Genomic DNA, 285,130 nt, shown 5'->3' on the forward strand with positions numbered 1-285,130 from the left:
GCATGTCCCAACCTTCTGTGCCACATCCATTTCTTATCATTCACTGATAGTAGGCAAATCACCTTCTGATCAGCCAGTTCAGAAAAATTGATTTTATAGACATTGTCAACTCTCTTTCCCTTGAACACAATGGATTTGTCTTCCTTGTTGATTACTGTACAGTTGGGTTTTTCAAAAAGCACATCATAACCATTATCACAAAATTGACTAATGCTCAAAAGGTTATGTTCAAGACCATCTACCAACCATACATTATTAATTGAGGTAGAGGAATTACCAATAGTTCATGTACCTATAATCTTGCCTGACTGGTTGCCTCCAAATTTCACATTTCCTCCCTCTTTCATTGTTAGGCTGAGGAACATGGACTTGTCTCCTGTCATGTGTCTTGAGCAACCACTGTCTAGGTACCATGATCTTTGCTTTGGTACTGCTCTTAGACATACCTGCATCATTGACATTTTTAGATTTAGGTACCCATTGTTCTATGGGTCCTGGAAGGTTAGTACTTAAGGCTTTACTCTTCACTTCTTGTACCTTGTGTTGTGAGTTGGGTTGCTTCTGATTAACCATCACCTTAGGTTTTGGTACTTCAGAAGCAGTAACTGTCTTCTTCTGAAACTTAGACTTCAGAACCCCAGATTTTGGTTTCACCAGACTCTGAGGAATAGGTTCTGATCTTTTCAGGATCCTAACCTTTGAAGTTTTGGAATCAGATTTGATCATAGCCTTTGACTTAGAGTTCTTTGGCTTTGAAGTAATCTTAGCCTTAGAACTAGAAGCTTCAGGTTCTGATTGAACAACAGTTTCCAACTCAGCCCCTTCTGGTACAAAGAATGTTTTCAGACCTTCCTTGATGCATTCACAACAAGACTTTAGATTGGTTTTCTCCAGTTTCACCTCTGGAAAACCAATTCCTCTGCCATTGTTCTTGTAAATGCTATAAATCATAGAAGCTACTCTGCTTCTGTCAATGCCAGATATAATGAAATCTTCAAGAGCAATTTCATGATTACTTAAAGGTTTTTCATTACACTTTTCTTGTAGCTTCTGACATAAGAACCTGAGCTGATCTTCATATGTTTTACACATGAAGTCAAAGCCCCTAAGTCCTTGTTCAGAAGCTTTCAGATCCAATAGAGTTGATTTTTGCTGTTGTACCAAATCAACATATTTTTCTTTTAAATCCTTCAACTCATTGGTTCTTACTTCAAAATGTGTAAGAAGTTCTTTAAGTGACTCAACAAGTTCATCTCTGGGAATTTTGGAATATACCTCATTTTCATCTTCTGAGTCTGAATCTGATCCAGCTTCTGAAGTTGCTGTTGCTACCAACCCAACAGCTACCTTTGCATCTTCATCAGCTTCCTCTTTATCAGATCCAGATTCACTACCCAAATCATCCCAGGTTGCCATTAAACTCTGCTTAATCTGCTTCTTGAGTTTGCTTGGTTTGAATGTAGACCTCTTTGACTTGTCCTTTGACTTTTCTCTTTGAAGATCAGGGCATTCAGCAATGAAGTGTCCAGGCTTCTTACAGTTGAAGCATCCCTTCTGATCTTCTTTCTTTGAGCTTCTGGAGTTACCCCTTCTGGAGAGAAACTTTCTGTTCTTCTTGGCCAGATATTGAAGTCTGTTTGAGAGCATGGCCATTTCAGCAGCATCTGGTTCAGAATCTGAACTTGACTGTTCTTCCTCTTCAGATTCAACCACTTTGAGAGCTTTTGATGACTTGCCTTTGGATGGAAGAGCTATTGATTTACTCTTCTTAGTAGACTCATGTTCATTAAGACTTAACTCATGAACTTTGAGAGAACTAACAAGATCTTCGACACTTAAAGTGTTTAAATCTTTAGCTTCCTCAATGGCAGTCACCTTCGGTCTCCATCTGGCAGGTAAGCTTCTGAGAATCTTGCTTACATGATCAGAAGCAACATAGCTCTTCTTTAGAATCTGTAGCCCAGAAACTAAGGTTTGAAACCTTGAGTACATCTCCTCAATAGTTTCATCATCCTTCATCTTGAATAACTCATACTGATGTACAAGCAGAAGAGCCTTTGCTTCTTTGACCTTCTTGCTCCCTTCATAATTTGAACAGAGAGAAGCAAACATAGCTTTAGCAGTGGATTTGTCACTCATCTTGATGTACTCTGCTTTGGGTATGGCAGTGACAAGAGCTCCTCTGATAATATGATGCTTCTTGTAAAGTTTCCTCAGTTCTGGAGTATGTTTCTTTCTATCCACAGCAGCTCCTTCTTCATCAAGGACTAAATCACCAACACCATCTTCCAGAATATCCCATAATTCTTCATCAAGGCTCATGATGTAACTGTAAAAGTTGGTCTTCCACCAAGAGAACTCTTCAGCATCTCCATTGAACTTTGGAACTTTTCCAACACTGGTTTTCTTACTATCACTATAATCATGTGAGACATTTTTATAGCTAGTATCACTAGAACCAGAACCATTAGGAGGAGGAGTAGTCATGTTTTTCTCAGATCTTTGACTGTTGCACGGTTAAGTGTTACACAACAGACCAAGGCTCTAGATACCAATTGAAGGTGAGAAAAACACAAGAAGGGGGGTTGAATTGTGTTTTAGAAAAATTCTTCGTTTCTCCTAAAAACTGAACACACTGATCAGAAGCTAAGCGAGACAGCTTCTGAAGTGATAATCAGAATCTAAATGCAGCGGAATAAAACAGAGAGAGAGAAGAAGAACGACACAAAGCAATTATACTGGTTCCTTCCACAATCCGGAAGTAGTCCAGTCCCCCTTGCACTTCCAAGGAGATTTCACTATGAGTAATATCTGATTACAAATACTCAAGCACACAAGCAAGAGACTTCCAATGCTCAAGCACACAAGCAAGAGACTTCCTTTGCTCAAGAACACAATCAAGAGACTTCCTGCTCAAGCACAACTGCAAGAGACTTCCTAACTAAACAAAATTACACAGAAAATTGTTTAAGGTTGAACACTTGATATACAATCAGAGGTGCTCACAATACAAATCAGATACAGACTCAATGGACTTAAGAATTTCTAAGATATGACTTTGAGACACAGAAATTCTAAGTGAATGCAGAACAATTTCAGCAGAGGTTTGGTACTTGTGAAAATCTTGTGAGTCTTTCGTTCAGCGTTCTTGCATTACCAATTCTCTAGGTCTTCACTCCTTTATATAGAGGTGTGAAAGAGACGTTGTGAAATTGCCAGCACACCAAAGAGTCGTTGTTGAAGCTTGATCTTTCACCAATAATCTTTTGCCTGATTTGGTTGTTGTCCTATGAAGAACAAATTTGAAATCCATTCCTTATCCAAAGGAACATCTATGCAGGCGAAACCGTATTCTGGAGCTGTTTTCTTGTCCTGTAACGCGGACACAAAACAGAGTAGTGGAGAACGTGGTTGTACAATTCGTACAAAGTACAATGTCAACGCTTTCGTCCAAATTGCAAGCACACGCCTTCAAACACCTTTGAAATGACCGTTGCAAATTCCACTAATCCTTTGTTTGTGTTTTCGAATCCAATAGACAGCTTTTGCATTGATAATTCTTCAATTCTTGATTCTTTGCAAATCCAGTTGATATTCAGCTTCTGGTGAAATGGCTTCTGATGAGGCAGCTTCTGATGATGCAGCTTCTGATGATATGACTTCTGATGATGCAGCTTCTGATGAGATGACTTCTGCAGCTTCTGATGATGCAGCTTCTGATGATGTGGCTTCTGGACCTCTTGTCTTCAGAAGCACTATTCTTCAGGAGCAACTTACTTCAGGAGCGCTATTTCTTCAGGAGCAGCTTGACTTCAGGAGCGCTTTTTCTCTTCAGTAGCAAGTTGCCTTCAGGAGCGTCCAAGCTTCAAATTTTTGTTGTTTCCATAGCTCTTTATTTGCTCATTTAGAACCAATGATGATGTAACTTTATAATTATGGTCCTGTACACTTGAACAAATATTAGCTAGTCCAATTTACAATTTTTAATACCTTGTTATCATCAAAACTCTTTAAGGTTCATTGTTAAACACATTTTGTTCCAACACAATTATCCCCTGAAATTGCACAACGTTAATCAATTTACCCCCTGAACATAAGTGCAAAATTTCAAGGGGTATTTGCAAAACGTCATGTTGACTAACAAAAAAATTTGACGGAAGGGGTAAATTGATAACGTTGTGCAATTTCATGGAATAATTGAAGTTTTGTTAATTTTGGGGGATAATTAACGAAACTTATATGGAGGTAATTAACTATTTACTCAAATATCAAACCTGCAAGTGATTCATCATTTGTGATTTTGCTAAGGAAAGTATTAAATTAAAAATATAATAAATTGTTTGTGCATGGGAAGAAGAGGATATGCAGGAGGAGACTTTTAAGGGATCTCCTTTTTAGGATCCTTAAAAGGTGATGAGAGTTTGAATCTTCAAATGGTATCTAGACAAGTGGCATCTGGGGGAAGAGAGTTGATGTGAGGGTAGAGGAGATTGATAGTAGGTGCATAAGGTTGGAAGGAGAATTTTTTTTTTTCCGAACCTGTTTCCCAAATCAAAACCAAAACCAAGTCTGTACAAATTCAGATACATGTGTAACATATTTAGCAAAATATGGTTCATAACGACACTCATTTTGAAACGGATGGAGTATAAATCATAACAACTTTTGTATTAGGATCGTTTCATACACGTGTATATATACTCCCTCCAGTCACTATTATAAGCAAAACTCAACTTTTTAGATACATTGAATAATTAATGTATCTAGTCTTTATTATAGACTAGATACATTAATTATTGAATGTATTTAAAAAGTGATGTTTTGCTTATAATAGTGACCGGATGGATTATATATATATATATATATATATATATATATATATATATATATATATATATATTTTAAAAAGATCACAATAAAATATATTAGGGTGTATTAGTCAAACTAGAAAAGTCATTTCAATACCAGAAGTGTGGATATGTATATTGAATTATCAAAGAGTAAATAGTTAATTACTCTTCTGAAATTGTAAGTTTCGTCAATTACCCTCCTGAAATTAACAAAACTTCAATTACCCCCTGAAATTGCACAACGTTAATCAATTTACCCCTGAACATAAGTGCAAAACTTCAAGGGGTATTTGCAAAACGTCATGTTGACTAACAGAAAAATTTTGGGGGATAATTAACGAAACTTATAGGGAGGTAATTAACTATTTACTCAAATATCAAACCTGCAAGTGATTCATCATTTGTGATTTTGCTAAGGAAAGTATTAAATTAAAAATATAATAAATTGTTTGTGCATGGGAAGAAGAGGATATGCAGGAGGAGACTTTTAAGGGATCTCCTTTTTTAGGATCCTTAAAAGGTGATGAGAGTTTGAATCTTCAAATGGTATCTAGACAAGTGGCATCTGGGGGAAGAGAGTTGATGTGAGGGTAGAGGAGATTGATAGTAGGTGCATAAGGTTGGAAGGAGAGATAGGGGGCCCTTTTCAGCAGCGTGTCAGGATGCTGGAGAAAAGGGAGCAGTTGTGCAGGAGGCGTGTTCTTCACGCGCTGGTGTGGAGGGCCAGGGTGCTGTTAACGCGCCAGAGGTCCTGGGAAGTGGGGGAAAGGCGCGTGGATTTTGCTGGAGGTGGGGGATGAAGGTGAGAAAAACACAAGAAGGGGGGGTTGAATTGTGTTTTGGAAAATTCTTCGCTTCTCCTAAAAACTGAACACACTGGTCAGAAGCTAAGTGAAACAGCTTCTGAAGTGGTTATCAGAATCTAAATGCAGCGGAATAAAACAGAGAGAGAGAGAGAAGAAGAACGACACAAAGCAATTATACTGGTTCCTTCCACAAACCGGAAGTAGTCCAGTTCCCCTTGCACTTCCAAGGAGATTTCACTAAGAGTAATATCTGATTACAATTGCTCAAGCACACAAGCAAGAGACTTCCTTTGCTCAAGCACACAAGCAAGAGACTTCATTTGCTCAAGAACACAATCAAGAGACTTCCCTGCTCAAGCACAACTGCAAGAGACTTCTAGCTAAACAAAATTACACAGAAAATTGTTTAGGGTTGAACACTTGATATACAATCAGAGGTGCTCACAATACAAATCAGATACAGACTCAATTGACTTAAGAATTTCTAAGATATGACTTTGAGACACAGAAATTCTAAGTGAATGCAGAACAATTTCAGCAGAGGTTTGGCACTTGTAAAAATGTTGTGAGTCTTTCGTTCAGCATTACCAAAACTCTAAGTCTTCACTCCTTTATATAGAGGTGTGAAAGAGACGTTGTGAAATTGCCAGCACATCAAAGAGTCGTTGTTGAAGCTTGATCTTTCACCAATGATCTTTTGCCTGATTTGGTTGTTGTCCTATGAAGAACCAATTTGTAATCCGTTCCTTATCCAAAGGAACATCTATGCAGGCGAAGCCGTATTCTGGAGCTGTTTTCTTGTCTTGTAGTGTAGACACAAAACAGAGTAGTGGAGAAGGTGGTTGTACAGTTCGTACAATAGTACAATGTCAACGCTTTCGTCCAAAATTGCAAGCACATGCCTTCAAACACCTTTGAAATGACCGTTGCAAAAATCCACTAATCTTTTGTTGTGTTTTCGAATCCAATAGACAGCTTTTGCAGTGTTGATTCTTCAATCTTTGAATCTTTTGCAAATCCAGTTGATCTTCAGCTTCTGGTGAAATGACTTCTGATGAGGCAGCTTCTGATGATGCAGCTTCTGATGATACAGCTTCTGATAACGCAGCTTCTGATGATGTGGCTTCTGGACACTTTGTCTTCAGGAGTACTATTTCTTCAGAAGCGCTTTACTCTCTTCAGGAGCAGCTTGACTTCAGGAGCGCTTTCCGTCTTCAGGAGCGTATTGCCTTCAGAAGCGTCTAAGCTTCATTTTCTTTTGCTCTTTATTTGCTCATTCAGAACCAATTAATGATGTAACTTTTTAACTGTGGTCCTGTACACTTGAACAAATATTAGCTAGTCCAATTTACAATTTTTAATACCTTGTTATCATCAAAACTCTTTAAGGTTCATTGTTAAACACATTTTGTTCCAACAATCTCCCCCTTTTTGATGATGACAAACAATAGTATTTAAAATTGATCAATTGTTGTTAATCTAATTAACAAGTTGACTTTGGGGTTCTGAGGTTTGTAAGCTCAGAATCTGAGGTTTGTAAGCTCAAACTCCCCCTGAGTCTGATAGTCTTTAAAGTGGGGTTTGTAAGCTCCCCCCAAGTTCTATCCAAGTTAATTAAATTCATTTTTCGCGCAATAATAATCTCAGAGCTTAAAATGAAATAAGTTATAGATGAGAAGAGTGGTTCAATTAATTTTATTTGAAATTTGATACTCCCCCTTTTTGATACATACTCAAATACTTATAACACGTCAAAATGAAATGAAAAGAAAAGAAATAAAGATATTCAACAAAGATTCAAACATGTTCGTTTTATGCGACCATCATCATCATATCTTCCACCATCCATGGAGAAGCTACTCTGCATTGCCGTGACTCTCACTCTGTTTTCTTTCAAAACTAATATGAGATTCAACTATTACCCCTTCAAGAGTAATTGGTATCTTGTTAACCGTAATTGTAATGCAATTAAAGTGTCTATCTTATATATGAATATAAAAGAATAACACACAAAGAGCGTTGTAATGCAATTAACGTATTTTCAGATTCTTGTTTAATACTGTAGTGTAAAATCACAAAAGTTTATATGCATTGGAATTTCTTTTGACTTGTCAATGCATTGGAATTACTAATACAATTGTTTTCATTAAAAAAAAATAGGCTTAATTGCATGTTTGGTCCCTTATGTTTATTTTTGTTTTCAAGTTGGTCCCTTACGTTTTGAAAGTTTCAAGTTGGTCCCTTACGTTTTAAAAGTTTTCAAGTTGGTCCCTTACGTTTTGAAAGTTTCAAGTTGGTCTCTTATGTTTATTTTAGTTTTCAAGTTGGTCCCTTATGTTTATTTTAGTTTTCAAGTCGGTCCAAAACATAAGGGACCAACTTGAAAACTAAAATAAACATAAGGGACCAACTTGAAAACTAAAATAAACATAAGGGACCAACTTGAAAACTAAAATAAACATAAGGGACTAACTTGAAACTTTCAAAACGTAAGGGACCAACTTGAAAACTAAAATAAACATATGGGACCAACTTGAAACTTTCAAAACATAAGGGACCAACTTGAAAACTAAAATAAACATAAGGGACCAAACATGCAATTAAGCCAAAAAAATATTTTGAATGTAAATGTGGCATTTGTTAACAAGACAAACACGAATATTAGCAAATTGATTCAAAATGCCAATGGTATTTAGTTTTAAAATTAGACTGAATATCTTTGACCTCTTTAAATTCTCTGTTCATTGATCAAATTTTCTTCGATGCGTGTTTCCAACATACTAGTATTGGAAAATACTAATAGTTTGCATATGCACTGCATAAGTGGAGTAATTACAAAAACAAAACAAAAAAAAATCGTTATTATTGTTTTGAAAATAGTTAACCAATAAGCTGGATATAATAGACGGTGACTCTACAAGGTTTGGTCTCTATTAACCACTTTTTTTTTCATTCTCCAATGAGTATTGATCTGTCGGGTGAGGATGGATAAGAGGTAACGGTGGCGGAAAATGCTCCGGTACGATGGCGATGAGTCTTCGCGATGGAACGAAGGATGCCTGCACGCACGTTAGCCCTCCAACGCTCAAGTCAGTAATGAATTGAGAAAGAGTGTGTAAAAAGTGTGGTGAAAAGTAAATCATACCTTAGGGTGAAGCTAAGTCACTCTTATATAGGCGCGCATGAGAATAACCGTCTCTGGAATATGCCGCGTGTGATTAAGGTGCGGTTAGAAGACACGTGTATGGTGATCGTTAAACGGAGGCATGTTCGAATGTGATGTGGTGCACCGTTATTGACGTATTCTTTCAGGCGTAGTGCTTTAGTGTGGTGGACGTTTAGTCCACATGTCAGTACGGAATTGACCTTCTAACCAATCCAGAACAGGTACCTAATTACTTTGGTCTATACTAGCTAAACCAACCATTATTGGGGAGGCTTTTAAAAACATCTCCAATGTTAGTATCTTAACTAGTCCCTTCGACTTATTTAAGTAGTTTCCAATTGCCACATATTTTTGGTTACCAGCAGGTGATCAATTTCCCTCAATGTTTTAATGTTTTATACTACCTCCCGCCCTAACTTATTACTATTGTTTTGTAAAATGATCCTATAAAAGGAACTAAAAAGAGTAACTGAAGGAGTAATATCCAATGTGGACTGCACGTTTCTTCTCTTTAACTGATGAGATTTTTTTTTTTTTTGAGGGAAACTAATGAGATTCTAAGTTACATGTTTCTTTCTTTCTTTTTTATAAAAACTACGTGTTATCTTTAATCTTTGGAGCAAAATTACTTCAATATTTTTTTCCCATTAAAAAATCATATGAAATTTCATCATTATTAAAAGGAAACGGTTCTTTAATTATAAGAAATGCTTTGGAAGAAAAAATTATAATAAAAACAATATAATTCTCTTAATAAAAAAAAATGTTTTTAGTTAACTACTTTTTTAAAAGACATCATTTTCTAAACACAGCCACGGTCCACAAACATCCAATCATTCAACATATTCTAATGATTTTAGATAAGAGGAGTAGCTTCTTATTATAGAGAAGATAGCATGTCATTGAAAAGTAGATAACCCGTTTAGGTCTTGACTCTTGATCAACATATGTAAGAAACAATAGGAGCATGAAAACAATTCATCCAAAGGAACAACACACAAAGAACACAAAAGAAAACATGAATCTGAAATAGATTCTAGTAGTCATCCATATCTTCATCACCGCCCTCACCAGACTCGGCACCAACTTCTTCATAATCCTTTTCCAAAGCAGCAAGATCCTCACGGGCTTCAGAAAATTCTCCTTCTTCCATACCCTCACCCACATACCAGTGAACAAATGCACGCTTGGCATACATCAGATCAAACTTGTGATCAATGCGACCAAACACCTCAGCCACACTTGTTGAGTTTGAAATCATGCAAACTGCCCTCTGTACCTTAGCAAGGTCACCACCAGGAACAACAGTAGGTGGCTGATAGTTAATACCACACTTGAAACCAGTAGGGCACCAATCCACAAACTGAATGGTCCTCTTGGTTTTGATTGTAGCGACAGCAGCATTCACATCCTTGGGAACAACATCGCCTCGGTACATCAAACAGCAAGCCATGTACTTTCCATGGCGAGGGTCACACTTAGCCATCATAGATGATGGCTCAAAAGCACTGTTGGTAATTTCAGCAACTGAAAGCTGCTCGTGATAAGCTTTCTCAGCAGATATAACTGGAGCATATGAAGAAAGCATGAAATGGATTCTGGGATATGGGACCAAGTTGGTCTGGAATTCAGTCACATCAACATTGAGAGCACCATCAAACCTCAAAGAAGCAGTCAAGGATGAAATCACCTGAAAACAATCAAAAACAAAGTTTTAACTCAACATTCACTACATCAAAACAAGTAATTGTACACAATCACCGCAATTCACAATCAGAATTGTTTTGATTTGACGAAAACTATAGCTACCTGAGAAACAAGACGGTTAAGGTTGGTGTAAGTGGGACGCTCAATGTCGAGGGAGCGCCTGCAGATGTCATAGATAGCTTCATTGTCCAGAAGAACAGCAACATCAGTGTGCTCCAAGAGGGAGTGGGTGGAGAGGACACTGTTGTATGGCTCAACAACAGAGGTGGAAACCTGAGGGGAGGGATAGACAGTAAACCCAAGCTTGGATTTCTTTCCATAATCAACAGACAGACGCTCAAGGAGCAGAGAACCAAGACCAGAACCAGTTCCTCCTCCAACAGCATTGAAAACCAAAAACCCTTGGAGACCAGTGCAGTTATCAGCAAGCTTTCTGATGCGGTCCAAACACAGATCAACGATCTCTTTCCCAACTGAAAGTAACACAAATTACATACATAATATTAGATCATAATCATAACACTAATCACAAATGAGTAATAATGTGGAGTTGCGAGTTAGAGACATACTGGTATAATGACCACGGGCGAAGTTGTTGGCGGCATCTTCTTTGCCACTGATGAGCTGCTCAGGATGGAAGAGTTGGCGATAGGTTCCAGTCCTCACCTCATCGATAACAGTGGGCTCAAGATCTACAAAAACAGCACGGGGGACATGCTTTCCAGCACCAGTCTCGCTGAAGAAGGTGTTGAAAGCGTCATCACCACCTCCAACAGTCTTGTCGCTCGGCATTTGGCCATCAGGCTGTGCATATAAGAAACCATATATGAGCTCTTGAAATAATTATATACAGATTAAAGCACACATCATCAAGTTTTCATATACTTAAAACAGATTTAACCATAGTATCAAACTTCAATTGAATGGTAAAGCTTAGTTTATAACAGTTAGCGCAAGTTTCAAACAACAATCAACAATTGAAAAGTGGCATATTTATTGACATTTACATAGTGTTGTTTTATTGAAAATCATAGTGTTGTTTTATTGACATTTACATAACCTTATAACATACGGATCTAATAAATCCACGAACATAGATAACATATATATTAGCAATATATATGCTAAGCACAGTATCAAAATTTTCCAAGATAACATAACAAAACAACACTATGATTTGAAATTAAGCTTTCATTTATAATTAGCAAACAAAGAAACCATATATTAACTCATAAACAGATTTTAATATATAGATTTAAGCACGCATTATCAAATTTTCATATGCTTAGACAGATTTAAGCATAACATCAAATTTAATTGAATTATAAAGCTTAGTTTATAACAATTACCGCAAGATTCAAACAAAAATTCAGAGATAACACGTTAATTGACATTTACATAACCTAATAACAAACGGATCTACTAAATTTACGAACATATATAACATACACACCAGCGATTTCATAAATATTACAGATCTGTAAACGAATCAATTAATTAAATAATAAAATAAAGCAGATCCGATTAAGTCAACATGGAAAATCAAATTTAGAAACAATGCTGGAAAAATTCAGCGAAAACAGATAAAATTGAAAAAATAACGGTATAATTTCCTTAGATCTGAAAAATAGGAACAAAAATGAACAAAGAAAATGCTGAAAAAAAAAAAACCTAGAGAAACGCATATCACAAATCTGAACGAAAATGGAATGGATAAAAAAGCTAAGAACGAAGACTTACGCCGATGCCGTGTTCGAGACAGTAAAGCTCCCAGCAAGCATTTCCGACCTGAATACCGGCTTGACCGATGTGAACTGAAATGCACTCTCTCATTTTCGCTGATCAAAGGAAATTGAAACGAAGAGAATGAATTGAAATGGAACGAAGAGGAGAGAAAGAACGAAGACGTTTATGAAGACGCCTTCTTCTAGATCTAGATCTGATTATGAGAGGATTTTGAAATGGGTGAGTTTTATTTATAGAGGGAGATTATTGAGATTGTTGTGCTGTCATTGTGATAATTAACCATGGTTGGTTTACGAACGGTGGGTGGGTAATGGTTGAGTTGTACTGCGTCTGTACAAAGTAACTAAACTTAGAAAACCATGGTTAACGTCCTTTTTCATTTTTATTTTTTATTTATTTTTTTGCCGCTTCAGGCCCGTTACCTTGGTCTCTATTTTCAATTTCAAATGTGTTTCATACTGCTCAATTAATTCAACATGATAAAAGAAAGTTGAATTTCCCTTAAAAAAAAAAAAAAAGTTGAATTCATTCTATAATATAAATTATTTAATAAGTTTAGAAGTCCTAGCTCAACTGACAAATGCTGAAATTGTAAGGTCGGACGTCGTGACCCGGGTTCGAAGTCGGGACCTCACAGTTGTGTGTGAGTTTAATTTCGATGGATTACCGTTTCATCTAAGACAAAAAAAAAACTATTTAATAAATGTGATGAAGGCATTTGTTAACTTTTCCTTCAATAATTCATGGGTACTTTTAACTTGTGCTCTTAGGGTAAGAGCACATGTAGAAATCTAAAATGAAAAATATTTTATAAAATTGTGTGCATTCAATTCATTAAAAGGTAAGTATTAAATGCAATGCACACATTCTAATAAATTATTTTTATATTTGAATCATTAACTTAAGGGAAATGTTAATTTATGTCCTTAAGGCACAAGTTTAGTAGTCAAATGTAGAAACTAATTTTTGGAAATTGTGCATTTAATGTCTTGAAAAGTCAAAAACTTATTTTTTCAATACAAAATTTATGCTTTAATTCTTTTTTTAGATTCTTAACTTGTGCACTTATGGCACAAGTTAACATGACCCTTAACTTAAATGCACAAGTTAGCATTTTCCATAAATTATGTATATACTTTTAATATAGATTAGATACGTTATTTATTAAATAAAATTCTAGTTTTTGATGTAAAGTGATATTTCTTACACAGTTTTCTTTTGCAATTTTTAAAAATAAATTTAATTTTTATACACCTTAAGTGTCAAGGCTTTTTTTTATATGAATTAATGAATTAAAAAATATCATTTGATTAGTAAAATCTTATTTTTTGAAATTTGTTTAATAAACTTATTTGTTTTGTTTTGAGAAAACAACTATAAAGAGAGTTGTGTAAATAAAAAAGTAGATGTTGTACTATGATAGACGTTTGGCAAGTGTACCAAAAATTATCGAAGTAGTAAAAATATCGATCCCACGAGGACTGTTCTTAATCTCAATAATTTAATTACGTTGGAACTTAGGATGTATAAAAGTTATTTTTGGTTGCCACTAGGCAGTAGTTTTGGTTTGATTGCATAAAAGTAATGACAGAAAATAAAGTTGGTTTTAAAGAATGAGTGAGAGAGATGAGTTTAGGTCTTTCGAATCATCTATGTTCCTCTAATTGTTATGTTGCACCTATTCTTATGAATGATTTTCTAGTCCCACGATAGTTAACAAAATAGTCCTAATCAATCCCTTGAGTTAGAACCCTCTTCTCAAACTACAGCCCCTAATTCCTTAGGTGGTCTAATAATCCTTGAAGGTATAAGCACGTTAACCTAATATCACTAACAAAAGATTATCTATTCCTAGACTAACCAAGTTTATTAGAACAGTTCAATAGGTCTAAGTCGAAAGTTCTGGTCAGTAGTCATTCGTTCTCGCAAAATCATGTTTATATTTGATCACGATATAAAAAGCATTAAGAACAATTGAATTGAATAAAGACTAAATAATCATTCACAATAAATAAAGTTTCACAGCATCATGTATCAATTAGGGTTACAAAGAATCATCCAGACCTAACCTCTAATGGATTTAGCTGCTTATAATGGTGTTTACAAATAACATAATCATTAGAGGAATTAAAACATACACAAAGTGATGGAAGGATGAAGAAATCGTCCTCCTTGGCCGTCTTGTAGTCTCAAAATTGCACTTTGCTCTCTTCAATTTGTAACCCTTGTTTTTGGAATAAACTTCAGAATAAATAGGCTCAGAATTTCGCCCAATCGTGTTACGATTTAAGTGAATCGCGCCACGATTATGCCTTGTGTAACATGTAACACCCCGTTTTCCCAACGCAAAAATTTTTATAAATAAAATCAGAGTTTTTCATCACAAAACGGAATGTCACATTTCTTAAAAGTCATAAATTGAATAAATTAATATTTATCCTTCAAAATTCAATCAACAATTAATTAATGCTTTGCAGCGGAATTATTCATTATCTAAAATAGTCTTTGGCACGCAGGCCTCATCATAAAAGTCTCATAAATCTTAGTTCAAAAATAATTCTTAAACTTCAAAAGCAATACGTAAAGGAACAGAAAATAGTATTAAAATTCTCATCCCGTTACGTATCAGAGCACCTAAGGACACAGTGAGAGATAGTCACCCACGACCGCAGCTAATCTTGATTACCTGCAAGTTACCCATACGAAGAGCAACATTTTCAAGCAGAAGGGGTGAGATTTCTCAAACAATGATATTAAGCTTATAAATCATAAATTTACATTTAACATTACAAACTTCATATAATTCAGCAATTATATTCAAATACATAGTTAACATCAACTCATCTTAGCAATACATCATCATATAACAGTCACAATCATCATCACATAACATCATACAAATATTTCATCATTAGATTACTTCGTTAAAACATCACAACTTAACAACTTGACTCGACAATGCAACTCAACTCGACTATGCAACTCTTTCTCATCGTAAATCATCTTGGTATGCAAATGCATGTGGTACCATTCAACAACATATATGAGCGTAATTAGGTTCTTCAACAAGTGAGCATAAAGCTGTCGGGCTTAAAGCCCCCAACGTATTTGAACATAAAGCTGCCGGGCCTAAAGCCCCCAACATAGTTTGAGCACAAAGCTGCCTGGCCTAAAGCCCCCAACATAGTTTGAGCATAAAGCTGCCGGGCCTAAAGCCCCCATCTTTAATGAGTATGCAATGGACTCAATCTTCCTACAACTTAGACAACAACGTGAACATCTTATACAATTCCATAATCATGGACAACTTCTTAATTCTTGCAACTTAGACCGACTCAACATCTTACAACTCCTTGACTTCTTAACAACTCGACAACATAACATCTTGACATCTTGAACTTCTTAAACAACTTATATGATTCTAATAATTTGGACGATTTCATAACGACTTGACGACTTAACAACTTCATAACTTAACACATATAGTGCATAAATAACAAAATCACATCTTTATATAACCCATCTTTAAATCACACATCTTCAAATAACACATTTTTATATAACACATCGTCAAATATTTTATCTTCTAAAACATCATATTTTCAAACACGTTTAAATAATAATCTAAAAGAAATTCAATATTCCTATCATACCTATAAAAATCACTATGAAATTATGATATCATTATTTTAATTAATACAATTGCAATCTTTCACATGATAACCTGTATGTCTAAGTTAGTCCATTAGCATATGCACACTTAATATGAAGTCGCAACAATCTCTAAGAAAATTAAATATGAGGTAGCAACAAGTCAAAACCATATTAATTTATTTAGAAGCTTGACTATCAACGCTAATGAATATTATTTGCAACTAGCATGCTCATCCTATTAGTATATGTTGCTGTTCATAACTAGCATGTATATAGATAGATGGAATCTCAAAAAGAAAAGGTCAGCCACGGCAACTACAACTTCTCAATTTAAATTGAATAGAACGACATCAAGGGGGCATTAGATATGAACAATATCAGCGATATAAATATATGGACATCAGTAGTAGTTCTCAATTGTAATAGTTATGGCAGCAACATACAGTAAGGTAATTTAAATTGAAACGTCCTGAACAAATCATGCATAGTATGACAACGATAATTTAATCATGAATTCAACATATTAAAATCATTAATCTAAAAATAATCAAATACTCAAATTCACAACAACAATTTAGAGCACGAATTTAACACCAATTCATTCAAATATCATGAAAAACAATGAAAAACAAAACCCTTCCCTACGCATATATTCATACGACCTTTATGGTGAATAGAGACTCCCCCATACAAACTCATCCTAAAGCATGTTAGATGCAATCTAATGATCTACAGACTTAATATTAGTGAAGGATAGTCTCACCCTTACCTTATATTGTTTTTCGGAAATCAAAAGCAGCGTTCTTCGTTCCTAGGGTTCTCTCTCTCTCTTTCTGAGTTCTCCTCTTTCTCCTCTTTCTCCAAAAAGCGGTCTAACGTAAAAACTCTTTCTAACCTAATCTTCCTTATTTATAATATTAATCACTCTTCCTAAATTTATTTAGGCCCAATAACTTATTCTTCTTTCTATTCTAACCTCCAATTCTACTTACACTAATAATTCTCATATTCTAATAAAAATAATTAACTAAAAGGAGGGCGTTACAACTCTCCCCAACTTAAAAGAATTTCGTCCTCGAAATTCAAAGCACAAGAAAAAATAAATTTAGTTATTGCTTCTTCAAACAAAACACAAAACCACATCAAAGTTAGTCAGTTAAACATGATCACGTAAATAAACATAACTACTAACTAGAAAACATGACAACACGACACAACGACTCATCTACTTGGCCGGACGGACCGACCTGCTCTGATACCAATTGTAACACCCCGTTTTCCCAACGCAAAAATTTTCATAAATAAAATCAGAGTTTTTCATCACAAAACGGAATGTCACATTTCTTAAAAGTCATAAATGGAATAAATTAATATTTATCCTTCAGACTGCAGCTAAGGACACAGTGAGAGATAGTCACCCACGACCACAGCTAATCTTGATTACCTGCAAGTTACCCATACGAAGAGCAATATTTTCAAGCAGAAGGGGTGAGATTTCTCAAACAATGATATTAAGCTTATAAATCATAAATTTACATTTAACATTACAAACTTCATATCATTCAACAATTATATTCAAATACATAGTTAACATCAACTCATCTTAGCAATATATCATCATATAGCAGTCACAATCATCATCACATAACATCATACAAATATTTCATCATTAGATTACTTCGTTAAAACATCACAACTTAACAACTCAACTCGACTATGCAACTCTTACTCATCGTAAATCATCTTGATATGCAAATGCATGTGGTACCATTCAACAACATATATGAGCGTAATTAAGCTCTTCAACAAGTGAGCATAAAGCTGTCGGGCTTAAAGCTCCCAACGTATTTGAGAATAAAGCTGCCGGGCCTAAAGCCTCCAACATAGTTTGAGCATAAAGCTGCCGGGCTTAAAGCCCCCATCTTTAATGAGTGTGCAATGGACTCAATCTGCCTACAACTTAGACAACAACGTGAACATCTTATACAATTCCATAATCATGGACAACTTCTTAATTCTTGCAACTTAGATCGACTCAACATCTTATGTCTTAGAACTTCATGAACATCTTATAACTCCTTGACTTCTTAACAACTCGACAACATAACATCTTGACATCTTGAACTTCTTAAACAACTTATATGATTCCAATAATTTGGACGACTTCATAACGACTTGACGACTTAACAACTTCATAACTTAACACATATAGTGCATAAATAACAAGATCACATCTTTATATAACCCATCTTTAAATCACACATCTTCAAATAACACATTTTTATATAACACATCGTCAAATATTTTATCTTCTAAAACATCATATTTTCAAACACGTTTAAATAATAATCTAAAAGAAATTCAATATTCTTATCATACCTATAAAAATCACTATGAAATTATGATATCATTATTTTAATTAATACAATTGCAATCCTTCACATGATAACCTGTATGTCTAAGTTAGTCCATTAGCATATGCACACTTAATATGAAGTCGCAACAATCTCTAAGAAAATTAAATATGAGGTAGCAACAAGTCAAAACCATATTAATTTATCAACGCTAATGAATATTATTTGCAACTAGCATGCTCATCCTATTAGTATATGTTGCTGTTCATAACTAGCATGTATATAGATAGATGGAATCTCTAGAAGAAAAGGTCAGCCACGGCAACTACAACTTCTCAATTTAAATTGAATAGAACGACATCAAGGGGGCATTAGATATGAACAATATCGGCGATATAAATATATGGACATCAGTAGTAGTTCTCAATTGTAATAGTTATGGCAGCAACATACAGTAAGGTAATTCAAATTGAAACGTCCTGAACAAATCATGCATAGTATGACAACGATAATTTAATCATGAATTCAACATATTAAAATCATTAATCTAAAAATAATCAAATACTCAAATTCACAACAACAATTTAGAGCACGAATTTAACACCAATTCATTCAAATATCATGAAAAACAATGAAAAACAAAACCCTTCCCTACGCATATGTTCATACGACCTTTATGGTGAATAGAGACTCCCTCATACAAACTCATCCTAAATCATGTTAGATGCAATCTAATGATCTACAGACTTAATATTAGTGAAGGATAGTCTCACCCTTACCTTAGATTGTTTTTCTGAGATCAAAAGCAGCGTTCTTCGTTCCTAGGGTTCTCTCTCTCTCTTTCTGAGTTCTCCTCTTTCTCCTCTTTCTCCAAAAAGCGGTCTAACGTAAAAACTCTTTCTAACCTAAGCTTCCTTATTTATAATACTAATCACTCTTCCTAAATCTATTTAGGCCCAATAACTTATTCTTCTTTCTATTCTAACCTCCAATTCTACTTACACTAATAATTCTCATATTCTAATAAAAATAATTAACTAAAAGGAGGGCGTTACATAATAACCCACAGAAATTAGGGTTTCCTTAATCGTGCTACGTTTTGGTGATCGTGACACGAATTGCCCAATGTCGAATGCATGATTTTGGCCTTGTGTAATCGTGTCACGTTTTGTCTGAATCGTAGCATGTTTTGTCTCTTGACATTTTCTTCAGTTTTTCTGCTCTTTTTGCTGCATATGACTCCTTGTGAACTCCATTTTGTGATCAAAATACATATAAAATTACGTAATGACGAGATGTCACCACAACCCCAAACTTAAACCATTCCTTGTCCTCAAGGAATTTACTTGCAAAGCTGACAATCGACAGTAAAATAACAATTACCTGACCAAGCGATAGTACCCAAAAGTTCAACACTTTACTAGCTAAAGATGAGCTAGTTTGACTTGTACGCATCAACCAATTCACAACTCCACGCAACAATATGAAAAGGGTTCACACACAGTCGACATGCAATCTACATATTACCATACGCTTGAAAAGTTTCTAAACGTCAATCAAAATCAATGTCAATGCACACTTTGAGGTCTTTAAGGGTTATAACGGGGATTAGATGAAGGTGGGATAATATTTGGATAAGTAGGCTACACAAAATTTGAGTTAGGCATTCATACGGAAATTAAGCACAAAATTCAATCCATCATTCATTCACCTTATGGAACAACAATTGCAAAGGTACTAGAGAATATTTACAACAATTAGGACAATCGAGTTTGAAGTTACTCGAATTTTCAATGTTTTTGTCCCTTTTTCATTATATTTTCATCATTCATTTTTTTTTATACACCATTTTTGTGTGTATTTTTCATGATAAATTCTTTCTTTTGTTCTCTATGTTCTCTAGTACCCCCACCCCAAACTTAGTTAATTGCAAATTCCAAGAGCAACCCCAAACTTAATCTTTAGCAACATTCTACAATGCCTAACTCAGAAAACAATAAGGGACAAGTCCTAAAAGTTTCTAAGCTTGTAATGTAGTTTGTCACCGAACAAAAGGTTCTAATCCTACCGGCTCAAAGTGGTTAAGAAAAGGATAAAATATAACAATTAAAAATAGGGTAGGCTTCAAAAGGCTCACAGGACCAAGCACTTTTGCATCAGTGTGTTAATGACAAAGATCAATCAACAATAGAGAAACCATGCAAGTTCTACAAATGTAAACGCATGGAACAATCTATATAAGTAAATTGGAAAAATAAAATTTGGCCATGAATCCTTATAGTTATGATATCTGAGAGTTGTGACTACCTATCTTTAACGCCGTACACTTCGCCTTTGAAACACAAGTCACTCCTCCTTTTGAACTTTTGGAATACCACTTGAACAAACATTTGTTATCAAACTGTAAAAAGTCAACTGAACAAGCAAATTCATCAATAATAAACAAATGCAGGAATAATTACATAAACGGGGGGTACAACCGAGTTAAATTTCATCAAAGCAAATAAAATTGTTCGAACATAATAATTAAAGTACAAAACCGCTGAAACAAAAATAGAAAAATAAAAGTGAGTTGGACCATCAGTAGTCCACTCAATCCTGCATCTGGTCCTCCGGAATCCATGTGTTGGGGTTCTCCTCTGCATAAGTGTCCTCCCCAAAGTGATGTCTAGACTGGGCGCCACCAGCAGCAAAGTCAGCTCTGATCTCCTGTTCTCTAGCCTGAGCTCGACCACTGGTGACATCAAAGTAGTGGTCCATAGCCTCCTCGGACCCATCAAAGCGCTCAAAAGAGCCTGTCATCTTTCTCCTGCTGAGGCAGACCGCCTCAGTGAACTCCTGACCAAACCTAGGACGGTTCCAATACTCCTGATTTGACACCTCATTCATCCAGTTGGCGTGGCCGAACATGTAGTCCAGCATCATAGAATGGATAGGTGCATAGGCAACCTGTTGACTGCTCCCCTCTCCAGCAAATGTCTGACTCTGTGGTGGTGGCTGAGACTGATGTGGTGGCGGTGGCTGTGGCTGTCCTGCTGCTGCTCCCTCTGCAACCTGAATAGCATGCAAGCACTCATGGTAATCCTTGACAAAGCCATCCATGTAGGTGTCATTGATCGGCTTCATCATGGCTGCACTCAAATCATTGGCAAATAGATCGCACTCTTGCTCCTCACAAAGCCAATTGATGAGGCTCAAGTAAGGAAGCGCCTTCTTTGTACATGAAGCAAACATATATATATTGTTGGAAATCAACTCACCAACATTGATGGGTGCACCATCAAGAATAGCAGACAAAATAAGCAAGTGGGGCAACGGAATCTCTGAAGTACAAGAAGTGCCCTCTAAAGTCTGCACCACAAAAGATGCCCACGCCTTAGCATAGGGCTTGAAGTCAGCCCTCAACAACATGTGCGACCCTCCATGCCACTTCGCACCCTCTACACAAATCTGTAGCAATAATTCATCCCACCTCTCATCATCCCAGTTCTTACCCTCCTCCATCCTCCGTTTCACATCACAAGCCTCCGGTGGCACAATCTCCAGCAACTCATTGATCCTATCCGGGCTATAGTCAATCTCCTTCCCCCTCACGTAAGACACATACTTCCTCCCCATGTACCTAACATTTGAATAAAACTTTATCCCCGCCATCTTATTGGCCTGCTCAAAGATCATGCTCACAAGGGACTCCCACCCTCTCTCAGTGATGACTTGATGGAACTCGGTTTTGGATATGAGTTTAGTGAAATCGAACCCTCTCTCGAGGATCACCCTATAGCCACAGATGTCCTTGAAACGGTCTCGGGCAGCATTATTGTAAAACCTATGGTTCACAGATGGTGGTGGAGCGGTGTTAGGGTTCGGTTTAACAGGTTGTTTGCGTTTGGGGGCGGTTTTGGTCTTTTTGGATGGCTGGGATGGGGCTTGGGACTTGCCTTTGTTCCTTGTTTCAACCATTGTTAGGGTTGGGTGGTTGGGTTGATGAAAGTTAGGGTTTGTAGAGAAGGAAAAATATTAGGGTTAGGGTTAGGATGGAGATGATGAATATGGTTATGGGTGATGATGAAGGTTGATGGTGATGATTTGGTGATTAGGGGACGAAAAGATGAAGATTTTTGGTAGAAAAGGGTTGGAAGTTCGAAGGTTAAGGTTTTGGGAAAATTTTGGCAGAGTTTGGCTACTTTTGGAAGTGAATGGAATGAATATCGTGTTGGGTTTGTTTATAGGCTGGGAAAATCGTGTCACGTTTGGCCAAAAACGTGCCATGATTTGGTTTTGTAACAGTAAAATTTTGAAAACCACCAAAAATCGTGTCACGATTGGGCTAAATCGTGTCACGATCCATCAATTTGAAAAACTTTCTGCCCAGAAAACGTGTCACGTTTTAGCCAATGTGACACGATTTGAGAATGTCGAATGCCACCAGAATTAGACTTTGAAAAATTTTTGGGTGCTAAAATCGTGTCACGATTTTAGTATCGTGACATGTTTTTGAAAATGTCGAATGACACCCAATTTTAACTTAGAAATTTTTTGAAGAGCTTCAGAGGTGAGGCAAAATCGTGTCACGTTTTGCCCAAAACATGTCACGATTTTGCCCAGTATTGGACTTGAAATTTTTTATTCCGCGTCGCGCCCGCATACCGCGCTGCGTCAATTTTTGGGGTCGCCGCGCCGCGCCGCGTTTCCGCTTTGACAACTATGGTTTAGCGATTTAAGCAGAGCGGACAACTTATTAGTGTTGGATTGAAGATATCTGTACACCCCACTTAAAAATGGTTAAACATATTGACCCAACGGATCCAACCTATTTTGTCATTCATATTACTATTAGGGAATTGTTGTGCACCACTACCTTGAGCAAAACCAACTTATGGATAATAGTTATCTGGTCGTTCCTACTTACATTAAACAAACCATGTGATATGCACTGAGTCACTCCTACTTAAACGGGGGTTCACTTAAATCGAATAAGTGTTTCTACCAATCTCATATGTAATTACCCAAAAATAACTAGAGTATCACGTAACATAAGGCAACGTATCGCAAGAGAAATGATAGCAACAATCAAGGAATATCACACTAGAGACGTCAGTGTAAATAGGGGTCTCGCCCCTATATACAATCACCTAGCTCATTTATACCCCACTCAAATACTTTGTTAAATGACAACACTTGGGCGTTAGTGCCTCTTTTGCAGGCAGGCACCCTCCCGCTTAGAGAGTGAGCATAAGATCAGTCATGGTGATTATAATCACTGGAGACACCCTGTACTCAAGAGGAAAACTTTGTCTATACAGTAACACATTGTAAAATACTCATTAAATATAAAATACTCATTATCTGATATATAAAATACTCATAAAATAGACGTTGATTTTGGACACAATGAGAGGATAAATCATATAAAAATATGATGCTGATGTCAAATTATGTGTCTAATAACCATTTCACATATACTAAACTGCATTTACTTGAAAGTCGTAGATTCATGTTTATCATCAATATACCCAAATTCAGAATACTTGCCATTTTATATTATAAAGATATTTGCGCACTCAAACTTGAAATAAATATAATTGTCATGCATTTAATATACGAAAACTACTAAAGTATCTATGCTACATATAAAGGGAACATGTGATTTTGGTTTGACTTTTTCACTTCCAATTATACCCTTAAATAAATTTGTCTATATTGTTGGTGTCATTCAAAACCATAAAAAAAAATATATTATATTTCTTACATTGTTGGTGTTCATTGAAAAAAAATAAGTATAGTTTGTTACAATATGAAAGTGTAAAATATCTATACATATACTTTCAATCCAAATTAAAATTCCATAAAAACTATTGTTTGTAATTTATACTCATTAACGCGATAAAAAATAGGACAAATGGACACAGAGTGCGTGTCTTAAAGCTAGCAAACATAACCAATAAATATAGTAGTATATAAACATAGAATAGAGTTTTTCATTGGGCACGTACGCATAAACTTATCAATTGGCTCGATATATCCTCGCTTAATGCTCCCTCTGGTCACTATTATAAGCAAAAATGAACTTTTTAGGTTCATTTATTAAATGATGTATTTGGTCAATAATATAGACTAAATACATCATTTAATGAATGAACTTAAAAAGTTCATTTTTGCTTATAATAGTGACCGGAGGGAGTATACGTCACTTTGAGGATATTTGATAAAATTTGAACGATACAAAGATTATTAGTATTATATTTGCAAGGATTGCAAGCGCATACACACATGTATGTGTGTCATTTAATATTTTTGTAGATTTAAATAGTTTGACCCCTGCTTGATAATTTATTTTAGATCATTCTCTTAAGGATTTTTTTATATAATTATTTAGAATATATAAGGTAAAATCAAACTACAATGACACGAGATAGAACATATATTTATCTTATTCCTTATTTATTTATAAATAAAGATATCAAATCCTTTATTTCAAAAAACACGAGTACTTAAATGCAACTATTCCTTCCTTTTTTTCCCGCATAATTTAATTAAACATTGTCAACATCTATCAAGCACGCTTTGCACCTTGGGCAGTTTGGGTTGTTCTTTGAAACAATCACAAACATCATGCAAAGCTTGCACCCCTTCACACAAGCTGATGGTTGATCTTGTTCGGAGGTACCACCAAGTTCGAAATCTAAAATTGGAGTTGATAAATCTTTAGATTTCATAGCGTCATGTAAGTTGTTAGAGCTCGATCCAGATGATAACTTCTGTGTCGGATCAATGTTCTCATTCACCATTGAACCATTGACCCTTCTTTTCTGTGTTTCCACTGGTACTGGTTCAACCTTTGAATGTACAACCAAAGACATAAACTAAAATTACATAACTAGGACCAGATAATGTTATAGAGTTCTAGGTGATTTTAAAAAGAGAAAAAACTAAAAAAAGGACAGAAAAATATAAATTGATAGTCTATAGTCATATTGTTTGCGTTAATTGAAAATAACACAAATTACATCATTTAATACGGAGATATCAAAATTGTAGAATAAAATATATAAGAACGGAGTCAATCAAAAAAATAGATTACCTCATAGTTGTATTGATCTTGAGATTTAAATTCTACAGGTTGATTGAGATCAAGAGAGGCAAGAAATTGCTTTCGGAAAAGGTCAGGATTAATGTTGCTCGCATTTTGGCCTCTTTTCTTAATTATCGAACCACTCATCTTTCGCAATTTATCATTGGGTGACTCCATCGCCTTCGACTCAATTGAGAGATAATAGAAAATCATGTTTTACCCTTATAATAATAATTAGTGCAGTGGAGTGCAAATTAGTGCAGTGGAGTGCACTGACTTGAAAACCAAAGGTTCACGTTTATCATCATTATACATTTAATTAAAAAACAGTTTTCGGATCGGTCAAAAGAAAAGCAGTTAACATTTGATAGTTTGAATTTTAAATAGTATAAAAATATTCACACATTGAGACTTGAAATAAATAGAAGAAAAATATACTAACAACGTAATATTTAACGCACATTTTTTTACGCACTATTTTCTTAGTGAAAATTGACTTGGATCCCACCAAAATCATATTGATTTGGTGTGACTCATATGAACCTAACTAATAAAAGAGAGTGAGTTAAATTTGTCAAAAAAAAAAAAAAAAAGTGAGTTAAAAAATATGTGTGTTAAAGTGCCCGTTTGGTTCAGCTTTGAATATAATTGATTCTGAGAGAATTGATTCTGATAGAATTGATTCTGACAGAATTGATTCTGAGAGAATTGATTTATGTTTGGATACAATTATGTAGAATTGATTAAACAAAATGATTTATGTTTGGATGCAATTATGTAGAATTGCTTTTGAATGTATAATTACTAAAATAGACATAGCTAAAGGAGAATTGATAAAGAATGAGAATTGATAAAGGACAATAAAGTAAAATAACATGTTGTAATAATAAAATATACAAACCTATACACGTTGTTCAAGAAGAATTGATTCTAGAAAAGCTAGAAGCTAGGATTTGTAGCTTCATGGAGAATTGCTTTTGGAGGATAAAAGCAATTCTGAAAAGCTGAACCAAACACGTTGTTTTTGGCTAGAATTGCTTTTGGCACTGTAGAGAATTGATTTTGGGCTAGAATTGCTTCTCAGAAGCCAAACCAAACAGGCCCAAAGAGTATCTTGTTAGCATTATTCTAATTAGAATAATCATATACTAAATATACAAAAACTATCAAAAGACTCATGCATTCACATGCGTCCATTGATTTATAAAAATAACATGATAAAAATTTAAAACACATGAGTATTTTCAAAATTTTATGTGATTATCTCAGCAGGAAATACCACGAGCATTACACACAAATTATTATTTTTCATTTTACATCAATGTAATGAAAATACATCAATAGCATCTAAAGATACTTTAGTAATTTTTTTTTGAAGGACTTTAGTAAAATTATCATTTTCTTTCTTTTATTTATTATCTTTTCTTAGAGAATTTAATATGTTTACTTTTTGTTTTGTTTTTTTAGGGAATATGTTTACTTAATATGTTTGAAATTGAAAAATACAATAATTATTATAAGATGAATGGAGTAAAACGTAAATATCTTTTTTGGTGTTATAAGATGTATAGATTCTGCAGTAAAAAGAGTATATTAGATGCAAGACGGATAGATCACTAGAGACGGAGCAACACCTAGAAAGATCATCCTAAAAACCAGGTCCGACCCTTGGCATGTGCAAGGTGAGCGACGACATCAGGCCTCGCAATCTTAGGAGCTTAAAAAAAATTAATATAGCACTCAAAAGTGATACGTATATATAATAAAATATAAAAAATCAATTGACATCTTGGAATAGTTTAGTGGTAAAATAGAATACAATTGAGCCAAATATAAAAGTCTCAATTACATACACAACTACTAGGCCATTGCAATTTAAAATGCATTTCAGAGTTATCTATGAATGTAGAAAACTACTATATATCTTGAATTTTTTGTCATCTATTTCCATTAACAATGCAAATTAAATCCGTTAAATAATTAGTATTTTTTCTATTGTTTTAAGTTTAATCATGCATGCTAGTACTAATTTGCTATTATTTTTTTTAGTTTGTCACTATTTAGATAAGAAAGACACTTTATTTAAGCAACAACAACCAATATACTTAAGACCCATTTTGCACTAAACAAAGTGATGATTCTTTTTAAGTTTTTGGTGTTTCTTTTTATTATCAAATATGAACCCAAATTTTAATATTAAAACAATTAGTGGTTAGCTAAGTTCAACACAAGTTAGTTAATCCTTCCCATCCAAATTTACTTTTGCTTAATAAGAACGACTATTTTTTCATATTATTACAACTTAAATAGATGATTACTATTGCTTAAAAAATCTTGTTTTTCCACAGGGGGCCCATTTTTAATATTTGAACATGGCCTCCGATTTTACCGGAACGGCCCTGCTAAAAACTATAAAGAAAGATTTAGAGATGAATTAGTTGGACCATAGTATGGCATATGATATAGCATTATAATCTAATTTGATTCAAGTAGACAGCTAGTGGAAAAATACTTGTTTTTTTTTCTTTTTTTTCTTTTTCCAAGGATGGAAAAGGCTTAGCTGATGTTGTGTTATATTTTGAAGAGTGAGACAAGTTGTTTTTAAATTGTATTATTTAGGATGAAATATCAAAGGAAAATGGAGAGTACAATACAAGCTCTGCTAGGGATTCTTTATAACTAGAAGAGGACGAAGAAGTACACGACGAAGATGATCTCGTGAGATCGTGATTCGTGCAAAATTAGGTAGCGAGGACGTAGAAAACAAATAATCATGTGGAGGTTATTGATTTGTTGAAAGACCATTTACTTATGCGATTTCAAGAATTCAACGATTTTGCCAATGTTTTAAATTATGAGCCATACATGATCGATTGGAAGCATAGTTTTTAGAGTTGAAATGCGGATACATATTTTAAGTTTATTTTTTAAAGTAAATATTCGAAGTATCCGTATTGAGTTGTATAATACACAAATACTACTTTTCTTTGGTAATATTGTTTGTCAATGTCATACGATTAAGATATAAGACCGTTCTTTTTTGCACATAGATGTTGGTCTTGGTAAACATGGCTAATCAAGAGTTGAGTTTGGTATGCTTTATGTGAGAGTGGACTTGAGACATGATTTGGTTTTGAAGTTTAGGCCGTTGAAGATAGCATGTAATGTTGAGTATGAAGGGTTGCTTCTAGTATGATATGCTTGTGAAAGGTTTTGTCATAGGAAGTGGTTCATGACAGAAAGATTGGGAACTTCAAGGAAGCTTAGATTAAGTGGATGCTAGTTGAAAGAAGATGTGACAACACCACAAAATCAAATATTGCTCTTTAGGCAGAGAGAGTGGCTCTCACAAGTTCCTCAAACTTTTGAAAATACCTCCTACAATAGTTAACTACAGTTCACATGTAAACGATAGTTAGCTAATGTACGCATGTGAACGGTAGTTAGTTATGAACCGTTAGGGACCCAACCATATATAAAAATGGTAGTTAACTACCATTCAAACCCGTGATATCTGTTTTCAAATATTTCTACGGGACTTGTACAAGAAATTGTGAAAACGCTTTTGTTAAAAGTATATTGACGTGAAAGTTTAAGCTATCAAAGGGAGAATGTGTGCATCTGAGTAGCTTTAAACCTGTATCATGTCTTCTCACAGATAGTGTAACTGTGTGTTTCTATTAAAAAGGCACGGACATGGATTTGGTGCAGTTAAAAACAACACGGTTTTAATCTTAACCATTGGATAATTTGATAAAGTTAAAACATGTGCATCCAATGGCTACAATAGCAAACTGTGAAACTGTGGTGTTTATTTACAGCAACAAATTCTGGTCCGAGGACCAAGAGAATCAATCAAAATCTCAGTATAAAATACTAAATATATATGATATCATGTCATATTATGAGGCAATGGTGTTGTTAATCGAATCTTATCTTATAGTAATAACTTGAATTCCTAAGGCGACTGTAGTTTCCCTCATCTTAACCAAATTCAACTATACCAATCACGATATGAACCACAGCTTGGAGAATTCTTTCTGATCAGGTTTGTGGCAACACATAACTAGCCTAAGGCTGTCTTTAGCGGATTCTCGGAGTGGATCCAAGACAGAATCAATGGCCTCCATACTCACTTTCCCTCTCTCTTTGAAGTTTTGAAAGTGGTAGGAGCCTTTGATGGTTGTTAACAAGGGCAATAAAGGAATGAAAGGAATTATGTAAATGCAAACTGACAACAAATAGTGAATAGATTTGGGGCTGGACATGGAAGCTACGATTTCTGGCTTCTTGTAGAATTGATTCTAGAAGACAGAATTAATTGTTGAAGAGGTAACCAAACATGCCAGGAAAAGGGAAGAACCACGTTTAAGGGTCTAAACGTGAGTTTGGGGGTGCACAAACGCGTAACCAAACAGAGGCGTAGAAGAATAACTTTTGTAAAATCACGGCACCACACTCTAATTTACCCAAACTCAGCGATGCTGAACAAGAATTTAATCTACGACTACCGTAAAACATGAAAAGAACAAAGAGGGAATACAAAATAAAAACAAGGGAAAGGAAATTGTGTACCAACCTAAACTTGTGCTCGGTCGTGACGTGTTAGATGCATATTAGGGAAATGGGCTTGGGGGGGGGGGGGGGGGGGGGGGGGGGGATATGATTTTTTTTTCTTTTCGTTTTTGAATAAAAAAAAAAGCATAACAGCAAGCAGAAATTGTCACAAAACAACACTGGTTATGCCAAGTCTACAACACAATTTTGCATTATGCAGAGAGCAACACGAAAACCATATCCATCATTCACCAAGTATACACCACATTATAAAACAAAATGAAACAGAGTACACATTCTAAATCCCAGAAGCCGAAACCAAGACGCTAAGTGCTCATTTGGAACTGCAGCACAATTGCATTTTTCGAATCAACGTGATTCTGCTGTGAAAAATATGAAGCTACAAAATGTTGTTTTACCGCCAACGCAAGTTCAATGTTGTTCCAAGGTATTATAAACAAACAGGTTTTAAGTCTAGGGGAATATGATTTGATTCACATAGCCTCATGTTCAAGGCCGGCCTAACAGATTAAGAGGCCTAAAGCAAAAATTTTAATGTGACCTATAAAATTATTATTTTTTAACAAAATATTTATATAAAATTAATTTTGTGGAGACCAAAATTTGAATTTATGACCAAGATTAATTGAGGCCTTTTTGGTAGTGAGTTAAACTATGCAAATGTCTGCAATTTATCTGTCATAATATACTTGTAACCAAATTAATTTTTTAGAGGCCTTTTTTTTTCACCCATAATTTTGAGGCCTAAAGCCCTTGCTTGGGTTGCTTGGCCCTTAGGCCAGCCCTGCTCATATTGACCCTGCTTAAGGCTATTATTTTCCTTTGGTTATTTATGTTTGATATAACAGCTTGTAAACAGCACAAACAAATCCTAAATTTTTTTTTAGTGTGTGCCACATCAAAGGTGTGGCTAACTTCAGTAACAATGAAATATCTAAACAGCAAAAATATGTGGTTCCATTAGCATAATTGGTAAAAAATTATTCTGAAACATTATTATCTACATGCTTATGCTGAACAGATATTGGATTTACCTACACATTAACACACATACAGAGAGAGGAGGAGGAACAAAGACATTGGAAAACAACCATTTCCTACTAACACCATAAATACTTATATTCTATTCAAAATGTATAACCAAAAGGAACTAATAACATTTTATAAAACTCTTCACATCATTCACAGCCAGTTATTTATCATATATTCCCTCTAGAAAGGTCTTTTGAACACAAAGATTAATTAAAAACGATTTAGTACCAGCAACTCAATTCATAGGATTATTCATTGAAATTCTCCTAGATGACACGGGGGAATGAAAGTACGCCTTGGTGCGTATGCAGGGAGATTTACAACGAAATTTGGCTGCAGATCATACTCTCCACCCCAAATTGGAGGCATTCCAAAACGATTAGGAAATCTTCTCCTTTGAAAGAACCTCATAATACCAGACCGACGAGGATTTTGGAAAAGAATTGGTTGCTCTAATTTCTTCTTTGTTGCCCGATACTGAGCAAACAAGTTCTTAAAAAACTTCATATCATTCACCCTCCTTTGTCCAAACTCCTCCTCAAACTTCTTCTTCCACAAGTCATCATTTGAGGCAAGGTACTGCAATTCAGAACATGTGCAACAAACTTTGGCTAAATCATCACCGGGAAGATACTCAAATATCAGCAGCTTAAGCTCCATTGGAAGCCGCATAAAACACGGTGGAAGTTCTAATCCAGCTTTATCACAAAGATCAATTAATAGTGGCAATGCAAGCCCATCTTTCACTATCTTCCACAATTCAAAAACTTTATCTCCACCATCGTTAAAATTACCATTAAATTCAGAATTTTCCAGCATCAATTCTAAAGGCTTAGCAAATCTAGATTTATCTAGATAAACCCTATGCACCCTTGAACCAGCATCATCACATAATGAACTACAAACATTCACAAAATTCCCTAAAGTCTGAATTTTCAAATTCACAGCATGAGATGAACCATTAGTAAGAATCTCAGGAAGGGTGTACCTCAAAGATATCATTGATGAAGAAGAAGACATATCATCAAGAAGATTAGAGCAACTAATCGCCATACCCGAATCCTCGTCCACACGAACAAACCCAGATTCAAGAATAACAGCATGAACTGCAAACACCAACAGCTTCAAATCACTAACATCATCACCGAGCGCTTCCTTAATAACCCTCTTCACGAAATCAGGTTCTGGATTATTCTTTACAGTCATCGCCGTTGCCGCCTCATCAGACCCATCAACCATCTCTGTGTCATTCACTTCTGGGGTGTTCAAAGTCGGAGACTTTTCGTCAATTGGGGTGATTTCCGGCGAGTTTTGAATGATGGGTTTGTGAGGGAGGGTTTCGTTGTGGGAGAAAGCGTTAGGGTTGAAAGTGTAGAAGATGAGGTCGCCTGCGGCGATGCCGATTGAGTGGAGGGAATCGTTTGGGGAGGCGGCGTTGATTTCGTATTTTCTGTTGAGGGAGAGATGAATAGAAGAGGAAGAAGATGAAGGGATGGTTTGAGAGATTGTGAATTTGAGTTGTTGAAAGGAACATGAATCAGGAACTTCGATTTTAAGGGTTTCTTTCGATTCTAAAGATCTGAGTCTAAGCTTCATGGTGTTGTTGATTTCGAAATTTTCAAGTCATGTATGTATACACTATATATAATCTCTTCTCAGCAATGGAAACAAGGGTTATGAGCGGAGTATCGTGTTCACTAAGTTGGACTTAGGCTGTGTTTGGTTTGATCAAAAAGTTAGTTTATAACTTATGGGCAAAAACTTATAAGGTCCGTTTGGTTCGAGAATTAGGAGGGGAGGGGAGGGGATGAGGGATATTTTAATTAAAAATGTGTTTGCTTTGCAAGGGGAGGAGAGGGATTATAAAATTATTTTACTGTTTTACCTTTAAAGTTTTTTTTCGACGTTACCTTTAAACTTAATTAAATAAAGATAATAAAGTAACAAAACAATAACGATAAAATCGATAACAATACGTTGTAAACGATGGAATAATTGATTAGTAATAGGGTTGTTACAAGTAGTAATAAAAGTTGTTACAAGGAAAAATTGTTAATAATATGGAATAGAATTTATTATAAGGATAATATATCTTAATCTTAATAATAATAAAAATTGTTACAAGATAATATAATCTATAACCAAATAATAATAATAATAATAATAATAATAATAATAATAATAATAATAATAATAATAAAAGTTGTTTCAGGATAATATAACCTAATAATAATAATAATAATAATAATAATAATAATAATAATAATAATAATAATATTAATAAATTTGTTATAAGGATAATATTGATAAAATTTGCCCCCCTCCTTTCCTCTCCCCTCCCCTTTTAAAAATTGACTAAACACTTCAAATTAAAAATCTCCCCTCCCCTTCCCTCCCCTCCCCTCCCCTCCAAAACTCTCGAACTAAATAGACCCATAAGCTCATCCGAAAAAATAGTCTCGTTTGATAACTATCATTTTAGCACTAGCTTATAGCTTATTTTCTAGATGCTATTTTAAATATCATTTAAGCTTATAGGTCATATGTTTTTCTTCCATGTTTACCTTTATTAATTTTTTAGAAAATTATTCTTCGCTCCGTCCTAAATTATATGTTTCTTTTAAAAAAAAAATTGTTCCAAATTATATATGATACCAACTTTTTCAATCTTTTTTAAGGAAATGTTATATAGTACTACTTAATTATTTATTACTATCTCTTCTTTCAAATTTTTCTCATATCATTTATTAAGAACAATTTTGTAAAACAACTCATAATATATTTATCTCAATTTTGTAGAACATCATTAAACTAGACATTTTAATACACCCCAAGCAGATTATTAATAGACAAAACGGTGTGGATAGCAATTGTCACCAATTATTATTTCCCCTTGGGTCAAAACCTAAAAAACAAAAGAAGCCCAGACAAAAAAAAAAGTAGAAGAAAACGTACTTTTTTGATTAAGAACTAAAGCGACATAGGAGTACATACATATAGTTTACCAAGGTGTGAATCATCAAGTACTCCTGTCTTCCTTCGTTTTCTCTCTCAATCTCGCACGCTCGGTCGATCACTTTCAGTTTCAACAAAATAAAACCCCGCGTTAGGAATTGAACTCCATTCATAAACCTTCTTTCGTTTCCATTGGTATTTTCATTTTCTCCCACATTCATTCTTTTTATTATTATTATTATTATTATTTATCTATAGATATAGATAAGCCACCGTCAGATTGAATTTCATTACTTACTTCAATTCAATGTCACTATTTCATTATTTTCCCTGCCAATTCTTCATTCTTATTTCATTATTTTTGCTTTATAATTTGTATTGATAGATATATTTTTGTTCACTCTTATAGATTACAATACAATTACTAGTATTTCGAATTGGAGGCTTGTTTGCTTAGATGTCCAATAACAATCCACAATATCCAGGCTTACAGGTACAATAGATAACCTAGAACTACAAAATTTTGATGATTTTATTTTATATGCCATTATTTTAAATTATATTTTTAATTATATTTTTTCTATATGTTGTAATAGCCAATTCGGCCTCCAATTCCCGGTTCAATGGATCCTCAGCGCAATTTTGGTCAACTCATGCCTGTCCAAGTAATGCTTTTATTTTATTTTATTTTTACTTTTACTGACTGTTATGGTATGGAATCAGCTCCAGGTCAAATTATTGTATATATGAATAAATCCATTTGTTTCTGCAGTTTCGTCCCGTTGTTCCTGCGCCGCAGCAGCAACAACAATTTGTTCCAATGCCGGCTCAACATTACCACCAACAGTTTAACGTTGGAATGCCGCCTCAAAATCAACAGCCGCAATTTTCTCAACCAATTCAACAGTTTCAGCCGAGAGTTGGTCAGCAGTTACCACTTCCACCCCAGATGATTCCAATGCCGGTTCTGAGGCCGAATATGCAAACCTCGTCTGAATCCATGATGCCACAGCCTGATTCACAAGCTCCGAATGAATACACACCAGGTTTAGGTGGCCCAGGAATGTCAATTTCGTCATCGTTTATGGTAAAGTTTTGGCTTGTATTTAGTGGATAATTTACTTTAATACCTTATCACACAAGTGCTGATTCAAGGTTTGCGTTTATGCAGTTTGCATCCTCCTCTTACGGTCAAGCGCCACAAAATAATTTTAATTCTACTAGCCAATACCAACCCGTTCCCCAAATCGAACCTCCCGCTGGTTCATCATCCCAGAGTATTACTCCTGGTACAGCTCCTCAGAGCAACGGCGAGCAACCCACAGTTACAACTGTCATGCCTTCAGTATGAGTCGTACTTATTTTTGACTTCACACGGATTCTATGTTTTAACTCAGCGGGAATTTTATGCAGTCTCAATTTATTTATTTCAGGCTACAATCGTCCAGCCACACCTTGCCAAGGGTAGCTCCTCAGATTGGATCGAGCACACTTCTGCTACTGGAAGAAGGTAAACGATTCAAATGTTTAGTAGTGATCTTAGGTTACCGACCATGATTGAAAATAGATATGGGGTCGTGAGAGTGAGAATAGGTGAGGATTACAACCAGTGTTTTAATATGCTATCCCCTTAGCTATCATCGGGTTTGAAATTCTCTTTTATAGAATTTTGTGCCTGTCTTCATTACGCCCCTTGTCCTTTTTTTACCTATCACATGGGCTCCAAGCAAAGTTTAGGTGTAGGCAGTAGTTAGCTTACCCTGATGTTATCATTCTTGAATAAAATGGTATCGTAACTACAAATAAAGAGATTAGTTCCTGTTTAATGGATGGATTCTTATACTGTCATCACTCTTGCTACCGATTGCAATTTGTTTACATCTCTATCCATCTTAACTTTTGGTTTTCATAAAAAATTATTTCAACAAACCATCTATAGAAGGGGAATTACCATTATTATTTGGTATATAGACTTATCCCTTGGGCCTATGTTGCCGTCAATTTCTAAATATTCTTGATGTACTTGGGTCAATTTTATATTCTCTTTGAGTAATGCTCAAAACTTTTCTAGTACAATCTGTCTACAAGTCTCAGTTTATAAACTTTCTCTTTATTTTACAGATTTTACTACAATAAGAGGACTAAATTATCTAGCTGGGAGAAACCTTTTGAATTGATGACACCTATTGAGGTGAGTCATACGTTAATTTCATTTTCATGTTGTTGTTTGATTTGTTGGTCATGCCCTAGGATCTTATACTGTTTGGGTTTCTGGTGAAAGTTGAGAAATTTACATGTCTCTTTTGGTCACTTAGTACAATATTAGCTGTGTCAAAAATATTCAAGTTTAATTGTTATTTGCTTTCTATTTGTCCATGTGTGGTGAAAATAATCCGGTACATTAGCTCACTCTTCATTGAATGGGTTTTCTCTCAGGCAGGCAACCATCAATCTTGACTTTTACGTCTTATTGTAAGGTCAGTTTTGTGACAATTGTCGGTTGGACTGTCTGATATCAGCTTTGTTTTTCTTGGATGATGCTGTAGAATATTTTTCTTACATTCTTCTAAAATTTAAAATGAATTATGCTAGCAACAGACATTCTTCTCAACACACTCTCTAATTGGTTTGATTTTAAATAGGTTCCACTAAATTTATGTGGGGCCTACATGATTTCGTGGGATCCAATTGAATTGCAACCAATTTGAGATTGTGTTAGAAAGTGTGTTGTTAGCACTTCTCATTTAAAATATAGAATGAAAATTATTCCCTTCAAATCAGAAAGAATGACAGAGAACAGTTGATTTTGTCCTAAGATTATTTTTAGTATCCATTGTTTAATACAGAATAAAAATTCTTATTCCTTCATTGTGTGCTGAACAGTTACATATACATGTTTAAGTTTGCTTCTGAAAATAAAGTGCTCTTTCTCTGGTTCCATTTCATGTGTGTGCACATACTTTTATTTTTCTTTGATTGATTTCTACTGTAGATAATTACCGTCTTCTATTTGTTTCATAGGCATTGATGGACAATGCAAAAATTATGTTGATAATATACACTGTATGTTTAAATAAGAGAAGAACTGCAATGATAGATCTCTTATTCAATCAATTTTTAATGATCAAAGAACAAAGATAAGTGTCAATCAATTTCAAGGCGATTTCTGATGACATTATAGTTCTCTGCACAAAGCTAATTCAATGTATTCTAAGAGACAGATTCTAGTATGTCCATTTTGCCTAACATTTTGAGCATATGGTGGTTGTCTATTTGTATCACTCCAAGCACCTCAAAGTTGGTGGCTGTTTTTTATGCCTTTTCCACTTTTACTTTACATGTGACTCCCATAGCTTTAAGATGCTTACAGTTATAGGTACATGTGGTGCTACTCTATTGAGAGGTAGAATATGCATGGTGCCTTTGCTACTTACTGTATCTGCTTTTTTATTTTAATGTTTTTAAATTCTATCATTGCATCATTGTTTAAATTGTTAATAAAATGTGTGTGCATTGCGCATGCCCGATGCTTCTAAATGTTCAGACAATTTTTTGTATTTATTTCATACTAATGGTTTCAAATATTGTTATTTATGTATTGATCCAAAAGAATGTTACCAATCTTCCTGTTTGTAGAATAATGATTACTTAAAAATATCGGCATTGATTTTTGGGAAATGCTAACTTGTGCCCTAGCCCCTCAGGGTACAAGATAAAGATCTTAAAATAGAATTAAAAAATAAATATTGCATTGAAAAGACAAGTTTTTAAGCTTTTAAGGTTATGAATGCACAATTTCCAAGATTAAATTTCTACATTTAGTATCTTATCTTGTGCCCTTAGGGCACAAGTTAGCTAGACCCTTGATTTTCTTATGTATTGCCCATGCCTTGGAACTTGGGTTTCTGCTATGGAAGCAATAAGGCAATAAGCTGTACTGCTTTCTATTTGTTCTTTACGCGGTTTACTCTGCACTGCTTTCTATTTCTTCTATACGCGGTTTACTGCTGTCTAATTTTAGGATCTTAGAAAAGTGACTGTGAGTGATGGTTACAAAGAAAATTTGCAGGTGCATTCATTTATGGACTCTTGGTATGAATGTACAATGTATCTGTTACAGTTTGACTTGGAAGAGAAATAAAAATATAAAATGTGGAAGCTGAATATAATTGGCATTACTATAATATGCGGCCTCTAAATTTTTTGCATCTTCAGATGACCATTATGTGCAAATATTTGTTAAATTATTATTTACTCGTGGTCTGGATTCTGAATGATTGGGGACTAGAGTAATAGTAGGCAGTACAAATTCATATATGCCAATGAACTTAATATTTTTGCTTAGGAATGATTATAAATATATAATGAGAATTAGGTTGGTTTTCTAAGTTCTTAATGTCAGCTGGCGTGTTAGTAATTGTTCCTTTACCTTGCCCAATTATTTCCTGGATTTGCTGTTTCCTATCAAATTATTTCTTTAGAAGGAACTCTCCTTATAATAAGCTATCCACTTATTCCATTCTTTTCATTTTGTTAGAGGGTAGACGCATCAACAAACTGGAAGGAGTATACGAGTCCTGATGGAAGAAAGTGTGTCTTGGCTCTGTTAATTTGTCTTTTTCTTCTGTTTTTAATGCTTGTTACTGATTTTTCTTTTCGCTTTTCTGAAAATTCTGTAGGTATTACTACAACAAGATCACTAAGGAATCAAAGTGGTTAATTCCCGAGGAACTCAAGGTTTCCTCCATTGAAAACAAATTATTTTATTTTTTTAAAATATTCTGGGTTATTTTGTTCCACATGTTTTTGTACTCATGTTTCTTTCCTGTATTTGTGTTTTGCTTCAAGTTTGCCCGTGAGCAAGTTGGAAAGGCAATGGTCAACGGAACACTTCCTGAGCCATTGCTGACTCCCTGTACTCAACCCTCTGCAAATTCTGTGACTGAAACAATGCCTAGTGCAGATAATTCATCTTTACCTGCTCAAGGCGAACAATCAAGTCCTATTTCAGTTGCACCAGTTGTTACTACGTCCCCAAGTAATTTGCAATCTGAGATAACTTCTGGATCACGCGATTCTCCTACTGCCATCGCTATAACTGGAACAAAAGTGGATGAACCCGAGGTGGCCGTAAATATCATCACTCCATCAGATTCCAGCGTGGGAAGTGATAAAGCTTTTGTTTCTGATATTAATACTGCTGCAACACCAATGTATTCCCTATGCTGCTAGTTTCATGTTCATTCTATGATTTCATTTTTGTCTGCTGGTTCTTCATTTTATTTATTTCTTGTAAAATGTTGTAGGAATGACGTCAGTAACGTTTCAGCTCAAGATACTGTAGGTTCTGCTGATGGAGTTCTAGGAGAAGATAAAGAAGTATGCTTCTCTTATTGTAATCTTAATGTCTCTTAGATATTTTTTTTCTGGCGGTTAGCAAGCTGATTAAATCTTTATTTATGCAGGATGGAAAAATTGATTCAATAGGGGAGAACGTTAATGACGTGGCCTCAGAAACAAAGTCAGTTGAGCCAGAATCCTTAGTTTATGCGAATAAGATGGTATGAGAATGAAATATCTTTTATGTCAACTCTCTCTCTCGCCCCCCCCCCCCCCCCCCCCCCCCCCCCCCAGGCATTGAGCATATGCTATATTTCTTTTCAGGAAGCTAAAGATGCATTCAAAGCACTCTTGGAGTCTGTAAATGTTGGATATGACTGGAATTGGGAACGGGTATATTTTATCTAAATTCATTGATATATTTTACTTGACTTATTTATATAAGTTATTAGTTATTACTTTTTGAACGTTTCTCCTGTTTCTTTGGTTTGCTTGGCATTGACATTCAGGCTATGAGATTAATAATTAATGACAAAAGGTATGGTGCCTTAAAATCTCTCGGAGAAAGGAAGCAAGCTTTCAATGAGGTAATTCTTATGTAACCATGGAGAGGTCTCTTATTCCCCGTTACTCTTGGCACTTGTTTATTTTTTCCGCTTGCCTGCACTTCACTTCAGCTCAAATATATCATCTGTCATTATCTCGTTCAGTTTCGATCTTCTTTCATATTTATTGATCAAATATATAGATATTAAAGATGGAAGATTTTATGAAGATAAATTCACTTCATACGGAATATTTTTTTTTTTTTAATGTTTTTTGAATATTTGATTTGTTATGACCTTTTTTAAAAAACGATTAAAATCTCCTTCTGGTAGCATAAATTTGGCTAATTAAGTTCAGACCAGGGTTAAATTTCCCGTACTTGTCGGAATCTATTTTCATCTTTTCTTGGGACTTCTTATTCTTCCTTTGTTCTCAGCCTTTATTTAGGCTTGATTATATCGATCCTAAAATTGTTGTTCATTTGTTATACTTATATCCATAATCCCCACCATCTCTTTTGATAAATCTAGTTTTTCATTTGTCCAAACTTTTTCAAACAGGTAATTATGTTAAATTACTATCTTAATTAATTGCTATTATTATCAGAATGTAGTAATACATTAGGTTTAAGAGACTAAGGAAAGGATTGGTTGCTGGGATCTATATTCTTGGATATATACTTTGTTTTCCAATCCTACAAAATTGATACATCACTTTTAATTGTAAATTGGCAATCTTACAAAATTGCTATCTCTAATCTATTTTGGCCAATGTGCTGCATCATTAACTTATGTTTATGAGATGATAATGCTGCTGTTTTTATTTTCAGTACTTAAGTCAAAGGAAAAAACAGGAAGCAGAGGAAAAGCGTATGAAACACAAAAAAGCACGGGAGGATTTTAGAAAAATGTTGGAAGTAGGTTTATCTGCTTTGTCATATCTTTATAACATATTACATGTCACTTCTTTGATTGTGCATTTTATTGCTAATTCATACAATTATTTTCCAGGAGTCCACGGAGTTGACTTCATCCATTAGATACAGGTTTCTTTTTTACTTCATGATATTTGGATTTATTTTTTTCTACACTTAGAGTGGCCTAATCTTTCAATAAATATACATGGAATCTTGCTATAGATTTATTTTTATTTTTTTTTGGAAATCAACTCAGCAAAGCAATAGCTATTTTTGAAAATGATGAGCGTTTCAAGGCTGTCGAGCGAGAAAGAGATCGCAAGGATATGATTGAGAGCTTCTTGGAGGAACTTTTAAACAAGGTGCATTCTACTATCTAATTGTTCAATCATTTTTATAGCCTACATACATATTTCCGGTTATTTCACTTGTTTCTATCCTTTATACACGCACATATTTGTCATTACCTGCCATGTTTGCCTTGCTTCTGGGCAGAAACTTCAGTCTACATGTGTGTGTTAGCTCCATTGGTAGTATAATACTGGTCTCCTGCATTTGCATGCGTACAACTAAAATTTCCTCCATCTGTCACACTTGTCTTGGTTAGGATTTAAATACGATGTTTTCTGGATAAGCAAGATTTAGTTACGGTGGTTTCAAACCCATGCTAAATTTTATTCAAATATAAATTGCTGGATTTGGCATTACTTAATTCTAAGCTGTAGCTGAATTATGTTATGGACCTCTTTGTGAAGTGTGCTATTTTTATTTTTGAAGGGAGGTGAAGTATGTTATTATTAGTAGATAGAACAAGGGAATCTTTTTTTTTTTTTTTTTGTTAAGAGTAGAACAAGGGACAGTGAGGGAGTTTTTTTTAGGTTGTGTTCAATGCATTAAAATTGCAAATCTTTTAAAATGCTTTTAGTGAATATCAACCTGTGGAATTTTCATTAGGAACGGGCGAAAGTACTAGAGGAACGGAAGCGTAATACAGTTGAATACAGGAAATTTTTGGAATCTTGTGACTTTATAAAGGTAACTACTGTTTTTGTATTCATTATGTTTCTAAAGGCCTTGTGTGATGTTGACATTTCTATTGATGCATTCATCATCTTCTCCATAGGCTAATACGCAGTATCGAAAAGTTCAAGACCGCTTAGAGGCTGATGAAAGATGCTCTCAGCTTGAGAAAATTGATCGCTTGGAAATATTCCAAGTAACTTTCTTATTTTTTTTTTACTTCACAATTAAAGCAAACTATTATCATGATTCAACTTCTGTAATATTGAAATTTTCGTCTTATCTTGAGACGGGCAAATAAATTACGGAACCCTCAACACCGTCAAATTATATACACATGAACACAAACATATATACATTCAAGGTTTACAATATTTATTGGAAACATCACAAATAAGGAAACAATGGAAACTAATTATAACAACATCTTATGTTGTATTCTCCCTAAATTAGTGATATTTTCCAACAAATCTAATTTATATTTTACCTTCCAGGATTATTTGCGTGATTTAGAGAAGGAAGAGGAAGAGCAGAAGAAGATACAGAAGGTGCTGTTATGTTTATGCTATACAAGTGGTTGTAGGACTCTACTTCCTTCCTTTATTTCATTGCATAATCTCATCTCTGTTCTCAATCAAAACAGGAAGAATTGAGAAAGACGGAACGTAAAAACCGTGATGAATTCCGCAAATTGATGGATGAACATACCACTGCAGGCATTCTTACTGCAAAAACTCACTGGCGTGATTATCATTCACAGGTTAACTGTCAATCACTATGGTTATTCATCTTTCTGTTTACATTTTCTAGATTCTTTCTGTTTCTGCTTTCTTTCATTAAATCGTTACCTTGTTTTAATTGTGATTTGTTGTCTTGGGAGCTCGGATAGACTATTTTACAGTGATGATGATGTTTTTTTTGGTGGTCCTGTAGGTAAAAGACTTGCCCGCCTATCTAGCAGTGGCGTCAAACACCTCAGGTTCAACCCCAAAAGAATTGTTTGAAGACGTTGTTGAAGAGCTGGAGAAACAAGTGAGTATGCTCAATTGTCTTTATGGTTGGTTTTGAACCATCAGAGTACCTTTCATTCTTTCCTCACGATTATTTCTCAAAATATATTTTTTCCTTTTAAGATGCTCTTGGGAGTAACTTAAATTTGAATTTACTATAAAGGCAAGATAAATAATCATCATTTGAGATACTTTTAATTTTAATTTCTCTTCTGTTAAATCATGAGGCATCAAATGATTTTAGTTAGAAGCACACCCACAAGAATTTTTACCATCCTAAATGAATTGAAAATATTGCTCGGCAAAAAAAGTTAATTTGGGGGAAAATGATAATTTTCATTATACATTTCTTACTATGTTGAGATAGCATTGTTCCTCGACTCGTATGAGCTGAATGACTTCTACATTTATGTATCCTGTCCTCGACTCATTTGGAGTTGAAAAAAACTGTTCTTATAAAAACCTAATCTTCCTTCTTATTTAATGTTACAGTATCAAGAAGAAAAGAGTCAAATAAAAGATGCAGTGAAGTCGGCGAAGGTATGAAAGATTTATTCTGTGGTTTCTGCTTAAAAATCCTTTTCTGACATATACGATGATCATACTTCTCAGATCACGTTGTCATCAACCTGGACTTTTGAAGACTTCAAATCAGCTTTATCAGAACACATTAGCTCTCCACCCAAATCTGATTCCAACCTAAAGGTAGGTACACAAGTGACAAAGACACACATCCATGGGTATATGTTTTTTTACATTTCGGTACCAATTGCAAATTTGTGTTGTACAATGAATGGTGTCTCAAGCTTTTCATCACAGTTATGATTGAACTTGTGGTTTATCCTTTTACTTATATTTATATCCATGAATCCAAAAACAAGTTTTAAAGTATAAACCGTGAAATAATTTTTTTAAAATCATTATCACAAGCTCAATTTTATAAGCATGAATAATTATCGTAAGTCTCTTTGATAAGTAAGTAAGCTGGTCACCTAATCATTTATTTATTACTCTTGACAAGTTTTGGTTTTAATATTTATCATATCGATTCATTTTTGTTTGTTAAAAAAAAAAAATTATCATATCAATCATTTTATTTTGTCTGATCTGATTTATTTTTAGCCCCCTTGTGGTAATTCTCATACATCTAAGTAAACCAATTTTATTAACTCTTACAAAGACCGCCTTCCAAATCAGGATTATAACTATATTTATGAAAACTTTGGATAGAGGCCGAGATTGTTTCAAGGATTCAAAATATCTGAAATTTTGATCAAGTGGAGGAACAAATGTCACCTCTCTAGTGATTCTAGTTTCACCTTAAATTAGGTTCTACAAATCAATATATAATTTTCCACGTGAAGGCTGTCAGGGTGTTTCTGTGATAGCACTTGGTCTGATTTTTTAATCAAACTGAGATTACATCAGGCTATCCCAAAATTATGAAATTTTTACCAACTGTATTTATCTCCTTCTGTTTCAAATTTCATTTGAGACAAGTTCCACTTTAATCCGAGATCTATATCTTAAGATACAAGGTTTTGTATGTAGGCTGCCAGGGTGAAGCTAAGACAATCTCAGCTCTGCCAGCTTAAGTTCCACCTTTTCTTCATGTTTAGTAAATTGAGCTGGGCTCATTAGTTCTCCAAAGGAATACAGCACATATACCTCCTTGCCCCACGAACACTGGCTCTATAGCCATCAATGTCCTTTCATCGGGCCACCACTCACACCACACCTTTCATGAACCCTTTCTTGCAGTTATTGGCCCAAGTAGAGATCAAAGCTCAATTCTTCCTTCAAGAACTTACGCACCTCCCCTGCATGGATGCAGTCCTTAGAAACAGAGACCATCTCCATGTAATACCCACAACATGTTGTCTGGATGGTTTGGTATGGACCGTATCTCCACCTCCTTTGCCACTTTCAATCTCCTCTCAATAAGATTCTCCATTATTTTGGTTGTATTATATCATTTTCTCTCTATTAGCTTCTTGTATGCGGACCCAGTTCACTGGGGTGAATACTTAATTTTGAAGGCGCCGATTGTCTCTAATGAATAATAAAGGTCTCCTGAACTAATTATTTTGTAACCAGCCTTCACCTCATCTTTCCCTTATTCATGAATCCACCACATGAAATTCTCAATTGTAAATCAAATTGGATTTGTAAGGAGCTTAAATCACTTACACAACTCATGCCTGAACCGCCTCAACAATCCGGGGGGAGCACGGGCCAGCTCCTCTCCCCTATCCACTGTTCATTCCTACCAGTTGAACCTGTTCAATGCACTTTTTTTCCTAACAAACTACAGCTGCAGCCAAGTTCTCTATCTGTGGGATTAATTGATCTGAAAGTACCATTGAATAACAGTACAGCCAACCAAGTAGGCCATCGCCCATAAAACCTCAAACCATCAAATCTACTCATGTCTTCATAACTCCTTGGCATAATAGGTAAGTAGAAAACTCTGACTACTATTGTGGATTAAGTCAATTTAGCACATGTACTCCTGTTAGACATAGTAGATCTCTAGATAATATCCTATCTTATTCCAAAATTCGAGCTTGATTTGTTTTATACTTGAGGTTTCAATTGAGAGCAGATATCTAGGTCATACTTGCAGGCATTCTTTGCCCATCCTATGAAATGTTGGTTGACGTTATAAAATGCTGAAGTTCTTAATTTCACTTGGCATGAAACTTCATTCTGTTGGTCAAGATTAGTTCGAGCGAGTTTTCTCTCTCAGTATAGCAGTTAATAGGAAAACCTTTGGAAGTGTTTTTTTTATGACGACTGACTGGAAACAGTCTGAAGTTACACTTTTCATATCAAACTTCCGACTTATGAATATGAGTAGTTTACCATGGTGAGTGACTGTCCTAAATTTTCTTCAAACTTGATTCATTATGGTAAGGCGTTTAAAAGATATCCCATCTCTTAAGAAAGTTTTCTTTCTTAAGTCTAGTTCTAATTATTCTTTATTTGGAAAATATCCCTTCTCCGTGTCTGGTCTGATTCTGTGCTATCCTGCAGTTAGTGTTTGACGAGCTACTGGAACGAGCTAGGGAGAAGGAGGAGAAGGAAGCTAAGAAGCGTAAACGTCTTGCAGATGCTTTCTTCCATTTACTATATTCTACCAAGGTGTGGTATTGCGGTCATTGACTAATAAGTGTTGTCACGTTGTTAATGATTGGGAAATAAATATTTTTATCTTTTGCGTAATTGTTGCAGGACATTACCGAGTCTTCAAAGTGGGAGGACTTTAGGCCACTTCTTGAAGATAGCCAAGAGTTCAGGTCTGAATTACGAAAACTTTAAGCATGAAATATAAATATTCCTTTCCTCTTTTAAATATTTTTGAGGTCATTATATATTCAATGTATAAGCGAAATCATAATATTTCTAATATCATCCTAATTTAATAATATTCTTGTTCCTGATTTTAATTTTTACTGATTGTATATGCTTTTCTAGATCTATTGGAGATGTGAGCCTCAGCAAGCAAATGTTTGAGGTGTATGTTGCACAACTGAAAGAAGAGGCAAAGGAGAATGAGCGGAAACGGAAAGAGGAAAGGGTATGAATTCTGATCATTTCATCCACAATTGAGAATTGAGATTTATGTTTCTCATCCATTATCTTTTACACACTAAATTAAAACTGTCTTCATATGAAGTTCAAATCCCTCAGACAATTAAAAGGGGAAAAAGGAAGAAAATGAGTGCTAATTCATTGCGGACAATTAGTCATCTTGTCAATTGCTTTCTAATTCCAATGACTACCAAAATTATTTTCTTTATTGATTCTGTCTGTATTATTACCAATTTATACATATGCTCAATCTGGACATCTTAATAAATGTATCATCAATCACATGTGAAAGCATATAGGTGTGTTTGTTTTTTGCTGAATACCTTTTACTTTTAAGGCATCGGGAATTTTCTATTCATACTTCTTACTATACCATGCAAATTTACAATGATCAGGAAATGATACCTATGAACTTTCTTAATAAATACTAAGCGAGTCACAATAATATGAATATCTGCAAAATATTTTTCAAATTTTCAACTGTTGGTAACCTACGAGAATATGTGAGATGATTCCAGATATGTACTCTGTTGCTTTGGGAAAGTATTAACGTCTGTCTTTTACATTACTGTTCTCCAATCCACATAGGCAAGCTTACTTCTAAAACAACAGAATATCCTTCTGATTTTTACTATTCATTATTGGACTCACTTGCAGTGGTTGCATTATCTTTGGTGAAAAAACGTATTCATTTGGTAGCTAACAAGTTCTGAAATATAATTTTGTATAGGCAAAGAAGGAGAAAGATAGGGAGGAAAGAGAAAGAAGGAAATCGAAGCAGAGAAGGGAAAAAGAGGGAGGGCGTGAAAGATGGAAAGAGGAGACACATAAGAGGGATAGAACAGACAGTGACAGTGTGGACTTAAATGAGGTCCACATCTCTAAAGAAAACAAAAGGAAGCAGCATCAAAGTCCGGACCATGTTTCTCACGAAACTGATAAAGAGAGAACCAAGAAATCTCACGGTCACAGCAGCGACCGCAAGAAATCCAGACGGGTAGGCAGATTCATTACTTGTCTGTTTTTAACCATTGTTCACTATTGTATGTTTTTTCTGCTGTCATTTATTGTTTCACTGATTGAATGTGCTGATTTTTTGTTCTGGGATAAATGGAGCAGCATGGTTCTGGTCATGAATCCGATGAAGGTCGGCACAAGAGACACAGGAGAGACCATCGTGATTCTCATCGAGAAGGTGGGCAACTTGAAGATGGAGAATTTGGCAATGATGTGGTTATGGATCGATGGTAATCGTGTTTATTAGAACTTCATTTAGTACAATATGTTTAGCTCATATGTATTAACTTGGAACCAAAAAACTTACCAAATATAATTTTTTTTTAGAAAACTTCCTTGTATTCTGTAATGTTTTACACTGAAAAATTTGGTACTAAAAGGAAAGGTTAAGTTCTCACTTGAGGCCCGGTTTGTGGCAACTTACATTAGTATAATACCATTTTTTATTTTAAAATGTATTCTTCACTTAGTATTGACATTGGTATTTTAAGTAAAATGGATGCAATGTTTTAATTCTCATGGCCATAGTAAATTATGCTCAGTTAGGTTAGCTTGAATTAGGGTTGTTTGAATTGACTTATTTGAATTTATATACATACAACTTGTGAAACTGTTTGGGAGGGTTTATGAAAACAGCTTGTGTCACGTCCATAAGCTGTTTTTATGCTTATTTCCTCAAGCTCTTCAGGATAACTTATAAAAACGGCTTATAGCTTATAGGAAAATAGTTTGATTTCATATCAGTGTTATCAAATGGTGACTATAGTGTCGGTTATAGTGTAGCACAATTTGAACATACAGCTATAGTTCTGCAATACGCTATATAGTACATAATGCGGTCAAACAGAGGATCTAGCAGTACTATAGCACTTTGGCGGAGTAGAGTTTGAGCAAACCGCTATTTTATATGATTTGAAATTGACAGTATTGCTTTATTTGTATGTTTTGTTATAGGAATAGCTTATATATAAGTATTTATATGCTGAACGTTTAATTGTTAAGTGTTTAGTTAAGTTTAAGTTGTTTATCCAAAAATAGGGTCTTAGTAGGGGTTACTTTAGGAAGCCTGAGTTACAATGATTAAGGGTTATATAATGTTGCCTGTCCGATTTTCCTGTTGGTCCATGTGTACATTTAATTTAAGCACAATATAATCCCTTTTGTTTGTTTGTTAAAGTTCTGTATAGAATCCTATGTATCAGTGTTTTCAAGTGCAGACTGGACCGAGCATGAACCAGATTTGTGTTACTTCCTGTGAGTTGGGATGCCACCTTATGTGCTTTGATTGAAACATTCAATGATTATGAGGTAATGTTATAGTTTATTATATAGATTATGTTGTCACTTAAATTGCGCTTTGATCTTCTTTTTCTTTTTGTGGTGGCTGGGGTTCAAACCTCGGACCTTGCATATATTATGCATTGTCCCTATCAACTGAGCTAAACTCACTAGGCCCGCACTTTGCTCCCTTAAACTTAAGTAAAGTGTACTAATATTTTATTAAAATTGTCAACATTAAATATTATATTATTACATTTTAATTCTTATAAAACACATGTATAAAATATTGGTCCAAGTAAAATTGCACTTTGATAAACTTAAGTAAAGTATATTAATTTTTTTTAAGAGTATTAATTTTTTTTATTAAAATTGTCATATATTAAATATTATTTTACATTTTAATTTTGAATAAACAAATGTTTAAATTTCGTTGGACAAAGTAGATTTAGACTATCATCTCTCTTCTTTTTTTAAGTAGACTTTCATCTCTTAAACCCTTAAAACATATTAAATATTTTCATCCAAATTGTCACACATTAGATATTATTTTTACATTTTAGTTTTTGAGAAACAAATTTATAAAATTCGTTGATCCGGGTGAAATTGAACTTTAACCCCTTAAACAATTAAGTATACGAAATATCTTCATTTAAATTGTCATATATTAGATATTAGGGTTAAATACTTTTTTGGTCCTTATAAATATGTCAACTTTTCGTTTTAGTCCCTCTAAAATTTTCCTTCAACTTTTAATCCCTATAAAATTTTCAATTTTCACTTTTGGTCCCTCTTTTAAAGTAAACTCATATATAGAATTCATATTTTTTAATAAAATTTTCCAGAAAAATTCAAAATATTACAAGAATCACTCAAAAAAATTTAGAATTTTTTAACAAAACATGAATTTAATATGAATTTATATATTTTTTACGGTTAAAAATTCATATTTAATTTGTGTTTTGTTAAAAAATTCTAATTTTTTTAGAATATTTTACACATTTCTGCACAATTTCATTAAAAAATACAAAAATTAAATTAAAAATAGGGACCAAAAGTAGTGATTGAAAATTTTATAGGGACTAAAAGTTGAAGGGAAATTTTAGAGGGACTAAAACGAAAATTTGACATATTTATAGGGACCAAAAACATATTTAACCCTAGATATTATTAATCCCCGTGAGCTTAGCTTAGTTGGCAAGAACAATGCATAATATTTGCAAGGTTTGGGGTTCAAACCCCGGACACCATAAAAAAAAGATATTATTTTTTATATTTTTATTTTTAACAAACATACACGTATATTATGTTGGTTCGTGTAGAATTGAACTTTGATTCCTTAACAAAATATTGTGTTCGAACTTTATCGAAAGAAAAATTGTGATTTGATGGAGAGATTTTATTGAAAGTGGCCAATTGATTTTTCAATAGAGTTTAGTCACGGAAAAAATTAGTGGATACGAAGTATTTTGATAAAAATAAAAATAAAAAAATTAATGAATAATATAACAAACTATGGATAAGGTGAGTGCATTTCTTTATATTCATTTTAAGGGGAGAAGATCCAATTTACCCTTAATTGATTTATACATAATGTTGATTTATACCGATTTTAGTCCTATTGTATTATGTAATCCACTACCTCCAGTTTCTAATTTTGGCTCATGATTCGAGTTTGATGATCATTATATTGGATTTTGAGCAACAATATGAGTAATTAGACATCATATTTTAACATAAAATCTTGATGTATTATTTGTTCGAATCATCTCATTTATATATTTTTTAATATCTATTTTTTCATTCAACACAAGATTTTTACTCACACATGATGTACCAATAATCTTCCTCTCAAGTGTGAAGCAATTCATTGATTTGTATATGATGTCCACTCAAACATAAGTATTTTATCCACATACACTTTCACCATTGTTGACACTCACATCAACGGTGCACCGCCCCACCTTGTCAGGTAGATTTTTTATACAAGAAATTGGTTGAACGATGGACTTTGATACCTTTGTTGGTCATAATGGAAGTCACGAGGATTATCACATGAAAGTTGTTCACACATCCATTGTTTCTTAAAAACATGGAAATGATCAAAAAACTCAGCGGTAGTTAATTACCGCTGAGTTTTTTGATCATTTCCATGTTTTTAAGAAACAATGGATGTGAGAACAACACTCTTATCACATTGAACTTTGTACAGCAACACAAGTTGGATTGTAAACATCTTAACATGAGACTCTTATTCACACTTCATATATCAACATCTAAAAATGATATACTAACATCTGAAAAGGTCATTAAGCACTCATCTGAAAAGATGACCATGTGGTTGACAAAAAACTCGTGACGATACAAAGATAGATAGATGATGAGTTAGCTAGATTGTCACTAGAAATGCAAAAGCTAAATAATAAATGAGAAACTTCCCAACTTTATTAAAGTCATACAACCCCACCACCCACAGCAACCGTATACCAAATGCGAATGGCACTGTCCACCCATTGCATCTTCTCATTGCTTATAGCTTTTAATGTTCTCCTTTTGGCATGCCAGTTATTATTTCATGAGCCACTTAAAAATTCATTGTTACCAATTTTGCATTTCATTGTTCTTTACGCGTGTTCATGCCTTCATGATGCTGTCATGATTTTAATTATCTAATTCAAGTCATCGCTATTATGCGAATCTTAATCTTGAAACAAAAACTTCGGTACTCTTGAGTGTAATCAAGTATTTAGCATCATTCAAAAAAAAAAAATTTGTTGAAAGAATTTAGCATCATTCAATATTATGCTATATTTTATATTAATTTATTTTAAAATGAATTTTGCTTATAGGATATTTGTATCCGAGCAAACTTCAAAGTATATGTAAATTTACCAAAAACGCAAATCATTAGGTATAATTAGTTCATTTTTTTTCAAACAAATAGTATAATTACTAGGTCATTAGACAATTATTTTGAAGAGAAAAATAAATATTCGGTGGAATAACAAAAATTAAATTAAAGATATATGTCTTTCTAATTTTAGAAATTGAGATTACAGTATATATGTAAAATTATGTAAATAAAAATCAAGTGTTTGAGTTTCAGTGATTAATGAACTTCACCAAATGACAAATTGTTCGAAAGAACCTAAGTTTAATTTTTAGATAACAGTTTTTGAACATGATTTACTCTTCAGATTACTAGTAGTCTCTTCATTAAGAAACCAGAGTTAACATCAAAAGAATTATATAAACAAATAGTGAATAAATCATTTCACTTTACAAATATATACTCTCAAGAGTCTACCTCACAATTATCATAAATGTAAGAAATTACGTTGAATGAAAATGTTGATGTATATATTATTAGCATTTAGTCACTATATTTGATAGAGTACCTTAATCTAATCCATAGGGAGAGGCTTTTATGTGGGAGTTAATTGTTATGACATAAGTGATAAGTCCTTAAGGACGTCTCATCTCTAAAGGTTTATTAGGTGAGAGACTAATGAAAATATTGCATCAAACATTTTTATCAATTTATCGTAGTTCTCATAAATAAAATCATTTATCTATACATTTTTGTACTTAATCTTTTAATCATGAAATGATTACATGTGAGCACACGTATTAAACTAAACATGAAAAAGCTTCACCACAATAAATAATGTTTCGAATTTTCTGCGTGAGAATTCGTACTCATCCTTCATTTTTCTTTTGAAAAGTATGGGATGGGATATATGTGTACGTGAGACATGTCTTTGACTAATTTATAATTATTCATGCACTAATGAGAATCCAAAAGTAAAGTTGAATTATAGCCCTAGATTTATTATTCCCTAACAAGGCATGCACTATCTATATAAACGGATCACATAGTCCTATTCTTGCTGCATCACAAAGTAATAGACAATTCTAGAAAGCAAATAATTAAATGTCGTCTAAAGTTAGTGCCCCCCTTTGCCTGGCAGTGTTCTTCTTCCTCTTCTTCACCTTCACATATGCAGGAAGACATGGCCCAGTTTCTTCCCCTATCATTTCAAGCAATAATCAATATGAGGTGAGTTGCTTTAATTAATATCAAAGCATATTATTTGTAATCTCATTAATATCAAATCATATTATATGTAATCTTAACGACGTGGTTCAGCTAAGTGGTTATGGAGCTTTCATGAAATCAAGTTGTTTTGATTGTACTCGAGTTCGATTTTTGGCTAAAACAAACTTTATTTATTTTTTAGCCGAAGATCGAATCACTTAGACAAAAGTATATAATATGTCCTCTCTTTTGTATTGTTCAATTAATTAATCATCTTCTTTTCTTAAACGTGTTAATTGAAGGTTTTGGAAGATGAAAAGGTCGACATAGAGGAGAATTGTAAGGGTGTTAGTGAAGAAGATTGTTTGATGAGAAGAACACTTGTAGCTCACACGGACTATATCTACACACAGAAGGAAAAACCATAGGTTCAAAAATGGTTTTCTACACCTTGTTGTAATTTTATGTATAAGCTAGCTATAGTTTTTCATATTAATTTTTGACCTTCGATCAGGTAGTTTAGTTAACTTGTTTTCCAATTCGTGTAGTTGCAGACAGAAGAATGTTAATTTTTGTATTACATGTGTGTTTCTTTTTATTTCATATTGTAAGCCAGTGTGTATACTGATTTTTGAAGATAAATATTTTGATATAGTATTTTAATTTATATATAATAATTATGGAGTTCTTATTTGTTTTCTTTTTGGGTTGGGGGTAGCAATGTTTCCAGTTTGAATGGTCCTATCAAAGTATAAGCTGTAAAGTTCATGACTTGTTTGGCTCATAACCAACAAAATGTATCCAAAGTCGGTTCTTTTGCAAAGTGAATAATAACTTTTGCAGGAGAAACAGGGAAAAGTTTAAAATTATAGATTCTTCGTGTTTAATTTTTATTTTTTTTATTTTTTTTTTATGTTTCTATTTGTTCTAATGATTTACTAATGTACATGCCTTGTTTTACAATGAAATTTAATAAAAATATATTACTCCATCCGTCCTATTTTAAGTGAGTTTTCTGTTCATTTAACATATATTAAGGAAAAATATACAAGTGAAAGAGAGAGAGAAAAACAATTTTGAGTGTTTTGTCAAGTATTGGTGCATTCCTTCTTATCATATATGTAAAGTAAAATATATTGAATTGAAAGTGATGAAAATAATACTCCATCCGTTTCGATAAACATGACAAATTCGCACCTCCCAATCCAATTCAAAAAGTTCCATAATATTCATGAGCAAGCTCCTTCCAACTGTAGAGTCTAAACAAAACACCTCCCTCACCCTCTCTGGCACCTTTAGTTTCCACACCCGACTCCAATATTTATTACTGTTCTCGAAATGGAATTTGCATAGTTCATTATAAATGAACGTACTAGAGAAATCTCCTACTTTGTCTCCTGACCATATGAAAACATATCGTCGATGTTCATTTTGGCGTAGGAATAGCGTACAATTTCGTCGCTATTTCAATGGGGAACCCGTTGAGTAATAATCCAATCCGTCATTGACCATTTTGGTTAGTGAGGTCTACAACTTTAAAGTTCTTCATCTAAACTTAAATATTTATGTACAAATCAGCAATATGAAACTCCTCTTCCAGCCAATAATCCTCCCACACTCAAATAAGTGTTTTGTTTTTCGTGTTGCACTTGTTAAGAAGTTTAAGCAAGAAACTTTATTTTGAAAAGGGTCATGTTAACTTGTGCCCTTAGGGCACAAGATAAGGAACCTAAAAGTAGAAATATTCCTTCAAATTTTGTGCATTTTATTTATTATAAAGTCAAAAATTAAATTGAATGCACACATTCCAACAAAAAGTTACTATGTTGGGTTCCAAGGCACAAGTTAACATTTCTCTTTTGAAAATTATGTATTTAATACATTAAAACTTTAAAAAGATTTTTTTTTTTTACATAAAATTTATACATTATTTCTTCTTTTGAAAATCTTTAACAAGTAACCTAAGAACATTTGTTAGCATAACCTTTTTTTGATTGGTTGAGGATATTTCTAATGTATCCTTCGGACGTGTTTGTTTCAAGGATTCTAATGTTATTCATTGGAACGTGAGATTTAAAATCCAACATTCTAATGAACACACCTCGTTTGATTATCGATAGCTTGCCCAAATTGCAACAAATAATATCTAGCAAATGATTCAAATTTCGTTTGTTATCTTGTATGTGATTCATTTTTTACGAGTAATTATAAACTTTTTAATTTAGTGTACAATTTAATTAGAATTCTTCAAACAAATCAATTTTTAGAGTGATTAAATTATCATAACTTAGTCCATAAGTCCTAACTTACCTAATAAAATATCAAAAAATTTAGGGGTAATAGTCAATTTGGTCCCTGAAATTGTAATGAGTATTCAAAATAGTCCTTTAATGTATCAAAACTTCAAAGTAGTCCCTGATTGTGCATATGGTTAGTCAAAATAGTCCTTAATGTTGAAATATTTCATTAATATTGTCAGATTAGTCCTCCAATATACTTACTTATTGTCATATTAGTCCTTATAAGTACATGTTTATTGTCATTTTAGTCCCTATATGAAAAGAGTTATTGTGAACATTGAGAGGTTATTATAGTGTCAAGGACTATTTTAACTAACAGAATGCAGAATCAGGGACTATTTTGAAATTTTGATACAATGAAGGACTAAAATGACTAATCATTATATATTCAGGGACTAAAGTGACTATTACCCCAAGTTAGATTCCGTGATTGGGATTTAAACCGCAACTCTTCCAATTGTGTGAATGCATTTACAACAACTCTTATTCTTTTATCTATAAAAAAGAAATAATTACCATAACTCACTATAGTCAACAAAAAAACTACATATTTCGCAATTCAACTACCATTAAACAATTCTTTCTCCCTGGAAAATAAAAAATTAAACAATTCTTTCAACAAAAAAAACTACCATTAAACAATTGAAGCATTCAAAATTTTGTACAGGTCAACCACTTTAATAAGTACATTGCGATCCTAATAGCACTCACGATAATCTTGGTGTCGTCAAGGGTTGTGTCCTCCACCCGTTTTGAGTTGCTATGCTCAGCCTCAATACTATATATTTTATTTTTGGTCAAGTACTCCTAACGTAAAAAAACAAAAAATGTATGTTGACTGATATCTCACAAGAGTGAGGGTTTAATTTATGCTAACAATAGAGAGAGAATCTTGTTTGGTCCCCGTAAACATAATCAGTTGGTATGAACATTGGACAATACATCATCCGGTCGCTATTATAAACAAAAATAACATTTTAGATTTGTTCAATTAATGATGTATATGATCTTAATTATAAACCACATAAATCATTTAATGATTGAATTTGAAAAATTGGATTTTGTTTGTAATGGTGACCGAAGAATGTAAAATTTGTAGATGATATTGTGTCTAGAACAAACATTTTTGTTAAATGGTCTTGTTGTGTCTAGAAACGGAGCGAGTCTTATTTTTCTCCTGAGTGGAATGGAATAATTCGTTTGAGAAATCTAAATCAACAACAACCTAACAATAGAAGCTTTCTATTCGTGGATTGGTATTTCCATTCCATGGTACTGAAATTTTTTTACGAACGGTATTTGCTGCTTTGGTTTTGAAAAATCTAGAATCCCAATCCCAAATAGGTTGACTTTGAATCGGAAACCACGTATTTACTTTTATGCTAATTATCCTCAAAATTTAATGCTTCTATAACTCAACTTGTTGGAACATGTGTGGAAATTGAGTAAAAAAGACTAAACACAAATTCCCATGTTGGGTAGAACTAGTGTTGTGTGAATTGAAAAAAGTGGAAGTCCCACATCGGATGGAACACACACATTAGTAGTGTTTATATAGTGGGGGTGTACCTCTAATTAATGGGGGTACAATTAATGGGGGTACATAAGCACTAGAGAAAAATATATATTGATATATATTTTATTATTTGGAAATGATAAATTAAATAATTAATTTAATCATTATTAGAAAGTGTTTTCTTAGTCCCCAAGTTTTGCTAAAATATTTTGGTACATAATATAATATATTTTTGTACTAAATTTAATATATTTTAGTACTCAATTAAGATATTTTTGTACTAGATCTAATATGTGAATTACTTAATCGCAAAGTAATATGTTACTTGTTCCCAAAGTTTCTCATATTACTTGTTCCCAAAGTTTCTCACTTATTAGTTGTGAATTTTCTCTATAAATAGAGAGCTCACACAGTGCATTCCACACACCAAAGAGTTTCATTGAGTTGTCGGGAACTCTTTCTCTCTTCTCCCTTTTTTTTTTGACTTGTGTTGACGAGTCTTTCATCTCTTCTCCCTCCTTCGACTTGTTTAACAAGTCCTTCTCCTTTTTCTACTCCTTTCTGTCCCTTCGGAATTAAGAGTGTTCTTAAGACCATAGTCCCTTTTCGGTTTAATGTCCCTTCAGAATTAAGAATGGTCTTAAGTTCATAGTCCCTTCGGTAATATATGTCCCTTCGGAATAAAGAGTACTTTTAAGATCATAGTCCCTATTTGGAATAATAATGTCCCGTCAGAATAAAGAATGATCTTAACGGTATATAAATATTATAACAATATTTTTCTATTTGAGGAGAAATGGTGGTAACACCATATTTGAGTGGTCATAGTACCATATTGATAGTTTGGAGAGCTTAAGGGTTAGAATGGTGGAAACACCATATTTGAGTGGTCTTAGCACCATAATAGAATGGTAATAATAATAATAATACCATATTAAAGTGGTTTCAGTATTAAAGAGTGGTCTTAGTACCATATTTGAAGGTGTAATTCTCGAACGATTTTCTACAGTGCAGTAGTTAATCGAACAGTTGTAGCTGGGCTTGTTTTATCCTGGAGGCGGCGTGGTTGATAGTCTACCTTGCACAATTTTGGGTAGTGCCACGAAACGTCTTAAAGAGAGCGACCTGGTCGTGACTCAACCTAGTAACAACTTCGGTAGATAATAGAATTTGGAAATCCAAATACAACAGTTTGGAAATCCAAAAACAACAATTTTAAGACGTTTCGATTTGCAATGTCTACCGAAGAAGTTACTTATTGAGGTTCAATTGTCCCTAAATATATTAAGGATAAATCAAGGTATAGAAATACATCTTTTGACTGAAACGATGAAGTGATTGTTGTTTTGAATAACAACACTAAAAATTCAAATACGTTGAATTTGTTTGAAATATGGTTTCGAAATCAGAGCCATATAGTGAAACAATAATTTGTTACAAAACAAATTATTTGTTACAGAACCAAGCAAGTTTAGCTTGTTACGAAACATAAGAAATGTTTGGAGTTGAAAAGAAAATAATTTGGTTCTGTTTGTTACAAAACAGTAACCAAAATTGATAATGATAACATTGATAAATCAAAGAAGGGATCAATTTTCTTTTGAAACAAATTATTTGAGAAATCTTTTCCAAATATTTTGTATAAAAATAAGAAAGAATCTGAATTTCAGATTTCTATTGAATAAGACTGAGTTGACTCAGACTTAAAAAAAGAGACTTGTGTACCATGCATTCTTGTGGAAAAAGACTGCACTTTGATGGTATGTTAAAAATTAAATTCTCCTTCTATTTTACTAGTTGTGTGATTTTAATATTTGACATATCAAAATTTATCACGTGAACAAGCTTTTAATTTTAAATTTGAGTAACTTGGATTTAATTCCAAAGTTATATGATTAGACAATTTTATTTATTGCAGTCAAGATATATGAACCAAAAGTTCATATAAATCAGAATTTAGAGAATATGAATCTCTAAACATAATAAATTATGATATGTGTGAATTTGATGACACATAAATTAGAAATGATAAAATGATATTTTATCATATTTATTGATGACTGTGAATTTTGGAAAATAAAATTGATATGCTTGATAAGTTCAATTTTTATAACGAAAATTGAAATTTATAGAGTACCCAAGTCTAAGAACAAAAATTTTAATTAAGAAATTTTTGAAGAAAAGACAACCTAACTTGTCTTATTTTTGAACTTGGGATTGTATGACATAAGTTCGGATCTTGAGCCCAAGAGAGATAAACTCACTAGTAGAGCCTATGAATGTGTATTCATTAGGTATGTTATAAATAACTGAAGCATATATGTTTTATGATATAAATGTTAAAGTGATCATAGAATTAAAAGATGTTGATTTCTATGAAGTAAGTACCCCTGTAAATTAAAGAATAGTGGGGGCACTAGTGGGGGTAAACTAAATTCCCCTTGTATATTAAGAACTAGTGGGGGCACTATATCTGATCATATGTCAGTAATCAGAAATAGTTATGAGAACATCGTACGATATGTTATAGAACCTCAAAGAGGTAAGAAAGCAAGAATTGCTAAAGAGTATGGACCTTATGGTTTATACATTGGAAGAAGATTCATTAAGCCTTAAAGAAGTTATATCCTCATTGGATGCTGAATTATGGCAAAAAGCAATAAACGATGAAATGAATCTTCTAGAGTCTAACAAAACATGACACTTGGTTGACTTGTCTCATAGTTGCAAAATCAATCGGTTGTATTTGGATTTTGGAAAAAGGAACTAAAACCTGATAGTACGGTTGATGAATACAAGGCTCTCCTTGTAGTCAAAGGTTTTAGACAAAGAGAAAAATATAGACTTCTTCGACATTCATTCACCAGTCACGAAAATCATATCCATAAGAGTACTAGTCCCTTTAGCCGCCGTTCATAACTCGATAGTACTCCAAATGGATGTGAAAGTTGCCTCTTTTTATGGTGAACTAGAAGAAGAAATCTATATGAAACAACCTGAAAGTTTTACGATTCATGGACAAGAAAACAAGGTCTGTAAGTTAGATAATTATTTGTATGGTCTAAAATAAACTCTTAAGGAATGACATGAAAAATTTGACATTCTAATGCTATCGAATGAGTATAAAGTGAATGAAAGTGTTAAATAATATTTACACGATCATAAGTCTCTGTAAAGACGACTTGCTCATATTTGATTTAAAGATTCATGTTATGAATTATTTGAAATCATTGTTTATCAATAACATTGGTAAGAAAGACCTAGACAAAGTTGAAGTTCTTAAGGAAATATTATTATTTCACCGTAAACTTGCAATCATATATTATGATCCAAGTGTAAGAACACTTGAGATGGAGTTAAACAAATAAAATATGCGAGCATCATTGGCAGTCCTTAGGTAAGCCACTGAATGTATTAGACCCGACATTGCCGATGTCGTAAAACTCTTGTGCAAGTTTACTAGTAGACGGATGAGAAGCATTGCCATGCTATAGAAAGAATCATGAGGTGTCTTAAGAAGATTATGACTCTAAGATTACTTCACTAGGAGTAACCTATTGTACTTAAATGGTACAAGATATAAAATAGAACATCTTTCAGATGAATATTTAGCGACTAGTGTTTGCACATTGAGCATCACTAGAGGAGTTGTTTGTTAAAACAGATGATATTGACTCAGTCCACTATGGAATGAATCTGAGATGAGAACACTAGAGAAAACTAGTGAAGAAGCAAGTTGATAAGATGCTTGCTAATTGAGATCCCTTAGTGGATAAAACCGTTTCCAGAAGTGTTAAATCATTGTGATAGTCTGCAACTATTACAAAAATTGAGAATCGTAGAGACGATAATTAAGGCATGAACACATAAAGGATTAGAGAGCTAGCTACTCTCAAAAGGAACGGTTAAAGTAGATCATGTACGTACTGATTAAGAATTAGTCAATCCTTTGACGAAAGGAATTACTAGAAAGAAAGTCCTAAACACATCCAATAGGATGGGACTAATGCCCAAATGTCATAAGTGATGGTAACCCGACCTACATGACTGGAGATCCCAAGAAATAGGTTCAATGGGTAATAACAAGTCACAAGTGATAGAACATGCTATGTTAAAAGTAAGAAAGCATGATTCTTGCAGCGATAAAAGGATGAGATAATAGAAACTCTTAATGAGATCTATACTCTATTTGGAGTGGAGTACATAGCTACAGGAGTACTCTTGATAGACTCACCTATACGAATGTGGAACTAAGGGCAGGTTCCTATGGAATTCGGGGCAGAATGCCTAGAGCGTTCGTTAAAACCGGGATACACGTGCAAGGCCATAAACGCACGGGCTTTTAGAATACACCTTATGAAAAGGTTTGTGTGTGGGTTCTATGTCTGAGATAGAGTTCAATGCTGTAAGCAACTCTTGTTAATCAGAATTTTACTCGCTATGCAAAGGTTCAAGTTGTAGGCGACACCTTTGTTTACTAGCAAATCTTATGGAGACGTTTTTGACGTTATTTCTGAAACCATTTTTTAAATTCAAGTGGGGGATTGTTGGAACATGTGTGGAAATTGAGTAAAAAAGACTAAACACAAATTCCCATGTTGGGCAGAACTAGTGTTGTGTGAATTGAAAAAAGTGGAAGTCCCACATCGGATGGAACACACACATTAGTAGTGTTTATATAGTGGGGGTGTACCTCTAATTAATGGGGGTACATAAGCACTAGAGAAAAATATATATTGATATATATTTTATTATTTGGAAATAAATTAAATAATTAATTTAATCATTATTAGAAAGTGTTTTCTTAGTCCCCAAGTTTTGCTAAAATATTTTGGTACATAATATAATATATTTTTGTACTAAATTTAATATATTTTAGTACTCAATTAAGATATTTTTGTACTAGATCTAATATGTGAATTACTTAATCGCAAAGTAATATGTTACTTGTTCCCAAAGTTTCTCATATTACTTGTTCCCAAAGTTTCTCACTTATTAGTTGTGAATTTTCTCTATAAATAGAGAGCTCACACAGTGCATTCCACACACCAAAGAGTTTCATTGAGTTGTCGGGAACTCTTTCTCTCTTCTCCCTTTTTTTTTTGACTTGTGTTGACGAGTCTTTCATCTCTTCTCCCTCCTTCGACTTGTTTAACAAGTCCTTCTCCTTTTTCTACTCCTTTCTGTCCCTTCGGAATTAAGAGTGTTCTTAAGACCATAGTCCCTTTTCGGTTTAATGTCCCTTCGGAATTAAGAATGGTCTTAAGTTCATAGTCCCTTCGGTAATATATGTCCCTTCGGAATAAAGAGTACTTTTAAGATCATAGTCCCTATTTGGAATAATAATGTCCCGTCAGAATAAAGAATGATCTTAACGGTATATAAATATTATAACAATATTTTTCTATTTGAGGAGAAATGGTGGTAACACCATATTTGAGTGGTCATAGTACCATATTGATAGTTTGGAGAGCTTAAGGGTTAGAATGGTGGAAACACCATATTTGAGTGGTCTTAGCACCATAATAGAATGGTAATAATAATAATAATACCATATTAAAGTGGTTTCAGTATTAAAGAGTGGTCTTAGTACCATATTTGAAGGTGTAATTCTCGAACGATTTTCTACAGTGCAGTAGTTAATCGAACAGTTGTAGCTGGGCTTGTTTTATCCTGGAGGCGGCGTGGTTGATAGTCTACCTTGCACAATTTTGGGTAGTGCCACGAAACGTCTTAAAGAGAGCGACCTGGTCGTGACTCAACCTAGTAACAACTTCGGTAGATAATAGAATTTGGAAATCCAAATACAACAGTTTGGAAATCCAAAAACAACACAACTCAAAGTTGGAGTCAAAGTCTAGAAAAATGAAGTACTTAGGCCGTTCATGGAGATGTTTTGACATAGTGTAGCATGTAAATCTAAAGAAGAGTGGACGATTGAAAATTAAGAGTTTTTTTTTTTTTATTTCTGCAAACTTATATTTGAGTTTAATCTCTACTAAATCTATCCTATACATTTGGTCCACGCTTATTCATGTTTCTCAAATTTGTCTTTTGCCACTTGAAAGACGAAAATGCTTGTCAATATTTCTCAAATCTATTCTATTATCTTCTACATAAGAAAGAAACATTTAAAGCCTTATACTGATTAATCCTTCGTCAAACTCATTCTTATCGTTCCAAACACTTCTTTAAGGGCTATTCGTGTAAATAGCAAATAGCATTCAATTCAAATCCCAACTTTCACTAACCATTGCAATTATGAAATGACCACATTATGATATGATATGATGTGAAATAGTACATACTTTCAAAAAAATGTTGGCCTACAAGCATATGAATTTGAATGGCTGTAAATGATGGCGTCGTCTAAATCATTTGTATCAAATTAAAGGAATCCTAACAACAGAAGCTTCTATATATACGTGGATTTGTGGATTTGTATTTCCATTTCATGGGTACGTGACTTTTTGACGTACGGTATTTGCCGCTTGGTTTTGAAAAATCGTTTAACTCCAATTACTCTAGGTTGATTTGGAATTGGAAACCAAGTATTACGGGTTATGTGCTAATTATCCTCAAACTTCAATGTTTCTATACCATAACTCAAAGTTGGAGTCAAAGTCTTGAAAAATGAAGTGCTGGTAACATAATGATAAATGGGAAAAGCTGACTAGACAATATTGAAGTTATATACTCCCTCTATTCTTATTTATAAATAAATATCAACCGAAAAAAAAAATGTCTTTAAATATAATTGTACTCTGTGTTTTATTTCCTCTAAAATGGTGGCAAAAAACCACGACATCGCCTAAGTTAGCCACTGGAGCTTATGATTTCACGATAAATGGACACAAAACTTTGGCTTCCAAACGTGGATCCTAATGCATGTTAAGTTTCATAAAAGTTAAAGGCTAAATATAAGATTTTTTTTTTTTGAAGAGAAGGTTAAATATAAGATAATTGTGACTATTTCATGTTATAAAATACTACTCCGACAATATATCAAAATTTAAATTCTATTTTAAAAACTTAAAACCTGAGTAATTTTTTGTATTGGAAAACCTTATACTAATTACTCAAATCTGGTTATACGTCTTTGAAAGAAATGCTTCGACATATTGCAACATGCAAATGTAAAGAGTGGACGATTGGAAATTAAGAGTTCTTTTTTTAATTTCTACAAACTCATGTTTGAGTTTAATCTCTAGTAAATTTATCTCAAATGTTCGGTTACCACTAATTCCTATTTTCATAATGTCTTCGTTCGTTTTTTGCCACTTGATAGACAAAAATGTATGTCAAATACTTATCAAATCAATTATCTTCTAACTATATAAGAAAGATATGCCTTAAGTCTTATTAATCCTTCATTAAACACTTCATTAAGGGTCATTCATGTAATTAGCAATAAGATTTCAATTCAAATCCCAACTTTCAGTACTAACCATTGCAAACAGCGGGGATACAGCAAGACTGTTGGTACATTTTTCGAAAGGTTTGCAATCAGTTCAAAACTAATTGTCTCCACACAAACTGAAAATTTCAAGGGCCTTGTCAATAAAATTAGTGTCATGCTCTAACATTTCTGTGCACCGAAGAGAAAGAGGTAGAGTGATTCTTGAACAATAAATTGTATATTAGAAGTTCCTACACTTCTGTGCACTAAAGGTAAGAGTCTGTTCCAAAAAACTTGCTCTTAAACTCCTCATTGAGATAGCGGATCATAACTTGTAAACTGGATCAATTCCAAGGAGATAAAAGCAATGCCTCATCACAATAAGTGTTGCTTCACATAACAAGAGTCTACTAGTTTCCTCCAGCGACCCAACAACCTGACAAAGGCATTCACATTAATACACATCAAATAGGAATATGGGGAGGGCATTCAAACTCGTAGGAAATTTTTTTAACAATGGGATACCTGGCAACTTGAATAAAATTTCTTTGTGAAGATTTCAGACAAATTATACAGGTATTCACATAACACGTTTGGTAATAAATTTGAGCATGACTCCACAAAAACCTGAAATATAAAAGAAAAATCTCATGTCAGTGCATATGTTGTTTGGATTGTACAATACACACCAGCGCGCGCATGCACGCCCGCGTGAACATATAGTCGCTTAATCATCATGCCTTAGTCTTTTCATAAAGATGGACCCAGACCGACAAAGTAAAACACTACAAGTATAGTTGCTTAATCATCATGCCTCAGTCTTTTCTTAAGGAAAATGGACCAGGATGGACAAAGAAGAACTCTGCAAAAATAGCCTGAAAGGTATAAATCTCAAGAAAAAGTACCTCAGTAAATTGCAGTAAATGAAGACCCAATGTACGCTCGTCTTCATGCTCCAACACCAAATTCCCAGTCTGTCACAAGTTGGTAAACAAGATATGAAGTTTAATATTATACAAATATAAACAAAAATGCACTACTGAGTCATATTACAATCATAATATATGAGTGCTTAATTGACTCATCAAGTCAACCATGATCTACTCATAAAACCTAGGCATAATACATGTATATATGTTTAACATTCATTATATGAGACAAAGCAATTAATTGTTTTAACTATAATATCATCATCATGGAAATTAGAAAAGTTACCTTTTTTAGTTCTTCTATGTCTTTACCAGATTTCCTGATAATGGAACAGATCCTAGCATGTGCATACAACAAATAAACAGCGGTATTTCCCTGTAAGACAAAAAGCATAGAAAGGTGAGAAATTTATGACATTACATTAGTTGGTTTCATGGGCCTTCAAGATCAACATTTGTTAAAAGATGCTTTTAGCAGTTCTGAAAGCAATTGTCAATCAAAAGGAACAAAATTTATAGCTTTAGATTTCATAAATATTTTCTGAGAGGGGAGCGGGACAGATCTGGGGGCATCAATAATGACTAAAATCTACAAGCTTTTCTATTGTAACTTGACAAACATTTGAAAACAATATATGCACCTTGTCATTAAGCATCTGATCAAAGTTGAAGGTGTAATTTGTTGTTCTATTGATCTTCAAGTCAGCATATCTGCAAATACACCAAAAGCATTAACATGATGATGGCAACAAGTCTGCAACTCATTCAGCATTCCAAGAACAGAGGCATAAGCAGACAACAGAAATGTTGTAAAGTCAAACCAAAACCATTTATAGAAGCAACCCGTGTGTCGGTTTTTAACTACCTCAGTCCCTAAATATAAGCCTTCTTTGAAAGAAAAAAGTATCCTTAAATATAATCTCCATTTCAAATTACTAAATACATTTATTATTGTTTTCAAATATATCCTTAATTAATACTACTAATTGTCTTAGCAGATGAGAAGTCAGAGTTGAACACACTCATATACAAAAGGGTATTTTACGAACTTCCATATCCAAAATAGACACATTGAGATAACCTATTTTTTTTAATCCATGTGAAATTGGAAAAAGGAGCTTATTTGCGAAGGAGGTAGTATCTAATTAAACTAATTGCCGGTTAGAAAATCTTGTTAACTATATGACAGTTAAAAACACATATTCTAAACCTTAAAATAAAGTATATATCAACCAGATTCGAACCATTAGAGCAGAATGAAAAGCAACACATTAACTTTTAAAATTCAGTAAGCAGGAAATTTTAAGCAGTATATCTGGTTCCAATTCAACTCAATAAATTATGTCTACAATTTAGCTAATTATGTATTATTGCTAGAAAGCATGTTGGTTATTATTATCCTTTAATGGGAAAACGTTAGTGAGATAAAGAACTTACTTCACAGCCCCATATCCAATTGCCTCTGATGTTTTCTCAATCTCTTCCTCCGTCCAATCTTTAGCATTATCTAGATGAACATAGGATTTAGAAGGTTAACTGTCTAAGGTTAACTGTCTAATGCACAATATCAGTTCCATAGATCTTCCACAAACAGAAACTTCATTTATTTGATTCTGGCTCACATGAAGGAAGAAATAAAAATTGCAATAGGAAAATGGTACTTTACCACGTTCAAGAAGAGCAACTTTACAGCGCCTTTTAGCTTCATCAAGTAAATCAACCAATCGAACAGTCTCGCTGCTGCGACTTCGAAATCGTTTTCCGTCATCACCACAAACAAGACCAAAACCTATATGAGTGCATATTGGATATTCATTTGGATCCTTTGGAAGCCACCCCGCACGCCTAAAGGCCTGATAGAAAAACCAAAAGGGAAGTTAGACATTTAAACTCATTGCAGTATTAGTAGCACTGACAATATCTTAGTCGATTTGGACATACCTTAAAAAGCATGTCAAAATGTTGCCATTGCCCAACATCTGTAACATATATATTCCAATCAAGCTTTTCGACATTCAGACGATACCTGTATGCAAGGTTCAAGTGGTTAAGATAAAGTAACAGTTTATTTTCCACAGTAGATCTATAAACTATTTCCTATTCCATACTCATAAAAATACAGGCAAACAGAAACATGTACACCAAATTTTCAACAAAAAACGGCGTGTATATAGGAAAATCATAAAAGCCTCTTTCCTTCCCGAGGCCAGATAATATCCTATCACAAAACCAATTTGGAACGTTTAAATTTGAATCCTTGTTGATAATTAATGATACATTTTTCCTTTGTGATTTACCTTCAAGTCTGACCATCGGAATACCCTTTGGGTCTTCACCTAACCTATCTCATACACTTCTTATTAGTACTTCTAATGTGACATTCAAGATAAACTAAGTTTGACTAATTGATAGCAGAATTCAAATATTTGTGCGAGTCACATCACAACTTACAAGATATCCAAAAAATTAGAAGTAAAAACTAACCAAAGTGATGCTAGATCAGTTGAAAAGTAGTTGTAGCCTCCATCTCTTTTCACAGCAATTAGTGGTATGTCTACACCCTCAACAAATATCACACGAGCACCATCATTGTCTTCAATCAGCCCTAATTTCTCCAGTTTCTCCAAAGTTGGAGGGATTAATGGATTGAAGAAGCTCTCTGGCTGTGGCCAAATATATCGCCCATCAGTGAACAGTAAAACATATAACAATTATTCAATAAAAAAAAAAAATCCTGTAACGACTGCAACATAAATCAAAGATATTTGATCATTTTATTGCTACACTGAGAATAGAATTCAAACAGAAAAAACCAACAAGATTATATATGAGCTAGATATCACATAGTTTCCTAATGTTAAATCAAGCAACCAGCCAAACTTATGACCATCACAGAGCAAGGAAAAAGACACAATTTACTTGATAGAATATGTTATATTTGGCTAAAAACACATAATCAAAGCCACGTCATATTAAACAAAAGCCACACCAAAAACAGACAGAATTTCTACAAAACCAAACATATATAAGGCACAGATAGAATTCTGAGAGGCCCAAAATTATAAGAAAAGAAAGAGATGAGAAATTCCTCATCGGAGATACAAAAGAAACTAGAACCCTTACCATTTCCTCCAAACGGATTCCAAGGCGCTGATAGACCTTGTTAAATTCAGTCCTACTAATATCGCAAATTCGTTTCCATGCCGTGCGATACTTGGGATCCTCCCCACTCTGAAATCAAAATTCAGGCATACAAAAAATGTAAAACCAATTCCCCACGACCTTGCAAATAGGGGGCAGAAAGAAACAAATCAGAAAAAGAAGAAAAAAAAATGATATAAAATTTACCTGGAGCTCGACTACTGACAGCTGTGCCTTTTTCTTGAAATCAGGATCACTATCAAACTTCAATTTTGAGGCCTTATAGAATGCCTAAAAATGCACCAACTCCAATAATTTCAGAATAAGTAAAATAATTTTCCATCGAAGCTAAATAACGATGAAAACATAAAATGTTAACTCTAAGACCAATAAACATTGCGACTTCAAGGTTTGATTATTTATACTAATAAGTAATAACTAGTATCTATAGTCAAACACAGGCCTGAACCTTTATTTCTGAATTCACACCTTGACATCATTTTAATTAAAAAAATGAAAATGGAAGTCTAGATCTGATTTCAAACAGAAAAAACTGTTATGTTTAAATTTTTTTTGCAAACACTGTATAAAAGCAATGTCTGCCAAGAAAACCGATTAGTTATCTTTTTAAGGCTGTTGACTGTTCCGTGAAAAAGTAGCGGCTTATATTATCTATTTAGGTTCTGTGGCATTTATAACAAAATAATTCCTAGATATCTAGGAATGAATAGTTAGTACTTGCATATAATTCAACGACAACAACCATGCAGCTAGTTAACCAAAAAAATATCAGATCTGAACTAAAAATACCGACAAAATATATGAAAAAACACCTACAAAAGAAAACTGGTATGAAGTTCATTTCCATATGTTGTCTCACCTGTAGATCTCCAATATCAGATTCCTTAACATCTTCTGGGTTCGGAAATTTCTCAAAGAGGTATGCAATCAGCATCCCGAACTGCAAAATAAATGCATGGACTTTAAGACATATGCTACAATGCTAAAATGAGATTCCTCATAACAGAATGTTCTATAACTCAAGAAAATCTGTCGTAAGTAAACATTGTTATTTTGGTGGCAATTGAAATAGTTCGGTATCTAGACTATTTTCTCTATGGGTGGTCACAGCAGCGTTTTTAGAAGTTTACACAATTTCATTTAATTTGGATGAATGGAATTCATGTTCTCAATCACGACAGTTAAAAACCTACTTACATTACATCAGCTATTCATCCCAAAGACAACTAGAAATGGTTGTTGCAAAAGAATCGCCCAAAGACATAAGGTTGTGAATGAAGAAAATTATAGCTCAAAGACAAGGTTATGGATGGAAAAATAACCTAGCTTTGACAGTGTATAGCAATGAACTAGTCAAACAAATATAATAAAAATTTTACCTCCGTTTAAACATAAACTATATTAAAACACACGGCACAAAATAGCATAGTTTACTTCAGAGATTAAACCTACCTGAGTACCCCAGTCACCGATATGATTTCGGCGGATCAGACATTCAGGCTGGCAAAATTCAAGCATCCGTGCTAGTGTGTCCCCGATAATTGTTGACCTCAGGTGACCAACATGCATTTCTTTGGCTATATTCGGTGAGGAAAAGTCAACCATAACCCTCTTGATTGGAAGTCGAGGTGCCCATGAATCAATACCATCGGTAAGCATCTTCTGTAAGCTCTGCAGAAGGAATTTTTTTCTGTTGAGTGCATAATCCAAACAACACATAGGGAGACAAACTACAATTCAAACACTAGCCTAGAAATTTGAGGACACACAAATAGAAATGCAATGAATCACCTTTGATATCCACTTCTTTGATAAGACAATATTGACAAATCCAGGACCCGCAACCGAGCACGATTCTACCATCTCTGATGGAGGGAGATTTTTCATAATGGCCTACACAAACAAAATCACACACGAATTCAAATTAAACAAAATCTAATTCCAAAGTCAATAATTAATAAAAAAAGGAAATTATCTTTGATTATACCTCTCCGACTGAACGAGGATTATTGAATTCCGGTTGCCTCCCTTTAATCTTAGCAAAAAGACTCATTGCATTATTACTGCGTCAAGAATTAAAAAAACAAATAAGCTTGTTTTGCCAATGTATAGTGCAACTAAAACGCTAAGTGGGTGTTTGGATAAACAGCTTAGTGTATGTATGGTTTCGTGGTGACAAGAATTCATTTTGAGTGAATTGATTACGTAAAATTGATTTTGGATAAAAGTGAGTTGAATGTAAAGTGATTTATGTTTGGATGTATTTATGTCAAAGTGGATTTAACAATAAATTTAAAGCTAAAATCAATAGTAGAAGCTAAAAGCTACAAATTCTAGTTTCAAATAGAATCAATTCTACAAGGAAAATCAATTCTCCTTTAAATCATCCAAACCTGATAAAATAACTCTACAACTTCTAGAATCACTTTTGACCCTCCAAAATTGAAAACAAGCAAACATATGCTTAATTAAGTGGTTATGAATAAGTTATTTTTAATAAAAAAGTCAAATCATTCCCATATAAGCTATAAGCTATCATGCATGTAAATAAACTGAATTAAGTTAGAGAAAGTTACCATTGATAATCAGCATGTTTAACACCGTTTTTTGGAACACAAGCATCAATTAAGGGAACAACATCAGGTTCAGTGGGAACAGTAGCAATGAGAGCTTCCCGAAACAACGTGGCCAATTGCTTCCTGACACTCGCAGGAGCATCTAATTCCTATATATAAACAACGAACATCACCGTTATGAAATTACCTGAAAATGATAAATACAAATCGAAACCCAGAAATAATAAATTGATGAACTTACAATGAGCATGGTTTAACTGTATGAGAGAGAGAGAGAGAGAGAGAGAGAGAGAGAGAGAGAGAGAGGGAGATGGCGACGGGATGAGGCGCTGCAAAGAAACCTCTTCACAAAAGAGGGGGGTATTAGGGTTCAACTTTATTAATCACACAGTCTCTTTTGCATATATTTAAACCAGGTTTAATTACACTTTTGGTCCTCGCATTTTGACCAGCTCACGAAAATGGTCCTGTCTCTTTCAAATCAAACAAAATCGTCCATAAACTATTATGTTATTCGGAGTTTTAGTCCTACCTCCTATTTTCAACTCCAGAAACGCATAGAAATGACAGTTTTAGACCTACCTCTATGTTCAACCATGAAATAAACAAGGAATAAATGGGTAAAAGAAATCCACTTTATTTAGCACACAAACCAAAAAAAACCCTAATTTGAAACATATTTTAGAAATTAGGGTTTTTTTGTTAGTGTGGTGAATAAAGTGGATTCCTTGTACCCACATGCTTTATTCCTTGTTTATTTCATGGTTGAGCATGGGGGTAGGTCTAAAATTGTCATTTCTTTGCGTTTCTGGAGTTGAAAAATAGGAGGTAGGACTAAAACTCCAAAAAACATAATAGTTTAGGGACGACTTTGTTCGATTTGAAAGAGGCATGACCATTTTCGTGAGCTGGTCAAAATGCGAGGATCAAAAGTGTAATTAAACCTTTAAACTAAGATAAGATAAAATGCTCAAAAAAATATGTAATTTCAATCGAAAAAAATTAAATTAGACTTTTAAAATTAAATCACTTTTAATACAAGTTTTTTTTTTTAATTTGGGTATTCAACATATCGAAACATTTTTTTTACATTAAAGTTATAAATTATTTCTATCTTTCAATTTTTAACAAGTGTTCTAAGGCAATTGTTAGCAAAACCTTTAATTATTAGGATGAGATTATTATTATTTTTCGACAATTAGCTAATGTTAGAAATAGACTTGGTTACGGGTAGAGTTGGGAATAGGCCGGATTTTGGTGGGTCTTAGTCTAGCATATGAAAATTTTTGCAAGCCTAAGCTTGATCAATGACCTTTCTTAGGCCTATTTTTATTTTATTTTTATTTTTATGTTTAATATAAATTATATTTTAATATAAATAAAAAATAAATTTTAATAATATGCATAAATAGGTCGGCCTATTATCATTCGTAAGTTTTTTTCGATAGCCTAAACGTGACCTATTTACTTAAATAGGTTTTTTTCAAAAGCACAAACATATCCTTTTTAATAAAAAGGCCAGAGCATAGGCCCCTGTAGGCCGGCCTGATCAATTCCCAACTTTAGTTACCTGTAACAAAATTGAAAATGCTACTTATACCCAGGGATGTACATGATTTAGTTTAGGATGAAAACTGAATCGAACCAAACCGAACCAAACTGTTATAATGGTTTATAGCTGAATAATTTAAATAAAATAAAATTTATTATTTAGAATAGAATGATTTTTTTAATCAAATTGTTATTATTAGTACCACTGAAAAAACTAAAAAAAATCAAACGAAATCGGATTTTAAAACTATTTAAAACTGAATTAAAGTGTTCTAAACCAAACCAAACCGATAAATCATAAAGTGAATTAAATTGAACTGTTTCAGTTCAGTTCTAAAACCGTTAATAATGATTCGGATTTTTTTGGTTCGGTTCGGTTCAATAATTTAGCTTTTTCCCACCCCTAGTAATACCCCCAAGAAACAAAGGAATTTGAACGAGTGAAGTTAATAAGCCCATATCACCAAGCACAATATCAAGCCCATTTACCAAAGTAACTATAAATGTCTCTCAAGCTAACTCTGTATCCTCCAACCCTAACTTTTTTCTGTGTGGCCACCGCACAACAACCTCTCTAAACCCTTTTTTATTTTTTTGAAAGAGCAACCTCTCTAAACTATTCAATGTGTTTTCTACTGAAGTATATAGATGTTCTCATTTCAATTTCAATTTTTCTTGTTTTGTTTGTTCTATTATTCGTTAAAGTTGTGCAAATTAGTTGTGCAAACGATGTTTGTGAGTTAAAAGAACACGTTTTATCTGTTCTGTCTGTGACAGTTATATTAGGCTAATGATGTGAGCTATAAAACGCGTGACGTTTTTATACCCAAGATCACTGAGGCCCCTTGTGACCATGAACACTATTTTTGTTACTATGTTCCCTCGTTTTTTTTTTGCTTTTCATTTCTCTTTTTTTTTTTCAATGTATTTTCCATTTTCGTTTGCTATTTTTTAAATTATTTGAATTATTTATATTTTTGTTCATTTTGAAATGATTTGAATTATCACCGGAAACTTCCTTCACAAGACAAGACAGACATCTAAAGCCCAACAATAACAACTTTGAAAAGCCCAACAATTCCCCCCTATAAATAGGATGTTGTTTGTATCGTTTTTTTTCCCGCTCCATTTCCTGGTACGTTTTCTTTCTCTCTTCCCTCTCTCTTTTTGAATCTCTCTCTCTCTCTCTCTCTCACACTCATTTTGAATTTGGTTGAATCAGGGGCTTTTTGGAGATACAGTTCGTTCGTTTCAATCTTCAACCTCGTTCTTCAATCTTCAACCTCGTTCTTCACTTTTGAGGTACTTTCTTTATTAAGCTTTAACCTAGTATTTTTGTTTTTTGATTCAATTTTATTTATAGTTTCTGTTCTTCGTCATCATCAAATTTGTTACTTATCCTTCATCTAAAACCTTATTTCCTATTTTTCGTCTGATTTATACTTCTTTTGTTTCTAAATATTAACCTAGTTTTTTGTTCTTGAAATTCTATAAAATTTACTATTTCCTTTTTTGATTCTATAGAATTTTCTGTTTCCTTTTTTACAGATAAAATTCCATAGAATTTTCTATTTATATTTTCCTGTATTTTTTAGTTTTATTTTATCTATATTCTTCAACATTGTTTAATGTCAACTTTGTTTTATTTTCTGTTCTTATTACTGTTTATGTATTAGTTAGTACTGATTTGATTTATTTCAAATGTTTGTTAATGATAGAAAAGCTGTTCAAATTTAATATTCATTTTCGGTTGTTGTTATTATATGTTATATTTGGACTTGTGCTGCTCTTGTGTGTAGTCAAGTCTTTTCATATGAAATGATTTTTTTGTAGTTGTAACTGTTGCCGTGTTATAAAATAAACACATGTATGACTGATTTTTTTTTTTTTTGGTTCCTTCTTTCCAGCCTCATGAGTAATAAACATTTCTTGAATAAGTATCTAAATGATACTAATCAGTTACCTGTGCCAATCCATCCTGAGGTGAATCCCAGAGGTGGAGTCTGATGAAGATACTAGCAATTCTGAGTTGGAGTCTGATGAAGATAATAGCAATTTTGAGTTGGAGTCTGATGAAGATAATAACAATTCTGAGTTTGAGTCTGATGAAGATATTAATCAGTTACCTGTGCCAATCCATCCTGAGGTGAATCCCGAGGTGGAGTCTGATGAAGATACTAGCAATTCTGAGTTGGAGTCTGATGAAGATGATAGCAATTTTGAGTTGGAGTCTGATGAAGATAATGGGGGCCAACGCTTAAGCTGTGGAGATCTTTGGTGTGATGAAGAGATTAGCGCTCTAGATTCAGGTGTTGAGAAATTCAAACATATTCCTCCTGTGGGTAATAAACGCTGGAATGCTATCTTGAAGGATCCGGTTTCGGGAAAGGCTTTAGCAAAGCGCAATGCTTCAGCCATTAGGAAGAAGTATAAGGATCTTGAAGAAAGGCGTAAGAAATTGACTGACTCGAGTGTGAGTGCTGCTCTTAATTACAAGAACTCTGTTGCTGAGGAAATTTGTAGGAAGAGAAAGAGGACAGTTGACAAGGAGAAAATTGGTGTTAAGATAGTGGATAAAGGTAAGAATGTGGCTATTGAGAGTAAGAACATTGGTGAGAAAGGTGATGAGAGTAGGGAAGAGGATATTGATGAAGACATCTCTGCTACACGGATTGCAAATCTTGTGGTGAAAAAACTTGCTGTTGAAGGTCCCTTTGCTAAACGGGTTGCCGGTATCGGTTACAAAGCTAATAATGTTGATGGTAAGTACTTTGTTTGTGAGAGAGCTCCTGATAGGAGAATGGAAGAGGACATTGATGAAGACCCCTATGTTAAACGGATTGCAAATTTAGTGGTGAAAAAGCTAGTTAATGATGATCGCTTTATTAAACGGGTTGCAGATTTTGTTGATAAGGCTAGGAATGTGGCTGTTGGTGAGGAATCCAGCGGTAAGAGAATGCAGGAGGACATTGATGACCCCTTTGCTGAACGGGTTGCAGATTTTGTGGTGAAAAACCTTGTTCCAGTTATAAGACTAATTGTTGGAAATACTTTGACTCATGGAATCAATTAAGTACATCTGAAATCCTGGAAGGTTGAGAAGTGGATACTGGTAAGCTGACTGCTAGATATTTTTCTTCTTTATAAGGCAAATTGTTGCATATACTGTGACTGATGGAAACAATACAGTACATATGAAATCCTGGAAGGTTGAGAAGTGGATACTGGTAAGTTGACTTTTAGATGTTTTTCTTCTTTCTTTCGACAGTCAACAACATTAATATGTAGGGTTCTAACAAATCATACCCCTCACGAGTATATTGATGCTGTGTATGCGTATACATGCTTGATCTTTCTATTATACACTAGTATAGTATATGGATGCTGTGGATGCGATGTTGAGCATGCTTATCCATGCTTAATCTTTCTAATATACACTAGTATAGTATATGGATGTTGTTGTGTATGCGTATACAGATTGATCTTTCTAATATACACTAGTATTGCAAGTGTTTTCCAGCGTAAATTATTCAGTGTTGTAGCATGTATATGACTTAACATGTTTTTTTAGAGTATTTAGAGCCTCACCCCTGCGTCATACAGAAGCAAGCTCATCCCTTGTCCAACGCTACTTTTTTCAAATGAACCTCTCTAATTCATATTGATCAGAAGCATTAGGGACAATTCAAACAACAAAAAAACGTCAATATCAACTTGTATAGTACCTTTTCTTGTATAGTAAATAGTAAATGAGAACGCTAATACAGAAGGTTCCATTTTAGCAAATTATCTTTAATGATTTACCAACAAATGCTAATATTTTCAATTCATTCTAAACGATAATTCTTGTATGTATTTTAATTAATAATAATGCACAAAAAAACTAATTTGTTTATGATTGAAGTTATAATGTCGGACAAACATGATTAGGGATAACGGTACCCGCATACTTGTTTACCCCTTTTTTTTCTCTTTTTTTTTTTTTTTGTAGCTTTTCACTTAGAGCTTTGTTAAAATTGTGGGTCGAAGTCTCGAAGATACGAGTTAATAAACTACTCCTATCATAATATTATATTATATTATAAACCTCGACTCATTGTAAGAGATCTTAATTAGAGCTTATTGGATATGTCGTATTGGCAAATTGTGATTGATTTACTACCAACTTATTTTGTAAAATTGTTTTTGTGTCCCATTTTCCCATCAAATTATCGTCATTGCTAAACATAATGATCATGCTCGAGTCTCTGTCTGTTCTGTAGCCATGCTTGGTCAGTTCTATTTTATAAAAACTTCTATGTGATTAATTACAAAAGTTCTTTATATATTTTTGTCTTGTGAAAAAAAAGATTGTGTTTCCCTAAAAAAAAAAAGATTGTGTTAATATTTTTGGGAAATGTTAACGAGTGCCCTGGGGCACTTTTAAGACTTTAAAAGGTAATTTTTATTGAAAATTAATGTAATCAATTCATTGGAAATTGAAATTTTTGATTTTTTTATGGAATAATTCCTTTTTTTGGAATGTTTAAAGAGGGCCTCCGCCCGGGACACTCGTTAACCTATTATTTTTTTATTGGAGAAGTATTCAACGTGAAAATTATTATGATACGCAAATCACGATCCTATCACTAGACTAGTTTAATGTAATGGTTTGAGAAAATGTTGGCAAGATAGTTGGTGTATATTATTGATCACTGTCACTTTCTTATTAGTACACATAGCATCATTTAATATAAATAAACAAATCCCTATCGGTTCATACTGGATTTACTTGGTACTCAACAATTCATCCTATTGTGTATTTTTAGTATTTGATATGTAATTTTCTTTTGGATGCTCACAAACCAGGATTCCATTAGATGGGTCTATATTATATGAAATCCTGGTAAAACTATACAATGGTTGAGATAATAAATGGATGAAATAAAAAATGTGTTGTTTTTTGCAACAAATTACACTGCAAAAGTCCACTCCTCATACATCAGGATCCACACGACCATTTGCAACTCCACGACAAGGCTCATGCTAGCATGCTCAAGTGAATAATATCGTGCATGGAGGGGCGGACCTCTTCAAGGCACAGTGTGGCAAGTGCCACACCAGCCTAGGCCCCCCTTTTTTCCTTTTTTTTTTTTTATTAATTATTGGTTCATTGTATAATTGTATTCATATGTTAATACAAACTTAATTTTTTTTTTATGTTTAGACATGTGTCTATATTTTTACTTATATATTAATACGAAGACATATTTTTTTTGTAATTTATACATGTGTCTATATTTTTACTTGTATATTAATAAGATGACCTACTTATATATTTACATGAGGACCGATTTTTTTTAATTTATACACGTCTCTATATTTTTACTCATATTTAATATGGAAATAAATTTTTGTACAATTTGTACATATGTCTATATTTTTATAATTTTTACGCAATTGCGCTTGCTTTAAAAAAAGAGCGCAACACGCTCACCCGCCCGTATTCACGGGTATCATGCTAGAGCATTCGATTCATCTCTTGTAACCTATATAGAAAGAGATGTTCTTAGAACAATTAGTAATGATATAATTTTAGTTCAGTTTCAACAAATGAAAAATAGATTATTTTCTTTGTAATTTTGGTTTCTACAACTATTTTTAATATAACTTCTTATTAAATACAATATTATTTAATTATTTGACAAAAAAAAAGTTGCCCCACTAATATTTTGAGTCCAGATCCGCCCCTGTGCATGGTACATTATACACTAGATATGTTTGTACCCTATCCCATTTTCACTATTTCGTATTAAAAGAATAATAATAATCTATTTTTCACCTCTTTCTTTCTCTTCTTCCATATCCTCGCAATTTCTCAACACCACCAGTAGATTCGAAGCTCAAACTTGGTTCAAGTTGAAACCTATTACGATGACCAAAAAACACACTCCTTTTGGTTTAATTTGTTAAAGCTCAAACTTTCCCCTTCCACTCCAGCTAGAGTGAGAGAATGAGATAGAATCATGGTGTAAATTGTCTACTATAGTATAATAATGTGTGCCACACTTTGATATATTTTGGTAAAAAGTTACTTACTTGTGCACTCTAGAGGGGGCCCATGACAAATAAAACAATCAAGGAAAATAAGTTTAAGGAATTTAATAACTAGTTTAAAAAGTTATTTTGTTTGTTTAGGCATTGGTTGATTCTTCTCTTTTTGTTGATTGTGAATGTTGTAAAGCTCTTTTTGGGAGGGCAGAGAAGGCTGCACTGCACCGCGAATGTTGTAAAACTCTATTAGTCTCTACGACACAACTTTGTACATATATATACACCATCTTGGCTTATTAAAAAAAAAATGGTTTAAGGACTTCATATTGAGAAATTCTTGGTTGGTCACGGGACCAACATAAAGCCATTTGGTCACAGCCAACCAACATGTGACAGTTCATTCACATCTTAAGAGGGAAGAGAGAGAAGATGGGAACCGTGAAGTGAAAACAAGAAAAATAAAAAACAGTAAAGAGAGAGAGAGATAACATCCCAATCCCAATCCCATGCCACCGAGGAAGAAGAAGCACTGAAATGACTACGCCGGTCGCCGGACACGATGACGGAGAAGGCGGCGGCAACGGTGATGGACGACGGAGAAGGCGGCGGCGGCGATAGTGATGTTGACGAGGTGAAAGCGGAGCCGACGCCGGACACAACCAACATGTTGTGTTTGAAAACTTCTCTTGATATCAAAATATGCTAATCCAAACTCAGTTAATCTTCAGACATTAAAACACAACCATTAAAGCATTTTAATTGTTTTCTCTTGTGCTACTAATGATTCAAGCAGTTAACAGTGGAACAGAGATGAGAATTGCCATACTTCATGCTTTATCTGCTTTGTTATTTTTGATGACAGAGTAGAGTTTTAGCCTTTCATCTGCTGAAAAAATTCAGACGTGCGAGGACGATGAAGATGATTTTTCTAGAAACTAGAAATAATTTATATTGTTTGTTGTTTGATGTTTGATCCGCAGTCCATGTTCTGTTGATGTTTGATGTTTAATCACAACATGGAACATTCATCACTGTCACCATGGTTGTTGATGACGTCGTCGCCGGTGACCACAATTATCGCTGTTGTCAACATCGACGTCTTTGTCGCCGCTGCCTTATCCGTCGTTGTGTCCGGCGTGGGATTATTGTGTCCGTCGTATTTTTCCCTTCTTGTTTCACGGTTCCCATCTTCTCTCTCTTCCCTCTTTAGATGTGAATGAGCTGTCACATGGTGGTTGGCTGTGACCAAATGGCTTTGTGTTGGTCCCGTGACCAACCAAGAATTTCTCCTTCATATTAGGCTCGGTAAGAATTATAAAGAAAGCAATATTTCTACATGAAAAGTGTTACCGAAGGTGTTGGAGCCTTGAGGGCATGGTAATAACATTCCAACGAGCCACAAACAATCAATTTTGACGTATAAAAACAACATCAAGGTGAAAAGGAGGGGGTAACCTTGTCATTTTGAGAACAATCAAAATGGTTTTAGAACTAATATTCCAACGAGGAGCAGTATTGTTAAGAATTCAAAGCTACGTATATATAACATAAAGGGTGCATCTCATGGCATCGGCGTAAGTGGTCCATCCAACACATTACAGCGAGAGATTTACTTTTTCCACCTTATGTCTTTCCTAGCGCGTCCTATTTTTTTTTTCTTTCCATTTTTACCCTTTGGTCCGGATTTCGTTTTCCGGAATCAATTGTTAGAATTTTGCAGATATATCCGGATTTTACAATCCGGAATTGTTTTCTTCCAGAACTTTACAATTTTAAGCTTTAAAATTCGTCAAATAAAATGCAAGTAAAGTAAAAAACATAAATAAAAAGACACAAACATAAAAACAATTCATTTTATTAATATATGAACAATACATTACAATAATTTTCAAGTTTTTTAAATTTATTATATAAGATCTTAAATCTATTTCTAATCTTATAAGAACCTAATTCTAATCTCCTAATAGCCTAACCACTGCTATGTGATAGGACATAACAGTAGTTTCCCTATTTAAGGGGAACCGGAGGAGGAGGGAAGAGGAGGGCGGGAAGAATAGAACAATGCCCCTGAGGGAGGTAGGGGGTTCTCAAACTTACGCCCAGACAGACCAAGCTAAGAACCACACTGACCCACATGACCCCCCAGATGAACCACCCTTCTTTGCAGCGCGGTTCCATCCTCATTGACCGTTTATACAAACCCTGAAAATTTTCAACGAGGCCCTTATCTATGAAAGGCCAACAATGGAAAACCATGGTTGTAGAATGAAGAAGAGGAGGAGAGGGTGGGAGAGGATGGTATGAGAAATGGTGGGGTTTGGAAGGCTATTTATAGGGAGGGGGGTCAAAAACGGTTGGGAGGTCATAAATGTAGTCAGAAAACGTGGTAAAACACGTTTTTTAACTTGACCACCGACAAAAACATGTGGTGCAGACCACCGGCCATGACACTGATGCAGTCTGGAAAATACAATCCGGAATGCACCTTTGGTTTCCAGAATATATTTTCCGGAATAATACGATAATGGTGAACGAGGGAAAAGTTGACACTTCTTGTAGGGTTAAGGAAGTTCCGGATTGTATAATCCGGAAAGCTTCAGCATTGGATTCTTTTGAAAGAGAGTCATTAATGTAGGTTTGGACGGTTACAACCACTAACACGTTTTCATGGACTGTACTAATGACCTAGGACTTGTTTTAGGCTATAAATAGGCTTCCATCTTCAAAAAATACCTTCATTCTTCACTTTACCTCTTTTCTTCCATTTTCTTCAAATGTTTTTAGTTTTTTAGGGGTGTCGGTGGTGTCATGGTCATTGTTGACCGTTCATATGAACCCTGCAATTGCATTGCAGCGTGTGTGGGGTTCATATAACGGTCAACAGAGACTCTTGACATCAAAGAAAGACACAAAAAAGCACATAACAGTATGGCCCGGATTTCGTTTTTCGGAAATCTCTAACAATCTGGTCCGGATTGGATTATATAATCCGGACCAGGGGCATTTTTGAAAATTTTGCAAGGCGCGCGAGAAGGCAGCAGGGTGGAAAAAGTAAATCTCTAAAATTATATATACGAGTTTGCTACAATATACATATTCTTTTTTATGAAGGTCCATTTTAGCAAGCATCACCTTTTGATTTGGACTATAATAACCAAATTTTTCTTTTAGGATAAATCAAAACTCAAGGACAAAGCTGTAGTTTACTCGTAAAGATTTTAATTCTCATTTATTTTTTAAGTGACTTTTTCGGTCCACTTCATTCTATTGGTTCCCATTTTAGGTAACTAATGACATATTTTAAGGTACAAACATGTATTTTATCCAACATAGTCTCATATTCTTATGATTGCTATATTGGTAAAATCCATTAAGTTCTATTACCCATGCCACCTTAGTGACCTTTAGATTATTCTCATGTTTCAAAATCCTTGTTTAATCTCTTAAGTCAACAACATCCTTTGTCTCTTAACAAAGGTTGTTGCCTAAATATTTTTTAAAAACAATAAAATTAGATCAGGGTTTTGAAGTTACATAACATTTTATTTTAGGGAACAAAGGAAAAAATTGAAATCATAGAAAGTTCATATAATTCCAAAACAAGAAAGGAAACTACCCATTCATCATAGTGACGAGCTTAAACAAAATATAAAGGGCTACCCTCTATTAATATTAGGGTGTCCTAATATTAGAATGTGAGACGAGAACCACGGTCAATGTTTGGTAAAAAAGAATAGTATAATATATAATGTAAGTGAAATTGTATGTTTTTTTTTTACATGGAAGGCCAGTAAAAGAAAAGAGTAAACAAACTATTAATATCCAACACACACAAATATATGTCAATTATTCTCAATACTTATAGATAAATTATTTTCTCTCAATAATTGTCCAGTAATAAAACTACAAGCCATTGCAAGTTTTGCCTTCTCTAGGTAAATTACTGGAGAGCAAAAAAGACAGGTAGAAACACACAGACCACAATCCAGTCTACAACATGTAAGTTACTCAACCAGAGAATAATCTACTTCATGTTGTAGATGTCTAAAACACCAATCGAACATGATGAAAAGTGATGCACGAGGACTTGGAAGCGCTATGAATTTTTGCAATTTTCTATCATCCCCGGAATACACATTACATAATGTAGATAAAATTCTGATGACATACACCGAGTTGCTCTCATATCCCCACATGTTTGGGTTGCTCAATGCATAGCAGTTTCTTCTCAAAACACCAGAAACAAATAATGCAATGTCGCCTAAAGTTTCCAGTTCGACATAATTCATGGTTGAAAAGTCTATCTTGTACACATTCCTTATTTCATCGACCATTAAAACCACTAAAAGTTGTTCATCACAATTAACCAACCTAGGGCACATGGAAAATGGTACATCAGGAGTACTCTTTAGTTTTAGAAATTTAATATTTGCAGAATTCAAGCTGAGTACCCCTATGTTGGCCTTGTTAGTGACAACGTATATTACATTATGTAGAACCACAAAGTCAACAACCCTCCCTTGATCTCCCATTGTCGAATGAGTAACCCAACTACAATTTCGGGATTGGTAGACATGCAAATGACGTTGGCATAAAACCACCAAGACAAATTCCTCAGAGCATTTGCCAAAAGCAAGCAAGGCATGGTCAATTAAAAGAGACCAGTTAAATTCAGAGCTAGGGGTACTGATTACCTTCTTTATTCTTGTAAATGGGTTGATTAGCAAAAATGAATTATTATTGTCCTCCGTTGTGATAAAATATCTGCTAGAAGACGTAACATAGGTATAGTCGAAGACGTGCTCCATCACCTTCAAACAATAAATTTTTTGGTCGGGTATGCTAATAATGGAAAATGATTCCTTACCAAGGTACGAAACTTGAAGAAGTAAAGGTCCTTGAGATGTCAAGAAATTTCTCCAGTAAATTTTTTGAAAAGCCCTCCAATTCTTGCACACACCGGAAAATTGAAAGAGGTCGTCGAAATCTAGTGTTTTGGAAATTATATCAAGCACATCCCAAGGAACTTCACAGTTGTCTTCTACCTTCTTCACCTTTTTTCCTTTGTATCACAACAATGACTGCGTTAGGTGATTACTAAACATATGTTTTTTATTTTTTTTTCTGAAACATAAGATATTTTATTCATAGAAAATGAGGAGATAAAGAAATATCTATTACGCCATTTTCCGCAAACAAAAATCCAAACCAGCATAATACAAATATGTGATCCGTTTTTTCCCCTTCATGTGAGTAGTTTATTTTCCTATTTTCATGATCATGGATCATGCCAATGTATAGCAAACAATAGATATCTATTTTCATCCTCAGAAATTAACATTCTAACCTATTAGGCATGGCATTCTAACATATAAACCCATTTATGTTATATTGCTATCAAAGAAAATGAAAAACCTACAAGTGATAAAGGTTTTATAAGGTGCATGAACATAAAAAATACAATATAGATATTTATGAGAATAGCCTTCATTGTATTGAGGTACTATCAAATAACTTCCTAAGCTCTAGAACTATACCAATATGAATCCAAGAGTTGATTACATGAAGGCATTCAATATGATTCTACTTCTACAAAATCTATTGAAATAAGTTTTAAGTGTTCTTTTCCATCACAAACAAGCATGACATTATTTAATATAGTTCTCAAAATTGAATTACTACAATTACAATCAACAACAAATTTTCAGACTGCAGAGGTAAATATAGTTTACCTTTGATGGCCAAATACAGTGACAACATCATAATTTGCACATGTCAATAGCCCAACTCAAACAAAAATGGAGTGTGTAGACCGTTAACAGTACCAACATAAGTCAAGATGATGGCAAGGGTTTAGGACAGACATCAACCCCAATTACATCACCATAGATGCTCAGGAAGAATTAGCATCCACCATTTCTAATGGTCACGTAAAATAAGAGACTGAAAGACAGCATAGTTTCAAAATAAGTAGACCAAGGACCGAAGATGTGGGGTCATGCCACCTCTCTGCCCCTTAATACATTCCTTTTAGATTTTTTTGTTTATTTTCTTTGCAAAAAATTCATGCAATTAAATGTTTGGCCCCTCAAATTTAAAATCCTTGGCTCCACCTCGACCTTCTAGTTCTAGATGATGGTACGGACAAGCATTAAACCTGTTATCTTGTATACGATGAAGGGGAACGGTTGTGAGATGAGAACAAATGGACAATGTTAACCTGACTGGTAAAAAAAACCACAAGAATCTTCAAAAGGCTATATTGGTTGATGATTTCATAGGACCACAGCTCATGTTTATTCTAGAAAGAGATAGCAAGGGGAACATGAGATAATACATTGAATAAGAGGATGGGCTGAATTGGAAAAAAGGGAAAATAAAGAATCCTTACAGAATAGGTACAGAGTGATAAAGGTTAAGGAGACTACAGGTTAGGGGTGAAAAAATATTGGTATGAGCCTATGAGGTGCTATAAATGGGGTTGGCCATTCCATGGTATTTGTTCTTAAGTTTTAATGGAAAATAAGCCAAAATAATATGAACTAAATATAATGAGGACTGAGGAGGAGGATTTGTTAAAAGAAAAAGGGGAATCCTAAGTTAGTTGCTGTGGGCGGGAATGAGGAGGATTCCCGCCCTAACAGAATGGTTGCAGGGCGGGGGTCTCTTGTTTTTTTCTTCCTATGATGATTTATTCTTTTAGTTGCTGTTTTTTAATTGTAAAGTTTCCGGAATATTTTCTGGCTGTAAGACCATTGTTATCAGTGGACATTAGTTTCGCAAGGGCACAAAATGCATGAACCCCTGACCCCCATTTTTAATACTCCAAAGATATAGACTACATTGGTTGATTACATGAAAAAATTCTATCATCAATTTAGTTCTTCTTCAACAATACAGAGTGTCACAACTTAATCCATCAATTAATTGTGCAAAACTTGATCAAATTAGTCACTAAATTAGGACTCCATTTGTCTCAATCCAACAAAGATCAAAAAGTTAAATATGTCACTATATATATTTTACTAGAGAACTAATATCATGGTGGATCGCGACAAACCAAAAATCATGGCATTACGGCACGTGGTAGAAACATGATGGATATATATAGCAAAGAAAAAAGTGCAGAAAAGTATCAACATTACATATGAGAAGTGCAATGAACTACTAACCAGTGGTCTTAAGTTGAAATGGAAGTGTGATTCGATGCTGTTTTGGCAGGAAGGTGTTGAATCTCAAAATTAAATCTGAATGTCCTTTAAGCAGCTTCTTCATTCTTGCCACGACACATTGTGTATCAATTCTTTGATCCTTGAAATCCCTCATAACTTTGAAAAACTGATCATACTTTTTCCCGTTATCTTGAAATGCAGCTTCTACTTCCTTAAGAAATGTTGTTGCAACTTTAAGCTTTGATGGAAGTGTGATTTGATGTTCCTTTGGTAGGAAGGTGTTGAATCCAAAAATTAAATCTGCATGGCCTTTAAACAACCTCTTCACTCTTGCTTTGATAACTCTTATATCAATTTTTCCATCCCTGAAATCTAGTAGGAGTTTTAACAACTCATCATACTTTATCCTGTTGTATTGAAATTCAGCTCTTACTGCTTTAAGATACGCCAATGCATCATCGCGGTTTCCAGAGATCTTCATCTATATATTGTTAAGAATAGTTTAATAACAAGTAATTCCAATAATTTAAAATAATAAAACCAAAAAAATAAATAAATTATTCGATCGATGGAGGAGGAGGAGGAGCATACCTTTGGAGTTTGCCACTGATGGAATGGAAGGGAAGCTTTTAACTTGTGTTTTGTTTTGAGGAACGAGAAAACGACTGACAGGGGTTGACCCTATATGAGAAACGACTGACAGGGGTTGACCCTAATTATCTTATTTTATCATCAAATCAATTTGATTGTTTAAAAAAAAAAATTACTAGATTTTCAATAAATTTAAATACTACTATTAGTATTAACTATTAAGTATCCGTCTTTTTTTTTGTCAAAAAAGAAAGTATCTGTCTTTTTTGCTATTTTTATTACGCTAACACTTGTAGACTATCAACGATATTTTATATAAATTTTGCGTTTAAATTACAAGCGATATTTTATATAAATTTTTTGATATTGATTAAAATTATGAGTATAGATATTTGTGACTTTCAAATATAACAAACTTAACAAATCATATTTATCTTTTGCAATGGCAAAAATATATAACAAATATTACAAAAGTTCTTATCTTTTTCAATAACACCAACAATATTTATATTATTCCCTATAAAAAAAACAATATTTATATTTTTATATGAAAATTTGTTTAAGAGTATATAGATCTTCTCTCTGTTTTTTTTTTTTACTAAGTATATAGATCTTCTCTCTGTTTTTTTTTTTACTATCATGTCTCTTCTCTTATGTGTATTCAATTTTATCATTGAATGAAAAGATGTGATATGAGTTATTAATATAAAAATTGAAAGTAAATTTTTTTAAGATTGCTATTTTTCCAACTTTATTACCTTCTCACGTGCCTATTTTTTTTACAAAAATGTACACGGGGTTTTGGATTATATAATCTACACATAATTTGAATATGTTTGGATTATATAATCTGAAATATGTTTATAAATAAGCCGCAATCAGAATCTCTTCTATTTCAACAGTTGCGAATTTTGCTTAGCAGTTGCAAATTTTACTTTTTTAAAAAAAGACCATAAAAGAAAGTAAATAAAGGGGTAAAACACGTCAAATAAAATCAAGCATATATAAAAATACCACCAAAAAATTCTAAAAATCAAATAAAACTAATGCAATTTTTTTTTTGGATTTTTCAGAGAATATAAAAAAAAAGGTTAAATATGTTTTTGGTCCCTATAAATATACTAACTTTTCGTTTTAATCCCTCTAAAAAATTTCTCCAACTTTTAGTCCCTATAAAATTTTTAATCACTACTTTTGGTCCCTATTTTTAAGTTAATTTTTGTATTTTTTAATGAATTATGGAGAAATATGTAGAATATTGTAAAAAAAATTCAAAAAAATTTTAGAATTATTTAACAAAACACAAATTAAAGATGAATTTTTAACCGTAAAAAATATAAAAATTCATGTTTTGTTAAAAAATTATATTTTTTTTGGAAGAGATTATTATAATATTATGAATTTTTCTGCAAAATTTTATCCAAAATTATGAAGTCTATGTATGAGTTTACTTTTAAAAGAGGGACCAACAGTGAAGATGGAAAATGTTTTAGGGACTAAAAGTTGAAGAAATTTTTTAGAGGTACTAAACGAAAAGTTGACATATTTATATAGACCAAAAACATATTTAACCCTAAAAAAATTGGTCTTAATGATGAAATTTTGGATTTTGAGGGGCGAAAGTCCCTTCTATGGTAGTCTTATTCCTTGATTTTTTTTTCAACTGGAAATAACTAACAATGACCTAAAACAGAATGATGAGAGTTAGGAAGATTAATATGATTCTTAAATTGGCTATCCACGTTACAAACAAGCTTAGAATTTGTGTTGATATAATTCGGATTATATGATCTGAACTGTTTTTCCCTTAAATAAGGGTGTTTAGGGGGTGTTCAGATTTTATAATCCAAAAAAATAGAAAGGAACACACCTTTTTTTTGGGGTGTTCGGATTATAAAATCTGAATCGATGAAAAACTCATTTTTTCATCCCAAAACAAGGGGAAAACTTTATTCGGATTATAGAATCCGAAAATCACATAAGCATTTTCGTAAAAATATACGACGCGCGAGAAATGAGTATGGTGAAAAAAGTAATAGTCAAAATTCAATGGTGAAATGGAATACACTTGAAAGACAAAAGAGAAAATAAATGGAGATAAGCAATTCCTTGTATGAGACTTAACACTTTGAAAAACTCATTCTACCCTCACATTGTTGCATGCACTTTAGAAGTATGCTCTTAGAAAGGAAAATATAAAACAATTTTTTAACTTTCCGGTCTGAACACAGGTGTGGAATTTAGAAGCGTTGGGGGGAGGGGGCGGAGGAAGGGGAGGGAAAGATGCTCTCTTACATTTCTGCAATATCCCCCAAGCCTCATTTATAGGGCCGCATCTGAGGCAGAGCGAGGAGGACGACTGTCCTAAACCTAAAAAAATGAGTTCAAAATTGGGTCCCAAAATATTAAAGGTTTCTGGTCCATTTAGAATTTATCGCGTGATGTTACTAAAGGGAGTTCAAATCCCTAATTTGGAACAACAACAATGTATATAACAAAATAGAAAGGAACATGAGAGAAAGAAAAAGTTGCAGCAGTATCTTAAAGAGAAAGAAAAAAGGAGTTCCAGTGGTAGCTTCATCGGCGAGCACGATTTATGTGCTATTGTTTGATTTGTTTTGGTTTGTTATTTTATCGTATAATGTTGCCGCAAAAACATGCATCTGATAGTGAAAAAAGGGAGAAAAAATGAGCAAACATAATCACAAAAGGGAGAAATAGATAATTTTGTTTGTAAATGAGTAGAAGACTTTTCGAATAATGATGAATTGGCCGTAGTAGAAGATAATCTTGAACAATCTAATGAAAATTTGAATGTTGACGGTCCCATCAATGACATTGATATGTTCTCGATGCATCAAACGTTGATGTAGACATTGATGGCCACTTCATCCTTCCTTTAGATATCCATGATCTTATAAATTAAGGTACTAATTCTTGATGCTAAAACCATATACATTTTAATTGAAAAAGACATATTAGGGAATTGAATATCACATTTTCTAACACGCCAAAAACTATCATCTTCAAGAAAATTATTTTCACACTTTTGGAATTTAAATTTTTTATATACTAATTAGTTAGGGTCTAAATTGTAGGTTCGCCCCTAGATCATCAAAATCTTAAAAATAGCCGTGCTCATTTGTAGAGTCTAAACGGCCTCACAATATTTCTTCTTTGACTCTCAAAAGGTGGCTCGTTTGTGCATTAATTTGTCATCACTTCGTTATTTCTCCATCACTTCCAGGAAGCCCAAAAACACCTTCATCTTGATACAACTCTTGTCATCAAGAATTGGCAAGTTACCGAACGAAGTGTCCATTGAAACTGGCCATTAGATCAATGCAGCCTGCAAGACGCGCACTCACACAAACACACACTATTTTTGGGAGAAGGCTATGTATACCAGTTTGTTGGGGAGCAATACATTCACTTAATCCCACAATTACAAAAGAAAAGAGTAACTAAAGAATAAAGATGAATTGTATTGATCACAATGACATACATTTTATTTTATATAGCTCAAGTCCGACATCATATGGTCCATAAGCCAGTATACAAATTAACATTTATAACTAACTTCTTTAACTGTCACTAACTACCATTGAGTTACTGCTACAACACAACATTGTTTTTATTTTTTACAAACAACACAACATTGGTTGATAGAGTGGAAGTGGGTGCTGGTAAAAAGATTTTCATTTGCTCAAATGTAGAGAATAAAACAGCAACTTACTTTCATTACAAAATGCATTATGGAACGTTTTCCACAGTGCATTTTCTAATATTTATTTTATCAATAAAAATGAAAACATAAAGCACCAGAGTAAACAAACTGTTAATCTCCAACACATTCAATTCTATACGGAACAGAATTATTCTCAATACCAATCAATGTATTATTTTATCTAAATACTTGTCTAATGTTGAAACTACAAACTACTACAAGTTTTTTCAGCTCTAAGCAAATAAAAAGAAAATAGGTGGAAACACAAACCATAGGTAACAAGGTGTGCAATATACAAGTTACTCAACTAGAGAATAATCTACCTCAAAATGTTGATGTCTAAAACACCAATCAGACTTAAAGGAACTTGTTCCATCAGGAGTTGAAAGTGTAATGTGCTTTTGCAATTTTTTATCACCAACCGAATACACACTACATCTTGTAGATAGAGAATTGATGATATACACAGAGTTGCTTTCATATCCCCACCTGCTGGGGTTGCTCAATGCATAACAACTTCTGTATGAAACATAAAATAATGCAATGTCGCCCAAAGTTTCCAGTTTGACATAATTCATGGTTGAGAAGTCTATCTTGTAGACAATACTTAATTTATAGGACGTTGCATCAACCACTAAAAGTTGCCCATCACAATTAACCAACCTAGTGTAAAAGCAAAAGGTTCTAGGAGTACTCTTCAATTTTAGAAATTTAATACCTGCATAATTCAAGCTGAGCACCCCTATGTTAGCCTTGTCAGTGACAACATATATTATATTATGCAAAACCACAAAGTCAAGAATTCTCTCTGGATCTTCCTCTCTCGAATAAGCAACCCAAGCTAAATTTCGAGATTGATAGACATGCAAACAATAATTGCATAAAACCACCAAGACAAATTCCTCAGAGCATTTGTCAAAAGCAAGCAAGGCACGTTTAGTTAAATATGAACGGATAACTTTAGAAGTAGGAGTATTGACTACCTTTTTAATTCTTGTAAATGGATTCATCAGCATAAATGAATTATTATCATACCTCCCCATGATAAAATATCCGCTAGAAAGCGTAACATAGGCAGAGAGGAAGAAGTACTTCCCCATATTCGAGCAATAAACTTTTTGGTCGGGTATGCTAATAAAGGAAAATGATCCCGTAGGAGGACTCGAAATTCGAAGAAGTAATGGTTCTTGGGATGCCAAGAAATTTCTCCCATAAAGTTTATGAAAAGCCCCCCAATTCTTGCACACACCAGCAAATTGAAAGTGGTCGTCAAAATCTAGTGTTTTAGAAATGATATCGAGCACATCCCAAGGAAGTTCACAGTTCTCTCCTACCATCTTCTCATGTTTTCCTTTGTATCACAAAATGACAATGTTAGGTGATTTCTAAACATGCTTTTTCATTTACTTCTGAAACATAAGATATTTATTTGTTTATATTATAATCTCATGGAAAATGAGGAGATAAAGAAATACTTATTACCCCATTTTCCCCAAACAAAAATCCATATCAATGTAAATACAAATATGTGTGATCCTCTTTTTCTTTTCATCTGAGTAGTTTATTTTCTCATTATTGTGATCATGGTTCATGCCGATGTATAGCAAACAATAGATATTCATTTTCATCCACATAAAAATCAACAATAAAACTGAAAGCATTAAATATTAGGCATGACATGTTATTGACCCCTACTCCCCCAACAAAAATAAATGAAAAGGTCAAGCAGTGAGGAAAAAACATTTTCATGCATTTCCCCTATAGTCATGTGAGAAAACTTATTTCCATGAATTTCCCCTACTTAATCATGTGAGAAAAAACAAAATATACTAGAATGAAAAGTTTAGATTAATTCTTAAACATAAAAAGATACTAGAATACAAATAAAACTGAAAATTTGGAATAGTGAAAATAAATACGAAGAAAAACAATAGAGTAGAATTATGAAAGGTTGAAAACAAACAGATAAAACCATTTATGTTATCAAAGACAGAAATGAACCAACGTCATTGTATTTATGAGGGGAACAACATTTAGTGGAATTATGAAGGGTTGAATACAACATAGATATTTATGAGAATACTCTTCATTGTATTGAGATACTTTCAAATAGCTTCCAAAGTTATAGAGTAGAACTATACCAGTACAAATACAAGAGTTTAGTATGTTTCGACTTCTAAAAAATCAATTGAAATAAGTTATTGAACCTCGTGTTCTTTTCCATCACAAACTATCATGACATTAACTAATATTGTTCTCATACATCAATAAAATATACGAAAACAAGCAAGTCTTATCCAAATGAGTGAGGTCGGCTACATGGATCAAACTACATATCATAATGCTCTTCTGTCTGACTCATTTATCTCTAGATCTTATTTAATGTTTCTCTTATACTAGTTTTTCTAGGTCTTTCTCAACATCTAGTGATTTGATTACCACCACCTAATTGTCTCTCTACATGCCTAAACCACCTAATTGATCGTGAAAATTTTCATCAAATTAGTCTCTTTATTCTACATATAGAACTATCGTTGATGGCGACAAACCAAAAATGGCATTTCGGCATGTGGTAGAAACATGGTGGATATAAATAGCAAAAAAAAAAGTGCAGAAAAGTATCAACATACGAGAAGTGCAATGGATAATGATAAATTACTAACCAGTGGTCTCCAAACTTAAACTCGTATGCTCTTGATGCAGCTTCCTCACTTTTGCTTTGAGTATGTTTAAAACCTGGCCATGCCTTTTAGGGCTTGTACGAGTTATTCCAACCTGGTAATCCTTGTTGAGTTTTAAAAACTCATACTTTTTCATGTTATGATATTGAAATTCAACTTTGTTTCGGAGAGTCTTCAACTTTATTCCATCCTGGTAATCCTTATTGAGTTTTAAAAACTCATTATTATGATATTGAAATTCAACTTTGACTGCCTTAGTAAGATACGCCAATTCTTCATTGTCGTTTCGGAGAGTCTTCAACTTTATTCAGAAATCAGAATAGTATTATTCAGTATAAGTATAACTAATTCTAATTCAAAACGAAAAAGAAAAAAAAAGATTAGGTTGAAGGAGGAAGAAAAGCATACCATTGCCCTTGGTTTTGGCGGCTCGCGGGCTGATTTGCAGAGCTTCCTCGGCATGGATTAAGAGTGTGAAGCTACTGATCCAAGGGAAGGGAAGCTTGTGGGCTTGTGCTTTGTTTTTAAAGGAACGTGAAAACGCTAGGGTTAACCCTCTCTTTAAGAGTAATTTGTTATATTTCCTCAAAAAAAGAGTAATTTGTTATATAACAATAATAATTATCTTATTTTATTATCAAATCAATTTGGTTGTTTCAAAACATAAATTAGATTTTCAGTAAATTTAAGTATTAATATTATTATTTGTAATCCAAACTAATTTGTTTGTACAAAAAAATTGTTTTTTTTATCCCTATTGGGCCTTGTGGCATGGAATTTAAAAAATTAATTAAATTTGACTTTTTCTTGTTGAAAAAATTTACTTATTTTATTGTATTTTTTATGAATGTTATGTATTAATAATTAATAATAGTTTTTTTTGAAGAATAATTAATAATAGTATTATCTGTCCTGTACCAAAAAAAGTATTATCTTTCAAAACAAAATAGTAATAGTATTAATTAATTAATTTTCTTCAAAAAAGTTATTAATTAATTCTATAAAAGAAAACCTTGGAAACATATGAGCTTCTTCTTCCACTGTCCGTTTAACTTCACTTAGTTAATACTACCCACTCACCTTCTTCCTTCTCAACCAGTTCACTTGCACCACTGATGAGTGTCATAAAAGTGTTAAATTCATGTTATATTTTAAACATTTTTTGTTACTTGTTCTGCAAGTTATTGAAGGAAAAGCCGAGAAATAAGCGTTAAATGCCTTATTACGCTTTACTTATCATTACTCTATCCTTTTGTGCAGGAATTAGCCTCAAGACACTGATCAAAGACCAATTTATCATGAAAAAGTGCGAAATGGTAAAAGCTGTCCAGCAAGCTTGAAGAAATGGCGCTAATAGCGTGTTCTACGCTATTAGCGTGTTCAAAGAAGTGTCAAAGTCAAGAGAGATACGCTATTGGCGTATCTGGAGCTTAGAGAAATTTCGCTATTAGCGATTTTGGCACTATTAGCGTGATTTAGGCGGTTTGCTCAATTCAAGTGGGCCACTTGCTATTCTTGTTAGATATTATTTAGATATTATGTTAGATATTATTTTAGATATTTTGGGCTTGATATATTATATATATTAGAAGTTCATTAGGGAGATATAATATATTAATCTTAGGAAATATCTAGGGTTTCTAGTTCTTCTTAGTTTTTCACCTTTAGATATTTTTAGAGAGAAAATAGGGTAGTTCTTCAGAGAGTGAGAGTGGTTTTGGAAGTTGGATCTTTATTTCTTTGTTGAGACATCACAAGTGTAATGAATCCTTCCTTTTCAATCCATCCTTGCAAGGCTTCCATGATGATGTGTAGCTAAATACCCTTTGTTGGGATGAGAGGTATGTGATCCTTGCTAAACATGTAATCTTTTGATCTTGCAATATATGGTTCTAGCAATTTATATTCAATATTGTTGTTATTCTTGTGTTAATGCTTTCAATGAGATTCAAGATGCTTTGGACACAAACTCTTGAATCTAGAGGTAGAGTAGCAATATATCTTAGGTTAACTTACTTGACATCTTTGTTAATCTTGTGATAATCATCATAATCAAGAGTTAAATGCTTTCGGATATTTAATCAGGCTGGACACGGTCGATTAGGTTATTCGATCGACTTTGTTATCGTTTAAGGGATTTGGACACGAATGTTTAAACGATACCTTAGAGTTAATTATATCACTTTGGACACGAAGGATAGTTTAGAATTGATTGTGATAATATTGGTTATAAAGCTAGAATTCGTATGGATCATTAGGCTACGTGTGGTACTTGATTAAGGAACGCTACTCCTAACAAGTTTCAATCCTTATTAATCTCATCTTTTACTTTTTGCATTTAGTTAACATAGTTGTAAATGAAACAAACAATCACCCTTTTTACTTAGAATGATAATTGATGTTAAACTGTCCGTGATGTCGCACTAATCCCTGTGGAGACGATACAAATACTTATCTTGTTTTTTGATGAAAAACTACTACATCAAAATGGCGCCGTTGCCGGGGATTGGTGTTTAGATATCATAGATAGAACGATTGATTTATCATTTTAAGCTTTTGCACATAATCCGTAAATAGTTTTCTTTACTTAATAGTTGTTACTACTAACCCCTCTTTGATAAACAAAGAAAAGTTTCTTGTTAGTTTTATCCGTTTCAGATTCTCCACATAAAAGAAATCATGGCTGATCATGGTTACATCAACTTTTACATTCCACCCGAGTATGAACCATATCAACAGTATCAACAATATCCTTATGAAGATGAACGGATTTCCAATGTGGAAAATACTTTGAATATCTTCATGCAACAATCCATGATAAACATGCAAAATACCAACCAAAGATTGAGGAATTTATCAATCCAGTTGGAGATGATTCAAGCTCAATTCATGGATAGCCAAGTCAGCATTCAATCCACTTATGGAGAACATGAAAATGATTCAAATATGTTTGAGAAAGATGGAGAGATTGTTGAAGAAGGTGTTGTTGAAAATGAGGAAGTTACAACATTGAAAGAATGTGGTGCACCACACAAAGAAGAACTTCCTCAAGAATGGTCAGATTCTGAAGAGGCCAAAACTGTTGATAATGAAGAAGTGATAGAGGTGGTAGAGAAACAGGAACGGTTACTTGGCAAGGAAGACTTAATGGAAGAAAAGGGGAAGAAAGTGAACAAGGCAGAAATAGACCGGGTCATTGATGAAATTTGCGCCTTGTTCAAATCAAAGTTAAGGAGGACATGGACTCCACATCATCTGTATCTAAAGTTCATGGAATTCCTCCCGAAAAGAAGGAATACAAAGGATGATGTATTGTCCGTCTCATTTTGGCCACCCTAACGAAAAAGGCGTCGAGCTAACGACGTTAAACAAGCGCTTGTTGGGAGGCAACCCAACTTGGTAAGTTCTCTTACTGTTAAAATAATGTGTTAGCAATTTTTAAGTACTTCATTTTGTTTTAATTTGAACATTGTGGAAGTTTCCTCTATATCGCTCTTGCTTAAATCTCAAATCTTAGATGATTGATAATGATTCATAGTTATGATTAAAGCGCAAAGCCAAGGTACAAGTTTCCAGTTTTTCTAGGTTTTTACTCGAATATGGAACGAGTACTTTGTGTAAATTTCATTTCATTTAGTTCTTCGCAATAATGTGTTTGTTGTGAACCACTTAGTTCTAGCCTAAAAGTGAGGAAACCTCAAGTGTTTGTACATATGCAAGGAGACTGGTATTCATTGTTTAACTCAGTTGTTTTATGTTAAATCCAATAATTGTTTTAAATTGTGTGAAGGCATGGATATGATCAAGGCACATTTTTGTTATTGAGTGAAACATACTTGACCACAAATAGCCTACCTTGTGAGAAGAACGAGTATTTGCTAACCCACTTGAGCCAAATGAATCAGAGTCATCAATTATGAACTGTCAATTTATAAGCATATTGCTTGTTGAACTTGTCCTTAAATTTCTCAATATCCAGTTCATTCTTGACGCACTTTAAGACTCTGATATGTTTTTAATTGTTGAACCCTAAAATTTCATTGTTTTATTGTCCCTTTTGCCTTAGAGTAAAGGAACATTCAAATAGGGTATATTGATTCAAGTTGGGGAGAGAAGGTAGATGTAAATCTTATGTCAAGTATAATGGTGTAATTTTATCTTTGATCAAGACAACGTGTTGTTGTAAATACAAAAAGAAAAGAAAACAATGTGTACATGAAAAGAAAAATAGAAAAAGAGAAAAAGAAAGAAAAATCCAAAAATAGAATAAGTTGTCAAGATCAAAGTGTATCTCATTTAAACACCAAGGGTTTGTAATAATTGGTAGGGAAGGTTGTGAATTTTAATGGTTGATACAAGGAATGTTCCTCTTTGATAGGCTTTTTGATTTCAATTGCCCCACATATGACATTTCTTTTGTAGCCAAGCCAAATTATAACCCTCAAAGACCTTTTGATCCATGTTTTTATGCCTTTTGAAACGATATTTGGATGGACACATAACTTGATTGGAATGTTAACTTGATTGCCGGATGTGTGTTCATAATCCTCATTCATTTGATTTCAATTGTTTATCTACTTTCATAGAAGTGTGTTAGGTGTGGTTCGTAAGTAAATATATCATTGTCTTGAAATATTTGACATGAACTTTGTACTTAGGATTCATCTCATATTAGTAGTAGAATTCTAAATTAGTTGGAAACTTAAGCTTGCCCGCGCATTCACTTTTAAATCATTCATCTGAAAGAATTTTCAAAGCCTTTTGTACTTGTGTCTTGTCATTAACTTGTTTGATTTTCGATCCTTTGTTTGAGGACAAACAAAGAGTTAAGTTGGGGAGAGTGATGAGTGTCATAAAAGTGTTAAATTCATGTTATATTTTAAGCACTTTTTGTTACTTGTTCTGCAAGTTATTGAAGGAAAAGCCGAGAAATAAGCGTTAAATGCCTTATTACGCTTTACTTATCATTACTCTATCCTTTTGTGCAGGAATTAGCCTCAAGACACTGATCAAAGACCAATTTATCATGAAAAAGTGCGAAATGGTAAAAGCTGTCCAGCAAGCTTGAAGAAATGGCGCTAATAGCGTGTTCTACGCTATTAGCGTGTTCAAAGAAGTGTCAAAGTCCAGAGAGATACGCTATTGGCGTATCTGGAGCTTAGAGAAATTTCGCTATTAGCGATTTTGGCGCTATTAGCGTGATTTAGGCGGTTTGCTCAATTCAAGTGGGCCACTTGCTATTCTTGTTAGATATTATTATTTAGATATTATGTTAGATATTATTTAGATATTATGTTAGATATTATGTTAGATATTATTTTAGATATTTTGGGCTTGATATATTATATATATTAGAAGTTCATTAGGGAGATATAATATATTAATCTTAGGAAATATCTAGGGTTTCTAGTTCTTCTTAGTTTTTCACCTTTAGATATTTTTAGAGAGAAAATAGGGTAGTTCTTCAGAGAGTGAGAGTGGTTTTGGAAGTTGGTTCTTTATTTCTTTGTTGAGACATCACAAGTGTAATGAATCCTTCCTTTTCAATCCATCCTTGCAAGGCTTCCATGATGATGTGTAGCTAAATACCCTTTGTTGGGATGAGAGGTACTTGATCCTTGCTAAACATGTAATCTTTTGATCTTGCAATATATGGTTCTAGCAATTTATATTCAATATTGTTGTTATTCTTGTGTTAATGCTTTCAATGAGATTCAAGATGCTTTGGACACAAACTCTTGAATCTAGAGCTAGAGTAGCAATATATCTTAGGTTAACTTACTTGACATCTTTGTTAATCTTGTGATAATCACCATAATCAAGAGTTAAATGCTTTCGGATATTTAATCAGGCTGGACACGGTTGATTAGGTTATTCGATCGACTTTGTTATCGTTTAAGGGATTTGGACACGAATGTTTAAACGATACCTTATAGTTAATTATATCACTTTGGACACGAAGGATAGTTTAGAATTGATTGTGATAATATTGGTTATAAAGCTAGAATTTGTATGGATCATTAGGCTACGTGTGGTACTTGATTAAGGAACGCTACTCCTAACAAGTTTCAATCCTTATTAATCTTATCTTTTACTTTTTGCATTTAGTTAACATAGTTGTAAATGAAACAAACAATCACCCTTTTTACTTAGAATGATAATTGATGTTAAACTGTCCGTGATGTCGCACTAATCCCTGTGGAGACGATACAAATACTTATATTGTTTTTTGATGAAAAACTACTACATCAACCACTAACACCCACGGCCTCCTTACACACACAATTGACGCTAAAATAGCATCTACAAAAGTGGACGATAAAGTTGAAGCATGTGTATTAAAATATATCTAAATACATACGTTACTCGGCTTCAGAATTTGTTGACGCTAAATTTAGCGTCCGTAAAATGTAAATGCTAAGATCAACTTATAAAAAACTAAATTCCAATTATTTATTAAAAATTATATATTTAATGTAAAATGCATAAATTGCATTACAAACTTACTATTTTAGCTTATTAACATGTGCAAATTTGCATATGATATAAAAACTATTTTATCCCTCAAAAATAAAAACTCTTTTATAAAAATTAAAGACATGCCGTAAAAAAAAATAAGAGAAGTGTTATTTGAATAATTATTTTTGTTGAAAATTTGTGGGACAACCAAAATATGCCAAGAAATATGAGTATTGACACAAAAATCAAAACAATAGAGAAAAGGTAAAAACTCACTGTAAATATGAGAGAGAAAGTTGTCAAAAAATAGTTTTTCAAATATCATTTCTCGAAAAATAAACAAGGGTTAAATATGTTTTTGGTCCATATAAATATACCAAGTTTTTGTTTTAGTCCCTATAAAATTTTCCTTCAACTTTTAGTCCTTGTAAAATTTTCTTTCAACTTTTAGTCCTTATAAAATTTTCAACCAACACTTTTGGTCCCTATTTTTAAGTAAACTTTTGTATTTTTTAATGAACTTGTGCATAAACGTATAGAATATGATAAAGATCACTCTAAAAAAAATTAGAATTTTTCAACAAAACATAAATTAAATATGAAATTTTTACCATAAAAAATATAAAAAATCATATTTAATTCATGTTTTGGTAAAAAATTCTAATATTTTTTGAGAGACACTCTTATAATCAATAGTCAATAGTGTGTGTGTGTATATATATATATATATATATATATATATATATAAAGTTGGCTAAAACCCACTTTTTGCCCCCTAAGTTTGCAAAAGTTGCGATTTTGGCCCCCTATTAAAAAAAATGGCAATTGTGACCCCCCATGTTTACCCCCTTTTGCAAAACCCCAATTTTGACTTGGTCAAGCCTACATGGCACGCCACATAAGTTAAAAAGTTGCCAGCTGTATACTTTTTGAATTAAAAAATATTGGAAAATCCACGCGTGTATTTCTAAAATTTAAAAAATAAAAAAAGGAAACCATGATAGAGGGAAGCACGTGAGTCTTTTCTCTTCTTCCCCAAAAGTTTTGGGCCAAAACAATCAAACCCAAAAAAATTATCAATATTTTTCAATTCCTCTTGTCAATTCCACACTCCCTTTCATTATCTCTTTCAATCCATACAACAATCATCAACGTCGCCTAGATTCATTCATTATCACCATAAAATCCTCATCACACCAAGAAAAACAGAAGCGGCAAGATGAACAAAAACAAGAGAGAAAGAACCCAGTTTATTATTACGAAGCAGCACCGCAACATTGTTTTTTTTATGGTTTGATTTTTTGTACAAAACCCTCCCACTCCAGAAGTACAAGTAATGGGTGAAGGACGAACAAGTTAAAGCTATTGCCGGGTTTGGATTTGAAGTTTCAAGATCTGGATTTGAACATAGATTTGTGGTTGTTTGGATAGACAATTAGATTGAAGTTGTTGTGGGAGAAAAGAGTGCCGTTGTTATTAGTGAGAAAGAAGAAAAATGGTTGTTGTAAAAAGGGTTGTTGTTTTTGTTATTACTGAGAAAGAAAAGAAAGGATTGTTGTTGTTGTTGTTTGAGAGATAGAGAGATTATGAAAATTATGAAGATGAATATGTTTTGCTTTCTTTTTTCCTTTCTTTTTGCTCATATTGAATTTTATTTTTCTGGAAGGATTGAAGGTATTGATGAATGATGAAGATGTTTTGTTTTCTTTTTTCAAAGATGAAGATGAAGTTTTTAGTTCACGTGCCCTTCCATTTTTTTTCTTTTTTTTTTCTTTTTGATTTATTTAATTTCATTTATATATATCTGGCATATTTATTTAATTTTTATTTTAAAAAAATACATTTGGCATGCCATGTAGGCTTGACCAAGTCAAAATTGGGGTTTTGCAAAAGGGGGTAAACATGGGGGGTCACAATTGCCATTTTTTTTAATAGGGGGCCAAAATCGCAACTTTTGCAAACTTAGGGGGCAAAAAGTGGGTTTTAGCCTATAAAGTAAGGTTTTTTATGCCACATGTCACTTCCACAATCATTCTCAATATTTTTATTATTTTTTCTATTTTTAAAAACCAATATTTTATTTAACATAAATATCTCAAAAAAAAAAAAAATATCTCAACAAACTTTTGATCTTATGCACTCAGTATTTTTTATTTTTATTTTTATTGAATTTCTAATATTTTATGTAGTAGAAATATCTCAACAAACTACACATAATATTTTCAACAAAGTTTACATATACGATCTTATTTTATGATTAAAAGACTTCAATTTGTTTATTTGTTTTTAGGAAAAGAAGTTTCAATTAGTTATTACTAATCTTTTAGCACTATATCATTCAATTAATTTTTTTGTTTGAGAAAAAAAAAAGGTTTTTTTTGATAAAAAAATGTTTGATTAGTTATTATGTTATCTTTTAGCAGCATATTCTAATGCAAATGTTAACCATAAATAAATAAGTTTTCGTTAATCACATATTTACATATTTTGAGCACAAGCAGAAACCTCAAACCTTCTTTTCATCTAACATTTTTCCTTCTTCAGGTTTGTCAAACACCAATTTTATTATTTCTCATACATATACTTTGATATATATATTCTTTCAAAATATATATATACTCCCTCCGATCTCATATGTAAGCAACTTTTCACTTTTTAGATTCATTTAATAAATTATGTATGTGGTTCACATTATAGACCACATACATTATTTATTGAATGAACCTAAAAAGAAAAAAGTTGCTTACATTTGAGACCGGAGGGAGTATATATATATATATATATATATATATATATATATATATATATATATATATATATATATATATATATATATATATATATATAGGGTGTATCAAGTGAGAGGACTTTTATAATGAGAGGATGAGAGGATTGAATAAGAACCCTTGGATTAAGTTTAATGGTTGTGAATAAAACTAATTTTTTGTTTCATGCCCCAATTTTTCTTACCATCGATTTCAATTCTAAACCATCAAATTGCTTAAATATATTCTCTACCTTTTTATGCTTGTGGTATCATTGCTAAAACCTCTAACTTATATTAAACCCAATTGCAGAAATCCCTAACATGTATTGAAAACAACACTTTGAATTAAAGGTATGAAATTGATGTTCATTTGGCAAGTGAAATTGGGAGCAAAAGGAATTTTTTATTCTTGAGGAACAACTATTACACGGGCATGAGTATAGATGATGTAGGGAGATAAGAGCGTGGGAGCCTAGGAGGAAGATAACAAATTTATTAACTACAGACAGAACATGAGATTTTTCCAATGAGCAAATTAATCACAACCATTAAACTTAATTCAAGGGTTCTTATTCAATCCTCTCATCCTCTCATTATAAAAGTCCTCTCACTTGATACACCTTCTATATATATATATATATTTCAACCACTTTCTTTCCTTTCAATCGATTTTTCTCTCTCATACGCATGAGCCACGAAACAAACCCATGACCGCATGTTTAAAGGGATCCAAAACTCTTACCACTTGGACTAATTCATTATTGATTTTGTTACATTTTTTATTTTTGCATTGGACATTCATCTCATCATTTATATTTATTTTTATTATATTTATTTGTGCACACAAACTTATAAAACTTATTTAATATCTAACCCGGGCTTTCTATACGGGCCGGACTTATGGGCCAAATGGTGGCCGGTTTCCCGCCATAATCCTGCAAATGCAACGCAATCCGTTTCATTTGAGACGAAGAAGAGGAGGATAACAATGAGAAATTGAAATTGAAATTGTAATTGAATTGGTACAAATGTTGCAAACCCTAGTATTACCACCAACTTTTCGCTTCACAAATCGAATATCTCTCTGTCGAAGCTTGAGCGGCATTCGTTCATTCAATTCCTCCTCCTCTTCCGATTATGGAGATCAGTCTCGTGGTGGCCTCCCTCGATTCTACTCTGAAACTCTTCCTCCTTCCAAGGCATGCACTCTTCCTCCTTGTTAAGTGTACTCATTAAGCTGGGGTTTTATCAAAAGTTCTTAATTTTAAGGGTTTGCTATGAATTCATTTAATTCATATCTTTGTTTCTGATACAATACAATACTATTCATTCATTCATTCAGGGTAATGTTATTCGGGTTAAAGGCGATGAATTCTGGCACATGACTAAAGTATTGAGGCTCTCCGCCAATGCTAGGTAATTTGTTTGGTTTTTCACAATTAATTTTGTCCTTCAAATTGATTTTTTTTTTTTTTTTTGCCAAGTTGAATAGTCTTTCATGTTTTTTTTTCTTTCCTTCTTTTGACAATATAGTCTTTCATAGTTATAGTTATAGACATTTGATTTCCTTATGTTGATTTCTAATGACTATATAAATGCACTCTGGAAACTTCAGTAGATTGAATGTTGAACATTTCATGCCTGCAAATCTTGTGTGTATGTTATTAAGTGCTAATTCTCTTTTCATGCGTAAATGGGAAGAGGGTTGGAGAGTTTCGGCTTTATTTGGTGAGTTAATAATGGCAGATAGCACATAAACTAACTTTTATCGCATGGCTAGGTATGGCAATGTGGGCTGCACAGAGGTCTAGAATCACAATTAGAGTGTAAATTGCAACTACATATCACAATATATGTATCACAATTATACCCTGCAGTGTCAGATTCTAATGCAATTTATTTGCAATCTAATTAGCATGCAATTTATACCGAGTGCCTAGTGCCATGCCTTTCTCGTGCAATTTCTAACAGAACTAGCAAGCAGGGAGTAAGTATTTAAAATTAAGTAATAGGCAGATTCATTCGGAAAAAAAGTGACAGTTTTTTTTAAGTTTTAATTAGCCCATGTGCCAGCCCACCCATGACTGCCCCGTTTTTTCAGCGGGCTAAACGGCGGGGTGGGCCAACTAGTGGGGTAGTGTTGAAAATTCCAGCTCAACCTGCCTAATATAGGGGGTTAAATGGGCTGGCTCGACAGGCTTGACTTATTTTTCCACCTCTACGGATAGTTGATAAACCAGCTGATTCAATTTGTAGTGTTAAGGTAAAATTAGCAGCTTAACTACATTATAAATATGAAATGAAACGACATAAAATAGATATGTTAATTAATATATAATTTTTTTCAACTAAGATAATAGGGTAAAATTGATAGAAAAAATGATAAGCTATATATAAGCTAGTAAAAATAAGTTAAAAGCTTGCGAAGAACAAATGTTACCAAACATGTCTGTTTTGGTCAAAAGAACTTGTATGCTCAAAATCTTGACATGCCAAACACATCCTTTACATCGGCAGTTGCTTTTCAATGATTTCTGTCAAATCTTTTGATTCTATTTTTGTCACGGTTGTTTCTTTAGTTACAATTTTCTCTGTCATAAGTCTGGAAGTAAAATGTCAGATAGTTATTACCTAATGTTATAGCCTATGTCTCGGTTCCTGTCTAGCATTGTGATCCTGAAAACTTTTTTATTATGATTCAAATTGTGATGATCAAGGGTACAGCTCTTCAATGGAAAAGGAGCTTTGGTAGAAGGATGCATACAGAACATTGACCGCACTGGACTTGATTTTGTTGCATTGACTGATCTGAAGTTAGTGCCTCCACAGAATTTTCAATTGCATGTATTTTCTGGTTTTGGTAAGTTCTTTTAGTTTCTATTAAAACAAAAATTATTTATGATTTTTTTTTTAATACTTGACTCCCCACCCGATTTTTCACATGTTGAGAATCTAACAGGTACTCTGAAGGGTGGGCGCGCTGACTGGCTTGTAGAGAAGTGTACAGTATGTTTCAATAGCATATTGATATTTTATCTGGTTAGATTACCACTTCTATATGTAACAGTTGTTTTTCTTCCATTCATGACTTCCATAGGAACTTGGAGCCAGTAGTGTTACTCCGCTATTGACTGAACGTTCTCCGTCAATCTCAGAAAATCGGGTAGACAGACTGGAACGTGTCATTTTAGCAGCATCTAAACAATGTAACTGTTTTTTTGCATGAGGTTAAACATTTATTTTGCTCATTTCCGAAATTTCTTTGGCCTATTTTGACCGAAGTTTTAAAGTTGGGTATAAATTGAAGGGTTTTCGATTTTGGTCTGTGAACCTTCTATTTTTGCCTGTTTTTTAGGTCAAAGACTGCATGAAATGATCCTGAAACCTCCTGTAGAGATTGGTGATATTTTGCATCTTGTAAGTTCTTTATTCTAACTACCTGGCAAGAAAGTTGGCATAAATTTAAGTTGTTTGTGAAGAATTTTGACCAGTGCATTGTAATAACCTATTAACATCCATAATTCCATCTATTTACTAGTGATATCTTTGTTAATTTCCTTTTTTTTCTTGGAATTCTTTGAGTTAAACACCTAAGCTAGGGATTTGATTCCATTGGTGTTACATGTTAGTTATTTAATATATGTGGTTACATAGTCAATTTGTGAATTTTGCTCATCGAATTCCAACACTTTTCTTCTATGTTCATAACTTAACCTATTTTCTGTAACTTAGATTGCGCAATCAAAGCTATCTCTTGTTGCAACAGCAGAAGCAACTCCTGTTCTTAATGCATTGACGTCACCAGAAAAGGAAACTAGTGGCTTAATCGTAGTCGGGCCAGAGGGCGGTTAGTATACTTAATAAGTCTAATTTCAGTTTTTTGTTTTGCCACATGTCTGGACATGAGTGGACATTTGGATTGATAAGGTAATAAGACGAGTTTAATTGTAAGGTACATTCTCCCTGTTTTTACCGGGGCTAAAATGAAAACCTGTGATTAGCAAATAGACAATAGTTGTTGTGTTTCTAGGGAGGGTATAAATATATTAGGGCCCATTTACTTTTAATGTTTCCTATTTTCTTTTTTAGTTCAACTAATAAACATAAGATAATATAGATCCAATATATTTCTCACTATTTTCATTACAAATTTTGAAAATGTCAAAATATTGTATTATTGTTTTTGTGTCTACTGCATGAGTCTTCCCTCTCCTTGTTAGCAATTTAAAATGAACATAAGTTTTAATAAATGATAACTGATAATATTTCCAGAAAGTAAAGGAGCCTTATTTTTTCTGCTGAAAGTTCAAGTGATGCTAATTTATGTTGTATTGGATGCCTGCAGATTTCACCGAGAAAGAAGTGAATATGATGATGGAAGCAGGTGCTAAAGCTGTTAGCCTTGGGCCTCATCGTCTTCGGGTTGAAACTGCCACGATAGCACTTCTGACTACTGTTATGTTATGGTCCGACTCTCAGCAAACTTCTGCCTCTTGACTCATCTGTATATGTATGTCCGGTGAGGCAATATTATGTTCTAGAAACAATTTATATTTTGTATCAATTGTCTGTTAGATTTAATTAGACTAAGTTCACATTGGGGATGAAGGTGACATTTCTCTATTGATGCCCTTGCTTTGAGAAAACATGATGTAGATTTTTATTTACTTGTGTTGAATGCTGTCACAGCTAGTAATAGTTTACTCCTGATTCGAGGGGTGCATGTTAATCTAGTGTCATGCCATAGTCCTGTTTGTACACGGATCCTCTCCTTCTCCCTCACATACTTGTCATCTTAAGATTTTTTTGGTCTAGAAGTGATAGTAAGTTTGAACAGGTATGAATAAGTTTTAATGTCGGACAAAAATATGATTAGTGATAACAGTACAAGTGTAAAGACTCACATAGTACTTATCATCTCAAGGTTTTTGGTCTAGAAGTGATAGTAAGTCTATTATTAATTGTTGCCTTTCACTTAGACCTGTGTTAAATGTTGGGTCGAAGATACAAGTTTAATAAACTATTACTATAATAATATATATAAGATGCGAGTTTAATAAACAAGAGATCTACTTAATTCAAAGTAATTATTAAATTTACCTCCAATCAAAGTAATTATTAAATTTTTAGTCTGTAATTTTTTATTTTTTTTTTATATTGTCCAATTTTCTCTTCAAATTATCCTCACTGCCAAACATAATGAGCATACATGACTTCCTATAGCTGTCTGCCCTTTAGTTATGGTTAGCCAGTTCTATGTTATACTAATAACTTAAAAGTGATTAATCAAAAAAAGTTCTTTATATTATGCTTTTGTGTTATTCTCTCAGTGTTCAACGTGAAAAATTTATGATTCTTTAATCATGATCCTATCTCTAGCCTAATTGAATTTTTTGAGAGAATGTTGGCAAAGTTAGTTGGTTTTGATGGATCACCGTCACTTTCTCGTTAGTAGACACATAACATCAGTTAATATAATAAAATCCTGATTAGTTTATACTGGTACTCAACAATTCACATTATTGTGTATTTTTAGTATTTGTTATTTTTTATTCATGTCGTGAATCGCACATCATTTAATATAGTATCCACCTTCCTTTTGGATTCTTTCATACATACGGCCATACCTTGCTGTCCAGAGCAAATTAAAGTGTAAGGAACAGCTCCACCACAACAAATTGAGTACTCTGCAAAAGTCCACTCCTCGTACAACACGAGTGCACCACACGACCATTTGCAACTTCCTTTTTATCACACAAACCTTTGTTCCAAATTATTATCAAGCTAGATTTCCAATTAATTGTGAGGGATACATTAGTTGAAGGTAGGAACAATGACAAAGAAAACAACCAAGGAAAGTAAGCTTAAGCACTTCATATTAGGCCCTGTAAGAATTCTAAAGAAAGCAAGGCAATTATACATGAAAAGTGTTATCGAATGTGCTGGAGGGTATGGTGTTGGAGCTGCAAATCACATTCCACACTTGCCTAAGCCAAACAACATCAATGTGGATGGAGGAAATCATATTGCAACGAGGCAAAAACCATCAACATTGGGGTATAAAAGCAATACTGAGGTGAAAAAGATGGGTAAGATTGATGAGGATCAACCTTGTCATTTTGAGAACAATCAAATTGGTTTCAAAACCAATCTTTTGCGTTTGATTCCAACAAGAAGGAGCAGTGATGCCAAGAATCCAAACGTACGTATATATAACATAATCAATGAAGATTGAAGGATGACATGAAGAAAATACATATTGTAGCCCAAGAAAAGAAAAGGTGAGTGAGCATGCACGAGCTAGAATAATTTGAGCGATTATCAAGATCAAGAGTGTAGACTGTATATTAATAAGTCAACCTTTGATTTCCCTGTACCATGTATTTAGTTTTACAATCCGCAATTCGTGAATATTAAGGCTTCAAAACAAAGATTTATTAGCGAAAATGTGACTGTGGTATGTGGATCTTGATTTGTTTTACTTTTCTATCCTATCATAAAAGTCATTTGTTTTACTTTAAATCTTAAAATGGAAAATTTGTTTAACTATTCGGGTAAAGGGTTAAATTTATTCAGATGTGTTTGACATTGTTGTTGATAGTATTCGATAGTCATTCTTTGTTATATTTAGTCCAATATTCCAAGTTCCAATACCAAATGTTCAGTATATGCGCCTCACCACAATGGTTTTTCTTTTTACTGTTAGATCATACCTTAATGTTAAACGTCAATTACCATGTAGCAGTTGGTAATTACTCACTAAACCATGAACAATTTTTTTAGAGATGATTTTAGGAGGGTTGTTTGTAGTTAGCTTAGGGTTGATTTTGAGGTAAAGAATCATTTGATTCAAAGGCTAAATTAACATATAGTTTGGTTTAGTTAGATTTCTTCAAAAAAATCTGATTCCATAAGATTATACGTGGTTTATATAGGATTGATTCATTCGATTTTTATCAACACGTAATTATATGCCAACAAATTGCAGGTTAGGAATCACGTTATTGTTGTTGTATTTGATAGTCATGTGATTTGAATTTTTCGATAAAAATAGAACAACCTACATTTTGATTTTGGTAAACCACAACTAAAATACAAAGTCTCGTATTCGTAAATTCATTGAGTCACGCAATTTAAAAAAAAAAGGCTTAAGTGCAATTTTGCCCCTCCTATTTTGACTGAATCGGAATTTTACACCCCCTATTTCAAAACTCGGAATTTTACCCCTCCAATTTAATGTTTTTCGAAATTTTACCCCCCCTATTTTAAAACTCAGAATTTTACCCCCCCAATTTAATGTTTTTCGGAATTTTACCCCCTCTACCACATTATCTTATTATCCACCTAATTAATTATTTAAATTAAATAATTTTTAATTACAAAAAATAAACAACTTTTTAAAAAAATCGAAAAACACTTTAAAAAATACCTTAAAATGCAGAAAAAATTCTAAAAAGTACTAGAAAATAAAGATAAAATGTAGGAATTACAAAAAATAAATAATTTTTTTAAAAAATTGAAAAAACTTTAAAAAATACCTTAAAATGCAGAAAAAATACTAGAAAATAAAGATAAAATGTAGGAAATAAACAAGAATAAACGAAAAAATCCAAAAAAAATACATGGAAAATTCCATTAAAAATACATGGCTAATATTTGGATGATCAATTATTAGGTGTATTATTGCACTCGTATATTTGGCTAATGATCATCCAAATATTTACAGGTGCATTATGTTTTTTTTCATGTATTTTTAATGGGATTTTTTTTTCCGTTTATACTGTTTTTCCATGTATTTTTAATGGAATTTTTTTTGTTTATTCTGGTTTATTTCCTTTATTTTATCTTTATTTTCTAGTATTTTTTCTGCATTTTAAGGTATTTTTTTAAAAAAAATTCGATTTTTATAATTTTTTTTTTTTTTGTAATTCCTACATTTTATCTTTATTTTCTAATTTTTTTTCTGCATTTTAAGGTATTTTTTAAAGTTTTTTTTCCATTTTTTTAAAAAGTTATTTATTTTTTATAATTAAAAATTATTTAATTTAAATAATTAATTAGGTGGATAATAAGATAATGTGGTGGAGGGGGTAAAATTCAGAAAAACATTAAATTGGGGGGGTAAAATTCTGAGTTTTAAAATAGGGGGGGTAAAATTCCGAAAAACATTAAATTGGGGGGGTAAAATTCCGAGTTTTAAAATAGGGAGGGTAAAATTCCGATTCAGTCAAAATAGGGGGGGCAAAATTGCACTTAAGCCAAAAAAAAATAATCTAAGGTTAGTTGCTTATGTAAAGTTGCCCTCAAATTAGTAAATAGGAACACCAAAAATGCCGGCGTGACGAGCAATCAAGCATACGCTAAATATGGTAAAATGTATTTTTGTTGAGTACAATGAATCAAAGGTCAAATATGAAAAAATAAAAAACATAAAAAAAAGGAAATAAAATTGACAAAATAATAAAAGAAATTAAAAAAATACATTAATTAATATTTTTTTTGAAGAACATTAATTAATATATGTAGTCCTCGTGAGCTTAGCTCAATTGGTAAGGACAATGCATAAAATATACAAGGTCTGGGGTTCAAACCCGGCCACCACCATTAATTAATATATGTAAATATACTTTACTCTTATTTATTTTTTTGAAATAATATACTTTGCCCTTATTATAAAAGGTTTGTACAATATAAATGTATGAAAAATGTTACAACACTCACTTTAACATTTTCTTTTCGAACACTCTCTCTTTCATTGGAAGATGGCGAGTGACGAGAGGGTAGTGAGGCGGCAGATTGGTAGGAAAGGAAGTATGGCGAGAACATGGCTGATGATGGGCAGTGAGGGGCAGAGACAGATGGTGGAGGCAAGTAGGCAGTTGATAATGCAGAAGACGGGGCTGACTGCTAGGGACCTAAGGATTCTTGATCCTATGTTGTCATACTCTTCCACAATCGTGGGGCGTGACAGAGCAATGGTCTTAAACTTAGAACAAATTAAGGCTATCATCACTGCACATGAGGTTCTTTTGCTCAATTCAAGAGATCCTTCTGTTATCCCTTTTGTTGACGAACTTCATGCACAAATTCTTCATCATCACACTACTGTTACTGATCATCCTCAACCTCAGGTAGTTTGTTCTTTTTTATTTTATTTTATTTTATTTTTACAAAATAGTGTGGGAAAAGAAAAAAAGATCATTATTAAATTAATTGATTTTGACTAAAATATTTGAGTTGTTGACTTGATTGTGAAAGTAATTAATGTTTTTGATAAACTCACGTAAAAATGTTGACTAGTAATTTTGAAATGAAAATAAAAAATGATATATTGACAACCTAAGATCTCAAACCATCGTATTTATGTACGTTTTTCCACTTTTTTTATTTTTTAAATCAATTTTTGTCTTGATTGACGTGTCACACTTGATTTTGGAGCATTAAGTCTTCGGTGTCCATACCAACAACTTATTTATTGTCAAAATATCATACTCCCTCTGATCACTATTATAGCAAAATTTGATTTTTTAGATACATTGAATAATTAATGTATCTAGTCTATAATAAAGTATAGATACATTTATTATTCAATGTATCTAAAAGGTGAAATTTTGCTTATAATAATGATCGGAGGGAGTAGTTCATTAAAAATTACGTTTGATATTTTTTGAGGTCTTAGATATAAACTAAAGGTCAAATTTATTTGGTTCATATATAGACTAAATACATTTGACTTTCTGTTTGTATATAAAATATCATCTCAATGATAAAAAATTTGATCTTATCACCTCAAAGGATAAAATTGCAATCTCTTTAAAGACAATTGTAAAATATCCATTAATTAATCATAATAATTTTCTTTTCCTTTTTTTATTTACTTTTTGTTTGTATTTAAATCCATGAGAGTATGTTTTTTGAAGGAAATCCATGAGAGTATGTTAGATACAAAGTTATTATTTTTTAAGTAAAATAAAAAGAGAATAGAAAGGATAGACTGACATAAATAAGACCCAATAAAACAACATAAAAGTACTAGAGTCATCCTAAAAGGGAATTGAAAATGCCAAACTAAACTAGAAGTGGTATGAAACCAATCCTAAAGGGCATTGGACAAAATACAACTAGATAACAACGGAAATGAATTGAAGCTACCTAGCAGAGAATCCCAAATCCAATGAAAACAAACACCTACCACGGGTACAACCTCGCAAACCCGAATCCCAAGCACGCAATTGGATTGCAAAAAAAAGAAGAATAGGTATGTGAATCATGACGACTTATCCCCATATCGCAACGAGACAAATCACGAAACGTTTGAGTCGAACTATAGAACCGTAAAAACCTAAACCCGGATAGATTGGAACGAGCCCAATCGAACCCAAGTCCATGTCATAAAACATGTGATAGAGACCACGACATAATAACAAACACCAGAACCCAATCCCTAAAACGGCAAATATCAACGTAACCTTTAAGGGTTAATGCTTCCTTATACCAGATCAAGGGATCCAGTTCGCACCAGTGGGAGATGAACAACAACCCAAACCCACAGTCAATTGAACTTAGAGAAAAGGATCAAAGTGAACCCAAAACGTCAAACCAGATCGATACCCAAATCGAGAACTAGTTAATTAGAGAACCATAACAAAATGGGCACAATGGCGGAACATAAACCCAAGGTAATGAAACAACAAAGTCACAAAGACCATCAAGTCAACTACGACGGTCGCTGCCACATGCATTTGGACAAGACGAATTCCGTCAATTAACTTCAGGGTCAAACAACACGAAGGTCACATGTATAGACTGAGTAGTTCATGTCGTTGTCGCTAGCGACTGTTTGAATGACCCCATTGGGGTTTGCAGGTGATGGAGTACACAACCGAAATATAAGGCTACATCTTTACCATAATATGTTTGAATTTCTAGGAGCGAGGTCTTCGACAACAGAGGTGTTGATGGTTTATGTTCAGGCGTCGAGTTTCGTTGGTGCCTTTGAGAATTGTCGTGCAAGTATGCAGGTGAAAGAGATTTTGCTTGAGGGGTGAGCATGATGAATGGATGAACTAAAACTTAAGTGGGAGATTGTTGTGTAGCAAGTGTGAGTTAGAAGTCTCACATTACTTAGAAAAGTGGAGGTTGAACACTTTATAAGTGAGAGAACGCATAATGTCTTAAGATTTTGTGTTAAAGTGTGGTGTTTTTTTTTGCTTGTGTTGTTGCTCTTAACCCAACATGAATGATCTCCTGGGATCCCTTTGTGAGCCAACAATTGTTAAAGGGTCCACATTGAATAAAAGATGGTATGAACAATTGTTCATAAATGAAGACTATTCTCACCTCACAAGTCGTTTTGTAACGATGAGTTAATCCCAATTTAAAATCTAATTTTTTGTGGTTGTTCTACTAGATATCCATTAGAGAAAAAAATTAATTTATACTCGCAGACCCAAAACGTTATCAAAATGAATTTTATATTTCTAGAATCACGTTTTCTCTTACAAAACTGCATCCAAACATGCAATTTGTCTTCAAAAGTTATTCTTTTTGGTAACAAAAGGAAGAAAAAAACAAGAAAAAAAAACCAACGAAGAAGATATCCTAATTATATTCAAACAAATTCAACGCTTATTGCATCCGCTAAGAGAATAAAGGTGATGTCATGTGGGGATTCAAGGAAGACAACAAAGTCAGCAACAACAATATCCTACCAAAGTGTGTTACAAATTAATCATCAAATCTCTAAGTAGAAGTTGCTTGATAACTCATATCAAATTTTCATATTTGTGAAATACATTCAAACATTTTCGAACAAGATCAACCACATTACCTGAGTTTGAGAGAGACGACACTTTCTTATAGTAGAATCCCAATACAACTACAAACTATGATTTAAATCCATGATCTCAACATACAAAATGCAGGAGCTACTAATGTTGCCAGGAAACCCATGCAGAAAAGACTATGTATGACCGCGAATAAGACTGACAAAACTACCCAAATTAGATTTGAGGAACACGTTGTGATCTGCGTTTATAGTAAATGTGGTTTAATTTTTTATTTATTTTTGCAAATGTGGTTTTTAGTCTTCATTTTTTCACAACTTTTGTATTTATTGTTATCTCACTTTTTTTTTGAATATGTTTAAACTTGAATAATTTTAAGTAAAAAAAATTGATTTTAGAAAATCAATTTATTCTAATCAATTTTCTTTACAAGAAGCAAGAAGACTCTTAATTCACCATGTACTATATATTAGCATGGTTTTTATTTTTTTATTTTATAACTCTAGCCTTTTTATAATATCTTGCCTTTTCATAAATCAATTTGGGTCTTTGAATTATTCCGAACGGAGTAGATATTAAACCAATCAAAAACTGCATGATTCTTTTTTGTGGAAAAAAAAAACATTTGATATTTAGCACTGCTCTTCAAATTTCTATCATGATCATTATTAAAAGGGTCTAGATGGGAAGGATAAAGGTGAAGTGAGACAAGATAGCAGCAGGAAGAAGATTCTTCCATTTGAGTTTGTTGTGTTGGAGGCATGCCTCGAAGCTGTTATTAGTTCCTTAGAAAATGAGGTATGTGCACTATATTTCCTCAATCTCTTTTTTTTTTTTTTTGAAATAAATTTTTCCCTCAATCTCTTTTTAATTGGCGAATTTGCAGAAAAAATGTATTCTTATTCACTTGCTATTTTCAAAACTCAATGCAATATTAATGATTATATTTTCAATATACATCTGGTTGTTTAAGTAATTTTATTACAAGTAACACAATTTATTGATTGTTTTGGTATGTGGAAAAAGTCGACAACTAAAAAGGAACCAAGTGAGTATATATCATGTAGGTTTTTTCTTTTTTCTTTTACAATATAGTATATGTAGGTGTTGTTTGCTTGTTTTTGTTGATTTGTTGGTTTTCTATAATATGTTTCCTTTTGGTGATTGTTTTGTAGGCTAATATTTTGGAACTGGAGGCTCTCCCTGCCTTAGATAAGCTGACTTCAAAGATTAGTACTCTTAATTTGGAACGTGTTCGTCATATTAAGAGTCGATTAGTTGCCTTAACTGCTCGTGTTCAAAGGGTTAGAAATTTGTCTCCAATTACCATTTTTTTTTATACTAATGTGAAATTTCCAATTTATTCATTTTTTTTTGTTAACTATTAACGCATCTCATGTGGGGTAATGTTAAAAAATCTTTCACTTTAATCATAACTACTTCTAGAGTTACATGAATGGTTGAATGTTTGGTTGTGTTTTATTAATGGCATTTTTATTTTTACATCGGCAATGTATCCAAATAAAATTATGATTCCATGTAGGTGGAGAATCCTGCATTCACGCAATCGAGATATCGGCAATCCAAAAAAACACAGATTTTTATTTTATAATTCAAAATATTGAGCATGAATCTATACTTTTTGATCTTGATAGAACGACCATCAATGTCTTGATTACCTAAATGCAGAGAATCCCTAACTGCAAGGGAGTCAGATTTATCACAATTAAACTTTGATGTTGATTGATATATAGTACAAACCTATGATTTTTTCAGGTAAGAGATGAATTAGAAAACTTGTTGGATGATGATGGAGATATGGCAGAGCTATATTTGACAGACAAGTTGGCTCAAAAGAAGTTTGAAAATTCTTCTACTTCCTCATCCATGAATAATAACGGGGATGACATAATGATGAACCGAGTTCTTCATCCAAATATAGTTGACAGGTATTTTTTTTCATTGTGAATTTGATCTCATATGGATATATATACCTTACCATAACAAATATTTTATGTCTTACATTAATTCTTCATTATTTTATTAGGACTCGTCATGAAATATCATTGGAACGAGGTGGAAATTCTACAAGTGATCATGGAGATTATGAAAATGTTGTTGGTGAAGAAATCTCTGGGACTCAAGCTGGTACTGTCTATAGTGGTGTAACCAATGTTTCTGAGCTTGAGATGCTGTTGGGAGCATACTTTGTGCAAATTGGAGGCACAGTCAACAAACTATCTGCGGTACACAATCTTTTACTCCCTCTATTTGCTAAAACAATTTTATTGGCTATTGCTAACACTTATTATTTGTTGGATTGGATGGTTGAAGCTGAATGACTATGTTGAAGACACAGAGGACTACATAAACATTACATTGGATGATAATCAGAACCGTATTCTGCAAACCGGAGTTCAGATAGGCACAGCAAGTGTGATTCTGAATTGCTTTGTTGCTGTGACAGGTGTTTTTGGTATGAATATTCACATTCAACTATTTGATGATGGTGGAATGAAAGAATTCCTTGGAACAATTTTTGGATGCACTGGTGCTTGTGTCATCTTATACTTCCTTGCCATGCTTTGGTACAAGAAAATGCGTATGTTGGAATAGTTAGTTAGTTGGTCAGGCCACCTAATTATGTTTCAAATAAATTTGTACAAGTTTTATATTACTATAGACATCGTGCATGTTTAGTTTTGCGGTTGTCATAATTGATTCCGAAATAAATGATTTTGAGAAAATTGATTTTGGTTAAAATTAAGTTTAACGTAATTGATTTATGTTTGGATACATTACTACTCCTTTCAAAATGAGTGTCGTTTTAGTCAAAAAAAAAATTGTTTCAAAATGAACGTCACTTTCAGTTTCTAATGCAATAATAACTTTTTCTTTTCAATTGTACCCTTCAATTAATACTATATACACTACTTCCAAAGTACAGTAGAAACTCTTTAAATTAATACTCGGTAAATTAATAAACTCTCTAAAATAATAAATTTGTCCGGTCCCGACTTGGGCCAATGTAAAAAATTGAAAAAATCGATAAAATAATAAGATAATAATTTTTCGGGAGATCCCTTTATAATTTTCAGTCCCAAGAAAATCATATATTAATAATTCATGGAAACAGAAAAAAGTATATTAAGAATACATTAAACACATTTGTTCATCTTGTTTACATTTACTGTACTTCAAAAGTCATTATTGATTTCCAATGCATATGAACATAGTAGTTACTAATTTACGTTGAGTCTCAAGGTTCGCTGCAACGTAATTCTAAGAGGCATAGACTAATTTTCCTTTTTGTTTGGTATGTACAGTATAATTACTTAAAAACTCTTTAAATTAATAATTATTAATTTATCGATAAATTAATAACTCTCTAAATTAATAAATTTCTCCGGTCCTGACATTATTATTTTATAGAGTTTTAACTGTATTGTTTTTTCTTTAATGAAAAACAAACTAATAGTTGATTAGGATAATTTTGGTAAAATAACATCTCTCTTTCCTTTAATTAATGCATTTCTTAATATGTGTGTAAAAACCTTAAACGACATTCATTTTGAAACAGAGGGAGTATAAAAGTGATTCTTATGGATTTATGATGTTTAGGTAGTTTGCATCAAAATTGATTTTTTATGTATATTACTAAAATAGGTTTTATTTATATGTTATTGCGCGTTGAAAACATTGTGAATAAAAACGAAATTAAAAAAAAAGTGTAAGGGTAGTTAGGTAATAGGACAACAAGTCATAACAAAATCGATTTAATTGGCCGCAAAAACTACTATTTGTAGCTTCTATTAAAACCGATTTCTAAAACGAAATCCAAACACATATTTTAACGGAGCTGGATCCCCTGCTGTAACTGCTTCATGCAGTGGTCGATCTCAACCATTGAACATTGATCCAACGGTTAAGATTATTCTGTCAGTTTTCACACACTTTGATCTCAGACACTAGAATTTGATCGGATGGCTGACATGCCTCACAACACCTCTTGTTACAACAAGAAATCTGCTTCCTATTTTAACCAAGTTAAATCACTTTTACCTTTGCACCGCACATTTAGAGAATTTCAACGTGCAACCAAACGTATACATCATATTTGTCCATATATATTCTAAGGATTGAAGCAAACTTTTCCTATATTCTTGATAGTTAAAACTCAAAATTTTCTAATATAAGGGAGGATAACATAAAACTTAGAAAGGAAATATAAAATTTGACGTGTATGTTATTGGAGGTCTGTTAATTTCGTTAACTCCTCCAAAAACAGTCTTATTTTCTATTTATTTTAGATTTTTTCCACAATATTGTTTACTCATCATAGTTAATTAGATAATTAGAATGTGATCTTATGAGAACAAGTTACCTCATTTTGTGTTTTATTGAATCAAAACAAAATGAGAATCATGAAAGTATTGCATCATTGATTTTACCATAAATTTTTATTTGACAAACGGATCAACTAGTTAGGTTTAGGGGTGTTCATGTTCAATCCAATCCAATGCAAACCGCAGTAATCGAACCGAAACACCAAAAACCGAAAACATAAAACTGAAGAAAAAAACCCGATTTTAAATGGATTGGATTGGTTTTCGGTTCTCATAGTATAAACTGATCCAAATCAATCCAACCCGAAATATTTATACTTGTATATATATTATTATATGAATTTTTGATAAATGTTTCCTTAATTTACAAGTATGTAAATGTTTTCTAGACTTGCTCTTTAATATTGTTGACTTTTTTCCTTTTTTTAAGAAATATTATAAATTTACGATTCTGCAACTATTTTATTTAACCTACTATTTTATTTGCATTATGTTGCTTTTATTTTCTACTTATTAATCTTTTTTGTAACCATACCTTTTTATCAAATGTCATAAAATAATATATTTTCTAAAAAGAAAATGAAAAAATATACAACAATGAAAACCGAAAACCAATCCAATCCATATAGAAAATATTTAGATCGGATTTGATTGGATTTGATTATAAAACCAAACCAATTGAATGAACAAATAACAAAACCGAAAAGATTGGATCAGATAGTTTTTTTTCTTCTCAAAATCGAACCAATCCAATCTACGAACACCCCTAGCTAGGTTCAAAATATAATTAAGCATAATTATTTGTTTATGTAAAAAAATTGTTTGGAAATTATATACATGAATCTTAATTAATCAAAGCTTGGGGTTAGCTGGCATTTTGTACTAAGTGATAGAAAAACAATAACGTGCCATATTTAATCATTTACAAATTCGGATGCAGAAATATTCTAGAGATTTGAATATAGTCATAATTATATTCATATGTATTTTGCCGTTTTATGTTATTAACATGAATGTTGTGAGTTTGTTCATAGATTCATCCTTTTTGTTTTTAACGACTTTGGATTTGTATTGTATTGATTACTATATCAATTTTAATGAATGAATATCGTTTATTTTTGTCAAAAAATTACCATGCATGCAATATAATGAATTAAAGATGATATTCTATTCTATAAAATTAGAGATAATTACTACTTTAACAAATTAATTTTTTTCAAAATTATACTTTTCCCTTTTAAATTATAATTATTTTTTACTCTTCGATTGTGCACTATCACCAATAATCCAATTTGTAAAAAGAAAATTGTTTTTTATAAAAATGACCATCAAATTCAAAATTATTAAATCGATCAATTTTTTTTAAAGAATTATTAAATCTATCAATTATAAAGAAACTCGTGCTATCAATATTATACGTGACATAAAACATTTTACCATCCACTGTAGATATGAAAAGATTTGGAAACGAGGTAAGAAATGACACATACAATAAATAACATATATTTTTTAAAAATCTAAATAAATAAAAATCATGAAGTTTTAAAATTAATATTTACTCCTCTGCCTCACATTATCTTCAATAACCTAATAGTGGTCTTTTTATGGGTTATTTTATGTCCTTTTGTCGTTCGAATCTCATGTGATATAAATAATATTTTTCCATTTTAAAAAATATAACAAAAAAAATAATAATCGATATTCGTATGTTACCGTTGGCCACTGATTTGATATTAATACTTAAATGAATTACGTTCATTTTTTAGAAAATTCATAACATCTATATAATATTTTCCATCTCGCGAAACATTTTTATTTTATAAATGTAAATAATAATTTCAAATGTCCGACAATTCATATTTATCGTATCACTTAGTATATTGCCTTTTTATTTTTACGTCAAGTAAAAAAAAAAAGACAGAATACAATGGATACTTCAACTATGTAGAACATCACCATTCTTAACATTGTACTAAACTTTCTTTTTAATTTTAAAATATATAAAATAATATGAACATAATTATTTCAAATTCTTGTAATTATCCAGATACAATTTATCTAACAATTGTTGAATAAGCTAAGATATATATAATTGGAAAAAGAACAAATTTATTTTTTAACATTGAATTATCTTCCATATAAGCCATGTAAAAAGAGATTTGATGATAATCTCTCAATCCAGTAAAAAAATTAATGTAATGAAAAGGCACAACGTTTGAAAAAGAACCGCATCTTGAAAATACACTCATAAAATTTGAGCGGAAATATACTCACAAAATTTATCTATAAAATGACTCCTTCACACCCAATTCTAATGTATCAATTCGTAGTCCAAATTTACAAACACACTCACCCACCCTTTTCTTCTCTCTCTTTTTGTGCTTCAATCATGTCGAGTGGAAGGAAAAGCCGAGGTCGCCAAAAGATTGAGATGAAAAAAATGAGCAACGAGAGCCACTTGCAAGTGACTTTCTCGAAGCGCCGTAGTGGGCTCTTCAAGAAAGCCAGTGAGCTTTGCACCCTCTGTGGTGCAGATGTTGCTCTCGTTGTTTACTCACCTGGGGAGAAGGTATTTTCATTTGGCCACCCCAGTGTTGATACAGTCATAGATCGTTATCTCTCTCGAGTCCCATCCCAAAACAATGGTACCATGCTATCCATTGAGGCTCACCGTAGCACCAACGTGCGTGAGCTTAATACCCATCTAACTCAGATCAACCACCTATTGGACATCGAGAAGAAACGTGCTGAAGAGTTGATCCACTTGCGTAAGTCGATCGAGACTCAACTTTGGTTGGCTGGTCCCGTTGATGGGATGAACAGGGCCCAACTTGAATTATTCAAGAAGGCTTTGGAGGAGCTTAAGAAACTTGTTGCACATCATGCTGATAGGCTTGTAATCCAGGGTGCTCCGACTCAAACCCTTCCTCTGTTTTTTTGAAAATGGTTCATCCACTAACATGCCTCTCCATCATCAACCAAATCCTCCACAAGCTCAAATGTTTCCAGCACAGTTTTTTTTCAGAACCCTATGTTGCAACCTCATGTGTCTGGCTTCAACAATATGGTGGTGGTGGGGGGGGGGGTGGATATGGACCCTCCAGATTCTTTTGATCCGAGCCCATAGATTCGCCTTAAGATGGCCGTGTCAATTTATTTTTATTGTTTTATGTTTCATGTTGTTTTAAATTAATTTCAATTGGAGCACACATGCTTAACCTAGTTTTATTTATGTTGGATCCTTTTTTTTTTTTTTTTTTACAATAATAAGTTGATACATTGATATATGCCCATCTTGTACAAGCTTTTTTAATTATACATATTGTATTTTGAAATTATTGGATGAACTTTCAAACAACCTTTAAATTTATTGACTTAGATTTTGTTTAGTGAAATGGCTTAATATAAACGTTTACACATAAGTGCTTAAACGTATTAGTTGTCTCCAAAATTTGATAATTAACATTTTGTTTAGTGAAATGGCTTAATATAAACGTTTACACATAAGTGCTTAAACGTATTAGTCGTCTCCAAAATTTGATAATTAACTTTATCGGAAACAACTTCAATCTTTGTTGTGTTGTTTGATAAATGACCTAATACATACCCAATGGGTTTATTATAAACTAAGCTCTTTGAGAAAATGTTCTCATTTTTATCCGCTATAAACTATATTATTAACTATCCTTTATATTTTAACAAACAAAACCTGAAGTTCAAATGCAATGAGTTTATGAGTCCTATGATGTTTTTCAACCCCTCTTCCATCCAATGTATGTCTTTTGAGTTCCATTTGATTTAATACATCACAACATAGATTACCTTCAATATATATGCAACTATATGTGGCAAAACAATTTTGAAAAGACAATACAATATACCTAAGCTCAATGATAAGAATTAGCTTAAACTAAAGACTATTATTTGATTCCTTAGTTTAGTTTAAACTAAAACTATTAGTTTTTAGTTTAAGCTAAATGGTTTTTTTACTTAACCGGACCCCTAGTCTTTAGTTTAAGACCAAAAGTTGGCTCAATTTTGAAAAGACGATATGTCCAGGCTCAGCAAAAACGTCAATTAGAAGGAGAAACTAAGGACTAATATAACTTTTAGCTTTTTTTTTTGGTTACAATATAACTTTTAGCTTTAAAAACACTTTGTTTTTTGACCGAAAGCTTTAAAAACACTTAAAACAATATTTGTCTTTTTAGAATTAGCTTAAACTAAATACAAGTAACAACTTTAGTTTAAGCTAAAGATTTAATGCTATTTTTTTTCTTTTTATATTATTTGTCCGACTCTCTACTATATTATTTATCTGATTCTTTAATTTAAACAAAAGCTCTTAGTTTTTATTCTAATCTAATTCTAATTGACCTTTTTATCGTTGAGCTTAGCTGAATAAATCCTTTTATCGAGTTTTAGTCAAATGTATTTAGTTTTGAAAGATTTCGTGTCTTTGGTAAACTAAGGATTTGTCTACTTTTTGATAACATTTTTTAGTTTTTATTTATTTATTTTTTTTTATAAAAGTTTTTATTTTCTAATAGATGGAATACTCTTGTAGTGACATTTGAGGTTCCTTAAAAAAAAAAAAACATTTGAGGTGGAAATTAAATTAGGGAGAATGTCTTTTAAAAAAATAATGAAAACAATGTTTTTCCATTTAAGATTTAAAAAAAAAGATTTGTTTTAACAAATTGTAAAAGAAGAAAGTTGACTAAATTTATGTTTATTAGTTGAAGTAAAAAATGAAATTGAAGCAAATCATTCATTATATAGTTTTTGTCCTTATATTCATACATACATATGAAGCACAATGTAGTAGGCTACCACATGTTCATTATCCTTTAGGATAAGTTTATTAAGCAAACTAAAAAGAGAAGAGGCGATGAGTTCTATAGGGCAAACCATGTTAACGGCACTAACAGTTACGGTAAACAAGTATGCATCATCCAATGTGCAGGCAGTTCATAATAGAAAACAAGCAAACCCAACTTTGAGAAGCACCACCAACATGGAATTTGGAAGGAGAGGACTTGTCTTATCCACTGTTATCGCCGCAACCGCAACGCAAGACCCTGAGTCAAGGACATTGCTTCTTCAAAGTATATATGCATAACTCTTTTTTGTACTTATGTCTTGCCCTATGTAGCGTCATCACTTCTGAATGTATGCGTGTCTGGTGTCCGACATTGACCTGACACAGTCACATTTGATTACATTCAATTAATTCAGTTTTTTTTTTTTTTTTGAATTATTATCAGCGTCGTGTTCTCTCATAGGTCATGCGATATGAACATGTTTTTAGTGGTTTAATTGCTAACTAAAAAAAATGTTGTAATGAAAATGTGTTATCAGAATATTTGAAGAAAACAGAGGAAAACAAGGAGAAAAATGACAAAGAGGTAAGTAGGGGTATTTAATTTTATGTTGTAGTATGTCATATTTAGTATTGAATTTAATCACAGTTTTGTGTGTGGCAGAGGGTTGATAGTTATTACAAGCGTAATTACAAGGATTACTTTGAGTTCGTAGAAGGGGGTTTGCAAGGAAAGGAAGAGGGGAAGCTTTCAGAAGCAGAAAAGGGTATCCTTGATTGGCTTAAAGCTAACAAGTGATCATATATATTTATTGTTTTTTCTCAATTACTAGTTGCACTCACCACCTAGCTCGTAAATTTTGATTTTCTGTTGGGAAATTCGGATATGGTACAGTTTCTTTCTTGCAAGGTTTTGTGTATGAAATTTGTTAGATTACCAAATAGAAAAGAGGGATGGTTTTTGCCTAGTAAGATATGTATGGTCAACTAAAGAAGATTAGGTTTAATGAAAAGTGTTAGACTTGCGAGGAATCAATGTTCAAATCTTAATTGAGAGAAATGTTCATAATTAGTGTTAAACATTGCCTCAAATATGACTCTGGCCGAGGAAACCTATGAAAAACTTTTAAAAAGATGATATATATGGTCAAACTATTACTTTCATGCATTCTTGGTTTACTGCTAAAAGTCAAATATTATTTTAACATTTGATGTCACTCTCACATCACATGAGACTAGCATGGCCATCAAATGAGATCTACCATTATGTCACTTAGGTTTGCGTATCCTGCTCATGACTTTGGATCAATTTGGCATATTCCATCTTGTTTTGTGCTTTAAGAATTAATGTAACCTTTTGAACTCCGTTTCAAAACATAAATTTCATATATCAAATGTTTTAATTAATGGAGAATTGGAGATACTCTAAGTCAATTATCAAGCAGTTTGTAGTATATGAGTTTTCTTTTAGTTGTGAACCAGTATCCAATTTCATTGGCACTCGTGTATGTAATTATCCAATTGTACATGTTATTAGTTTTCTTAATCAAGTCCACAAGTGTTAGCAACAGAAGCATTGTCAATAATTGTTGACTTCTTTTTACTTTATGCCAAATTGTTACCGACTATTGAGTAAATGTGAAGGGAGAGCAACCACCACCTAAAGTTAGTGTTTACCCACAATAATTTTTTAGAAGCTCCAATTATAGCTTCTAATCCACCGTGATATTAGTGTCCGTTTAGAACTATTGTTGAGCTGCACGGTGCAACAATTATGGAAATTGTTAGATCTAGAATGAGAACATTATCTCTTTAGATCTACGGGGTTTCTATTATTGTTACACCATGCAGTAGGGGATCAACATTTGAGAGAACATAAGAAGATAATTTAATTTTGGGTCATGTTAACTTGTGCCTTAAGGGCACAAGTTAAGAAGCTAAAAAAGGAACTAAAAGATAACTTTTGCATTGAAAAGATAAAACTTTAAAATTTAAATGCATTGAATGCACATTATGTATATTTTCTAAACGTGTGCCCCAAGGGCATAAGTTAACATTTCCCTTTAATTTTTTAAGAGATGATAACATCACTGTATTTTTGCTGTTCGATCTAAATCAACGGCTGAAATGGAAACATTTAACCTCAAATCAACGGCTGAAATCATTTACAGCATGAGACTATGTGCTGTTGCAGCATACCTCGATCTAGTTTTTGGTGTGACATAATGAGTTGCTCAGTGATCAACTAATACTAGACATGTGTAGCACATTTATTTCCTTGGCATAGAGCTTTCAACTGCACAAGTGCACAAAAGTTATGTCAAGGGAATTGGGAACATCCAAACTAAATTGGCAATGGTCACATAAAGAGGATATCAGAAAATGGACAAGTTTTTGGAAGTACCTCCTATATTACAATTACAACAAGGATAGATAGAGCCAGAGGCTTGGTTTGGTTTGGATGGTGGTTGGTATGACAAAATTGTTTCTACCCATATCCTTTAATATTCCTATACAATTTTATGGAATGCAGCTAGGCAATGACTATCATATATATTTTAAATTATTTTCTCTCTCACTACTAGTTTACGTGTTTGATTTCTCTTTGGGTTAACCTTCTTCATTACTTTAGCTTTTTTTTTAGTTTGTCAAGAATCTCATTGCCAAAACTGGGTTAAGATCCTCTCCATTTATAATTTTTTCCATTTGTTAGCAATTTGGAGAGAGATAGACACATAAAAAATAATGATGGTGGGATCCACTTAGTGATAGGACCCACCACTTATTTTTTTGTGTTTATCTCTCTCTAAATTGCAACAAATGAAAAAAATTATAAATGGAGAAGATCTTTAACCGCCAAAACTTTAGATTATAGTATATGAGAAAACACGTGGGGAGAGATTATAAATTTTGTCATCCTAAATTCTCAAAGGTCATATTTATTTTCCTTAACTTTTTCAACCTTTATGGACTGGTAGCAGAATTTAATTACTTATTTAATTAAACAGGAATTGACTAGGAATAAGTAAAGGAATAAAAAAAGGAAAATGCTAACAAGTGCCCTTAGGGCATTGTTTAAGCATTCAAAAGTAGTAACTTTTGCATTGGAAATTGTGTAGTTAAGACTTTTATACTTGTTTGACTTGTATTTTCAAGACAATATTTCCTTTTGTGGGTTCCTTAAACAATGCCCTTAGGGCACTTGTTAGCAAGACCCATAAAAAAAATGAAAGGCACGATTGTGTATGACATCAAGTTCAGTGACAGCTTCCAAACAGACAGGCTTGGAGGGAACAAAGCTACATAAAAAACATCATCAAATATAATCATATTTTAAAAGATGATCCTCCCAAAAGAGATAAAGTTGACAAAAAAAACTAAACGAAATGGGTCTTGTAACGCATGTTCCTTTGAGTCAGGAAGATATGAGGCAGGATTTCATGAGCTTAAAAGAGATACATATGATTTAGTACATATTCCATTCCAACATCAATATTGGCATTTCCGCCTCATCATATTTGTATACTGTCTTCATTGCCCATCCCTTCATAACACTTTTGCCATATTCTCTTTTCTAGAATCAGATTACATGCATATTTGGATTGCCTAGGAATTTGACAAAATTACGAGGGTATTGTTATTATTTTATTGAAGCTCTAATGTAGCTTATAAACGAATCTAAAGGATCGGAGAGACTAATACGTAACATGAATAACCAATGTATATGATTTATAATATAGACTAAATAGATAAGTTATTAGTGAACCTAAAAAATGATTTTTGTTTATAATCATGACGAAAAGTGTATTGTACACCCTCCGGTCACAAATATAAGTAAAAACTTACTTTTTAGGTTCATTCAATAAATGATGTATGAGTCTATTTAATAGTCCACATACATCATTTTTTAAATGAACCTAAAATGTGAATTTTTGCTTATATTTGTGACCGGGGGTGTACTTTAGAGCATAAATTAGCGGGACCAATTTTTTATATAATCACATGAAATGATCCTACCTAATCAGTGTGTGACTAAATTGCCTTTATCTGAATTAACATTTGTCGGCAGCACATTATTTTTGTCTTGCTTTGTAAAATAAAGAATTAATACAATTAAGGGTGGTAAAAAACTTTACGGTGGATTATTTCAATGTAAATAAAAGGTACTCCCTCCGTCCCAATTTAATTGACCTACTTTGGTTTTTCACACAGATTAAGAAAAGTGTATAAATAAAGAGGAAAGTGGAATATATTGTATTGGGAATGATAAAAGTAGTATTATTTAGTGTTATATTGTATTGGGAATGATGAAAGTTGTATTGAAAATTGAAATGAGTCAGTTATTTTGGGACACTTTTTTTTAGAAAATGGGTCAGTTATTCCGGGACGGAGGTAGTACTATCTATCATTGAATTGAATTTTCAGTACATTAAGATGTACGGTATACTTGAAATAAAATAAAGTGTGTATGTACTATTATTTTTTGGAACATATACTTCCATTCCATGGATTTGGATTGTGCATGCATCTGAAAATAATTGATAAATTAATCCGAAGGTTGAGTAAGAGATTGTATACAGTCATATAATTTCAATATATGTTAAAACAATTTTATTTATAATCTGAAAGCATGCACATAGCTAGCAGTAAAACAGATTTTGAATGAGGATACAAGATTAATTTTTAGTTAGCTTCTTAATCACTCAAAATAGCTCAAATTAATTTGTTTTATAAAAAATTACTCAAATATATTAACTTGCTAATAATAATAAAAAAGTAAAATTAACTATGTAGATTCATCAAAATAACAAGGAGTAAACATACTTAAACGGAGCCTTCCTAACTAAATTAGCTTGTAATCACCATTGATTAACAACAAAATTACATTTTCTAAAGTAGAGACAAATTACTAACTTGCTCTTTTCAGTAACTTCCACTGAATTGACAAAGTGAAAAGGAAAAGAAGAATTTAAAGTCCTTCATTAATCTTTGAGTAACATCCACTGCAACAACTTCAATAGCAGAAGCAGTCATTAATAGAACTGATTTTTTCCTCCATACCAGCTGCTAAACAAAGAATGAAAATCATTAAGCTGAACACACTATAATATCAACTTACTTGTAAAAAATTCTTCTAGCTAATGCACAAAATAATATCAACTTACTTGTTTCCTTGAAGTTCATTTTTTGAGAGAGATGGTTGTAAAAAACCAAATTGTTCTTCCTGGTATGAGGATTTTCCCTACAAATAACACAAACAAATTTAGCAAATACAAAATCAAAGTGTAAACTATAGTACAAATATCAAAAGAAGATAATCAAGCCAATTACCTCAAAATAATTAGTTGCTGAAAAACCTTGTGAATAGTCTACCATATTTCCTACATAACTTTGTTGGTTTGTCCCAACAACATTGGTCTGAAAAATTATCAACAATCATAAGTAACAAAAATTGCACACAATTCATGTTTTCTTAAAAATACTAAGAAATTAATATCAATATATATAGTATGCTATCAAATAATCTACCATATTTCTTACAGTTGAAAAGTCAAAGACATGAGAGCTAGCAGTGTCATGAAGAAAAGAAGGAAGGTGTTGTTGATCTTCAACATCATGTTGTTTATTTTCTCCAACTTTCTGTTTCTTTGTACCTTTCTTGTGCTTTTTCACTACATTGTCTTTCTCATTGAAGTAAACATCATCATGTGGAAGATGTGGAGGACCAGAAGAAGCATCAGAAACCATAGACAAATCTTCCACTCCTTCAGAATACTCATTTGTGACTCTTTTGTCTTTGTGTTGGTTTCCATAGTACCCTTCAGTTCCACCTATGAATCTAGTGTTTTCATAAGAATGTTCAAGGTATAGAGTCCAACCTGACTCACATCCACTACTACATCCAGAATCAAATGCACTCATGTTTCTTTTTCAATTCTTTCTAGCTATAGATTCTAGTATATAGAGAAGAGTTTTCTACTTTTCTAGTGTATGATGAAATTAAGAAAGACTAGGTATATGTAATAAAAGAGTGAAAACAATGGAACATTTTATTAACGTTGTTGATGTGTGTCTCACTAGTGTTTGATTTTGGAGTTGAGCAAATTGGATAAAAAACCAAACAAATCACACTAAAATCCTACGGAAAATTTTGTCTTGTATTGCTTTCATTTGGTGGGTGAAAAGTTTACATTAGTTGGATAAACTTGCGCAGACTTCAAGACTCAAAAAATACTGATAGACTATTCATTTGGAAAGTCTTAACATCGGTAACGAAAGTTTAATCTACGCTCTTGTATAATTTAAACTATTTTTTTCACATAGTGAATTAACCTATGTAATAAGTTTACCTTCATTGTTTTAAAAAATCCAATGATAAAACTCACACACTAAGTTAGGAGACATGGCGTAATAAGTTCGTGTTAAAAGTCTCACATCAGATAAAAGATAACATGACAATGTGTTTATAAGTGAGACAACCATTATCTCACAAACCGGTTTTGTAGGATTATGTTAAGTTCAGTTACGATTTCTAATATGGTATCAAAACCTATGTTAAGATCTATCGGATCACCTGCTATAAAGTTTTCCCAATCAGATCATCTATCATTTATGTCGACGAACCAAACTCAATTATGCTACTTGCATCCAAACACATCAAATGTATTTAGGATTTTATCATCTAAATCGTATATCAGTTAATTTTGTCTTTATACTAATGTGTATGAGAATGAATCAAAAAATGCCAGTTGTGTGTGTTATAATGGGTGCATGTAAGAGAGGGAGAGAGAGAATTGAATCACACCATACCCCATTCATTCACATGCTAGACAGCGAGGCACTGTGTACCCTCTTAACAAAACAGAGTACACGTCCATTTCCATTCTTCAGTCTACAATTGACACCTATCATATAGTACCAGCAATGCATACCTTACCTACTATGTATTATCCTAATTTTAAGGAAGAATATTGTAAAATTAATTTACATGGTTAGTGATGAATTGAAGGGTCAATAATACTCCAATAAAAGATTTGATAAGGTACATTACAAACCTGATTCGCAGCACAAATAAGGAAAAAAAATATATCATGCTATTTTGAATATAAACAGTGCATAGTGTTGGCATAGCATGTGGTATATCCTATAGTGTGTCCTTATTTTATTTCATGTGACTCATTAATTATGTGACGTTGTTAAAAGATAGCGCTATAGAAATAGAATCCATTCCTCTTGTTGTATAGCCTCTACAGCTGTACTGGTACATTACCAATTATTTGCATAAAAAGTACAATGTCACCATTTATGCATATAGGTGATCGAGATCTTAAGCATGTGTTTGCTTCTATGATAAAAAATGATTTTATAAATTAATTATAATTAAAATAAGTTGCACAAAAAATTAAAGTCTTCCTTTAAAAAAAATTAAGGTTAAAATCAATTGTAAAAGACAAAAACTACGTATCAAAAATATAAATAGGTTTAAAACAATACAATTTACAAAATTACAATAGTAAAAAGTAAAAAGAATAAACTAATATAAGTATGGTTCTGTATAATAAATAGTTTATCCTTTTTTTTTTTTGAAATAATAAATAGTTTATCCTAATAGCAGAAAATTAACATACGCATGGTTGACCATAAATTCACGCATAAAATAGATATATAAAATAGGAAAATGCTATTTTCAGTGAAGGAAATGCATCAAGAATTTTTTCTTATACAGCTGGCAAGTTTTAATTGCATGATTTATTTGTTCACTTCCTATTTTTCAGTCACACCTCCTTGAATTGTGGTAAATAGTGCATTGTGATTGACGGCTCTTTATTCTTGAAGAATTCTTGATGTTATTTTTCTAGAGATATAACACTGCTCATATAAAATAATCTTCCAACAAAAAGAAAATTGATGCAGTTTACCACAAAACTATAAATAGAATTGATTATGACATGTTTAGTGGTTGTTGAGTAGAATTGATTCTACTTGAAGTTAAGATTTGTAGTTTTTTATTATAGAATTGATTTTTACTCACAAATTTATAGTTCAACTCACTTTTACATGAATGTAGATCACTTTTTGTCGTAATTTAACCAAAATCAATTATATCAAAATCAATTCTCCCCACCGCACAACCAAACATAATAGTTATTGACAAATCACATTTTATTGGTGTGTCATATGTACAACCAAATGGTTACTATTCGCGTGTATGATTACATCATGACTAGATTTTTTTGACAGGACCGTGATTAAAATTGAGCTTGATAAAATTGATTTTGCTTAAAAATGAATTGAATGTAAACTGATTTATAGTTGAATATATTTATTGATAAAAAATTGTTTGAATATATTTACCTAAAAGTGATTCTCATCTATTAATGTTGTTTGGATATTTGGATCCCAATTTTTTTTTTTTAGGGAAGATCCCAATTATTTTTAGATGTGTAATTACGAATTTTAATTTCATTTTTTTTTTTGAACAAACTAAAATGAGATACTATTATAAACAAGGTTAATTTACCGTGCACAAGACATACAAAAGGTAAACCAACCAGCAAAATACAACGGGTAGGTGCTGCTCCTATAAAAGCACCATCAAAAAGTTAGAGCAAGTTACACAGAAACACACATACAAAGAAGTGGATTTTTCTACCATTCATGATAACTATAGTTAAAAGATGCTTGTGTTGATTTCAGCCACAAGAAAGAATTTAATTTAACATTTTCAACTATAGTAGAAGAGTCACAAATTTATAATATATCTCATTTTAATTCCATTTAATTAAATTATACGATAAAGTGAAGGGAAATCTGAGAATATTTAATGTGGGTCAACATTTAAAAATCTAGAATTGTTTTGAGACACCTCATAACCTACAAAATTTGGCTTATAGTAGAATCAAATTTAGAGGGTGTTCAATTTTGGAGGCTAAAAACATTTTTTTTTTTTTTTAGGGATGGAGGCTAAAAACAATTCTTTGTAGTTTTTATTATAGAATTGATTCTAACACACAAATTTATTTAACTCAATTTTACATAAATTTATTCAAATACAAATCATATTTTATCTATAATTCATATTTAGTCGGAATCAATTTTACATCAACAATTCAATCAAAATCAATTATTTTCAAAAGAGAATAAAAAATACACGTGAGTTTGAGAGGATTAACGTGTGTTTGATGCTAACCAAACATATGCTAAGTTTTTTTATCATTTCTTTTTATTACTTTTTGTTGTGTGTCCTCATCCATCCTTTCATGGAAAAACACCAACCACTCTCTATGTGTGTGTCTGCATGTTAAAGAAAACAAGATAAAATAGACTTTTTTTCGTGTGTGTGGTAAACCCAAAAAAAAGAGCTTTTAGCTCTTAGCTTTTAGCTTATAAGTTCATTTGAGAAAAAAAGCTTTGTTTGGTAACACTTTAGCTCTGTTTGGTACAACGAGCTTATAGCTTATTTCAGGAGCTTATAAGCTATTTTTCAGAAGCTACTTCAAGTAGCTTTTAGCTTCTCATTTTTTCTTTCATATTTACCCTTATTATTCAAAGCAAAAGCTATCAACTAATTTTACCAAACACTTCAACTAGCTTATCAGCTAAAAGCTATCAGTTAAAAGTTATCAGCTAGCTTATCAGCTATCAGTTAATTTTACCAAACAGAGCCAAGTGGCCTTGCGGATAATATGAGTGGTAGAATGTGACATTTTTTAGGATACGGTGCAGTTGACTGGGATTTTATTAATCCACATGCATCAACAACAAAGTCATGTGCACATACGTGTGCACAGAATTCTTAGAATAATCACTATCGAAATAGAATTCAAAATAGGATTTTATAACAATCATATTTTTTTAGTTTGGATCAATGAGATAGAATTCTTAAAAGGAATAATCATATTGAAAAGATAATAAACTGATTCAATAAGCTCTCCAAATAAAAAGCAATTAACCAACTAAGTTTTAACCGACTATATCAAACTAACGGAATCTACATGCATACTGTAATAGCATACAATTCTATTTCACAATTTATAATTACTACTTTTGAAATATCAATCATTGTTTTAGTGCTAAAATATTAATCATTTTAAACTAATCAATGGCGAGTTTATACTAGATGAATTTGCCGTGGATAAAGATAAATTATCTAATAGCAAATAAGTTGGTTCATCGCAATTCACGTAAGCTCCAAAACCCAGTTTTTAGCACATGGGTTCTTACGGCGGAATTGATAAACACAACGCTAAGCAAACATACACAGATGATTTTATAACGCGTTGAGTTAAAAAATACGAGTAATAATTAAGATTTAATGTGATCTTGAAGAAAAATGTAGGGCATAAATTTTTTTTTTCATTGCCATTTTAGTGGCTCAATAGAAGTGTCAATGATGGTATAAGAAATTTACTCGTGTTTCGTAAGAGTGTGCATTCAACTACAATAGCCAGGATAATGACTTCTATAGTGGACAATTCGTCAACACATTTGTTATCGCTTGTTGAGTGTTAAGATAGATCCCGAAATGTGATGTCAACTCGCCTAAACTTTTTTATTACCAAAGTGGCTCAATAAAAACATCTCACATATTTCAGTGTTTTGAACTAATTCGTGGCCTCATCCAACGAGACAACATGGTCCAATCCGAACAATGATGCCCGAGTCATCATGGATGCACAATGTAACCACAATACATCGCTCTGAGCCGAATTAGGACCCTCTGATAACAATCAAACAATGGCTTATGATTTAAGTCGGATATCATATTACCAACTGACTGTTTTGGCAATTCATAGCGTTGTCCACTCAACTTTTATATCGGATTAATCTGGTAGTGAAAGATATGTTTATCATTCGGTTAAAATCTCCATACTATATAAAATCTTCCCTAGTTTGAGAGTTTGATTCCTTGCATTGCATCTCCATCACATACTTTATAAAATCACAAATCACTCCTCTGGTGAACTACCATTATCCTCCATCGCACCTCAACAACTACATGTGTCACGACAAGGTCCTCTATAGATTAGTCAATAATAGGAATAATGTATGTCTATATGTTTTAATCTCAATTTAAAACTCTAAAAAGTATACTCTATAAAGATCAAACTACAACCGGTAGCGGAGTCGGAAAAAAAAGTCTCGGGTGGACCACCAAAATAAACAATGATATATAAACATAAAATTTATGTTGTGGTAAACATTAAACATAAAATTGATCATAAAAATTAAACTACATATCTTTGAAATTTAAAATAATTCTCTACTCATTTCAAATGATTTGAAATCATCAATAATACAACTAATATTCACAATAATTTCTCATTCAATATAAATTGTCATGCTACCATTTATAACTAATGTCTTGAAGTTAATTTATTTATATATTTTCCAACATTCATTTTATATCAATATATCTATTTCTATCACATTACCAACGGATTTGAATCCTCTCAATTTTCTCAAGTTTTCTCCATTGTCAATCTCCACCATTAAAATACAACAACCATTTTTCATTATAATTTAATTATCATTTTCTCTCTCATGATTGATGGTTGAGATTCCACATGAAAAAACTTGAGAGAATTTTCAATTGAGAGAATCCTAATCCCAAACATTTTCCTATTTAACCAAATTGATTTCTAAAATACAACTTTTTCATTTATTGTGGGACGAGGGAGTAAAAAGGCGTTGAATTGAATTCACGGAAAAACAAAATGACTGAATGTTGTACTGGTACACGTGATGTGATGGTGGTCAAATAAAAGCAGTACTGCGCCGTACCAATGAGAAGACCATTAAGAATGGAGAATTTCGTTTTTGTGTGTTAAAGTGGGTCCCGTTTTGGGTTCATAATTTATCTATAATTTTTTAAAACTAACATTATTTAAATTTCCTCCAATTCTATAGCTCGCACAATATTTTTAAATAAAACCCATTAATAATTTTATGTATCATTTATAAAAAAAAAATCACATATCTTTACGTTTAGTTATATTAAAATCAAAACGCGTAAGATTCGTGAAAAGGGATGCATGGTCAAAACCACTCTTCTCATTAAGCTCATTTTTATTTGAATTTGTCTAATATGTGCAATTAAAACAACTAATAGTAACAAATATTTATTGAAAAACAACAATTCATAAAGTTATTTGTTGAGTTTCGTATTTTAGGAAAGAATATTTCATAAGAAAGAATATAATTTCATTATTTATAACCATTTTACTAACTATTTTACATTTTATCGTAAAAATATTCAATATTCACTTTAATGAGTAATATAAATAAAATAAAATAAAATTATTTCATCAATACATTTGGTAAATAATACTATTTAGTTATTACAATTTTTTTAATGATATGAAAATGTTGTTTTTAAAAAATAATAATATGCAGGTGTTAAAGAATAAGTGTAGGGTAAATTTTTCTGGGTCAAAAGCTTGACCATTACTTAGACCAAAGAGAAACACTTGTGTGGACTTGGATCAAGAATTTTGGTTTGGTCACACACACAAGATTTTCTCCTTCTCTCTCTTCTCTTCTCTCTTCTACATTTTCTCTCTCTTCCCTCTTCTCTCTCTTCTCTCTTTGTGTGTGACCAAACCAAAATTCTTGGTCTTGGTCCACACAAGATTTTCTCTAGACCAAAAGAGTGAATATGCAGACCAACCTAATTTCCATAGGGCCATTTTGAGTTGATCTGCGTTTGCTATTAGATTTCTCAATCAACAAGGTGAGTGTCGAAATTAATACCTTTCCAATCTTTAGAGTTGTCAAGTAAAATGGTGTTTAACGACTTTTAAAAATTGTGATGAAGTAACTTTTGAGTTATTGTTAGTAAAAAATAACATTCGAAGTTTACTATGAGCAGTTATAATTGTCAATAGGTATTATAAGGAGTAAAGAAATCATCCGAAAGTACATCTCTGGACAAATTATGTCGTCTAAAAGTACACTTTCGAAGACATGTGTTCGTTGTTTATCCTTAAACAACAGATAATCTATAATATGCAAAGAGTAATAACTTTTAGCAAGTCTTCCTACAACTATTGCAATAATCTGTCACTCTTCTGCACAGCCTATTTGTGTAGATATACTAGAAACTATGAGATTGGGAACAGTAATTTGTCAACAAAATGAATGTTGTTCTTTTGAAATAAATGAGTGCATTTAGGCTGAAGGGAAAAATCTGTTCAGATTCATAGGCAATCCATAGAACTCATCACTTCTGATATCCTGATTGAAGGTCCTGAATTTTTCCCACCAGTGTCTCCCACTGTCACGGTGAGTTGAGGCGTGTTCACGACTCATAGTGGCATCCAAGAAGTAAGCAACTATAATTGCAACAGTTGCTGCAGATGAGAAAATCACTTGCACTATATTGTTGAACTGCATATTGTGAGAAAATCAAAATAAGAATCAAAGATGGTTATACTTATAGCGAGAGGAAACTTGTTGTCTAAGATATATATGTACCGAGGTGGATCCAGTATGAGCAGGGCCATGTCCAGATAGTGTGAGATATTCGAGGAAATATTGTGGAACAGATAGACCTATGAAGAGAGAAAAGCCAACGATGAACATTGATCTGTAGCTGTTTAGATTGCAGAACTGAAGAAAACCAAGTCCAGCTGAAGCTGCTCATCACAGAAGAAACATGACATTCAAATCAGAAAGAATTTGACATTTTAAAGGAACAAAACAATGTAATGCATGAAAATAGTATTGTAAATACATTTTACATGTCAAGTTTCATCGAAATCACTTATTTGTTTTTTGGTTTCTAGTTCATCAAATTCTCAGTTCTCGCAGACCAACATAAGGATGATAAAATTATCTCTAAGTGATATGAAATTATCTGTTTTTTGTAAATACATACCGACATATGCAAAGAGAACACAATACACGGCTGCTATTATTGGCAATGGTATTGCAGCAATCACTGCTCCAAATTTACCTGATTTATAAACCCGGATACAGTAAGTAATTAGGCACACATGTAAAGACAAGTTAGTTTAAGTTTTAATCACTTATTCATAAATGTGAGAACAATGTTGTGGTCATTTTATTTTGTTTCATTCTGTTTCACTTATTCAGATATTCCAACGAAGCCATAGGAATGAACAAATTTTTCATACAAACACATGAAAAGTGTTTCACTTTTATCAGTAATAATACATCAGAATACTCAGAAATTCACAGAAGGGAATGAAATGTAATACCAAATATAGAGAAGAAAAGCATGAATCCAGCTGATATTTGAATGACTCTTCGACTCCCAACGCGTGTTAGACCCAACAATCCTGCATTTTGACTAAAAGGAAAGACAAATGTCATTAATATACTCAACAAGCAATAGTACAAAACAAATTATCCAAGGTCAAAGACACTTAATAACAACCAAGAATATAGCCTAAGAACTATTTGACAATAGGTAGTGAGAAGAGGGCAACAAAATGTACACTGATGCGGTGGATCCAGTTGCTGCGCCAAACAAGGCATCCAGAAGAGTGCCTATACCCTAAATCATCAAACTTCACACATGAGTCTAATTCTCAAGAAGTGATAAATAAATTGTAAATGTATAAAAAAAAAAAAGATATAGTACCAGCCAGCCAACACCGCGGCTAAGTACAGAAGGTGGCATATGTGTTGCACCGCCAAATCTTGATGCAGCGATGAATGTCCCAGTTGACTGTTACAAGAGATTGAAAAGGGTAAAATTAATAATATCAAAGTATAACCAAATGGAAACTAAAAATTAAACATATACCTTCTACTTAGAAATAGCCAGATTACAATATTCGGATATAAAAAAGAACATGATTGTTCACAATTCACACAGAACTTTCGCAACTCAAAATGTCTAGTCCACAATGTCATATTGATCATGGCACACTTTGTCATATACAAAATATTGTTACTATGATCGTTATATCCGAAAATGTATAACACCGATCCCCACACAAGTTAGTCTATATTTATAAAGAAAATGAAATATTAAAACAAACCTCTACAATTGCAACAAGAGAAGCAGCAATCATTGCAAAAATATCACCAACATTGAAAGTAGGGCTCCCCCATTGAAATGGATACGGAACTCTTATCCTGCATAGATGTACAGAAAGCTAATTCAAATGTAGAGAAAGCTAATTCAAATGGATACATGCCACAAAGAAGTCAGAGGTGCAATGAACATATTCAGCTCCCAATAACATGTAGTTGTAAACATAATATCTCTCTGCCTAGTTTGATGCTTTGGAGCCTAAGATATCATCTATTACGTCACAAAAAAATTTTACACATTGAAATTGTTTGTGAGCACTGAATGACTATAGAAAACAAAGCCAAGCTACCAAGACTGACCATGGAGCGGCAGTAATTAACCCAGATCGGTCAGTACGGCAACTGAATTGAGTACTCAGTGGTCTTTTGTTGTATGCACCAGCCGCAGTCAAAATTTCAGCAAATCCCCATGCAATTCCAATCGTGACTATGACTGCAAATCGGTCGACTCCTCTTGATTTAATCTTTTGTGGAATGTACTGCAACGACATTGGTTTAACCAAAAAGTGGAAAGAACATCAATTTCAAAAGTTGAGCTGTTTTCATATATTACATGCACAAATAAGATTTAAATTTTCTTGCATAACCACCATTCAAATCTCTTACTTTAATTTTTTTATTCAAGAGACGCTAAGTCAAGTGAAATTACACAGATATAAATGTCACATAGAAGCATGTCTAACATATCACTGAGTAAATTACAAGGTAAGAGTTGGTATAATATGCTAAAAAAATGAGAGCTTGTATTTTCTGTTTTGTTAAATTGTTGCTACACAAATATTTCAAAAGGACTTAATTAAAGATGTTGAATGAGATAGAGGGGTAAATAAAGTAACATACCTGGGAGAGGATGACCAGAATAACCAATGCAGGAAGACCAATCTCAACACAATCTGCCAACTACAGGAATCACAGTAAACCAAAAGAGTATGTTTGTTAAATAAATGATCATTAGGTGAAAGATATTTAGCACGAATAGCCATAAAAATATATAAAAAATGAGAGAAATGTGTTTACCCTTGGAAACCCTATCACAAAGAGTCCTAGGCCAGTTAGAGTTACAAGGGGAACAGCACTGAGAGGGCTTAAAAACCTGCAATATGAATAAATACAATATAATTGAGTACTTGAGTTACTCTACTACCAAAACTAGAACTGATTTCATCAAAGAAGCCAAATGCATTAAAAGACACTATCAAATTTCATATGCATATTCTACCTTACAAAAATTCCCCAGAATCCAAAAAATCCAATCATTCCTTGAACAAAAGAAGCAATAAGCAATGCCCCTTGAATAGCTCTCATGGATTGCTTAAACCTCTGAAAAATGAAACCAAGAACACAACAAATTAACACTATTCTCCAAGCTAATGAAAACTATTCATTTCCAAGTAAACAATCTATGTAAAGAAAGCTAATGTACAACTAGAACAGCATGGTTACACAGACAGACCTGACGAGGATTAAGGAATACACTCATTCTAGAAGAGAATGCCACAGAAATAGCTGGAATAAGAAAAGCAAAAGATGCTCCTATAACCACTGGAAGCCTAGTTCCAAGCCATGTCTGCAACAGAGTGTTGATTCCAGCAACAAAAAGCAGTGTCTGAATCATTTCAGCTTTTTCCACCTACAGTTTTCCCTCAAAACATAACAAAATTAAAAACTGAGTTTCAAATCCAAACAAAATGAAGAAAAAGTTGATTATTACATTGCCACCACCCATCAAAGGAACAAGAATAGTGGAAACAATGACAATGGTTCCAAGCATAACAATGTAATGTTGAAACCCAAGAAAAATCCCTTCAGCTGCAAATGCAATAAAAACATGAAAAACAAACCAAAGCTTAAAACTTTATGAGAAACAAAAAATGGGTATTACATGAAAACCAAATTACAACAAAATGGGTTACTTACGCCATGAAGGTGAGCTCCTAACACAGCAATCAACAGTAAGTTGTTCCTTGACAGGATGAGGTTGAAAATGATCAACTTTTCCACCACCACCACCACTTTCACCAGCTGCCATTGTTTCTCTTTCACTCTGTTTTCCTTTGGCAATGTTTTCTAGTTATAGAGCAGAGAATAAAAAGAAGGTGTTTGTACTATTTTTCTAGAGAGAGAAAGAGTGGAAATGATGAGGAAGTTGGCAGGAACGTTGTGACTATAAGGAGGTGTGTTTTTGCAAATGAATCATTTTTGAGAAATGTGTCATTATTATGGTTTGTTTGGTTGGTACTCCTAATTCCAATACTACCACTACTTGTTTTATTTTTTTTGTCTTTTTCTATTGTCCTTAATCCTTAACAATCCTATGTTGTTTTATTTCTCATTTGTTTGTTCTTACAAGGGTCAAATGGTCAATTGTTGGAACACCAAACGTAGAATATTATTGATGCCAATATAATCATGTTCATGTCCATTGTTCACAATCTTTGCATGTTGTATGATTTTCAATTATCTTTTGAGTATTGGTTGTAGTTTCTTTTCGAGCAAGGCATTTTGTTTCATAGCATAAAGCTGCGCCATAATCTCAATTAAAAAAGGGGTTATAAGACCTTGGTAGTAACGCATAACAGTTTTCATAACTATTCCTTAAAAAAAAGGTATTCATAAGACTATGGTATAATTTTCTTAATTTAATTAATGTGCTATCACTATCCTTAAATACAGGAGTAATCTTGTTCATAATAAATTGCGAAAATTAAAAATTGGTATTGTATTTTTTTAGCTTAATGAACGAGTCTAGTAGCAACTCACATATTCTAAAGCTTTGTTCCAGAGTTAGAAGAAAAGAGGGGAAAGTGTAAGAGGGATGAGATTAGAGAAAAAAAAATAAAGAAAATTTCCATATTTTTTAAGATGGTGTTTTTGTAGAGAATGATAAATAATAGTTACGATTAATATAATTTTAATTTTGAAAACATAGATCGGATTTGGAAAATTTATTCAAACCCTCCAAACTTATTCTTCAATACAATTTTTTAGTTCCTCCAAATAAGAAGAATTTTGTATATTGAAGAAAACTAAACCCTCAAAGTCCCTCCTAAAACTCACAACTCCCACTTCTTGCTTCCTTTTTTTACAAGTTCTCCCTTCCACTCCCTACAAAACTCTCAAACCAAGCCTAAATGTTAAAAATGGAGAAAATGCAAGTTCAAACTTGTAATTCAGTATATCAAATGTCATTGTATTTATCGTATGAATTGTATTTTCGCTGTGACATTGGTATTGTATTTCTGATTTTATTATAATTCATAATTTTTTTTACTTACTTATTAGATACCAAAAAATATAATAATTATTGATATTTTGATTAAAAATCAATTATTGCGCTTTAAAATATTTAAGATCCAATACAAAGGAAAGGATGAGAAAATTTATCAAAAGTGTAGTATTTTCAGAATAGTTTTTGCATATCTAAAAAAGACTTTGGCGCCCCTTAAAAAAAGACTTTGGTGTTATCGATAATTTTTCCGTTTAAAAAAGAATTAATATGCATCACACTTTTTATTTAAAAAGAAGAAAGATGTTACAATTTTTAGGACATGTGTGGCTTGTGTCTACTATGGTTAATTACATAAGTTTCGCCTTTCATTTTACCGTCGTTCTCATACGGCGACTACCTATACACGTGTGTTTGGTATGGCGGTGGAGAGAATTGATTTTGATAGAATTGAGTTTGAGAGAATTGATTTTGGTTAAAAGTGAGTTGGATGTGAATTGATTTATGTTTGGATACACACACATAAAAGTGATTCTAACAGTTGATGTTGTTTGGATAGTTTGAATGAAAATTGATTTTGAATATGCAATGACCAAATTATCCTTTTAATTGTATTTAAAAGTAAATACCCAATTTTTATTTTAGATAATTAGTTTAATCTTTCCAAAATAAAAGATAATTAGTTTAATTTATTCAAAATCATAAATAGGATTTTATTGGTTCACAAATTCATTTTAAAAAAATATTAATGTATAAGATTTATTTTAATATTCTTTTGCAAAAAAAAAAAACACTAACAAAACATGCCAGTTTAGAAAAATTGCTATTCTGCCTTCTTTAACCGAAATAAATAAATAAAACTATTTAGGTAGGTCACTTAAGTTTTTAGATTTTTTTTTTTACAAAAGGTGGGTCATTTAAGTTAATGGACCGGGTTGTGTGACAAAATAAAACAGAGTCCATACAATGTTTCATCTCTAACCTAGAGAGTTAAACATGGCGGATGTGTGGTGTGAGATGTCTTTGGCTTGTTGCTCTTCAAGCTGCGGCTGCAATGGCCATTCAACTAGGTGACAGATTTTGCAGAAACATACTACATTAGAAACTCTTTAATTTAATACTCGGTAAATTAATAAACTCTCTAAAATAATAAATTTGTCCGGTCCCGACTTGGGCCAATGTAAAAAATTGAAAAACTCGATAAAATAATAAGATAATAATTTTTCGGGAGATCCCTTTATAATTTTCGGTCCCAAGAAAATCATAAATTAATAATTCATAGAAACTGAAACAAATATATATTAATAATACATTGAACACATTTGTTCCTCTTGTTTACATTTACTGTACTTCAAAAGTCATTATTGATTTCCAACGCATATGAACATAGTAGTTACTAATTTACGTTGAGTCTCAAGGTTCGCTGCAACGTAATTCTAAGAGGCATAGACTAATTTGCCTTTTTGTTTGGTATGTACAGTATAATTACTTAAAAACTCTTTAAATTAATAATTATTAATTTATCGATAAATTAATAACTTTCTAAATTAATAAATTTCTCCGGTCCTGACATTATTAATTTATAGAGTTTTAACTGTAAAAGGAAGTTTCTTACATAACTGCAGATGGACATAAAAGGGGCAAAACTGGCAAATCAAGTTTATTTGTTGTAGAATTGATTACAGAAAAAGCAGAAGCTTGGAATTGCTGCTTCTGTGAAAACCACGTTTAGCTCAAAAACGTACGTTTCCAGAATTGCTTTTTGTTTTATCCAAACATCATTGAAAAGGAAAAAGTCACGTTTGGCAAAGCAAACTCGGTTTTGGATGGCACAAACGCCAAACCAAACAAGCACATAGCCATATATCTCTGTCAGTCAAATTTTTATTAAAGTTGAAAGTTTTCTGTTTTTTGTCATATACGGTTGCAAAAGAAAGAAAGTTTTGAAGAATATATAGGATGAGCCTCCTGATACGGAAAACAAAAGAGAATAAAATAAATGAAGAAAACGTTTAACCAGAAGAGTGTGTGCATTAACTTCACCTTTTCCCTTTGGATGTAAAGGGATCATCCAGTGCATTTGTAACAAAATAAAAATAAAAAGAAAAGAAGACAAAAAAAGGGAGTGCACGCATTTAATTTAGAATATTGTTTATTACTACTTATGAAAAAGACAGAGTCTCACAAAAATGATGGATAATACTTGGTGACATTGTGGTTGGTGACATTGGTCAACCACGATGTCACACGTGTACAAAAAAACAAAAATATATTGTGAAAGAGAAAGAAGAAAGACACTTGTGACATTGTGGTTGGTCAATGCCACAATGTCATCAACCACAATGTCACCCAAGTGCTACCCAAAAATGGATAAAAATGATATGTGAAAGGTAGGACTGACACTTCCATTCTCCATTCTCACATGTATTGGTTTTGATATAAACCAGATAAAGATTAATTTTTCAATTCCTAAAAAAAAAATAAAAAATTATAAAGATTAATTTTTGGTAAGATCGAATGAGTTATTGTACCCGAAAAAAAATCGAATGAGTTATTGTACTATTAATTTACCTTTCATTTTACTTTACTAATATCTAAATCTCATATTAAGTGTTACATTTAAAATATTCAAAACTTGATATATTTTTAAATGTCAATAAAATTTTATAGTATTTTTCCTTCATAGCATACAACTATGGGTGAGAATAGGTCAGGTCAGGCCAGGCTTTAATAAACTTGAGCCTGGCCTACGAATTTTTTTGCAAGTCTGAGCCTGACTTATGGCCTTTCATAGATATATTTTTTGGACCTGATCTGAAAGCTTATTTACAGGCTTATTTCATATTAAAGTTATTAAATATTCATTTTTCTCTATTATAATAATCTCAATAGATATTTATAAGGGAAATGTCAACGAATGTTTACGGTGCACTCTTTAAAGGTCTTAAATGATAACTTTTTATGAAAAAATATGTATTTTTAATGTATTGAAAATTAAACTATTTGACTTTTAAAAAAAATTCTAATTTAAATTGTTTAAATTTAAAAGTGTTCCGGAGACATCGTTAACGAGACCTTATTTATAAGTATGGAAGAGAGAGGATAAACTATGCAGTCCCTATGTTTCTTAATGATAAACTATGTACTCGTGAAAGGGACTGCTTAACAGTTAACACATTTCACACGGTTTATGCTATATATTCGGGGGAAGTCTAACATGAGGTAGCGTTTAGGTCCCTCATTGCATGAGGGAGTTTTTTTAAATGGTGAGATTAAAACAACGGATTGGATCTGCTCCACCTCAGCAAAAGAGCACATGCACCTCTCCACACTCAATCAAAACCTACCATAGACTCGCTGCATATGATTTTATCTCCCTTCTATCAGTATCACTACTTGCTTATCTTTTCTTCCCATTTTACAATCCAGATGTGAACCCGTCCACCGTCTAATTTCTTCGCCGACCTTTGAATGTTTCCGTCGTTCAAGCTCCATTTCTTCTCTAAATTCTTTACGTTGCCGTTATAAAATTCGTAAAAGTTATTAATAGTTTGAAGAAACCAAACTCTCAATCGTTTCAGTTTTACCCATAACCCATTGTTTGTTGTACAGTTTAAGATTTCTCGTGAGAAAAATAAATTCTCAAATTGATATGGGTTTCGTGGATGCTTAGTCGAAAAAATGAAGATTTAAATGCGTCTTTTTTTTAAGAACCCTAAAAAATAAATTCTGTGATTGGATTGTGGATTTGCAAAATAAGCTTGAGCATTCTTCATGGCATTCAATTCCGATCAAAACTACGAAAAAATCGTTAAATTTCATTGGGAAACAAGGGAGATCCGGTCGGGTCGGATTGCGGCTAAAAAATACCCGTTTTTCAGTATTCGGGCGAAGAAGATGAGTTCAAAAAAAAAACAAAAAAAAAAAAACTTCAAATCCGCAAATCCGCAACGTGAATTGGAATCGAAAAAAACTTCAAATCCGCAAATCCGCAACGTGAATTGGAATCGAACAGACGACCCATGAGACACAATAAACAACAACATCACCACCTGCACCGCGTGTCCTATTTTTTGACTTTCGGAAGTTTATATTATTTAACTACTAATAACTCTTTTGAATTGTGAGAAAGTAATAAATGATTAGATTCATTTAATCTTGGGTTTTTGAGTACAAACAAAGTTAAATAAAATTTATGGTTAAATATGATTTTGGTCCCTATAAATATACCAACTTTTTTATTTGGTCCCTCTAAAATTTTCCTTCAACTTTTAGTCCCTTAAAAAAATTTTGCAGAAAAATTCATAATATTATAAGTATCTCTCCCAAAAAAAACATGAATTTAATAAAAAAATTTATATTTTTGACGGTTAAAATTTCATATTTAATTTATGTTTTGTTAAAAAATTCTATTTTTTTTTTGGAAAGATTTTTACAATATTCTACACAATTTCATTAAAAAATGCTAAAATTAACTTAAAAATAGGGACCAAAAGTAGTGATTGAAAATTTTATAGGGACTAAAAGTTGAAGGAAAATTTTAAAGGGACTAAAACGAATAGTTGATATATATTTTTAAGGACCAAAAATATATTTAACCCTAAAATTTATATGAACACGCATACATTAAAGATAAAAATTAAAAAAAAAACGATATTAAGTGATGTGACTAAATTATTATTTTTTAAAAAAATTATCATCATTGTTGTGTGTGTGTGTGTCCGAGATTTGTATTTCGGGTTGTGTCTAACTAAGTATTTCTCTTCCATATAAATAATCCAGCAGTTGAATAAGACCAAAGAGGATTAAGAACGAAGTACGAACTCGAAATTCGGCAATCAAAATCTTTGTTTCAATCGTCGGAGAGTTTGTCGGATCTACTTCTTTATAAGATTATGATAGGAGAAATGCCAATTCCTATTTCTTTCTTAGTGTATTTTGGTCATATTCAACGATCGGATTAATTATATTTGTCTCTGGAGTAAACTAGTTCCTAAGTTGAGTAGTTTCTGAGGGTATAGTTTGTCTGATCGACTTACCTCCGGAAACCCGGTCTGAGAAATTCAAGTTTCTATATCCTTTTAGGTCTAAGACGGTCATTTTGAACGGTGGGATTAACTGTACTTGTTGCCGTTTAGATGATAGACACATTTAGGTTCCCGGAGTAAACTATATCATAAGGTGACTAGTTTATGAGGGAATAGTTCGTTTGATCGACTTACCTCCGGGAACCTGATTTGAGAAATTCAAATTTCTGCATCATTTTAGGTCTAAGAAGGTCATTTTGAACAGTGTGATTGATTGTACTTATTGTCGTTCAGATGATAGGCGCGTTTAGGTCCCCGGAGTAAACTAGTTCCTAAGTTGACTAGTTTCTGAGGGGATAGTTCGTCTGGATGACATACCTACGGGAACCCGATCTGAGAAATTCAAGTTTCTCCATCCTTTCAGATCTAAGAAGGTCATTTTGAACGGTGGGATTGATTATACATGTTGCCGTTCAGATGATAGGCGCGTTTAGGTCCCCGGAGTAAACTAGTTCCTAAGTTGACTAGTTTTTTAAGGGATAATTCGTCCGGATGACATACCTCGGAAACCCGATCTGAGAAATTCAAGTTTCTCCATCCTTTTAGGTCCAAGAAGGTCATTTTGAACGGTGGGATTGATTGTACCTGTTGCCGTTCAGATGATAGGCGCGTTTAGGACCCAGGAGTAAACTAGTTCCTAAGATGACTAGTTTTTTAGAGGATAGTTCATCAGGATGACGTACCTCCGGGAACCCAATCTAAGAAATTCAAGTTTCTCCATCCTTTTAGGTCTAATAAGGTCATTTTGAACGGTGGGATTGATTGTACCTGTTGCCGTTCAGATGATAGGCGTGTTTAGGACCCAGGAGTAGACTAGTTCCTAAGTTGACTAGTTTTTTAGGGGATAGTTCGTCAGGATGACGTACCTCCGGGAACCCGATCTGAGAAATTCAAGTTTCTTCATCCTTTTAGGTCTAAGAAGGTCATTTTGAACGGTGGGATTGATTGTACTTGTTGTCGTTCAGACGATAGGCGCGTTTAGATCCCCGGGGTAAACTAGTTCCTAAGTTGACTAGTTTCTAATGGGATAGTTCATCAGGATGACGTACCTCCGAGAACCCGATCTGAGAAATTCAAGTTTCTCCATCCTTTTAGATCTAAGAAGGTCATTTTGAACGGTGGGATTGATTGTACCTGTTGCCGTTCAGATGATAGGCTTGTTTAGGTCCCTGGAATAAACTAGTTCCTAAGTTGATTAGTTTCTGATGGGATAGTTCGTCCGGATGACATACCTCCGGGGTCTCGATCTGAGAAATACAAGTTTCTCCATCCTTTTAGGTATTAGGAGGTCATTTTGAACGGTGGGATTGATTGTACATGTTGCCGTTCAGATGATAGGCTTGTTTAGGTCCCTGGAGTAAACTGGTTCCTACGTTGACTAGTTTCTGAGGGGATAGTTCGTCTGGATGACATACCTACGGGAACCCGATCTGAGAAATTCAAGTTTCTCCATCCTTTCAGATCTAAGAAGGTCATTTTGAACGGTGGGATTGATTATACATGTTGCCGTTCAGATGATAGGCGCGTTTAGGTCCCCGGAATAAACTAGTTCCTAAGTTGACTAGTTTTTTAGGGGATAATTCGTCCGGATGACATACCTCGGGAACCCCGATCTGAGAAATTCAAGTTTCTCCATCCTTTTAGGTCCAAGAAGGTCATTTTGAACGGTGGGATTGATTGTACCTGTTGCCGTTCAGACGATAGGCGCGTTTAGGACCCAGGAGTAAACTAGTTCCTAAGTTGACTAGTTTTTTAGGGGATAGTTCATCAGGATGACGTACCTCCGGGAACCCGATCTGAGAAATTCAAGTTTCTCCATCCTTTCAGATCTAAGAAGGTCATTTTGAACGGTGGGATTGATTATACATGTTGCCGTTCAGATGATAGGCGCGTTTAGGTCCCCGGAATAAACTAGTTCCTAAGTTGACTAGTTTTTTAGGGGATAGTTCGTCAGGATGACGTACCTCCGGGAACCCGATCTGAGAAATTCAAGTTTCTCCATCCTTTTAGGTCCAAGAAGGTCATTTTGAACGGTGGGATTGATTGTACCTCTTGCCGTTCAGATGATAGGCGCGTTTAGGACCCAGGAGTAAACTAGTTCCTAAGTTGACTAGTTTTTTAGGGGATAGTTCGTCAGGATGACGTACCTCCGGGAACTCGATCTGAGAAATTCAAGTTTCTCCATCCTTTTAGGTCTAAGAAGGTCATTTTGAACGGTGGGATTGATTGTACTTGTCGTCGTTCAGACGATAGGCGCGTTTAGGTCCACGGGGTAAACTAGTTCCTAAGTTGACTAGTTTCTAATGGGATAGTTCATCAGGATGACGTACCTCCGGGAACCCGATCTGAGAAATTCAAGTTTCTCCATCCTTTTAGGTCTAAGAAGGTCATTTTGAACGGTGGGATTGATTGTACCTGTTGCCGTTCAGATGATAGGCTTGTTTAGGTCCCTGGAGTAAACTAGTTCCTAAGTTGACTAGTTTCTGATGGGATAGTTCGTCCGGATGACATACCTCCGGGGTCTCGATCTGAGAAATTCAAGTTTCTCCATCCTTTTAGGTCTAAGAATGTCATTTTGAACGGTGGGATTGATTGTACCTGTTGCCGTTCAGATGATAGGCTTGTTTAGGTCCCTGGAGTAAACTAGTTCCTAAGTTGACTAGTTTCTGATGCGATAGTTCGTCCGGATGACATACCTCCGGGGTCTCGATCTGAGAAATTCAAGTTTCTCCATCCTTTTAGGTCTAAGAAGGTCATTTTGAACAGTGAGATTGATTGTACATGTTGCCGTTCAGATGATAGGCTTGTTTAGGTCCCTGGAGTAAACTAGTTCCTAAGTTCACTAGTTTTTTTAAGGGATAGTTCGTCCAGATGACATACCTTCGGGAACCCAATCTAAGAAATTCAAGTTTCTCGATCCTTTTAGGTCTAAGAAGGTCATTTTGAACGGTGAGATTGATTGTACATGTTGCCGTTCAGATGATAGGCGTGTTTAGGTCCCTGGAGTAAACTAGTTCTTAAGTTGACTGATTTTTTATGGGATAGTTCGTCCGGATGACGTACCTCCGGGAACCCGATCTGAGAAATTCAAGTTTCTCCATCCTTTTAGGTCTAAGAAGGTCATTTTGAACGGTGGGATTGATTGTAGATGCTGCCGTTCAGATGATAGGCTTGTTTAGGTCCCTGGAGTAAACTAGTTCCTAAGTTGACTAGTTTTTTAGGGGATAGTTCGTCCGGATGACATACCTCCGGGAATCCAATCTGAGAAATTCAAGTTTCTCGATCCTTTTAGGTCTATGAAGGTCATTTTGAACGGTGGGATTGATTGTACCTGTTGCCTTTCAGATGATAGAGGCGTTTAGGACCCAAGAGTAAACTAGTTCCTAAGTTGACTAGTTTTTTAGGGGATAGTTCGTCAGGATGACGTACCTCCGGGAACCCAATCTGAGAAATTCAAGTTTCTCCATCCTTTTAGGTCTAAGAAGGTCATTTTGAACGGTGAGATTGATTGTACATGTTGCCGTTCAGATGATAGACTTGTTTAGGTCCCTGGAGTAAACTAGTTCCTAAGTTGACTAGTTTTTTAGGGGATAGTTCGTCCGGATGACATACCTCCGGGAACCCGATCTAAGAAGGTCATTTTGAACGGTGGAGTATTAACCAATTAAAGGGTGTGATTTTAAAAAAAATAAAAATAAGAGAATGATTTTTTTTATAATGTAAAGATTTTTTTTTTTGAAGGAAAAAATGTAAAGAATTGAATATTATTAACTAAAAATAACTTAATTTCACCTTAATTTTTATTTTTTGACAAATTATTATTTTTTTGTTAGAAATCACTTTCACTCATTTTCATCTTCCCTCTTCTTCCAAAATAACCAAATTTCATGAATCACTTTCACTCAAATTCATTTTCCCTCTTCTTCCAAAATAACCAAATTTCATTTCCCTCTATATTCATACATGTGAAAGGTCCGAGTGTTTGAGCGCTAATTTTTCAATTTTCATTTTTCATTTCCCTCTCTCACCCCTGATTTTATTTCCCTTTTTTTTTCTCTTCAAATTTGACTTAAATTCAGGCCTTATCTACTTCTCTTTCCAATCTCAAACCTTATCACCACTAGCACCCCAAATCCTTCCTATTTTTTTCCAGATCTGGAAGCTTAGATTGAAGACAGCCTCTCGCCATCTCTCAAACCGCATCGTCTCTATCATCCATACTCTTCTCTTATAACATTATAGTGTTGAAATTGAGTTTTTTTTTGTTTTTTTATCTCTGATTTACTCCTGCTTTTTGTGTTTTTTTCGATCTCTAGTGTGCAGTTCAAAGAAGAGAGCAAATCACATACTTATCACAATATCTAAAGGTTAGCACAGTATCTAAAGATTACGTAAAAATGAATAAGTTGGAAAGTTGAATCTTATGGTATTGTATTATATGTTTGTGCTCACTAATTACTAATTACTATTGAAATCCATATTCATATTTTTAGTTTGTGCCTGTCTAATACATTTGTGGTTGAATATTGTTGGCGTTTAAGTTGGTGGTCGCTTACTTTATTATGTTTTTCGTTTTCTTTTTGTTTAATAAATAAAATCCTATTAATTAGGAGAAATATAGGCTGGTTACTATTGCAATATAGGCTGGTTACTATTGCATTTTGTTAACATTTTTCTCTTAAGTTCGTGCGAGGAAGATAAGAATGTCTGAGGAGAATCAATCTTTTCAACGCCAATTGCAGCAGAAACGTGAAAAGGAACTTGACAAGTTACAAGCTGCTGTAAGTATTTGTTCAATATTAATTTGTTTTTATGATTATGGTTAATGTTTTGTTTTTATATAAAATGTGTTCAACTTTGTTCAGTCCAATCAGTACATTTATATGCTTATTTTGTTTTCTTAAACTAAAGCTAGAAATGAATAATGATGTTTGATAATGCTTTTAAATATTTGTACTAAAGTGGCCAATACATTTGCAGCCTATTGGAGAAAAATGGGATTATAGTTCGCAATGAAAGGAGCAAATCCAAGCAAAAATTGTTGAACAGACAAATTGCTGTTATGAGAAGAGAAAAGGCTTTGGCTTATGCATCAACACATCAGGCACTAACATACCTCTTTTTATTGAATTTAGTGAGATTTTGATATCCTTTATTGAAGCTCATGCACAAAATTGTCCATCTTGGTTTTCCTGTAAAAATGATTCAAGTAGAGGGAAATTCAAATTAGATAACTTAGTTTAAAAATCAAGTCTAAACAAAAGCATTGAATTTGGAATGTGACACATAGAATGAAGGCCACGATCTTCATCTCTACATTAGGGAATGAGTCTGACTGGCTTTTGATTTAGAGTAACTCTCCTTCAACATGTTTGCTTTTTGATACATTGTAATATGGGGTTTTGCAAGAATCTGTTGAACCTCTTGTTTGGACAATATCTCCGAGGTAATTTGACTCCTCTTGTCCGCATGCACGCATATACACCAAATTCTTGTGTTTTGCAATTGAATTAATCATAATGCTGAAATGTGGCTCATTTGTTATGTGTATACAAACCAAATGGATTTGAACTGAATTTTTGTGATGCTATCTGAATTTATCATTTGTTTCAATCAAAGGCCGATCGATTTGATTATTTCTTTCTTCAGGACCAACACCCCTTTCAAGATGTTGTGTTTGACTAGAGACTGTATAAGTCTATGGTTTTGAAAAAGGTATGGATTTAACAGTTTTTGATAAATTTGTTATGGTGATGGCGTCTTTCATGTTTCAGGTATGCTAATGAGGTTCCATTTGGTTCACAAGAAGTATGAGTTTAATTAATTCATGCTTTCAGAACTTTTTTTCTTCTGATGTGAAGTTGCTATTGTTGTAATGGTGTAAAATGAAGTATATGAACAAGATGGGAGAAAAGGGATGAAAAGGAAATGAACAAGAATTAAACAAAATATGGAAGAATTAGATCGAATATTTAGAAACTACTCTTTCTCTATGTACTAAATAAAAATGTGTAAATTGAATATCATGCAATTCTATGATAATTTAGAACATGCTGTTATTTTAAATTGAATTGATTTTCTGTATTTAGAAAAATAATTGAAAAAAAAAGGTGCATGTGATAACCGATGACGCGTTTTTTTTTATTTTTTTTTATTTTTTTTTTTATGGAATGTGATAATTCTTGTTATACTTGTTCTTTTTAATTAATTAAAAAAATATATGTAAGTGCGTAGAACGAGCAACAATTTTTTTTCTAACGGTTCTCATAAAAAAAAACTGCTCCAAACGACAAATGATATTAAACAAAATTATTCCGATCGTTGAATATGACTTAATCGAACTAAGAGTGATCTAGGAAGACGAATTTCAGCAATTAGAATCTTAGATATAAGTCGATTTGACAAACCATCTCTTTGGGAACATAGTTAACATGAAATTACACTCATCTGCTAACTAAAATTACCCAAATAACAAACGGTATCAAACAGAATCATCCGGCCTATTGTTGGATATGACTTAATTGAATTAACAATAAATCGAAAACTTAAATTTTGACGAAGGGATCGTTTGTCGAATTGACTTGATTGCCAAAATTTGAGTTTGTAATTTGTCCTTAGTCCACTTAGGTCTTATTCAACAGTCGAATTAATTAATTATACAGAAGAAAAATTCTTAGTTGGACACAACTCCAAATCAATAAATTTCGACACACAAAAATGATAAAATTTAAAAGAGAAATAATTTAGTCACATCACTTAATATAGTTTCTCTTCTAAATTTTATCATTCATGTATGTGTGTCAATGTAATTTTTATTTAAGCTTGTGAATTAAATCATTGATTAGTTGATCACTATTCAAAACAGGTAATAACAATTAAATAAAATCTTGTAAAAAAAAAACAATTAAATAAAATCAAAACCCATAACTTTCACATGTGCGTGGTGCAGTCGGTGATAATCAATTATAATATATATATTTAGTGTTTTAGGTTTAGGTCGCTGGTTCGATTCCTTTCTGTTTTGTTTTGTTCAAAATCGAATATTTTTGCCATTTTTTTTTTTGAAACTCATCTTCTTCGCCCGTTTACTCTGAAACGGGTTTTTTAACCCGCGACCCAGTCCGACCGTATCACCCTTGGAACACAATGAAATGCAATGATTTTTTTCGTAGTTTTGATCGGATTTGAAAGACAAGGAGAACGCACATACTTATTTTTCAAATCCACAAGTCAATCGCAATAAATTTTGTTAAGGTTCTTGCAAATCGTAAAACTAAGATAGCAGTAATTTCACACAGTAATTTCATAAGGTACTTGCAAAACGTGGTTACAACATTTCACACAGTAATTCAATATGGTTTTCGATTCAGCTTTCGATAACAAGATATAAATCTCACTCAAATAGTAAAACAAAAAATGGATTTCACATAAAACTAAATCTTGGAACGGTGGAGGCGAACTGATGGGGGGTAGAGTGAAGGGTGTGTGATTCTAAACAGTGGGTTTTTGAAATGGTGGAGACATGTCTGACGGCGGAAACCTGCCGGACATCGGTGGCGCGGCGAGATAACGACGGCGGAGTTTAACATCTGGGTTGGGCTGTCAGATGAGAAAAGGATGGACTCTATGCTATGGTGTGTCTGAGATTGATCTAACGGGTGAGATTAGATCAAACTTATGGTATGTTAGTAATTGTGTGTGGAGAGATGTCTGTGTTCCTTATGTTTAATCTAGACCACATATCTAATCCAATGGTATTTTTTACTACCTCACCGGTGAGGGACCTATCCGCTCCCTCGTCCTAGCCGTCACCATATATTCGAATAAATAAAATAAATGTTATAGTAACAAGTGTTTTAAGGAATTTAAAAATAGTATGTTTATATTGGATTCAATAATATTTTGACTTTTAAAAAGTTAAATTCATCACTCTTCACAATTACCGAACACAATATTTCTATTTTTATGATTTTTTTTTTTGATCAAGTAGCCTAGTGGCTGGATTTACACACATTATGTGTGGAAAAGTGGGAAATCCGGGGTTCGAACCCCGGTCCCTGCACAAGTTATCCTTGATAGCTACCAACTGAGCTACACTTATGAGACTCTATTTTTATGATTTTAACCGATGCCTTAAAATACTATTTAACATTTCCCATAAAATAAAAAAGAAAAGACGATACATCATACATCTATCTTAGATAAGTGCACGAGGCAACAATGTGTGATTCAACAAAAATGGCAACAATGTGAGACGCGGCGTGTGACCATCTAAGGGTGTGTTTGGATGGAGGGTTTAGGAGGGGAAGGGAGGGGATGACTTACTTTTCTTTTTTAAATTACGGACATTATAAAATGATTCTTAGAAAATTGAATTAACAACATGATAAATGATTATATAATACTTCAAAAACACTTAATTTATTTTAAAAAATCATTTTACATTGTTCGTAATTTAAAAATTAAAAGTGAACCCTCCCCTCCCTTCCCCTCCGAAACCCTCAATCCAAACACACGGATTCAGTCCTCCACCTATACGAAAATGATGATGATCATAATATTAATATGTAAAAGATAAATATAAATATTTATTGTAATTTCGATTCTGTAACACCCCGTTTTCCCAACGTAAAATTTTCATAAATAAAATCAGAGTTTTTCATCATAAAACAGAATGTCACATTCCTTAAAAATCATAAATGGAATAAATAATAATTTATCCTTCAAAACGTTCAACAACATAATATTTAAAACTTCGCAGCGGAATAGTTTGACAACTTAAATAATCTTTGGCACAAGGGTCTCAATATAAAATCTCATAAAATTTAGTTCAACATCAATTCTTGAAAGATTCATAAAGTAATACGTAAGGAACAGAAAGTAAAGACATAATCCCATCCCGTTACGTATCAGAGCACCTAAGACACACACACTTGTGAGGAGTCCACTCACGACCGCAACTAATCTTGGTTACCTGCAAGTTACCCACACGAAGAGCAACATTTTCAAGCAGAAGGGGTGAGATTTCACAAAACAATAATATTAGGCATATAATTCAACAATTATATTTAACATCTTAAACTTCATTAACTAGCATCATTAATCTTCCTACATTAGTCATAAACTACATCATACATCACCAAAAATACAATCATAAACATCATCATATAGCATCATAAGTACAAACATAAACGTCATCATATATCATCATAAATATATTCATAAGACATCATCTTATAGCATCATAAGTACAAACATAAACGTCATCATATATCATCAAAAATATATTCATAAAAGCATCATCACATATCATCAAATACTAATCGCAAATAATCATCACATATCATCAAATAATAAACATAACATCGTCACATATCATCAATTAATAATCATAACATCATCACATATCATCATCTAATAGACATGGACATCATATCATAAATCATATAGCATCATATCATAAATCATATAACATCAACATAACACCATCATCATAAACCACTTAATAATCAATCATCATAAACAACTTCATAACCATTCATCATAAACAACTTCATAATCATTCATCATAAATAACTTCATAATCATTCATCATAAACATCTTCATAATCATTCATCTATAGTCACTTCGTTAAAACATCATAACTTAACATCTTGACTCGACAATGCATCTAAACTCGACTATGCAACTCTTAACGTCATAAACCATCTCGAATCATCATGAAATGCAAATGCATGCGGTACCATTCTAAGGCATAAGCCCTCATCGTCGTTGAGCATAAATATACTCCTAGGGCATTGATAGACGTTTGGCAAGTGCACCAAATACTATCGAAGTAGTAAAATATCGATCCCACGAGGATTGTTTTTAATCTCAATAATTCAACTATGTTGTACTTTAGGATGTGTAAAAGTTGTTTTGATTTGCCACTAGGCAGTAGATTGATTTGGTTTCAATAAAATAATTGCTGCAAGTAAAATTGGTTTTTCGAATAAGAGAGAGATGAGTTTAGGTCTTTCGAATCATCGATGTTTCCCCTAATTGTTGTGCTGCACATATTCTTATGAATGATCTTCTAATCCCACGATAGTTAACAAAATAGTCCTAATCAATCCCTTGAGTTAGGACCCTCTTCTGAAACTACAGCCCCTAATCCCTTAGGTGGTCTAATAATCTTTGAAGGTTTAAGCACGTTAACCTAATATCACTAACAAACGATTATCTATTACTAGACTAACCATGTTTATTAGAACAATTCAATAGGTCTAAGTCAAAAGCTATGGTCAGTAGTCATTCGTTCTCACAAAATCATGTTTATATTTGATCAGGATATAAAAAGCATTAAGAACAATTGAATTGAATAAAGACTAGAATATCATTCACAATAAATAGAGTTTCACAACATAAGGTATCAATTAGGGTTACAACGAATCATCTCAGACCTAACCTCTAATGGATTTTAGCTACTCATAATAGTGTTTACAAATAACATAATCATTAGAGGTACTAAAACATACACAAAGTGGTTGAAGGATGAAGAAATCGTCCTCCTTGGCTTCCTTGCAGTCACAAAATCGCACTTTGCTCTCTAGAATTCGTAACCCTTGTTTTTGGAATAGACTTCAGCTTAAATAGGCATAGAATATCGCCCAAATCGTGTCACATTTTAAGTGAATCGTGACACGTTTTTACCTTATGGAGCAAGAAACTGAATTAGGGTTTCTCATAATCGTGTCATGTTTTACCAATCGTGACACGTTTCCTTAATGTCGAACCCATGCTTTTGGTCTTCACCAAATCGTGTCATGTTCTTGACAAATCGTGACGCATTTCCTTTCTTTGCATTTTCTTCAGTTTTTCTGCTCTTTTTGCTGCATAAGTCTTCTTGTGAACTCCATTTTGTGATAAAAATACACATAAAATTACGTAATGACAAGATGTCATCAGGCATAAGCCCTCATCGTCGTGGGTTGAGCAAAAGCTCCTAGAGCATAAGCCCTCATCGTCGTGGGTTGAGCAAAAGCTCCAGGGCATGAGCCCTCATCTATAGATGAGTATGCATGGACTTAACATCTTACGTCTTAGAAACTTCATGAACATCTATGACATCTTAACAACTTGACGACTTCATAACGACTCGACGACTCAACAACTTCATATCATCTTAACGTCTTAACATCTTAACATCTTAGCATCTTAAAACATCATATATAATTCACATTAATACTCATATAACAATATCACATTGATAATATTAACAGCAACATGACAGCACACAATTAATTCATCATATATGATCGTATTCAAGTATCAACAATTCATCATGCATCTTTGTAAGAACATAAATAATCATGCACAACATATTTTCATGTCAAACCAAGGCTACTGGAAAGATATCACAATTATCAACAACTTTCATGTTTACAACAAAGATCAATTCAAAACAGAAACATATGAACAAAACGTAAAAACATGAAATAGAGAATGATGTCTCCGTACAATTTCGCTAAGACCTCCTTGGAGTATATTCATCATAACTCAAAAACTAAAAATCATATTCACGTCAAACCAAAGTCACTGGAAAGCTAACAAAATTATCTAAAACTTTCATGTTTACGCCTAAGACCAATTATGTACGATCAATACCAGTTTTCATTTTAAATTTGGAAAAGTTGTGCTGAAAGTCCATAAAAATTCACCGTGACCTACATGCAGTAATTTGACCATAACTCAAGTTCTATAAATCATTTTGAAGTCAAACCAACAAAATTAGAAAGATAACATCCATACCTACAACTTTCATGTTTACACCTAAAGCCAATTCAAATCTGAAATGTGTGAAAAAGATGCAAAAACATGAAACAGAGAATGCTGTCAGAGATAGCTCTCGGGAAAACTCCATTTTTCATCCCAAAATCCCAATTTTGAATCCCCTAAGCCCAAATTTGGTCCCAAAGTTTGTTTAAACGTTTCTAAACATGAAAAGACACCCAAATCCATATAAAACTTGAACTAAAACACCCTTTCAACAAAAATCACCATTTGACCCATTTTTCATAAAAACCTTCAAGAACAACATAAATTCACTTCAAGTTCTATGATTATGATTACCCATTGTATCAATCATTAACAAAAACATATCATAACAATAACAACAACAAGCAGCCATGAATTCTTCAACAACAGCATTATATTTCATCAATTTTGAGTGAAACCTAATTTCTCTAATCATCAAAATCAAACAACAACAACCATTAATTCTCAATTCTTCACTTAAACCCTAATTCTCGATCTCTCAAAAACTCTTCCATCAACTCGTTAAATCTAATCGTTAGAATCATACACATAATAAGATTGAATGCTAGTCTCACCCTTACCTTAGAATTATCGATGCAGCCTCTTCTCTCTTCTCTTTGTCTTCTCTTCTCTTCTCTTCTCTCTAAACCTTGTTTTCTCCAAAAACTGATCGTACGTTCTATGTCTTTCTAAACCTAACTTCTCTTATTTATAACCCCTCATCTAATTTCTCTTACACGTCAAAATTACTCTTTTCCTCATAATCTTATTTATTTCTAAATTAAATATATATATCTCCCACTTAATAATATTAATAAACCAAATAATACATAATAGCATATTTCATCAAAATATATATGTATATAATATTTTAACACCAAATAACAAATATACATCTTCACTGAATAACAAATATATTTCTACACCAGATAACATATATATTTTCACACAAAATAACAAATATATTTCTACACTAAATAACATATATATTTTTCTACACAAAATAACAAATATATTTCTACACCAAATAACATATATATTTCTACACAAAATAACAAATATATCTCTACATCAAATAACAAATATATTTTTACACAAAATAACCCCACAACTTAATATTTATTTTATTTTCGAATCTTATTTTATTAAACAATAAAATTAGTCACAACGTCTCATAAATTTCTCTAAAATCATATAAATCACATAAATCTTATAAATCACACTAATCATATAAATATATTCTAAAACTCATTAAAATATTGAAATAATCGAAACGGGCGTTACAGATTCCTTGTTATTAGAATCGAGCTAAATATTCATTTTAACTTTGTCAAATAACGAATTATTTGAGAGAATTCGAATTTTTCTCCCTCAAAAAAAAATATATTTGTTTTTAGATAAAATATTTTTTATACACGTTATAATGCGTGACTCAACAAAAGCGGCAACAGTGTTTAAATATACTTTTAATACTCTTAATAATGATAAAATATAATATAGGCTTTAATATGTGTTTTGTCATGCAAGTGGGACTCATTTAAAAATTGGTCCGTGTAATCGCTAATCCTGAAAAATTACCCTCCCAAAGTTTAATCATTTAAAATTTCATCTCTCTCCCCACTTAATCACGGCCATGTCACTGACAAACGTGAAAGGACAAAAATACCCCTAATTCATCTTCTCAAAATCTTCCTCTTCTTCAACACATTTACCCAGTTCTTCATTTTCTTCAACTTGCCCACAAACCATGTTGAATCTGTCCAGAACTAGAAAGAAGTATACGTCAATTTCATTCAGAAATCTTAAATCTTGCAAAACAAAAACTAACCCTTATATCACAACACTTTCCTATATCACCAAAACCACATCTTTAATTTTGTTCCTCCCATCTTGACTGTGACTCCGTGAGTTTTATCATCATGTTTTTTCCTCTGTCGTTTTCCATCGCCGCTCATCTTCCTTCGTCGTCCAAGCACAACAACAACATCAACAACCTGGATTATTCTAGAAAATATATACTTTTGATTATTCTAAAAAAAAAAGTAGTTTCTATTTTTATTGGAATCGAGCTAATTCTGTTTTAAATGTCTTGAGGGCTCAATCCAATTGTAAAAAATATTAGTGGTGTTCACTACCATTGAGTTGTCAAATGAAATAGAGTAGTGATATTTGTACAATTCTTTCTTACAACTTTCATGACAGCTTTGTGTTTCTTTTCTATGATTGGTCAAAAACAATAGAGAGAAAAATGAAGAAAGAGAATAAAAACATAATATGAGTATGAGAGAGAAAATTGTCAAAAAATTGTTAGAAAATTGTTGTACAAATATCATTTCTCAATGAAATATTGTGCCGCATTTTTTAACAACCAATGTGCTTCATGTCAATGAGGATGTGCATTCGAAATGATCCTGGCCAATTCATTGCTGCTGCTGCATGATCCTGGTCTATTGGGGAACTAATTTGACTTTTCTATCCGCTCTTGCGATTGTCCACTCTCGATTTGGTAGGAATTAGAATAGAGTTGAATTTTTAAGTGGTGGCTGGTCCAACTATGCTTGTTTTTATTTTTTGGTACAAAATTATGCTTGGTTTTTTTTTTTTAAGTAGTCAAATTTGATATTAGACATGAAGAGTCGATTCTTACGTGTTTGGTTACTCTTAAGTAAAATTGATTTTTATCTAAAATTGGTTATACTTGTAGTTAAAAATTGACGTTTTTGATTATAAAATTGATTTAACACATTTTTTTTAAGAAAATACTTGAATTTACTGTTCAACTCGTTTTTGTGTATTTAAACATGAATTATTTTACTTTCAACTAACTTTTAACCTTCATAATCAACTTTATAAAATTAGTTGACTCATTTAATTTTCTTGGATGCTAAATCAAACGTACACTTATAAACTCTTTTAGAGATAATATTTCAATCATATTTTTATTCATGGTAGTTTTATAAATTCAAAAATATAAATTTGTAAGTTTCAAAATTTTAAAAAAAACATTGACATATTTTCGCCGGTATATTACGTTTTTTTTTCACAAGTTAAAATGAGATATATTAATAACACCGGTGAAACACCTGCACAAAACGTGCAAAAAGTGAGTCACCGACCACTATTTACAATAACAATGAGCCACAACATGAAAGGCTCCCCAAAAAACAGTCAAAATAAATTAATGGCGAACACCCATACAAAGGAGCGGGTGTGTCGACCAATCATAATAACAATAATTAAAAGTGATGAGCTTTGCTTTCATCCACAAAAAAGAATAGAACTTGATTTTCTCAAATAGAACATAATGATGAGATGCTTCATTTTGGAATATACAGTCGTTCCGATCTTTCCATATCACCCAAACACAAGCATACCATATAACTTGCAAATAAGAGTGAGTGATGCGCGGTAAGAAATAGACAAATCACCAATTTTTTTAGGAGAATCAAATATTTTTACCCGTATTTCTAAGCCAAATCAGTGTGATGTTTATTTTTATAAACATCACGGTGAGTGACAAAGGTTTTCAAAAAAGAAAAAATTAACGCTATTGCATTTTTAAGATTGAATTTAAATCAAGACCTCTAGTTAAATATAAAGAAATTTTTACCATTTAATTCAAATGATTTTGAGTAAATAAATCTTAAAATGGTATAACAATATATTTTATTTCTAGAAATCAATTTTCTTCAACATAATTTTTTCTTTTCTTCCCACTTAAGTTTTATTTTTTCAAAGAAAAGCAAATTACATCCTAGGTACAAGCCTCCTAGGCAGAAGTCACCCCATAAAAGCCCAAAGAGCCGTCAACAAGATAATAGTAAAATAATATTTAGATATTTATTTATTTATAATATAAAAAGATGATCTATCTATCTATATTTCCGCAAAACAAAACAGATCGGTTCTACAACTAAACAACCCCATTTCCAACTTTCTCTTCTCTCCACTACCCCCTACCCCCCACAATGAGTTACTACAACCAACAGCAACCGCCCGTCGGCGTTCCACCCCAGCAAGGTCCATCCTCTATTCTTAACCGCATGCATATATTATACACTTCAATTCAACTCTTGCATGTTAATTTATCATCTTGATTATCGATCTTTCTTTTTTCTTTTCAATCTTTGTTTCAATTAAGTGATTTCATGGAATTAATAGGTTACCCGGCGCCGGAGACTTATGGAAAAGATGCTTACCCTCCACCAGGATATCCTCCACAAGGTTACCCTCCACAACAGGGCTATCCACCTCAAGGCTATCCTCCACAACAAGGCTACCCACCGCAATATGCTCCTCAGTACGCTCAGCCACCACCTCGTCAGCAAAATTCAGGCGGTGCTGGTTGCATGGAAGGCTGGTAATTTACTCCTCTCTCCATCTTTCTGGATTGTTCCTTAATTTTCTGTTTGCAAATTGTAAAATCCCAACTTAAAATTGAAATTAAAATTGAATGGATCATGAAATGAAATGAACGTGATTAAGGAGGAGATTCATTCAGATCAAGCGGTGCGATCTTGGAATTGATCGCTGGTGGTGCGTCAGCGCTTGATTGTTACTTTGTTGTTTTCCTATTATCTTTCGTCACGTTATTATTCAACTGTTTTTGCTTCTTTTTCTTTCTTTATTTTTGTGGGACCCATATCATCGGAGATACCAATCTTAAGTTCAACTCTTCATTATTAAACATTAATTAACGACCTAAATTAACAAGCTATTAAAAATTAAAGGTAACTTTTGCATTTTCCTAAAATTAAAACCAACCTACTAGTACTCAACAACTATAAACAGGGTAAAGATCCTCTCCATTTTGTATAATAAATGGAGTATGCAATTTGGAGAGAGATAGACACATAAAATAGATAGTGGGTCCCACTATTAAGTGGGTCCCACATCATTAATTACTTTTTAGTTTTTCGAGATTTTTGTTGTGTCTATATCTCTCCAAATGGATGAAATGGAGAGAATACCAAATGGAGAGGATCTTAACTCCTATAAACAATAGTTAAGTACACTAGATTAGTATTTAAATTAGGGTAGTGTTAACTTGTGTCCTCAGGGCACAAGTTAAGATTCTAAAAGTGGAATTAAATCATAAATTTTGTCTTGAAAAGATAAGATTTTAAATTTCTAGAATATTAATGCACAATTTCCAACAAAATATTTCCATCTTTGGTTTCTTAACTTGTGCCTTGAGGGCACAAGTTATCATTTCTCTTTAAATTATTTAGATATTTTTTAAGTTAAAATTTAATTTGAACTTAAAATATATAAGTCAAGTGGAAGGGGTGGGTCGTTGCTGTCATTGATAATGATGTCAATGACGTGCAGGGTTTAGCCATCTAGAAATGGTATATTGTCTTGTTCAACGGTTTTTTCTTGAGACACAATACTAAAAAGGTGAAGGCGTATGTGGACAAGTTTTCTAAAAATTATACCTTTTTTAATTTTATTATTAGAAGAAAGTTATATTTAAAGACTTTTTCCACAAGAGTTTAAAAATATCAATTTCTTTTAGTTGAAAATTTATTTTATTTTTCAAAAAAATAAATAAATAAAGAAATTGCAGTATAAGAATTATTCCATACGTTTATCTTTGTTCTTGGTTCTCACACTTTCTCTCTCTGAAGATCTGCATGATCCACCTATTTCCAGTTATACAAACACACACGTATGACCTTATTAGTTTTTTATTCTTTTGGTAAATAACCTTATTAATTTCTGTTTGTCAAAACCTTATTTTAATTTCTGGTTTTCTGCTAATACATTGTGTTATATATGCTAGCCAATGTGATGTAATCTGATCTGTTCCTATAATTTGTAAATGTTGCAGCTTGGCTGCTCTCTGCTGTTGCTGTCTCTTGGATGCGTGCTTTTGAGGAGACATTACTTTGCACAGATTGGATTGATTGCATGTGTATTTTGAATCTGAGCACATAATGATTATTGTTCTTATAGTTTCTTTTTCTTGTTTATTGTTTGTTATTATGAAAATGAAGTTATGAACTAATGCTTCCAACTTTCGTACTGCCTAATTCACAGGATTGGTCGGTTTATTTTCCTTTTGCGATGCTTGTTACCTTTATAAGAAATTTCATTTGTTGCTAGCATCTGTATTTTGATGAATTTGTCTAATGTTGCTAGCATCTGTGTTTTGATGAATTTGTCTAATGTTGCATGAATCTGATAACCACCACTACAAGAGCAGAGGCCTTCTAATTATATTAAGCATTTTTAAGATGAATACATATCAAATTTCACCTTATAGTACTTGTCTCATCAACACATTTGTTTTAAGATGCACAAGACCATAGTAACATTTAAGTGAAATTGGAGCACCCCCCCATCATCCAAAACTACCAATATTCTTTTTACAATAGACATTATGCAGCAACGTGAACGTCATTCTCAAGCTGACTGCAGTTCCCCTTATCTTTAAAAAGTTGAATGTGATGATGTTTGCAGTAGAGCTTTGTCTCATGTGATACAAAATTTGATTAGCTTATAGCACAACCTCCATATGTACATTTGAAGCAGCCTCTGTGATAGGGTGTGTCCCATTCACCGTTACCTTTAGTAAACAGCAACAAGGATATTATTAAGCATTTATTTATAGTTAGAAGGAAGAAGTGCAAAACAGTTACTAAATGAATTTTTTTATTAGTTATACCCTCTCCGTGGGATACACAGTCTTTTTGCAACACATGCATTTGTTTCTGGTGCCTAAGAACGCGTTTGCTAATATCTTTGCATTCTGTTCATTCAAAATCAAGTTTGTCAAACTCTCACTCAAACAAACACTTAAAATTTTCACAAAGGGATGATTAGTTTACAACTTTAAAAGCGAGTTTTACCTTCAAAGCTTTTAATTTGTCCAGGCTTCCTGTTCAAGCGGAAGAGTTGATCATAGTGTGGTCTGCAATGTAGAACCCCCTCAAAAGAACAGTAGTTGCTTAGCTGCAAATAGAGTTACAACACACACAATTTTGTAGGGTCAGTTATTGAGTTTCTTAATCCAATTTATAATCATCATTCAAGGAGAAATAATTCCTATATAGAAATGGATACATAATCTCCCTCCTTATCAATGTAAATATGTAAAAGCTTCATCAGATCTCTTTCATTTATTCTGTTATTCATTACATATTTCCCCAAGGCGTCGTTCAAGTGATTGAATGGTGACATTAGAAAGAGATTGAAAAGGGAGATCCAAGTTTCAAACTTACTAACAGCTAATATTTTTCTATAAAAAGAGTGTATTTATTACATATTCATACAAAATTTTACCTTGAGGGTATTCCAGCAATGGTGGCATCAGAAGCAGGGCTTATAATAAATTCGACCATCTGGAGTTTAGCTTATCAACGTGATAAACAGTTTTGTCGCATGCCTGCACTTTTGTGTGGTTCCTGCAAAACTTGCCATGACTTTCTATACACGCAAAGATAACCAATGACCAAACCCTGGCTGGAATGAGCAAGAGCAACGGAGAAAGAGAGGGGGAGAAAAGTTTCACTCTTATGCAAGGATTTCCTTTGGCAAAGTTTCCCTTGTTCCCCGTCTCTTCTTTCTCTCAGTCTCCTTCCCGGAAAAAAAAATGAGAATGAGAAAAAGAAACAAAATAAATCAAAGGAGGAAATTGGATAGAATTGTGGACAGGAGTGAATTTCGTATGATCTGAAATATATGATGCGTTGTTGAGTTGGAGTGAATTGCGGATGGAAAAAACGAACAAGGTTTACATAGATTAATGCAGTGATGATTGATGAGTTGGCTATCTAACAATCTTTTTGTCTGAGTTTCCAGTAAATCCTTATTAAAATCCTTATTTAACAATCTTGGGCATACCTTAATTTTAGTACGTTAACTATAAAGGATGATGATGATGCACTTTAAACCCCTCACTTTGGAGCATATGGGCATGGCCATCATCGATACTAAATCCTAGTACATAGTTTTACAATTATAATATAAAATCTCGAGTCCTAACTCCTGACCATATTGGAAAAAAAAGTACTAGAAAACGACAATGAAACAAATACGATAGGAAATACATTAATTCTGTTATTATGTGTGATAGATAAAGGAAAGCAACACTACCAACAAACAAATGTTTGGTATTTTCGAAGGGGTTAAACTTTCACAAAACCTGTCGAACAAATATTTGAATTTGAGGTTGTAGAGGTATTTACATTGTGTCGGTACGTCTCAAATAAGATTACCTCATGTGAACGGGATTCAATTTTAACAAAATGTGGTGAACCAATGTTTGAAATTTCACTTGAATAAGTATTTAGATTTAACGTCCGACACGTTTTAAATAAGATTACTTCATGAAAAGGAAATTGTAGATGACTTTATAATGGTAGGATATTAGAACCAAATAATCTTTCTAATAGGTAAGAAGAGAAGGCTTGATTCATATCATTTAAGTCAAAGCAAATAAAATTGGCCATCATGAGAAGTGGTGAAAATATGAGGCGAAAGTTTCATTGTTTTCCCATATACTAATCGTTAACTAAGAAATTTACAAAAGGAAGCATATCACAACAGGGCATTTGGTCTAGTGGTATGATTCTCGCTTTGGGTGCGAGAGGTCCGGAGTTCGATTCTCCGAATGCCCCTTTTTTCATTTCTTTATATTATTTTTACAAACTTTTTATTTCTTTATATTATTTGGCCAATGTTAACATGTGCCCTAAGGGCATATGTTAGGGAATTTAAACTTTATATTATTTTTACAAACTTTTTATTTCTTTATATTATTTGGCCAATGTTAACATGTGCCCTAAGGGCATATGTTAGGGAATTTAAAATAGAAATAATTCTCTTAAAAGTTGTGCATTCAACTTTATTCAACTTTTCAAAGTTAAACTTTTGTTCTTTTCTATGAAAAATTTCTAATTTTGGATTCCTTAACTTGTGCCCTAAGGGCACAAGATAACAAGACCCATATTATTTTTACAAACTAAAACTCTGAATTTTGTGTATGTTTACATGCGTGAGTTTAATTTATTGAAACGGTAACGTTCGCAAAAATTGCGGCGATTCAAACCATCCTCACCATGAATCCAATCAACTTTCGATTTCTCAACGTTTTATCAGGTAATTCATCTTCTCCAATTCCATTCCCTTACTATATATTCTTCTTCCTTAACTTCACTTCTTCACTTCACAGTCACGTGCATGCATCTTCCATTGCCGTAAACTTCTAACTTTTCTTTAATCTCATGCTATGCAATTTTACATTGGAATATAGTAGTAATAATATGCTTTGCTTTATTCAATGAATTTGGCATTTGTCGAATATTTATACATCTTCACTGTTTCTTGAAATATGCCCTTCAGCTGTTTGTTGAAATGTTTCTTCCAACTGGTTATAAGTGATGAGAATCTCTTTTCTTTTTTCTTTTTCTAATATAATAATTGGCGAGAATCTTTGACCTTACAAGTTGAGAGCTATGTCGGACTTCCAAAATTAAACTGCTTTTTACACCGTCAATCAATCATAACACGATTATTTTAGTAGAAATGTTTGACTATTATCATGACCATTTTGACAGTCATACTCATGAATGGTTGTGATGTATTGACAGTGTAAGTTTTTTTTTTTAAAGGTTTGACGAGTGAGCTATGTAGGACTTCCAACCGTTGAAATATCACACATAATTACAATAATATGTTTGCAAGTTTTCATTGTCTTTGATGAATTCAGTTTTTTACTGTAAGAAACAAAGAGATCCAGTGGCATAAAAAACTGAGGTTATTGCAGCTAACATCTGAGTTTTCTTCCTTTTATTAAAATTAAAGAGAAACGTTCAAAAAAGCAACTTCTTGGCTTTGACAGAAGCCCCAATTTCAGTATATATAACTATGAAAAGATAAATACGGCAAGCACTATATAACTATGAAAAGATAAATACGGCAAGCACAATTGTTAAGGCCTAGAAATTACCTCTACCTGAGGGAATGGGAGCATAGGAAGAAATCCAAGGGCAGTATTATTCTCAGTAGTTTTTACTTGCATTGCTTTATTAATATGGTTTCTGATGCATTGTTTGATTTGCCTATTGCATATATCTCACAATAGAATGTTGATAACATTCTGATTTGAATGCTTTTTTTTGCATCAATCCTCTCATCAGAAAACATAGAGATTTTAATGGACATGGATGTTAGAGGGAAATATTGTCATTGACTTGTTTAGTGATGACATGTTGTGAAAATAAGAGGTATAAACTTTTTTTTCCCACCTAAAATAATTGTCCCAAATAACATATTTACAAACGAATACTTTTCATAGCAGGGCATTTGGTCTAGTGGTATGATTCTCGCTTTGGGTGCAAGAGGTCCGGAGTTCGATTCTCCGAATGCCCCAATTTATTTTTATTTTTTATTTTTATTGTTTTGAAGCTCTGGAAGGTTACCGTTGTTTATTGTTATGAATAAGCACTAATTTTATTTTTATTAAAGACAGGGAAGCTGACAAATTGACTTGGTGTATTGGTTAATTAACAATTAAGATTCAGGGGATGCATGTGAATGCCTTAGGACGAATGTGTGATGCTTGAATAATATTTCAGTAGCCAGACTTATGTCCTAATATGACAAACTCTTCCTTTGCAATGACAATTGACAAATAATTTATTTTATTTATATTAATGCGAAGAAGTTCTGTTGATATATGAGATGAAGTGTTAATTGTCAATTGTAGCATCCCCTGAATCCAGTGCAATAAATTATTTAACTAACCCAGTGTTGCTACGAATATACTCAATGTAGCAGGAATGAGGGCCATGAGGATGCTGCACTGGATTAGTTAAAATGTTAGATTAGAAAATATCCCCAACAAACAGAAGACTGGATATAATTAGGAATAATAGGTTAAAGAGAGATATGGTTGGGGTAGCAAACCAGCACCTATTGTAGATAATATGTCTAAATCTCAGCTTAGCTGGTTTGGACATGTGTGGAGGAAATCTATAAATCTAGGGTAAGGAGAATAAACCATATGAATGGTGGCCCAATCTGTAGATGTAGAGAAAACCATGAAAACCTACTAGTGAAACTATTTTCAAATGCTTATATCCAGATTTTGGCTATATATATGACGACTTTCGATTCATGTAGTCAACTTCACCTAGGGAATGGAAGCATAGGAAGAAATCCAAGGGTAGTATTATTCTCAGTAGTTTTTGCTTGCATTGCTTTATCAATGTTGTTTCTGATTCATAGCTTGATTTGCCTATTGCATATATTTGCATATATCTCACAATAGAATGTTGATATAACCTTCTGATTTGAATGCTTTTTTTTTGCATCAATTCTCTCATCAGAATACATAGAGATTTTAATTGATATGGATGTTAGAGGGAAATATTGTCATTGACTTGTTTAGTGATGACATGTTGTAAAAATAAGAGGTATAGACATCGTTTTCCCTCTAAAATAAATGTCCCAAATAACATATTTACAAACTAATACTTTTCATACCAGGGCATTTGGTCTAGTGGTATGATTCTCGCTTTGGGTGCGAGAGGTCCGGAGTTCGATTCTCCGAATGCCCCATTTTTTTTATTGTTTTGAAGCTGTGGAAGGTTACTGTTGTTTATTGTTATGAATAAGCATTAATTTTTATTTTTATTAAAGATATGGAAGCAGACAAATTGACTTGGTGTCTTGGTTAAACAATTAGGATTCTGGGGCAGCATGTGTGATACTTGAAGAGTATATCAGTTGCCAGGCTTATGTCCAAATATGGCAAACTCTTCCTTTGCAATGACAATTAACAAATAATTTATTTTATTTATATTAATGCGAAGAAGTTATGTTGATATATGAGATGAAGTGCTAGGCGGTAAAAAGCCAACACGAATATACTCAATCTAGCAAGAATGAGGGCCATGAGGATGCTGCACTGGATTAGTTAAAATGTTAGACTAGAAAAGATCCCCAAGACCCCAACAAACAGATGACGAGATATAATTAGGAATAATAGATTAAAGAGAGATATGGTTGGGGTAGCAAGCCAGCACCTATTGTAGATAAGATGCTTAAATCTCGACTTAGTTGGTTTGGACATGTGCGGAGGAAATCTATAAATTCTAGAGCAAGGAGAATAGACCATATGGATGGTGGCCCAATCAGTAGATGTAGAGAAAACCATGAAAAACTACTAATGAAACTGTTTACAAATGCTTATAGATCCACATTTTGGCTATATATATGATTTATGCCAAAACTTTACGACGACCTTCGATTCATGTAGCCAACTTCACCTAGTGAGATAAAGTTTAATTGTTGATGTAAGATGGATCAGCCATTTTCTTTTTTAATTTTAACAGTAAACTTGTTTAAAATAGTAATGTAAATGTAAATTTTGCACTACAACTTTGACGTAGTAAAACTTTATTAAAATGTGAATGCTACAAATATAGTGATGATATGTGGTAAAATAATTGGTCTGGTAGTTTGCTACAAAACATGAATAGAAGCAAGAACTATATGATTCACAAACAATAACTTTTCATATCAGGGCATTTGGTCTAGTGGTATGATTCTCGCTTTGGGTGCGAGAGGTCCGGAGTTCGATTCTCCGAATGCCCCTTTTTGAATGTTATGAGTTTAAATTTTCAACATTTTTGTTAAATAAAAATAAGCTCAGTGTTCTTTATTTATTGTTGAAGAGTTGGCAGCTGACAAGATTGACTTATTAATTGGTTAGTTATTTAACAACAAGCATCAGTTTTTATAATTTTAGTTTTTTTAAGATTCTGAAGCTGTCAAGTTTGACTTATATACTGGTGTGCAGTACTAGTAGTTAATTGACAACTAGCATCAGGGGCTGCATGTCAATGCCTTGTTGAGATGAATGCTGGGATACATGAATTAGTGTATTTGTGTTGGCTGAAAAACATGTTGGTCTTACAAGGCTGTTGTGATTTGTGAATCATAGTTTATCAAAATTTATTTCTAAAGATTAATCCTAAATTAACACCTGAATGGTAAATAAGAAAGTAGACTCTCTCTGTTACTTTTTATTTGGTAAACTTAAATCAAATTATATTTGGTACACAACTGAAGAGACTATATCTAAAGGTAATTGTGATTTATTTAAGAAGTTGTCATCTTTTGACAGATATTTTTCTATACGCATCAATGAGGGACCAAACCTCCGTCTAAATGATTAAAGGATCCAAGTATATACCAGATGTGTCATGCTATGGTGGCAACCCTCTTCGATATCTTACTAGAACAATGTTTCAGCTTTAGAAATCGGCAGCTTCATGCAGCGATCTCATTATCATGAGAACACACAGGACCAGCATGTACTTAGCAGTTGGTTGCTGTTGGCAAGTGGCAACTCTGAGACGTTGAAGAATAGATTTCAATTTTGTATCCAAAGAAGGAGTCTTTTTCACACAATCGTACAATACAGCTACAGAACATGGTTTTAATAAACAATTTCATTCAATAGTTAACAATTCATATACCTGACATAACCTTTCTTATTTCAAGATGGGCATTTGGTCTAGTGGTATGATTCATGATTCTCGCTTTGGGTGCGAGAGGTCCGGAGTTCGATTCTCCGAATGCCCCTTTTTTAAATTAAATTGTGTACTTATTTATTTTAGTAGTATGAGATGTAATTACTTTATTTTAGTAGTATGAGATGTAATTACTAATACTTTTTTATATGGCATTAGTGTTGATTTTTGAAGTGTTCAAAAATCAGCACCTAATATATCATCAGTTTTTTTTATAATACTTATTAGCTCAAAGATTTTTTTTTTTTTTTTGAAGGGAGCTCAAAGAAATTTGAGTAAATGTTCCGAGCATAATTGATACTCGCTATTTCTTAATTTTATATTTTAATTTTATTTAGCTTGTAATAAGTTATTTTACATGAAATATATAATTATGCATCGATAAAAATTAAACGAATCGATCTAATCCAAACACACTTAACCGCGATGGATCGAAACTGCACTTGCAAATTTAAATCTTTGGATCGAAATATATTTTTGCCTCAACCAGTCTAAATCAAACCGCAAAGACCCACACACTTCTACACACCCCAAAATATCAATATTTAAGACATGTATAAACAGTTTTTGATTCAAGTCCATTGTACATGCATCTCAGAGCATAATTTACAATCCTTAGATGCAAAGCAGTGTATCAGATCAAAGGATTAAATCACAAGTTATCAGTTTCGATGTCAAGACAGTGAAAAAAGGAAAAGAAAAAAGGCAAGAAAAATTAGCATCAAATCAACATCATCCCTTCCATGACATTGATATCAGTCTGCAATACAACATTCAAATAGATTCACAGGGAAGAAGTTAGAGAGCTTAAGTTCGTTGCTTTAGAATGTTTTACAAACCAACTAGTAACTGAGTCAATTAATGTTGGTGAAGTTTTTACATGAAACCCTGAAGCAACAGACTTCTCTTTCATTGATGAATTTCTTTCCCCTGCACATGTGAAACACCATGAATGAAAGGAAAGTACACACATTCTGGAAGAAAAAAAAAGCTAAAATTTAGAAATCAAAGGATCACAATAGCTTCGCTACTATACACACTACTTGCATATTTTCTGTCGGGTCTTGCTTAGACAAAGTGTCAGGTTTGTCAATTTTATTACCTAGAAGCCATCAATGGAATTGAATCCAATTTTAAGAAGGTTTGCTCAACAAGTCGTGGAGTTCCCTTCTTAAGACAGGGTATATTTTCATAAACAGCTGCATCGAACATAACGGTCAGTTCCAGTACAAGAAATGGATGATAATTGTAGTTTATGATACTTGGCCATATGGAAAATTTAAAATGAAATTAAACAAAAAGGATATAATTGAAATTTTTCGATTTCTTGGATGGAAGCAACAAAGGCTAAAAATATTTTCAATTTTCCTTTTTATTTGGAAGACAAAATAGGGATGGTGCATTTTCATAGACAATGAAAATAATGATGAGAAATTTTCTGAGTTTCAAACAATGCTAAATCTATTTTCATAAAAAAAAAATAGCGAGTGAAATATTTGTTTTATATTTTCTTATATTTCTTGATTAAAATAAAAACATGCACAATAAACAATTTCTTACTTTCACTTTAAGTGAAGCTCAAATTAAGTATTCATTAGAGGGATTGGTAGTTCAACTAATTTAAGCATATAGTTAGAAGAATATTGGAAGAGTTAAAAGACTAGAATTTGAATCTCAATAAATGAGAAAATGGTAAATGTAACAACTAATGTTTTCATGATTACTGTTGTTGTCGAAAAATGCTATAAAAATGTAAAAATTTAATTTAACTTGTTATAATAAGTTGAATGTAAATGTCCTAAAGAGAGTTTTTCATTTACATATAATACGTGGAAACAATTGTGTGGGGCATCTCAATCGAAATTTAATTAGCAAAATTATTGTGAAGATATGAGAGGAAAAAACATGAGGTAAATGCTACTAAATTTATTAATATTGATAAGATCATTATAGATAAAGATTCTATGAATGGTGGTTCGCATGTTGCATAAAAAATTTCATCATATGAGGGACCCACATCAAAGTTTGGTGGGTTTAAAGAGAGAGAAAAGTCTTACATTGTCACATGTTTTTGGGCATACCATTTAGACACACACATAAAAATACATTTTATTTCATTATTTAAAAAAGGGTTAAATATGTTTTTGGTCCCTATAAATATACCAACTTTTCGTTTTAGTCCCTCTAAAATTTTCCTTCAACTTTTAGTCCCTATAAAATTTTCAGTCACTACTTTTGGTCCCTATTTTTAAGTAAATTTTTGTATTTTTTAATGAAATTGTGCAGAAATTTATGGCATATTGTAAAAATCCCTCACAAAAAATTATAATATTTTAACAAAACATGAATTAAATATGAATTTTTTACCAAAAAAAATATAAAAATTCATATTTAATTCATGTTTTGGTAAAAAATTCTAATTTTTTTTGGAAGAGGTCCTTATAATATTATACATTTTTCTGCAAAATTTTATTAAAAAATATGAATTCTACGTATGAGTTTACTTTAAACGAGGGACCAAAAGTAAAGATTGAAAATTTTATAGGGACTAAAAGTTGAAGGAAAATTTTAGAGGGACTAAAACGAAAAGTTGGTATATTTATAGGGACTAAAAACATATTTAATCCTTTAAAAAATAAATTTTATTTAATTATTTTTTCTTTCTACCTTTTTTCAGTTGTGTATGTGTGTCTAAATTTAGTGCCGAAACCCTTGTGTCCAAGTAAGTATTTTCCAAGAAATCATTAGTTTGAACTTGATAAAAAAAGATGATCTCATTATCAATGTAACATGACCGTTTTGTTTTTATTGATTAATAGATCCTACAAGAGTAAACTAGATTTTGCAGTTATATGGCACTCATATTTTCTTGAACGGTAACACATGCATGCATGCATATCACAACTCTCAATTTGAAGATTACATGATCAGGTTGGCTATTCTTCTTCTCCAATTCCATTCCCTCACTATTATATTCTTCTACTTCTTTAACTTCACCCTTGTTGCCGTAAGTTTATCTTCTTCAATATACTAGTTATTCCACATCTCAACTAAACCAACATTTTCATCTCAACTCAATATGAAATTCTACCTTCAAATTTTTCTCACTCTTCAAAACCCTTTTGAATCTAGTAACTGCTTTTATTCAAATAATTTGCCTTTTATTAAATATATGTCTTTCCGGTGAATGCCCACTAACTGTTTGTTGAAATGTTTCTTCCAACTATAGACTTAATAATTTTGCTGCTTTTTGTGCTTACTTCTTTTAGTGCACTTTGAACACACATCAATTCACTTTCTAAATTTGAGACATGAAAAGGAGCTGTATTATTAAAATTTTGTTAGTGGTGATCGTCTCTGACCTTGCAAGTTGGTTTTGTAAAGTTGAGTTAGTAGCAATTTAAATTTTAAGACTTTAAGATAGAATACAGAATGTAACTTACTTTAGTTGTTGAAGACTCTAATTCACAGTGTTATGTTGTATAATAAGTCAAAAATAAAATTGCTCAAAGTAGTACAAAATAGATTACAAACCCCTTTACGTGTTTGAGAACTAAGCAGTGTAGGATTTATCACTTTTGAAATCTCACATGTAATCATCACAATATGTTTGTAAGTTTTCATTGTCTTTGATGAATTCAATTTTTAACTGTAGGAAAAGAAGATATCTAATGCATAAAATACAATGAGGTTATTGCAGTTAACACTTGAGTTTCATTCCTTTATCAAAATTAAAGGTAAAAGTTCAAAAACACAACTTCCTGGCCTTGACGGAATCCCCAATTTCAGTAAATATAACCACTAACGAGAAAAATACAGAAATATTTGGCAAGCACAAGGGTTAAGTACTAGAAATTACCCCTTCCCAAGGAAATGGGAGCATAGCCAGAAATCAAGGTACATCATCAATCTCAGCACTTTGTGCTTGAAATGCTTTATCAAATTGGTTTCTTATGCATAGTTTTCATTTGCCTATTGCATTTATTTATCTCACAAGTCTCAGTAGAGCTATGGTATTCAATATTGATAACATTCTGGTTTCAATGTTCTTTTACTTCAGTCATGATCTGATTATGTAATGAGATCCTATTGGATATGAATGTTAGCATAAAATATTGTCATCAAATTCGTTAGTGATGATCTGTGGTAAAAATAAGATGCATAAACATGTTTTTTCTTAAACAATTGTCTCAACTAACTTACCAACAAACTAAAACTTTTCATATCAGGGCATTTGGTCTAGTGGTATGATTCTCGCTTTGGGTGCGAGAGGTCCCGATTTCGATTCTCGGAATGCCCCTTTTTGAAGGTCAGGAGTTTAACTTTTTAATATTTTAGTTAAATACAAATAAGCTCATCTGGAAGTTGATAAGGTTGACTTATTAATTGGTTAATTAAATAGCCATAAGCCTCAGTTTTTATGCCTTGAGATGAATGCTGTGATACATGAATATTGTACTAGTAGCCAGAGTTATGTCCTAACATCACGAACTCTCACTTTTCAATTACAATCGGTAACTAATTTCTTTTATAATCATATGAAAAGCTGCGTAGTTGTATGAGATAAAGTGTTGGGTAACAAAAAGCCAGCACAAAAAGGACTGAGGTCCATGAGGATGCTGTATTGGATGAGTGGAAATACTAGACAGGATTCATAACAAAAAAAAACAAAAGATAGGAATAGGAACAATCACATTAAAGAGAGGGAGTTGGGCTAGCAAGCTAGCACCAATTGTAAATAAGATGGTTAAATCCCGACTTAGCTGGTTTGGACATGTGTGGAGGAAATCTATAGATTCTATAGTAAGGAGAATAGATCACATGGATGGTGGTTCAGTCGATAGATGTAGAGAAAAACCATGAAAAAATATGAACGAAACTATTAACAAATGCTTAGACGTCCATATTTTGGCTATATATTATTTATGTTAGAAGATTATGACGACTTTTGATCCATCTAGCCAATTTTACCTAGCGAGATAGAACTTGATTGTGTTGTATATGTGAAAATGTAAGATTAAATTTCAACAGTGAACTTGTGTATAATAGTAATGTAAATGTAAATTCGGCTATACATTTCTCGCACTGCAATGACATGTGATAACACTAAGAGGTCAAAACTCAATTTTTTCTAACTAATTGATTCACAAACAATAACTTTTCATATAAGGGCATTTGGTCTAGTGGTATGATTCTCGCTTTGGGTGCGAGAGGTCCGGAGTTCGATTCTCCGAATGCCCCTTTTGATGGTTATTTATCTTTTCAATATTTTAAGTTAAATACAAATAAGCTCTGTTTTTTTTTTCTTCTTGAAGATCTGGAATCTGATAAGGTTGACTTATTAGTTTTTTAAGATCCGGAAGCTGTCACGTTTTTATGCTTTTCATTTTTTAAGATCTGGAAGCTGTTAAGTTTGATCTACATACTAGTGTCTAGTAGTATTTATTCTAAGTAAAAACTAGCATTAGGGACTGCATGTGACTGCTTGATATGAATGCTAAATAGTGTATGGGTGTTAGCTGAAAAACAAGTGGGTCATATAAGACTATTGTTAGTCATAGTTTATCAAACTTTATCTTAACGATCAAATCCTAAGTTAACCCTTGAATGGTAAAAAAGTAAGTAGACTCTAATAGTTTTTTTTTTTATAAACCAAGTTATCCTCTGCGCACATCAACAGAGACTAAGATCTCAACTTAGCCGAGAATCATTTCAGGAGATGATCTCTTATAAATGATGTTTTTTCTCTACGCAATAATCAGGGGTCAAACCTCCAACTAAATGATTAAACGACTCTTTGATATCTTGCCTAGAAAAACATGTTAGCCTTAGAGATCGGTAGCTTCGTCCAGTGGCCTCATTATCAAGAGAAGAGCAGCCAGTTTCTGTTGGGTACGTTATATGTTGAAGAACAACTAACAATTGTGTATCCAAATAAGCAGATCTGGTCATTTTCATGCTATATTAATTTACAACTGCAGACCATGTGGCATGCGTAAACAATTTTAATAGTAAACAAGAAGTCATATATATCACCTAACCATGCTTACTTCAATATGGGCATTTGGTCTAGTGGTATGATTCTCGCTTCGGGTGCGAGAGGTTCCGAGTTCGATTCTCGGAATGCCCCATCTTTTATATAGTGTTAGTTTTTACTATTGTCGGTGTTTGAAAACTGCCCAAGACCAATTTTTATTCAACATTTGTGGATCTTCAATAAAATCTATTACAGATCGGATTTCATATTCTTTCTGAAACCAATCCATAGCCAAATTGCACACATATAGTTTGATTTGTATATTGCATTTATTTATTCATATTAGAAATATGGTATTCCAATGTTGATAACATTTTGATTTGAATGTTTTTGCTTTAGTCCTCAAACCTCATCAGAATACATAATGAGATCCTAATGGATATTAGAAAGAAATCTTGTCATTAACTTGTGTTGTGATTACATGTGGTGAAAATCAGAGGTATAAATTAATTTTTTTCCTAAAACAATCGTCCAAGCAACTCAAACATAGGAAGATGTTATTAATATGAGAATGTTATCAATGTAATGGTGACATGTGGTAAAATAAGAGGTCTAAATTAAATATTCTCCTAAAATAATTGCGTGAACTAACTAATATAGATATCCAGAAACAAAACTTTGCATATCAGGGCATTTGGTCTAGTGGTATGATTCTCGCTTTGGGTGCGAGAGGTCCGGAGTTCGATTCTCCGAATGCCCCTTTTTGAAGGTTAGGAGTTTTATTTTTCAACATTTTTTTTTTTATTGTTGAAGATCTTGATGCTGACAATGTTGACTTATTAATTGGTTAGTTGAATCTCAACAAGCTTCAGTTTGTATATACTACTAGTTTTTTAAGATCTAAGAAGCTGTGGAGTTTGACTTATATGCTGTGTACAGTACTAGTACATAAATAACAATTAACATCAGGCTCTGCATGCGAATGCCTTGTTGAGATGAATGCTGGAACACATGAATATTGTGTATTGGTGTTGGCTGAAAAACATGTTGGCCATTGAAGAATATTGTGAACCTGTATGGTAGGTAAATAAGTATAGTACTCTCTTCGACACCTTTGTTGGTAAACCAACCTATCAGATTTGATATAAAGCCAGTAAAAAATGGAAAAGAAAAATTAGTATGACACACCAATATCATCCCTTCAAAAACCTTGATATCAGTCTGCAATGTAACATTCAAATAGATTCGTATGGCAGAAGTTGAGAGCTTCAGTTGTTTGCTTTAGAATGTTTTACAAACCGACAAATTACTGAGTCAATGTTGTTGGAGTTTTTACATGAGATCATGATGTAACAAACTTCCCTCCCATTGATTGATTTCAATCCCCTGCTCATGTGAAAAACATCATATGAATGGAAAGTACAAGCACATCCTGAAAAAAAGCAAATTTTTTGAAATCAAAGGATCACACACTACTTGAATCTTTTTTGTCAGGTCTTGCTTAGACAAATCCCCATGTTTGTCAATCTTATTACCTAGAACCAGCAGTGGAATCCCCCCCTTTTTTTAAATAGCTAATGTTACTATGTTATTTTGTTAGCATTTGCTGGATGTGGGAATCGAATCTGAGATCACCCTTATCACTCCATTCTTTAACTCTTCCACCCTAGCCACCAAGTCAACTTTATAACTCCCAAGTCATGGAGTTCACTTCTTGAAGCAGGTAAATTTCAATAAGCAGCTGCATCAACATCATACCTGCTAGTTCCAGCACAAAAAATGGATGATAATTGTCCTCTGTGATACCTGGCCATATAAATGATCTAAATGAAGTTCAAATTAGGTAGTAGTAGGTGCTCCTTTCGATTACAAGTTTGTAACAACATTGATGTGACAATATCGTCTTAATAGTTTTCACATTGATGCAATTGATTCTATTTGTAGTTTTCGGAGGGGATTTGTGATGCAGATTGTGACATGCCATTTGGTGACGTGCCATCACTCTTTTATTCATTTTATTTGCTGGTAAATAACATGGCAAAATGCCACATCAACATAGAGAGGGAGATAGGTCACACTAATTTGATTTGAATAATTCTCCGAGTCAATTAATAGCTAGTAAGCTGAGGCTTGAAACAAGATTGTTCATGGGACCTATGTTTCTCCAACCTTCCCTGTTCGACAAACATTTGACCCCTTCTATTGCATCTTCTATTGCGACAGTCATTGTGATTCTTGTCACCTGGTTGTGTGCGTCATAAATTATTGATCCCATTCTATATCCCGTAGGCCGGACCATCGTTGCAAACCTCAATCACAGAGCAATGAATAACAGAAATGTATATCAAATAAAACAGTACAAATGGAGGAATTATGAATATCCCTGTTTTGTTAATTGGATTTAACTGAACCACGGACTCCTATAAATTGTAGACACCCTAAAATATAAATTTTAAAAACACATGTATGAACACAGTTGTTGATTCAGATCCACTGCATAATTTACAACAGTCGGATGCAAACGTATCAAAGCACAAGATTAAATCACAAGCTATCGGATTTTATGTAAAGCCAGTCAAAAGAAGAAAAGAAAATAGTATGAGACCGACATCATCTCTTCAACGACCTTGATATCAATCTGCAATTCAACATTCAAATAGATTCATATGGCAGGAGTTGAGAGTTCTTTGCTTTAGAAAAATGTTTTACAAAACAACGCATGACGGAGAAAATGTTGGTGTAGTTTTTACATGAGACTGTGTAACAATAAACTTCTTTTTCGTTCCCTGCACATGTGAAAGAATATCAATGAAAGGAAAGTACACACATTTTCTGGAAAAAAAAGCTAAAATTTAGAAATCAAAGGTTCACAATAGCTTCGCTACTATACACACTACTTGCATATTTTCTGTCGGGTCATGCTTAGACAAAGTGTCAGGTTTGTCAATTTTATCACCTAGAACCATCAATGGAATTGAATCCAATTTTAAGAAGGTTTGCTCAACAAGTCGTGGAGTTCCCTTCTTAAGACAGGGTATATTTTCATAAACAGCTGCATCAACAACATAACGGTCAGTTCCAGTACAAGAAATGGATGATAATTGTAGTTTATGATACTTGGCCATATGGAAAATTTAAAATGAAATTAAACAAAAAGGATATAATTGAAAATTTGCGATTTCTTGGATGGAAGCAACAAAGGCTAGAATATTGCATTGGCAATCTTATGTTTGTTTACTTTCTAAAAATATTTTCAATTTTCCTTTTTATTTGGAAGACAAAATAGGGATGGTGCATTTTCATAAACAATGAAAATAATGATGAGAAATTTTCTGAGTTTCAGAAAATGCTAAATCTATTTTCATAAAAAAAAAATAGCGAGCGAAATATTTGTTTTTTTTTTTTTAAGGCTAAAGATTTGTTTGATATTCTCTTATATTTATTAATTAAAATAAAAACAGGGGAAGCACAATAAACAACTTCTTACTTAATTCCACTTCATGTGAAGCACATATTAAGTATTTTTTTAGAGGGGTTGGTAGTTCAACTAATTTAAACATATAGTTAGAAGAATATGGGAAGAGTTAAGAGACTAGAATAATCTCAATAAATGAGAAAATGGTAAATATAACAACTAATGTTTTTATTTTGGCTTGGTAAAAAAAAAATGTTTTCATGGTTACTGTTGTTGTTGAAAAATGCTATAAAAATGTAAAAATTTAATTTTACTTGTTGTAATAAATTGAAAGTAAATGTCATGAAGAGAGTGTTTCATTTACATATAATACGTGAAAACAATCGTGCGGTGCATCTCAATCGAAATTTCACAAGCAAAATTATTGTGAAAATACGAAAGGAAAAAACATGAGGTAAATGCAAGTAAAATTATTAATATTAATGAGATCATTATAGATAAAGATTCTATGAGTGGTGGTTCGTATAAAAAAATTCATCAGATGAGGGACCCACATCAAAGTTTGGTGGATTTAAAGAGGACGATAATTTGTAACTCTTTGAAGTGTGTCTTAACTCACAAACTATGATATATGTAATAAATTTGGAGGTAGAAATCCATAGTTTAAACTTGATTTAAATCATGTAAAAAAAGATGGTAGGTATAGAGGAAAGAGTGATCTCATTATCAATATAACACGACCCTTTTTGTTATTATTAATTAATAGATAGATACTAGAAGAGTAAACTAGATTTTGCAGTTATTGTACTCGTATTTTCTTGAACTCCAAACATGCAACACGGTAATATATATATCACAATTCTCAATTTGAAGATTACATGTTCAGGTTGGTTATTAGTCTTCTCCAATTTCATTTTCCTCACTATATTCTTCTTCTTCTTCTTCTTCTTCTTCTTATTCTTTAACTTCACCCTTGCCGTAAGTTTATCTTATTCTTCTTCTTCAATATACTAGTTATTCCACATATCAACTAAACCAGTATTTTCATCTCAATATGCAATTCTACCTTCATATTTCTCCCACTCTTCAAAACCCTTTTGAATCTAGTAACTGCTTTTATTCAAATAATTTGTTTTTTATTAAATATATGTCTTTACGGTAAATGCCCATTAACTGTTTGTTGAAATGTTTCTTCCAACTATAGACTTCATAATTATGCTGCATTTTGTGCTTACTTTTTTATTGCACCGTAAATTCACATTAATTCACTTTCTAGATTTCAGATATGATTCATATGAAATGGAGTTAGATTATAAAACAATCGGGGAACTAAATGCATGCTACATTATATGAGAGTCACACATTGGATAGTAATATGGTTAGTATGAATAGTGGTTATAAGACTACGTGGTGAGCAATCTCTAACATTTCAAGTTGTGGTTTTGAAAAATTGAGTTAGGACCAACTTCAATTTTAAGATAGAATGCAAAATGTAACTTACTTCACTTGTTGAACACTAGTGCAATGTTCTATGATAACTCAAAAATTAAATTGCACTAAGTAGTTCAAAATAGACTATAAACCCTTTAAAGGTTTGAGGAGTGAGCAGTGTAGGATTTCCCACTTTTGAAATATCACAATTAATCACAACATGTTCGGAAGTTTTCATTGTCTTTACTGAATTCAATTTTTAACTGTAGGAAAACAAGAGATCCAATGCAGAGAATACAGTGAGGCCTTGACAGAATCCCCAATTTTATTAAAAATGACAATTACAAGAAAAAGACAGAATTTTTTTGGCAGGCATGTTGGTTAAGTACTAGAAATCACCCCTTCCTAAGGAAATGGGATCATAGACAGAAATCCAGGTACAACATCAATCTCAATACTTTTTTGGGTTTGAATTGCTTTATCAAATTGGGGCTTCTGATGCATAGTGTTGATTTGGCTATTGAATTTATTTATCCCACAAGTCACAGTAGAGTTATGGTATTCAATATTGATAACATTCTGGTTTGAATGTTCTTTTACTTCAGTCATGATCAGATCACATAATGAGATCCTATTGGATATGAATATTAGCATAAATATTGTCATCAAATTGGTTAGTGAATAGTGATGACCTGTGGTGAAAATAAGAGGTATAAACTTGTTTTTTCTTAAACAGTTGTCTCAACTAACTTACTAACAAACTAAAACTTTTCATATCAGGGCATTTGGTCTAGTGGTATGATTCTCGCTTTGGGTGCGAGAGGTCCCGAGTTCGATTCTCGGAATGCCCCCTTTTGAAGGTCAGGAGTTTAACTTTTTAATATTTTAGTTAAATACAAATAAGCTCATCTGGAAGTTGATAAGGTTGACTTATTAATTGGTTAATTAAATACCCATAGGCATCAGTTTTTATGCCTTGAGATGAATGCTGTGATACATGATGAATGTATTAGTAGCCAACTTTATGTCCTAATATCATGAACTCTCCCTTTTCAATTACAATTGATGACTAATTTCTGTTATAATTATACGAAAAAGCTGTTTGTTGTATGAGATAAAGTGTTGGGTAGTGAAAAGCCAGCACAAAAAGGATTGAGGTCCATGAGGATGCTGTACTTGATGAGTGGCAATACTAGACGAGAAAGGATCCGCAACAAATAAAAACACGAGATAAGAATAGGAACAATAACATTAAAGAGAGGGAGTTGGGCTAGCAAGCTAGCACCAATTGTAATAAGATGGTTAAATCTCGACTTAGCTGCTTTGGACATATGTGGAGGAAATCTATAGATTCTATAGTAAGAAGAATAGATCACATGGGTGGTGGATCAGTCGATAGATGTAGAGAAAAACCATGAAAAAATGTGAAGTCTACCAATGTAATGATGACAATGACACGTGACAAAAATAAGAGGTCAAAACTTTAATTTTTCTAAACTAATTCTTTGAACTAATTGAATCATAAACAATAACTTTTCATATAAGGGCATTTGGTCTAGTGGTATGATTCTCGCTTTGGGTGCGAGAGGTCCCGAGTTCGATTCTCGGAATGCCCCTTTTGAAGGTTAGGAGTTTAACTTTCCAATATATTAGTTAAATACCAAAAAGCTCTGTTTTTGTTTTGGAATCTGATAAGGTTGACTTATTAGTTTTTTAAGATCCAGAAGCTTTCAAGTTTTTATGCTTTTCATTTTTTAAGATCTGGAAGCTGTCAAGTTTTATCTACATACTAGTGTCTATACTTAAGTAAAAACTAGCATTAGGGACTGCATGTGGCTGCTTTATATGAATGCTGAACAGTGTATGGGTGTTAGCTGAAAAACAAGTGGGTCATATAAGACTATTGTGAGTCATAGTTTATCAAACTTTATCTTTAATGATAAAATCCCAAGTTAACCCCTGAATGGTAAATAAGTAAGTAGACTCTAATACTTTTTTCTTATAAACCAAGTTATCCTCTGCGCACAACAATAGAGACTAATATCCCAACTTAACTGAGATTCATTTGAGGAGATGATCTCTTATAACTGATGTTTTTTCTGTACGCAATAATCAGGGGTCGAACCTCCAACTAAATGTTTAAAAGACTCAAGCATCTAACCACTTTTGCCATACCATGGTAGTGACTCTTTGTTATTTTGCCTGGAAAAACATGTTAGCCTTAGAGATTGGTTGCTTCGTCCAGTGGTCTCATTATCATGAGAAGACACAGGAGCAGCCAGTTTCTGTTGGCTACGTTATATGTTGAAGAACAACTAACAATTGTGTATCCAAATAAGCAGATTTGGTCATTTTCATGCAATATTACAATACAACTGCAGACCATGTGTTATGCATTTACATTTTCAGCAGTAAACAATAAGACATATATTTCTCACCTAACCTTGCTTACTTCAATATGGGCATTTGGTCTAGTGGTATGATTCTCGCTTCGGGTGCAAGAGGTTCCGAGTTCGATTCTCGGAATGCCCCATTTTTTATATAATGTTAGTTAATTTAGTATTCTCGGTGTTTGAAAACTGCCCAAAACCAATTTTCATTCCATTTTTTTGGATCTTCTTCAATAAAATCTGTTCAGATCGGATTTTATATTCTTTCTGAAACCAATCCATAGCCAAATTACACACATATAGTTTGATTCGCATATTGCATTTATTTATTCGTATTAGAAATATGGTATTCAATGTTGATATCATTCTGATTTGATTTTTTTTGCTTTAGTCCTCATCAGAATACATAATGAGATCCTAATGCATATGGATATTAGAAAGAAATCTTGTCATTAACTTGTGTTGTGATTACCTGTGGTGAAAATCAGGTATAAATTAATTTTTTTCCTAAACCAATTGTGCAAGTAACTCACATATAGTACCAATTGTGCAAGTAACTCACATATAGTAAGACGTTATTAAAATGAGACATTCATAAACAAAACTTTTTGAAGCATTCCTAAAACATTTTTAAAGTAATTGCTTGAACTAACTAATATAGACATTCATAAACAAAACTTTTCATAGCAGGGCATTTGGTCTAGTGGTATGATTCTCGCTTTGGGTGCGAGAGGTCCGGAGTTCGATTCTCCGAATGCCCCTTTTTGGAAGGTTAGGAGTTTTATTTTAGGAGTTTTATTTTTCAACATCTTAGTTAAATACAAATATGCTCAGTATTTATTTATTTTTTGTTGAAGATCTTGAAGCTGACAATGTTGACTTATTAATTGGTTAGTTGAATCCTAATAAGCATCAGTTTTTATATTTTTATTTTTTTAAGATCTGGAAGCTGTCGAGTTTGACTTATATGCTGAGTACAGTACTAGTAGATAAATACTCCCTCCGTTTCAAAATACATGTCCAAGTCAACCACTTCGCATATGCCAATGCACAATTTTGACCGTTAATATCTTTAATTATCTAAAGTAAAAAATTATAAAAATTTAATATTTTGAAAATATTTGTCGAGACAAATCAAACAACATCTTACATGCTAATATTTGTATTTATACATTAGTAAAAAAGTATGGTCAAAGTAAGTCAAGTGAATAGTGCACATTGCAAAAATTGGACATGTATTTTGAAACGGAGGGAGTAATAATTAGTATTAGGCGCTGCATGCGAGTGTCTTGTTGAGATGAATGCTGGAACATATGAATACTGTGTATTGGTGTTGGCTGAAAAACATGTTGGCCAGTGAAGAATATTGTGAACCTGAATGGTAAATAAGTATAATACTATCGTTGATACCTTTTATTGGTAAACCAGGCTATCACAAGATTAAATCACAAGCAATCAGATTTGATTTAAAGCCAGTCAAAAATGGAAAAGAAAAACTAGTATGACATGCCAATATCATCCCTTCAAAGACCTTGATATCAGATTGCAATGTAATATTCAAATAGATTCATGTGGCAGAAGTTGAGAGCTTCAGTTCTTTGCTTTAAAATGTTTTACAAACCGACAAATAAGTGAGTCAATGTTGTTGGAGTTTTTACATGAGATCATGATGTAACAAACTTCCCTCCCATTGATTGATTTCAGTCCCCTGCACATGTGAAACAGCATCATATGAAAGGCAAGTACGGACACATCCTGATTAAAAGCTAAAATTTGAAATCAAAGGATCACACACTACTTTAATCTTTTCTGTCAGGTCTTGCTTAGACAAATCCCCAGGTTTATCAATCTTGTTACTTAGAACCAGCAGTGGAATCAGTTGAATCATGGTTTAACCCTAGCTGAACATTTAATTTTGAAGTTTTGTCTACACCGGTTCTACATCCGGTCTGATTCTGATTACTTTTGTTTCAAGCGATGAGTAAGCCAAAATAATAAGCCCAAAAATCTTATGAGTACAAATATTCGAACCATTTACGACATGTGATTAAAAAAATTAAAAAAAGTTATATCAAACTACAAAATATTTGAGTTTCATTTATTCACATTCAATGATAGACCATAGTATATTTGATTTTCGTAAATAGAAATACAAAAAGTAATGGCAAATGTGATGGGGCATGCAAAGAGAATGGAAACCATGCGGGTTGTGGCGGTTTTCTTTAGGATTTTAATGGCAAATGGCTCAAAGAATTTATGCGTAAGATTGAAGTTTGTGATGCTCTGCATGCAGAAATGTGGGGTTTATATTTGGGTTTGGAAGGTGATTCAAAATTGCTTATTGACATGGTTAGAAATAATTTCAAGAATAATGGGACGACCCCTTCATTGATTTGGCGTATCATAAATCTTTTGGACCATAGTTGACACATTGAGATTCATCATACCTGGCGAGAAGGCAATAGAAATGCTGATTGGCTTGCTAATTTCAACCTTACAATGAATTCTTGGGATTTTGTTGTTTTGGAGACCCCTCATATTGAGCTCAATAGTCTCCTCTTTGATGATATTTTTGAGGCTTGCATACCTAAGAATGTTCGTTTAGTTGTTTAGTTTTTTCCTTCTAAGCTTTTGCCCTCTTTATACTAAAAAAATGGTCATGTTAACCAATGTCCCGGGGGCACTGGTTAAGGAAGTTAAAAGAGAAAATTTTAAATTTAAAATGTCACTTTTTATACTTTTAAGACCTTTAATGCACAAGTTCCAATATAACATTACTATATTTGGCTTCCTTAACCAGTATCCGTTAACATTTCCCAAAAAAAATACAAAAAGTATATAAGATCATATTTAAATTAATTAAGTTTGAATTTGATTTAACAAATTGATTTAGATAAATTTGATCCATCCATATGAGATAATAATGAATAAAATAAAAAAAAACCCAAAATTAGGGATTTTTTTTTGTGGTTGTCGGGGTTTGAACCTCAGACCTTGCATATATTATGCATTGTTCCTACAACCGAGCTAAGATCACGAGGACACCAAAAATTAGGGATTAATAAAAGGATTGTAGCTTCATATTAAAAAAGAATTTTGTTGGTAAAAAAATTAAGGCAAAATTACTCCAAAAGTCTTTTATATTATTTATTTGTAACAATTGAATCTCTTTTTGTTGTTGTTACGTTCAAATATTTTATCTTATTTATTTGTAACACTTGAATCTTTATCCATTAAAACGTATACAGTTAGTTATTTCTTCATATTTTTTATTAAAAAAAGTATTGAAGTGACTTGCCACTGATGATTATTAATAATAGTTTTTATAATAAATGAGTAATTTTTATCGTAAAAAACTTTAAAAAAAAAAAAATATTCATCTTCTTCTTATATTCATCATCTTCACCATCATCATATTTTTCATCAAACCAATAAAATTCACATCAAAACATTAAAAAGTTTTAGTATCTCAAATCAAAATCTAAAAAACTCCAACCCTAATAATCAAATGTGCCTAGCCTCTTCAACGTTTTTTTTAACACTTTCCACCACATAACTTCAAGTATGTGCTTGAACTAACACGGTGAATTCTAGCTTCCCCTGTCTTGTCTCAACATGCACATGCATAGCATAGCAGGACTTCATCAGGTTGGTTATTCATCATTTTCTCACAGTATTATTCTTCTTTGTTAGCTTCATCTTTGCAATTTACGTACATCTTCTCTTCTATTGCTGTAAACTTGTCCTCTTCTTCAATACACCAATTGCATTGTTATATCTCAACTAAACCAACATTTTCATTTCAATATGCAATTTTACATTCAAATTTTTCTCACTATTGAAAACCATTTGCATCTCGTAACGGCTTTTATTCAAATAATTTGTCATTTTTCAAATATATAATGCTCTACTGTGAATGCCCGTTAACTGTTTGTTCAAATGTTTCTTCCAACTGTTTATTTAGACTTGAAAATTCTGGTGCATTTTGTGGTTACTTCTGGTGCACTGTAACTATAATTACACATGGATTCACTTTCTAAATTTGAGACATGAAAATGAGTCATATTATAAATCAATTGAGGAACTAAATATGTGCTACATTATACATAGAATGTTAAATGTATGCTACATTATAGAAGGTTGAGAGTCGTGCGTTGGATAATAATATGGTATGCATAGTGGTTATAAGTGGTGAGCAATCGCTAACCTTGCAAGTTGTGGTTTTGTAAAGTTGAGTTAGGACCAACTTAAATTTTAAGATAAAATGCAAAATGTAAACCTGAAGGCTCAAATTCGCAGTGCTATGTTCTGTGATAATTCCTCAAAGTAGTTCAGAATAGATTATAAACCCTTTAAAGGTTTGGGGAGTGAGCAGTGTAGGATTTCCCACTTTTGAACTATCACACATAATCATCACAATATGTTTGTAAGTTTTCATTGTCTTTGATGAATTCAATTTTTAACTGTAGGAAAAGAAGATATCCAATGCATAAAATACAGTGAGGTTATTGCAGTTAACACTTGAGTTTCATTCCTTCATCAAAATTAAAGGTAAAAGTTCAAGGTAAAAGTTTCATTCCTGGCCTTGACGGAATCCCCAATTTCAGTAAATATAACCACTAACGAGAAAAATACAGAAATATTCGGCAAGCACAAGGGTTAAGTACTAGAAATTACCCCTTCCCAAGGAAATGGGAGCATAGACAGAAATCAAGGTACATCATCAATCTCAGCACTTTGTGCTTGAAATGCTTTATCAAATTGGTTTTTTATGCATAGTTTTCATTTGCCTATTGCATTTATTTATCTCACAAGTCTCAGTAGAGCTATGGTATTCAATATTGATAACATTCTGGTTTGAATGTTCTTTTACTTCAGTCATGATCTGATTATGTAATGAGATCCTATTGGATATGATATGAATGTTAGCATAAAATATTGTCATCAAATTCGTTAGTGATGATCTGTGGTAAAAATAAGATGCATAAACATGTTTTTTCTTAAACAATTGTCTCAACTAACTTACCACCAAACTAAAACTTTTCATATCAGGGCATTTGATCTAGTGGTATGATTCTCGCTTTGGGTGCGAGGGGTCCCGAGTTCGATTCTCGGAATGCCCCTTTTTGAAGGTCAGGAGTTTAACTTTTTAATATTTTAGTTAAATACAAATAAGCTCATCTGGAAGTTGATAAGGTTGACTTATTAATTGGTTAATTAAATAGCCATAAGCCTCAGTTTTTATGCCTTGAGATGAATGCTGTGATACATGAATATTGTACTAGTAGCCAGAGTTATGTCCTAACATCACGAACTCTCACTTTTCAATTACAATTGGTAACTAATTTCTTATGAAAAGCTGCGTAGTTGTATGAGATAAAGTGTTGGGTAACAAAAAGCCAGCACAAAAAGGACTGAGGTCCATGAGGATGCTGTATTGGATGAGTGGAAATACTAGACATGATTCATAACAAAAAAAAAAAAAAAAAAAAGATAGGAATAGGAACAATTTTTGGTTTAGGATAGAACATTATGGCGGCATTTGATCCATGTAGCCGACCCCACTTAGTGGGATAAGGCTTGGTTGTTGTTGTTGTTGTATAGGAATAGGAACAATCACATTAAAGAGAGGGAGTTGGGCTAGCAAGCTAGCACCAATTGTAAATAAGATGGTTAAATCCCGACTTAGCTGGTTTGGACATGTGTGGAGGAAATCTATAGATTCTATAGTAAGGAGAATAGATCACATGGATGGTGGTTCAGTCGATAGATGTAGAGAAAGACCGCGAAAAAATACTAATGAGACTATTTAGTAATGCTTAATAGGTCCATACTTTTGTTATGTATACGATTTATGTTAGAACATATGATGACTTTTGATCCATGTCCAATTTTAACTAGTGGGATAAAACTTGATTGTTATCGTATATGTGAAAATGTAAGCCATTTTATTTTTAAATTTCAACAGTGAACTTGTGTATAATAGCAGTGCAAATGCAAATTTGGCAATACAACTCTCACATTGTAAAACGTTATTAAAATGTGAATGCTACCAATGTGATGATAACAATGACATGTGGTAAAAGTAAGAGATCTAAATTCCAATTTTTTCTAAGCTAATTGTCTGAATTAACTAATTCATAAACAAAACCTTTCATATCAGGGCATTTGGTCTAGTGGTATGATTCTCGCTTTGGGTGCGAGAGGTCCCGAGTTCGATTCTCGGAATGCCCCTGTTTTTTTATTAAATCCAAAAGTTTTTTTTTTTTTTAATATTGTTGAAGATCTGGAATCTGACAAGGTTGACTTATTTGTTTTTTAAGATCCAGAAGCTGTCAAGTTTTTATGCTTTTTCGTTTTTTAAGATCTGGAGCTGTCAAGTTTGATCTATATACTAGTAGTATTTATTATTACCTAACAATTAGCATTAGAGACTGCATGTGACTGCTGGGATACATGGATAGTGAATGGGTGTTGGCTGAAAAACAAGTTGGTCATGAAAGACTATTGTGGGTCACAGGTTATCTTAAAAGTTATGTTTTTAAACGCATCGATCTGAGATCAAACCTCTTACTAAATGATTAAATGACTCAAGTATCTACCACTTATGTCATACCATGGTGGTGACTCTTTGATGTCTTTACTTAGAATACCATCTTAGCTTTTGAGATGGTAGCTTCATCCAGTGGTCAACCGATTCATCCAGTGGTCTCATTATCATGAGAAGTCACAGGACGGTATTTAGCACCTGGTTTCTGTTGTCAATATTAAGATGTTGAAGAACAACTAACAATTGTGTATCCAAATAAGCAAATTTGGTCATTTTCATGCAATATTACATAACAACTGCCAGACCATGTGGTATGCATAAACAATTTCAATAGTAACCAAGAAGACATAGATCTCACCTAACCTTTGCTTACTTCAATATGGGCATTTGATCTAGTGGTATGATTCTTGCTTCGGGTGCGAGAGGTTCTGAGTTCGATTCTCGGGATGCCCCGTTTTTTATATAACGTTAGTTAATTTAGTTAATTACTCTCAGTGTTTGAAAACTGTACCCAAAACCAATTTTCATTAGATATTTTTGGATCTTCTTTTGTAGAATCTGTTTGGAAACAATATCATAATTGTTCTGAAACCGATTCATAGCCAATTGTACACATATAGTTTGATTTGGATATTGCATTTATTTATCTCATATTAGAAAAATGGTATTCAATGTTGATAACATTCTGGTTTGAATTTTTTTGCTTTAGTCCTCATCAGAAAACATAATGAGATCCTAATGGATATGGATATTAGAAAGAATTCTTGTCATTAACTTGTGTTATGATTACATGCGGTGAAAATAAGAGGTGTAAATTAATTTTTTTCCTAAAACAATTCTGCAAGTAACTCACACATAGTAAGATGTTATTAAAATGTGAATGCTATCAATGTAATGATGAAATGTGGTAAAAATAAGAGGTCTAAATTCATTTTTTACCGTAAGATAATTGCTTGAACTAACTAATACATACATTCACAAACAAAACTTATCATAGCAGGGCATTTGGTCTAGTGGTATGATTCTCGCTTTGGGTGCGAGAGGTCCGGAGTTCGATTCTCCGAATGCCCCTTTTTGAAGATTAGGAGTTTTATTTTTCTACATTTTAGTTAAATACAAATAAGCTCAGTATTTTTTATTTATTTATAGTTGAAGATCTTGAAGCTGAGAAGGTTGACTTATTAATTAGTTAGTTGAATCGCAATAAGCATCAGTTTGTATACTTCTAGTTTTTTAAGACCGGGAAGCTGTCAAGTTTGACTTATATGCTCTGTACAGTACTAGTAGATAAATAACAATTAACATCTTTTTTTTTTTTTTTTTTTTTTTTTTTTGACAAAATAACAATTAACATCTTGAAGGCTAGGAGATTAATTTTTCAATATTTTAGTCAAATACAAATAAGCTCGGTATTTTTTTATTTATTGTTGAAGATCTTGAAGATGAATGCTGCGTGTGAATGTCTTGTTGAGATGAATGCTGGAAGCCTGGAACACATGAATACTGTTTGTTGGTGTTGGCTGAAAAACATGTTGGTCTTTGAAGAATATTGTGAATCTGAATGGTATATAAGTAAGTAGACTCTCTTTGATACCTTTGATGGTAAACCAAGTTATCATATGATTTTATTTAAAGCCGTTCAAAAATGGAAAGGAAAGAAAAACTAGTATGACACAAACACACACCATTGTCATCCCTTCAATGACCTTGATATTAGTCTGCAAGGTAACATTCAAATAGAATCATAGGGCAGAAGTTGAGAGCTTCAGTTCTTTGCCTTAGAATGCTTTACAAACCAACAAATAACTGAGTCAATGTTGCTGGAGTTTTTACATGAGATTATGTTGCAACAAACTTCTCTCCCATTTATTGATTTCAGTCTCCAGTGCACGTGAAACAACATCAATGAAAGGAAAGTACAAGCACATCCTGAAAAAAGATAAAATTTTGAAATCAAAGGCTCACAATAGCTAGGCTAGACACATTACATAGTAGACTTACATCTTTTCTGTCAGGTCTTGCTTAAGACAAAGCACCAGGTTTGTCAATCTTATTACCAAGAACCAGAAGTTGAATCACATTTAAAGATGCTTAACAAATGATGGAGTTCATTTCTTGAGACAGGTGGATTCTCATAATCAGCTGCATCAACAATTTAACTGCAAGTTCCGACAAAAAAAAGTGGATGATAATTGGTTTTTATTAATGATGGCTTGGCTGGAAACAACTAAAGCTATATCTTGGCAATCTTAGTTTCACTAAAGTTTGAACTAGATACCCCTTTCAAGTGCAAGTTTGTAACAACATTGATGAAACAATATCATCCTAATAGTGTTCACATTGATGCAATCATCCAGGAAATATTGAGAGAAATAAATCAACACAACTTACATGGCACTGACATTTTTATTGAAGACGTGTTCGATGTCTAATATGATACAACGAAATATGTACCGACATTCTTCTACTTTAATTTTCTCGAATTGTTACCATTGTCAACTCGTCAATGTCATTGTCGTGTCTAGGTTAAATTTATGAGTATATTCAAAAACTTAGTTGGTAGTTAGTTTGTTTTTATTTTCCATTGATTTATCAAAACTATTTAAAAAAAAAAAATTCCTCTAAAAAATCCAAAGGGAAATAAATAAAAAGCCAATTCCTTCAACAACAAAAAAACAATAAAATTCCCTAAAAAATAAACAATAAAATTAAATAGAGTAAATTGCATTTGGCAGTTATGCTCCACATATTTCCTTCCACTCCAAACACTGGGAATTCTATCTTCTCCAATTCCATTCCCTCGCAATCTTCTTCTTCTTTAACTTCACATTTTCACTTCACGATCACATACTTCTTCTTCTATTGAAGTAAATTTGTCCGAATTGCACTGTTACCCATCTCAATTTTCACTCATCAAGTACCATTTTTTATTTTTCCAGGTAAGTCTTTCTTAACCTCAATATGCAATTCTACATTGGAAATTTTGCTCGCCGTTGAAAACCCATTTGCATCTAGTAACTGCTTTTATTCATAAAAATCGAAATTTATTGAATATATGGCTTTACCGTTAATGCCCTGTACCTGTTTGTTGAAATGTTTCTTCCAACTTTTTGTATAGATTCTAATATTTTGCTTCATTTTGTGGTTACTTATGGGTAGTGGGATTGTATGGATGCAAATTTTGGTGTGGCATTCTAATTTCTAAATACAAATGAATTCACCTTCTAGATTTGAGACATGAAAAGTAGTTATTATAGTGTAAAATCATTTTACTTAATTGATAATGTTATTGTGAACAGGCAATGAGGGCTTTGCGAACCCTTGAGGTATGGAAAATGGGAGTCGTCAACTATTTGGATGCGTTAAAACTGCAAGAAAAGCTAGTCTTGGATAGAAAATCTCATAAGAGATGTGATACTCTTCTATCTTTGCAACACCCTCCTACATACACAGTTGGCAAAAGACAAACTGTTCATAATTTATTAATCCCTCAGTCAGAATTGGAACAGATTGGCGCTGAGCTTCACTACACACAACGTGGAGGAGACATTACATTTCATGGTCCACACCAAGCCGTTTTATATCCTATTATATCGCTCCGGGACACGGGACTTGGTGCTAGAAAATTTGTAGAAAAAATTGAGTTAACTATGATTGAACTGGCAGGTCTATACGGTGTGAAAGCTTGTCCTGGACGGAAGTGCGAGACTGGGGTGTGGGTTGGAGAAAGAAAGATAGGTGCAATTGGTGTTCGGATATCGAATGCAATCACTTCTCATGGGATGGCGTTTAACATTGATCCTGATTTAAACTACTTTAGGCACATTGTACCGTGTGGAATTGCTGATAAAGAAGTGACATCTTTGAGAAGAGAGACAGATTTTGACCTTCCCGCAGAAGAAATAATACAAGAGCAGTTGGTTTCATGTTTTGCAAGAATTTTTGGTTATGATAACCTGGTTTGGAAGGAGGATGCTTCTATATTATCTGATAAAAATGAAACTGAATGAAACACAGCTCTTTTAGTGAACATAGTTGTATAACAGTTCTTTTCTTATATTGTTTTGAAGTATTTAACCAATGCAATTCTTGTTTATTCTTCATATACACATGTTCTTTCATTTTTGTCTATCCATATGATATGTGAATTGGGCAAGACCTATGTATTCTGCTTTTACTTGTTGAATTTTAGTGATCGACTGATGATTGATAATGATTAATTCAGTGCAATAGATTGATTCTATAAGTGTAATCATATAGTTTTGAATGATAAAAAGACCAAGATTACAAAACTTCACAAATTCATATGTTTGATATGAGTTGAAAATAGTATTTTCATATTGGTGTACTACATTCTCTAAAGGAGGTGATGAAAAAAATACATCATTACTACAATAACATGCTGATTTTCGCATACTCATACTCTTCCTCTCTGAATTCACTTTACTTTGGAGTAATACCTAATGCATATCTGATGATAACAGGTACAAGTTAGTAGTGTGCAGTACACTGATATGAGTTGACTGGTGGATTAGCTTGACTTCATGACCACATGCTGACTAATGTGCTGTGATGTTGCTGTGTTACTATATTCATTTCTCTCCAGATCTGGTGTGCAAAATCATATCAGGTAGAGACCACACCCCATATCTTACGGGATTGTAATCATGTTGAACAATTTGGTTGGATGTTGGGGCAACAAACTCAAGTCAGAACCCACCTTCCTTCTCTCGCATCACCAAACAAATTGATAAATGCAAAATAACCATCACTAGAGTCGCTCAGTCTCAGACATTTAATTGGAAAAATCTGTTGCACAAATTCTACTTTATTCTTGCTGACATAGACCATATGTTTTTTGTTAGCACGGAGAATATTGAAGCCACTGTCTCCACATGCAAATTTGATTCTAATAAAGTGAGACTCTGATTATAACACCTCCATTATTAAAAGCAGCATTTAGGAACCAATTGAGTACATCTATTCAGACCAAATACAGGATCACATCCTCGGTTGAAATATCTATCTAAGACCTCAAAACTACATCAAATTCAACACAAAAAGGTTACATGCTTTTGATGGAGCAATAATATATCAAGCATGCAGGAAAGTTATAGCATGTGGACACTCGCAGAATATCTGAATTAACATGAAACTAATTACAGTTTCACACATATTTTAAATGTTTCTTTCATAAACATTGTGTGCATGAAATTATAGTTTATTATTATTGAATTCTATACAAATCCAAGTAAAACTAATCGGTTGCGACTCTTGGAATATGATGAATTTGTTAGGAGTCTATCGTCCATTAGTAGCTGTAAATAAACTGCCCTGAAAATGAAGTTTTCCAATTCCTGAAAAGTAATCTTACCCAGCTCTGTTTAGCTGTGTTTGGCATGCTTATGAGAAATACAAGAATAAACAAATAAATATGGTCAAGAAAAGGAAACCCATTTCAACATCATGTGATTAGTCACATGATCCATATTAGCATGTGATGGAAACATTATAGAAATGTCTGAGAAGCATGGGATTTGATTAAGGATCACATGACTAGCTCCTTCCATTCCATGTTCTACTCCACAACACAACAAAATGTGGCAGGTCCAATAATCCATTATCCATGTACCTTCCTTCCCTTTCCTATTCCTCAAATCTGATTCTTTCACACAACTATTGAGCGGTTGAAAAAAATCTTAACTACATTATTTCATCCTTTTTAAAAGAGGGAAGGCAAGTTTATATTTATGCATTACACTAGTATCTTGAGTCCTTGATCAGAGTCCAATAACCTACTTGCTTTGTTCTCCATTGTCCATTAAAACCATCAGCCACCAACAAGCTATTGAGAAGAATTGCTTCCCTTTGAGATACATAGACTCTCACTACAATACATTCTTATGGGATAGTTCCAAGCACAACAATTCCATTCTTTTTTCTTGCCTCGTCTGTTGTTTATTTCGAGTAAAGCCTGCCATGATAACCACTCAACGTACTTTGTTGGGTCTCTTTGTCCTAATGCTCTTAAATTTAATGACATGTTCTATAGTTTTGATCAATAGTGAAACTAGAAGCAATCTTTTTGATAGGTTTCCGTCACGAAAGCTTTTAGTTCATGTTTCCTCCTTCTCTGCAAGTTTAAACAAGTCGGAAATATCTTATGAAGTCTCTCAGAGATCTGCAGACACAAGTTTAAGGAAGACTCCAGCTAGCAAATCAAATCCAATCCAGAACAAGTGACTTTGACATCATTTGCGTCTGCCGATCTCAATTTCAAGGAGCAATTAAATCTAACATCGTTCTAGAATTGTGTAGTTTTGTCTGGCTAGCATTTTGACTAGGTAAGAAAGCTGGATTTGTAATCAAGAGTACATCTTTCACATAGCTTCTAGGACTTTGTTAAGTTTTTATTTTTGTCTTGGATTACAAAATGAGTTATCATCTGATGTAATTGAAGCATATTATACTAGAAAATTAATTATGCAGCATTGCTCTGTACTTATGTTTTATTAGATTATATCTCTTGTAGTCCCAGTGGCAGATGTATACAAATAGTTATTTCTAATTTGGATGAAAAGTGTAACATAAAACCAAAAATAATCAAGCATGATACTGTAAACCATTTTATTATAATCTTTCAAAATTGAGACAAGTAACTATTGCTTGCTTCAGCAGAAGTTACAAAAAGTTGTTACTTTTTAGGCATGCATTTTCACATGTATACTTTCCAGAGAAAATCCTTTCCTCACACTTATATTCAGTGTTTTGGAGTAATTGGTTAGAGGATGTGTAACGGTCACATCATAGTCCCCGTGATGTAATGAAAGATCTATAGTTCCTCTACTGTCTGCTATGGCTGTTTGTGGCCCAGATCCCCACTCAAGAATCAGCTTGTCCACAACGTCTCCGGTTGGAGTATTTTGAAAATCTGCATCTGCAAGGAGTGTACTGTTGAAACCAGCCTGTGCTGGACCCACAAACATTACGATCCCTTGAACAGCAGGATGAGAGTAACCTTCTCTAAGAATCTCTTCAAAATACTCTGCCTGCCCAACACACAAAAAAAAAAATGCAAAAGAAATGTTCATATTCTATTTGTTCTTGTCATGGAATGTGGCTTGTAACTGTAATGCCAATGAAACTAAATATTCCTGTCATATACTGTTTAGCTTTTTTGCAAACGGATGAAAACAGATAGATAAACTATGCATCTTTGGTCTTGAATCACGAAGCATTGTATTTTGACTAGTGTAATAAGCAGAATTTATAAATAACAAATTTTCTTGAAGAGAATAAGTTTATTATATTACTTTTGAAGGTTGAGGAAATATACATACCTGATTTGGCTGAGGATCCACACTGGTTTCTGTGAGCCATATAGGGAGTCCAGTTTCTGCAAGAAGATCAAGACCTGACCTCATATAAGCAATGTTTGGCATGCCACTTGAAAAATGGCACTGCAACCCTATGGCCAGTGATATTCCAGCATTTCCTGGAAACTGCTGAATCTCCTTAAGCTTCCGGATATAATTGGCTGGGCTGGCATCCTTATCACCACTGTATTCGATAGTGTTATACTCATTCATGAACATGTTCGTTGTAGGATCAAGATGGTAAGCTGATGAATAGTATACTGCAGAGGCATTTTTGCCGAGGTTGTCCTCAAAAAAGTGGAAGTGGACATTCTCATTTACCACGTCCCATGCAATCAATTGTCCTTTATACCTTGAGACCACGGATTTCATTCTTTTTGCAGCTGCTTTTCGTAATTCATCAGGAGACAGGGACAAATCCCATTCAGGTTGACGTCTTTCACTGTCCCACAAAATGTTATGACCTCTGACAGATATGCCATTTTCCTTGGCAAATTTCAGCATGGCATCTGGGATAGTATAGTTTTCATGGCCATGAATTTTCTCTGTACTATACCACTTCATCTCGTTAGTGAAAGTTGTGTATTTGAATCTTGACAAAAACCATTTCTGGTAGTCACTGTTTGTGAGGATATGACGGTTCATCGCACATCCATATGGAAAATTTGCCCTTATTTGTTTAATAACAACTGTTGCTCCTTCCAACACTGTTTCATTTGGATGAGTTACCTGGAATCTCACCCTGCTCTTACGTACCTGTAGGTTATAAATCAGAGAACTTGTTAAGCATTTTTTCTGCTATACATCTACTACTGATTTTCATTATGCAATTTGGTATGCTATTGTGTTTGATCCTCTTAATGACAACATGCTTGACTATTGGTTGGCGAGGCCGAGAGTCGTGATGGTAGTACCAGTAATACAAAAATAAAAGCAACGATTCATCCCCTGGTGCAAAGCACAGGCACCTATGTGAAAACAATATAAGCATTAGCTTACCCTCTCAATGCTGCTATCTTGGTGTGATCTCCATTGCTTTCTGGTGAATGGTTGTAAGGAGACACTATCAACCCATAATTCCACAGTTGGATTCTCGCTCTGCATGCAAGTTAATGGTTACAAGCACTTTATGGTTACAAATTTTACTCAACTTCCAAGCATGAATAGTTCTCATAGAAAATGACACACTTCTAACTTAATTCTCCTATAGAAAATGAAATTTACATGCTATTTGAGTTTTTGTTCAGAAGAGGGTTAATTGTTAACATTTACACTTTTTCTTATGTGCAATGACACACTTGAGGAAATATGCAAAATAAGATAAGAAGAAAACCAATTCACCTCAAAAAGAATCTCAGCAGTGCTTGAAAAATTTGCAACTATGCCGCCTTTTAGCAGCGACCAGCATCCATGTTTGGCTATCACATGGCCCCCATGCACCAGTTCACTTCCATTTCTTTTAAATACAACCGACACAATGTCACTTCCTTCCCTGAGCTGAAACCAAGCTGAATATAAAGAATGTTTTAGAAAAGTAAAGTAATGAATCGCAAACATGGTAAACCATCCAATGTATATCATTAACATTCATCAAATAATCATAACGACAAAGAAACTGAGGTTACCAGAAAACATGTATATCATTCCTTTCTTCAGTTGGACCTTCTGTGAGAAACCATCCAATGTTTGTGTTCTATTGCGAGCAACGATGAATCTATTTCCCTCATTTGATATACGTTCCTCGATTGTTCCATTTCCAAACACTGTCCAACCTTTTATGTTGTGGTCAAATCCTGGGTTTACTATAATGCCACCTCCATATTGTGCCCTATTAGGTTCTGCCACACACTGCTTTATTCAAGGCATTGGCAACACAAGTAAGTTTATGTACTGATTGAAAACTTGCACAAACCCATATATATTTGGTTGATTCATAGAATAAGCTCAACTTAGGCCCTGTTTGGATAAACAACTTAATTTGCAGCTCATGCATAAGCCCTTATCATGATAAGCCCTACTATTTCTATAACAAAAGATAAAATAAAGTTAAATTATTTTGGTATAAGCTATAAGTTGTTTTCATAAGCTAAAAAAACTTATAAACATTTCATAAGCTGTGTTCATAAATTCTCATAATCAGTCTCACAAGTGCTTATGCAAGTAGACAAACTCAAAAAATTAAAACTATTATGTGTTGTTCAATTTATAGAATAAAAATGGGAACATGCAAACAAAAAATAAACTAGTAAACAATACTGTAATATTTTTGTCGGTATATAAAAGTAATAAAGAAAGAGATAAGGAAATGGCATTGCCTGAGTAGTGGCAGAATAATCATAAGGAATAGAATGTAGCCCTGATGAAACGTGAAGAAGGCAAGATGTGGTGAACAACAAAATGCATAGCTCTGCTGCTGCTGCTGCTGCTGCTGCACCGACCTTCATATTGTGTGATTTATCAAACAAACAAACAAACAACCCTTCAACTTATACACCGTCCACTGTATATCCATTTTCCAACATGTAAAGTGAAACATTGCAGTTGGTAAGTAACCGTTCATTAACTCACTACTTTTTTTCTTTATTAATTTATTACTGTACCTTCTTATTTACTACTATAGTGAAATTTCTCTCCTTTTTGCTTGACATAAATTTCTCTTGTTCAGTAAAACTCATACACACTCGGTTATGAAGATTGAAAATGTAAGTTCAAACATACGTTTAGTGCTTGAGTTTTTTTTTTTTTTTAGGAACAGTGCTTGAGTTATTTGTGGGATTGTGTTTCGAATCAGTATAACAACAATCAAATATTATTCCATTAAACGAGGATGGTTAGTTGAATCAAATTATGTCGTATTCGTCATATTTGTAAACAAAAAATTACTTGAATATATAATGTATTTGGTATATATTATTATAGACTAAATAAATTAGGTATTTAATAAACTTAAATTTTTATTTTTTTTTATAAATGTGACCAAGGGATGTTTTATATTAAACCATGTTTGGATGATCCAGTGAACTTAGCTCAGTTTGTATGAACAATGCATAATATATATACATGATTCGGAGTTCGAACCTCGACAACCACAAAAAAAAAAAAAAACCATATTTGGATTCAACTTATTAACCTTGAAATTTTTTCTAACAATTTCTCTTATAGTTTTTCTAGGATGTCTATCTCTTTTGATCGACTCTCCTCATATGATCTACTCTTCATATTATAACATATAGGTCTTCTCTCTACATGCTTAAATCATCTTTTCGTTACCACAACTCTCTCTCAAATGGTGTCATTTATAATCTTATCATATCTAGTCTTATCACTTACCAAACACAACATTCTTATTTTCGCTACGCTTACTTGATTCTCACGTTGTTTCTTAACCGTCAAACACTTCGTACCATACAACATCATTAGTGTGATGTTTTGAACCATTGCTTTACTCCCTCCGTTTATTTTTAAGTATCACTTTTGGAGAATTTTTTTGTTCCTATTTAAGTGTCACTTTACATAGTTCAATGCAACATTAAATGTTATTTTACTAATATTACCCTTATTTATTATTGTGGAGAGAGAAATATATGTAATGAGATATTAAATAAATAAGGTTATTATAGTAAAAATAGAAATTATTGTATCAAAAGTAGCAACATTTATTGATTGTCTTGGTTTGTGTAAAATGTCAAAATGTGACAATTAAAAAGGAACGGAGGTAGTAATTGTTTTTATTAATTATAATCTTAGTGTGGTCCCACATTTATTTAAGTCAACATAAAATGAGTAAACAATAAAATTGGTCCATGTTTTTTATGTCACTCTCAAATTAGTCATTGACTTTATTAATATTTCAAACTAATCATTGTCTTTGTCAAAAGTTTCTTAATCAGGTCCATTATTATGTGACAAAAACATAAAACATAACTTAATTAAACGGTTGGATTCTCTCTTCCTAGTTCTTCTCCTAGCTTTCTCTTGGTTCTTCTCCTATTTCTCTCCAAAAACCAGTTTTTCTAATGTTTGTACGTGAAAATGTTTCTATCTCTTTTTCTTTCTTTTCTCACTTAACTCCCTTAATTTCTATTTAATTTCTACTTAATTCCCATTAACCAAAAATAAATACTAATTCTACCTATTTCTATTTCTCCTATTATTTCCACAAATAATAAAACCACATTCATTTAAATAATACACAACTCCATGAATCATATAATAAAATAACATCACACCATATATCACATAAAAATCATATAATATATATTTCACATAAAATCACATATATATAACAAATAAAGTCATATAAAATATTCATCCATCTACTAAAAATAATAGAATAAAAATGGGGCGTTACATCTTCTCTCTACATGCTCAAATCATCTTTTCGTTACCACAACTCTCTCTCAAATGATGTCATTTATAATCTTATCATATCTAGTCTTATCACTTACCAAACACAACATTCTTATTTTCGCTACGCTTACTTGATTCTCACGTTGTTTCTTAACCGTCAAACACTTCGTACCATACAACATCATTAGTGTGATGTTTTGAACCATTGCTTTAATTGTTTTTATTAATTATAATCTTAGTGTGGTCCCACATTTATTTAAGTCAACATAAAATGAGTAAACAATAAAATTGGTCCATGTTTTTTATGTCACTCTCAAATTAGTCATTGATTTTATTAATATTTCAAATTAGTCATTGTCTTTGTCAAAAGTTTCTTAATTAGGTCCATCATTATGTGACAAAAACATAAAACATAACTTAATTAAAAAACTTTTGACAAAACTATTTTAAAATATTAATAAAGTTAGAAACTGATTTGAGAATAGCTAACAAAGATCGGGAGAATTTGGTGGGTTCCATGGCATTGCTCGTTAAAAACAACACAACATCAATTTCACTAAAACAAAAAATGTTTCTTGAGTAGCACAGTATACAGGTTTGTTTTACCGTAAATTATGCCCTTTAACTGTTTGTTGAAATGTTTCTTCCACCTGTTTATATAGATTTTAAAATTCTGGTGCATTTTGTGGTAGATTTCTGACAAAGAGGGTTCATTTCTGATTTGGATGAAAAGTGTAATATAACAAAAAATAATCAATTTGATGGTGCAAACCATTTTATTACTATAATCATTCAAAATTGACACAGTTAACTATTGCCAGCTTCAGTATAGAAGTTGTAAAAGTTGGTATCTTTTTAGGCATGCATTTTTACATGGATGGTTTCCGGTGAAAATCCTTTCCTTACACTTACATTCAGTTTTTTGGAGTATTGGATTAGAGGATGTGTAACAGTTACATCATAATCTCCATAATGTAGCAAAATATCAATGATTCCTCTACTGTCTGCAATGGATGTATGAGTTCCAGTTCCCCACTCGCCAATAAGCTTGTCCACAACGTCTCCGGTTGGAGTATTTTGAAAATTCGCGTCTGCAAGCTGTGTGTTGATGAAACCGGCTTGTGCTGGACCTACAAACATTATAATCCCTTGAACAGCTGGATGAGAGTAAGCCTCTCTTAGTATCTCTTCAAAATAGATTGCCTGCCCAACACACAAAAATAAGAAACAAAAAATCATTTTCTGTGTGATCATGTCATATAATATAGCCAGTGATGCTAGTGAAACTAATATTTCTGAAATTTTTCTTTGCTAAATTCAGGTTTGTTTCTTTTACTTCTATGACTAACAGACGAAAATAGATAGGTAAACTATGCTTTTTCTGTTTTAAATCATGCAGCTTTGTATTTTGACTTGTGTAAAAAGCAAAAGTTATTACTTTCATTTTAGGAAATACCTGATTTGGATTAGAATCTACACTACTTTCAGTGAGCCATATAGGAAGTCCAGTTGCACCAAGAAGATCTAGACTTGACCTCATGTAAGCAATGTTTGGCACGCCACCTGAAAAATGGCCTTGCACCCCTATAGCCAATAACATTCCAGTCGTGCCTGGAAATTGTTGAATCTCCTTAAGTTTCCTGATATAATTGGCTGGGCTGGCAACTTGGTCTGGACTGAATACAATGGTGTTAAACTCATTCATAAACATGCTGGTGTTCGGATCAAGATAGTAAGCTGTTGAATAATATACTGCAGAGGCATTTTCGCCGAGTTTGTCCTCAAAAAAGCGGTTATGGACATTCTCGTTCACAACGTCCCATGCAATCAGTTGTCCGCTATATCTTGAAACCACAGATTTCATTCTTTTTGCAGCCGCTTCTCGTAATTCTTCAGGAGATAGGGACTTAACCCATTGTGGCTGAAATTTTTCATCGTCCCACAAAATGGCATGACCTCTGACAGAAATGCCATTTTCTTTGGCGAATTTCATCATGGCATCGGGAATAGTATAGTTTTCCTGGCCTTGAATTTTCTCTGTACTATACCACTTCATCTCATTAGTGAAAGTTGTGTACTTGAATCTTGACACAAACCATTTCTGGTACTCAATGTTTGTGAGGATGTGATAGTTCATCCCACATCCGAATGGGAAATCTGCCTTTGTTTGTTTGATGACAACCGTTGCTCCTTCCAATGATGTTTCGTTTAGATGATTTACCTGGAATGTCACCTTGCTCTTACGTACCTGCAGGATATAGATCCCAATTCTCTAATAATTTTCTGTTATACTTTTACTACTTATTTTAACAATGCAGGTTATGTATATTTTTTCTGCTATACTTGGATTGGATTAGGCTTACCCTCTCAACGCTGTCGTCTTGGTGTGATCTCCATTGCGTTTTGTTGAATGGTTGTAAAGAGACACTGTCAATCCATAATTCCACAGTTGGAGTTGGATTCTTGCTCTGCATTGCTAGTAAATTTCAGTTGACAATATTTAACAAATATCTAAATCTAAATAGATAAATACAATAACTTCCATTATTTTATTTCACTCTCTGATTATGCATTTTACAAGTATGTATTATTTAAAATTGACATTTGACTGAAAACATATGGTGAATTATTGCACAGTGGATCTAAAGTCTTAACACTCTTGAAAATGATTTTTCTGAAGTAAAGGGTGACCCAATGAATCTTTGATAGATTCTAATACCATCATATAATTAAAATTGAGCTTAACTCGTCTATACAAAACAGTTTGTTATGTGAGAGATGTTTCTCTTTATAAAATTTTCTTAGGCCGTTTCTTTTTACTATGCGATACTTCAATTTTGTTTTTATATACCCTATAATGCCCAACACTATTGTGCTTGGTGAGTTGATAATTTAATTTGTGGACCTAATGAAAAGACTTTAATACCATATTAGGTTCTTATACGGTAAGAACGTCTTCAATTTATAAACTCGTCTCATCGGATGTGAGACTCTTAATATAAATTTTGTAAAGGTGAAAATGTCTCCAACTTATAAACTCATATCTCGTCAGATGTGAGATTCTTAACATAACACCAAACAAATATTTAAATAGTCAATTTCATTTTCTATAGGAGAGTGAAGAGACAAAAGTGATAATAAAAAACATTTTTTTTGACAAGAAGAAAAAAAAACATGTAATCACATATTTGAGGAAATTTGAAGAAATAAAAGCAAAATAAGATAAGATAAAAACCATTTCACCTCAAAAAGAATTTCAGCAGGGCTTGAAATTTTTGCAACTATGCCTCCTTTTAGAAGAGACCAACATCCATATTTTGCTATCACATGGCCACCTTTTACCAATTCACTTCCATTTATTTTAAATACCACAGAAATTGTGTCACTTCCTTCACTCAGCTGGAACCAAGCTGAATTTGAAAAATATTTTTAGAAAAGTAAATTAATGAATCAACAACATGGTAACATACATCAAATGATCATTAACAAAAAAGAAACATAGGTTACCAGAAAAAATATATATCATTTCTTTCTCCAGTTGGACCTTTTGTGATAAACTATCTAATGGTTTTGTTCTGTTGCTGACAACAATAAATGTATTTCCATCATTTGATGTTCGTTCCTTGATTGTTCCATGCTCAAACACTGTCCAATCCTTAATGTTGTGATCAAATCCTGGATTTCCTATGACGCCACCTCCATATTGTGTCCTCTGAGGTTCTGTGACACACTGCTTTATTTCAAGACAAGTTTTCAATATGTGACTTAAAACACGTTGATGTGTAATCATCCAATTGGATGAATAATATACAATTTCTCTGTCACGTCAATAAAAAACTTGCTCTGTCGTAATTTTTGATTCAAAACTATGAGAGCGGGACAAAAATGGATTTTATAAAGGAGAAAAATAAAATAAAATTGGAAGTGAGTAAAAATATGGGACCAAAACTACAATTGAGTTTGATCGTAATTTTTTTGGCAAGACACTTTTAGTAAATAAAAGGACTAAAAAGAATAACATAGTAATGTTCACTAAAAAATATATATAATATTAATCATGACAATTCCAAAGAGCTCATTATCTCTAGGTATACAAATGACATAAAAGCATTGTATTACTATGGATTCATGGCATACTTCAGCAATCTAACCATATGCCTAAATGACTTTTTGAGCACAAACCCATATATATTTGGTAATTGATTCATAAACAGCTTGCCTGATTTAAAGTTTATAAAATAATTGAAACAATTTTGTTTTCTTTATTTATAGAACAAAAAACATGTGAAAAAGAATCAAGTTGTAAAGAACACTTTAATTTTTCGGTTAGTGTATATATAGATAGAAAGTTTGTAACTATTGGTAGAAAGTTTGTAACTTAAGATAGAAAGTTTGTAACTTATGTTTCTTATTATTTTCTGAATAATATGTACAGATCACAGCATACACATATATATAACATTGTTTACAAGACATAATCCTTGAATCATGCTAGTCATGATGACATATTTGTTTTATATTATTAACCTATTATGCTAGACTATAATGAATTCTGGCTGATATTAGGGAATCATGTCTCTAACTACAATAATTAAGTGATTGTGTCTCTAACTCCCCCCTTCAAACTGGTGGTGAGTTAATCACACCAAGTTTGACTCTCAGTTGACTGAAACGTGTGTGACTTAATGGTTTAGTGAGACAATCTGCAATTTGATCCGCTGTAGGAACATAAGCCACAACAACCTCATTTTGTAGTACTTGGTCTCTGATGTAATGAACATCAATTTCAATATGCTTAGACCGAGCATGCAATACTGGATTAGAAGCTAGTGTCTTGGCACTCAAGTTATCACACCATAGTATGGGCTTCCTTGGCAATGGGAGTTTCAGTTCAGTAAGTAGTGAACGAATCCATGCTATCTCAGCAGCTAGGTCAGCTAGTGCTCTGTACTCTGACTCTGTACTTGATCTTGATACTACCTTTTGTTTTCTCGAGGACCAAGAGATGAGTGTTTCACCAAGGAACACACATTGACCAGCCATGGATTTTCTGTCATCAATACTAGTGGCCCAATCTGCATCAGAAAAACCTGTTATATCCAAGTCAGTGGATGGCTTGATGTGCAGGCAATAATTGATGGTGCCTTGGAGATATCTCAAGATTCTTTTTATTCCTTGCCAATGGTCAGTGGTAGGTGAACTCATGTATTGACTGAGTTTATTAACAGAAAAGGCTATGTCAGGTCTTGTGTGAGTTAAATATTGCAGCCCTCCTATGACCTGTCTGAACACAGTTGGATCTTTCAATTTCTCCCCCTCAACTGTGAAATGTCTTCCTGTTATCATCGGTGTTGGACATGGTGAGGCATTTTCCATCTTGAATTTTTTCAGCAAGTCACCGATGTATTTGGATTGTTTAAGGTACATTCCACTTGCATCTCTTTGTACTTCTATGCCCAGAAAGTAGTGTAAACGACCCAAATCTTTGAGAGAGAAGACATCATTAAGTTGTTTGATGAAAGCTTGAAGAAAATTGTTGTTGCTGCCTGTGACTATTATGTCATCCACATATATAAAGAGAAATGTGATATGATTTTTACCTTTTAGAAGAAAAAGAGAAGGGTCACTTTTTGTGTTTTGAAAGCCCCAATTTAACAATGCAGTTTTGAGACTATCAAACTAAGCTCTTGGTGCCTGCTTCAGTCCATAAATTGCTTTAGATAGTTTGCATATGTGATTAGGCTTGGTAGGATCAACAAATCCTTCTGGCTGCTGCATGAATACGGTTTCTTTGAGGTATCCATTTAGGAACGCATTGTTGATGTCTAGTTGCCTGACTTCCCAATTGAGGTGTACTGCAATCGAAAGGATAATCCTGATTGTGCTAGCTTTAACTACAGGACTAAATGTTTCTTCATAATCGATTCCAGCTATTTGTTGAAACCCCTTTGCAACTAGTCTAGCTTTCCTCCTTTCTATGGAACCATCTGACTTGTATTTGGTCTTGAACACCCATTTTGAGTCAACTATGTTTTCTTGATCTTTGTAAGGGACTAGTATCCATGTCTTGTTGGACATGAGAGCTTGAAACTCCTTTTGCATTGCTTCTTTCCATAAGGTTCTTGTGAGAGCTTCCTTGACGTTTGCAGGTTCCATTGTGTCTTTGTAAGTTTCAGTGAGTCCAATGTAAGGTAGCTTTGGCTTATGAATGCCTGACTTACTCCTTGTGTGTATTTCATTACTTGTATTTGTGTCCAAGCTTGATTCTCCCACATTTTGCTGCTGAACTATGTCTGGTGTCTCTTCAGGAGTGATGTCACCTTCTGATGAACCATTGTCAGTTTGTTCTGTGTCACTAGTAACACCTTGAGAGTCTTCTTCGTTTGTCTCAGCTTGATTTTCTTCTTCAATGATTGGTATGCTAGCATCATTGATAGAATTGCCTGCACTGCACAAAGGAAAAGAAGTAGATGGATTGTTAATTGTTGTTTTTAGAGGACTTCTTGTATTGAGAAATCCCTCATGGAATGGAAAAAGGTCTTCATTAAAGATGACATGTCTTGATATGAAAGTCCTTCCATGAGAGTTGAGACATTTGTACCCTTTGTGGGAGTTGCTATATCCCAAGAACACACACCTGGTTGTGTGGAATTGTAGCTTGTGTTGGTTATAAGGTTTGAGGCAAGGGTAACACGCACAACCAAATGGTTTTAGCAACTTATAGTCAGGTTCTTTATGAAACATGAGTGAATAGGGACTCTCATTATGAGTAACTTGGGATGGCAATCTGTTAATGAGGTATACTGCAGTAGAGAAGGCTTCCCACCAATAATGTAAGGGCATTTGAGCTTGTGCAAGTAAGGTTAAGCCAAATTCAACTATATGTCTGTGTTTTCTCTCGGCTCTTCCATTTTGTTGAGAGGTATATGGACATGACATTCTAAATTGTATACCAGCATCTATTGCAAGTTTTTGCACAGGTTTGTATTCACCACCACCATCACATTGAATTACTTTGATTCTTTTATTGAACTGGTTTTCAGTTAGGTTTTTAAATTGAGTAAAAGCCTGCACAGTTTCAGACTTTTGTTTCAAGGGATAAATCCAGGTAAACCTACTGAAATCATCAATAAAGTGCACATAATATTTAAAACCAGAGGATGACATTATTGGTGCAGGACCCCATACATCAGTGTGGACCAACTCAAGTGGTTCCTGGGCATGAGAAGAAGATGACTTGAAAGGTAAAAGGTGCATTTTGCCATATTGGCATGCCTCGCAAAAACTAAAATTATCGCTAGGTGGTACTTTGACATTACAGCTTTTCAAGACTTTGTCTAAGACCTTATTATTAGGATGACCAAGTTTCCTATGCCAGCTTTCCTTGACAGATACAAAAGCACGTGGGTTTCCTTTGGTTTCTGAAAGCTGGTATAATCCATCTTTAAGTAGCCCTTTTAGTATTACCTTCCCTGTCAACTTTTCCTTCACAAAGCAACAATTTTTATCAAACTCAACAAATATGTTGTTGTCAGCAGCCAATTTTGAAACACTTAATATGTTTTTGGTAATGTTAGGTACATATAAGACATCATCTAAATTGAGTGACTTAAGTTTTGAAGATCCTGTGGCCACAATTTCTAATTTGTCACCATTACCAACAACTAGAGAATTCTTACCATGGTGCTCAGTCAAGTCTTGGAACTTGTCAGTTTGATGTGTTACATGATTGCTTGCACCACTATCAAAGTACCAGTCATAGTCTTCGACTGAGTTCTGAGAGGCTATGAAGGCATTGTGAGATCCTTGCTTGTCACTGTCTGCTGAATAATTGGACCTTGAGTAGTTTTTGTCGAATCTGTGAAAGCAATTTATTGCAGTGTGATTAGTCTTGCCACAGACTTGGCATGGTGCTTTGGATGACCTGCCTCTTCCTCTGCCTCCTCTCCAACCTCTGAAGTTGGAACCTCTCCAATTGTTGTTGGAATTGAACCTGGTGTCTCGGTGATCAGATTTGTTTGCAACATTTGTTGTTGCATTCAAATTCAGATTGGTGAGGTTATTCAGTTGCTCAATTCTACTTTCAAAGGTTAGTAATTGAGCTTGTAAATCCACCCAGCTGAGTGTGGTATGATCGGACAATTTGACAACTATTGGATTATATTCAGAATCCAAACCATTCAGAGTTTGAATGATCAGATTAGAATTTGAAATCGGATTGCCGGCAAGTTTGAGTTTGTCAGCAAGGTTCTTCATTTTGATTAGATAGTTTTCCATTTTCATTTCCCCTTTTCTGATGCTGTGAAATTCAGACTTGAGATAAATGATTTGAGACCTTGTGTGTGCTCCAGCCAGACTTTGAGCCTCATCCCAAAGCTGTTTGGAGGTCTCACAATGCAGCAGCTGAGTTGCCATTTCAGTAGCCATCGAGTTGAGCATCCACCCAAGGAGGCGTTGATCATTGGCCTGCCATTCTTCAAAGGCAGGGTTGCTGCTCTTGCTCAAGTCCGAAGAGGTAATGAATTCTTCAGGACACTTTTTCGTTCCCAACATATATCCATCGAGCTTGCATCCTTTGACCACTGGTAGAACTAGAGATTTCCATAGGGGATAATTGTTTCTGTCCAGCTTGACAGATACAGATGATGGTAGGTCATTTTTGTTGTTGGAGTTGGCAACGGAAGCCATGTTTTTCTGATGGATTGAGAGCTTTTCAGCTTAAGAGCTCTGATGCCAAGATAGAAAGTTTGTAACTATTGGTAGAAAGTTTGTAACTTAAGATAGAAAGTTTGTAACTTATGTTTCTTATTATTTTCTGAATAATATGCACAGATCACAGCATACACATATATATAACATTGTTTACAAGACATAATCCTTGAATCATGCTAGTCATGATGACATATTTGTTTTATATTATTAACCTATTATGCTAGACTATAATGAATTCTGGCTGATATTAGGGAATCATGTCTCTAACTACAATAATTAAGTGATTGTGTCTCTAACTTATATATATAACTAACGAATTTTGTTAAAAAAAACTAATATAACTAACTAATGATAAAGTAGAGCCATTGCCTCAGTCGTAGCAGAATAATCATAAGGCATAGAATGAAGCTGGAGCCCTGCATGTGTTGAAAAGATAAGTTATTAGAGAAAAGGAACACTAAAGAGTAGTTAAAGTGAGGGACAAAAAGAAACCTGAAATAAGTACAAGGCAAGATGTGGTGAACATAAAAATGTACAGTTCTGTTGCAACCTTCATATTTGTCACTAATCAAACAATGCTTCATCTTATGCCCCTTGCCACTTTCCAATATATAACAATTTTCCAACATGTGAAACATTGCAGATTGTAAACATCATTAACTGTTTTGACCAACAAAAAAAAATCATTAACTGTCTACTGTTTTTCTTTGTTAATTACTTATTTATTTAATCAAACGCCTCCATCTCCTATATTTCTCTCTCTCTTTTGTGTGGTAATGTTATATTACTCTATCTATCAAATAAATAAATTGATATTCCCTCGGTCTTAAATTATAAATCGTTTTAATCATTTCACACAAATTAAGAAATATAATCAATTTTGTATGGGAAAGAAAAATTATAAGTTATTTAATAAAATTATTCTTCTTTAATGGTGTGCTAAAGATAAATAAAAAAGTTGAAAGAAAAGAAAGTAATAAATAGTTAAGGTCATAATATGAAAAACACCATTAAGATTCTGTTGGTATTCTAAAACAACTTACTCCCTCCTGTCACTATTATAAACAAAAGTTGACATTTTAGGTTCATTCAATAAATGATGTATGTGGTCAATATATAGACTACATGCATTATTTATTAAATGAATCTAAAAGGTAAACTTTTGCTTATAATAGTGACCGAATGGAGTATAATTTAGGACTTTTTTTTTTCCTAAATTGACTTATAATTTGGGACACGAGAAGTATTTAATAATTCTCATAGTTGCACACGTTAGTACACATACATGTGTTAACAATACCAATACAAAATAGATAAAGAGAGAATAGGGAAAACAAAACAGCTGGGGTTTCATAGAATAATAATAGCTTAACATTACAAAAATGTTATAAGAGAATATATAATAAACCTAATGGACTCTAACAGGCTAATATAAAGGTCCAATAACTTAAGCCCAATACTTTATTATCTAACATTTACCCTCAAACTCACAATGAGTTAACAACAAACATTGTGAGTTTGTCAAACAAAATACGAAAAACATACTAAATAATATAAAGTTTCTAACACTACCCCTCAAGTTGAAGCTTACTAAGCTTTAAGCTTGTTACAAATTAACCCAGAAAAATAAACCAAATCAGCTGTCAGCAAAACCAATGGAGAGCGGCAACCAACCAAAATGAGTTATCTTCGTAGAAAGAGCAGCAAGAACCATCATCATCACCATCAACCAATCAAAGAGAGAACCATCCAAACAAAAGAACCGGTAGAGAGAAGCAGTCATACATAAGAACCAATAGAGGAGTAACCAAAGAATCATCAAAAGTGGGAGAAGTGCAATCAGAAGAATCAAGAATCAAAAGGGGGGAGAAGTGCAATCAATCAGAAGAATCAAAAGGGGGAGAAGAAACCAAATTGTGAGCACTCGACTCACCAAACAACCAAATGTGAGAATTAGACTCACCAACCAACCAAATTGAAGAATCAAAAAGGGGGAGAAGAAAGCAAATTGTGAGCATTCGACTCACCAAACAACCAAAAGTGAGAACTAGACTCACGGGGAGAAGAAACCAAATTGTGAGCACTCGACTCACCAAACAACCATATGTGAGAACTAGACTCACCAAACAACCAAATTGAAGAATCATGGGGGGGGGGGGGGGGGGGGGAACCAAATTGTGAGCACTCGACTCACCAAACAAGCAAATTATGAGTGTTTGACCCACCAACCAAACAAACGAACAAACCAATTGTGAGCACTACTTTGACTAACCCAACAACCAAACAAATTGAACCAAACTAAATCGAACAAAACTAAATCAAGACAACTTGAAGAACCAAAACGAACAAAATCAAACGAACCAAGAGAAGCTGAACCAAAGCAACCAAGACAGACATAAACGAACAACCAATTAACCAAACACAAACACAAAAAAACACACGAAGACTAAAAAAAAAAAGTAACTCAAACTGAAAGCTAGACTCAAATAAATAAACCAAGAAAACAAGACCACATACCCAATGGTGAAAACCACTAAATCATCAACATCCATATGCTAAGCCACATCATACTATCAACACAATATTCCAATAACATAATAATATCACTTGCAGCAATCAAATTAGTAACCTATTGCTCAATGAATCCAATTAGCACTCACGTGCCACCACATCAATCCACCACTTATTATCCAAGTAATAATCAATATGTTGGATGTCTTCAACAACAACAATAACAATGCAAGAATCCAAGAAGGTGAATGAACACGTGATGCATAAACCAAATACCAACAAATTATAATGCTTTGATGAATTCATTATTCTTCACTTAGCTTAAAAAGAAAACCGAAGCAAACCGCAAACCGCAAACCGACGGTGCAATAGGACAAAACGAAATTACCAATTCAAAGAAATACATGTACCGTAGCTTCCAATTGCAACAACTTAGACATATGCTGAAACTAGCAATTGCAAATCGTGACCAACCAAGACGAAGAAATAATCCAACCCAAGTTTGCGAGGGCAATCAAAACTAAACAGAGACACCGACTTTCAAACAGATATCCAATCCAATTTATAAAATCCATCCAAAATTAAACGACAGAATCAAATCAAACAGAAGAGAGCGAGAAAGCGAGAAGAACAAACCGAAGAAGCGGAACAAACCAAAATTGCACGACCAAATCAAATACATCCCCAAACTTTTGGGAATTTAACCGCGGAAGCAACAAACAGTTCAAGGCGGATCAAACCATGCTCTTGATACCATGTTAACAATACCAATACAAAATAGATAAAGAGAGAATAGGGAAAACAAAACAGCTGGGGTTTCATAGAATAATAATAGCTTAACATTACAAAAATGTTATAAGAGAATATATAATAAACCTAATGGACTCTAACAGGCTAATATAAAGGTCCAATAACTTAAGCCCAATACTTTATTATCTAACAACATGCATATTGATATGTCTGGCAACAGAGCTTATGGATGACACAATTGTGGTTATCATGTGGTAGAGATTCCACTTTTATATTGATTGTCTGGTTACAACCGTTTTTGTGTGTAAACTGACGTGTTGCGGAAGATGATTGGATGAGTACGAGTAAACGGCCAAGATCGTCTTCAGGTTGTGTTCATGTGTGGTAAGACGCACGAGTTACCATGTGTAAGTGTCTTTTGAGGCGGTGTGTCCATTAGTTGGTCTTTTGTTAATGGACGTTGTTTGGTCGAGGTTTGGTCCAAAACATTTATATACGCATTATATTCTTAATAAAATAATTATTTCATTGTGTAAAAAAATCATTATTAGTTCATAAACCTACAACTGTCATTTTGAAGGCAAAATCATCAAATGAATCTCCCTGGTCCAATCATTGATGTTGATGGAAACTAATTTGGAAATTCTTTCCAAAAAAGTCGGGTTAGTTTTGGTGATGCCATTCGAAGCTCTAGTAATGTTTAATGTTTTGTGTGTATGGGCTCTAATAAGGAAGAAAGATAAGACGGAAGCTTAGGCGGACAATTAAGATAAGCAATGTATGTTTATTTAAAGAATAATAAATTATTTAGGCAAACTATTTTTTTTTGTAGGGGATTAGGCAAACTATTATAAATGTTTGTTTTGACAAAAACCTATTATAAATGTTGAAAAGAAAGATATATTGCTTATCCTAATTATCTACCTAAGTTTCCCTCTTTGCTCCTAACTTTCCACCCAAAACAATTGTGATTCTAAACTGCGCACGTATAAGGAAATAATTGTGATTCCATGGGAGATTAATCAACTCTTTTTCTAACATTAAATTTTGGCACCATACCACAAAGTCGGTACAACAAGGTAAAAGGCCTAACCTAAATATTAGCGTAAAATAAAAAAAAATAAAAAACTAACACATTTTTTATTAAAAAAAATTCTAAGTTCAAGATTTGAACCTAATACTAAAAGAAATTGAGGCCTAAATCTTGATAAACTAAGCTAGGAAAACATATATAATTCGTTTCTCAAAAATTACCAATCTTTGTTTTTTGTCCTCATAAATGAAAGTGATGTGTTTGCATTCCTACAAAACTTTTTAGCATAGTCATTGTTAAATTAAAATTTGTATAAATAATCTCCAACTTATAAAATTTGAATGATTTTATGGAGACATGTTTAAAACGTCATAAAATGTTTTTTTGCAAAAAAAAAAATAACTAAAAATTTGAATTTTTTTAGGTCCAAATTTTTATTATTTTTAAAGGATTCTTATTTAATTCATTTCATGTTAAAAAAAATTGTTTGTAAAATAATTTTTTATAATGTTCTCAACACACTTCCAAAAAATCATTCAAAAATTTAAAAGTTTTAGGATAATTAAACAAATTTGATTTAACAGAGACTAGAATTGCGCGTTTGAAAATTTATTGAAACGGAAACATGTCACTTTTTTTTTATGATGACTAAAAATAAAATTTGATAATTTTTTAGGGAAGAAAAAATTGTCTGACCCTCTAATTAATTTATCATATTATATATTTATATCTCCATTTTGGATTTCAACGGGATAAAAAATAGAACGCCAACCACTACACTTGATGGGGTTTGGGTATCTTGTTCTGCTCTATCCCCACATGAATTTAACCCAAATTTGTGTACTTTTTTGTAAAAAAAAATAAATAAATAAAAAAAGTAAATTAGTCTAAAACTACACCGTTTCAACAATCTAATATTTTAAATCAAAAACAAAAGAGGAAACAACTTGTTTAAGGGTCACTTCTTTTAACAAAGGCAATGTTAATTCATTTCATTCATAATCAACATACAAAGTATAATTGGTACATTATTGAAAATAAGAGGGCTAGAGTGATATAAGGATGCCTTAGCTATTCTATGAGAAAACCCTACAAAGTCTGGTCTATTTAGTAAGAGACTTTTACATTGTAAAATAAGATCATCAAATTCATTGAGAGGACCAATGGTGGTGGCAAGAGCGACATATAGAGATTCACGATTAGTTTCAAACAAAACAACATTCATTCATTCAGTTTGATATGGCCACTTTGATAGCTTCCAGCAAATCTATGGTTTCAGCTTCTAGAACAGTGACAAAGGAGTAGAAATATTTTGATCTGCCAAGAATGCACACCACTGAAGATTCTCTAAAGCACAAGCAGTACCCCCCCATAATAGAATTATTGTTGAAAGGGGTTGTCTCCACGATACATTTGATCGTGCTCAGTGGTGGTTTGCTCCGAAAATGAAAGGTATCCGACATTGGAAGATAAGTTATTAAAGTTTAGACGAGGAAACCTTCCGGCCGATGGAAGGTTAGGACAGCTGAGTGAGAGAAATATGATTCTTTATCAAATCTTTTGACTAAGTATGTGAGTATGAGAGAAGTAAATATAAATAATTTTGTAAGTGTTCCTTGATCCCTAAAGTTTTTTATTTTTTGTGAACTTTGATCCCTAAAGCTTTGTTGAATTTTATTTGTCTCAGATAACAAAATGAGTTCTCAGCTGATGTAATGGAATCATATTGCACTAGAAAATTAATTAAGCATGCAGCATTGTTGTGTACTTAGGTTTTATTAGATTAGATCCCTTGCCGCAGTGGCAGATTTTTGACAAAAGGATTTCATTTCTGATTCAGATGAAAAGTATAATATAACAAAAAGGAATCAAGCTTGATGCTGCAAATCAACATTTTATTGTATAATCTGTCAAAATTGACATAAAAGGTGGCTGCTTTTTAGGCATGCATTTTCACATGGATAGTTTCTGGTGAAATTCCTTCCTTTACACTTATATTCAGTTTTTTGGAGTATTGAGTAAGAGGATGTGTAACAGTTACATCATAATCTCCATGATGAAGTGAAATATCTATAATTCCTCTACTGTCTGCTATGGCTGTATGAGTTCCAGTTCCCCATTCACGAATCAGCTTGTCCACAACGTCTCCGGTTGGAGTATTTTGAAAATTTGCATCTGCGAGTAATGTATCGCCGAAACCAGCTTGTTCTGGACCAGCAAAAATTATAATCCCTTGAACGGCTGGATGAGAGTAAGCCTCTCTTAGTACCTCTTCAAGATACTCTGCCTACCCAACAAACAAAAATGAGAAAGACATGTTCATTTTCTATTTGTTCTTGTCATATAATGTAGCATATGATGCCAATGAAAATTAATTGTTCTGAAATTTCTCTTCACTATATATATTCAGATTTCTTTCTTTTGCTTTTATTTCACTAATAGATGGAAATTAAAGATAAATATATTGAGCATCTTCTGTATTAAATCATGCAGCATTGTATTTTGACTTGAGTAATAAGCAGAAGTTATAACTAACAAATTTCCCTGAAGAGGGAGGAGCTTACTAGATTAGTTTTGAAAATGAAGAAATACCTGATTTGGTTGAGGATTGACACTTGTTTCTGTGAGCCATATAGGAAGTCCAGTTGCACCAAGAAGATCTAGACTTGACCTCATGTAAGCATAGTTTGGTCGACCAAGTCTAAAATGGCCTTGCACCCCAATGGCCATTGATATTCCTGCAGTTCCTGGAAATCGCTGAATCTCCTTTAGTTTCCTGATATAATTAGGTGGGCTGACTACCCAATCTCCACTTGATTCAATGGTGTTAAACTCATTCATGAACATTTGGATTTCTGGATCAAGATGGTAAGCTGTTGAATAATATATTGGCGAGGCATTTTCGCCGAGTTTGTTCTCAAAAAAGTGGTAGTGGACATTCTCATTCACAACGTCCCATGCAATCAGTTGTCCTCTATACCTTGAAACCACAGATTTTATTCTTTTTGCAGCCGCTTTTCGTAATTCTTCAGGAGATAGGAACTTAACCCATTTAGGCTGAAAAGTTTCATCGTCCCAGAAAACGGTATGACCTCTGACAGAAATGCCATTTTCTTTGGCGAATTTCATCATGGCATCTGGGATAGTATAGTTTTCCTGGCCTTGAAATCTCTCTGTACTATACCACTTCATCTCATTAGTAAAAGCTGTGTACTTGAATCTTGACACAAACCATTTCTGGTACTCAATGTTTGTGAGGATGTAATGGTTCATCCCACATCCAAGTGGGAAATTTGCCTTTGTTTGTTTGATGACAATTGTTGCTCCTTTCATTTCTGTTTCGTTTAGGTGAGTTACATGGAATCTCACCTTGCTCTTGCGTACCTGCAGGTTATAAATCACAGAAATCATTACTAATTTTTTCTGCTACAGTTCTACTACTAATTCTCACTATGTAATTTGGTCTGCTATTGAGTTCATTTCTGTTGCTGACAACATGATTACTAGGACCTAAAGTGAAAATAAGATAAGGGGCACTGACTTTTATGTAAATTTAATGTCTAGAATGTTGAGTGAGTAGTATAGAAAATTTAGACTAGCTTACCCTCTCAACGCTGTCGTCTTGGTGTAATCTCCATTGTTTCTTGGTGAATGGTTGTAAGGAGACACTATCAGCCCATAGTTCCACAGTTGGATTCTCGCTCTGCATTGCCAGTAAATTTCAGTTATAAGAAATGAGCAAATACTTTAATACACAAGCATAACTACTTTCACCATCTTATTTAAGTCTCTGATTATGGATTTTACTTAACTTCCAAGCTTGTATAATTCTCACATGACAGATGTTATTTTGACACAAAAAATGGACACCGTATGTCAGACACCATATACAATACACTCTGCTAGTGATTTTTTATCTGAGGAGAATATATTTATACGAACCCACTTGGGTTGGTCTAGTGGTCTTGGATTGAGACTTTGGAGTGTGCTCATCCTCAAGGTCTCATGTTCGAAATATTTAAATAGCATGGAAATGTAAATTTCATTTTTCCTATAGAAAAGTTAAGTGACATGAGAGATAATAGAGGATTTTTTTTTTATCCCATAACTTAGGAAATTCAAAGAAGCATGGAAAAAAATAGGAGTTGAAATCCATTTTACCTCAAAGAGAATCTCAGCAGGGCTTGAAAAGTTGGCAACTATGCCACCTTTTAGAAGAGACCAGCATCCATGCTTTGCTATCACATGACCCCCTCGTACAAATTCACTTCCATTTATTTTAAATACAACTGACACAAAATTATTTCCTTCACTCAACTGAAACCAAGCTGAATGTGGAAAATGTTTTAGAAAAGTCAATTAGTGATACGACAACATGCATGGTAACATACAATGAATAATAATAACAAAAGAGAAACATAGGTTACCAGAAAAAGTATATATCATTCCTTTCTTCAGTTGGACCTTCTGTGAAAAACTATCCAATGGTTGTGTTCTCTTGCTGGCAACAATGAATCTATTTCCATTGTTTGATACTCGTTCCTCGATTGTTCCATTTCCAAACACTTTCCAGCCATTTATGTTGTGATCAAATCCTGGATTTACTATAATGCCACCTCTATATTGTGTCATCTGAGGTTCTATCAGACACTGCTTTGTTTTTAGGCATTGGTAACACAAGTAAGTTTGTGCAATGTCTAAGAATTGTGGAGCATTTGACAAATTTTTATTGACATAAAACACTTGATTTGGAATCATTCAAGTGGATTTATAATATAACTAATATATAATTAAAACTAATGATGGTAAAGAAGTGTCATTACCTCTGTAGTAGCAGAATAATCATAATGCGTAGAATGAAGTTGGAGCCCTGCATGTGTTGCAAAGATAAATTATTAGAGAAAAGGGACACTAAAGAGTAGTTAATTAGAGTGAGGAACAAAAAGAAACCTGAAATAAGTACAAGGCAAGATGTGGTGAACAAAAAAATGCACAGTTTTGTTGCAACCTTCATCTTTGTCACTAATCAAACAATGCTTCATCTTATGCCCCTTGCCACCTTCCAATATATAACAATTTTCCAACATGTGAAACATTGCAGATGATAAACATTATTAATTGTCTATTATTTTTCCAATAATTAATAAATGTAAAAACTAAATAATTATTAATTAATAATCAATAATTCTCATGGTGTGTAATATTGCACAATTTAAAATAAATATATTTTGACCTAAATTTAAAATAAATATATATATCATTATTATACTCTTGATCTACAAATGACCCGTTTCATGCGCATGATAGAATAAATACATGATAGTATAAGTAACAGAATAAGAATATGATATGATAGTGACATACGCTTAACCGATCATGTGTTTGATGGACACATAATAAGAAATAGATAATATCATTTAGTATTTTTATGTTTAAATATGTAACATTTCCTCGGGAAAAATAGTTTAAATATGTAGCATTTTTTTATTTTAACTTTGATATGCTAAGATTTATATATCATATTTAAATAACAAGACTACCCTTGTGAAACAATTATATTCATCCTTTTCAAATTAATTTTTCATTTTTTTAATTTTTTTAATTAATAAATAGATTTTTTTTTGAAGGAATTAATAAATAGATTAAAAACTAGCTTAGTAATTAAATAATTATATTTAACTTTTTAAAAATTTAGTCAACGCTACTAAATAAATAATTCCATTTTCTTAAAAATTTGAAGTAAATAATTCTATTGTATATGATAAATTTCGTAGTCAATATCAGTTTCTTATGAAATTTTGTTCTTATTTATCCTGTTTTTAGATATCCACTATCCAATGTTACATTAATAATATAATACAGTATAATTTAATAATAATTGATTAAAAATATTTTTTTTTGAACAAAAAAAATAATAATAATTGATTAAAAATATATTTTTTTGTTAAAAAAAAATATTTTGAATCAATTATTATTAAATTATACTGTATTATATTATAGGTCAAATTCTCTAGTTAATCATTTAAGTTTCAAATAGTTCATTTTAGTTGATAAACTATTTTACCGTCACCCCCGATGTCATTCTCGGTTTAACTGATGTTGATGTGCCCGTTAAGTTGTTGACTCAGATCAAAATGTTGCGTTATGAAGGCTCCAGAATGATCATTTATAGGGCTACAAAGACAGTTCTTGTTGCCAATAGTTGTTTTTCTAGCCCTATAAATGATCATTTGTGATCAATAAACGGAGCATTTTGACTACTTGGAGCCTTTGAAGCTCATCATTTTGATTCAAGTCGGTAGCTTAACAGCCACATCAACATCAGTTAAACGGAGACTAGTAGCATGGGTAACGGTGAAATAGTTTATCAACTAAAAGGACCTATTTGAAACTTTTGAAACTTAAAGGACTAACTTGGAAATTCTCTCAAACTAAAAGGACCAAAAGTGATATTTGGCCAAAATATTATAACCTATAAATTATTTTACACTTATACCAATAGTGAAATGAGTGATTGAATGATAAAAGAAATATATAAATCCACCGTATAAGAAATTATTAATAAAGAATAATTAATATTCTTGTCATGTGCAATATTTCAAAAGCTAAAATAAACAAATAAATTCATTATTTTATATTTTTAAATAATTATTACATTAAATTAAGTCAAAATTACTCTCGTGGTCTCTTAATTTTACTTCAGGTAACGATTTCGTCGTTTATCTTCTTTTTTTTATGTCATTTTCATTCTCTCTTTTTTTTTTTGTCAATTTACATATGAATTTTCAAGATTCAAATTTATGAGTTTGTTTCGATAGGAATTCAAATTTATGGTCATTCACTCATGCTTTCATGAGTTTTAGATTTTATGTTTGAACATCAGTTTGTAAATGAACCAAAAAGATAAAAATAACATGAGAAAAAGATAAATGATGAAATCATTATCTGAAATTAAGTTAAAGACGAGAAGTGTAAGTTTGGCTTAAAACAATAATATATAATTTCAAGATCAACGTTAACTAGGTCCAAAGGGTTTTTAGCTCGAATTCCTTAAGCTGAGTTTGAGCCTTGTGCACGAATAAAAAACATGGAGTGAATGGAAGATTCCACTAAAAATTGTCCGTCAAAATTTAGAACGAAAAATAATCATCGACAAAATCAACAATACTACGCACGGTGCTATATCTCTAAATTTCCTTATCTTTTCCTTACTATATATATTGGTCCATGCCAAAATGTCACATAAACTCAATTTAACGAAGTTAAAATATACTAATCAAGTTTGTAATGCTTAATTCAACTAGCTATGCCGATATTATTAGGTTGAACATTTTTATCCGGATTCGAACCTAGACATCATAGTTGTATATGAGTTTCAATGGCGCTTGCTATTTGACGGACAAAAAGAATGACACTACTCATCATTAGCAATCTTTCTGTAATATCTTAATAATTTTTAAAAATTAAAAGAAGAGGCAATGTGATTGTATCTCTGGTTTCAATTTAGCCAATAGTAAATGAACATATAGATGCTACAACTGCAAATCAATTTATTATTTTAACAATCTTTTTTTCACATTCGATTTTGAAGAGTGAGTGTGCAAGCCAATGCTAATGTACGTACTATTGCTTGCTTAAGCACAGATTACATATATAAGGTGGTTCTTATTTATTTAGGCATGCATTTTCACATGGACGTTTTCCTGTGAAAACCCTTTCCTGACACTTAAATTCAATTTTTTGGAGTATTGGTTTGAAGGATGTGTAACAGTTACATCATAATCTCCATGATGTAATGAAATATCTACAATTCCTCTACTATCTGCTTTGGCTGTATAAGGCCCACTTCCCCATTCAAGAATCAAATTGTCCACAACTTGTCCAGTTGGAGTAGTTTGGAAATTTGTATCTGCAAGAAGTGTACTGTTGAAACCAGCTTGTGCTGGACCAGCAAACATTATAATCCCTTGAACTGCTGGATGAGAATAAGCCTCTCTTAGTACCTCTTCAAAGTACTCTGCCTGCATATATAACAAATAAGAATCACAAGAGAAATCAATGTTCATTTTCTACTTCCTTCGTGCAACTGCGAAAACATTTTCTATTTTCATTTTACGTTTGAAGTCGAGGAATCAATATACCTGATTTGGCTGAGGATCCAAACTGGCTTCTGTGAGCCATATTGGAAATCCAATATTACCAAGAAAATCTAGACCTGACCTCATGTAAGCAAGATTTGGCTGGCCACTTGCAAAATGGCCTTGCAATCCTATGGCAAATAACATTTCAGTAGCTTCTCCAGATTGCATAATCTCCTCAAGTTTTTTGAGATAGTTGGGTGGGCTAACAACTTTATCTCCACTATATTCAATAGTATTATACTCATTCATAAACAATGTTGTTTTTGGATCAAGCTCATGAGCTTTTAAGTAGTATAATTCAGATGCATTTTCACCTAGTTTATCCTCATAAAAGTGAAAATGGACATTTTCATTCACTACATCCCATGCTATCAATTCTCCTTTGTACCTTTTAACAACAGATTCAATTCTTTTTTTCGCGGCTTTGCGCAATTCATCGGGCGATAAATACTTAACCCATTCAGGTTGATATTTTTCATCGTCCCAGAAAATGTTATGACCTCTGACAGAAATTCCATTATCTTTAGCAAATTCTAACATTGCATCTGGGATAGTGTAGTTTTCTTGGCCTGGAATTTTCTCTGTACTATACCACTTCATCTCATTAGTGAAAGTTGTGTACTTGAATCTTGACACAAACCATTCCTGGTAGTCAATGTTTGTGAGAATATGATGGTTCATCCCACATCCAAATGGGAAATCTGCCTTTGTTTGTGTTATCACAACTGTTGCTCCTTCCAATGCTGTTTCATTTACATTACTTACATGGAATCTCACTCTACTCTTACGTACCTACAAGTTATAAATCAAGACTAGTTACTCTTCCTTTTTACAAATCAATACTGGTTACTATTCTTATATTTTGTTACAATTTTTTTGGTAACCATGTTATTTGTACGAAGTATGCATAAATTTTGTCGATGCATAAGTTTAGTGGAGTTTCCACTCCCAACCACGTCTTTATTATCCGTTCTAATTTTAGTATTTCTTTTGAGTATAAAATTGGTTTGCTTACTATGGATTTTGTTCCTCAAGTTGGTAGTATTACAAAGATAGTAAGCATAGAAGAATAATGCAAGTTTCGTGTTGCATTAGCTTACCCTTTCAATGTTGTTGTCTTGGTGTGATCTCCATTCCTTTTTAGTAAATGGTTGCAAGGACACACTATCAGCCCATATTTCCACACTTGGATTATTGCTCTGCAATGCATTCTTAGTCAATTTCATTTACCAAATTTTTTTGTTACATAACAGATTTCATTTTAGATAAGAATTCAGAAACAACAACGACCGATTCAGGAAAAGTACAAGGTCCAAAAAGTACATGTAAAATTTTTAGATAAGAACTTTCTTTTCTTGCTTCTATAAAAGAGAAGGGATAAATATATTTTCAATCGGCTTAAAATTACATGTTTTGGTATTAAGTCTACAAAAAATTTATTCAATTTTAGTCTCCCTATATTTAGTCCCTATAAATGAAATATAAGGACTAGAATTGAATAAAATTTGTATAGAGACTAAATTCATAAAGCTAAAAACATATTTAACTCAAAGAAGAATGTCGTTAACCTCGAAAAGAATCTCAGCCGGGCTCGAGAAGTTTGCAACTATGCCGCCTTTTAAAAGAGACCAACATCCATGCTTTGCTATCACATGGCCACCATGCACAAGTTCACTTCCATTTGTTTTAAATACAACAGAAACTGTGTCACTTCCTTCACTCAACTGAAGCCAAGCTGAATGTGGAAATAAAATCAATCAAAATATGTTTTAGAAAAGAAATGAATTAATGATCAATATGATATGATAATTTACATTCATTTGATGAATGTTAGTGACAGAGAAACATACGTTAGTTACCTGAAAAAGTGTATATCAATCCTTTCTCTAGCTGAACCGTTTGTGAAAAACTATCTAATGATTGTGTTCTTTTGCTGGCAACAATGAATCTATTTCCATCATTTGATATACGTTCCTCAATTGTTCCATTTCCAGATACTGTCCAACCCTCTATGTTGTGATCAAATCCTGAGTTTACTATAATGCCTCCTCCATATTGTGCTCTCTGAGGTTCTTTCATACACTGTTTTATTTCAAGGCATTGGCAACACAAGTGGATTAAAGTTTGTAACATAATCATAAGCCATATTAAATTAATAATCATAATAAAAGACGTGCCATTGCCTCAATAGTAGCAAAATAATCATAATCCAAAGAATGAACGCCTAGCCCTGCATATATGTTGTGAAGATATGTTAGAAATTAAAAGAATTGTAGCACTGAATTATAGAAAGGGAGAGATAGAAACCTGAGATAAGTAGAAGGAAAGAGGTGGTGATGAACAACAAATTGCAACATTTTGCAGAAACCTTCATTTTGTCACTAATCATCATTATACAAAATAAATCTTCCCTTATACAATGAACCTACATGAATTATAATTAGCTATTTATAAGCCCGTGAATTGCATGTGAAGCTGAAAATTCGGCTTAAAATTTTTTTAAGAAAAAAATGGTTGAAAAAATTGGATAGCAATAGTAAGAAATAAAGAATGAGAGACTTTTGTTTTTTTCTTCCTTATAATCTATTATAGAATTTAAATATTTTGTTTTGTTATTTAAAAAGTGTGATCATATCCTAAAATCTAACTCAACCGACAATACTAATATTGTTGGATTGAATATTTTTCGTAGCGTCACACGTTATTCGAAAAGTTTGACTTTTGTAGTGTTTATCATTGTTTACAACAGACGAAAAAAATGCTAAATCTTACAAACACCATCGTAGACACCAAATTTGATGATAGTTGGACACGACAGTAACATGATAAGGTAATCATATACAAATAACTGACTAATAAATAAGTAATTACCAAACTTTATCAATCCTTTGTCAAAAAAGTAAGTAATTACTTATTAACGATAAAGTTTGTTGTTGACTCAAGAAAAAAATTATGAAATACTTTGGAAAAAATTAAATAATTGAGTCAGAAATAAATAAATAATGTAAATGTGAAAGTTCACAATATGAGTAAGGAGTATCCTTTTTATTAAAACTTGAGTAAAGTGATATAAGGAAAAGACAAACCTGAAAATAAATAATGTAAATGTGAAAGTTCACAAGTATCCTTTTTATTAAAATTTGAGTAAAGTGATATAAGGAAAAGATAAACCAGAAAATGAATAAATAATGTAAATGTGAAAGTTCACAATATTAGTAATGAGTATCCTTTTTATTAAAACTTGAGTAAAGTGAAATAAGGAAAAGGTAAGGTTGTGTCTAACGGAAGATTAAACTTCTACAATGTAACATCAATGATTAATTTTCAGTAGAGAACATGTGCGACAAATTAGTTGGATTCTTCCGTCACAACCAGATTTTTTTTCATACGCATGTGTTAGGAATTGAACCCTTACCATATGCTTAAAGGTCTAAGTCCCTTACACTTGAACAAATCTATTGTTGGTATCTTTTTTTTTTTTGGGGGTTCTTCCCTCACAACTAGATTTTTTTCATACGCATGTGTTAGGAATTGAACCCTTACCATATGCTTAAAGGTCTAATTCCCTTACACTTGAACAAATCTATTGTTGGTATCTTATAATTTCATTTATTCTAATAAGAATATATATTAAGATGGTAAAAAGAATAGCAAAACTTATCCCTTAATTTGTCACTTGTTAGAACATTGCTTGAGCGAATCTTGGTATAAAAGCCGCGACAATGGTTCAAATGTTTTAGAAAAATAGAAGGCTAGAAGCCGATTTTAGCATCAAATTCAATGAAGGATCATATAGTACAAGACATCTCACACGAAATATTTAACTGGTTGAGACCACAGACATACTATACTTTGAGCAATATTGTCAGATATGGATTGGAGACTCCAATGACATCCCGTGAAATCATTTCTTAGATTTTTCGTTGTTGCTAATAATCGATTGATAATGTTAATTAATATAAAATCAATTTTAATGTACTATGATATCAATAATCAATGTAATGATTTTTGCACAAAATGCAGGAAAATTTAACTCTTCAATTCAATTAAAGTGGTGTCTGAAGCAGATCGCATCTACGTAAATAAATGACACAGTTGTGTCACGTAGAAATTGTTGTAGATAAAAAAGCAAATAATGGCCATTATATATCATCCATATGTTAATGTTAGTGCATATAAAATTCATTGCAAGAGAGGAAGATCGAATCTGAATTAATCACCACTGTTTAGTGAGTTACAACTCATTTTTTTCCCACCATAATCAAGGATTTTAATATCATGCAGAGTGACGTGTATTGGTGGAGTTTACACCATTTATAGGTTGCAAGCTAATTACATATAACTCGAACCTAAAATTGCACCGACTATCAGTCCAGTTTGGTAGGATTAAATAAGAGGTAAGGTACTATATAGTATTGTGGCAGGCATCGAGTGATGATGAAACCACTACTACCATTCACTGAAATCAAGATAAGATAACGTGATGTTTCTTATAGTAAAGAAATAACGAGTGGTGTTTTGGACTAATGTATCATTTTTTAATCGGTTGCTAATAATCCACTGTGAAAACCTCGCAAAAATAAAAAATAATCAACCTATCTAAAACTTTTCAATTAAAACAAATGTTTGTTTTTATTTTATTTTATATAAATGTTAACATCTTTATTTTTTTGAAGGGATAAATGTTGATATATATATATCAATGGTTATATTACTAGGGTTAACGAAAAAAAAACTTACTTCTTCCATCTCATTCTTTTTGATAAAATGATTATTTATATTAATTTTTGTTCTGGGTTAAAGTCCAATCCTTGGCTTCAAACTTCAAACCCTATACTATCTCCTTAAGTATTATTATGAAAACAGAGAAATGGAAAAATAGTTTCATTCATCATAATGTGAAATGAGAGTACAACAACTATTTATAGGAGTTGGTAATTACACTTAGCCTAATTACAAACTAATGAAGCTGAATTAAGACTAAGTATGATAACAGACTTGGAGTGCAAGTAATTGCTTATTGTCTAAGTAACATCAGAAGCAGTTATAGTAACATCAGAAGCAGTTATCTGTTTTCTTTCTTCTTCCTCTAATAGCCCCCCACAAGCTGGAGAATGGTATATATTCAACATTCCCAGCTTGAATAAGAGTGTATGAAATGGTTGTGGAAGTAAAGGCTTGGTAAAGAAGTCTGCCAGCTGATTTGTGGAAGTTACAGGAAGCAACTTCATAATGCCTGCTTGAAGTTTTTCTCTAACGAGGTGGCAATCAATCTCTAAATGTTTTAGTTCTTTCATGAAACACTGGATTTGCAGCAATGTGAAGGGCACTTTGATTGTCACAATAGAGAACTGGAGGTTTAACAAGAGTGACATGCAGATCCTGAAGAAGGTAAAGTAGCCACTGCAACTCACAAGTTGCAGCCCCCAAAGCTCTATATTCAGCTTCTGAAGAGGATCTGGAAATGGTCAATTGCTTCTTAGTCTTCCAGAAGATCAAGGATTTACCAAGAAAAAAACATTGACCAGAGATTGATCTCCTTGAATCTAAGCAACCTGCCCAGTCAGCATCTGAGTAGCCTGACAAGAACAAAGACGAATCTCTAGGAAAAAATAAGCCTTGGCCAGGAGCATTCTTCAAATATCTCAAAATTCTTGTAGCAGCCAAATAATGTTTCTCAATAGGAGAATTGAGAAATTGACTTAGTTGTTGAGTGGCAAAAGTGATGTCAGGCCTAGTATTGGTAAGGTATATCAACCTACCAATGAGTCTCCTATAGGAGGGAACATCAACATATGGAGGGCTGCCATCAGAATGAATCTTGAATGATGGATCTGAAGGTGTGGAAGCAGGTTTAGCAGCAAGAAATCCAGTGTCAGTTAAGAGATCAAGACAGTATTTCCTTTGGCAAAGATGAATGCCTTGAGAAGAGTGGGCAACCTCTAAACCCAGAAAGTACTTCAATTGACCAAGATCTTTAATTTTGAAAGAAGCATGCAGAATGGCTTTGATATTGTCAAACTCAGAGAGTGACGTACCAGTGATAATCACATCATCAACATAAACAAGCAATGTTGTGAAAGAAGTGTCTGTCTTTTTGATAAAAAGAGAATGATCAGAAACAGACTGAATGAAGTGGTGATGAATAAGAAGTGATGTGAGCTTTTCATACCACTTTCTACTTGCTTGCTTGAGGCCATAGAGAGATTTAATAAGTTTGCAGACTTGATTTGGTTTGGAGGGTGTGATACCTTGTGGAACAAGCATATATATATCTTCTTGAAGATCACCATGCAGAAATGCATTGTTTACATCCAACTGATGAATGTGCCAATTGTTCATAGATGCTAAAGTTATAACAGTTCTGACAGTTGTAAGCTTTGCAACAGGTGAATAGGTATCAAAGTAATCCAAACCTTCAATTTGGTTGTATCCTTTGGCAACCAATCTGGCCTTGTATCTCTCAATGGAGCCATCTGCATGATACTTGATCTTATAGATCCATCTGCAACCTATAGGTTTGACATTAGGTGGCAGATCAACCAGTTTCCATGTCCCAGTATTCTCAAGAGCAGACAGTTCAGCTTGCATAGCTTGCTTCCAACAATCCAATTTGCTTGCCTCAGCATATGTGGTAGGTTCAGGGTGGGAATCAAGAGACAAAGCAAAAACACAATGTGAAGAAGACAGATTATTATATGACATGTAATTAGAAATGGGATATGGAACATCAGAAGCAGAAAAATTACACACATAATCTTGTAAATGACTAGGTAATTGAGTGGTTCTAGAGGATTTTCTGATGACAGGTGGTGAAATGGGTGAAGCAGGCTGATTGTCATCAGGAGTAGGTGGATCATCATCAATAAAAGATGGAGGGACAAAAGGTTGAGTGACAGGAGTTGTAGAAATAGGGTTACTTGGGGAACAAGAAAGAGGAGAAAAATAATCCCAAGTAGTAGTAATAGTTGATGGATTGGTGGGATATGGGAGAATATGTTCATGAAATTGAACATGCCTAGAGATATGAATTTCTCTAGTATGCATATCTAAAAGAACATAGCCCTTATAACCAACAGTATAGCCTAGAAAGACAGATTTTCTGGCTCTTGAAGACAATTTGGTTCTATGTGATTGAAGAGTGGTGGAATAACATAAAGAACCAAAGACTTTAAAAGATGACTCTGCAAGGATAGAATTATAAAGAAGTTGATATGGAGATTTGTTATGCAATGTTGGTGAAGGGACTCTATTTATGATGAAAACAGCATGAAGTAAAGCATATGACCAATAAGAAGCAAGTAATTTGGATTGAAATAAAAGTGCTCTGCCAACATTCAAAATATGCTGGTGTTTTCTTTCCACTCTCCCATTTTGTTGGGGAGTCTCAACACAAGATCTGTGATGAATTATACCTTTTGAAGCATAAAAGGTATTGAGTAAAAACTCAGGGCCATTATCAGATCTGACAATTTTAGGTGTAATGTGAAACTGGGTATGAATAAGGTTGATGAAGTTTTTGACATGCTGAGAAACTTCAGACTTGGATTTTAACAAAACAATCCAAACAAACCGACTATGATCATCAAGAATGGTAAGGAAGTATCTATGATTATGTATGGATGTAACAGCTAAAGGGCCCCAAATGTCAAAATGTAAAAGTTCAAAGTTACTAGAAGCAACAAAAATACTGGTAGGAAAAGGCAATCTTTTTTGTCTAGCAAATTGACAAACATCACAAGATGCATGATTATCAACAATGAGAGTAGGATAAAGATGAGACATGTGATTGAGTCTCTTATTTGAAACATGACCCAATCTGAAATGCCATAAGGCAGACATAGGTATAGTAAAATTTGAATTTGTAGCAACATTGTTAACAGAAGTTTTATTGAAAGACTGACAAGGAGGGGAATCTAAAACTAATCTATACAGACCTCCAACTTGTTCACCCAAACCAATCATCTTCTGGGAGTGAAGGTCCTGTAAGAAACATTTGTTATCATGAAATGAAGCAAAACACTTTAAAGAGGAACACACTTTGAATATAGAGATCAAATTTAGTGTGAAAGTGGGTGAATACAGAACATTCTCAAGATAAAAATCAGGAGTGAAATGGATTGTGCCAGCATATTCAACCAATACAGATGTACCATTTGGTAAGTTAACAGGTTTAGAACTGATCTTATGAAAAGAAGTAAACCAATCAATGCTAGAAACAATATGTTCATTTGCACCAGAATCTAAATACCAGGTATTATTTGGAGAAGTAATAGAACAAGTGAATATGGAGGATATACCTGACTGTGTGGGGAAGCAGGAATCAGAAGCAGATGAAGTATGAATATGATTGGCACTAGCAGATGAAGAAGGTGTGGAAGCTGCAGGAAGCAAATTGACTTGTTGTAACAAGCTGACAAGCTGATCATACTTCTCTTGAGAAATACTGGAACTAGGAGAAGCACTGCAACTTCCTGGTTGGGCCTCAACATCATCATTTCCATTAGAGGCATTTACTGAAGAATTTTGCTTAGGGTACCCATGCTTCTGATAGCAATAATCAACAGTGTGATTGCTTTTGCCACAAAATGTACAATGTCTAGGAGGTCTAGGACCATTGTAATATCCTCTTCCCCTACCTTGAGGTTTGCGTGAATCAGCAGCATTCACAACAGAGAAAGGTTCAATGTTGGAAGAAGCTATAGACAAATTGTTGCTTTCTTCCTAAACAACAAGAGAATATACTCTGTTAATGGAAGGAAGAGGATCAAGTGTAACATCCCAGACTGCTTACAGGATTGCCGACTAACCCCACAAACCAACACGAGTCTTTTCAGCATGCTTTGTCCTCACTCACATGCTTACCGGGAAACTTCCCGGTAGGTCACCCATCCTAGTACTACTCCAAGCCAAGCACGCTTAACTGTGGAGTTCCTATGGATTGAGCTCCCGAAAAGAAGATGCATCTTGTTGATATGGGTAGTACCTAACAATTCTTATAAGCCTTCCTTCAACCATGTAGTCCCATACCTACACGGCCTCCGGATCCCTCTCATTCCGATGTGATTCGGTTCCTCCTATCAACGTGGGGTCATCCTGTAACAGCCCGGTGGTCCGACTCATCCCGCTTAAGTCCGGGGCCGGCCTGGCTCCGCCACTGTTACTGGGCCATGTTGTGGGTGTTACATCAAGCATGAGAATTTGCGTTTTCACCACATTAAACTGATCATTGAGACCAGTTAAGAACTGCATGACTTGATCTTCAAGTCTAAACTGGCGTGCCTCCCTCATGGCAGCACAACGACATGGATGAGGGCAAGTGCAGTGAGGCATAGGTCTGTGGGAATTCAACTCTTCCCATAGAGTTTTCATTTCAGTGAAATATTCCAACACTGATCTAGAACCTTGTTTCAAATTGTTGAACTTAGAACAAAGCGAAGAAATACGAATCTTATCAGCTTTGGAGAAACGTTCTTTAAGATCAGACCAAGCATCAATGGCGTTTTCATGGAAAACTAGGGTTTGAGCAATTTGTGGTGAAACTGAATTGATAATCCAGGATTGAACTAGGTGATTACATCGTTCCCAAGCAACATGATTCAAATCATCTTCATCAGGAATCTCCAAGGATCCATCAACAAATTTCAATTTATTTTTCGCGCCAAAAGCTCGAATCATGGATCTACTCCATGCGAGGTAGTTCGTTCCATCCAATGGAGGTGTAACCAGAACAGAATTTGGTCCTTCACTTGGATGAACATAGAAGACAGATTCAGTGTCTTGTTGATTTTGGCGAGGCATAGTAGAGAAGACAAAAATTCAACGAGACGAAGAAAAAGCAAGATGAATGCTGAACAAAGACGCAAAAATCACGAAGAATCTTCAAAGAATGATGAAGATCGAAGCAAAAAATGATGAAGATGAAACTGTAACTAACTTTTCCGCCATGGATGAACCAAAAAAGGCTCTGGATACCATATTATGAAAACAGAGAAATGGAAAAATAGTTTCATTCATCATAATGTGAAATGAGAGTACAACAACTATTTATAGGAGTTGGTAATTACACTTAGCCTAATTACAAACTAATGAAGCTGAATTAAGACTAAGTATGATAACAGACTTGGAGTGCAAGTAATTGCTTATTGTCTAAGTAACATCAGAAGCAGTTATAGTAACATCAGAAGCAATTATCTGTTTTCTTTCTTCTTCCTCTAATAAGTATATATAAGGATCATGTCACTAGCAATCAATGTATGATTTATTTAAAACCTCTCAACCTCCTCAAGCACATATTTACTTGAATATTAAAGTGTCTTTTGCATGTACACCTTCCGTCAAACAACATAATTACCGTAGATTTCGACCAAAACCATATCAATGGAACTTCTTCCATGGATTACGTTGAAACCTCTTCGCTATAAGATTATTATGTCTTTCTCAATAATTATATATGGTTCTCCAACAATAACAATTTTTAATGCATAATAAAATATTAAGATTAAAATATCATTGAACTTAATTTTTTTTCTTAAGAAATCAAAATGGAATTAAATCACTAAGAGTGATTCATCTCGCACAAGATGTGCAAAAGAGAAACACCCACCAATATACAAGATTCTTGTCTGTTGTCTAAACAAAACACCACACAAAAAAAAAGTGAAGAAAGCTAGTCCCTAACACCCATACATAACAAAGGGTGCCGCCACCAGTCAGTGTAACTAAAGGCGGTAGTGAGCATTTTAGCTTTCAGACAAGAAAAAGACAATAGCTTAACATTATCCAATAAATTCACCACATCCTGTGTCGTATGAGCAAAAATTCTATGGTTTCGTTCCTTCCAAACAACCCAACAGCCGGCGTGCCAGATCACTTGGAGAAAAGAATGAGTATACCGCGGTAAACCCGCCAGATGGCCAAACTGATGAAGATGATCGCAAACGGACTCTAGAGGAGTGAAATTGATACTGATCCACTGATACACAAGATGCCACAATCTGCCAAAAAAATTGCAATGGAAAAAAAGGTGAGTCGTGGTCTCTGGGTAGCCACAGCCGCCTATATCTTCATGGTGAAGGACTCGTCGATGGATAAAATTATCTTTTGTGGGAAGTCTGCTACGAAGAAGTCTCCAAACGAACATGGAGATTTTTAGCGGAACATGTTTCAGCCAAGCTGCATCAAAAAGGACAGTCTCTTGTATCGTGTCAGGCGTCATAAGATACTGATAGGTCCCCTTAACGGAATAACCATTAATAGGATCGAGAATCCACCGCCACCTGTCAGAAACAGAAACCTGCAATACAACATTAGACAGCAAGGATGAGCACTCCATGACGGAGTCCTCTTCCCATGCCAAAAGACGCCTCCTCCACTCCCAAGCTCTACCTCCAACCCCCCACCCTCTCATAGCCATGTCCTTAACCGTCACCCCTTTATTTTCTGCAAGATCAAAAAGGCGTAAAGGCACTCCCCCCACCCAATTATCAAACCAAAAATAAGTGTTAACACCTCCACCAACCACCCTACGCACGTTATCCTCAAACCAACTCCCCACCCCCAACCCCACTCCACTACGAACACCACACATCATCCTCCACCAAACCGAGTTGTCCCCCCCCCCCCAACAACCGCCCACCCTCTTCACTGTATCTCGCCTTTAAGACTCGATATCATAACCCCTCCTTATCCACCAACATACGCCAACACCACTTCCTGACACCTAACCCTCCCTCCTCCTTCGATAAACACACCGTATCCCAATCAACCCAAGCAATTTTCCTGACATCCTCACCATCTCCCCAAAAATAAAATTAAATAAAGATTCGATGGAAGAAATTATACCTGTGGGGGCCTTGAAGAAGGAAAGAAAGTAAACCGGCAGAGATGACAGGACAAATTTAAGAAGAATCAGACGACCACCAAACGAGAGAAATGTGCTCTTCCAGTTCGGTAAAAACATATAATTTATTTTTAGGGTAAATTATATGTCTTTACCTACACAGACATATAACAAAAGAGAAAAAAGTTTATATTACCCTAAAAACATATAATTTATTTTTTCTCTTTTGTTATATGTCTGTGTAGGTAAAGACATATAATTTATTTTTTCGGATAGAAAGTAATGATACAATATATTTTTTTTAGGGGTAATTCTATAATATTGAATATATATGTGTTTTTGTTATATGTGTCTGTGTAGGTAAAGACATGCGAATGAGTTGTGATATAATTTATTTTTTCGGATAGAAAGTAATGATACAATATTATTTTTTTTCCTTCAGAAAAAAAAAATATATATTTTTTTTTAGGGGCAATTCTATAATATTGAATATGTGTTTTTTTGAGTAACCAAAAAAAGAATATGTGTTTTTTGACGGAAATATTGAATGCATGTAATTAACACTCTATTGACATTTTAAGGTAACAAATAATCTATTGTCAAAAAATAGAAGTGACAAATAAACCGTCCTAAGGGATATTTGGCCTAGAAAAGTGAACTGACAAATTTTTCTTTGGAGCAGCTCTTTATATGAAGTAAGAAAATCTAGGATCAGATTGGGTTTCTTTTAATATCGTATTGAAGGTGTTGATTTAGTGAACGAAGTTCATTTGTCTTCATACCAATTTGGCTTCCTCCCACTTTTGTTAAACGGTGGGATTAATTTGGATCCAATTTTTGATAAAAAAAATATATATATAAAAAAAAAATTAAAGAGGAATCAGGGAGTAAAGAAATTTAATATGGACTAATTTGTTCAAAATTCATGATGGACAAGAATTTGGTATTTTTCGTCAATAAATCTTTTTCAAAACAAAACAAAAAATAATAGGCCAAATTTCTTTTTTAAACCTTTAACTTAATTTCATATAATGGTTTGATTCTTTGTTTTTCACGTTTTTTTTTTTTTGAATGTCCATTTTTCACGTTTTATATTTCAAACTTTTTTTTACCAAGAATTTTATATTTCAAACTTGAAAGTTCATATATGAACTGATTAAAATGACTGACGTAAAAAACAATATAATTGATCAAATCATTATTTAAAATTAAGTTAAGGTACCACACAGACGTAATTTTGCCAAAATAACGTGTAAATTTGGGATTTTTTTTCCAGATTCTTTGGAATTTACATAGAGAAAATTGAGAATGACTAATTTAGTAACTTAGACAAAAAAATATATTTGCCAGCAACGTTCTAATTGTGGCATGAGTAAGTACATGTCCAACATCATATAATAGAACACGTAAGCAACTAAAAATAAACTTATGTATTTTTTGTCAAAGTCTAGATTGGGTTGGCTTAAATTGTGAGCAACTACTTTTAGTATTTCTTTTGTTTGCTTTATTTATTTTTTTTTTACATAAAGGGTCAAAAGCCTGAAGAAAAACACAAAATGAAAACTAAGAACCTTAAATGTTAAGCATGTAAGTTTCAAAAATACCATTAAAAATAAGTCTTCGAAGCTTACAGGAGACTTCAAAACAAAAAGATTCCAAGAAAATTATTGTAAGGCTAAAGTTTGATAGCCAATCAATATTTGTATTCCAAGAAAATGTTTTAGGTTGAAAAGTGAACTTTCAAAAAGTTGATCAGTGACTACCCAATTTCTAATAAAATAGGACTCGTTAGCATTTTTCTAAATGTAATTTGGTCACATATAACGTGATGGTATTTTTTGTAATCTTATTGGTTTCTCACGTACTCTACTGATTTCATATTATATAACCCGAAAAGCGTAAAGACACTTTAAAAACACCCTCCAACATTGTTAAAGAGTCTCACATTGGTCGAGAGATGGTCTGAATAAGTGTTTTATAAATGGATGCAATCTTCACCTCAAAATCCAATTTTGTGAGATTGTGTTAGACCCAACCACAAATTCTAAGACATCAATTTTCTCTGATTTCATATTCCAAAGCAATGTGGAGGGTGGAAAAAGGAAAATTGAATTTCCATAGGCCCAGCTGTGCCCACGAGTGTTATTTGTTTCCTTTCCACGTTTTTATTGTACCAAACAGTGGAAGAAGTGGTTTTCGTTCGAAACAAACAAAGAGTAGAAAAGCGTATGGAAAACAAAACGGATAGTGACAGTGATACGTAGAAAGGAATGAAAGTGAAACCTAAATCCTAATCCCAAAGAAGGATTCGATTCAGATTCTTGTGGTGATAAGATAAACCCTAAAATGTCTCATCGAGATTCCTCCGATTCGAAGCGTCGTCATTCTAAGCTCGATCGTGAACCAAGGTACACTTCTTCTTCTTCTTCTTCTAGTTCAATTGAATTAGATGATTATTTCGTTCTTTTGTTTGAATGTTGATTATGGTTATGTTTGTTTTAGCCCTAAGAAATATAGAAGAGATGGAAAACAAGATAGAGAAAGAGAAAGAGAAAGATTAACCACAAATGATCATTCTGAACCACCGTCCAAACATTCATCTCAACCTCCAAGATCTCGCTCTTATTATCAGGTCATATCTATTTTACTTTACACTTGATTGCTTCAGCTTAATGTGCTTCTTTATATTTGGACCAACTTCTGTTCCTAACTACATTCAAATTTGCATACACCTGAAACTTGATGGAAGGCATGTATGGTGTTTGGCACTGAGATATTTGATTGCATTCAATTAATTCATTTTTTCAAGTTTTTACAGCTGTAGATGTGTCCGGTGTCCATGTTTGTGTCAGTACTTCGTAGGTGCTGTTTATCCGCTGGTATTAAGCTCTTAGGAAAGTGCACCAAACCAAACTTAAAATGTTGGAAAACAATGTTGTCAATAGCATATTATAGCGGAGCGACCCCTGACTGCAACGCGGCATGCAATAGTAGAGCAACCTATTGTAGCGGCCAAAATAGAGGCTGCCGCAGATGCTATTGTGCCTCACCTCAGAATGAGATAAAAAATTCCGTAAAATCATTTTATTTAAATGTTAGGGCTTTTCAGTTAATTTCAGATCTCACTCCATTTAGTGAGACATCCATTTATGCAATGTTTGGACATGTGGTAGACTTGCTTTTCTCACCTTTCAAAGCCATTTGGCCGTGGTTTTAAAGAAGCTACATATTGTAGCATTAGACGAATGTGCGTTGGCGTTTGTTTATTCCACTGATAAAACAAACACACACTTAGCTGCCATCTCACTATGTGGGGTTGATAACATTGTTGGAAAAGGAAAAAAAAAATATCTTTAGTCTCCTTTGTTTAAAAATAAATGATTTCTGTATTCACAAAGAGGAGAGTTGCATGTGAATTAGCATTAGCATTGCACAAAAACATAACTCAATCATTATTAAACCTTTAGCTCTAAATCAAGTAGTTAACATGGGTTCATAGTTATTGTTTTGTATATCCCTGCATACAATTGGTCAGCTTGTAGCTACCTACAAGCTGCTAAACAATAAATACGTTGGGAGGAAACTGGGAGAAGAACATTGTACACCATTCGTTACTGTTTGCTTTGGCTGTTAACTGCCTGGTACAAGTTGTGAGCAATTTTATAACCTTAATCATAATGCAAATCCTACACCATTTCCATTTTCTCGATGTTAGCTACTACAACATGTGGTGGGTGGAAAGTTACTTATTCGAGATTACCAGGATTGCCGTATATATTGTTGTATTGGGTGAAATACAAACCATAAATGTTAATAAAAGACAACTGGAATTTGCTTTGACGGTAAAATATTGTATGAATAATCTATACAGATGACAAAGCTCAAATCCTTCACCATAAATGTTGAGATTGGTTTTTATTCCTTTGCCCCTTGATTTATAAGGAGGTCAGTGTTTATCGTCAAATACCTTTATATAAGCAGTATTGGAAAGAAAACATCTTAATGGACATTGAAGATAACTTGGAAATTCATTTTTTAATTACAGATATAAAATCCCTTTTTATATGCTATAGATGTTAATCAGTGTATGCAAACTATTTTTCTGGGGCGTGGGATTCTTATTCAGCCCCATGCCTTCAAGTGCCTCGGTATATGCTTTCCAATGCATGTTTTAACAGCATCATGAATGGGGCAATACTGTGCAGGTTGGTCGAAGCACTGGTCAAAGGGAAGCTGATGGTGAGTTTCCTTAATTTTATATTGATATATATATTATTTTCTTTTGGCTTTATTGTATATGGATGGTTTGGAGATTTACTCGATATACTGAAGCCCAAAATTCTTCGATTCCAAACAGAAAAGGTATATGCTCAAAGTAAGGAGAATAACCAAAGGTTGGAGACAGGTCAAAGTAGAGAGCAAAGAGATGAGAAATCACTGGCTAAACTGGATGGTAATTTTCAGAGAAGAGACAGTTTTCGAGAAAGGAAAGATGATCCAACACCTTCTGTGAGGAAAAGGCCAGCATTTAGGGAGAAGAAGATCTCAGTGGATTCAAGAGAGGCTAATCCAGCTGCGACAGTGACAGTAAAGTCAAGCCATACTAGCCACCCTCCAGAAAGGAATGAAAGGAAGGAGGAAAGAAGCAGCAATCCTAACCATCTAGATAGACCTGAGAAGCGAATTGCAGAGGACAGGGAATCCAACAAGCGAGAACCTAGGAAGGATGGATTTTCATCAAGAGTAAGGTATGGGGGAAGTGGAGGCAATAGCAATCACAGAGGAAGAGACAAATTTAATGGAAGACAAGATAATCATCCTATTAAGACTCAAACAGAGAAGTGGAAACATGATTTGTATCAAGAGGTTAACAAAGATTATATTCCAAAGAATGAGGATGATCAGATTGCAAAGCTGGAAGCACTCTTAGCTTCATAATTTCAAACTGTAGCCAATATTTGGTAAGCTTGTTATGGCTGTTTTCAGAAATCTTATTTCAACATGTGCCATGTGGGACAATTTCCAGAGATTACCAATTTTCATGATTTCTTTATATCTCTCTGCTTTACATGTTTTAGTTTTATGGCATGTGTTACACTTGAGCTGCCAAATCGATCATTATGATATTAAGTCGTAGCTAAATTCAGCATAGCACCTGGGTCTGTTGAGCACTTGAGCTCTGGCGGTCAATTTTTGCAAATAGGTTAACAGGGTTATCCCTAATGACAATGGGGGATCATTCAATATGCAAGTTGCAACTGCAAAGCTTGTTTTACCATGCTTTGCTAAACTATCTACTTTTTTTTGGTATATGGACAATTTCTAGAGTAATGAATGTTAATTCCTGTGTTCTTTTTTCCCTCATCAACAATTCATATTTATCCTGTTCTAGATTTACATGTCTCTGAATTGGAACGTCTTTTATTATTATTATTTTGACTAAACGTTTCTACCATTTTCCACGTTCCTGAATAGATACTCTTTTTACTTTTTAAACATTTTTCTGCATGCATCAAAATTCGAAGCATTCTCTCCTACTTTTTATCGTAAATTAGGTGTATATCCACACAAGCCTAAGAATATATTAGGAAAAAAAAAAAAAAAGAGAGAGAGAGAGAGTTGGTTTTATGGATAAACTTATTTAATCTTTTTTATTTTTGAGTAAACTTGTATTAAATGAAATTATATATGACCAATAATATATTACCGAAGTGTTAACATCATAATTTGTATTTCAAATGTAGTCTTATAATATAAACATAATAGTGGAGACGTAAATTTTCTCATTTTTCTCTCCTTATAAATAAGCTCTTTTTACCAAAGCTTATGTTTAGGGTCCGTTTGGGTTACCTTATTTTAGAGCTTATATAAAACAGCTTATGCAAATAAATAAGTTTTTATGTATTATTTATAAGTTTTTAAGGTAGTTTATGAAAAAACCATTTATTAAGATACAATTTTTTTTTGAGAGCTTATAAATTAAAAAAAAAACTATTAAGATACAATTTTTTTTTGAGAGCTTATAAATTAAAAAAAAAAAAGCTTATTTATTTACATATGCTATTTTTCATAAGCTCAAACCAAACAGGGCCTTAATCTTATGTACAAGTATGTATGAAATGTTATAATATAAGCATAATAGTGGAGATGTAGAGTTTCTCTCAAAAAAAAATCTTATAAATAAGCTCTTTTTACCAAAGTTTATAAATAATCTCGTGTACAAGTATGTATGAAAAAATAACCAAATCATTTTGAAAGCGTTTTCATTTTTGAAATAGTATTGATGTTTTTTTTAATGAACAAGAATGTTATAACGAAAATTCGTAGTAATTAAAATAATGAAGCAACTAGGAGTTAACGTATGATGGAAGAAGTGAACCTTTTGAAAGATCTAGTAGTACTCATAATTTTAGGCACGTAATCAAAGGAAAGATAATTATTTCTCTTCAAAACTTTTACCATTCATTGTAGCACACAAAAGATTGTATTCATTACAGTTAATCCTCTAGTGTAGAGATAAACTTACAAGTTACAGGATCTGAAGTATAGACTATACACAAATAGACAAATGAGATTTACCCATCATCTTAATCAAATGAATCAAACCTGAGAAGAGAAATACAAAATCTAAATCTAAAAGTCCCAAAAGATTTTTTTTTCTATGAAAATATGGAAAGTTCAGCACCTCCTATGATGTTATATATCATTTGTGTTTGCGAATGTTGTTGAAATTCTTTGAGGGTGATTGGGTAGCATAAGAAGCAGCAGCACTGGCAGTGGTCGGAGGCAGAGCTGTCACAATGATGCCTCTGGGGCTAACCAAACTTCCATCATTACCAAATCTGTGCTCTAAGAACTCAGTTGTGGGTTGCTGAAAATCAGACCTGGTTCTTCTATGAGAGGATCCTGTTAATGAGTCAGATTCCAATAACATGTGGTAGCTACGATTTATGCTCCCAGAATGAGAAAAGCTCCTGTTGAAGCTGTGGTGATGAGGTTTCTGCTTCTTGATGGCTTGGATAAGATATGGAATCAAACCTTCCATTGTTTCTCTTTCTTTCTTTCTTTCTTTCACGAACACAACCTTTGACTATGATGATTATTGAAGCCTTGAAGTAAAATTTGGTTTTTTGTATGACATAAAGTTGTAAAGGAGGACATATTTATATTGCTGGAGTGCCATGAAAGATTTGTCAAGGGTCAACGCAAAATATTCCATTCATATCCTTTCATGAGTCTATTTTGACAAAATATAACCGTTATTAATATCATTATTAGTATTTGTTAAATATATAAATACATAAAGTTGATATACACGGATGTTGCCAATACATTTTTGCTTCTCAGAAAAGGAAAGCACCTTTGACTTTTGGAGGGAGTGTGTTTGAATATTCTTAGGGTGTAGTTGGAATTTGGAAATGGAAATGCAATTTGCTTTTGATATATCACATATATGGATAGAGTTTTGAATGTAAAGTTAGACGGCTTTGATATTGCGCGTATAGTAACAACTATGATATTGCTGAACAGATCAAATATAATAATAGTCAACATCCTATGATGATGACATGAAGCAAGCTAGTTCAGTACAGCAACAAACTTCATAGCCACGTATCCACTGCACCACCACAAACTTCTTAATTTTACAAGATTTATATATGTATATTGCATATATGAATTACTCCAATCCACGTTCATTAAGCTAGCTTGCACTTACTAAAAAAATTATATTTACTTAAACCTTAAAGAATTAGTCTTGAGAGTTTGAACTCACAACATGCTGAATACAAATCTTTGTCATGGGAACCATGATTGCATAAACTGAACAATTGTTTTATGTACATTATTAGTAAAGACATGGGAGCTATATCTTTTACTCTTTTTTTAGAGGAGCTATATCTTTTATGCTATGATTTTCTTTTGTTATTTTATCAAATTCCTTGTATTCTTTAATTCTAAAATTACCTGAAAGATAGCAATATAAAAATCCAAGATAAATTTCAAATTTTTTAACTTTGATAACCAAAGGGAAGGGAGATTGTATCATGGTCTCAGTTTTTCCCCGCACGGTCAAAGTTCAGTACGAGAATACCGACTAGTTGCAAATAAATCATCAATTTAGTCTAAACTATCACTCTCTTCAGGTTATATATTCTCTAAACTGCGTAAATATGATAAGTAGTCCCTAAGGTATAGAAAATTATAAATGTAACATTCATTTTCTATAAATACATATATTAGTTTAAAATCAGTTACAGCCTTACATAGGGCCCTTACACTACCACATAGTAATGTTACCACCATACTCATCACCTCCAGAAACAACTTTATTTTACTGCTACATGATAACAGTAGCTAGTGGATACCAATATACTATAGTTATGGTTATAACTTCTAGCATAGTTTACTAATTAGATTCACTCAGGCCTTAATGCTTCTCCATTTGTAATATCAATGTGGTGTGTAACTTGTTTTTCACTAGAAGCTCCAACCAGAATAGTGTGCTGTCCAATCACCAACTTTCTTTTACCATCACTATCAACATTACTTAGCAATTTGCATATATCAATTTTTACTGTCACAAACTCTGTCTTCCCAACCTTAACTTGTGCTCTTTCAAATCCTATCAATTGTTTCAGTGGAACACCACTCACCACCTCTGAACTTGGTGGCTCCAAAAACACTAACACCACATGAGATCCGTCAAAAGGTCCATTGTTCTTCACACCAATCACAAGCGAAAATGTCAAATTCAAACAACTTATGGTGGAAATATCAATTGCTTGATCATCAAGGAAGATATTATTAAGTGGTTTTGAAATGGATGTGTTTTTCGGGATCATTATGGTAGAAGGAGCAGATGCTATGTGGGTGGAGAATGTGGAGTAGCTTAATCCATAGCCAAATTCATAGAGGGATTTCCCATTGTAAAACCTGTATGTTCTTCCAGGGAAATTTCTACTGCTATTGGCTCTCATGTTCATGTCTGTCATTGGAACTTGATCAACATATGATTGTGGATACCATGTAAATGGGGACCTACCACCTATAAATAAAATTTTCACTGTTAGTCCAAAGAATGCTGTGCAAACATTACTCCTCCGTTCTCAAGTCTCAAATATAAGAAAAATAAAAGTTTATGTGTTTGGTATAAACTTGGATTAAATGTGTAGACTTGTTTGTTTATATTTGAGACCATAAGGTATGTGGTAACATTATTACCGTCGTCCCGAACCGGTATGAAGGTTTGTTCACCAGTTCGGTGGTTCCGAACTACCTTTACATAAAATCGAATTGTAGTTTTTCGAACCAAACTGATTTTTATGAATCAAAGTATGTCGAATTGCTATTATAAATTGATAATTAGGATTATTGAAAAAATATCAAAAACCAAACCAAATCGAATGTTAGAGTTGTTTAAAAAACCAAACGATGACGAATGGTTCACAAATTGAACCAAAGCAAACCGGATTGGTTTAGTTAAGTTTGTGAACTATCAGCACACTTCATATTTTTCAGTTCAGTTTAACAGATCAATTAATGTTTTTTTTAACTGTCATAGGTAACAAAATATGTAAAGATAAATGTAGGTATTTTAATAGTTTAATAGAAAGCTATACCTGGGTTATAGTCTCCAAATATTACTTGTGCTATGGCATTTCCTCCATCTTGACCAGGATAACCTACCCATAATATCCCTCCTATGTTGCTTATACTTTTAGTGAAAGAAATATCAATTGGGCCTGCTGCCATTATGACTAAAATCAATGTTCCTTTGGTAGCAGAAGCCGCATCTTTCACAAGCTTCTCTTGAAATCCAGGCAATGTCAAGTTAACTCTATCCAGCCCTTCTGCTTCTATAGATTGGTCCAATCCAACAACCAACACCACTGCATCAGCAGAGGCTGCAGCCTTAACTGCTGCAGCAAAAAGGTTCTGATTACTGCATTTAACATCACTGCAACCACGCGCGTAAGTTACCGAAGAAATGTACTTCTGTAGTCCTTGTAAAGGGCTTGAATAACGGCATGGTATGCCGGCATAGTTACTAATCATAACTGTGGTGGCATTTGCATTCGGTCCAATCACAGCCAAATTTTTTATCTTAGTTTTTGATAAAGGAAGAGCTCCTTTGTTGTTTTCAAGCAAAACTATTCCTTGCTTCGCAGCTTCTAGAGCCAATTGCTGATTTTCTTTAGTGCATACATCAGATGGTCCAAGGTTTGCAAATGGAAGTGACTTTGGGTTTTCAAAGAAGCCAAGTCTCATTAGGACTATGTAGTTGTATACCAAGGCTTGGTCTACAATAGATACATCTACTTTCTTCAAGTTTACAGCATTTGCAGTGTACTTTTTAAGAAAGTCGCCGCAGTTCATGTTTAAACCTGCATGATATATGAGACCATACCATTTAATAATCCAATACCAGTCATAACTTTATTTCTTCCCAATCAGAATTTTTTTTGCAGTTTCAACTTCAGTTCTACTTGATTACCTGCTTTCAGTGCAAGAGCCACTGCATCTTCAGGAGTCTTTGTGTAATGAATTGAGTCGTAATAAACTTCCACTGAATCACAGTCTGAAACAATATATCTGTTCAAAAAAGTATAAGATATCAGGGAGCTTCTTTTAGTTATCTGTCTCTAAATATAAGATTATGTTGAGATTTTTCCTTATCCCTTTTTATAAGACACCGTTTCAAATTTTCAACTGCGTTAATTATTATTTTTATCAACATACTCTTAATTACGTTACATCCTTTTCTACAACCTGTAATAAATACTATGATAGAAATATAAATTAGTTGTCTTTCCTGTAAAACAATACTACTAATTCTTAACAAATTTCATACTGCTATACCAACTTTCCAAATTCTAGTAATTTAGTCAACTAAATCCTATATTTAGGGACTAAGATAGTATGTAGTTTATCATAGCTATCATAGGTATAAGGGTATAAATTGCTTTAGTGTTTAAGTTAGCTTGACATGTAAGGAAAAAAATCAAATGATTGCTTAGGGATAGAGACAAACCCATCTAGACCCCACTGGCCTCTGATTACACCTTGGAGAAGGTCTGGATCAGCACATGTAGGAATTCCATTCACCCTATTATATGAGCACATGACACTGCTAACATGTCCCTCCAACACACAGCTCTTAAATGGAGGCTGATAAGTATCCTCCAAGTCTTGCTTTGTCACCTGCGAAAATCTTATCTACATGGTGATATATGATTGGATGCAGTTGTAAAAATATTTAACACGTTCGGTGATAGTCATTAAATTATTCTCTCATCATGATCCAATTGCTTATGCATTTTTGGCAGCATATTAAATTTCATGGTCTAATTTTGTTATCTTTATTACCTTAGCATCAAAATGGAACCGATCAACGCCTTTCCAATTATCAACATCATAAGCAGTATAATGCTTACAACAGCTAGAAACCTTAAGTCTATCATCTTTAGCACTTGCTTCATCACCAACTTCTTGTAGTCCACGAACATAATTTACAGCATATCTAGAAACAACCAAAGGATCTTCCCCTGGAGTTTCTTGTCCACGCCCCCACCTCGGATCGCGAAAAACATTCACATTAGGGCTCCAAAATGTCAAACCAGCCAAATCCACATTGTACATAGCTCTAGCTTCATTTGACACAACTTGTCCCATTTTGTACCATAATGTTTCATTAAAACTAGCAGCTGATAGTATCACTGCTGGAAAGCTAGTAGCACCTGGTACCCTGCTGTCGAAACGCGTCCCTGGTCCTACATTTGAGACACCATGAAGTGCCTCTGACCACCATTCATAAGCAGGAACACCAAGCCTTGAAATGCCGGTAGAAGGGTTTACTAGTTGTTGTGCTTTTTCTTGAAGTGTTAAGCGTGACACTAAGTCCTTGGCTCTGGTTTCATAAGATAGTGAAGTGTTGCAAAATGGAAAGTTGCTAGTTTTAGGAGAGCCTTTGTCACATGCATGTTTTTGACTAGTAATTGGATGTATCAAAAATGAAAAGAAAATACATGTGAACAAAAGATGATTTTTCATGTTTACAAGTTTTGTGTTATGTTGGAGATATGGTATAAGCTTGATCATTTATATACTAGAAGGGTGTACCTAATATTGTGGGTGTGTTTCTTTTTGTTTCCTTTTTCATGATAAAAGTTGGGTTTGCTTGTGAATTGAGATATGATCTAGAAGTAATGCACACACAATGATTCAAGAATGCTTAAACGAAACAAAAGCATCTCTTGCATGGCACCACTAGTGTGCTACTACATGGTCCAACATAGAGATATTAGATAGTGCATGCAATATTTGTGGGGATTCAACAATAATTAATTTGATTATAAATGCTGGAATATTTTATTAATCATACTAATTTTGGTTTGTCGACGTCTGAAATTATGAACATGGTGCTTTACTTAAGAATGGGATAGATTGTTGAAATGACGTTTTACAATATGATTAGCTAACAAAGAGCTAGTGTTAGGGGCTAAAAAGTAAAAGAGTATGAAGCTCGGTTTGATTTTGATTGTTTTAAATAAAAAAAAATAACATGTAATCCAATGAAATGTGGTTTGAATGAGTTTCGTTTATTTGGTTTTTAGAGATTAATTTTCAAGTGCTGAGTATTTTTTTTTTTTACACATGCATCTAATTGGAAAATGTCAAATAGGTATTTTGGGAGATGTTTTAAAAACTAACCTAAAAAAGTGGCACAATTGAGTGGTTTGATTGAATGCATGTGTAAAAAGTGACACAATTGAGTGGTTTGATCGAATGCATGTGTAAAAAATGTTTTATATTGCCAATGCTTCAAGGAATCGTATTATGAAGAAGATAAATTATAGTGTTAGGATGTTTGAGACGTAAATGATTTCTTTGACAAAAGAATGGTAATTGGCCCGCACACAAAATGATCCAACATGATATAGTTAATCCAAACAATGTTTGTATGATAATTTCCTTTCTGTAATGAAAATTGCTTTTCTGACATAGAAAACTTCACAATGACACAAGTAAAATACGTAAATGTCTCCACGATTGTTAACTTCCGCTGGGCTAAGCGCCGGTAGTTAACTACCGCTGGACTCTCAGCGTAGTTAACTACCGCTGAAAAATTGCTTTACCGTACAAACTCACTTTGTTTCTGCTACTTTTTAATTAAATAATAATAAGTAATGTTCTCTCTCATCCCTCCCAACAACCCCCTCTTCTTCTTCTTCTATTTGAAACTTGAAAGTCTGAAAAGCGGATAGCATTCAACCAGTTGAAGGAGCCAAATAATAACACCTAAATTTTACATTAAAATACGAGCTCTTTGAAAGGATGTTGTAAATTGTACATATGCAGTCCTACAACAGAGAATAAGGCAAGGAAACACTAGACTCAAGTAAGATTGAATATCCAAAGAATAATCGAGCTGAATACACCCAATGGAGAATAACCTAAAGATTTAACACATTTTGCTATTAATACCCATAGAAGTGTGGCTAATACATACCATATAGATTTATTTGATAAATTTGGTAAATTTAAAAGAAATTTCTTCAAAAAAAATCACTTGCATTTAACCTGAAGCCTTGAAGAATTGTACATAGGTATGGTGAGTCTCATGTTATTAGGCTCTGCTTCTTTCATGATAATTCTTGTATTCATTTTAAACTTGTTAATTAATTACAAATAATAATACCTCAAGTAGACATTTAGTCAAAATAGAACATTTCAAGCATTGTATATATAGCTCCAATGCTTAGCAATACTATACTACCAACTGTGAGCATGTTTCTGCCATTAATTTAAGCATTGTATTCGCAGAGAGGAATTCAAAGAAGAGGGGGTTGTTGGGAGGGATGAGAGAGAATATTACTTATTATTATTTAATTAAGAAAGTGGCAGAAACAAAGTGAGTTTGTACACTAAAGCAATTTTTCAGCGGTAGTTAACTACCGCTGAGAGTCCAGCGGTAGTTAACAACTGTAAGGACATTTACGTATTTTACTTATGTCATTGTGAAGTTTTTTATGTCAGAAAAGCAATTTTCTTCTGTAATTTTGGAACAAGCCTTAGTGAAACAAGTCTTGATAAGAATAAGACATACTCTTGATCTTGATCCAATTCAGAATATAGAGTAACTAACTATTGATAGTTAGTTATTGTTAGTTGAATAGCTACTTGTAATAAGTTAACTTGTATCACAAGTAATTCATAGTATAAATACAATGTATATGTGAACAACTAACTCATAGTATGAATACAGTGTATATGTGTAATTAGTTCAATATCACTCATCGTTGAATATGAATCAATTCATCACATTCTTATTTGGTAAATCTCCTTTCTCTCTCTCTCTTGCATAGAGGGTAACAAAAAATAAAAGTGAACTTGAATATGAATATGTATGTCTAAATTTGAAAGAACATGCATGTTACGCTCCATTTTTGCTCCCCACCTCGATTAATAAGGGTAACCATTGAAGAAAATATAATAAGTTATAAGGTCAAATGTTATTTGAAATAACGTTTGAAAAGTAAGTTATAATTAGTAAAATAAGTTATAAGTTCGTGCTAAAATGATTGTTATCAAACATGTCTTTTATAGTCATGTAATCTTATAAGTTAGTTTGTTGGTATTGTCATACAAGCCTTTAAGTCAAATAGAAAAACATATAAACGGACATGTTAATTTTAATCTTGGCTAGTTACATATAATAAATGAAAGTATTTTATATATATTTGTATAAAATAATTAATACACCAATTAACATCGATTGTTGATTAGTAGAAAAAATCGATTGTTGATATTGAGACCAACAAATATATCACTCCCATTAAGGAAGATCAAGGCCGGTTCAAGGGGGCTGCCACAACAAAGGCTTTAGGCCCTTAAATTTTTTAGGCATTATATTAAGCCTCCAAATCATTTTCGCTTTCAATATATATTCGAAAGTCAAATTCTTTGACCTCATATATTAATATGATAATTAAAAATAATTATTTTAATACCTCTTAAAAAGAGACTAAAAAACAAGCTATCTATACAAAAAGGTCATTGTTATAGACTAGCAAAGACCCCAAAACCCACACATAAAAGACTCATATACACTTGGACCTGACCACACCAGGTCCAACCCAACACGCTTTGGAGCCTCTTCAAACCACTTGAACGACTACCCTCCAATTTGTCCCTTTTGTAGTAGTGCAACGGCTTCTAACTGGCTCACAAAATCTAATTAATGAAGCGTTGATCGTAACGGCTTCTCGTCAATGTTTTAACTCTATGCCAACACCAATAAAAGAGTTTGTTTTTAGCATTATTCAACGTGTTAAATTAAATATAGAGCAGTGATATCTGTACATATATTTAATGAAAATTTTGATGACAACCATGTTTTTCTCTCTTCTTATTGGTCAAAAACAATAGAGAAAAAAGGAAGAGAAATGATAAAAACAACATATGAATATGAGAGAGAAAATTATTTAAAAGTTGTCACAAAATGATTGTTCATATATCATTTCTCTTAAATATAGTATGTCATTAGGGATTGATCCATGTGAGCTTGTGAAGCATTTGTCAAATTTTTATTGGCTGGAACGTGCCACTTGCTTTGTTATCACTTGAATGAAAAAAAATTATATCATGAATTTAATTAATATCCTTTGTCAATGTATAGTTAATTTATATATCTATTTGATGTATTGTCAACTCAGTTAATGAATATAAAAAGGAGAATTCTATGGTGAAGTCATGAGAATGAATTTTTTAGTGAAGTTAACACTATATCATCAAAAATATAGTGAGTAATACCCCATTGTTTGTACAGTGACATCAAAAGTTCAGTCCCCATAGTATCATCAATTCATCATGATTAACAAGATTACACTTAATCTAATTTTATCCAACCTTGTTTTAAGTGTAACACCCCACAAAGTGTAACACTTAAGACTATCACATAATATCATCAACTTTGTTTGCATGTTAAAGATGTCAACGATAAAATAGTACCTGTAAGTCCAAGATGTTGCAAGTATTACTATTTGATCATTAATCAGAAATCAACAATTTAAAAATGAATCAAACATTAAGATCAAAAATAACTTTTCCAAAAAAGTCAGTTTCCTGACTGCACCATAGAAGCTCCCATATAAAAATGGAGAATGTTAACCGGTGCCCCCGGGGCATTGGTTAAGCAGCTAAAACTAGTAAGATTTTATTAAAAAGTAATGTAATAATTAGTTAGTCAAAAGTAATTGTTTATATTTCCAAGACAATTTTTCTACTTTTGAATTCCTTAACCAATGCTCCGGGGGCACTGGTTAACAAGACCCTATAAAAATATATAGATTGTTATATTCAATAATTAATGTGACAATATATCATTGAATGAATGTGTAAAATAATAATACGAGTATATTATATTACACTTTTTTTGTTAAGTAGTTTAGTGACTAGAATTCATCTTTTTTAAGATGAAGATGTGGAGTGTCCGGGTTCAAACCCCAACCTCTACATATAATAATGCATGTCTCTACCAACTGAGTTATGTTCGCGGAGACTTATATTAGTATATTTTTTTTTTCTTTTGAAGTATTATAAGTACTTTTTTATTGAAAATACAAAAACATATATTAATACGTTGATATATGCTCAGGTCATGCGAGTCATATCGAGAACTTGTCAAATTTTGATTGGCTCGAACGCGTCATTTGCTTCTGCTATCAATTAAATATGAAACGTATTACACGTGCAATATATAAGAACTGTACCAAAAAAACATATAGGAATAGAAGAAAAACTAGCAGCCCGGTTTCATTAAAATAATAGAGAAAGATTTGCTTGAACACAAATGCAAATAAAAAAGGTTTGGGCACACTCACACAAGTATAAAAAAATAAATGAAAAAGAATTTAGTTATGTCATTCAATTATTTTTTTTCTTTAATTTTGTTCAATTATGTGTGTGTGTCTAAACACTTTTTTCTTGTATTTGTGACCAAGAAAGAATTTCTCAAAATAATAATTGAACGAAATAATGTTATACAACATGTTTTGTAGAAGACAAAATGAAACATATAGAATTAAACTAAGAGTTATGTTATTTGAACAACTATTTATGTAATAATTTTTGTGACAATTATAAATTTACAAAAAGAAGAAAGGTATTAGCATAAAAATCTAAGTAATAGAGAGATAAGGTAAAAAATATTATGAGTATGAGAAAGAAAGTTGTCATAAAAATTGTCAAAAAATAGTTATACAAATATCATTTCTCTTAGATTAATGCGGCTCTAATCCATATAAAAGAGTGTTAGGTTAGTATAACTTAAAAGAAGTTGCTATCAAACTACAAAGAACCAAAACCAACACTAGCCCGAAATAATCGAACATAATTAGCTAGGAGCAAAGTAAACCACCAAATGAGATTAATCTAACAGTGATGAAAATCGAAAATTAAGTTACTATTTTTTTTTTTTGCTTGTAACCAACTAAATGATATGAGCCTCACCTTATCCACCGACTGCCACAAAGATTGATCTTTGTGCCGATAAAACATTGAATGAAATTAGTCCTTTATTGATGAAAATCGAAAGTTAAGCTATTATTATTTTGTTTGTAACCACTTAAAAGAGAAGAGTCTCACGTTATCCATCAGTTACTGCAAAGATTGATCTATCCATCCCAACATATATAATACAATGTTCCTACTAACTGAGAAATTTGAGACTCAAACACAAATTCCTACATATATAATGTAACGTTCTTATCAACTGAACTAAACTTCCGATGACATCATGTAAAATTTGTGTTCTTGTATAATGATATGTTTTTCAGTTAAATAATGTGGATTGTTTAAGAGTCGCATAATTTTTACAATTCAAACAAAATGGGCTAATTTCATCATGAGTTATTATCGGTGTATTGTAACTAACATCATCCCACTCTTAGCCATAAGATAAGATATTTGTCTTGCGTTTGATTAGTTGATTGAGTTATAACACACTAACGGTCAAATAAAGATTATTTTTTAAATAATTTAATTTAACTAATTGATCAATGATAAAATTTATGTGTACAATTCCCGTGAGCTTAGCTCAACTGGTAGGGATATCGCATATTATATGCAGGGGTTGGGGTTCGAACCCCAGTCACCCCATTTCTCCACAATTAAATTGTGTGAGTTCTAACCACTAGGCTACTTAACAAAAAAAAAAATCATGTGTACAAATTCCCGCGAGCTTAACTCAGTTGGTAGAAATATTACATATTATATATAGGTGCTGGAGTTCAAACCCCGGACACCCCGCTTCTCCAAGTTTAAAATATGTGAGCTCTAGTTACACAAAAAAATTATGTGTACAATGTACCTAAAATAAGCCTAGAATGAATACAAATTTGTCTCATGTGAAACTTACGCGTATCTATGGCACATATTTGCAAAAATTGAAACAAAAAACAATGGCACTGCTAACCATTTTAGAATTTTTTTTGTAAAAAAATAAAAAACCATTTTAAAATTTTGTACCTTCATACAAAGTTATGTTGATTTTAATATGGTACAAAACATTTGTAATAAATTGTATCCACCAAATTTATTTTATCATAAACTATATTATATTAATATCCTCTTATATGAAATATATTTAAAAAGTTAAATTTTAGCCGGCCTAAAATGTCCCTTTCTTCAATACCCCGGTCTCACGTATATAAAAACAAGTTAAACAAATTTATTGTATCTCTTTTCCTTAAAAAGAAAAAATTAATGTATCTCTTTAACAATTTAAACCATATATATTTATCTACTTTGTTTGACATTTTTTTGTCATATCCAAGGCCGAAAGAAGTACTCTATCCGTTTTAAAACGAGTGTCATTTTAACACAAATAATTTGTTTTAAAATGAATATCATTCACACTTTTCAATGTAGTATTAATACCTTTTTTTCCAATAGTACCCTTAAATTATTACTATGCACACAACTTCCAAAGTATCATAATGGAAAATGCACCAATAGGTAACAAGACTATTTTAATAAAAGTGCCATGTCTTTGGACAACATTATTGCATTTCTTAATATATGTGTAAGTGTAACAACATTAAACGATATTCATTTTAAAACGGATGGAGTACATCAATAAAAGCAAACCCATTAGACAGACACCCTCAATTTCCTCTTAACCCCGATTTGTTGGGATAATAAATGATGTTGACAATGATTCAAATCATCAAAATCCATAAAATATAACATCATAAACCCCGAAAATATTGTATCTCTTAACTCAACTGAACACATTTTGTGGTGAAACAATTTTTTTTCCCGATACAAAGGAGGTTTGTTAGGCCAAATTACATACGAGCACGGTGATTAAAATAGACATTGGATATATCATGCCATAAAAGCTTAACATAATTTGTCTATGGATGATCTAAATAGTGAGTATCCGTATGTATTCAAAGGACATTGCCCGCAAACCAGACTAATACCTGGCCGCCTGCCTAAATATATGAGAAACAATAATCTAAAACGATTAATGAGGGGGACAATAAAAAAGCAAGGATGAGTCGAGGGACCCCTTATTAATGAGGTGAAACCAAATTTTGACCGACGTGTATTTTCTTCTTCTCATCTTTTTTCTTTGTGTGAAAAATAATATGTAATGTCTTAGTAAAATCAAAATTATTTATTTATTTTTATGAAAATTTTGTTTATAATTTAGAAAACAAATTATTTATAAGTACTTCATGTAAGTGAAACGTAGCTTCCTGATTATTCGTTGAAAAAAGTTAACATTAAATTATGGATTTTAGAAATCAATAAAATTTTATTTTGATATAAAAAGAAAAATGAGATTAAATTGTATGTATATTTTTTTTTTGAAAGAATGTATATTTTTTTTGAAATAATTAAATGATATGAATTGATGATGTGTTTTTTAAATACACGTATCAAATTAAAAGAAGATTAAATTACAAGATAGTATCACCTTTATATTCTTAAAAAATCTCCATAACACACATTAATACATTATATATAGATTTCATTTCATAAGAAAAAATTAACATTTTGGATGTATACAAATTAAATTAAAAAAAAAAATAATCAAGATTTATGATAAAACTTAGCATGAAACCGTGATAAGCTAATACACCAATTTGTTTGTTCTCGTGGACTCAATAGATTTAGAGCGAGAAAATCCTCTCTCTCTCTCTCTCTCTAAGCTACTTTGACGACGACTATTATAGACTTCACAGTTCGATTCTTGTCCTTCCTCTGTTACTTTCTTTACCAACAAACAAAGGAACTCAACCGAGAAAAACAACCATAATTTCCTTTTGTTTTGTTCCTTTCTCAAACATCGTAAAAATACAACAATAAATCCCACTTTTTTTCCTTTTATATTAAAAAAAGCTGCAATTTTATCCCTTCTCCGTAACAGAATCAATTTCTGAAACCAACCCATTTCAGGAAATCGAAAACCCATTAGCAGAAGAATAAAAAACCATGAAAATTCGAAGTTCTTCTTCTATGGGTTTATTTTTAGGGTTTCTGTTACTATCGTTGACGCCTTCATCAATGGCAAAATTCGTGGTGGAGAAGAACAGCTTGAGGGTCACTTCACCGGATAGTATCAAAGGAACATACGATAGTGCGATTGGTAACTTTGGGATACCTCAATACGGTGGTAGCATGGCTGGGAACGTTGTGTATCCAAAGGATAATCAAAAGGGTTGTAAAGAGTTTGATGAGTCTGGGATTTCCTTTAAATCTAAGCCTGGTGCTCTTCCCACTATTGTTTTGCTCGATCGTGGAAGTATGATTCTGAAACTTGATTTTGGGTTTTATTTTATTGTGATTTTGTTACTGTGTTTATTTATGAGTTTTTTTAAGCTGGATTTAGTTTGTTCTAGTAGATTCTTTTCTTTCCAGTTGATTGTTATAATTGTTTTTGAGCTAAAGTTGCTTGCTTTTGTCTGTTTAGTGTTACTGACTTGTTGTTTGGTTAGTGAAGATTTGTTATGACTTGTTTTTTTCTATGCTAATCTGCTTGTTTAACTATTGTTAAGTGTTGATGATTGTTTAATGTTCAAAGAATTCTGCATGCTAGATTTAGTCTTTAGGTTTTCAAAGTTTTACTTAGGGCCTGTTTGAATTCACTGATTTAAGCTTATGGAAAGCTCTTGGCATATCTATAAGCTGTATTCAACTTATTTCCATAAGCTTTCCAGGTAGCTTATGGAAAAAACTTAACTGTTTCACTTTATTTTTTATTTTGCTATAGAAATAGAGGCACTTATATGATAAGCGTTTATGCTATAAGCGCTTAATTAAGTTGTCCATCCAAAAACAGCGTTGGTGTCCCTTTAGTTTGTTTGAATGGATTGGTTGTTTGAGATGGCTCTTTAGGTTTATGTTAATACTGTTGATAATCAAATACTTATGGAGTTAAATTTGGGTTTTTTAACTAGTTCTGAGAAATTGATCACGGGAGTTGCATGCTATACTTATGTCAATAGTTTTGAAGTTTTAAAATGTTCTCTCTGGTGTATTCATACTGTCTTTTACGTGTTTGTTGCAGGTTGCTTTTTTGCTTTGAAGGTGTGGAATGCCCAGAAGGCTGGAGCTTCTTCTGTTCTTGTTGCGGATGATATTGAAGAAAAATTAATAACCATGGACACACCTGAGGAGGATGGATCATCTGCAAAATATATAGAGAACATAACAATACCATCGGCTCTCATCGAAAAGAATTTTGGTGAAAAATTAAAGAAAGCCATAAGTGGTGGAGATATGGTTAACGTAAATCTTGATTGGAGAGAGGCTGTCCCTCACCCAGATGATCGTGTGGAGTATGAGCTGTGGACCAACAGCAATGATGAGTGTGGAGTTAAATGCGATATGTTGATGGAATTTGTGAAGGATTTTAAGGGTGCGGCACAAATATTAGAGAAAGGTGGTTATGCCCAGTTTACACCCCACTATATTACTTGGTACTGTCCTCAGGCATTCACGTTAAGTAAGCAGTGCAAGTCTCAGTGCATTAACCATGGAAGATACTGTGCCCCAGATCCCGAGCAAGATTTCAGCACCGGTTATGACGGGAAAGATGTGGTTATTGAAAATTTGAGGCAGTTATGTGTTTTCAAGGTTGCAAATGAAACCAAAAAGCCCTGGGTGTGGTGGGACTATGTTACTGATTTTCAAATTAGGTGCCCAATGAAGGAGAAAAAATACAATAAGAAATGTGCAGATGCTGTCATTGAATCACTTGGCAAGTGAATCTTCATTGCTTTTGATGTTTTCCTAGGGTTCTTGAAAACAACTTTTCAGTTATGATTATTCAATATCTGCAGGTCTTGATATTAAAAAGATTGAAAGGTGCATGGGAGATCCAGATGCCGATTCTGAAAATTCTGTTTTGAAAGAAGAGCAAGATGCCCAGGTATGCCTTTATTACTTTAATTTATTTATTTGGCCGTTTAATTGATTGTACAAGATTATTACTGTTATTATATAGATCTTTAACAAACTAGTTTTTGTAGGTTGGGAAGGGATCACGAGGTGACGTTACCATATTGCCTACTCTAGTTGTCAACAGTCGACAATATCGAGGTTTGTCCTATATATGCTTTTCTGATAGATATTGATATGGATTTTCAATTCTTAAAAGTGCTATTCAATTTTGTTTCTGCAGGAAAATTGGAGAAAGGTGCTGTTATGAAAGCTATTTGTTCTGGTTTTGAAGAAACTACTGAACCAGCTGTTTGTTTGAGCAGTGGTAAATTTTACTATCTCTTAGTCATGGGGGAAATATATACTTTTGTTTACTTTTTAGTTTCAAACCTGATTCTTTTTGATTGGTAAACCTTATTTGGCAGAGGTGGAGACAAATGAATGCTTGGAGAACAACGGTGGTTGTTGGAAGGATAAAGCAGCTAACATAACTGCATGCAAGGTATTGTACTTAAGTGAAAATAAGTATCTAATAAGAGAGCAAATTGCATTCCAGTTTTCTATATTCATGTTTATATATGTGAATATTTTCTCAGGATACTTTCCGTGGGCGAGTATGTGAATGCCCCTTGGTAGATGGTGTGCAGTTCAAAGGAGATGGTTATACGACTTGTGAAGGTTAAATACATAATAACCCTTACTTCTCTATTTGCATAAATGTCATAAAAAAATTATCTAACTCTGTACATGTTACTTGTAATTGAAAAAAATGGCAAAGATTGATTTGGGATGATTCATATTTGGCATTGTGAACATTGATCTGTGTTCTTCCAAGGAATAAAAGATATTGTCATGAATCATGCCTCCTCATTTTTATTTTTCAAATTTGTTACACTTCACTTAATGGACAGAGGGGGTTCAGGGATCATTATTTACTTATTGTGATCAGTTCTGTGTATTAGGGAAGAGGGGTTGATGATTTGTTCTTACAAGTTTTTTTTTTTTTAAGGTTAAATTGCTTTTTAGGCTCCTAAAGTTTCATTTTATTTTTGAATAGTTCCTTCTGTTCCATTTCATTTTTAAATCACTATACTTCTATTTTTACAAATAGATCTCTAGTAGTTGATGGCCGTTAAAATATATAACTTCATAATAAGTTGAGGCCTAATTGAAATCTGAGGTGGTGTTTGTAAGAGCTTATTTGGACTTGTATTCTGATATAAGCCCTTTTGCTGCAAGTGTTTGGAAGAGCTTATTTGGACTCGTAAGCTTCCCAAGATAACCTATAGAAACAATATATGCAGAGGATATGTTAACTCTATCCTGATTGACTCTTCGACTGTGAAACAGCCTATGCATAAATACTCATGAACACTTGTTGAACAACTACTGAATTAAATTGTTTACTCGAAAACCGCCCCCTAGTTATACATACTGCAAGAACATTTTTGAACATGTAGGAATCCTGTTGAAAACTTATAAATTATCGAGATCTTGTTATAATTTCAGTAAAAATACAGGAACCTATAGAGTAATTTAACCTTTTTTAATAATGTGTGTTCATAGTTTCATTCAACTAGTTTCTTTTGGGTTTACAGCTAGTGGACCTGGAAGGTGTAAGATAAACAATGGAGGTTGTTGGCATGAAGCCCGGAATGGACATGCATTTTCTGCTTGTTCGGTTAGTTACCAAGTTTCTTGGCACTCCACCAACTGAATCTTAGTATTTGAAATTTTGTTGGTCTATTAATCCATAATTGGAATTGAATCCTGACATAAATTGTCATACCCTCATGAACAGGATAATGGAGGGGTTAGATGCGAGTGTCCTGCAGGGTTTAAAGGTGACGGTGTTAAAAATTGTGCAGGTGAGATATTTAGATGTTTTTTTATTTGTTTACTTACTTATTTCTTTGCTTTTGCTGGAATGAACCTTGAAGTATTATGGTTATCCAGAGCATTAAGTACATACACCCAAAATAGAATCCTGGATCTTGTTTTTAATATTTTTTTTGGAAACAAATTTTGTTTTTAATATTGTTGTCATGTAAGTGGAAATTCTCATTATTTTACAAATACGTGTAAAATATTAGTAGAATCCATGGTTTATTGACTTCTTTTTTTATAGCAAAATTCATTAATGGGAGTACATGGGGTACTTGATCCCATTACAACAAAATAGCGTTAACCACTTTGTAGACATGCCGAAGGGTTAGTACACCAAGAGGAGAAATTGATGCATACGTTGGTTACTTTGGTTTCGGTTCTTGTTACAAACCAAGCCCATAATAATGTTTTGATGCCATCAAATACAACATATACATCTCCAACAGTACCTTTATTGACTTGATTCAACTTGGATTAGTTTTTAGCTTGTGGAAGCTTTTCAATTTGACAAGTTTTTGGCGTACTAAAAAACCCAAGTTCATAATTTATGGAGAAGATATATGAGAGCTTCTAAGTCGAGGTGCAGAAGCTGATTTCAAGTTATGCATGTTGTTTTTAGAAAATTCAAAGTCATTGACAAGTTTATTTCAATTTTTCTTTGAAGACCCAAATGAAAGCAACTTTTCTTTTTTTATTTCCACTCAGTCCGATGTTTGAGATCAAAATCCCGTTTTAAGTTAACACAAACCAGCTGAAGCCTGGTTTGCGAGACATGCTATTATTGTTTTTATAAAATGACTGTTACATTCTCTTTAAATATGTGCTATTATATAAGTAAAAAAGAAGTAATGTTGGGTGGTCTACAATATAAGTAAATAATAACTAATTTACAATATTTAATGCTATCATTCCCAAAATACCCTTCCCATCAGTTCAAATTTCATTCTCATGGGAATGTAATTTGTTTTTTGGTTACGTCAAGAAAATTAAATGACATAAACTACCATTGATGATTCTTAATCAGTGTGTAATTAGTTATTTTTGCTTATATTTGTGTTCGGAGGGAGTATCGTTTTAAGTTAAAATCCTAACGTACATCATTTTCAATGGGAATGTAATTTATTTTTTGATTACATCAAGAAAATTAAATGAGATAAACTACTATTGACCATTCTTAATCAGTGCGTAATTAGTTATTTTTGCTTATATTTGAGTCCGGAGGGATTATCAAGACATAAGAGTAATGGAAATTACTTAGAACACCTTATAATAAAAAGACTTAAAATAGAACAAATGAATATCTGACATTGAATATCTGACATTGAATTCCTTTGTGCTTATTCCTCACAGACATTGATGAATGCAAGGAGAAGAAAGCTTGTCAGTGCCCTGAATGTAGCTGCAAGAATACCTGGGGAAGCTATAACTGCAGTTGCAGTGGGGATCTTCTGTATATCAGGGACCATGATGCATGCATAAGTGAGTTACACACTTGTCATTTTTTTCATACTCAAAACATTTGAATAAGCTTCTTCTTTCATATTTCCTTTTTGGTATTCTGCAGGTAAAACTGCCAGTCGGGAAGGAGGAAAGTCTGCTTGGGCTGCATTTTGGGTCATTGTAGTCGGCTTAGTTCTGGCCGCTTCAGGGGCATACCTTGTCTACAAATACAGAATTAGGGTAAGTTTGGTTGCATTCTCCCAGTTTGGTGACTTTATATGACACTTTTTTTTTTTTTTCTTTTTCTTTCCCCTTTCTATGTTTATACAAGATTTATGGCATTCTATGAAATCCATTAATTTCCATACCAGCTTTTTTGTTTAAAAATCAAATTCAGAAACATGAAAGTGTATTCGACAAATTTTCATTTATTTCATGCTTCTGTGGAGAAGCAAGAGTTTTTCTTAATTTACTTTATAGTATTTGATTGGCTAAAAATTAACTGTATTTTTCTTGTATTTTTGCAGTCATACATGGATTCTGAAATAAGGGCCATCATGGCACAATATATGCCCTTGGACAGCCAATCAGAAGTTGTAAATCATGTCAACGATGAAAGAGCATGAAAGTGAAAACATGTCAGCCTGTTGGCGGAGTTGTGTGGGAAATGAGACCTGGTTGTGGCATACCTTGTACCTTTTTCACTTTTCAGAATTCTGAGCATTGAATTTAATTAATAGACTGTATCATATGAACAATAAAAAGCTGAGAATTAGGTAGATGTCATGTATTATTCGGAATGTAGCAAGTTGTATACTTGAAAGGACTGAATTTAGGACAGACTTTTAAGTTATTTCAGTAGATTTTTTAGGTTTTCTGTTTGTGACATCTTGTTCCACTCATGATTGTAACCTATTTTGCTTTTAGTACAGGAGGTTTATGATAACACTGTTTTCCATTGATTGGCGTGTGTGTTTTTTTTCTTTCTTTATTTTATTTTATTTTATTTTTGGTTGGCGGAGTCTGACAAATTTGTTCGAAAACTATTTTTGGGGTATTTTAGTTGTGGGTGCGGCTACTTGAAAAGAGGATTGAAGTAGTAGTGAGATTAGACAACCAACATGGTGTGATACAAACATATATGTTTGGGTCCTTTAACTAACTATATGGTTGAGGGTTTGATATATGGTCGGTACTTATGGAAAGCCATATGCTGTAAGAGATCAATCATGTAAATGCATCTCAGTCACTTTGATGAATTAGTCTGAACGTGGGGTGTCTTGGTTATCAAAGATATCTTGTGAGGTTTGGATGCATTATGAAATTAGTGACTATTCTTCATCATGTTTTCAGATCCATGTTTAACATCACTGCTTACATAGATCTATTTCAGTATAGACTTGGGGTGTGTTTGATATGCTATAAAATAGATACTTGACGGAACAAAACAACACAACACAGTACAAGATAAAACATCATAGGACAAACATTTAAGGTATTGAACAACTTAATGTTGTATGAAGTTTAGTGGACCAAAACTTGTTTTGGTATTTTAGAGAATTTGTACTTGGAACAAAAAGTTGTGGTGTGATATACTGAGGGACAAAAATTTTAGTTTTTGTCCAGTCTCTTGCCCCCTAATTTGTCTTGCCTCCTAATTTGTCTAGTCCAAAGAACAATTTTAAAATCAAACACAATTCAATTGGAGTTGCCATGTCCTTTATTTTTTAGCAGATCAAACACATCTTAGGTAAGTATGACAAAACTTGAAGAAATTCACTTCAAAGTTAATCTTATATTCACTTATGATTGAATGATAAAAAAATTTCCCGAACTCAATTCTGACCAATGGTTGGAAAGTACAAACTAAAGTTGGAATCTTTGATTGAAGTATACAACAAGGTAAGATTCCAATGACTAGAAGCCAGTAAAACAGTGAAACCAAACTTCAATAGTCAGAAAACCATAAATAAGGAGTCAAGAAATCAACTCAAAATGATGTCTTATGGTTCAGAAATACAGAAATCTTATACATCCTTAGGATTAAATGCAGCTACTAAAATAACAATGAATAGAATAGAAACATGCCAATATGGCATGCAGCTTCAGCTCTTAAACTTTTGCATCCTATTTTATTGTTTGCTATATATCTATGGTAGTTCGGTTGGGATAATGTTGAGGTTTAGTCCAATGTTCATTCCATTGTAAGCAATTGGAGCATACATCCAGTGATCATCAGAGCTCAGAAGCTATTCATTTGAAATCAAAATATGAACAAACACGAATTAGTCTCAATATTTCAAGAATATATAATATGGATATTTTTTTGCACCGAATTAAAATTTGGATTCATAGTAAGGCCCAAGGAGGATCCTCATGTTTTTACCTTAATTTGGACCTGTAAAAACTTCACATATTGCACAGCTTCCTCAAGCATGGTGCTGATATCCACCTATAATTCATGAGTAAGAAAACTATATATTTTTTGCATCTTAACCAATTATCTTAAAGTATCTGAATTGTCATTGAGAAAGCTACCTTGGTTCCATTAGGGACTAGGCTTTGTAGGATCTTCAACCTTTCATTTATTCTTTCTCTTCTTTTCTGCATTTTGCAAAATGAAAATCTCTTGAGATCTAATCCTTTAATAGTTCAAAATCACAGTACTTTGGACAAAAATTCAAGGACTTAAAATTATTAGCAATGGTATTTTGAGGAAATGCAATTGGCAGACATACTTTTGCATAGACACCTTGTGGATCAGAGGCAGAACCTCCATTACATTTTGATTTTCCCTTTAACTTCAAATCTGTTGAATCATTCTGGTTCAAGATTGAAGATGTTCCTGCATTTAGCTTCTTTAAAGCATTGATATCATCATCCTCCGAGCTCAAATTCTGCTCCTGAAGATCATGACTTTCATCCTCGTCAGCGTTGCTTTTGAACTCCGACTTTGGTTTCTTCCTAGATTTCACATTTCTCTTGTTCTTTTGTACCTATGGAATCATTAAATCAAAATTATCAAATCATGATGAGAGCCAGACAAAATTAAACACATTGAATCAATTCTTCTAGAAAACCAAATGCTTGTCACAATATCACCAGGACTATAAAAAAAGCAGGAAGTGACTTACTCCCTCCGGTCTTAAATGTAAACAGATAGAAACATGTATTTGGTCTAAATTTAGACCAACACACGCACCTTTTTGCTTATACATAATACCGGAGGGAGTAATTTACAAAGAAAAACACGATATGTATTGTCCTACCTTCATTGAGCTCCTAGATCTTTTTCCTGATTTTTCCAGGTTGTTCTTGATACCCTCTTTTGCGGATTCCGAAACATCTTGACCAAACTCTTCAGAAGTGTTTTCAGTTATCTGTTGGGTGTCATTACCTTGAACACTATAAGTGCTAACATTGGCATTCATGCAGCTAATGTTGGCTACATGATCGTTCGAACAGATGTTACTACCACTTGTATTATGAAATATATTGCTAGTATCAGAAATGGAGCTACTTTGTAAAAAACTATAAACATCAGTGTTACTATTATCAGCATTTTGAGAAAAATGTGAACTGCTATTCATGCTGACTATTGTGGATTCATGTCCTGGCCATGATGTAGATGGAATTTCTAAATTGAAATTTCCATAATGGTGCTCAGAAACTTGGAAGTTATTAAGTAACTGGCCCATAAAATCAGCTTCCTCAGCTGTGTAAAATCCACTAAGAGAACTCCATTCTTCACAACTTTGCTCACCAGAATCCATTTTCTTTCCTTGGTATGGTTTGTATTCTTTGTCAATTATGTTTCTTGAAGAAGCTTCACTTGTCAATACACTGTATTTATAGCTAACTAAAAATACAAATAACATACCACTACAAATTGACTTCATCCATATAAAAAAATAACAAATCATAATTGCCAATAATTAGCATCTGACTAAGTCCTATATACTATTTTAATAGGCACAAGTCCATGATGGTACAACTTACAAGTTATCCCATTCGTCTCACAGGGGTGGGAATAGACTGCGCCGAGCCAAACAATACTTAAATAGGCCAGACTTGGTTTAAAAAAATTAAAGTCCAAACCTGCTCTATTATCCGTCAAAAGTGTTATTTAAAGTCTGACTTGACGTTTTTAAAAGTTTGACTCGACCCAATAGTCTGTTTAAGAGTCTATTGTATGTTAAGACTTTTAAAAGAACATTTGACTTACTTTTAAAACGACTAAGAGGCCAATAAAAATTGTCAAATATATAGGTTTTTTAAAAAGCTTGAGGCCAAACTTTATACTAAATGAGTTAGACCGAACAAAACTTTAAGTATGTCAGACCATATACCTTCACCGGATGGTCTGGTCTATTCCCACCCGTATCTCTATATCTAGATTATGAACACTTGGTTGAACTAAGGGAGTAAATGAGTTAATAAGTTAAATGTCTAGGGTTCGAATCATGACAAGATCGAAAATACTAACATAACGAAGATTATATACACATCTTAAAATTATACACACTTGATTGAACATATTAAGATTTACCATTTAAAAAAAAAAGATTATGCACACATCTTAAGAAAGACATTGATTACCTAAATTTCAAGGTAATATAATCTCTTTTGACAGAAATATGCATATTACAATAGGAATTAGGTGCAAGGATTAACTTATGTATTCGACATTACTGTTTTAAAAATCAAAAGATATTAAATCGATGAGATCTTTGAATCAAAGTGCAATTGATTTAACCATAGTTGAACCGAACAACATATAAGTAAATAATATTTTTTTAATATTTTTAAAAAATAAATACTAAAATGAAAAGAAGGTTGAACGGACCGTGGTTCAACCGATTTAACCTGATTCAGTCAAACTACTATACAATATGGATCAAATCAACCGGTAAACTAGTCGACTTTTAGTTCAACTAGTTGAATCAGTTGGTTCGGTCCGGTTTTAAAACATGATGGGATAAAGAATAAATAACACTAGTATTGAAAAAACATATTAATAGTCTCTTAATATTATAAGGTGGCAATTGATTTGAGACAACCAAATACTTCAACCAAGTAGTATTTGAGATGTGAAATTTCCTTCCACACGGATGAGAGAGATGTAGAATTTTAAAGTAGTATTATTTGAGAATGAGAATTACATCTGTCAATTGTGAGACAGACGTGGGGTTTGCATTTAAAAAATGAGATTATATATGCAATGTGTTGTGTTGTTAGATAAAATGAATATGACGTATGTTATAGGACGGCTTAGTTGAGATCGTGGTGAAGAGTCTGAGTTGAAATTCTAAAACAAAACAAACTGTCTTGAAAGGTTGAAACTAGACAACATAATCTGCTTACTGTGTTTTTGTCTGTTAAAAACCTACTACATTTCAACACTGTTTTTAGTTTTAGATTTTCTAAGCCATTATATTTGTACGTGGATGGATATGATACAGGTTCATCATTGATCTAGTTTATTTGTGGTAATCATGTTAATAATCCAGATATGCAGTACTTTAGTAGGCTGGAAAAGTTAATTAATCATTTATGAAGATTAATTCTGACTTATAATCATATATTCTCTATATATTCTTTCTGACTCTAACTTGATTATTGATTAATAAGATTTTTTGCTTTTTTATGAATCTCTTTACGTGTGTACGTGTGATTCAAGGAGAGATTATTCCTTCTGTAAGATCTCTCTTACACTAAATATATGAAAATAATGTGGTACTACAAAAGATTTATTAAAGTTGATTCGGTGTCTCGCATCGTCAAAACTTATATTTGATGTATATATGTGTTTGAACATCCTCATCTTATGAACTAGTTTTTAATGGTTAGATCCAAACTTATTTAACAAGATTAAGATTGCTACCGTGTTAGTACGAATTACATTGTTAAATTAGAGATGAGATAACTCATCAATGGAAAACTAACATGAATTCAACCTTGAGAATGAAATCTCTATTGGTATCCTCTCAAATTTTCTCAACTACAACATAAGATATGATCATTTTGGCCAACGAAAAAATAGGTTAATTTACGATCTACAGGATATGTTATATCACTTGGCATATATGATATATTGGAGTTTCAAAGATGCATAAGGTGACAAAATAATCATACTCACAAATGTGAAAATTATGTTTAATTGCCTCCATTCCATTTCTCTATGAAATTAATTTCTATGTATCAAGTAAAAATTTGTTACACATTTACCTAATCACATCATACCGCATTGTCATTTTCTTAAGTTAATTTCTAAAATATCTTTTTAAAATATATACATGACGTAGTTTGATTTAATACAATGCATGTGTAAAAAAGTTATTAATTCACACCATCTGTGTATATAAATTAAATTGCGGGTATATCTTTTAAAATATATACATGGCGTAGTTTTTTTTGGTAGTGTTACAATGTAACGAGGAAAAAAGAAAAAGAAAGAAAAAAGAGAGAGACGAAATTAAGTTCCAAGCTTATCTCTCAGGATGAGAGATTCCATGCCAGACGGAAGACAGTTCCAATAAGCAGAGCACCTTCCATGTAATCCTTCCTTATCGAAAAATTTGCACACATGTTTTGTTCCCTAAGAACATGCACCGATGTTGTATTTCCATTTGCATGTAAAACATCTCTAATATGAAGGATGTCAGTAGCATAAGTGTGCAAGGTATGATCGTGACCATCAATAATCAGGTCAACTACTTCCAAACAATCACTCTCACAAAAAATGCTGACATAACCTTTTTTATTACAAAAATCAAGACCTATCTGGATAGCACGTAACTCAGCTAATAACGCATCACCTCCAACTTCATAGTGGGAAAAACCAGTTATCCAATCTCCATCGTGGTTGCGAACAACACCACCAGCACCTAAACAACCAAAATCTTCTATAAAGCTGCCATCAATATTGAGTTTGAGTGTACCTTCTGGAGGGGGGATCCAATGAGCTAAGAGGCGTGATGAGTGTGGGTCTAAACTAGGATTGGGATAGTAAGAAATGCATTCATCGTGTAACAAAAAAATCTTTCGCACCACATCTTGAATATGCCAATGTTGATCCTAAAAAATAGTATTGTTTCTCCAACACCAAGCATACCATACTCCTGTAACAAACAAAATGGAGGAAGTACCTTTTGTCATCTCATGAAGCCAAACCTTGACATCAAATTCAGAGAAAAAATTATTATAACGCCCCATATTCAAGCGGAGCCAAAGCTCTTTAGAGTGCGGGCAATCACGTAAACAGTGAAGAATATCCTCAATGGGTGAAGAGCAACGGGTGCAGCTTGGAGAAGCTACCATGTTGCAATGATGCCGACGGACATTAATAGGGAGAGCATTGTGAAAACAAAGCCATAGAAAGTGTTGAAGTTTTGCTGGTACTTTAAGGCGCCAAAGCCAATTCATGTTACAATTCACATTCCAATCTCTATTTTGTTGAAGAAGCCAATAATATCCACTCGAGCAAGTATATTCACCTTTCTTTGTATGCCTCCAAGTCCACGCATCTTGAAGTCGTACATCCAACTTATTAGGAGCTGGAAGCTGATGAATATAGTCAACAATATCGGTTGGTATCGTAGTGGCAAGATCCTGCAAGTTCCACCTACCATCCTCCCACACATCCTTCAAACACATAACTGAATCACTGATGTTAACAAATGGGACCAATTGGCAGAGGGGACCAAGTTGTGTCCAGTCAATATTCCAAATCGATGAGTTTCCAGAGCCTACACGAAAACTATACCATGCAGCAAAATTTGTAATGGCATGTTGAATACCACGCCAAGTGATTGATGGTTTATTATGTTTCTTATTCATCCATAAAGACGTGTTGCCCATGTATTTATGGGAAAGAAATTTCACCCACAATTTATCTCTATTCTGAAGCATGCTCCACACTAACTTACCAAGCAGAGCTAAATTGGTAAGTCTAGCTTCACGAATACCTAGGCCACCAAAGCGTTTAGGGGTTGTAACCATATTCCAATTAACATGATTCCAAGTTCGAGAGATCCCATCGCCTCCCCAAAGGAAACTCCTTGACATCTTATCCAACCTATTGCAAACATAAGTAGGAAGATAGTGAAGTTGCATGGTATAAACCGGAATTGCTGTTGTGACAGACTTCACTAAGCAGGCTCGTCCTGCTTTATTCAAAATATTTCCTTTCCAAGTAGCTAGCCTTTTTGAAACTTTGTCAACAACGTCATTATATACATCTCGAGAAACTCGACCCTTGACAAGAGGAAAACCAAGATAATGACCCAAATCCGCCACAAATTTAATACTTGAAATATCTTGTAGCTCACGTTTTCTTCCCCCTTGAACCATCCTAGAACACATAGCTTTGGATTTTAAGGTATTAATCCTTAACCCCGAAGCTGAACAAAACTCCTCTAAGGTATCTATAACCACTTTGACCTGTTCAGTACTAGCTTCACAAAATAACATAACATCATCAGCAAAAAGAATATGAGATAATGGTGGGTCACCCTTAGATACTTGTATAGGTTTCCATATTCCACTTATGACTTTCTGTTGAATACTAAGAGATAGTTTCTCCATACAGAGAATAAACAAGTAAGGGGATAAAGGATCACCTTGGCGTAAACCTCTAGATGGAGTAAAATGATCAGTTTTGGCACCATTCCAAAGAACACTCAAATTGCTAGATCGAACACAACTCATGATGAGAGATATAGTTGCTGGAGGGAAACTAAAATCATGGAGAGTGAGTTCCAAGAAGTCCCAATTAAGCCTATCATATGCCTTTTCAAGATCAATTTTGAACGCAATAGAGCCTTTTTTTGCATGAGAATGATGTATGAAATGAACAACCTCTTGGGCCAGGATGGCATTATCAGTAGTGAAGCTACTTTGAAGAGGGCTTATCAGGTCAACAAGAAACGGTCGCAAGCGACTAACCAAAACTTTTGTGATTACCTTAAAAATGACATTACAAAGACTGATGGGTCTAAAACTCTTTAACCTTTGGGGATTATTCTCCTTGGGTATTAGGACAATTAATGTCTCTGTAATTGAAGCATTAATAGTACCCGTATTGAAAAACGTATGTACGAGACGCCATATGTCATCACCAATTCTTTCCCAAAAATGTTTAAAAAATATGGGTTGAGAGCCATCAGGGCCAGGAGCTTTATATGACTTCATACTAAACACGGCGCTCCTCACCTCTTCCTTAAGGACCGGTGTTGTAAGAGAATCTCTGCATTGTTCACTTAAACGAGGCATATCATTAATCAATAGATTATTTGGAGTAGTGGCGTGGTCTACCTCAAATAACTGTTTAAAGTAATTTATGGCCTCTGCTTGGAGGATAACATCATCAGTACTCCATTGACCATTTTCAAGAAAGAGACCTTGGATTTTATTCCGTTTTCTCCTCACTAGTGTCTGGGTGTGGAAAAAACTCGTGTTACGGTCTCCCAGTTTCACCCAATTCTCCCTCGACTTTTGGTACCAAAGGATCTCTTCCTGTCTTAAAACATCATTATATTCTTTTTGGAGTGATGCCTCAGTCATCGTGAGGTGGGTTGAATCAACCGTTTCTAACTTGTGTTGCACCTGTTTTAATTTCTCTGCAAGAGTACTCTTCCTTTTATTAATGTCACCAAACACCTCTTTGTTAACTGTAGTCGCATCTAACCGAACATGCTCAAGACTCGCGGGTACAATATGTTCACCTTTATCCCAAGCTTTATAAACTACCTCTGGAAAATCTTTGTGTTAGCCAAGCAGCTTGAAAGCGAAAAGGTCGCACACATTTAGCTGGAACAAAACCGACACCCCTTAAGAGGATAGGGCGATGGTCGGAATAATTCTATGTTAAGTTCTCAACATAAGCTTCTGGAAAAGTAGTGCGCCACGCACAATCACCAAGGGCCCTGTCCAACCTTTAGCAACCTTCAGAATCCCTCGTTCCTTACGAGTCCAAGTATAAGTACTACCCGTAGCTCCAAGATCAATGAGATTACATTGCTCCATCATATTCGATAATTTCTCAGCTTGTCTAGCTCTAAAGATGCCCCCCTTTATCTCAGAGGGATGGAGGACTTCGTTAAAATCTCCTATCATAACCCAAGGACTCAAAATATCTTCGCGAATAGAAATAAGATAACTCCATAATTTTTCACGATTGACTAATTGAGGGCTACCATAGATAGCAGAGCAAAACCACATACAATCAGCCTTTTTGATGCAAATGGTGACCGCTTGAAAGTAGACATTTATCACAGTAATATCATAACCGCAACCTTTACTTTTCAGTACCCAAATACCTCCTGAATGACCGGACGTTTTGGAGAGAGCACATATCTCATAACCCAGACGATTCCAAAATATTGATGCTTTTGAGAAAGGACAATGAGTTTCCATGAGAAAAATAAAGAGAGGATGATGTTTCCTTACCAATTCTTTAGCGTGTCGGCGACCCTCAAGACTAAGAGCACCTCTGATGTTCCAGCTCAAAATAGTAAGATCTTCAAAATCCATGGTAAAACATATATTGTAATGTAATCACAACAGCGTCCTCTCACAATGGGGGGAGAAAAAACCAAAACTATCACAACAAGGAGAGAAAAACCAAAGCTCTCACAACAGGAGAGAAAAACCAAAACTCTCACAATGAGGAGAGAAAAACCGTGTTTAATAAAAGCAAAATATTATCCTTACAATAACATCACCAGGAGAGAGAAACATTTTTCATTGAGAGAAAATCGAATACCGATGCTAGGTTTATAGTGATAGTAATTGAGGACGGAACAAATAAGAAACTCACTCGATTGGATTACCAAATAGAAAAGGTACCAAGAACAATTTCAATCATGATGCAACAAAAATTGCTCACAGTCTCATGTATTCATGGAAGAAAAGACAATTAGTGACAAAGGAACAAACATAAAAGAAAAAGCCAATCGAATGACAAAGGAAATCAATTGATTGAAATTAGGTCTAAGGATTTATTATTGGAACCAATAGAAACAATTCTAGGTGAAATAGTTTAATAATCTGGCACCTTAAAGCTAAAGAGAAGGGTTACATAATAAAATATGAAATTGCAATTAGATAGCACTATCACGTAATCGCAAATCGCCGTACGTTTGTTGTAATCGCAAATCGCTTTCTAGATGTTTATTGTCATCGCAAATCGCATATGGACAATAATAATACGATGAGTTTATGCAAATCGCCGTACGTTTGTGCAAATCGCAAATCGCCGTACGTACGTTACATGGCGTAGTTTGATTTGATACAATGCGTATGTAAAAAAATTATTAATTCACACTATCTGTCTATAAAATAAATTCATTTTCTATTTTTCAATATAAAAGTACATTGCCAATACTTGATTTTTTTTAAGGAACCATTACTTGATTTTAGTACACTCAAAAGGATCCTCTCCATTTATAAAAATAAATGGAGATTGTCATTTAAAAAAGATACACACAAAAAAAGTACATTGCCAATACTTGATTTTTTTTTTTAAGGAACCATTACATGATTGGGTCTTGTTAACTGGTGCCTAGGGGTGGGAACAGGCCAGGCCGTCCGACAGGGGCCTATGGCCTAGCCTATTTAAAGCCTAGCTCGGCCCAGCTCGTTTATTAACAAGGCCAGGCTCAAGCTTTTTATAAAGCCTATTTAATTAAATAGGCCAGGCTAAGGCTTACAAAAAAGCCTATTAAGCCCGTCGGGCCGGCCTATTAAGCTTTTTATGTATAATATATCTTCCATTATTGATATTGTTGAAGTTTTTTTCTCATAAACTCAAGCCTTCATATGATTGGTTATTTAGTAGTAGATATATTGGTGTTATTAGACCTTTGTAAGATTTCATTATTTAGTAGCACATATATTCATGTGCTTTAGGCCTTCGTAAATTTTGGCCTATTTAGTAGTAGGCTTACATGTGTTGCTAGACTTTAGTGTAAAATAGGCTTTTAAATAGGCTTTCGGGCTTCATCAGACCTTTAAATAGGCCAGGCCAGACCTCGAAATTGAGCCTATGACGGGTAATAGGCCAGGCTCAGGCCTATAATTTTTGAAGTAGGCCAGGCTTGGGCCTTACAAAGCCTGGCCCGGCCTAGCCTATTTCCACCCCTACTGTGGTGCCCCGGGGCACTAGTTAAGGAAACAAAAAATGAAATATTTGCATTGAAAACATCATTCTTTACACTTTTTAAACTTTTATTACACAAGTTCCAAGGTACTTATACTATATATGGTTTCCTTAACCAGTGTCTCGGGGGCACTAGTTAATATTTTCCTACTTGATTTTAGTACACTCAAAAGGATCCTCTCCATTTATAAAAATAAATGGAGATTGTCATTTAAAAAAGATACACACAAAATATAGATTGTGGGTCCCACCAACATTAATTATTTTCAAATTTTATTATATCTTTATCTCTCCAAATGAAAAAATGAAGAGGATCTTGACTCCTCGAAACTATAGTGACGGACCGTTTCACTCATTACTTGATTTTAGAACACTAAATTTATTGGGATATGTTTGCTTCCTTATATATATTGTGATGATAATAAAAACATTAAATAGTTTTAATAGATAGATAATTATTTTAATGGTTGGTACATGAATAAACCAGTATGCCTAATGTTAATTGAAAAAAATTGAGTATTAATTAAAAATAGAAATATAACAGTTATGTGTGTATGTCAAAATCTAATATACCCCATTATAAGAAATAAATAAAAATAGACATAATTCATTACATCTAAATAAAACTTAGTAAAGAAAGTGTACTTAGTTTCACAATGTCGTGTGCTTCAAGATTGTTGCTTTTTTGTGTGACAAATGCTTCACGATTTTTATTTTTTTTGTCTCATTGCTCAAAAATAAAGAGGCTTGTTTGATTAAACTTTCAATCACAAACTAATTATTGTTGAAGTATGTGACTGTTGCTAATGGTAAGCAAATATTTTTTGACACAATCTGTTCTAGAATTGACTTTACAGCCACTGGACCAAGAGCCTTGATTAGTTGGCAAGCCTCTAATACAATTAACAAAATATATGAAATGTTACATCCTCTTTAATTGCTATGCTATCATCATCACATATTCATATTCCTTTAATTTGTTGGAGAAGAGAAGCTGAGGTCTTATCCAATATTTATTCCATTGTAAGCAATTGGAGCATACATCCACATATCTTCAGAGCTTAGAAACTGTTTCATCCAAATAGATAAATTAATTTTTTTTTGAAGAAGTCCAAATAGATAAATTAATTAATCATTATCTTTTGCATATAAGAAACTTAAAAATGGATATTATATGTAGAGAAGGTTCTCAAATTGTTACCTTAATTTGAAGCTGCAAAAACTTCACATATTGGACAGCTTCCTCAAGCATAGTGCTAATATCTACCTACAATTCACAAACAATGAAAAATTGAGAATTTGTACACCTTAACAAATTGTTAGTTCAATTTCCATTAATTAAGAAGTCTACCTTAGTTCCATTTGGGACAAGGGTTTGCAAGATTCTCAATCTTTCATTTATTCTTTCTCTTCTCTTCTGCAGAACAAAAGAAAACAAATCTTTCATGAGAGACATATTTAGATAAAAGCAAAGACAAGAATATAATACATTTTGTATTGACTTATTTACCGACATAAACACTTGTGACACTTTGTGAGAGTTTATGAAAACATATGACATGTTCATGTTATGAAAACAACTACCACTTTATATGAAAATAGTTTGTCAAAAAAAGAAAAAAAAAACTTATACATAAGCATATATGTATATGATAAGTGCTTAATTAAGTTGTTTATCCAAACAAAATCTAATATAGTGACAACAATAGCATGTATTATAATTCATCATGATTCTATTGTAGAAATGTCACTCAAAGGGTACTTACTCTTGCATAAATGCTCTGTGCATCAGTGGCAGGACCACTTGTTGCTCTTGATTTTCTACCTAAGTTAGGTGCCTCAGGTTCTTTTGGGCTCAGACTTGAAGATGTTCCTCCAATTGAGTCAACATGTGAAAAACAGTTATTGGAGCCATGCCCCATTAAGTCCTCTTCATTGTTGCTCATAGAACCAGATTTTGGACACTTCCTAACATTCCTAATGTTTTCTGAGACCTGCATAGTAAAATTATGATCACAATCTAATCTCACACAAATAAACAACATAACTTAAACTTCATACTATTATATTATTGTACCTCTATTGAGCTCCTAAATCTTTTTGCAGGGTTCTCCATGTTTTTGCTTCTATCCTCTTCTGAACGAGGTTCAGAAACCATCATCATTTCATTGTTAGCAGCAAGAACCAGTTTCACTGGCTCTAAACATGACCCTTTATGATCAATGCTATCATTATTTATGTGTTTACTTATGTTATCATCCAAATATTGAGGACTAAATTTGGCATCTTCCAAACAAAAAAACATGGACAGTGAATCAAAGTTTGTTGCCAAATCACATGAGTAGGTTCCACTACTTGTAGTGGTGGTAGAAAAGGTATTAGCACTATTATCAGTACTTGTGCTACTCCCTTGGGAGAAACACATAAAATCAGCATGAGGAAAGTAAGATGGCATGCCAAAACTTGTATTTTTATTACCACTAAGGAACTGATTCATGAAGTCAGCTTCCTCAGCTGTGTACTGTCCACTAAGAGAATCCCATTCTTCAGAAATCAATTGGGCAGGTTCCATTTTTTTTTAGTAATATTTTGATTTGAAACCTATGAGAAATGAGAATACTCTTGTTTTGTTCCAATGTTTTAATGATATGAAAAAATAGTAGCATTAGTGGTATATTTATACCTAACAACTTAAGGTAATGCCAAAATGGGATTGGGTTCACCTATAGAAAAAGATCCCATTTCATAATTGGCAAGAGTTAGGAACAGACAAAGTACTAGTACCCTGAAATTGAGACCAAATATATTTTAGACAACCGATCTCAATGTCTTGGTATGTATTAAAGTAATAGGCAAAACTACTACATGATTCTTTAACTTAAATTAAATTTTCAAATAAAGCTTTTATCTATTATGTGTCAAGTTAGTCTTAATGCTTAAAAGTATCAACATTATTGAACTAAACATTTTTCATCTATCTATGTTATCAAAAGTCTTAACCGATGATTCTAAAAATTAAATTTCATCTTCAAATTCATCAAAATTAACATTATTTTTTTAGTTTTTTTATCTAAGATTGTGATCTCGAGATTGTCTAATTGTGGTGCTCAGTGGTGAAACGTTCTTTATAATATATCATTTACGTGTCACCTACTCAAATTTGTAACAAAAGTGGTTTACGAAATAGAGTTGATTGAACCATGTAAATATTCGACACAAAAAATACTATTAAAAAATTTAAATTAAGTTAACATATCCCCCTATCAAGTTAGAAATAAACGCAATGATGAAATATTGCTAAATTAGAGTGATGTGAAACTTGGCATTAGAAAGAAGACTTGAATAGTATGATATGGTGGTGGTTGTGTGAAATGGAATAGAAGGGCTTTAGTTTTAGGCATGGTGGTGTCTTGTGCCTGTCAAACATTCTAACAAATTGTATTTTAATTATTTGAATATGACAATGACGTTATTGTTGTTGGACAACTGTAGACAAGTATCCAACTAAGCAGTTTGAAATCCTATCAAGCTCATTCAGCCTAAGATCCTGTTTTGTTAACAGTTTTTAACTAATATTTTTCCAGGATTATGTGCGTCCAGTTACTGTTAATGTTGGCTTGTCGACATTTAAATCACTGACAAAATGAAACACAACCACTCTTTGGATTAGACGTATCTCGGTGTCAGACATATGTCGTGTTCGATATTAATACGACACCGACACATATAATTACACTGAATTATGTGATTTTTTCAAATTATTAGAGGTGTCGACATGTCAGTGTCTATATCGTATCCCGTGTCTATGTCCGTGTCTGTGCTTCAACAATTTAACTTTGCTTCAATATACCTTTGGTATAAGGTTCTATTTAGTTTACTTATTAACCATTTAGGGCACACTTTTCTTCTTGCATGTTTTATTTATTTATATTAATGGGAAGCTATAAAAATAAATATATGACTCTGTTTCTGGCATTGCATTCAATTACATAATTTGATTTTGGGTTATACATATAATTTTACATAGCCAAATATTTTATAAGCCGGCAGGGGCACGACCTTGGAAGGAAAAAAATAATTGTTGATCAATTGGTAGGAATTTTCCCGTGTATTCATTTTTATGATTATGATGATATGATATGATGATTATGAAACAGTTGGCATTGGTATTTAGTTATCTATTTCTGACCAATTAATATTTGCTACAACTAATTTCTTATCACGTGGCCATTAAAAGAAAGGTTTATATTAGAATTGTAGTGCAAATAGAGAATATTTTTATGATTAACAACTGTTAATCTCATAGTTCAGATGAGAATGGACTAACCAATTTCTCCAATCTTGTTGCAAGAAGTAGTTTTTCTCAATTTATGTTGCTAGTTTGCATGAGACGCTTTAATGGTAATTTTTTTCATATATTTCTCCATGAAGATAATCATATTCGAGATGTGTTCTATGTTAAATACAAGAGCAATGTTATATCTCTAGAAAAGGAGCATTACAATCTCTTCAAAAATAAAGAGCAATCAATTCCAATGCACTATTTGCCACAATACATGGAGGTGTGGTTGAAAAATAAGAAGTGAACAATAAACCATGCAATAAACACTTGACAGTTGTGTCGGAATAATTTCTTTATGCTTATCTCTTGTTAGAAATAGCATTTTCACAAATACAAATATCTCTTTCTGTAAAATTGTAACATTGATTCACATGTTCAAAAAGTCTAATCTCTTCTACGTCTACTAGACTCAACCCCGTTGATTTTTTTTTCCTCGCATTTCCTATTTGTTAAGTACTAATACTATTGTTTTTGAGTTTAATTCGATCTATTTAACTATTCATTCAATTTAGAGGTAATCTTTTACATTTTTTCATATAAAAATAATTTATTTCACTTTGATTAACGTGCTACCTTGCACACACTTGCCGCAAGGAATTCTATTCGAGATACTATTACATATTAAATTTAGGTACCTCTAATTTAAGGTGCTTTGGATACGGTTTAAATTGGTTTTATGATAAAAACTCATTCAATCTAAATATAAAATTTCACAATTTCTATTGGTTTTGAATGACTAATTTTAATAACCTTATCCGATCTGATCCAATTTAACACGATTTTAATTTGAATCGGTTTTCTACTCCCTTTGATTCACCATACTTGCCGATTTTAGAGAATAATTTTGTTTAACTTTACGGGTCTTGTTAACTTGTACCTAAGGGCACAAGATAATAAACTAAATGTGAAAATTTAATCTTGGAAATTGTGTATTTATAATCTTAAAAACTTAAAAAATTATCTTTTCAAAGCCACATTTATTTTTTAATTCTATTTTAAAATTCTTATCTAAGGGCACAAGTTAGCGTTTTTCTCACTTTACTTGTCAGTTTCATGTTTCAATACAACATTAATTATTGATTTGTCAATAATACTCTTACCTATTTATTGTAGTGAGAGAAATAATATAACCTCCGTCCCTAAATTTTTTTGTCTTTTTTTATAGGACCCCTTTGATATTTTCAAGTACATTAATTAATTCTTTACCAACATACCCCTATTTATTTTATATTTTTTCTTCAATCAACATCAAATACTATATTGAAAACATAAACTAACACTCTCTCTTCAAGGATAAAATTGTAAAAACAATAGTAATTACAAACAAATTTATTACCAATATCAATTTTCTTAATTCCCGTTATTTTTCCAAAAGGGCCCTATAATTAGGGACAGAGGTAGTATATGGTTAAGGATACTCTATTAGAAAAAACAAAGAATTTCATGAAAATAACAAAATTTATTTGATTTATTAGTATGTGTAAATTCCTCGTATTTTTGAAACGGATGGAGTATTATAGCACCACTATTACAAATTTTGCGCCCTTGTTTGTCAGAACCTATACACACCAGTGGTCAACAGATTCGGATTTAAAGTTGGTAAGTTAAGTTTAGGGCATGCAACGTATCAGGGTCGTCCCTATAAAACTTGAGACTCGGCTCTCGTATTAAAAATAAGCCCCTAATAAAAAAAAGCGCATAATTTTTTTAAAAGATTAATCTTCTATTTAAATTGAAAATAACACTCGTATAATGATTATTAGTCACCGAAATCAAAATTACCAATTCTTTTTACTAAAGACGTGTTTTTTAACTTAGAAATAGAAACATGGAACATGATTTTTTACTTAAGAATTGAAACATGAAACATGTTTATTTTTTTTTAAAGTGGAGGTGGGGATATTGAGCAATAATTTTTTTCTTGAAGCCCATCATTTTGGGAAGTCCAGCTCGGTTGAGCTCTTTGCATTCCCCAAAGAACGGCCCTGCAACATATACATCTAATCTAATAGTCAAAAACGTAAGCTTAACTAACAGAACTTGCTGTGTCTTGTGAGACATAGTGCAATTTTACAAACTTTGACACACTGGTCATTTCATTTAAGTTATTTTATTGTATTTATATTTTTTTTTTCTCAAGTAGGTCATTTAACTCGCATAGGAAAATTTGCCTAATTTGTAAACATGATTTGTGTAGCTTTTGATTGGTTAATGCTACTCTAAGAGAAAATGAAGTAACCCCACCAATGACATGTTATTTTTTTTGTCTTCTTCTGTTGTGGGTGGTTGGTCCATCAACTGGAACAAGAAGTTAAACCTCCTAACCGAAGGCAATGCAAGTCAATGAAGGCAACAAATATCGTAATAGATTTAATCCTAGCTAGTATGAATCATATTGTATGATGTTTGACTTCAATAACTTTAAACGTTGGAACTCTTTTTTTTTTATAACGATTGACATTTCATTTGTCAACCATTTAACATTATTGGATGATTTGAACTGCTTTAAAATCCACATGAAGTCAAAACAGATTGAATGTCCATTTTAATATTGGAAAATGCTAACAAGTGCCCTAAGGGCATTGTTTAAGCATCTAAAAGTAGCAATTTTTGCATTGGAAATTGTACGGTTATGACTCTAAAAAGTGTTTGACTTGTATTTTCAAGACATTGTTTCTTTTTTTGGGTTCCTTAAACAATGCCCTTAGGGCACTTGTTAGCAAGACCCTTTAATATTTGATTGAATTTGATGAGCTCCTTTGTTTCTTTCTTTTAATTTCACTTCTAGAATGTAAACTGATTAATTATTATTATAATTTGACTTGCCTACATATTTTCACAATTTTTAAAAACATTTGAATTACAAGATAAAGTAATACCATATGCATTGTCTATTGAAATTAAATTTTTGCATTTGTTTGAACTGAAGTTAAATATGAACTCACATGAATTAGTCTTAATAATACAAATAAACTAATTATAGCAGAAAAGGACAGTCAACACTATGTAATGGTATATCCTCTTTAATTGCTTGCTATCATGATCACATATTCATCTTCCTAATTTAGTTGGAGAAGAGAAGCTGAGGTCTAATCCAATATTTATTCCATTGTAAGCAATTGGAGCATACATCCACATATCTTCAGAGCTCAAAAGCTGTTTCATATCCAATAAATAAATAAACAATGAATTAATATTTATGTTTTGCATATAAGAAATTGAAAATTGGAAGTTTCTCAAATTGTTACCTTAATTTGAAGCTGCAAAAACTTCACATATTGGACAGCTTCCTCAAGCATGGTACTAATATCCACCTACAATTCACAAACAAAAAAAAAAAGTTTGAGAATTTGACCATCTTAACCCATTATTGAGTAATAGTTCAATATTGTTGTCCTTAAGAAATCTACCTTAGTTCCATTTGGGACAAGAGTTTGCAAGATTCTCAACCTTTCATTTATTCTTTCTCTTCTCCTCTGCACAAAACATGAGGAAAAAACCTATAATGAGAGACATTTAACTAAAAGCAAGAAAATGTTACCAATACAGTAGTCAGTAGTTTAATTGGCATGTACTATTCTTCATCATGATTTTATTAAGTGCATGTTTAGAATTACGGTGAATTTGATGAATCACGATGGCACAATGATTGAAATCTAAATCGTAACTTTTACCAAAATCATGGTAACATATTGTGATTCAGCATAACTCACTTGAATCCAAATATGCACTAAAGAAATGCCCTTCAAAGGGAACTTACTCTTGCATAAATGCTCTGTGCATCAGTGGCAGGACCACTTCCTGCCTTCGATTTTCTACGCAACTTAGGTGCTTCAGGTTCTTTTAGGCTTAAAATTGAAGGTTTTCCTCCATTTTGCTCCAGAAAAGGATTAGAGTTAACCTGTGGAAAACAGTTGTTGGAGCCATGCCACGTTAGGCCCTCTTCATTGTGGCTCATAGAACCAGATTTTGGACATTTCCTAACATTCCTTATATTTTCCGAAACCTACATAGTAAAATCATGATTAAAATCTCAAACAATGAACGTAGTAGCTTCTAAACTTGTTGCTTTTTTGTAGAAAAAGTTATTTCTATTTATTTGTCGTTTTCAAAGTTTAATTTAACATCAACTATTTTTTGTCAATAATAAATACCTTAACTATTATTATACCTCTAGTGAGCTCCTAAATCTTTTTGCAGGGTTTCCCAAGTTTTTGCTTTTATCCTCTTCTGAAGTCATCATCATTTCATGCTCCCTCTCATCCCGCAAATTGTTTTCAACAAGAACTAAACCCGGCCCTTCATGATTAATGCATTCGTAGTTTATCTTTTTGGTTAAGTTATGATCCAAATATTGTGGACTAAATTTGGCATCTTCCATGGAAAAAAACATGGACAAGGAATCAATATTTGTTCCCAAATCACATGAATGGGTTCCATTACTTGAAGGAAAATAAGATGGCATGGCAAAACTGGTGTTTCCATTACAACCAAGGAACTGAGCCATGAAGTCAGCTTCCTCGGCTGTGTACTGTCCACTAAGAGAATCCCATTCTTCATAAATCAATTGGGCAGATTCCATGTTTTTTTTTAATCTTTTGATTTGAAACCTGTGAGAAATGTGACTACTCTTATTTTGTTTTAATGATATGAAAAAAAATAGGAGCATTAATAGTATATTTATATACAACAATATTAAGGTAATGCCAAAATGGGATTGGATTCACCTATTGAAAAAGATCCCATTCATAATTGGCAAGAATTAGGAAAAGACAAAGTACTATCTATAACCCTGAAATTGGGACCACTTATATTATAACTTGAGGACCCATCTCAACCTCTTCAAAACTATTTTAGAACTTATAAATAGGTTCCTTTACTAATAAAATTGTAACTGAGATCCTGAATTTGTCAAAAATATTTAATCAGATTCTTGAGCTAAACATTTTTAAATCGAGTTTCTAAAACATTAAATAATTTATAGCTAAGCCCCTCTTAAACTTTGAAATAATTTTAATTAGTTTTCTAAACTTTTAGATAATTTTTATTTGAGTCTCTTTATTCATGACCCTGATTTTAAAATTAAGCACTTAATAAAAGAATACTTATAAATTTAGGGATTCAAAGTTATAATTTTATAGTTTAAAGATCTATTTAAAAATTTCAAAACATTTCCGGTATCTAGAGAGGAATCAGGCCAATAATATAATAGTCCTTGAATGAAGTTTAACATTCCCCTATCAAGTTCCTTCAAAAAAAGAAAGAAAAAAAAACATTCCCCTATCAAGTTGGAAATAAGCACAATGATCAAATATTGGTAAATTAGAGTGATATGAGACTTGGTAGTACATTAGAAATAGTATGATATTAATAGAGTGGTTGTGTGGAACAAAAATGATAAGTTTTAGGCATGGTGGTGTTTTATGTCTGTCAAATATTCTAGCAGCTTATTTTATTTGAATATGACAATGACATTATTGTTGTTGGACAACTGTAGACAAGTATCCAACGAAGCAGTTTGAAACTATCAATTAAGCTCATTTTGTTAACAGTTTTGAACCAAATTATTTACCCTAGATTATGTGCGTCCAGTTACTTTTATATTGGCTTGTCTTCACATTTAAATCACTGCCATTCTGTGTTAGCATTCAGTTAAGAATTATCATGGAGTTCTAAAAACGAGTAATGTGATTGCATATTTCTTCCGATGGAATGCCAGTTCTAAAAACGAGTAATACCTTAGAATAAAATATGTGATCTGGCATTGCATGTGATTGCATATTTTAATTTTTGTGTTATACATATAAATTTATCGTAGCCAAATATTTTATAAGCCGGCAAGGGCACGACTTTGGAAGGAATTTTTCTATATATTCATTTTAACAGAATAATATTATGAAACAGCTGGAAATGGTATTTAGTTATCTATTTCTGAACATTATCCTACTATTTTTTTATCACATGGCCTTTAAAGGAAATGTTTAATTCAGAATTGAAGTGCAAATATAGCAATTTTTTTAGGAGCAATGGAGCATATTTTTATGATAATCAATTGTTAATCTCATATCTTGCAAGAGGTTATTTTAGTAATGTGAAATAAAAACAAAAAAAAAAAACTACTCAAAAAATATTGTACTCAAGAAATAAGAAATGTGAAATAAAAACAAAAAAATATACTCAAAAAATAAGAAATAAAAAAAAAGTGAAGGAGCAACATAAATTACTAAAAAAAATACACGACTTGTGTAAAGGAGCAACATAAATTACTAAAAAAAACACGTCTCGTGTAAGGGAGTTAAGGAGCAACATAAATTACTAAAATAACCTCTTGCAAGATATGAGATTAACAATTTTTTCTTTGTAATCTCAAATGGCAGAATTCAAATCTTCTTGAAAGTTGTAAAATAGTCATTAATGTTACTTTAATTAATAAAAAAAAATATTTACACAAATTGCTAGAAGTAATTCTATTTGAGACACGTCCACTAAAATTAATCATAATAAAAGCGTGTTAGTGATTAAATGTGAATATCTCTTAATTCAAATTTAAAATTTGAATATTGGTTCGTCCGTTGTGGAGGTCCAACCTCTTTCTTTAGATCGAACTTAGTTGATTGCACTATTTATTCTTAGTGTTAAGATTTATGTTGGGGTTACTAAATCATGTACCACTCCAAAACTAACACGAAATGCTCTAAAATCCAATTTTCAACTACAAGTTAATTTAAAAATCAAAAAGATCATCATTCACTTTTGAGCTCTTTGTGGGTTGGGTATGTGAAATTTTCATTATCTACTTAATGAAATGAAATTGTGTTATATTTTAAAGTTTTGCATATGAATTTTACCGTGTAGTTTGAGTTTGTTTGGCAAGGCCAAACCACTAGTTTATAATGCGTTCGTATGATCAAAATAGTGGTATTTGGTAAAAGTTTTTTCTCACGAGCCTATACTGTTTTTTACAAGTTTATAATGTTTGTTTATTGAGATGTAACTTTAAAAAGCAATTGAACTTATAACTTATTGTGTACCCTATTTGTCCATTTGGTTCAACGGAGGAAGGGGATGGAAGATATTTTAATTCAACTAGACTTTTGATCCGTGCGCCGCACGGATTTTCTCGACTATAATATAAACCAATAAATAAT

General features: G+C 33.0%; 27 protein-coding genes, 4 long non-coding RNA genes, 16 other non-coding genes and 2 pseudogenes across 55 annotated transcripts; 31 read left to right on the plus strand and 18 right to left on the minus strand.

Annotated features, from left to right (window-relative positions):
- Positions 1–9,676: 9,676 nt before the first annotated feature.
- TUA2 (tubulin alpha-2 chain) lies at positions 9,677–12,476 on the minus strand. Its single transcript, XM_085740309.1, has 4 exons — positions 12,270–12,476; positions 11,099–11,333; positions 10,632–11,002; positions 9,677–10,512 (listed from the first exon to the last, which is right to left on the minus strand). Exons 1-4 carry the CDS (start codon positions 12,360–12,362, stop codon positions 9,859–9,861), a joined length of 1,353 nt encoding a protein of 450 aa, XP_085596435.1. The 5' UTR covers positions 12,363–12,476; the 3' UTR covers positions 9,677–9,858.
- Positions 12,477–24,816: 12,340 nt separating this feature from the next.
- LOC146958783 (uncharacterized) lies at positions 24,817–25,529 on the minus strand. The gene is made up of 2 exons (XM_085732830.1): positions 25,365–25,529; positions 24,817–25,119 (listed from the first exon to the last, which is right to left on the minus strand). Exons 1-2 carry the CDS (start codon positions 25,500–25,502, stop codon positions 24,817–24,819), a joined length of 441 nt encoding a protein of 146 aa, XP_085588956.1. The 5' UTR covers positions 25,503–25,529.
- A 5,497-nt stretch (positions 25,530–31,026) lies between these two features.
- On the minus strand, positions 31,027–32,702 carry LOC146958784 (F-box protein SKIP22-like). Its single transcript, XM_085740310.1, has one exon. The coding sequence runs from the start codon at positions 32,559–32,561 to the stop codon at positions 31,218–31,220; it is 1,344 nt and encodes a 447-aa protein (XP_085596436.1). The 5' UTR covers positions 32,562–32,702; the 3' UTR covers positions 31,027–31,217.
- A 1,255-nt stretch (positions 32,703–33,957) lies between these two features.
- On the plus strand, positions 33,958–48,928 carry LOC146958785 (pre-mRNA-processing protein 40A-like). 3 transcript variants are annotated; one of them, XM_085740312.1, is made up of 30 exons: positions 33,958–34,115; positions 34,330–34,413; positions 34,517–34,585; positions 34,693–35,007; positions 35,092–35,265; positions 35,354–35,430; positions 36,042–36,111; positions 38,458–38,510; positions 38,600–38,657; positions 38,769–39,133; positions 39,227–39,299; positions 39,386–39,481; positions 39,585–39,653; positions 39,770–39,847; positions 40,636–40,722; positions 40,817–40,851; positions 40,979–41,084; positions 41,677–41,757; positions 41,846–41,938; positions 42,237–42,290; positions 42,386–42,502; positions 42,676–42,774; positions 43,245–43,292; positions 43,365–43,457; positions 45,789–45,896; positions 45,987–46,051; positions 46,230–46,332; positions 47,077–47,343; positions 47,466–47,593; positions 48,581–48,928. In XM_085740312.1, coding segments are annotated over exons 2-30 (3,018 nt in total). In that variant the 5' UTR covers positions 33,958–34,115; positions 34,330–34,377; the 3' UTR covers positions 48,582–48,928. The 3 variants fall into 3 exon arrangements, 2 of the variants coding, with proteins under 2 accessions (XP_085596438.1, XP_085596437.1); XR_015024729.1 differs by lacking the exon at positions 48,581–48,928 and having other exon boundaries at positions 43,365–45,208; positions 47,466–47,817; XM_085740311.1 differs by lacking the exon at positions 48,581–48,928 and having other exon boundaries at positions 47,466–47,817.
- Positions 48,929–52,439: 3,511 nt separating this feature from the next.
- LOC146958786 (phytosulfokines 3-like) lies at positions 52,440–53,349 on the plus strand. The gene is made up of 2 exons (XM_085740313.1): positions 52,440–52,701; positions 52,983–53,349. The coding sequence occupies exons 1-2, from the start codon at positions 52,576–52,578 to the stop codon at positions 53,106–53,108; spliced, it is 252 nt and encodes an 83-aa protein (XP_085596439.1). The 5' UTR covers positions 52,440–52,575; the 3' UTR covers positions 53,109–53,349.
- Positions 53,350–63,897: 10,548 nt separating this feature from the next.
- LOC146958787 (arginine--tRNA ligase, cytoplasmic-like) lies at positions 63,898–70,943 on the minus strand. The gene is made up of 17 exons (XM_085740315.1): positions 70,804–70,943; positions 70,563–70,711; positions 69,974–70,049; positions 69,778–69,879; positions 69,439–69,657; positions 68,846–68,926; positions 68,173–68,256; positions 67,948–68,055; positions 67,309–67,487; positions 66,766–66,850; positions 66,491–66,677; positions 66,262–66,331; positions 65,466–65,535; positions 65,111–65,200; positions 64,801–64,869; positions 64,421–64,522; positions 63,898–64,331 (listed from the first exon to the last, which is right to left on the minus strand). The coding sequence occupies exons 1-17, from the start codon at positions 70,810–70,812 to the stop codon at positions 64,221–64,223; spliced, it is 1,791 nt and encodes a 596-aa protein (XP_085596441.1). The 5' UTR covers positions 70,813–70,943; the 3' UTR covers positions 63,898–64,220.
- A 3,081-nt stretch (positions 70,944–74,024) lies between these two features.
- Positions 74,025–75,639, plus strand: LOC146958788 (uncharacterized). Its single transcript, XM_085752645.1, has 3 exons — positions 74,025–74,028; positions 74,108–75,207; positions 75,323–75,639. Exons 1-2 carry the CDS (start codon positions 74,025–74,027, stop codon positions 75,184–75,186), a joined length of 1,083 nt encoding a protein of 360 aa, XP_085608771.1. The 3' UTR covers positions 75,187–75,207; positions 75,323–75,639.
- A 6,274-nt stretch (positions 75,640–81,913) lies between these two features.
- On the minus strand, positions 81,914–85,992 carry LOC146958789 (uncharacterized). Its single transcript, XM_085740308.1, has 3 exons — positions 85,910–85,992; positions 85,319–85,799; positions 81,914–83,208 (listed from the first exon to the last, which is right to left on the minus strand). Exons 2-3 carry the CDS (start codon positions 85,797–85,799, stop codon positions 82,151–82,153), a joined length of 1,539 nt encoding a protein of 512 aa, XP_085596434.1. The 5' UTR covers positions 85,910–85,992; the 3' UTR covers positions 81,914–82,150.
- A 3,792-nt stretch (positions 85,993–89,784) lies between these two features.
- On the minus strand, positions 89,785–90,982 carry LOC146958790 (F-box protein At4g35733-like). Its single transcript, XM_085740316.1, has one exon. It carries the CDS (start codon positions 90,971–90,973, stop codon positions 89,936–89,938), a length of 1,038 nt encoding a protein of 345 aa, XP_085596442.1. The 5' UTR covers positions 90,974–90,982; the 3' UTR covers positions 89,785–89,935.
- A 3,824-nt stretch (positions 90,983–94,806) lies between these two features.
- On the plus strand, positions 94,807–97,495 carry LOC146958791 (uncharacterized). The gene is made up of 2 exons (XM_085740317.1): positions 94,807–95,716; positions 97,306–97,495. Exon 1 carries the CDS (start codon positions 94,997–94,999, stop codon positions 95,654–95,656), a length of 660 nt encoding a protein of 219 aa, XP_085596443.1. The 5' UTR covers positions 94,807–94,996; the 3' UTR covers positions 95,657–95,716; positions 97,306–97,495.
- Positions 97,496–102,477: 4,982 nt separating this feature from the next.
- LOC146958792 (methyltransferase) lies at positions 102,478–106,272 on the plus strand. Its single transcript, XM_085740318.1, has 8 exons — positions 102,478–102,742; positions 102,886–102,959; positions 104,261–104,403; positions 104,503–104,549; positions 104,641–104,749; positions 104,899–104,960; positions 105,276–105,390; positions 105,889–106,272. Exons 1-8 carry the CDS (start codon positions 102,572–102,574, stop codon positions 106,038–106,040), a joined length of 873 nt encoding a protein of 290 aa, XP_085596444.1. The 5' UTR covers positions 102,478–102,571; the 3' UTR covers positions 106,041–106,272.
- A 3,921-nt stretch (positions 106,273–110,193) lies between these two features.
- LOC146958793 (magnesium transporter MRS2-3-like) lies at positions 110,194–116,125 on the plus strand. The gene is made up of 6 exons (XM_085740319.1): positions 110,194–110,674; positions 114,005–114,127; positions 114,505–114,633; positions 115,106–115,278; positions 115,377–115,575; positions 115,664–116,125. Exons 1-6 carry the CDS (start codon positions 110,306–110,308, stop codon positions 115,943–115,945), a joined length of 1,275 nt encoding a protein of 424 aa, XP_085596445.1. The 5' UTR covers positions 110,194–110,305; the 3' UTR covers positions 115,946–116,125.
- Positions 116,126–120,044: 3,919 nt separating this feature from the next.
- On the plus strand, positions 120,045–121,255 carry LOC146958794 (agamous-like MADS-box protein AGL62 pseudogene; annotated as a pseudogene).
- Positions 121,256–122,444: 1,189 nt separating this feature from the next.
- On the plus strand, positions 122,445–123,529 carry LOC146958795 (photosystem I reaction center subunit N). The gene is made up of 3 exons (XM_085740320.1): positions 122,445–122,783; positions 123,037–123,083; positions 123,162–123,529. Exons 1-3 carry the CDS (start codon positions 122,567–122,569, stop codon positions 123,294–123,296), a joined length of 399 nt encoding a protein of 132 aa, XP_085596446.1. The 5' UTR covers positions 122,445–122,566; the 3' UTR covers positions 123,297–123,529.
- Positions 123,530–125,968: 2,439 nt separating this feature from the next.
- LOC146958796 (protein SOB FIVE-LIKE 5-like) lies at positions 125,969–128,627 on the minus strand. 3 transcript variants are annotated; one of them, XR_015024730.1, is made up of 5 exons: positions 128,039–128,557; positions 127,829–127,915; positions 127,663–127,739; positions 127,412–127,564; positions 125,969–126,103 (listed from the first exon to the last, which is right to left on the minus strand). XR_015024730.1 is itself a non-coding variant. In XM_085740322.1 (4 exons), exons 1-4 carry the CDS (start codon positions 128,417–128,419, stop codon positions 127,531–127,533), a joined length of 576 nt encoding a protein of 191 aa, XP_085596448.1. In that variant the 5' UTR covers positions 128,420–128,627; the 3' UTR covers positions 127,275–127,530. The 3 variants fall into 3 exon arrangements, 2 of the variants coding, with proteins under 2 accessions (XP_085596448.1, XP_085596447.1); XM_085740322.1 differs by lacking the exon at positions 125,969–126,103 and having other exon boundaries at positions 127,275–127,561; positions 128,039–128,627; XM_085740321.1 differs by lacking the exon at positions 125,969–126,103 and having other exon boundaries at positions 127,275–127,564; positions 128,039–128,573.
- Positions 128,628–135,354: 6,727 nt separating this feature from the next.
- Positions 135,355–139,625, minus strand: LOC146958797 (Xanthine/uracil permease family protein). Its single transcript, XM_085740323.1, has 14 exons — positions 139,481–139,625; positions 139,275–139,372; positions 139,017–139,193; positions 138,783–138,883; positions 138,581–138,656; positions 138,404–138,463; positions 137,864–138,042; positions 137,509–137,605; positions 137,106–137,192; positions 136,960–137,018; positions 136,720–136,811; positions 136,377–136,454; positions 135,974–136,134; positions 135,355–135,886 (listed from the first exon to the last, which is right to left on the minus strand). The coding sequence occupies exons 1-14, from the start codon at positions 139,590–139,592 to the stop codon at positions 135,668–135,670; spliced, it is 1,596 nt and encodes a 531-aa protein (XP_085596449.1). The 5' UTR covers positions 139,593–139,625; the 3' UTR covers positions 135,355–135,667.
- Positions 139,626–149,753: 10,128 nt separating this feature from the next.
- Positions 149,754–151,947, plus strand: LOC146958798 (uncharacterized). Its single transcript, XR_015024731.1, has 3 exons — positions 149,754–150,243; positions 150,560–150,657; positions 150,857–151,947. It is a non-coding gene; the product is annotated as an uncharacterized LOC146958798 (long non-coding RNA).
- A 9,635-nt stretch (positions 151,948–161,582) lies between these two features.
- LOC146958799 (uncharacterized) lies at positions 161,583–163,783 on the plus strand. The gene is made up of 3 exons (XM_085740324.1): positions 161,583–161,693; positions 161,835–162,033; positions 163,507–163,783. Exons 1-3 carry the CDS (start codon positions 161,642–161,644, stop codon positions 163,550–163,552), a joined length of 297 nt encoding a protein of 98 aa, XP_085596450.1. The 5' UTR covers positions 161,583–161,641; the 3' UTR covers positions 163,553–163,783.
- Positions 163,784–163,846: 63 nt separating this feature from the next.
- On the minus strand, positions 163,847–165,538 carry LOC146958800 (uncharacterized). Its single transcript, XR_015024735.1, has 4 exons — positions 164,961–165,538; positions 164,528–164,630; positions 164,344–164,427; positions 163,847–164,244 (listed from the first exon to the last, which is right to left on the minus strand). It is a non-coding gene; the product is annotated as an uncharacterized LOC146958800 (long non-coding RNA).
- Positions 165,539–166,225: 687 nt separating this feature from the next.
- TRNAP-UGG (transfer RNA proline (anticodon UGG)) lies at positions 166,226–166,297 on the plus strand. Its single transcript has one exon. It is a non-coding gene; the product is annotated as a tRNA-Pro (tRNA).
- Positions 166,298–166,664: 367 nt separating this feature from the next.
- Positions 166,665–171,170, plus strand: LOC146958802 (uncharacterized). 3 transcript variants are annotated; one of them, XR_015024734.1, is made up of 3 exons: positions 166,665–166,778; positions 167,819–167,905; positions 170,812–171,170. It is a non-coding gene; the product is annotated as an uncharacterized LOC146958802 (long non-coding RNA). The 3 variants fall into 3 exon arrangements; XR_015024733.1 differs by having other exon boundaries at positions 166,675–166,778; positions 167,291–167,905; XR_015024732.1 differs by lacking the exon at positions 167,819–167,905 and having other exon boundaries at positions 166,675–166,778.
- TRNAP-UGG (transfer RNA proline (anticodon UGG)) lies at positions 167,979–168,050 on the plus strand. The gene has a single exon. It is a non-coding gene; the product is annotated as a tRNA-Pro (tRNA).
- On the plus strand, positions 169,169–169,240 carry TRNAP-UGG (transfer RNA proline (anticodon UGG)). The gene has a single exon. It is a non-coding gene; the product is annotated as a tRNA-Pro (tRNA).
- Positions 170,208–170,279, plus strand: TRNAP-UGG (transfer RNA proline (anticodon UGG)). The gene has a single exon. It is a non-coding gene; the product is annotated as a tRNA-Pro (tRNA).
- A 23-nt stretch (positions 171,171–171,193) lies between the features above and the next one.
- TRNAP-UGG (transfer RNA proline (anticodon UGG)) lies at positions 171,194–171,272 on the plus strand. Its single transcript has one exon. It is a non-coding gene; the product is annotated as a tRNA-Pro (tRNA).
- Positions 171,273–175,448: 4,176 nt separating this feature from the next.
- TRNAP-UGG (transfer RNA proline (anticodon UGG)) lies at positions 175,449–175,520 on the plus strand. The gene has a single exon. It is a non-coding gene; the product is annotated as a tRNA-Pro (tRNA).
- Positions 175,521–176,389: 869 nt separating this feature from the next.
- On the plus strand, positions 176,390–176,461 carry TRNAP-UGG (transfer RNA proline (anticodon UGG)). The gene has a single exon. It is a non-coding gene; the product is annotated as a tRNA-Pro (tRNA).
- Positions 176,462–177,278: 817 nt separating this feature from the next.
- On the plus strand, positions 177,279–177,350 carry TRNAP-CGG (transfer RNA proline (anticodon CGG)). The gene has a single exon. It is a non-coding gene; the product is annotated as a tRNA-Pro (tRNA).
- A 535-nt stretch (positions 177,351–177,885) lies between these two features.
- TRNAP-UGG (transfer RNA proline (anticodon UGG)) lies at positions 177,886–177,957 on the plus strand. The gene has a single exon. It is a non-coding gene; the product is annotated as a tRNA-Pro (tRNA).
- A 4,865-nt stretch (positions 177,958–182,822) lies between these two features.
- On the plus strand, positions 182,823–182,894 carry TRNAP-UGG (transfer RNA proline (anticodon UGG)). Its single transcript has one exon. It is a non-coding gene; the product is annotated as a tRNA-Pro (tRNA).
- Positions 182,895–183,587: 693 nt separating this feature from the next.
- Positions 183,588–183,659, plus strand: TRNAP-UGG (transfer RNA proline (anticodon UGG)). Its single transcript has one exon. It is a non-coding gene; the product is annotated as a tRNA-Pro (tRNA).
- An 844-nt stretch (positions 183,660–184,503) lies between these two features.
- Positions 184,504–184,575, plus strand: TRNAP-CGG (transfer RNA proline (anticodon CGG)). The gene has a single exon. It is a non-coding gene; the product is annotated as a tRNA-Pro (tRNA).
- Positions 184,576–185,122: 547 nt separating this feature from the next.
- TRNAP-UGG (transfer RNA proline (anticodon UGG)) lies at positions 185,123–185,194 on the plus strand. The gene has a single exon. It is a non-coding gene; the product is annotated as a tRNA-Pro (tRNA).
- A 3,714-nt stretch (positions 185,195–188,908) lies between these two features.
- Positions 188,909–197,484, plus strand: LIP2 (lipoyltransferase 2). 2 transcript variants are annotated; one of them, XM_085740326.1, is made up of 2 exons: positions 188,909–189,148; positions 194,283–197,484. In XM_085740326.1, exon 2 carries the CDS (start codon positions 194,286–194,288, stop codon positions 194,991–194,993), a length of 708 nt encoding a protein of 235 aa, XP_085596452.1. In that variant the 5' UTR covers positions 188,909–189,148; positions 194,283–194,285; the 3' UTR covers positions 194,994–197,484. The 2 variants fall into 2 exon arrangements, with proteins under 2 accessions (XP_085596452.1, XP_085596451.1); XM_085740325.1 differs by lacking the exon at positions 188,909–189,148 and adding an exon at positions 190,597–193,922.
- On the plus strand, positions 189,485–189,556 carry TRNAP-UGG (transfer RNA proline (anticodon UGG)). Its single transcript has one exon. It is a non-coding gene; the product is annotated as a tRNA-Pro (tRNA).
- TRNAP-UGG (transfer RNA proline (anticodon UGG)) lies at positions 190,596–190,667 on the plus strand. Its single transcript has one exon. It is a non-coding gene; the product is annotated as a tRNA-Pro (tRNA).
- TRNAP-UGG (transfer RNA proline (anticodon UGG)) lies at positions 191,983–192,054 on the plus strand. Its single transcript has one exon. It is a non-coding gene; the product is annotated as a tRNA-Pro (tRNA).
- Positions 197,485–197,583: 99 nt separating the features above from the next.
- LOC146958819 (endo-1,4-beta-xylanase 5-like) lies at positions 197,584–201,025 on the minus strand. Its single transcript, XM_085740327.1, has 6 exons — positions 200,675–201,025; positions 199,985–200,207; positions 199,701–199,867; positions 199,359–199,457; positions 198,324–199,115; positions 197,584–198,032 (listed from the first exon to the last, which is right to left on the minus strand). Exons 1-6 carry the CDS (start codon positions 200,801–200,803, stop codon positions 197,685–197,687), a joined length of 1,758 nt encoding a protein of 585 aa, XP_085596453.1. The 5' UTR covers positions 200,804–201,025; the 3' UTR covers positions 197,584–197,684.
- Positions 201,026–203,182: 2,157 nt separating this feature from the next.
- LOC146958820 (uncharacterized) lies at positions 203,183–205,069 on the plus strand. Its single transcript, XR_015024736.1, has 4 exons — positions 203,183–203,304; positions 203,688–203,876; positions 204,031–204,074; positions 204,198–205,069. It is a non-coding gene; the product is annotated as an uncharacterized LOC146958820 (long non-coding RNA).
- On the minus strand, positions 203,460–212,037 carry LOC146958821 (endo-1,4-beta-xylanase 5-like). Its single transcript, XM_085740328.1, has 7 exons — positions 211,914–212,037; positions 211,791–211,837; positions 206,217–206,439; positions 205,953–206,119; positions 205,073–205,177; positions 204,166–204,957; positions 203,460–203,912 (listed from the first exon to the last, which is right to left on the minus strand). The coding sequence occupies exons 1-7, from the start codon at positions 211,975–211,977 to the stop codon at positions 203,565–203,567; spliced, it is 1,746 nt and encodes a 581-aa protein (XP_085596454.1). The 5' UTR covers positions 211,978–212,037; the 3' UTR covers positions 203,460–203,564.
- A 5,552-nt stretch (positions 212,038–217,589) lies between these two features.
- Positions 217,590–220,795, minus strand: LOC146958822 (endo-1,4-beta-xylanase 5-like). The gene is made up of 7 exons (XM_085740329.1): positions 220,666–220,795; positions 220,539–220,585; positions 220,143–220,365; positions 219,877–220,043; positions 219,320–219,418; positions 218,308–219,099; positions 217,590–218,002 (listed from the first exon to the last, which is right to left on the minus strand). Exons 1-7 carry the CDS (start codon positions 220,727–220,729, stop codon positions 217,655–217,657), a joined length of 1,740 nt encoding a protein of 579 aa, XP_085596455.1. The 5' UTR covers positions 220,730–220,795; the 3' UTR covers positions 217,590–217,654.
- Positions 220,796–223,245: 2,450 nt separating this feature from the next.
- LOC146958823 (endo-1,4-beta-xylanase 5-like) lies at positions 223,246–226,277 on the minus strand. The gene is made up of 7 exons (XM_085740331.1): positions 226,164–226,277; positions 226,040–226,086; positions 225,716–225,938; positions 225,425–225,591; positions 224,957–225,055; positions 223,857–224,648; positions 223,246–223,736 (listed from the first exon to the last, which is right to left on the minus strand). The coding sequence occupies exons 1-7, from the start codon at positions 226,246–226,248 to the stop codon at positions 223,389–223,391; spliced, it is 1,761 nt and encodes a 586-aa protein (XP_085596457.1). The 5' UTR covers positions 226,249–226,277; the 3' UTR covers positions 223,246–223,388.
- Positions 226,278–237,990: 11,713 nt separating this feature from the next.
- On the plus strand, positions 237,991–241,062 carry LOC146958824 (uncharacterized). The gene is made up of 4 exons (XM_085740337.1): positions 237,991–238,106; positions 238,201–238,330; positions 239,904–239,937; positions 240,056–241,062. Exons 1-4 carry the CDS (start codon positions 238,045–238,047, stop codon positions 240,634–240,636), a joined length of 807 nt encoding a protein of 268 aa, XP_085596463.1. The 5' UTR covers positions 237,991–238,044; the 3' UTR covers positions 240,637–241,062.
- A 1,197-nt stretch (positions 241,063–242,259) lies between these two features.
- LOC146958825 (Glycosyl hydrolase family protein) lies at positions 242,260–247,772 on the minus strand. The gene is made up of 6 exons (XM_085740338.1): positions 247,066–247,772; positions 246,731–246,900; positions 246,194–246,291; positions 245,319–246,083; positions 244,120–244,744; positions 242,260–242,750 (listed from the first exon to the last, which is right to left on the minus strand). Exons 1-6 carry the CDS (start codon positions 247,747–247,749, stop codon positions 242,402–242,404), a joined length of 2,691 nt encoding a protein of 896 aa, XP_085596464.1. The 5' UTR covers positions 247,750–247,772; the 3' UTR covers positions 242,260–242,401.
- Positions 247,773–255,974: 8,202 nt separating this feature from the next.
- Positions 255,975–262,426, plus strand: LOC146958826 (vacuolar-sorting receptor 1-like). Its single transcript, XM_085740339.1, has 12 exons — positions 255,975–256,513; positions 257,279–257,971; positions 258,054–258,142; positions 258,243–258,312; positions 258,395–258,478; positions 258,579–258,655; positions 258,750–258,831; positions 259,752–259,834; positions 259,955–260,021; positions 261,391–261,519; positions 261,605–261,720; positions 262,008–262,426. The coding sequence occupies exons 1-12, from the start codon at positions 256,204–256,206 to the stop codon at positions 262,104–262,106; spliced, it is 1,899 nt and encodes a 632-aa protein (XP_085596465.1). The 5' UTR covers positions 255,975–256,203; the 3' UTR covers positions 262,107–262,426.
- Positions 262,427–263,427: 1,001 nt separating this feature from the next.
- On the minus strand, positions 263,428–265,272 carry LOC146958827 (uncharacterized). Its single transcript, XM_085740340.1, has 5 exons — positions 264,750–265,272; positions 264,219–264,476; positions 264,019–264,084; positions 263,867–263,932; positions 263,428–263,729 (listed from the first exon to the last, which is right to left on the minus strand). Exons 1-5 carry the CDS (start codon positions 265,251–265,253, stop codon positions 263,631–263,633), a joined length of 993 nt encoding a protein of 330 aa, XP_085596466.1. The 5' UTR covers positions 265,254–265,272; the 3' UTR covers positions 263,428–263,630.
- Positions 265,273–271,347: 6,075 nt separating this feature from the next.
- LOC146958828 (uncharacterized) lies at positions 271,348–272,013 on the minus strand. The gene has a single exon (XM_085752678.1). The coding sequence runs from the start codon at positions 272,011–272,013 to the stop codon at positions 271,348–271,350; it is 666 nt and encodes a 221-aa protein (XP_085608804.1).
- Positions 272,014–274,612: 2,599 nt separating this feature from the next.
- On the minus strand, positions 274,613–276,249 carry LOC146958829 (uncharacterized; annotated as a pseudogene). Its single transcript, XR_015021577.1, has 5 exons — positions 275,718–276,249; positions 275,407–275,634; positions 274,992–275,057; positions 274,842–274,907; positions 274,613–274,708 (listed from the first exon to the last, which is right to left on the minus strand). The product of XR_015021577.1 is annotated as an uncharacterized LOC146958829 (transcript).
- A 4,673-nt stretch (positions 276,250–280,922) lies between these two features.
- On the minus strand, positions 280,923–282,564 carry LOC146958830 (transcription factor bHLH84-like). The gene is made up of 5 exons (XM_085733005.1): positions 282,154–282,564; positions 281,743–281,988; positions 281,393–281,458; positions 281,231–281,296; positions 280,923–281,138 (listed from the first exon to the last, which is right to left on the minus strand). The coding sequence occupies exons 1-5, from the start codon at positions 282,562–282,564 to the stop codon at positions 281,034–281,036; spliced, it is 894 nt and encodes a 297-aa protein (XP_085589131.1). The 3' UTR covers positions 280,923–281,033.
- Between the last annotated feature and the right edge of the window lie 2,566 nt (positions 282,565–285,130).

This window comes from Medicago sativa, chromosome 1, assembly GCF_051527215.1.
Source record: "Medicago sativa cultivar Bolivia chromosome 1, Bolivia_mono, whole genome shotgun sequence".
Taxonomy (NCBI): Eukaryota; Viridiplantae; Streptophyta; class Magnoliopsida; order Fabales; family Fabaceae; genus Medicago; species Medicago sativa.

Excerpts from the sequence above, each read along its gene's own strand:
- LOC146958792 (XM_085740318.1), top strand. The coding sequence starts at position 102,572 with ATGTTGCAAACCCTAGTATTACCACCAACTTTTCGCTTCACAAATCGA. Across the intron at positions 102,960-104,260 it reads AGGCTCTCCGCCAATGCTAG|GGTACAGCTCTTCAATGGAA; the intron begins GTAATTTGTTTG and ends GTGATGATCAAG. Across the intron at positions 104,404-104,502 it reads GCATGTATTTTCTGGTTTTG|GTACTCTGAAGGGTGGGCGC; the intron begins GTAAGTTCTTTT and ends AGAATCTAACAG.
- LOC146958796 (XM_085740321.1), bottom strand. The coding sequence starts at position 128,419 with ATGAGTGCATTTGATTCTGGATGTAGTAGTGGATGTGAGTCAGGTTGG. Across the intron at positions 127,916-128,038 it reads ATGTCTTTGACTTTTCAACT|ACCAATGTTGTTGGGACAAA; the intron begins GTAAGAAATATG and ends ATAATTTTTCAG. Across the intron at positions 127,565-127,662 it reads AATGAACTTCAAGGAAACAA|CAGCTGGTATGGAGGAAAAA; the intron begins GTAAGTTGATAT and ends TTCTTTGTTTAG.
- LOC146958795 (XM_085740320.1), top strand. The coding sequence starts at position 122,567 with ATGAGTTCTATAGGGCAAACCATGTTAACGGCACTAACAGTTACGGTA. Across the intron at positions 122,784-123,036 it reads AAGGACATTGCTTCTTCAAA|AATATTTGAAGAAAACAGAG; the intron begins GTATATATGCAT and ends ATGTGTTATCAG. Across the intron at positions 123,084-123,161 it reads AGGAGAAAAATGACAAAGAG|AGGGTTGATAGTTATTACAA; the intron begins GTAAGTAGGGGT and ends TGTGTGTGGCAG.
- LOC146958786 (XM_085740313.1), top strand. The coding sequence starts at position 52,576 with ATGTCGTCTAAAGTTAGTGCCCCCCTTTGCCTGGCAGTGTTCTTCTTC. Across the intron at positions 52,702-52,982 it reads CAAGCAATAATCAATATGAG|GTTTTGGAAGATGAAAAGGT; the intron begins GTGAGTTGCTTT and ends TGTTAATTGAAG.
- LOC146958823 (XM_085740331.1), bottom strand. The coding sequence starts at position 226,248 with ATGATGATTAGTGACAAAATGAAGGTTTCTGCAAAATGTTGCAATTTG. Across the intron at positions 226,087-226,163 it reads TTTCCTTCTACTTATCTCAG|GGCTAGGCGTTCATTCTTTG; the intron begins GTTTCTATCTCT and ends ACATATATGCAG. Across the intron at positions 225,939-226,039 it reads ATTATTTTGCTACTATTGAG|TGTATGAAAGAACCTCAGAG; the intron begins GCAATGGCACGT and ends GAAATAAAACAG.
- LOC146958827 (XM_085740340.1), bottom strand. The coding sequence starts at position 265,253 with ATGGATTCTGGTGAGCAAAGTTGTGAAGAATGGAGTTCTCTTAGTGGA. Across the intron at positions 264,477-264,749 it reads GATCTAGGAGCTCAATGAAG|GTACAAAAGAACAAGAGAAA; the intron begins GTAGGACAATAC and ends ATGATTCCATAG. Across the intron at positions 263,730-263,866 it reads TTTTACAGGTCCAAATTAAG|CTTCTGAGCTCTGATGATCA; the intron begins GTAAAAACATGA and ends TCAAATGAATAG.
- LOC146958787 (XM_085740315.1), bottom strand. Across the intron at positions 69,658-69,777 it reads CAAAGAAGTGGATATCAAAG|AGCTTACAGAAGATGCTTAC; the intron begins GTGATTCATTGC and ends TTCCTTCTGCAG. Across the intron at positions 65,536-66,261 it reads ATTGGATATGGGGCTGTGAA|ATATGCTGACTTGAAGATCA; the intron begins GTAAGTTCTTTA and ends GTGTATTTGCAG.
- LOC146958819 (XM_085740327.1), bottom strand. The coding sequence starts at position 200,803 with ATGAAGGTCGGTGCAGCAGCAGCAGCAGCAGCAGCAGAGCTATGCATT. Across the intron at positions 199,868-199,984 it reads AATGATATACATGTTTTCTG|CTTGGTTTCAGCTCAGGGAA; the intron begins GTAACCTCAGTT and ends CTTTATATTCAG. Across the intron at positions 199,458-199,700 it reads CTGCTGAGATTCTTTTTGAG|AGCGAGAATCCAACTGTGGA; the intron begins GTGAATTGGTTT and ends ACTTGCATGCAG.
- LOC146958797 (XM_085740323.1), bottom strand. The coding sequence starts at position 139,592 with ATGGCAGCTGGTGAAAGTGGTGGTGGTGGTGGAAAAGTTGATCATTTT. Across the intron at positions 138,043-138,403 it reads TTCTGGTCATCCTCTCCCAG|TACATTCCACAAAAGATTAA; the intron begins GTATGTTACTTT and ends ATGTCGTTGCAG. Across the intron at positions 137,193-137,508 it reads CTCTTGTTGCAATTGTAGAG|TCAACTGGGACATTCATCGC; the intron begins GTTTGTTTTAAT and ends CTCTTGTAACAG.
- LOC146958830 (XM_085733005.1), bottom strand. The coding sequence starts at position 282,564 with ATGGAATCTGCCCAATTGATTTATGAAGAATGGGATTCTCTTAGTGGA. Across the intron at positions 281,459-281,742 it reads CACAGAGCATTTATGCAAGA|AGGAGAAGAGAAAGAATAAA; the intron begins GTAAGTTCCCTT and ends TGTTTTGTGCAG. Across the intron at positions 281,139-281,230 it reads TTTTGCAGCTTCAAATTAAG|CTTTTGAGCTCTGAAGATAT; the intron begins GTAACAATTTGA and ends GATATGAAACAG.
- LOC146958824 (XM_085740337.1), top strand. The coding sequence starts at position 238,045 with ATGTCTCATCGAGATTCCTCCGATTCGAAGCGTCGTCATTCTAAGCTC. Across the intron at positions 238,107-238,200 it reads AAGCTCGATCGTGAACCAAG|CCCTAAGAAATATAGAAGAG; the intron begins GTACACTTCTTC and ends TGTTTGTTTTAG. Across the intron at positions 238,331-239,903 it reads GATCTCGCTCTTATTATCAG|GTTGGTCGAAGCACTGGTCA; the intron begins GTCATATCTATT and ends AATACTGTGCAG.
- LOC146958799 (XM_085740324.1), top strand. The coding sequence starts at position 161,642 with ATGAGTTACTACAACCAACAGCAACCGCCCGTCGGCGTTCCACCCCAG. Across the intron at positions 161,694-161,834 it reads CGGCGTTCCACCCCAGCAAG|GTTACCCGGCGCCGGAGACT; the intron begins GTCCATCCTCTA and ends TGGAATTAATAG. Across the intron at positions 162,034-163,506 it reads GCTGGTTGCATGGAAGGCTG|CTTGGCTGCTCTCTGCTGTT; the intron begins GTAATTTACTCC and ends TAAATGTTGCAG.
- LOC146958784 (XM_085740310.1), bottom strand. The coding sequence starts at position 32,561 with ATGAAGCTTAGACTCAGATCTTTAGAATCGAAAGAAACCCTTAAAATC.
- LOC146958822 (XM_085740329.1), bottom strand. The coding sequence starts at position 220,729 with ATGAAGGTTGCAACAAAACTGTGCATTTTTTTGTTCACCACATCTTGC. Across the intron at positions 219,419-219,876 it reads CTGCTGAGATTCTCTTTGAG|AGCGAGAATCCAACTGTGGA; the intron begins GTAAAATGGATT and ends CTGGCAATGCAG. Across the intron at positions 219,100-219,319 it reads AAGACGACAGCGTTGAGAGG|GTACGCAAGAGCAAGGTGAG; the intron begins GTAAGCTAGTCT and ends TATAACCTGCAG.
- LOC146958821 (XM_085740328.1), bottom strand. The coding sequence starts at position 211,977 with ATGAAGGTTGCAACAGAACTGTACATTTTTATGTTCACCACATCTTGC. Across the intron at positions 206,120-206,216 it reads AATGATATATATTTTTTCTG|CTTGGTTCCAGCTGAGTGAA; the intron begins GTAACCTATGTT and ends TTTCAAATTCAG. Across the intron at positions 204,958-205,072 it reads AAGACGACAGCGTTGAGAGG|GTACGTAAGAGCAAGGTGAC; the intron begins GTAAGCCTAATC and ends TATATCCTGCAG.
- LOC146958789 (XM_085740308.1), bottom strand. The coding sequence starts at position 85,799 with ATGAAGATCTCTGGAAACCGCGATGATGCATTGGCGTATCTTAAAGCA. Across the intron at positions 83,209-85,318 it reads ATTTCAACTTAAGACCACTG|GAAAAAAGGTGAAGAAGGTA; the intron begins GTTAGTAGTTCA and ends TGTGATACAAAG.
- LOC146958790 (XM_085740316.1), bottom strand. The coding sequence starts at position 90,973 with ATGGTAGGAGAGAACTGTGAACTTCCTTGGGATGTGCTCGATATCATT.
- LOC146958828 (XM_085752678.1), bottom strand. The coding sequence starts at position 272,013 with ATGGATTTTGAAGATCTTACTATTTTGAGCTGGAACATCAGAGGTGCT.
- LOC146958791 (XM_085740317.1), top strand. The coding sequence starts at position 94,997 with ATGGCTGATCATGGTTACATCAACTTTTACATTCCACCCGAGTATGAA.
- LOC146958785 (XM_085740311.1), top strand. The coding sequence starts at position 34,378 with ATGTCCAATAACAATCCACAATATCCAGGCTTACAG. Across the intron at positions 38,511-38,599 it reads ACGAGTCCTGATGGAAGAAA|GTATTACTACAACAAGATCA; the intron begins GTGTGTCTTGGC and ends AAAATTCTGTAG. Across the intron at positions 41,939-42,236 it reads ATCGCTTGGAAATATTCCAA|GATTATTTGCGTGATTTAGA; the intron begins GTAACTTTCTTA and ends TTTACCTTCCAG.
- LIP2 (XM_085740326.1), top strand. The coding sequence starts at position 194,286 with ATGAGGGCTTTGCGAACCCTTGAGGTATGGAAAATGGGAGTCGTCAAC.
- LOC146958793 (XM_085740319.1), top strand. The coding sequence starts at position 110,306 with ATGGCGAGTGACGAGAGGGTAGTGAGGCGGCAGATTGGTAGGAAAGGA. Across the intron at positions 114,128-114,504 it reads TTAGTTCCTTAGAAAATGAG|GCTAATATTTTGGAACTGGA; the intron begins GTATGTGCACTA and ends ATTGTTTTGTAG. Across the intron at positions 114,634-115,105 it reads TAACTGCTCGTGTTCAAAGG|GTAAGAGATGAATTAGAAAA; the intron begins GTTAGAAATTTG and ends TGATTTTTTCAG.
- LOC146958783 (XM_085732830.1), bottom strand. The coding sequence starts at position 25,502 with ATGAGTGGTTCGATAATTAAGAAAAGAGGCCAAAATGCGAGCAACATT. Across the intron at positions 25,120-25,364 it reads AAGATCAATACAACTATGAG|GTTGAACCAGTACCAGTGGA; the intron begins GTAATCTATTTT and ends GTACATTCAAAG.
- TUA2 (XM_085740309.1), bottom strand. The coding sequence starts at position 12,362 with ATGAGAGAGTGCATTTCAGTTCACATCGGTCAAGCCGGTATTCAGGTC. Across the intron at positions 11,003-11,098 it reads CGCCCGTGGTCATTATACCA|TTGGGAAAGAGATCGTTGAT; the intron begins GTATGTCTCTAA and ends TGTTACTTTCAG. Across the intron at positions 10,513-10,631 it reads TTAACCGTCTTGTTTCTCAG|GTGATTTCATCCTTGACTGC; the intron begins GTAGCTATAGTT and ends GATTGTTTTCAG.
- LOC146958825 (XM_085740338.1), bottom strand. The coding sequence starts at position 247,749 with ATGAAAAATCATCTTTTGTTCACATGTATTTTCTTTTCATTTTTGATA. Across the intron at positions 244,745-245,318 it reads ATTTGGAGACTATAACCCAG|GTGGTAGGTCCCCATTTACA; the intron begins GTATAGCTTTCT and ends TTTTATTTATAG. Across the intron at positions 242,751-244,119 it reads GGAGAAGCATTAAGGCCTGA|AGAAACAATGGAAGGTTTGA; the intron begins GTGAATCTAATT and ends AAAGAAAGAAAG.
- LOC146958826 (XM_085740339.1), top strand. The coding sequence starts at position 256,204 with ATGAAAATTCGAAGTTCTTCTTCTATGGGTTTATTTTTAGGGTTTCTG. Across the intron at positions 257,972-258,053 it reads TGCTGTCATTGAATCACTTG|GTCTTGATATTAAAAAGATT; the intron begins GCAAGTGAATCT and ends CAATATCTGCAG. Across the intron at positions 261,721-262,007 it reads TCTACAAATACAGAATTAGG|TCATACATGGATTCTGAAAT; the intron begins GTAAGTTTGGTT and ends GTATTTTTGCAG.